We start from the raw sequence: 288,358 nt of genomic DNA on the forward strand, positions 1-288,358 counted from the left end.
CACGTCAGCCAGAGGTCCACTGGAGACATTCTTGTTCTGCAACTGGTCTGTCATTTCCTGCCAGTGGCCTCCATGTGAGATACCTGACAGCTTACATACCTGGGAAACAATATCGATGAAGATAAAAATTAAGTATACCCATTTACAAGGACTTGTGGTTATGTGAGCAGGAAATAAAGCTAAATATTACAATTGTTAGATCCTAGGGAGGCACTAGATAAAATGCATGAGTGATATTAAGAACTCTCATGGAATGAAACATAAAATATGAAAACAACATATGGAACTAAAAATAATTTCTACATGTAAAAATTCAGTAGATAAACTGGAAAATAAAACTGAAAAGCATATCTTAGTAGCCTTCACACTAAATTTTTTAAATTCCCATAACTTATAAAATATATATATATATATATATATATAAAAACAAGGACATATTCAAGAACACTAACATTCAAGTAATATTTTCCAGGAAGAAAAGTAGTAAAAGAATGTGAGATATGAAAATTAAAGAAATGGGGCTTCCCTGGTGGCGCAGTGCTTGAGAGTCCGCCTGCCGATGCAGGGAACACGGGTTCGTGCCCCGGTCCGGGAAGATCCCACATGCCGCAGAGCGGCTGGGCCCGTGAGCCATGGCCGCTGAGCCTGCGCGTCCGGAGCCTGTGCTCCGCAACGGGAGAGGCCACAACAGTGAGAGGCCCGCGTACCGCAAAAAAAAAAAAAAAAAAGAAAAAGAAATGATAGAAGAGATATTCCATGAATGGGAATGCTAGTTCTCCTAATGGAAATATATAATCAATTTTATATAGGGTTAATGAAAAAAAAGAAGGCACAAACCCAGATTCTACCTAGATCCTGGTAACATTTCTATAGCCCCGAAATGAAAAGCACACTTTACAAGCTTCCACATAGAAAAATTTGGTTTTCAGTTAAAAAAAAGACTAGTGTTGGGCTTCTCAAGTACCACACTAGAACACAGGGGAAAGTATTTACAGAAAAAAAGAGAGAGAGAAATTATCTTTTTTGCTAATGTCCAAATGTCACCTGAAATCAGCCAAGCATTCCTAACCTGGATCTACTCAATATCAAGTACTAATCATCAAAACATTAAGAGTTTACACTAAGTCATTTCATCATTCTTTTATCCCTAGAATTTTAGTATATATTTGAAAGTCAAGGCAACCCCAACCTAGGTGTGACTTGCTATCAAGTAGTGAAAGAGCAAAATCCCAGAGGGCTAAAATTAATTCAGTCTTAGGGCTGAATATCGTATAAATGTCTGTGGTGGGAAAATATAATCAGGAAGGGCATTCAAAGACTAGCAGGGCAGAACTTCATTGGAAATATTCAATATAAGAAATAGAACATTTCACAATGTACCTTTTATACATAGTCACAGTCATTCAACCCAAACACTGTACATCCACCTTCCAAATAAATTATACAAGAAGGTTTCCCTTCCTGAAGATGTAGCAAGTGTTCATGAAATTAAAATTAGAAAACAAAACAGAGCAACAGAAATAGAGTTGTTGAGCCCTTTTGGAAACAGAACAGATGTTCTCTACATCAAAGAAACTAACAATCTTTGCATGAGCAGAAGTCTCTGATGTTAGTAATAGGCTGGAAAAATGAGAGAGTGAAAAGGAAGAATAAAAGTTAGAGCCACAGAAACCTGATGATAAAAGCAGATTATCTAGATGGACATCAAGGCCACAGTTCTACCCCCTCCTAACAAAGAGGCTTCATCCCCAAACCATACTGGGAATGACTGATTGGTATTAACACAGATGTATGCTGACGTTACCCCAGTGCATTATTCCTAATTTTGTCTCTGCATAGTTTATCACTTTTCAAATTATTTTTATCTTATTTAAAAATAGTTTTGCATTTTTACTGATGTTTTTTGTTTTACCAACCAGGTAGTGCACATTCATTGTAAAAAAAATTGGAATAAATAGAAAAATCTTAAAAAAGAAAATAAAATTACCCATATCAAACTCCACTGAAAGATAATATTTTGAAGCTATCATATATATCTACCTATCATTTATCTATCTTATTTTTAGCTTAATAGGTTTTATAAATATTCTGTTACTAATAACCTTTATATAGCATTATTATAATTGAAATATATTATCCTACAATATTCATGCAAAACAAATACTGTGAAATGCCTACAATGTGCCAGGTAGTATTCTAAGTCATTTGAGAATTATTGGGGAACAAATCATGTCCAGTTGTGATACACGGTAGGGAAAATAATAAAGCAGGTCAAGGGAAAAAAAGGTCTAGAGGTTGGAGTTACTTTTCTCTGTAAGAGATAAGGAAAGACCTCACTAAAGTTTTACTGTAGCTACTGTGTTGAGAAAAGACATTGAGAGAGGAGGTGGGTCGAGAGCAGAAGACGGTGACAAGTTAGAAAGCCATCATAATAATTCTGGAGCTAGAAGATGAGGGTGCCGACCGAGGAGGAATGGAGATGATGAGAAGTGGTTGGGATCTCAATAAATCTTGGAGGTAAAGCCAACAGAATTTACCAAGAAATTCAATGCTGGAGAATAGTATGCATGAACTTTAGACGTTTATTTAGCAACCGTTTATTTTTAGACAATTTGGTTGAGATTTATTCAATGCTCAGCAAGATTCCGAGGACATGAATGATTGGCTTATTGTCATATATATGAAGCCTAGCATATTACCTGACCTGTAGCAGATATTCAATAAATATTTGTTACATTATTGAATGAATGTTAGGAAGCTGTATAGCATTTATTTAATAATCTGAGCAGAATTCATAGAGGCACCTGGGAACCTCATCTTCCATGAAAGTATCTATGCATTTTGTTTTTTGCCTTAGAAACTTGATCATTAATATTGTGTCTCTATTCCTCATAGAGTGATATTTTTCTTTAAAAATTAAAGTACATATGAAGAGAAATATACAAATGTAGTGTATTTTATCCATATAGACTGTAGAAGTCATTTAAAGATCACTTCTGCTTATCTTTTTAGTATCTCTTACATCAGGCAGTGTTATCTTCCTCCCAAATGAGTTGTATATTAGCACTAATAAGTTTGAATAACTCTGGAAATATTAATTTTTTCTAGATTTATCAAAAAACTCTGAAAAAGTAAAAATTCAAATACGTTTACTTTTTTATTCTTCAGTTAGTATTACCTAATTCACACCCCAAATCTTCTGATAAATGGAGAATTTTATGAATAGATGAAAACAGAATTAATGCTGGTATTATAAAAATAAAGTTCTAATGCAGAATGAGCTAGTTATGTATTATATACAGCACTTTTTTTCTATACTTTAAAAAATTTTTGTAATTGCATCCCTTCTGCTCAGGTCTCCAAATGCATTTAATCCAACTTACTATATTGTTATACAACTTGATTTGGTAAGAACAAAACTTTTTGAAATAAAACTGATTTGTATTTACAAGTGAGGTTCTTATTCCAACTGGCTAGAGGATCCTGTTCTTGTTTTTCAGTCTCTCTGATCTTCAGTTTCTTCATCTGAAAAACAGAGGTTATGAAATATGTTCCTCAAAGTCTTTCATTTATTCATCTAAAAATATTTGTCAAGGGTTTTAATTATCTAATAATGAATATATGTTAGCCTTCCCTTTTCATATGAAGAATACATAAACAGCCATTACACACATACACATACATCTATATGATACAGCAGTACATAAGAGTTATTATAAAATTGTTTTATTTAAATTATATATTTGTTGGAATTATATGTAATTTTATATGTACTATTAATATTAGTATAATGATATATAATTTTATAAATATTTAATATGACATATATAATATGTATATATACATATATAGATATACATATATATAATTTAGCAATTAAAATATCCATTGTAAACAAACTCATGTCTTATAATGAAGGACAAACCAGAAGTTGTTGTATAAGGTACAGGTTTGAGGAAGTCAAAGCAAAATTTTCTGTGTCAAAAAAGTGATAGTTTCAAATTTTTAAAATAACTTTGCCTGAGTATTTAAACTATCAAGATCCAGGTCAGGAATGCTTGGCTGATTTTAGGTGACATTTTGACATTAGCAAAAAGGATAATTTGTAATCAATCTACTTTCCTCATGCATATAGATTTAAGGAGATATATAAAATTACTTAGAGGGGCAAAGCTAGGTTATGCTAATTGAAAATTTTTATTTTCTTATATTATTTTTTGGTTAAATGACTAATACGTAAGTCGGGTGACTTAACTGTTTTCTTCATCAGAATGCTGAATGAACAAAGTTATGACATACTAGTCACAATGCAGGGAAAAAGTTAACATTCTTAAATACGATAATGTATTCATAAAAATGATCATTTTATTTCCTTTAAAATTAATTTCAGAAGGAAACAAGTGATTAATTCCATAATCCAACCCATGTAAGCAACGTGTAGGGAAAGAATAAAATTAAAGCTAACATGCATCTTGGCTTCCCTCTTTGTTTGATGTCACGGCTTCAAAATAGTATTCTCAACATGGGTAATTTCTTTTATTACTCTTAAAGTGTTTTTTATTGAATGGAATCAATAAAACAGTTTTAAAAAATTAAAACAACATAAATCTAGAAGTATTCACCATGGTAATATGGAAAAAACTCTCCTTTCCCTTATTACTGTACATTGAAATTAATTAAATTACTAAATTAAGTAAGGCCTTTGTGTTGCAGAATGGAGGAGTGTGTTAAGAAAGGAGAAAGTCTTCAATTAATGATAAATTTAGCAAATTTTATGCAAATTTCTCATCAAAATGTCATGTTAATCTATCTAGGCCTAGTTTAGAAGTAGATAGAGCATAAAAGTTAACCAAACTTCTAGAAAAGAGACTAAGTTTGCAGAAGAAGCATGCAGCCCACCCCAACACACACCTAGTCATTTATTCCTCTTTGCTCTTCACAGCAACGCTCATAGACTTGAGAACAGAACAGATTTAAATCAAAGCAAGATATGATCTGTTTATATCAGATTTTAGAAATATCAAGTTATTTTTATACTTATGAATCACTCTACTTTTTAATATATAGCTTAAAATGCATTTTAATAAGTTAAGTAATTTTAATAATATTTGAAGTCCACAACTAAATCCTTGTATACTTTCAGTGTTAAACACAGGACTTAGGTTTCTAATTTTGCTCACTTAGGAACTGTCTCTATTAAATCTCCGTGAACAGTATTTGAAAACTTCTTATTCATATGAGATGATTAGAGAAGTATGCCCACAGGAGGAAATAGAGATTTAAAAAGAGTTTGTTTACTTCTGCAAAGCACAGTAAGCTAAAACAGAGACACTGTTTACCATAGCCCAAACAGCATCATTAATAAAGACCTCACAGAAATACGTTCTCTGTAGTTTGACAGTATGGGAAAAAGGCATAGACTGTGGAGTCAGACAGGCCTAAACTTAGAGTTCAACTCTTACACATATTAATGTGTAAGAGTGATTCGATACCTCTGTCTTTGGGCAGTTCACATGTTTCTAAGTCTCAGCTTCCTTTTCTGTAAACTGGGGATAATGACTTCTACTTCACTGAATTATTGTTAAAGACTGATAGCAACATAGCATGAAAAGTGCCAAGCACAGTATCAGGAAAATAAGTTTCTGAGTGAAGTCTGATCTCTTTCCTGCTGGTTTTGCTGGTAGCACAGGTACTACACTCAAAACTCTTGTTTTTACTACTTCAGATAAATCACTGTATTTTCTTACTTCTCCTGTCCTGCAACATGAAACTTCAGCTTCTATCCTAGGATTATGGGGGCCAGAGTTGAAAGTAAAAAAAAAAGTAAAAAAAAACATTTCCTGTGAGAAAAGAAGATATCTGTGACTGTGTGTGTGCACACACACGTGTACATTTGTCTGTTGGGATTTAAGTGAAGTGGTGGAGGAACAGAAGTTAATGTAAAAAAGTACTGTGTGGCATAAAAGAGGAAGTTGCTATTGAAACTATATAGAAGAATTAAGGAGCATCATCAGGAAGAGAAGGGACCAGTAGCAGAGGAGAAAGGACAGCCTAATGACCAGAGCCTGAAAGAATCCTTTAATTCTGATCTGAATAATGAGAGAAAACCAGTCACAGCCAATCTGGGTTTTGATGCCCCATCTAATGTCTAAGAGTTTCTACAATTCCTCTAGAGTTTTCAAACCAAACACACAACTTTTTTCTTATTATTAAAAAGAAACCACTCATACACATCATTTAACTTAGGCATACGAGCACTTTTGTTTGTGCTTTGGTAGAGTGAGATTGAGGTTGAGATGCAGAATACAACACTGAAAAACAACCTTTAATTAAATTGTCAGACAAAGGAAAAGAACAACATTCAGTGCCTGCATGGGTGTGGTGACATGGAAATTGCTATTCCAAGCTGATAGTTTGTGTAGATCGGTGGAAAGTAACTGGAAATAAATTTGGCATTATATGTAAATACATTTTAAAAGTTTAATATTTCTACAATTTAATCTATTAACCCCACTCTACCAATGTTTCCCAGAATGATTGAAGAGATGCTTCAGATTTTTCTAAGAAAGGGATATTTAACTGCTGGGCAGTGCAACCCCTGTAAACTTGAAAACTGATCCACTAGAGCTTCATTTTGGACAGGACCTAAGAGTGAAGGAAAGCTTCTGAGAGTAGAATCAAAGCTGAGGATGACAGGAAGAGTAAAGGCAAAGGACAAAGAAAGATCTAAACCAAAGTGAGGGAGAAGCCTATAGTCAGAATATTTCAGAAAATAAGCTGCCATATATTTGAGCATTAGAGAAAACCAACAGAGGGGGAGTCATGTGAACTGATCAAAGTTTTCTTTAAATATGCTTCATCCTAAAAGTTTGTGAAGTCTAATATTTGAATAAAAATGTACATTATAAAATTACTGTAAGAAAAAATAAAAATAACAACCTTACAATGAAAGTATGCCATAAACATATGCCTTTAAAATAATTAAATGACATTTTAAAATCATATAAAACATGAAAGAAAAACATAACATAAATAAGAATTAGAAAAATGTGAAAAGATGTGTCAGTACTCAGGAAAAAATGAAAAAGAAAATTATTATTGTTTAGAAAAGAGTAATAAACTAGAAGGAATACGAGTGAATAAACACTGATACCTTAAGAGACAGAAAAGATGTAAAGAAGTAAATTTTTTTAAATAAAATAAAAACTTAAAGAAAAAGATAAAAAGTCTTAGAAAAAAAGGGAAAATATCAAAGATAGGAAGAGAAAGTCCAAATTAAAATAATAGGAGTTCTGGAGCTGAAAACCAAAGCAAAGTGATAAAACAGCTTTCCCAAAATAATAATTAAGAAATATATTTGAAACCACAAATTGAGATAACATATCATGAACCCAAGAATCTTATTCCAGAATCACCAATTCCACATTACACATTCAAATAAAATTATTAGATTTTAAGTAATTACAAGAAAAATTATTTTTCATCTGGAAAATTTACCATACATTTCATATGGGTAAGCATAGATTATCACAAGGATTTCAAGAGCTATATACATAGTCAACAAGAAAATGGAGAAAAATGTTTAATATATTCAAGGAACAATTTCACAAGATAATGATTTTATATCTAACAAAAGTGACTTTCAATTACAATATGTCATTGAAAAGAATATGTAAGAATTCAAAGAATATTGTTCCCATGAGCATTACCTGAGAAATCTATGAGAGAATAACCTACAGGCAACCCAAATGACTAAAGATGCATGAACATAAGGGTTGGTGGTATCAATATATAGTTGCCTATCGAATTAAGATGAAATGAGGGCTAAGAAGAAGAAAATACTAGTATGAAACGGCTGTATACTCTGGCAATCTGTTTATAAAGGCTGTCTAGCAATGAGGACTCCATTGTTGGTGGTAGGTAGAAAATAAAGTCTTTATCATTTGGCAATTGTTAAAATGACAAAGTGAATTGAGACACAGTGCTGGTGGAAGGGGACACACATTGGTTAAGTTCAAATCATTTATGGAACTTAATGGCAAAAGGGAAACAGTAAGTATGAAAACTATGAATTGGGGGGACTTTCCTGGTAACGCAGTGGTTAAGAGTCTGCCTGCCAGTGCAGGGGACATAGGTTTGAGCCCTGGTCCAGGAGGATCCCACATGCCACAGAGCAACTAAGCCCGTGCACCACAACTACTAAGCCTGTGCTCTAGAGCCCGCAAGCCACAACTACTGAGCCCACGTGCCACAGCTACTGGAGCCTATGTGCCTAGAGCCAATGCTCCGCAACAAGAGAAGCCACCGCAATGAGGAGCCCATGCACCGCGACAAAGAGTAGCCCTGCTCGCCACAACTAGAGAAAGCCTGCACGCAGCAACGAAGACCCAATGCTGCCAAAAGTAAATAAATTAATTAATTTAAAAAAAAAGAACTATGAATTGGGAAGGCTTTACTTAAAGCTATTTTGTTTTAATTAAAGAGAGATAATGACAAATTCAGGTGATTAATTATCAATCCAAGGCAAAATCTGAATACCAGAGTGACACTTGGCAGCATTTAAGGAGAATTTAATTGCCTGCCACTGGAGAGCAGACAGAATAGAAGACTGGGTTCAAAACTTAATCATAAAACTAGTGAAGTGTCAAAGAAAATTGAATTCTCAGCCCAGCAGATCTCCTAGACTAAGGTCAGGGTTCTAATAATAAAGACATATTCCTCTTAGATTTGGAATAAAGATAATTGATTAGACGAAGGTGAGAACCTTGAAGTTCCATTTTCCCCTGAGCCCTCTTAGTAGTGGAAGTAACCCAAACTCCTTTGTTAGAAGAGAGTGGTTCTGCTTTAAAGAAGACTTGGCTTGGAGATCATGCAGAAGATTCAAATGAGTTAGGTGTTTTCAAAGTCAATGTTCCCACCAATGCCCCCTGCATCCCAAGGATCTACCCTCATCTCCCTCCAAGTAAACAGACCAATAAGAAGGGTCAAATACCAGTACAGTCCCATGAGGAAGTACTGAGCTAGCTATAGGACAAAAGAGACTATGCTAAAGGAGATGCAGGATCTGTTTAATAGTTACCACAGTGTCCAAGAGATATGAATAAAACTGGATCCTGAAGGTGACGGACCAAGAGGTAAAGAACATAAAGTTGGATAACGCAGATTGTATCAGTATGGAGCATTCTCATAGGATACATGATTTAACACACCGGCAAGGACCCTAGGAGGCATATAATACATTGCTAGGATGTCACTTAGAAAGCCTGAAACATGATGGAGCATAAAAGTGAAGTAGAAATGCCAGAATTGTGTGACAGATAGAAGAGGAAGGTATGAAATGGCTTAAAGAAATGTGTATGGTATAGTGATATACTATGTAAGATCAGAAGAACCACCAGAAAACTATATACAAGTACTAATAAATAACCAGAAGCACAGCTCATTCACTAAGCAATAAAGATTACACTGATGAGAATGGCACTGTCATCCGTCGTCCCTGAGAAGCTTGGTAAGGTTCTCCTCTAGGGTTGAATGTAGGAGATGCTGTAACAGAACCAGTATCCCTGATCGCAATGAGTATCCTGAGACAAATGAAGTCAGGTAGTGGCACTTTACTGTCAAAGTAAGATGAGCACTCTATTAAAATAAGCAGCAAATTTGGGGTGGCAGGCCGGCGAGGGCTTGACCTGCAGAGATGTGTGGAGATGGTCAATATAACACAATACCTCTAAAAGTAACTTACATGGAAAGCTCACCAGGATATTGCTTAATTTCTATAACAAAAAATCAAGGATGTATCTTTCTGAATTAGTGTTCTGGGGATTTTTTTGGATAAATACCCAGGACTGGAATTGTTGGTTCATATGGTAGATCTATTTTTAGTCTTTTGAGAAACTTCCATACAGTTTTCCATAGTGGGTGCCCCAATTTACATTCCCACCAACAGTGTATGAGGATTCCCTTTTCTCCACATACTAGCCAGCATCTCTTATCATGGTCTTTGGTGATAGCCATCCTGACAGGGGTGAGGTAACATCTCACTGTGGTTTTAGTTTGCATTTCTCTGCTGATTAAGGATACTGAGCATCTTTTCATATGCCTATTGGGTATCTGCATGTCTTTTTGGAAGAATGTCTATTCAAGTCTTCTGCTCACTTTTTAATCTGGCTCTTTTTTTGATGTTGAGTTGTATAGGCTGTTTATATATTTTGGATAGTAATCCTTTATTGGTCATTATTTGCAAATATTTTCTCCCATTCAGTAAGCTGTCTTTTCATTTAGTCGAAGGTTCCCTTTGCTGTGCAAAAGCTTGTAAGTTTAATTAGGTCCCATTTGTTTATTTTTGCTTTTATTTCCTTTGCTTGAGGAGACAGATTCAAAAAATACTGCTATGATATATGTCAAAGAGTGTTCTGCCTATATTTTCTTCTAGGAGTTTCATGGTTTCAAGTTTTACATTTAGGTCTTTAATCCATTTTGAGCTCATTTTTTATATGGTGTTAGGGAATGTTCTATTTTCATTCTTTTACATGTAGCTGTCCAATTTTCTCAGCACCACTTATTGAAGAGACTATCTTTTCACTATTGTGTATTTTTACCTCCTTTGTCATAGATTAATTGACCATAAGTGTGTGGTTTCATTTCTGGGCTCTTTATTCTGGTCCATTGATCTTTGTTTCTGTTTTTCTGTGCCTGTACTATGCTGTTATGATTACTGTCTCTTTGTTTTATAGTCTAAGGTCTGAGAGTGTGATATCTCCAACTCTGTCCACGTGGTAAGAGTTATAGTGGAGAACGCCCATTGGAAGCCTCTAAAACTATCCACTTCCCCAGAAAATAATAGTAAATAAAAAACAACAACACATTTTTGAAGGAATGGGTTACTTACTATCACCCTTAAATATTTAAAGATGACAGGTGTGGCAGTTCTTACCATCCCCATATAGTTCAGTAGTCTAACCCCTAAAAAAATTGGATAGGTTTATGGATGACAGTAGCCTAATACAAACAACTAAGTAGTAGTTCCAATTGTAGAAGTTGTGCAAATGTGATGTCTTTGATAGGGCATATTAATTTAGCTTCTGGTACATGCAGGTATGATTACTTTTCATACCTATTCAGAAGGATCATGAGAAACTGTCGACATCACAAGATATGGACAACAGTATACATTATGTTTTTGTCCCAGAGCTATATTAACTTTCCAAAAGTCACTTGACCTTCTGGACATTCCTCAGATCATCACTTTGGTCCAGTATAGTGTTTATGTCATGTTGACAGGCAGATGAACAAGAAACGGCAAGGGGCACACTGGGCTTAGTTAGATATTCAGACTCCAGAGGATGAGAGGTAAACTGCATAAAGATTCAGCGATCAGCCATGTAAATGGAATTTTATGGATCCAGAAATCTAGGTCATACTGTGATATGCAATCTAAAGTACAGGACAAAATATCACATCTTGCACGACCCACAAGTAGGAAACAGGATACTCCGTAGGTCTCTGAGCTTTGGAGGCAGCATACCCTTTTTAAAAAATTTTTATTGAGGTATAGTTGATTTACAGTGTTCTGTTAGTTTCAGGTGTACAGCAAATTGAATGTTATACATATACATATATCCACTCTTTTTTAGAGTCTCTCCCCATATAGGCCATTACAGAGTATTCAGTAGACTTCCCTGTGCTATACAGTAGGTCCTTATTAATTATCTGTTTTATATATAGTAATGTGTATGTGTCAATCCCAAACTTCCAATTTATCCCTCCCCTCCCCCTTACCCCCCGGTAACCATAAGTTTGTTTTCTACATCTGTAACTCTGTTTCTGTTTTTGAACTTATCTACAAAGCATATCCTTTTTAAAAAATAGACTTTATTTAGAGTAAATTTAAATTCATAGCAAAATTGAGCCAGAGATACAGAGATTTCCCAAATACCTCCTTTCGTTAAGTCATTCATAGTTTTTTCTATTTTCAGCATCCCCCACCAGAGTGGTACCTTTGTTACAACTGATGAAGCTACACGGACATTATTATCACCTAAAGTCCATAGTTTATATGAGGGGTCACTCTTGGTATTGTATATCCTATGGGTTTGGACAAATGTATAATGACATGTATCCAGCATTATAGTATCATACAAAGTAGTTCCACTGACCTAAAAATCCTCTGTGCTCCACCTGTTTACCTCTCCCTCTCCCCGAACTCCTGACAACCACTGATCTTTTCACTGTCTCCGTAGTTTTGCCTTCTCCAGAATGCCATATAGGTGGGATTGTACAGTATGTAGCCTTTTCATATTGGCTTCTTGCACTTATATTTATATTCCTCTATATTTTCTTCATGACTTTCAGGGCTTGATAGCTAATTTCTTTTTAACACTGAATAATATTCCACTGTATGGAATTCATCCCATTCATCTACTGAGAACATCTTGATTGGTTCCAGGTTTTGGCAATTATGAATAAAGCTGTCATCACCCTCATTTTCAAGTTTTGTAATCTTCAGCTTATTTGGGTTAATACTAAGGAGCGTGATTTCTGAATCATATGGTAAGAAACTGCCTAACTGTCTTCCAAGGTGGCTGTATTATTTTGCATTCCCACTAGGACTGAATGAGTGTTTCTGTTGCTCCACATCCTTGCTAGTTCTTGACTGTGTTTTATATTTTTGCCATCCTAATAGGTATGTAGGGGTATCTCTTTATTGTTTTAATTTTTATTCTCTGATGACATATGGTGTGGAGCACCTTTTCATATGCTTCTTTGCCATCTATGTATCTTCTTTGTGTATTTTGGATAACAGTCCCTTATCAGAAATGTCTTTTGCAAATATTTTCTCCTAGGCTGTGGCTTGTTTTAGATGGTAGCATATTATTAACTTGGGAAAATTAGTTCAAATTCAATTCCTTAGTGCCATAAAAGATGGTCAGCTTTGAGAAGGACCTAGTACAGGAAAGAGCCCAAAAGGGTCCCACCTATGGTGAAAGGAGACGTGCCACTTAATTACTATGACCTGGAAGACCTCATGGTTCTGCACCATTTTTCAATAAAACCTTCAACAGTGATGAAATTCTTCCATGTTTGTATGGTGCAATATAGTAGGCACAAGCCATACGCAGCTACTGAACACTCAAAATGTGGCTAGTGCAACTAAGGAACTGAATTTCTAATTTTATTTAACTAAATAGTCACATGTGCCTTGTAGCTACCATATTGGGCAGTGCAGGGGGTTATTTATTGATGGAAAGATATGTGCAGTTAATGATAGACCCAATAGTGAATGACAATGTAGACCACGTGGTTCTAGGGCAAGGCCATGATATCTACAGAGAACTATACACCATTTAAAAAATAGCTTGGTAATCCACCATTTAGCAAGGTAATCCTATCTTGCTAATTCACCTGAGAGAGATGGAGTAACAGAGAGTGAAACACTCTGATTATCTAGCCAAAGCTGCCCATAATGCATTGGATTCTGTCAGACCCAACATATCATAAAGTTAAGTGGGTTTAACAGCAATCTGTCATAAGTTGGAAGTGACACATCTGGGATCATGTGTGAGCAGTGCAAGAGTGACCACACAAGTTACACAAGTAGGTTACCCAGACTGCTATGCCATCCCTCATTGTTGCACCAGTGCTTCATGCTAAGCTTATGATCATGTGAGAGATTCTTTGTGGCCAATTCATGAAGAAGGAAAAAGGATAGCTTTGACTGTCATGGATGGGTCAGTTGAGTAAGTTTATGTGAGCTACTAATGGAGGGCAACTGCGTTACAGCCCCAGTGAGATGGTCCTGAATGACATCCTTCTATGGGAAGAGGTCTAGGTGACACATTTTGTCATTCATTCTTGGTGAGAGAAATGGGCTGAGCTAATATTCTGTATAGATGCATAGGCAGGATAAATGGCCTGACTGGATGGTATGGGACATGAAAAGAAAGAGATGGGGGAATTGAAGTTTTAGGGAAAGGCATGTAGTTGGAAATATGAGTATGCACAAATGTGAACACTTTTGTATAGCATGTTAACATCCCCTAAGGGTATCCACTTCAAGCTTGGAGTGTGCTCAGAGCATATTAAAGATTGGATGAGGTCTCTGTTGCAATTATATCAACATCTCTCTCCAATTTTGCCTTATTTACTTCCTTACACTTTTATCTCACAAGAGCACTCTCCACGAAAGTTTCTGTAGACAAGTCTTCATTTTAGGTCTATTTCCAGGAAACTCAAACTTTTATTCTTATTAGAGAAACAGACAAAATAAAAACATTATAAAGACAATGCTGGGGAGTGGCCAAGATAAAACCCCAGAAGAAGAACTAAGCAAAGTAGAGATAAGCAATCTACCTATTAAAGAGTTCAAGGTAATGATTATAAAGATGCTCAAGGAACTCAGGAGAAGAATGGATGACTGCAGTGAGAAGACTAACAAAGAGTTAGAAAATATAAAGAACCAAGCAGAGCTGAAGGATACATTAACTGAAATTTAAAATACACTAGAAGGAATCAATAGTAGATTAGATGATAAGGAGGAATGGATCAGCAAAATGGAAGACAGAGTAGTGCAAGTAAACTTAGCTGAACAAACAAACAAAATTAAAAATGAAAATAGTTAAGTGACTCCTGGGACAACGTCATGCATACAAACATTCACATTCTAGGGGTCATAGAAGGAGGAGAGAGAAAGAAAGAGGCAGAGAACTTAGTTAAAGGAGTAACAACTGAAAACTTCCTTAACTTGGGAAAGGAAATAGACCCTAGATCCAGGAAGCACAGAGAGTCCCAAACACGATCAATCCAAAGGGTCTACACCAAGACACATTGTAATTAAAATGGAAAATATAGTACATTATACTCACTTTTATTTCATATTATGTTAATCATTCCACAATATATGTGGGAATATACATGTTTATTATTTCACAACATATCACTGATGTTGAATCATAATTTTCTATAACTGTATAGTTTTCTATTGTATCGATGTGTCAATTCTTTTAACCAGTTCCCTATTAATGGACACTTAGGAAGTTTAAAATACTTTGTTTCTACAAACAATACTGCAATATTTAATTTCTTTCCTCTGGAAGTAAATCTGTAAAATAAATTTCCCAAAGTGAAATTGCTGTATAAAAGGTATATGAATTTCTTTTTGATAACTACTGACAAATTTTCTTTCAGAGAATGTGTACAAATCTACCCTCCAACAGCAAAGTAGAAAAGTTCCTGATATCCTAAATCTTACCAATGGGGACTGTTATCAAATTTTTAGATTTTCATTTCACTGACAGGGAAAACATGATATTTCAGTGCAATTTTACTGTCCATCTCTATTTTAAACAAGGTTGGGCATCTTATGTGTACAGACAAGTTGTTTTGCCTTTTTGTTCATTGCTTGTTCACATAATTTGCCCATTTGTTTATTAGGTGATTTATTTTATCCTATCAACTCTTGGAAACTCTTTACAGATTCAAAATATTTGGCCTTGTCTGTTATAAAATTGCAAATAATTTTCACAGAAAGTAGTTTATCTTTTGATTGGCTAATCAGAAATTTGTTTTTAAGGTTATCAAAATCAATCTTTATTTTGTGGATTCAGGATTTTGAGCCACAGTTAGAAATCCTTTTCTACTACCAGAAGTTTTATTATTTTACTTTCCTAACGTTTGTACTATTATCATTAATCTCTTGATTAGTCAGACTTCATCCTTAAATATCATATTCCAATAAAGGCTCATGGATGCTGTATTCCTTTAGTTCCTGAATTCAGTGAGTGGCACAAACAGCTTTCTTGTTTTCTGAGGTTGTATGTGGTCCAGAGGAAGTCTGAGATTAAATAAGCTACCTTTCTTCTACCTATGATATTGGACAATTCTTATTTTTGCTACCTCTATAACCATATGCCTTTATTTTTATAGAAATGCATAAACGATAGCTTGATATTTCTTCATTAATCATATTATATTAGTTTGGGGGGAAGTGGTATTTCCTTTGATAAATAACTTTATATTTTTTTACTCAGGGAAATTTGTATGGCATTTCTTTGAATATTATTTTTCTTTTCTCTTTTTCAGGGACTGCAAAAACATGTGTTTCATCTTTGCCATTTTCTGTATTAAGCATAGTTTCCATAATCATTGAAATGTTTTTACTTTACAGTTTCTTTTTGTGAGAATGGCTTATATCTGCCCCCTAGGTCTCTGTGTTTTCCGTCACTTTTTAATTTAATTTTCCCTGCTTTTAATATTGCTTCCTAGCAACATTTCCAGTCATTCCTTTAGCTTTCTTTCTGTTATTTTTAACTCTTTCTTAACAAGTCTGTATCTTGATTTATTTATTTTAAGTTTTGTTTTGTTTTGTTTTAAAGAAGGTCTACTAGTTTCCTATTGCTGTTGTAACAAATTGCTGCACACTGGGTGGCTTAAGACAACAGAAATTTGTTTTCTGCAAGTGCTGGAGGCCAGAAATCTGAAATCAAGTTTTTGTTAGGGCCATGCTGCTTCTGGGCGGTCTGGGAAGGAATTCTTTGCCTCTTCTAAATTCTGGTGGCTGCCGGCGTGCCTTGGCTTTCTGTGGTTCACAGTTTCATCTTTCCAAGCCCTCTTCCACCTTCGCATCATCTTCTCCTCTGTGTGTGGTTAGGGCCCACCCAGATAGATTAGGATACGTTTCTCCTCTCAACATCCTTAATTTCTCATATCTTTTGCTGTATAAAGTCACATTCACAGATTCCAGAGATTAGAGCATATCTTTTTGGAGACACCACTCAGCCTACTACTTAGAGCTTATATTATTTGCCAGCTCTCATGAAGCTTAGAGATGGGTGGAAATGCAAGAAAGACCATAAATGAACAAATTAAAAAACATCAGCTAGGGACCAGTATATGCAGATAATTAAAATAAAATAATATTATAGAGAGCCATTAGGTAACCATTTTAGACTAGTTTTTCTAGACAGGCCTCTCTGAGTTAGTAATATTGTAATAATAATCTGAGCGATGAGAAGGAGTCAGAAGTTCAAATATCTGGGGAATGAGCATCCCAGGCAAAGGAAACAGCTGACGTAAAGGCTCTCAAGCTACAACATGTTTGCCATATTAAAATAATAGAAAAACAGGGAATTCCGTGGCGGTCCAGTGGTTAGGACTCCATGTTTCCACTGCAGGGGGCACAGGTTCAATCCCTGGTTGGGGATAGAATTCCACATTTCCACTGCAGGAGGCACAGGTTCAATCCCTGGTTGGGGAACTAAGATCCTGCATGCCGTGCAGCATGGCCAAAAATAAATAAATAAATAAAATAATAGAAAATCAAAATCACATAGATAGACCATAGCAGTTGAAAAAAAGAAGATATGCTTAGTAATGTAGACATGAACCAACTCCTACGGAAAGATCCCATGTGCTGTGTGGTGCAGCCAATAAAATCAAATAAAGTAAAATAAAATAAAAACCACATAGCTAGAACATAGCAGATGAAAAAAAGCAGGTATGCTTAGCAATGTAGACATGAACCAACTCATACAGGAAGATACGGCATGCTGTGCAGTGCGGCCAATAACATAAAGTCAAATACAGTACAGTACAATAAAATACAAACCACATAGCTAAAACCAACTCACAGAGGGCTTTGTAAACCAGGCTAAGGAGTTTCTTGATGAGCCATGCCTATGTTCAGATTTCATCTTACATTACATCTATCTTTCTTAATATAGTGTACATTATTATGCTTCTCATTAAATATTTACTACACTCTGATTTTCTTAAATAAATTAGTTTATTCCTAGCCCCTGTTTTGTTATGTGTTGAGATGGATCTTTGCAGAAATAATTTATTTCTAATTACTTAGTCACCAGAATCACTAATATTAGCATAAAATGTGAAGTGTCTGATTCCCATTATAGTTGTAAAATTGATTGACCCATGTTCCATGTGTCAAATCCTCGTTAGTTGATTAATTTGCTATCTGAATTGATAAACGAAAATCTCTATCCTAAAAATTAACATGTGCAAGGAAGAAGGTGTGCTTGTACTTACACAGCATTTCTAAGTCAGTCAACAAAAGGGGGTCTAAAAAATAGCTGATTTTGGTCAAATAAATAATTTCTCAGGGTCACTTTCATGTGGTGTTATATGGACATACATTTTAAACAAGGATTGGCTTTTTTTTTTTTGTGGTACACGGACCTCTCACTGTTGTGGCCTCTCCCGTTGCGGAGCACAGGCTCTGGACGCGCAGGCTCAGCGGCCACAGCTCACAGGCCCAGCCGCTCCGCGGCATGTGGGATCTTCCCGGACCAGGGCACGAACCCGTGTCCCCTGCATCGGCAGGCGGACTCTCAACCACTGTGCCAGCAGGGAAGCCCCCAAGGATTGGCTTTTCACATTATTTGCTCTTTGCATTGTAATTTAGAGAGCATTGCTCAAAGAACTCTCCTATAACATCTTAACAGTGTTTCTTGACGTGGAGTTCTCAAGGGCTAAAAATATTGCATCTCATGAAACCCTTTTCCAGAATGCAAATACCCTAGATGGGTAACATATTAAAATGTGGATGTGGCATCATTTAATCAGAGATTAGTGAACTAGTCAGCTACATGCCTGACATAACTTGCAAATCAGCAGCTGTTGGCAGAATCTGGCTGCAGTCTTGTTTTGTTTGGCTAGTACAAACGTATTTGCACAGAATTTGAATTTAATGACTAAACAAGGTAGACTTTCTTCCATTCTCCAGTGGCCCTCTGGTTTTCTATCTTCTTTCTGCTGAGTTCAAATCACATATTTATGTTATTTCTTGGCATTTGAGTTTGTGATCTCTACCATAGCACCAATACATTAATGGAAGGAGAGGAGACACTACCTGAAGCTTGTGTAGCTGTGCAGCTGAAGAGGACAGGTCAGCGATTAGGAGGGTATCTTTCTAGGTCATCTTTCATAAAACATACTGTCACGATAATCTCATCCTATACTGATGAGTCCCAAACCTATACATTCATCTAAGGCCTTTTTGTTTAAAGCTCAAGAAAGAAAGAAATAGAGAGAGAGAGAGAGAGAGGGAGGGAGGGAGGGAGGGAGGAAGGGAGAGAGAGAGAGAGAGATAGAGACAGAGAGAGAGAAGAAGGAAGGAAGGAAAGAAAAAGAAAGAAAAAAGAAAGAAAATAAAAGAAGTAAGGAAGAAAGGAAGGAAGGGAGGAAGGAAGATAAAGAAAGGGTACTGGGGTTCACTGAAAGGTAGGAGGATGGGAAAGGGACTTACGCTTTCTGATTTGCCTGATGTTTCTGCCAGCACCCACCCTGTCTCAGAAATGGCTCTTCACCATAGAAGCATCATTTTCTTTCAATAACAACTGGGTCCTGATTCCACTTTCTTCCTTCACTCACAGAAACATCTTCGTTGCATCTCTTTAGAGGTTAAATTACCAAAAATAAAGCAGTGGCCTCCTCCTCAGAGGTCTGAGTCCCATCACCACATGTCCAAGCCTGTTGAGGTCATCCCTTACTTTTGCATTCTAACCACCTAGCAGAGGGCATGGTTCCAAGCGTGTAATAACTCAGTGAGTGAATGAAGGAATGGATGTAGAAAATACATTAAACACCATGTATCCTAGCCACACACCGTGCATTCTAGAAACATTAGAAAGAGCTATACAATTCATATGTTCTTTTCTTTGCTTTTCTATTCTCACCAAATGATCCCACCATATTAGTAACTGTTCAGCATGGACACTTGAGAGTTAATTTAAATTTTTATTCTCCCTCGCGTATCACAACCACTCCTTTAGTAGATTTTGCAGATCAGGTATATTCCAAATGCGTCAACTTGTTTTACGTCCACTGCCACCATAGGGCACGGTGGACTCTTGTCAGTGATTACCTGATTTGACCCCAAAGTGGTCTCTTTGCCTCTGTCCTGCCCTCCACCAATTCATTCTTCACTCTGGTTGTGCATCTTGTCACAATGTGTCCACATACGCCTCATTCCTTTCCTGGAACTCCTTCCCATCTCAGGGTATTTTCACAAGCTGCTTTCCCTCTTCTGTTCTCATACGACTTTGCCTCCCTCACAATTACTCAGGCCTCACCTCCAGGTTAAGCGTCACTTTCTCTTTAAACTTAATGCCTCTGGTGAAATATTCCAGTTATATTCTCTTACTGTATTATAATTCTTCAGAGCATCTACTTCAAGTTAAATTCATTAATTAGTTTCGTAATAATGTACCTATTGTCGTTCTATGTCTTTTTCCTTCCTTTCCAAAATCAGGATGGAATTAGTGTTCACTTTTTTACGTTTTGTGAGAATTTAATATAATACATGTAAATCACTTAAAACAGCATCTCATTCACTGTGAACACTCAATAATGTTGGCTATTATATTTATCATCATCATCATTACTAGGCTTTAAATTCCTTGAGTGACTTAGGAACTCCTGAATTTTGAGGCAATGGAATTAAGTCTATAGCATTCTACCCCCCCCCCCAAATTCACATTCTTCTCATATGCGAAATACATTTATTTATTCTATCCCAACAGCCCCAATGTATTCCCAATGTCTTAACTCATCCCCAGCATCAATTCTAAGTTTACAGTCCATTGTCTCATGTAAATATTACCTAAATCAGACATGGCTCAAAGGAACAGCACCCACACCGCTCTCTGCAAGGGCCCTGCCTATGCAGCTCTGCTGGGTGGATGTCCTGCCCCTTGAAACCCAAGTGGAGGCATCTTTACCAACTCCCCCCACCTTCAACCACCCCTGTGTACTCTGGGGCTGTGATGGGAGTGGCAGCCCTGAATCACCTTTGGAGTACTTCTTCCCTTTTCTTGAAGGATAGCATATGTTCACAGTCTCCACTCCATCCCATTTTCTGTTTCCTTTAATCCCAGCTGACAGTGTTTCTGCTGGTATAATCCTATCTATATTCTTGGCTTCTGTTGAGATGGCTGATAAGGTCCATAATTTATACCCACTGTAGTCTCCTGGTCAAATAGTTGGTACCCACACTGTAGGCATTCTCTGCTGAACGTGCTTTCTCATTTTCTACAATATGGACAGGTTGAAAATTTTCCATATATTTAAATTCTGGTTCCTTTTGCTTAACAATTCCATCTTCAATCCATCTATCATCTAGCATTTTTCTATAAGCAATCAGGAGGAACAAAGCTGTACCTTCAATACTGCCTAGAAATCTACTTAACTAAATATCTAATTTCATCATTCACAAGATTATCCTTACACAAAACACTAGAACACAATTCAGCCAAATTATTTGCCACTTTATAACATGGATAGTCCTTCCTCCATTTTCCAGTAACATGTTCCTTATTCTTGTCTGAGATCTCACCAGAATGTCTATATTTCTAGCGTACACCTCAAAACTCTTCTAGCCTCTACCCATTACCCAGTTTCAAAGCTGTTTCCACATGTTTAGGTGCTTGTTACGGTATCACCCCGCTTCTTAGTGCCAAAATCTGTCTTAGTTGGCTCGGGTGGCCACAACAAAATACCATAGACTGAGCAACTTAAACAACAGGAATTTATTACTCACAGTTCTGGAGACTGGAAGTCCGAGGCCAAGGTGCCAGCATAGTTGGTGTCTGGTGAGAACTCTCTTCTAAATGGCCACCTTCCTGCTGTGTTCTCACATGGCCTTTCCTTGGTGTGTGAGGGTAGAAAGAGAGAGAGGAAGCAATCTTCCTGGTATTTATTCTTATAAGGGCACTAATTCCATCATTAGGGCTCCACCCTCACCTAAACCCAGTTACCTCCCAAAGACCCCCATCTCCAAATAGTATCACATTTGGAGTTAGGGCCCCAGTATGTAAATTTTAGTGGGACACAATTCAATTCATAGCAGTAAGTCTGAATTATTCAAGATTGTATTCTAGCATCAAGCACACTGTGCCTGGAACATTTAAGTAATAAATAAATATGTGTTGAAAGAACATATGTATGAATAAGTGAGTAAATGAATAAATTTCTATTGCCATTGGAGACAAGGAGAAGGTCTCAAGAATGGAATTTTGGGGAACAATTTTGATGAGTGAGAAATAAGAAGAAAAAAATCCAGAAAAAAGAAAGGTCAAGAAGGGAGAAAGCTAGACCACAAAATGTCTTGGAAGACAAGACATTGAGAGATTTAAATGAGGATTATTCAGCTGTGTTAAATAACCAAAAAAGGCTGACATTAACATTTATCACTAATTCTTATAAAAATTGCATCAGTTCAAATTAGCAAAAAGGCTAGGGATTTGATGCTCAAAATAACTTACACTAGAAATCAGGTTATTACTAAACAGTCATCCTAATTAAAATGGAAAACAAATCATAGCATACGTAATATATTTTGTCAAAATACTAACACTCACTGACAACAAGGGCATTGCCATTCTTCTAAACAGCATGTGCTTTTTGCTTGTGAGAGAGGAATTTATAAGATTAAATTCAAAAGAAATAGATAGAACCATTGAGAGACAGAAACTCTTGGTCTATGGTACTTTAAAGAGCAGACTGTGTAAACAGATTTATAACTTGCTTCGATTCACTTAACAATATATGGAAATGTTTTCCATGTTATCACTTAATCTTTCACATCATTATTTTCAATAATTGCATCACACTCCATCTTAAACATGGAACAAATGTTACTAATTGCTTTTGGATAAACAGTTGTTTCAAATGAACTGCAACTATCAACTGTTCTGGGTCTACTATAACTAGAAATAATGATTTGCAAATATCATGACTATATTCTTAGAATACGTTTTTAGCGTCAATAAGGAAGCACATTTTTAAAGCTTTTGATTTAAATTCTCCTACAAGCGGTGATAGCAAGTACTGATTTCCCCACATCTTCATCAGCATGGGTTTTATCATCTTTTTCTTTCTTTTTCTAGTTTTTTTGATGTTGCTGAAAAAAATTGTCACCATGTGGGTTTAATTTGCATTTACATGACTAGTGATGAGTTAATATTAAATAACACTAGACTACCAATATATACTCACATATACATTCAGGATTCATTGAGTGGAGAAGAGTAAATTTATTCATTGAAACATCAATTAATTACTAAATTTCTTCCGTGATCCAAGCTCTGTTTTAGATAGTGCAGATAAATAAACAAAACCAACCAAAGTCCTTGCTGTCAGGAAGCTTATATTGTAGTATATAATAAAAAAAAAGATAATAGAAAAAATGTTTAAAAGTCAAGAATACTAAGGAGGAGCAAACCAGAAACCAGAAAAGGATGCTTAGATAATTTGAGAGGTCAGCTTTAAATTGGGTATTCAGATGCAATGGTGAATGGAATTGTTTCCTTAATTTCTCTTTCTGATAGTTCATTGTTAGTATATAGAAATGCAGCAGGTTTTTGTGTATTAATTTGGTATCCTGGAACTTTACCGAATGAGTTCAAGTAGTTTTCTGGTGGTGTCCTTAGGAGTTTCTATGTATCATGTCATCTGTAAACACTGACAGTTTTACTTCTTCCTTTCCAATTTGGATTCCTTTTATTTCTTTTTCTTCTCTGATTGCTGTAGCTAGGACTTCAAACTCTATGTTGAATACAAGTGGCAAGAGTGGGCATTCTTGTCTTGTTCCTGATCTCAGAGATGACCTACCAAGGTGATATTATTTAAATAAAGACATGAAGGAGGTGAGAAGTGTGGCTTTATATATAAGAGGAGAAGGGAGCTGCAGGTAGAGGGAATGAGAAGTACAAAGAGCAGGAGCAGGGCTACCATCTCCTGGTTTAATTATTAATTTTCTAGGATCATCAGTGAAACCAAGTACGGCTGGGGTAGAGGGACTGAGGTGAGTAGTAGAAGGTGAAGTCAGGAAGGTTTCAGGCGTCCAAAATTGACTATTATCCTGCAGATTATTCTAGGAAGTTTGGCTTCTTAATGAGTGAAATGGGAATACACCAGAAGTTTTGAGGAGCTGAAAGATATAAACTGAATTGAATTTTAAAAGAATTATCCCTGCTCTGTGACAGAGGTTGGGGGCCAGAATAGAAGACGGGAGATCAGAGAGGAGGCCGTTGTAATGATCCCTGTGAGAGACGAGGGTGGCAGGAGAGGTGCCAGCTACAAGTGAAACTCTTGGGTATATTTTGAAAGAATTTTCTGGAGGGTTTGCTCTATGTTATGAGACAAAAGAGAGAATTCATGGGTAACTTTAAATTTTTGGATTGAGTATGGAGTGGCCCTTAATTGAGATGGGGAAGACTGTGCGAGAAGGAGGCCACGGAAAGAAAAGATTAGGAGGAATCGGCTTTTGGAAGCACGAAGTGTGAGTTGCCTACAAGACATTCCAGTTAAGATGTGAAGGAGGCAGTTGGATATACAAGTGAACAGTTAGATGTACAAATTCAGGCTGCAAATATAAATTTGGGAGTTAGAGGTATGGCCAGTAAGCCTAAAAATGAGTTTGAAAACTAGGACATGGAAGATACAAAACCTTCAAGATCTGCAAATATTTATTTTTTCAGTTTTAAAGTAGAAAATAGTAATATTTACTATGGGTAATTTTAATAGAAAAATACTAGAGAAATTGTCATTCACATTAACTTCTTAAACATGCATTATAAATAGAGCACCCTGTAATTGTTAAAAATGGTAATAACAATGTATTTAGATATATAGAAATGTTCAGAGTAGTGCTTGAAAACACGACTACATAGAATATTACACAGACATGCATACTAAAAAAATCAAAGATTAATAAAACTCAGTTGAATGGGGAGTAAAAGTAATTCATAATTATGATATAACATGCACAAGTCTCTGGGGTTGCTTTTCAAAATCACTTAGCAATATGATTCAAAGGTATCTCCCTTATAAAGTAAAGCTACTAACTGAGAGATTTGGAATACTATGTAGTAATTAAAAAGACGATTTATATCTAAATGTACTAATATGCAAGGATCCCCAAGGAATGTCAGGTTTAAAAAATCAAGTTTCAGAACAGATTTATATTATAGATCCATTTATATTAAAATTCCCATATGCATATGTACAAAAAAAGTCTTGCTCTCCTACCCCTATATTGCCCTTCCCCATTCCCCTCTCCCCACTGATAACCAGGAGTAAGAGATACAAAGTATTAGGTATAAAATAAGCTACAAGGATATATTATACAAAACACAGAATACACCCAATATTTTATAATAACTATAAATGAAATAGAATCTTTAAGAATTGTGAATCACTAGATTGCACACCTGTAACTTATATAATATTGTACAGCAACTATACTTCAATAAAAAAATGCTTAGGACCCCCAGAAAAAAAATAGATTTGTTTCTAAACTGTGGAGTAAAATTCTTCACAGAGGTGCAACTTATTAGTATAGCTTCCTTCCCTTGAGGCATAAAAATATGAATTGCAACCCCAGGTGACACACAGCCTCATCATTCATCAGATACATTCTAATATTAACTATAATGTAAATGTTCTCTTTAGATGTTGTGTGGCCTAGCCTACCATTTGCTAATAGAGCTATTGATCAGAATCCATAAAATAAAAATAAAAACTTTGTACATTTGTTAGTATGTGGCATAGAAAGTGTCTGGAGGGTGGAGACCATGACTGTGCCTTTCTGAATACTTCAGTAGGATACTGTTCCTACTCTTTGACTCCATTAAAGCACTTTAAAGTTGAAAATTGTCCAGGACTGACTAATTCCAGGCAGTTTGAATTACCTAATTAAACCAATTTTTTAAATGTATATAATACAAACATTAAGTATGTAACCTTGGTGTAAGCAAGGACATATATATGGGGGGGGGTGTGTGTGTGTATAAATACTTCTAAGTTCAAAGTATTTAAAACTTCTGGTTGAATTTTAGAAAATAAAATACAAAACGCAAAGGAAGTTTTTCTGTTCACAATAGGATCTGCATCTTACAAAGCCTCCTTAAAATGTATGCCTATTGCATTTCCACACAGTGTTCTCATCATATGGGAGATATGAGCTTACTCTGAATGGAGGTTGTGGATTTATTTCTTCTTTGTCAAGGTCATAGAAGGTAGAAAGAGAGAGGAAAAAGGGAAGCAAAGGGATTCACATATACAGTAGGAATAATTCCACGTTCCTTAAGAATAGATTCATCAAATCAATGTGTTGTTTACCTTAAACTTGCACAATGTTATATGTCAGTTATATCTCAACAGAGAAAAAATTAATGGATTTACAAGCTAAAATACAAGTTTTTTTCTTTTTACAGTTGAAGACTTGTCTATATCCAGTTCTTACATCTTTTCCTTTCTTTGACACCAAATTTTTCAGAAAGACTCAATTGTTCTCACTATAATGAGAGGTGTAAGCATCTATATAGGTCTCTGTCACTATTGCTATCTATACTTGCTAGGAGCTCTTGAAACATTTTCTCCATATCTCTTTGTGAATTCATCCATAAGAAGAACCAGACAGTACAACTCTAAAAAAGCTTTGCACATAGAAAAATTTATTTGTCTTTAATCTTTTACTTTTTTTAAACAGCCAGCAAAACTCAGCTAAAGACCTATCCTTCCATAGGAAGCCTGCTCTGATTCACTAACGAATCACATACAGAGCCCTGGAGCGCACTTGCTTCCCTGTAGCTAGCAAAATGTATTAAGTTATCTCTAACATTATCTAATGAAGCACTTCCACTGGTGACTAAAAGTAGCAGAGTCCCTCTCATAAGAGCCACATTACAAAATGGAAATGCCAGCCTTGAGAAATGGCCACTACTCTGATCCAAAAAGGAGCCCTTAATGAGTAATGTTCACAGGAGAAACAAAACCATGAAAACTTCTGCAAAAGTAACTTTCAATGTCATTCAACCAACAGAACAAAGATCATAAAGATCATGAAAAAACAACAGAGAAGTAATGACTTAGCATGTCAATGAAACACTCCATGTCAATGAAAGACTCTAATGGAATATATACCCATTTCCTTCACTTTCACATGATAAAATTTAAAACTTGGAAGAACTTATACTTCACTTAGAAAAGAAGCAGTTTCTCTAAATTTAATCATTTGCTTACCAAACAATGACAGTGTGTGTTTATTCTTTGCTGCAGGAAGCTACTCTTTCTTCTTGCTTTTTAAAACCTTTTGTTGGGATGGATGAGGTAAAGCAAGTGGAAAGAAGATGGAACCCTCCATCACCACTGAGAGTAGGATGAGGCAGAATGCTGTCTTCTTCTCTGGAGCACCAAGAGCGAAACAAGAAAGCCAATCATTATGCTGATGTCAGAAGTTTTGGGGGAGAGGTGCTAGAGAGGCAGGGGGCAGGAGTCCATCCTGAAGATGGTCCAGGAGTATAAGCAGAGAGAATATTTTGGTTGGTAGAGGATTCACCAACTTAATAAACACTCTATGTTAAGAGATAGTAGAGGTAGGGAAGTGTTAAACGAGTAACCCAATGCTGCCACCAAGTCCTCACCAAACCATGGTGGCTGACGCTGCAACTTAATTTCTATGCTCTCTTCCTATCATGCCCCAAGTGTTTCTTTGAAATTCTGCTTACCTCACTAATCTATGCAGCCAGTACCAGTCATTCAGACCGATTTGCATGGTGAATCTTATTTGACCACACAGGTGTAGTGCTTAAGATACCTAGTTCAGGCAGACCTAAGTTAGAATTGAATTTCCACAATGTACCAGCTCCATGGTCTTGGGCAACTTACTTAACTTAGATTTGCTATGTCATATATGGGCATCATAGTGCCTACTTCGTAGATTGTGGTTGGGATTTGATAAGATAATTTCAGAAAAGATCTCAGCACATAGTAAATATTGAAGATATTGTGGCTATTATTATGTTTTTATAATAGACGTTCTTCTGGCGAACAATATATTATTTCTATTAAATGCCCCATTCTTCAGGGGCTGGTCAGTCTTTAGTCACAGACAGTATCAATACATCAACTTTTTCAGAAATGGAGCTAAATATACAACATTTTCATCAAGTGGCAAAAGCTTGAGCTTGAAAGCTGTCCATAAGCAAAGAGTTTTCAGAGTTTAATTATTCTGAAAAAGCAGTTTCTCATTTAATTATTTCAAAAGGTACTCTTCATATAATGATTGTTAGTGATAAAAAAGGATCGCATATGTAAAGTGTTATTTAAGCATATAAAATTTGTAAGGATAACCATTAAGCAAAATCATTGTTTTCTTTTAGAATGTTTATAGCTTACCTTTTTGAATATTTTAAAATATATATTTTCAGACTTTGAAGACATTATTAAAAATGTAGAAAATTAAAACTGGATTATCAAAAGATAATTTTCAGCAAGTCAACAATGTAAATAAATCTTTGGACACAATTTTTTAAAAAAGAAATGGAGCTAAATAGAGAGGAGCATTTAATAGAATTTTTCTTCTAGAGTTTTCATATTTCTGTGCTCTTTAGGTCAATCTACTGGCCAATGCTATTTTGTGGTGTCAGTAAACATAATCTCATTAACCAAATTAACAGATACTTGTCAGGGAAAATGACCATTCCTTCACTCATTCAGTCATTCATCTAGCATATATGTATCAATAACCTCCTATGTGCTGTACACTGCTCCATATACTAAGGATAGAAAGTCCATGATACCATAACCCCTGGGGCCCAGGGAACTCACTATCTAGTAGGAGGGTTTGCTTTGTCAAAAACACATAGTTATCACTATAGTTTTATTTAGAAAAAAATATTTTCCATAAATGTCAAAGATTAAACAAATTGTCTTATGAAATATTACCTATTTCATGAAATATTACATTTCTATTAACTTGATACCTTTAAAATGTAATGACACTAGATAATATTAGAGACATACTATAAAGGAAAACAAATAATATAAAAACTGTACATATACAGATATACAGGATAATATCATTATGAAGAACTATATTTTTTATTTATCTACCAATTGAGAGAGACAAAGGGAGAGGGAGAGAAATACACTAAAATACTGAATTTTAATGAGATTACTGGACGTTTTATTCCAATCCTGAATACAGATAATGCAAAAAAGGAAAATTATAGTATTATCATAGAAACACATATTTTAAAAGAATACTGGCTATGTGAAGTTATCAGATTGTAATATACAATTATAATACATCATAATTAAGTATTGTTTATCCCAAGAATGCAAGGATGATTGAATATCAGAAAATATATCAGTGTAATTGGCCACAGATATAAGTAGCCAACTCATGATTACTTTAACAGATGCAGAAAATCATCTGATATGAATCACCTCATAATATAAAAGGGAAAAAAGCAATTATAAACAAAAGGGCATTTCCGGGCTTCCCTGGTGGCGCAGTGGTTGAGAGTCCGCCTGCTGACGCAGGGGACACGGGTTCGTGCCCCGGTCCGGGAAGATCCCACATGTTGCCGAGCGGCTGGGCCCGTGAGCCATGGCCGCTGAGCTTGCGTGTCCGGAGCCTGTGCTCCGCAACGGAGAGGCCAGAACAGTGAGAGGCCCGCGTACCGGGGGAAAAAAAAAAAAAAAAAAAAAAAAGGACATTTCCTTGATCTAGTAAATCTCTAATAAAAATCAGTGGCACACACTTTACTTAAAAAATGCATTCAGACGCAATCCCTTGTTAAAAGAAAGAACAAGACAAGGATGACCATTATCGCTTTTATTGTTTAACAGAGTACTGAGGTCCTGGAAAAATACTATAGGAAAAGACAATAAGATGTATAAAATTTGAAAATAAAAACATAAACAGTTTTTATTTAAAGATGATAAAATAATTTACCTTGAAAAGCCAACAGTATTAATAATGTATTAAGTTCAGTATATAATATTTCCTGGAACAAGATACACATATGAAAATAAATAACTGTTTCTATACACAGGCAATAACAAGCTAGAAAATATATCCAAGAGCAAGATACACTTCATAATAGCCGTAAAAAAAAACCCAATAAAGTACCTAGGAATTAACAAAGAATATACTAGAAATATGGAAAGTAATCTAAAATTTTATAATAGAAAAAGCTTCCAAATTAATGGAGAGAAAAATCTGTGCTCTTCTACAGGAGCATTTCAAGTGTTCATAACATAACCATTTCAAGTGTCACAAAATTATTATAAGAAGTCTTAATCATAAATCTGGCTGCATTCTTTTTAATAAATGTAGTAAATACATTCTCTAATTTATATGAACATATAATGGAAGGTATTTAATGATAATTACATAAAATTAATGATTTCTTCTTCAGTGAAGACACTATGAACAAAGTTAACAGATCAGGGACATACTAAGAATAAACACATGCCGTGTCTATTACTGACAAAGAAACATTATCTGAAATATACCTGAGTGCCTACAAATCAACCAGAAAGAGAAACAAAATTCCATAATAAATCAACACAGTATGAATTTACAGGAGGTAGTTCAAATGCCTGACTGGTATATAAGATCTTCAAATTCATTAATGATTGAAACATAAAACCAAGATAATAAATTATCTATTTATACTTATGTTTGGCAAAAATTAAGATGCTAGATGTTGTCATGTATTGGTAGAGATATAATGATATAAGATCTCCATCATTCCGGTTTTACTTTTGAGAATATTCTAATAATTATTCACATTAAAATTATATATATTCTAGGGCCCAGTAATCCAACTGTTGAAAAATATTTCAGTCATATCTGTTAAGAGGATATATTTAAGAATATACATTGTAGCAGTCTTTGTGTTAACTCCAAGCTGAAGGTAAGACAGGAATCCATCAGAAAAATGCAGAGGAGCCATGCCGTGAACACTTGGAACTCTGAAAAGCAGCAGATTCAATATATGCCATGCAGCGTGAATGTAAATTTTTTTAAATACAGTGCTTAGAGGAAAAAGGAAGGAACCTTTTAAATACGCGTGTTTTATCTTATATTTTGTTTGGAATGATAATATAAAGAAAAAAAAAGTCACAGATACCTGAGAATGTCACCTATGGATAAGGGGAGGAGAAGGGGACTGGGAAAATGATGATGGTTTACCTTAAACTAAAGAGTATTATTAGCACAATCCTTTGTATCTGAGCGTCAATAAGAAAAAAATGTATATTCTGTTAGAAGTAAAGAAATAAATGCAATCTACAATGGAAGAAAATAATAATTATAGTAAAATATGTAAAAGAAAAAGCTCTACAAAAGCATAGCTAAGAGAGACTACCTATAAGGAAGCCAAAATGAAGCTTTCTGAGGATAAAGGCTGTTAATTGGGTGTTGAAGGTTGAGTTCACTAGGATGAAATGTAGAGGGAGAACATTCAGGATGAGGGAAAAGAATATTAAAAGGCTCAAAATGTGAAAGAATGGTATATTTTTAATTAGCTGAGATGAAATAGCATATTTGTTACTTTTTTAATACGTAACATTTTCCTCAGAATATTGTAAAGTAAAATTTAGATGAAGTTATTTTTCATTTATCTTAACAAATTTTGGCCAATATTTTATATAAAAAAATACATAGATTCATACATAATTAGTTTAATTCCAACATTCAATTCTAAAGTCATTATTCTTTGTAAAATAGAAATCAAATTATCACTCCACTAATTTTTCACAATGAAACTTTTCTTTCACATCTCAATGATGCCATCTTACATAGCAGTTGCTTTCAAAGACTGAAAAATATCACCACCTGTGAATCACCATTTTCCACCTCATCCATTCACTTAAAAAATTCAAACCACAAAGTTTTCAGATAAATAAAAGTGCCTTGCATTTGCTTCCCTGGCATATGAATCTCTTAATATTTCCCAACATGCTTGTTCCTGGTTTTTTTGTTTTTAACTTTATACCCTAACCCCTTATACTACTTCGCTAGACCCTTTCTTTGTACCTCTTCTGACTTTCAAATCCGTACATCCATCCAGAGCTCTCCTCTGACCCTCAGATCCCAGGTCTCCTCTGTGTCTATTCACTTATCAAAGGTCTGAACCTCTCATTATAATTGCAAGGATTATATATTACTCCTCAACCTTCCCTAATTGTATTTTCTATTGCAGATAATTTTAACTGGTCCTCTAAGCCAAAAACCTTGGAGTCCTCTTTCATTCTTTTTGTCTCACACTTCTCATTCAATCAGTCAACACCTCCTGTTTACTTCGGCTGCTAATTACTTCTTGATTCATTCCCTTTCGCTCAGTCTTTATTGCCCCTCTCTCCAGGTCAAACCCTCATTATCTATCACTTGGAGAGAGGAACTAAGTGTTCACCCTGCTTTTCACTGTCTGCCTCAGACCTGTCCTCCAGTGAGTCTTCAGAATGAGCTCTCAGAGAAATGGTCTGACCTTATCATTCCCATGCTTAAATCTCTTCGTCTCGTTTTCAACTCCTGAGAAATGCCATCCAAGGTCATTCAAATAATTCAAATCTTTGAACTACAGAATAATACAGTTGATTAAAGCAATGATCTTCAAACTTTTATGTTGCATAGCCCTAGTAGTAAATATTTTAAAATTTATTTATAATTATATGCACATAATTGCTAATATGTTATTCATATTACAGAATATTCACCAAAATTTGAGATTAAAATGAACACAAATAGAAGCTCCAGTATTTTTCTGACGCTGGCCTTCATAGGTCATATTGTGTACTCCTGAGGAGTTTGTGAACCCACTTTGGTGATCTCTGGACTAAATAGTGTTGTTAATAAAGTCAGGGTCACAGTTTTGATAGCTCTTTCTGCCAGTTAATACCTTTTTATGTATAGCAACAGACTATGCCCTTCATCTAAGTCAGGCATGTTCAAAATGTACAATTGAATCAGAATACCTTGGGATTTGAAAGGATTTTAATGGTCTAACCATATAACCTTCAAGATGTAGTATGGAATAGCACAGGATCAGTGTAAATTTATCTCCACAGGTGAAAAACAGATAAAGTACAGTGCTTCAGAAATGCATCCATTGTCTTCATACATGAATCATTACGCAGTGGTTCAAAGTTAACTTTAAGCCTTTATCTCTTACTTTAAAAACCCTCCCCTCTAGCTAGCTATTTGACTTACCTTTTACAAACATATCATAAGCTTTTTTTCTGGCTTCAAACTTTCCCTTGAGCCAATAACCTACCTGGAAATTTCCCCTCTTACTTTTCTGACTACAAGAGCACTGATATAGCATTAGAATTCTCACTCTTCCCTGATTGCTTCATTAGTCCTCTTTCTTTCACTTTTCTTCTGAGTTTCAGTATTGTGTGTCCAGTTCTCTATTGGACAATGTCACCTCATCGTAGCTCAGGCTGCCATGAAAAATACCATCAACTGTGTAACTTAGCAGAAATTTATTTCCTCACAGTTTTAGAGGCTGGAAATCCAAATCAGGGTTCCAGCAGAGTTGAACATGGCAATGGCTCTCTTTCCTGGTCAACTTTTCACCGTGTCCTCACGTGACAGAGCGAAAGTGCTCAGGTTCTCTGGAGTCACTTCTTCTAATGGCACTAAGGCCAAATTGGGAGGCAGGGCTTCAACATGCAAATTTTGAGGAAACACAATTCAGTCCAAGACATTCCACCTCTGGTTCACCAAAATTCATGTCTTTTTCACATGCAAGATACAATCATTTCTTCCCAATAGCCCCAAGAGTCTTAACTTGTCCCAGCATTGTCCCAGGTCTCATCTAAATAGGATATGGGTGAAACTCAAGGTATGATTTATCCTGAGGCAAAATTCTTCTCCAGCTATGAACCTGAGAAACCAGGCAAGTTATGTTCTTCCAAACTGCAAGGGTGGAACAGACACCAAAAGGGTGGAACAGACACCTTTCCCATTCCAAAGGGGAGAAATCATAAGGAAAAAGGGATGATGGGTCCTGAGAAAGCCCACAATTTAGCAAGACAAATTCCACTGGATCTTAGGACTCAAGAATAATCCTCTTTGCCTCCATGTCCCACGGGGGCATAAGTGTCACCCTCAAGTCTCTGCCTGGAAGTCCTGACCCCACAGCTCTGCAGGAAGGTCCCACATGTCTTCAATTAATTGAATGAGGCCTACCCACATTAGGGAGGGCAATCTGCTTTTCTCAACTGACAAATTAAAATGTTAATCTCATCCCCAAACACCCTCACAGACGCACCTAGAATAAAGTTTGACCAAACGTCTAATGTCTAGGTACCCGATGACCCAGTCAAGTTGACACATAAATTTAACTATCACATACCTGATGTCCCAAGTGACTGCTGACTGGATACAGTTGCACGTTAGAAAGTCATAGTTTCTGTTGAAGATAGATGAGAAAATCCAGAACAGGAGGCTCTTACGTCCTTCCCAATCCACCCTGGATTACAGTAATATCCTTCACTCAGCCGTATGACACTCATCATTAGTTCAAATTCTAACGTTTCTCATCGCATCATTCTCAACCTCATCCTTCAGAAGCTCAGCTTTGGCTTTGCCCCCCTCTCTGTTCCCCTGGCAGGCCTAGACCTGGCATCTGGTTAGGTTCATGTTGGCCCTTCCTTGATAACACTTCTGCTTCTTAAGTACTGGCCCCTTGGTGGTCACACGATGACCTCACCTGCCCACCTGCAAGAAAGGTTGAAGAGTATTGCATTGTTAGAAGATTTAGCTGTTTAACTGATCTGTTACTTTTTCTTTCCAGGATTTTAGAGGTTATCATATTTTATGCATTTCCCCATCAACTATATTATAATGCTGTGGTCTACAAAATGCCAAATAGTCATGTCTGATTTTACATCCCAAGTATTTTTCAGTATGTACCTTATTTGCCACCCTTTCCACCACTAATATAGCTCAGTCTTTTAGTATCTGGGAAGCTGCCTCTGAAGGAACACCTCAGGTGGATCGTTATTTCCAAGCTTTCGCTGTCAGTTGTGAATGACCAGAAGTTCTGTTTTATCAAGGACTGAGAATCAATCAGTCTCTCTCAGATAAATTCAAGCTAAGCAAGCCCAAGGGACAGATGTACAAAATTGGAATTTAAATATATTCATTTATAATTAAAGAAACCTCTTTCAAGTAGACTAAATGTCTACATTTCATAGTTAGCATGGTCGCTCCCTGTGGAACAGCTACATGGGTAGTCAAATTAAAATCTGAAGATAGCTGGATTATTACAATATCAGAACACCAGGAAAGAGACCATCTAGCAGTGTCTTCAGCAAAGATAATTAGAGGTTTTCTCTCCTGCTCTGGTGATAGATCTTCCCTGGGGGGCAAATATTCATATTTTTGAGGAAGAATATTCTTTCCATGGATAATAACATGGCAGAATGACCAAATAGCCTCTCAGAAATTTCTTTCATTCTGTATATACTCTTTTGCTCACATATTTGATTTTTTAAGGTTAATACAATAAGTTTGACTGCAATATATTTTTAATTAATTGAATGAGACTTCATTTTATAGTAACCTTTTTATTGCCAAAGTTGAAATATCACTAGAAATAGAAGATCCGGTGTTTTAAGTGATAATGGTGAAAATCACAGTGAGACAAAAATCTCTGGACCATCTCTTGTTTTATAGGTGGGATTATATATAGTTTAGTTTGTTTTTAATTTATATACAAAACTTACTTTAACAGCTTGGGTTTATATTCTCTAGCAATATATAATTTTTGATTAACTATTAAAGGAAGGAAAATATACTTTAAAAACCAGATCAGAGAACAGTAAGTTTATTTTTTCTTAAAAATGTTTTTGCTCACATGAGTGTCTCACTTGAAAGAATAGGCAGAAGTCTTCATAAAGAAGGCTGTGGATATCCCTACAGATAGAACCAGTACTTTCCTTTGAAAACTGGTCTTCCTCTGCTCCAGGATATAAAGCATGAATGATTAAGCCCCCAAAGTTCTTCAGACATAGAGTATGGAAGTATCGCTTTACTTTTAGAATATTTTCATATATATATATATATATATATATATATATGGCAGTTCAATGACATAAGTTAAACATTCCCCACAAAATAAGCAAGCTTGATAAATAGTTTCCCTGTGAGTATACCTGGAAACATATCTGTCGTGAAATATGTTCCTCAATTATATTCGATACTCTAAACTAATTTAATTTTAGAAGACATCTCCCAAAAATGATATTTTAAATGAGGTTGACCTTGAGCCATTCTTTCTGAAGTTAGAAAACAGGCCAAATTATCTATTGAACTGGCTCCCATGTTTGACAACCAGTGTAAACAATAGTAACCTATTTCTATTTTCTAAGAGGTGGAGAGAAAAAGGTCAGAGGGTTGAGATTTGGGAAGGATGTGGAGGGAGAAGAGGCATCCACCCAAATCATATGCAAGAGGTTTCAGGCTTTTAAGAACCTGTTAAAAGGAAGAGGATCCAGAGCAAAATTCTATTCTCAGGACATGAAATAATCATCTAGTCTGTCAAGGCTTTTTGACAAAGCTTGACTTTGAATTCATTTAGGAGGAATCTAACCCAAAGAGGTAACAAAGACAAACTAATTGCCTGGGAGTAATCGTCCATGAAAAAACAATGCTTACATTTTCATAATGGCAAAGAAACTTATATAGGAGATTTACTTAATTTGATTAATTTTGTTTAACTGAACTAAATTAAGTAGATGTTTCTGGGCAAAATACCAAAGGATTGCCAGACTAAAATACACAAGATATTTAGTCTTCAATTATTACCTCTCATGTAAACAGAAATTCCCTTGTAATAGACACTTTTCTCATCTTGAACATAAGGAAACGGATGTACAATTATTATTGATAGGAAATTACTTTTTATCCTGGCACAGAGGAAGTAAATTTTTTAACAAATAGGAAAACTGAATATTGGTTAAATTAGGTACCGTTTTTTATTTTATTTTATTTATTTATTTTTAACATCTTTATTGGGGTATAATTGCTTTACAATGGTGTGTTAGTTTCTGCTTTATAACAAAGTGAATCAGTTATACATATACATATGTTCCCATATCTCTTCCCTCTTGCGTCTCCCTCCCTCCTACCCTCCCTATCCCACCCCTCCAGGCGGTCACAAAGCACCGAGCTGATCTCCCTGTGCTACGTGGCTGCTTCCCACTAGCTATCTATTTTACGTTTGGTAGTGTATATATGTCCATGCCACTCTTTCACTTTGTCACAGCTTACCCTTCCCCCTCCCCATGTCCTCACGTCCATTCTCTAGTAGGTCTGTGTCCTTATTCCTGTCTTACCCCTAGGTTCTTCATGACATTTTTTTTTCTTAATTTCCGTATATATGTGTTAGCATACGGTATTTGTCTTTCTCTTTCTGACTTACTTCACTCTGTATGACAGACTCTAGGTCTATCCACCTCATTACAAATAGCTCAATTTCGTTTCTTTTTATGGCTGAGTAATATTCCATTGTATATATGTGCCACATCTTCTTTATCCATTCATCTGATGATGGGCACTTAGATTGTTTCCATCTCCGGGCTATTGTAAATAGAGCTGCAATGAACATTTTGGTACATGACTCTTTTTGAATTATGGTTTTCTCAGGGTATATGCCCAGTAGTGGGATTGCTGGGTCATATGGTAGTTCTATTTGTAGTTTTTTAAGGAACCTCCATACTGTTCTCCACAGTCGCTGTACCAATTCACATTCCCACCAACAGTGCAAGAGGGTTCCCTTTTCTCCACACCCCCTCCAGCATTTATTGTTTCTAGATTTTTTGAAGATGGCCATTCTGACCGGTGTGAGGTGGTATCTCATTGTAGTTTTGATTTGCATTTCTCTAATGATTAATGATGTTGAGCATCCTTTCACGTGTTTGTTGGTAGTCTCTATATCTTCTTTGGAGAAATGTCTATTTTTTAGCCACCTGCTGGGCTTACATATATTACTATGGCCCTTCACAGTGGGGTCACATTCACTAAACAAGGAAAGAACAAAGCTACAGCTTGCTATAACCCGTTAATAGGAAATTACAGGAGAACTTCTCTCTTAAGGCATGTGAGGTGGAGTTTCACAAGCTCTTCATGCCACAGCATGTCATGAACAGAATCTTTAAATTGTTTCCTGTTCTTTAAACTATAGCTCACATATTTATTGTCATGAAGATCAAAACTAGCTCTTTTTAAAGAATTCACCCCTCCTCTCCACCCTCCCTCTCCCCTGCCTCCACCAGTAATGTCTAAGAATTTCCCTCGTTACTGCATCACAGGTGCTGGAGACGAATATTATGGCCCTTCTTCTCTGCTTTCATTCCTTGCCATTGCAGTGCTGGTACTGCTTCTCTGTCTACTGTCATGGGCACCACTGCCTCTATTGATGTCAACTCCTGATGTGCTACTCCTGCTTCCTCCTGAGCACCGCCCTGCCCCTGAGGCTGGAGTTCCTCATTGCCACCCCTAATTGAGCTGCTCAAGGAATTGGCTGCTTGTTGGAATACTAGTGTTTGTCATTGCAGTTGCAAACCTTTGGAAAGTGGATGCTTGGGGAGGTGTGTGGTCTACACCTGCCTTCTTCTGAAAAGGTACAACTCTTCCCTCTAATGACATCACCGCAGTCTCTGAGTCTCTGCCCACATCCCCCTAGTTCCCAAAGAGAAGGAAGCCCAACCTCATGCAACGCCGAAGTTCCCATTGTTCCTGTCCCAGCATAAACTGCTTATCAGGACAGATACAATGGTTGCTTATGATACAATGGTTGCAATTAAAAATTCATAATGTGATGTAGTTACTACATTCTTTTTATGAAGCCTTGGCTATTCGAAGTGCATGCTCAGAGTTGTTCACATGTGAAGACCCACTGTGGTGTTTTAAGATGGGAGTTAAGTATATTCTGCAATAATTCATAAACATTTTATTTCATGAATTAGCATGTAAATAGAGGGCCTCACAGAACACACTTATGTATATGCTGCCATGGGAGAATGGCACATTGAAAAGTATTTTTTGGTATATTTCAGCAACTTCAATCCCACCTTCATTGGCCCTTTGATCTTGATGTCCAAGAATACAGAGATAATCTTCTCCAACATGCGAAACTAAGAGTAAATAAATAATGAGTCTATTGAAGTTCAATTAAACAGATAATTAATCAAACAGTGTGTGTTTTGTTAAGAAGTATCCAACTTCTTAGGGAACCATATCAAGAATGCTTTGTTGTTGTAAGAATGTGATAGCAGTCCCCTGGAGGACTGCAGTCAGAGTGGTTAGCCTGATGCCAATATTTTTCTTATGCCATAACTTATGGCATTATGTTTGCTTTCATAATTGGAGGGTGGAAAAGCTTTAAGATCTTGAATTTAGGATGTTTTCAAATTTCATATCTTTTGGAATACATAAATTTAAAACCTAAGGAAAGCTCTCTCTTGTTCTAAGAGAATAAACTTACTATTGAGGCATGACTGATTACTGATTACTCTGTAGTTTGGTGTTGGCAAAAAATGCAATTACTAAGTGGCTCAACTTGATCAAATCTAGCTTAGTTGCATCAATATAAGAATGTAAGAATATATGAAGTTAATTGGTAATGATTTTGAGCCATCTACTGGATTTCTACACCCAGTCATCTGCAGGGCTCACCCTTGCACCTGCCAGATGTGACTCCCTCTGCATGGCTACAGAGAAGTTAAAGTTGGGCCATGACAGTAGCTTAAAGATCCAGTTGCTCATCCAGAGCAAACCATGATGAGAATCATTCCTTAAGTATCAATTGAAGTGTGGTTATTCAAGATGGACAGGGGAGGCATGGTTTTAATTTTTAGATTGAGCTTCCAAAGGGTGGATGTGTGGGGCTATAATAAGTGAAGAATTAGTTCAGTGAGGACTCATCATCATCATGGCCTCAGCCCTACCATTTGATCAAGACATCCTTCAACAAATCTGATCTTCAGAAAGAAGCATCATTTACTGTGATGGAAGGATGAAAGGGAGAGGACATGAAGGGTAGAAGACAGTTTCCTAGTTGGGCGTATGTGATATACTCATATCTTTGTGGAATGCCGTTTTCCTCTTTCAACCACCTCTCTTGCTTCTCCCCTGCACCCCACTATTTGTAGTGGTAAGAAACTAAGGCTGGACATTCCTTCAGTTTAGCAGACATTCATTATGCCCCTACTGTGTGTTATCTCAGATTGAAAATACATAGCAGTGCACTTAATGTTTCAGTTTTGCTTTACTGATACCTGCTCAGTTCTTGGTGAAGAATTCAGGAGCAACAATATTGTTGTGTGTACATTTCTATCTTGAAGCAATTTATTGCTATGACTCTATATATTTTTAGTATTTCTTTTTAAAAAGAGCGAATAGAAGTTAGAAGGAATTTGTAGGAAGGCTGCTTTCCATTTCACCTTCTATCCCTTAAAGAAACAAAGGCATGAAATCGTTATTCTGTGATTTTCTTTAAATATTTTCTCTTTTAGGTTTTTAATTTTTCAGTTTTGATACGTGACACTTAGTCCCAACATGATTGTGAATATGTCGCATGACAACAAGAAGTTTGCTTATTTATTCATTTACGTATGTTAAATAAGATCAAAAAATGAAGCTTGAATGACTTTATGGAAATTTCTAGGCCATGTATGAGTGTGTATATGGAAGTAGGATAGGGAAAGCCTCATATCCTTTTCAAGGGCCTAAAAGTTTAGATTCTTTGTCGTTTTTTATGTTAAAAAAACATATTTTGTTTATTTCTTTGAAGCAAACTTGTATTGCTGTGCTTAACTTATACATGCCTCATTACCTTAGCAGCACCTTATAAATTATAACAAACTATGAGAAGCGAGACCTACAGCCTGACCTGACCTCAGTAGAAGATAATAACTATGGAACCCTTTGTATGGTTCCCACAGTTTGATTACACAACAGTGGGATGGTAGTCACTTTGGATTAAAAAATTTTTTCAAGTTAAACTCCCCCATTACAGAACTAATTGCAAAAATATTTTAAGTTGGTAATCTAGACAATTACACAACTTCTTAGCTTTCATTTGTAGTCGTGGCCTTGGCAAATTTACAAGATAAACAGAAAAACGTTAAAATTTTGGCAATAACACGCTTATTAAAACTTACTTTTCCTTAACAGTAATATGCTGGGCCTCAATTTTCATTTATTCTTTGTCTTCAAAAAACTAGCACACAAAGACCTCATAAAGTGATAAGAACAAGGCAAAAAAAAAAAAAGGTATAACTAATGGATAAGATTCTTAGCACATCCAATTTCCTCTCACTGCCTCTCTGCACTAGCCATCTGAGTACAAGAGTTGCTATATTTAATAATCACAGTTTGGGAAAGATGATGGTGGTTGTGCTGTCATTCTTTTAAAATCTTGAACCCATGAGTCATTCAAAAATTAAAGGATAATTTGAATACTTGAGGGAATTTAGGTAGTTGGGAAATGGATGATATTAAGCAGATTGATGAGGGGAAGTACATCATTTAAGTCATTGACTGAGATCATTTTAACTTTCTAAACTGAAAGCTGTATAGAAGAGCTCTGTACTTATCCACTCAGAGAGGTAACGTTGACATGAATACACCTAAAACAACCCACAGGGAACTAAACAGTAACTACATAAAAGCCTTAGTTAGCACGTCCTTTTTACAGTAGTACATTTTTTTAAACTTTTTATTTTATATTGGAATATAGCTGATTAACAATGTTGTGTTAGTTTCAGGAGTACAACAGAATGATTCAGTTATACATATACATGTATCTCTTCTTTATCAAATTCTTTTCCCACTTAAGTTGTTACACAATATTGAGCAGAGTTTCCTGTGCTATACAGTAGGTCCTAATTTATTATCCATTTTAAATATAGAAGTGTGTACATGTCAATCCCAAACTCCCAATCTATCCCTTCCCCCCACCCTTCTCCCCTGGTAATCATAAGTTTGTTCGCTAAGTCTTTGAGTCTGTTTCTGTAGTACTGTACAGTTCCTGGTGTTACTGGGAAACTATTTCTTTTTAAAAATAAGGAACTAGAGTTCATTCTACCCTACTGGCCCCAGTCAGTAAATTAATTGAGCTATCAACTGCTGGACTCCGTTCCAAGCTAAACTATATTTAAAAATTAAAACATAATAAAAGAAGAGAAAGAAAATTGCCATTCTCACACTTCCAGAGCATATTAGAAAAATATATTCCTCCATGATTCTCCAAATACTGTACTTCTTTGTGTATTATTTTGTGACAAGTAGTTCAGTTTGCATTGGTCAGTTGGTGTTTAATGGGCACTGATGCCCCTTGTGGCACATTACTGTTTAGGGGTTGGAAGACCTAATTCAAAAGCCTCATCCACACTTCTCCTGAAATTACACTAAAATATTGTTACTGAAAACTGAGTCACCATAGAAATACACAAATATCAGAGAGAAGGAGAAAGGGAGAGAGAAATAGGAGAGGATTTAGAAACAAGACGATAAAGGCTATAATGTTGAGCCCACAGGCTATGTTTCCTAGGGAAGGGTAATGTTGCTGAAGAACTGAATTTATGGAAAAAGGCACAGTATTTCCCCTACACTCTCTTCCTTCTTTCTTGTAGGTTAAATACAAAGATAGATAAAAGACAGTCTATCTGAATTTTTGTTTGTTTTTTCTTTTGGTTTGTTTTGGTCAAACATGACAAATCCCTGCTTTTCTAAGCAGTATTCTATAGATTCTCCAACTTAAGTAGCAAGTACACAGTAGACACATGGAAATAAAGAAAGACAAATAATCCTCCGCAGTGACCAAGGAGTTCTCATGTCAAAGCATTAAAAAAATACATTCCCGACTAACATACTAGTCCCCCCTGCCATTGTTCATAGCCCAAATGAGACACTGGCCTAACACTATCCTAAACTAGTTAAGCCTTCAGACTCCCCAAGTTGGACATCTTGATAATAGTGCAATAAACCAGAAGCCTAAGGAGAAGCTGGAGATGGCAATTCTATCCCTTCGAACACATCGTCGTGAAGGGCCCACACGGCATTGCTTAAGTCAGTGGTTCTCAAAGTGTGATCTCTGGACTGAGAGTATCAGTATCGGTTGGAACTTGTTAGACATGCAAATTCTCATGTCCCACCGCAGCTCTACTGAACCAGAACCTCTGAGTTTTAACAAGCCTCCATGTGGTTTTGATGCAGGTTCAAGTGTGAGAACCACTGGCCTAAATCACGCAAGGTTGATAATAAATGACTTGTTATTATACAAAAGACGACTGTGCTTATGTGCTCCAAAACTGCCTTTGAATACAGTCTCAAAAGAGAATGTTTTAAATGACATGAGCAATAAGGAAATTGAGGACTAGGTGATAGAGATTTAGTCTGATGTACAAATGTCAAAGAGAGGTCCTCAGAGGAGAAATGGGAGAAATTAGATGGCAATGGAGAACACTAACAGGGAGAAATGAAAAAAAAGAAATAAGGTAAAAATGAGTATTGATTTTCCTTCCTTCCTGATTAAATCCTTCAAGTGGAGAGTTTACCTGTGCCTGTGGACACTCTACAGTTGGGAGACCTCACCTGAGACACATTTGAGGGTTTGCCTTTCTGCCTCTGAGGTGCTTTGTGTGTTATGTGGCCGGGCTAGCTAGTCCTACTACGGGTTAAGGCCTTGAAAAGATTTTCGGAAGACATAAGCCATGTGCCCCAAATGAAAGGCAAGTGTATTCCATAGGCTTACTGGCCAGACCAAGCTGAATTGAGCACACCGGTTGCAAGTGAGGTGAAAAAGCTTTTGAACACGGCGGCCCCTAAGGAATAGTCATGGCCTATATGCAAGCCACAAAGTGCTGAATAAGTGTGTTTGATAGTATTCTCTTAATTAAACACTTTAACATGAAGCCAGGGTGAATAAGTGCCCCAAATATACAGTATTTCTGGAAGAAGTTGTAAAAGAGAATACATGAACTTCACAAAATTATCCGAAAATCATCGCGTGTAGAAAATTTATATAAAATATATAGGTGGTTAAAAATTTCGTAAAAATAAAAATAGTGTGACTACCTTAACATATACAATAGTTATTTGAACGTATGTGCTTTGGTATGTTCGTTGCATAGTTACTCCAATTCTTTACCTCCCTCTACAGGTTCTCTACTTCGCAGACTCTTTTTTTCTGACAAATGAGCTTTTGTGCACTGATTTCTTTTTTGAAAAATTCTCCTTTTACTAGAAAAGGAGAGAAGACTTCTGAAAATTAATGAGGTCCTGATTAAGAAAAATTTAAAAAAATGAAAACATCAACAAAATAAAACAGGAATCAAAAACTATGTGATGGATTTCCAATGCCCAAAGGTTAAAACGTTGCAGGTTTAAGAAAAACGTGCAAAAAAGATTACACTAAGATTGGTACTTGGTTAATGAACTGTGAAGACTCCCTTAGCAGAGACAATTGACGAAGTAATGGTGTTAAAAGTGTTCCTAGGGCTTCCCTGGTGGCGCAGTGGTTGAGAGTCCGCCTGCCGATGCAGGGGACACAGGTTTGTGCCCCGGCCCGGGAAGATCCCACATGCCGTGGAGCGGCTGGGCCCGTGAGCCATGGCCGCTGAGCCTGTGCGTCCAGAGCCTGTGCTCCGCAACGGGAGAGGCCACAACAGTGAGAGGCCCGCGTACCGCAAAACAAAAAAACAAAAACAAAAACAAAAGTGTTCCTAGAGGCCTGACAGGTGGGCTTCAAGCAGTGGTTAATTGCCAGGCTCCAGAGGGAAGTAAAACAGGCAGCTCAAGTGGCTGCTAGAAAGAAGAGCAGTTGGCTTCTTGCCTTCAGAAAATGTGAAGTTGGCAAAAATCCCCACAAAAACAAAAACAAAAATATTTCACCTTTCCCTTGGAATTGTGTTGTACAGAAAGTCACTATCTTAGATATACAGGTCAGAATCTTTATACATCATAATAAAATCAGGACCAGGTAATGCATCAGAAGATCTTTGACTCCAAATCTTTATCAGCCTCTTAGTGGTGGTTGTGGTCTGCTATCTAATCCAAGGCCCACTCCCAGATACATAGGTACCTTCCTGTGCTAAGACATACAGGACCCAACGAGCCTCAAGTCCTGAAGTCACTCAGTCAGTGGAGATTTACTGAGTGTCTAATGTGAGTTAGGCACTGGGCTAGGTCATGAGGGATATGTACTACAAATCTGGAAGAGACAATGACTGTCTTCACTGGAGCTTGAGGATATAATGGTAACCAGGAAGGTTTCATGGAGGAAAGGAAGTATGTGGTGAGTCTCGAAGGATAGGTTTTCTTTGGGCAGAAGGGCAAACATTGGTAAAGTGGGGCAGTTTGGGGAGGAGCTTCCTACCTAAATTTCTCACACTGAATCCCATATAAATAGGATGACTATGCACCTTGGTTTGGCTAGGACAATCCAAGATTATCTCTATCCTAATGAGATTATAATTGTGTCCTTTAATCTCAAAAGGGCTATATTTGAACAGGAAACTTTATGGTCACTTTTTCTGTCAAATATCAGACCCCTTTTTGAGAGTGACACTCCTTTACACCAAAATGTAAATGAGGACATAACGATCAACTGCTTACTGATAAATGTAACAATCAAATGCACGTACAAAGCACGTTTTTATTTATTTTTAATTTTTTTTTATTGGAGTACAATTGCTTTACAATGTTGTATTAGTTTCTGCTGTAGAACAAAGTGAATCAGCTATATGTATACATACATCCCCATATCCCCTCCCTCTTGCGTCTCCCTCCATCCCCCCCCACCCCACCCAGCTAAGTCATCACAGAGCACTGAGCTGAGCTCCCTGTGCTATACAGCAGCTTCCCACTAGCTATCTATTTTACACATGGTAGTGTATATATGTCAATGCTACTCTCTCAGTTTGTCCCACCCTCCCCTCCCCCACTGTGTCCACAAGTCTGTTCTCTATGTCTGCGTCTCTTTTCCTCCCCTGCAAATAAACTCATCAGTACTATTTTTCTAGATTCCATATACATGCGTTAATATACGATATTTGTTTTTCTCTTTCTGACTTACTTCACTCTGTATGACAGTCTCTAGATCTATCCACGTCTCTACAAATGACCCAATTTCTTTCCTTTTTATGGCTGAGTAATATTCCATTGTATATATATATACCACATCTTCTTTATCCATTCATCTGCAGATGGGCATTTAGGGTGCTTCCATATCCTGCCTATTGTAAACAGTGCTGCAATGAACATTGGGGTACATGTATCTTTTTGAATTATGTTTTTCTCAGGGTATATGCCCAGTAGTGGGATTGCTGGACCATATGGTAACTCTATTTTTAGTTTTTGAAGGAACCTCCGTACTGTTCTCCATAGTGGCTGTATCAATTTACATTCCCACCAACAGTGCAAGAGGGTTCCCTTTTCTCCACACCCTCTCCAGCATTTATTGTTTGTAGGTTTTTAATGATAGCCATTCTGATTGATGTGAGGTGATACCTTATTGTGGTTTTGATTTGCATTTCTCTATTAATTGGTGATGTTGAGCATCTTTTCATGTGTTTGTTGGCACAAAGCAGGTTTTTAGACTCCCATTCACATGGCAGAGGAAGTGACCTAGAACTAAATATGTGTGTGTGCATGCACTTACATGTTACATGTTGATGAGTACACATATCATGTCTTGCGGTGTTCAGTGTGATGAAAACAGTGAAAGAACCTGAAGAGGACACAGAATGACAGCTAAGGGAATGAGTGCTATTTTATATATGGTGGTCAGGGAAGGCCTTGCTCAAAAGGTACCATTTAACAAGAAACCTGGAAGACAGGGGAATGTCTAGGGGAGTCACTGTGAGTAAATCTGGGTGTACTTTTGAGAGATATGGGGATCCACTGGAGGACTTCTGAGCAGTGGGATGGCAAACTCTGACATGGATTTCAGAGGACGCACTCTAGCTGACTAAAGTGAGAGGGGGTGGGAACGCTTAGAATGCACAAGCATTTTGATTGTTTATTCACTCGGAAGTTCAGCTTAGAATCATTCTTCATTCTTTTCTTTGATGGCATTGTTTTATTTCAATATACTCTTCATTAAAAAAGTGTTTGCTAATTCTAGTATAACTTATGTCCTGCCTCTCCAGGGGCATAAACTAGCAATAGAACTTCTACGTTTTCATATTCTAGCATCAGGGTGTCTGCACATAATAAGCTCTACCATGTCCTCATGGTAAGGAATTAAAAGACATTAGATTATTAACTTAAGAAAATAAAAATGGGTCATCGTTTCATGCACCCTCCCTCCATCCCTTTCAGAATAAACATTTCTGCTTCAAATTCTTACCCTTGAGTTTTCAATCTCTCTCACTTTCTATACCTTTTCTATATCCAGGGAAACCCATTGAGAACCTATCTCATTAGACTGCCCTGTATTCCAAAACTTGTTTCACCTCCCATTACAGTGTGTCTCCTTTATGGCCTGACAAGACTGAGAAGGTCTGTGATATTATCCTTGCAAGCTAACAAGTTAGCCTGCGTCAGTTTCATGGATGCTGATAGAAAATATGAGACTACCGGGCCAGACAAAAAGACTTTATTACAGCACAGGCATAAGTTTAATGGTTACATCAGGTTCTTTTGACCCTCAAGTCACATGGAGATGACACATGGCAGCCTGGGTGGATGCTGTGCACACGGTAGGGTTTTGTTGAGAAACCCCAAGCTGAAGAAACCTCAGTCTTTTCCAACTGGCTGCAAGCAAACTTACCTGACCTTTGCTCCGATGGAATACATCATCTTTATTATACTGGAGAGAAAGCAAGAAAGACACTATCTTCCAAGGCAGTTTACTATACAAACTTCCTTGAAAAGATTGTCCAGAACAAAAGCCAGTCAGTACCTTTAATTTCAAGACATGCAGAAATGTAAGAGACCTGTGGATGATTATTTCTCAACCTGGCCTGAAGAGTCCAGTTAGATGAATGAAGTTAATGATATGGCCAATGTTAGGATGTGAATGGATAATTATTGGTTAGTACCAGGGACACCTATATCTTAACAAGGGGTTCCTAGACCTCTAATGGAATAGAATAAATCTCTGGTGCTGGGAATCCTGAATGAAAGTGGTAAAGGGAAAGAGCGAAAGAGGTTTTTTAATGTACTTTGGAAAGATTTAAATGGTCACCTTGTTAGTCAAAAACTGCTAAGAAATTACGCCTTTTACTAAGAAGCTCATTATATGAAAATACCTCATTGATGTCCAGGAAGCAAAAGAGTTTTCCTAATGTTATTCATATTAGATGAATGATTATTATGGCAGTTAACTGGTATATAATCCAATAGCAGTTTTCCTCGAATTGTAAATACTTATGTCGCACATTTTTAATGAAAATCACTTCCTAGTATATATTTATTTGAAAATGCTTAAATATTGGCTCTGTGTTGCTTACCTGCTGTAGTGTGTTTCATTTTACTTAATATTTACAAATAGTTCTTGTCTGACACACACATTTTTCTAGTTTATTTGTAAGTAACTCATTTTCATGTAATGGTTGTTTTAAAGAAAATCAAAGCTCAGTGGCAATAATTTATTGCTCTTAAAAAATCACTGGAATGAAAGATGCTATTCACAAGCTGATTGAGGTAAGTTCTGAGATATTCTCATTATACTGTGATTTTATAGGTGGTGCAGATCAGTAACTAGATATCAAAGAGATTGAAAGGAGTCTCTTAGGATTCCATTTATGGAGACTGGTTGGTATCACCATATTCTCTAAGTAATGACCTACCAAAAAAGCAAAATTTGGAAATATTCTGTTATTTAAAGTGTCAAGTTTCAAAAATTATCATTAATTAACACTTTTTTACTTCACTCTTCTGTCATATGCCATAAACTCTCAAAAATGCACATCAAGACATTAAAATGAAGAAAAAATTAAAATATCATATTATTTATTGTACTGTACACACTTGCCATGTGCTATATTTATAAATAAAATTTTAATGCAGTATCTCATTTGATCTTTCAAATAAACCTGAAAAATTATCTAGATAATCAAAAAATTATCTATTTATGATTAAGGAAACTCACACTCAGAAAGTTGCTGTTTCTTTCTCAAGGAAAAATGCAAGTAGTTAGTCAGAGAGCTTGGATCCAAACCTTTGCTTTTCTATATGATCAAGCTTGATAAACTAACCATCCTTCTAATTTATAAGGTCACAAAAAAGGAAGCCAGGACTTATATTGTCCTACATTTCCTGGGATCTATTTGATAATCCTTACTTTCAAATCCCTGGTTTTCTCTTTCCTGTTAACAGGCAAAAAATGTAGGCATGCATTTGCATTAAGATATAAAAAGAGAAGAGAGAGGAGTTTTCTTTTCTTTCTTTTCTTCATTAAAATTCAGAGCGGAGCCTGGCACCTCAGATTAAAGATAGTCATCTCCTGTCAAGGTTAATTGGATACTCTGTATCTGGTTCTCAAAATACATCAATTAGAAACAATTAAGACAGCATTAACAGAGATTAGAAATAGTTACATATTTGGGGACAGTTCTTTGTAAAAACGTCCTTTTAATTCCACAACAATGAAAGATAGATGGATATGTAATTGAGTGCAGTGGCACATCCAAGTTCAAAAAACCCATATGGATCTTAGATGGCTGGCAGAGTTAGAGGGCTTCTATTTTTAATATGAAGTAGTAAGAATAATGAGTTTTATGCCAAAAGAGGCTGGTCTATTATCAATGAAAACAAAACCACACAGACTTTGTCGTCATGAGGCCATATGGAGATAATAATACTGGTAGTTAAACCTCCGCTGAAGGAGGTCAGTATAATCGTTCACTCCCTCTTTAACACAGGAATGGAAAGGAGCAATAAAATTGTTTACAACCAAGGAGAGAATTAAAGCTTCTCTTAGCCAAACTTCAGAGGTTCTTTCAACTGGGACACCTCACATCACTTCAGGTGGATTGCAATAGCCCACGCATGTGACTGGAAATCCCATTTCTTAGTTATCTCTTAGGACTAGACAATACACAGTGTTCACAGAGGTCTAAATTTGTTTTTCTCCATGATGAGAGAGAGAGAGAAGGAGAGACAAAGACGGAGAGACAGAGAAAAAGAGACACAGAGACAGATAAACAGAGAGATAGACAGCTGGGGAGGGCAGGGGCCTTCTCTCATTAACACATTAAAGTAGATGAGCTGACACAGTAAAAGTCAAAATGATCTGTGATGGGGAGAGTGTGGCATTCAGAATTGAGGTTTATGATGACCACACTTCATTTCATAGCATGTTCTCATCACTGGTCCATACACCATTCCTCAATTTATTTTATTTTCTCTCTCTTATTACCAAGCCCTCCTCTCTGTACCTGTAAGAAACCATCTAAAAGCTGGACATTTCCTTAAGTATGCATATATCTTTATATAATAAGTAGCACTGTTTCATTTTGAATGGTATTATACGACAAATCTCATTCTTTCCTTTTTCACTTATAACTAGAAATCTAATCATGCTGTTGTATGCACACTCAGTGTGTTGTTGATGTGTTGATTCTAACTACGGCGAAGCATACTATAGAATAGTGACTACATTTTACTTATCCCTTCGTCATGTGAAAGACACCTAGTTTGCCTCAACACCACCCCAAACATGAGCATTCTTGTTTATGTTCCTTACAACCTGTATGTGAATGAATTCGTTCATATAGCCAGAAGTGCTACCGTAGGGACCTGGATTACACACATTCTTAATTCTGCTAAATATTGCCAGATTGATTTCCAAAAAATCATTCCCCCCCCCCCCAAAAATGTGATTTGTATCAGCTCACATTCTTACAAGTTGGGCATGAGAATTCTCTCTCCTAAAGTTCTTTGCCAATTGTCATCGTTCCCCTTCTAATTTTTATGATTCTGATAGGTGTGCACGTTATCTTATTTCAGTTTGAATTTCTCAAATTTACTACTGAGTTTTACAACTACATACGCTTTCTATGTGTAGGTTTCCCCATTCACAAATTGCCTCTATAATCTTCTTAATTTTTGACCATTTTTCTATTAGATAGCCGTCCTTATTTTTCCTTGTTTTTTGGAGAATTCTATTATAAAATAAATATATAAATTCCATTGTGGTTTTGCAAATATCTTTTCCTAAATAATCACCTATTAATTTTGTCTATCCAGTCCTTCACTGACCTGAAAGCTTTCATCTTGATATTAACAAATCAGTTTATTACCTTATGATTTATGCTTTTTGAATCTTTAAAAAAAATCTCTCCCCACTCTTAAGTCATAAAGATACTCTCACAAATTTTCTTTCACTAGCTTTATACTTTTACTTATTACATTTAAAACTCTTATATATGATACAAGGTAAGGACCTCAACTTCATTTTCTTCATATCTGAGCCAATTTCCCAAACTTTGTTCAATTTTAGTGGTATTAGTTTTACCAACAATCAATTTCCTATATTTATGTAGTTCTCTTTCTGAGATCACTGTTCTGCTCTACTTTTCTATTTTTCTGTTCTTGCCTCAATCCATTCTGTGTTATTGTCATAGATTTTTGAGTACGTTATTTTATCTGGTTGGGCAATTTCTCATTCTTTGCTTTCTTTTTGTTAGTTGACTTATGTATTTGTTGTACATTATTCTTTCATATAAATTTTAGAATATGTTTGTCTAAATTATCTAGTTGGGATTTTGATTGAGATTCCTTTAGAGTTTTGAGTGAGAGTGGATATCCCTATATTAAGTGTGCTCATCAATAATAATGATACGTGTCTCTAGGTATTCTGATTTTAGGTCCTGTAGTGGTTTTTCGTACTAGTATAAATGTTATCTTGCTTTTATTATATTGACTATTGATTTTCTCCTTGTATAGAGGAATAATACAACCAAGCCTCATTAAAATCCTGCTTTAGGATGAATCAGTTGTCTCCTCTAACATATATTAACACCCATGTTGCCTTAGAGTACATAATTCTCAGAAAATATTTTACTATACTGAAGTATTATATTGATTATCTTTACTTTTGTCTGTGTGAAGGAAGGATTAGAGAGGTAAAATTATTTAGAAGAGCAAACTAGTTTACTTATGAAGAAGTTTTACCAGGGAGTCCAGGCTTTAGAAGAAGTTGAAACCCAAATTTAAAAGGAAGGAAGGAAGGAAGGAAGAAGAAAGAAAAGGAAGGAAGGAAGAAAGAAAAAATTAAAGAAAAAGATCCCCATAAAATAATGAAGGTTACCTTACAGTTAGCCAACTGATGGTAGGAAATTAGCAGTTTTCTTCAAATATATATGCTATTTGCAAAGACTTTTCTATATTTTCACATCAGCAATGTGAAAGTCAGGGATAAAATTGTTTATTAAGAAGTCAGTAACTTTCAAGAAAGTCTCAAAGATTAATTTATTCTGGGGACTAGAACTACACAGAGTTAACTGTCTTTTCAGTTTATTTCAGTTTGAAAAGCTTCTTTTTCACCCTATAACTGTGGTATGTGATGTGCACACTGACTTAAATAGAGGCAAGGGGCGGTATCAGATTTGCTTTCATACAGAAAGGCACAAACTCAGTGAATAGACAATCCATCTTAAACAAGTCATTCTTAATTACTGATTTTTCTGAAACCTGACTAGTTCTTTTTTATTTCCAAAGTAGCAACAGTTTTATATTTCTCTGATTATAAAATGATGTATTTTTCAGAGCTTTCCTTAAGTACCTTGAAATAGATTACGTGATTTAAGTCAGATGGACCTCTTCATTGAATCGCTCATGATATAAAGACCCATGATATTTAATTTCTTTGTTCACTTGGTATCCTCTAAGACTTCGTATGAGACCATATTGACATCTGAGAACAGACTGAGTATGCTCAGAGAAAACACAAGTCTATGTTTTGAAATAAATAGCCAGTATCTGTGTCATCCTATATCATCAATCGTTATGTCTGTATAGGTCCTCCCAACTCCAAGGATTTCTCCCATTGATGGTTTGCTTCTCTGGTTAAAATCTTTCCTTATTCATAGACCCAATCAATCTGTACCTCAGGCTGTCCCCTTTCTATGCCTTCTCCACTGGTGAAATAGAATCAATCATGAAACCATAAATTCCCCCCACATTAACCAATGGGATTAATGTGTTGTAGCAAAGCATAGGTCCACCAGTTCAGGAACAATTATTTTTTCTTTATTAGTGAAGTATAGTTGATTTACAGTATCATATTAGTTTCAGGTGTACAGCACAGTGATTCATATATATATATATATATATATATATACTTTTTCAGATTCTTTTCCCTTATAGGTTATTATCGGGCACAATTATTGACATAGAAACTTATTTGATCTTAAGTCCCAAAGGTAATTGTACGCCTCTACGTAGACTAATAATGTCTTGTTACATTTCTCAACGACTAAATTCAGAGCAAAGGCCAGGTTCTTAACTTTTAACCTGTATAGATTGGTTACAGATATAGATTTAAAGCTGGCAATGCTCAGAAGTCTTCTAATTTTTCTTTCATTTGTGAGAAAGTAAAGCTTTATGTTGTATATATGTTATTTTACTCAACTATACAGTTCTAACAACACTCACTAATTATTCTGTGGCTTTAAAAGATCTCCTCAACTGGGAACCAGTAACTCAATGCAGTTTGAAATATGGGGTAATAATAATGATTTCTGTTAATTGACTTGTGGTACAAGTTTTGAATAACTTTTCCATCTTAATCTCAAAAAAATGTTACCAGAGAGTAGGTTCTTGTCTTGTTGCAGAAAGAATTCAGAGACAAGACAGGGAGGTCAAGAAAGCAAAGTGAGGCTTTATTAAGTGATAGTATGCTCTCAAGGGGAGAGCAGGTAGACTCTGGTGAGTAGCTGCTCTGAGATTTTTTAGCAAGCTGGTTATATGGGGTGTAGAAATGCAGGGGCAGAATATTCATTAGGGAGGTAAGGGTTTGCGGGTCATATTCCCTGATTTTCATCTCAGCTCCATCTTCCTTGGTAGAGGAGGAATTTTTGTCCTTATTTGGTCTTGATCAAAAGTGTCATGGCCCCATGGCATCAGTCCGTGATGGGAACTTCTCATCTGCAAGGCTAATTTTATTGTAATGAGAGCATAATGAGCAAAAGGTTATATTAGGACGCTGGCGATTCCCGCCCTTTCCCACCTTCCTTTGTCTGCTTCCAGGACACTTACGGCCCCCAAATGTGGTTTCCTGTCAATTTGGAGGTTCCTGCTTTTCTCTGTCTGCCCAAGGACCCCCTGCTGTTTACAAGCTGTGTGGTTTCCTGCCATCTGGCCCGTGCCCCCCTTTCTCTGCTCATATTCAGTTATCTGCCTACTCTAACATTCCCCCTCAAGGAGTCTGCACTCTTAAAAATCTTTTAAGGGGCAAAGGGTTGATGCTCTGTCTTCTGTAACTGCTTCAAGCTGAGCATGGTTGTTGCCCCTACCTGGGGGTCCAGATCTCCTTGTTGTCTGTCAGAGATAGGGGTCGTGGGGTTGTGTAGAGTGGCAGAGAAGGAGAGTGCGGAGTAGAAGGAAGCAACCTTGCCCAGCGGGTGTTGATGTCCCTCATCTTCAGGTGGGATGGGTTGACGTCTCTGGTGTAGCATCATCTGAAGCTGGAATTGTTGTGTTCTAGAGAATAGAGATTTAACTAGGTAGATAAAAATACAAGGACCAAAAAGAGAGAGGAGAAATAGAGTGGCTCTGGAACCTAGAAATGGCAGAAGCCAAGTATATCCTGGAAACCAACCCTTCAGGGTCTCGGTCCATTCTTGCTTCCCTTGATTATACCTGTGGAGCCAGGAAGCCTGTTCATGGATTTTTTTAACATTTACTTCTGCTTCTCCCGTGACATTAGTATATGTGCAGTGTGTTTTATTTATGACAGCAAAAATCCCTCCTTAGCTTGCTAGGAGATAGTCTAGGGCTTGGTGGTTGTCAAAGGCCTCCCCTGCCAGGGAATCTAGGGATTTTTGTAAGAGTGTGAGAATGTCTCCAGTTTTCTTTAGTGCGCTATCCAGGGAAGAGATTGCCTCATGGTAGGCAAATCCTCCCCAAGGGGCAGCTGCAGCTAGAGTTCCCATAATTCCTTCTAGCACCAGACCAAAGTTCCTTTATTTGTCTCACATGGGTTACAATGAAGACGGTTATTTGGGTTGGGGCCACAGTACCCAAGGTGCAGTTTCCATAAGAAGTGTGTTGTCTGGACGTGAGAGAGCAATGGCTTTGGTCATTGTGAGGTAGTTCTCAGAGGTCCCACATAGCCATAATGATCCAGGTGGTGCTGGTAAAGCAGTATGATTGGTTTGGTTATACAGCTGCAGAAAAGTTCCATGAGGTGGAATACAGTTGCGGTGGGGTCCCATCTATATTCTGGATTTGGTCTCTGGTTTAGAGTGTCAGGAGGGACGGCCTTCTTAAAGCTGAATCAGGTAAAATTAAATAAGTTGAGTATTTTTCCCAAGTTCATACAGCTAGCATGTGTTTAAGTCAGAACCTGAAACAAAGTTCCTGATTTTAAACAGCGTGATCTTGAACAAGACTTTGGAGATTTTATTGGCCCAAAAAGCATTTAGAATATAAATACTGTGTTAATTACAGGTCACAATTCTTGACAAAAAGTTGCCATAATTAAATTCACGAAACTTTCGGGTAGGGGAAAATTAATGATTAACAGGAAAATTTCACATCTTCCAAAATTATAGGTCAGCCTATTATATAGTCTTTTAGAGTTCTGTGGCAGTTTTATGCTCAAGAAATTTTGGAATTTAGTTACCCAAATTGATATCTAAGATGGAAAGTTGTGTATCAGTTATGATCACGTCACAGATCTGGTTGCGTATTTGTATCTAGTCTTTTATGAAACTTTCATCTATTTCTAATGACAGAAGATAGAACAATACCCACATTTTTAAGCAAATGCTCTAACTGACTTCTTATCATTTCCCCAAACCCTTGGGCCAGAAGAATAAGAGAGTGGGTCTCTGGTGGAGGGCATCTCTCACACTTCCATGCAGTAGTCAGTACACACAGGGGGGGAGGGGATGTAGCAGCTCATCCCAGCAGTCTGTGACTCCAATATGATGCTAAATCAGCACCTTCCATTCACCATTTCTGACCCAGCAGGGCTTGCATGGCTGAAAAATGGAAATCATTACAGAGAGCTGTAAAAAAAAAAAGGAGTCTCAAGATGTCCATTCTTTTATGAGGTGGAAAACAACTGGGATTACCAGCAGTCACTCGGGTGCTACCATCTGCTCATTTAGTTCACATATCCAGCTTAACCAAACAAACCACTCAACTCCGCCAATTCAAAATTTAGACCAACATTTACATCAACATAATAATGGATGAGGGAGGAAACTCCAAATGTTTCTACCAGTTTACTCAATGGGTAATGATCGATTCTAGCAAGTCACAGAATAGGAGGATTAAATCGGAGGAAGCCAGAAGAGGATTCTCCCAGGGTTTCTTCCTTCTCAGGCCTCCACCACTGTACTAACCTGAAAACCACCTAAAGGCAGGTAATGAGTCCTTATATCTATAGTCACCAAACTGCCTCAATCACTGTGTTACTCTCATTGCCTTTACTCTGAAATATGCCGAAGAACATATATTCATGTAAGTTACACATCAACAAAGAAAATCAACATGTAAATTTAAGAACACAAATGTACAAATACCACAAAAACACACTCTTTTCGAGCTCATAAAAGAGGGAGTAGAGACTGTGTCATCAACGTCATTGGAGCCAGCTGATAAGAGGTGAGCCACATCGTACATATGGATTCCTCCACGGGCCACCAATGTGTCTTTAGGCTTTTATCAGAATTCCAGCTTTCACAAGACTGTGTTCACATTTTGCATAGTCATTTAGTTCTTGCTATAAGAGTTATATTCAAAACAAATTGAATGCTATTGATTTTAAAGTGACTTTTTAGAGCTACACCTGCACCAAAAGGCAGAAAATACAGAGTAATCGTTTATTCAACAAATATTTACTGAGTGCATATTATCTAGGCACTGGAGACACAGAAATGTACAAGTTAGGTATAGACTTTCTTTTAATGAAGGATACGGTCTGTTTGTGTGTGGGGTGGAGGGGCTTAAGTTTACAAAATAACTCACTAAATAAATAAGCAATATGATTTAGGCTAATATGAAGAAGTGCTATGAGACGGTGTGCTAGGGAGTGCATAGGACCACTTTAGATGTGGAAAGAAAGCCTCTGTAAGAACTGATTGACCAGAGGAAATGTCCGTGGGAAGATCTAGAGGCAGACCTGAAGCAGATCATTCCAGGCAGAGAGAAAAGTCCTAGAAGATCCTGATGCAGGAAGGGAGTTGGTGTGATGTGTCAACAAAAGGCGGCCAGGTGGCTGGAGCAATGAGCTGTGGCGATCGGTTGAAATCAAGTCGGTGGGAAGGTCAACAATGACTGTGATGTGAGTGGAGATGAGAAATGATGATTTGAGTCTCCTGAGCACACACCCAGGAGCTGGTAGCTCGCTTGCAGCGCTTTGTATCCGTGGGCACCGGCTTGCTCTGAGGCAGGGCTGCATCACTCCGCTTCTGCTGAACTGCCTAGCTGCAGAGCGTGCTGTTCTCTGAAAACATCACCTTCATTTCGACTGCACTGCGAGTAGGCGGCAGTGCCATTATGTCAGCCTTTATGAAAAGAAATTATCACCAAAAGGTACAGAGTGCAGGATCTGGGAAATTCCTGCTTTAACTGCCCAGCAGGACTGAAACAAGGAGCCCGGGCCATTTCTGCTTCCTGGTAAGGCTCAGATATGCTCTAAAGCCCAGCGCTCTAACCCCTTCCATTCTGGTGAGGCCCCGAGAATGCAGGAGTCCTGAAGAATCCAGATTCTTCTCAGTGGCAGACCAAGACACTAGCAACACAAATCTCTGTTCAGAAATGAGGCATCACAGCGCTCATGTTCAAGGTGCAAATAATCTGCCTTTTTAGCTGCAGAAGCCAAAATGTTTCTTTGGTTAGCATTTGGGGAAAGAGATGGGAACGAAATTGTGAGTGCAAACATTGAAGTGTTACAGAAAACGTCTTCCAAAACGGGATTTTTTTTCTCCTGCCCAAGTTCGTAAGACAGTGAGAGAGGTAGAGGCAGACTTTTTCTGCATAAATGTTTCCCCTAACCAATGCCTCACGTGTATAGCACACAATACTCTTCAAACAGCATACATGGTAGAGTGACGCCACAAGGAAAAAATATATTCTTTATTTCTACAGATGTCTTTTACTCTCTGTCGCCTGATGTTTACATAAGAACTAAACAGTTTGAAGAGAATTATTTCTCATTTTGAAAAGAATATCACAGAACACATTTTGTGTGTTTGCCATCAGAAGTCTGATTTCCCCTTTTTAGTTTTTCTAATAAGGTAATCACACTGCTGGAATCAAATGATTGTGACTCAGGCTAGATCACACACACACAATACCCAAATTCAACAGAAGCAGGGAAGAGCTTTCAGATGTATCTCTTCCACTGCACAGATGCTGGGAGTCTACAATTCAAGAAGCTGAAGAGAGGATGACCCAAAGCAAAAGATATAAATATGCTCCATTACTGAAGGGACTTGGCTGAAAAACACAGAAGTTCTACCCCCACTGCAGTCAGCTCACATCCTTTTTATACTTTCCTCCTCCGAGACCTCCTCAGCCTAATGCGCGGTTATTGAACTCATCACAGTGGAGCTCTCCATTAGTTTCCAGGGTAATTGTTCTTTATCTAAAATAAAACTTTACAAATTATAAAAAGCATGCAGAGTTCACAGATATTATTCAGTATAACTCTTATGAGTTATAAAGTACTTTATAATTGCTTTTTTGTTAATTATGAGATTAACTTTTTCAAATAAAAGAACAAAGGCAAAATAGCCTGGATGACACTTGACAAATACCAAAAGTGTAAAGCTATTTAGAGGATTTTAACATTCAGGAGAAGGTAATTACCTAGAGATCTGTAATATTAAGGATCAAATATGATGGACATTTACCTTCTGACCAGCAAGAATCTTCAAGCTATTTACTTTTTATTCTGATTATAACATATTATAAATTTGGTTTCTTTAAATTGGAAATGCTGCAAAAGAGAAAGTCAAATCATAAATTTGATTTCCCTTTCTGCTACAGTAAATTCCCATTAATGTGCTACAATAAAGATAGCAAAATAAGTAATGTATTAGTGTACTATCTGGGGAAACAGAGGTAGACGCTGCATCTTTCTTTCATCTACCTGAACCCCTCAATAAAAACAGACAGAGAAACTAAACAGAAAAAGCCAGAAACCAAAGGACCATATCTATAGTGATACTAGGTTCAAGGGAAAAAAAGAAGCTATTAGTTTATTTTAATTTCGATCATCAAAGTGAACCAATAGATAATAACTGTAAAAGAACTAAGAGTATTTTAAGGGGACTGGACTACCATAAAAATAACCATTGTAAAAAGAAATACAGCCCTTCTTTTAAAAAAACAAAAACAATTCTAGAAAGCAAATAAAATAGAAAACTTAGGGAAAGAGGAAAGACTGATAAGATAATATGTATCCAAGAAGTGATTAAAAATATGTATATTTCTGAATTATATACTAATATTAAAAATGAAAGGATAAACCATAACATGTTTTAATGGTTATCTGTAGAGGAATTCAGAGATTAGATTAGAAAAGACCTTGGTAGCAGCTACGCGTCATTATTTATTGTTATTTTTTTTAAAAAATTTACCTATAAACATGTATGGATACATATAAAACAAAATTAAAAAGACATCCCTAAAATTTTAAAATAAAACAAATCAACCCAAATATTTCTCTAGTTTATAGCATAACCACACAGAAATCACCTTTTCCAAGAGCCTTTATAACAAAGTAATTTGATGTCATCTCTAGAGAGACATATCCTAAAGACAAAAGAGGTAGTAAAAATTACCTGTTTTAATTATCATATGATTGCTGGTAACACTGGCGTTTTATTCTGAGAAAATCATGTATGTAGTATGTGATAAAGTAAATGAGTATGTGATATTCAAATTTCCCAGAGTGGCTGTCAGGTTTCTTGTGGGAGAAAGGAGAAACAGATGTAAAATAGAAGGAACTAAGTAAAAATTCTATAGTGTCGTTTTAATTGTAGTTATCAATATTTATCCTTTAGTATTTTATCTTTAAAAATACAAACATTCAATTCCCTTCCTCTGTCCATCCACTGAAGAGGCCCAGAAATCGTTATGAACTAATAGCAATGAGCACCCCTGGTGTGTAGATTAGATTTTTTAAACATCATTTCCCACTGGAAGAAGCAAGGGTTCTTTGGAATAAGGGCTAATTTCATCACTGAGACATAAAATACACATGGGGAGGGGGGAAGGGTAAGCTGGAACGAAGTGAGAGAGTGGCATGGATATATATACACTACCAAATGTAAAATAGATAGTGGGAAGCAGCCGCATAACACAGGGAGACCAGCTCGGTGCTTTGTGACCACCTAGAGGGGTGAGATAGGGAGGGTGGGAGGGAGGGAGACACAGAGGGAGGAGATGTGGAGATATATGTATACGTATAGCTTATTCACTTTTTTATATAGCAGAAACTAATACACCATTGTAAAGCAATTATACTCCAATAAAGATGTTTTTTTTTTTTTTCAAAAAAAAGAAAGTATATTGAGAGATTGTGTTGAAACATTTTAGATGTTTAGTGTATGTTTTCTCTCATTATCACTTACAGTTAGAGCCATCAGCCTAGGGTAGAGAAACTCAAATTTGTCATGCATACTTAAGCATAGAAATTATAAGAAAACTGGAAAGATGAAAGTTCACATTACAGATTAAATATATTTACTGCATATGATTAAAATTGTTAAAGAATGACCATATCTAATTTCAAGTGTTGCCCATCATTCTGCAGTGCTAAAATTCCATCATTCATTCATTTATTGATTTATCCATGAACTGGTGAACATATATGTACTTTCCTATGTATCGAGAGAGTGATTTCAGTGTTAGAGTTTCAGTAATTAATAAGGCATACACTTTATTTTGAATACTGAACAAGAGAGTACTAACAAATAAGCAAATAATTTAAAACAATGTAAATTTATGATAGAGATATGCAGTTTATTAGAAAATAATAGAAAAACATAAATATAACCACTCAGCAAGTGAAGGGAAAACTATGAGGTGTTCCAGGTTTAGAAATATAATAAAGAAAAGGTCTGGGGTGGACACTACGTAGGATAGAGAGAGGGACAGGGATAATGATATGATAACACACAACTCTTTTGTCATCAAAATCGAAATATAGTATAAGTAATTTTATTCAATCTGCTGGGTCATTGTATCAGGGTTGAAAATTTAGATCATTTTCACTAGTCTGTAAATTCTCCATGAGGATAAGTACTGCCTTGGCTTTGCTCATCATGATATGCCCAGCATCTAACACATTTTCCAGCCCATAATATGTGATCAATGAAAAGTTTTTGAATAGAGGTACGGCTGGAGAGAGAGATGAATGAATAAATGTCTAGTTATTTTCAGAAAGACTGCAGTCAGCATTTACAGGCATTAAAATTTGTCCTTCTCTTGGATTATTCCTTACCATAAGGCCCTGGAAGTGACATTTGTTCAGAGAGTTTAAATATTGGGCTGGCTTTTGAAACATTCACAGACATTTTAAGAAATAACCAAGGGGTATCAGCTGCAAACAGCAGCTGAGGCTGAGGAGATGGGCTTCAGGAATCATCAGCAAGGCCTGCCTCTGCAGAGCCCTGACCTTGTTAGCAGACAAACTCTCCAGGGAAACTTTGATACATGCGTTCATTCATTCATTCAACAGACGTCTACCCAGTGCCTACAATGTGCTGGCACCATATAAACACTGGAGATGCAGAAACAGACTTTCACACACACGTGCACGCATATACCTGCCCCTACAGAACATATATTCAAGTCAGAGGAGACAGATAATTAGTGAAACGTATAGTATTTCATCTAGTGATACGTGCTATGGAGAAAAATAAAGGAGAGAAGAGGCAACTAGAGTAATGGTGAACTGTGGCCTCACTGTCTATGGAGGAAGACATAATCTGGGTGTCCAGTGCATCTTGAATACTGATATAACCGGGACATAAGGGCATGAGGTTAGACCTATTGCCTCCAGAAAGTTAGTGATGGGGCTATGAGGGTTTGATTTGGGTGGAGGGAGGTAAAGGTGGAGAAAGGGGGTTGCTTGGACTGTGCATTGCTCACTCGTGCTGGGGTGAGAGGTAGTCTCATCTGGAGCACTGCCAGTTCCTGGGCCACCTCCTGACTCCTTCCAGGCCGATGTGGAGGGCTGGGCCAGCTGGTTATCTCCAGACACGTCCAATGAAGACGTTATATTTACCATAAAACTTAGAGATGTCAGAGAGTCTAAGGAATCATGTACCTCAAGTTAATTAACTATTAGGGCTTTGGGATAATAAAAATAAAATCAGGGCTGTAAGCTTTCAATCAATATAACTAATGCATTGGTCCTTAGATTGGTCTACTTAATAATTATAGGGCTCAGTATTCTCATCACATCTCCATCCTCAAATTTGTTATATGACTTATCTATATATCCAAAGAAATACTGTTAGAAAGAACTGTGTTGAGATGCACTAACATGGACCAGTCTCTTTCAGACCAATGAATTAATTTTATTGATTGAAAGCTTAATGCCACAATTTTATTTTTATTACTCCAAAGCCCTAATAGTTAACTTGACATTCATGATTCCTTCTGATTCTCTAACAGAAGGATAATTATAACATCTTTATTGGAAGAAGACACAGACCTGTGATTCGCGCCTATGGTCAATGCAGGACCGAATGACTTGGCAGGTTTCCCAATGGTGCCAGGATTCCAGGAGACATCAGCTTTTCTATGGATACTGTGGAAACTCATTAAGCAACAAATCAGAGTGCGTGTCCAATCCTCCATGACCCTTTGCCACGTAGACAATAAAAATGGGGTTTATAAACAAAACTTGGACAAAATAGAGTAATAATCATCTGCTTCAAAAATAACAAATGCTAAGAAACTTCTTTTGTGTAAGGCAGAGTAGGGCCCAAATAACTACTTTCCAGATTGGAAGACAAAATTGCACTGTATGGCAAAGTTGGTAGCATCGCAAAACCATTTCAGACCTGCCCCCTTAATGTAGTACATGATAGACAGGTGCGAAATGAGAAATACAGGCAACTCAGGTAACAGCTGACAAATGAAGACGGGCCCAGCTGGGCTTGAGATTTTTAGAGTTGGTTTGGGAAGAGCTTAAATCTTTGGAAACTGGATAGATGGAGAGAAATGGAGAGGGAATTCCAAATAGGGTGAACATTGTGAGAAGAAACAGGGAGGTGGAAAAGTAAACTGCTTTTCCCAAATTTATTCGTTAAGGGATGGGCGGATTTCAGCAAGACGGCAGTGGGATGGGTGCATAGCATTAGATTCGTGTACAGACAACTACAGAACTCCATGACCTTAAAAAACATGGTAGGGAAACATTCCATCCCCAAAATAGGTTTGCTTCTTTCTTTCTTTTATTTTTTTCTTTTTGCAACATAACCAAATCAAACTTTAGAGCAACTAAGAGAAAGAACGTTCTCTGCTGTGTTTTGAAAACCCAATTCCCTTTGCGTTCCTTATATCTTTAAATAAAACCAGAGGGAACTGCCATTCTCTCGGATATTGCTAACAAGCCAGTTTAGAAGCTTTCTAAAAAATCTAGAAACAATAAATGCTGGAGAGGGTGTGGAGAAAAGGGAACACTTTTGCACTGCTGGTGGGAATGTGAATTGGTACAGCCACTATGGAGAACAGTATGGAGGTTCCTTAAAAAACTACAAATAGATCTACCACACGACCCAGCAATCCCACTACTGGGCATATACCCCGAGAAAACCATAATTCAAAAAGAGTCATGTACCAAAATGTTCATTGCAGCTCTATTTACAATAGCCCGGAGATGGAAACAACCTAAGTGCCCATCATCGCATGAATGGATAAAGAAGATGTGGCACATATATAAATGGAATATTACTCAGCCATAAAAAGAAACGAAATTGAGCTATTTGTAATGAGGTGGATAGACCTAGAGTCTGTCATACAGAGTGAAGTAAGTCAGAAAAAGAAAGACAAATACCGTATGCTAACACATATATATGGAATTTAAGAAAAAAAAATGTCTTGAAGAACCTAGGGGTAAGACAGGAATAAAGACACAGACCTACTAGAGAATGGACTTGAGGATATGGGGAGGGGGAAGGGTAATAAGCTGTGACAAAGCGAGAGAGAGGCATGGACATATGTACACTACCAAACATAAGGTAGATAGCTAGTGGGAAGCAGCCGCATAGCACAGGGAGATCAGCTCGTCTGGAGGGGTGGGATAGGGAGGTGGGAGGGAGGGAGATGCAGGAGGGAAGAGATGTGGCAGCATGTGTGTATGTGTAATTGATTCACTTTGTTGTAGAGCAGGAGCTCACACACCATTGTAAAGCAATTGTACTCCAATAAAGATGTGAAAAAATAAATAAAAGCAAACAAAATGAAAAAAAAAAAAGAAGCTTTCTAGACAGAATGTTTTCTTTGGGGAGCTTCAGAGCTGCCGCGCTTATGAAGTGTTCAAAACCACTTCCTCCCCCCAGCATTGTGCTTCTGAACGAGGGGCTCAGTATGACTCTCATGCTGGACTTGTTTTCCCCCTCCCAAGAGAGAAAGGAAGGTCTTACAGAACATTTAAACACGTAGAACTCAGTCATTCCTCCAGGAAAATGAGAAACTGCAAACAGTACTCTGACGTACGAAGAAATGTTTTGAAGACTGTAAATGTCTCTGAGGGGGAAGTTGATGAACGGGAACTCGGGTATTATTCACAGTTCTCCTTTGTTCAGGTTTTATGTAACAACTAAAAGCACCCACGAAATTGTAGACACATCTTGTGCAAGGTTTATTTTCAGTGGACATAATGAAAGCCATACTTGGGACTATTGGGAAATCAGAAAACTTCCACTTGTTTTGGTAATTAAAAGACGTGTATCAGAAATTGCAAGAATTGTGCCTGAGTGGGTGAGAGTTTACTGAGCAGGCAGTGGTTAGGCTAGTTCATAAAAGACAACAAAGCAACAACAATACTAATACGAGCACTTACTATGTACTAAGAGTTTGTATACACTATCCCACTTCAAGGTCATACCACCTACTCTTTGAAGGAAGGATTATTATAGGGAAGGTGAGGCTTAAAGAGGCTTAACCAACTTGCCCAAGGATATCAGGGCTAAACAGTGGCAGAGGCAGAATTCAAACCTAAGTGTCTTACTCCAGACTTGGCATGCTTCCGCACTAAGCCCCACCACCTCCCTGCCCACTGATAGTTCTGAAATGAGCAGGAAAGTTCCTAATTCCCTTAATTTCTTGTCTTTTTTGCTTTCTGCATTCTCTTGTCAAGTGACGTTGATGTCTACATGCTTGAGATAACTGAATGGAGTCTAGAAATTGGTCACCATAAAAGGTCATGGAAGCAACCCCTGGAGGTAATGCAAGGAGTTCTTTCTGGAGATGTCAACATGTGGGGCTGGATAGCTTCTTCCTCAGGACCTGCCCAACACATGAGAGGGTACCCTCTGATGGCTTCCATGTGGCATCCAGTAGAGACCTTTAAAATATCAGGAAGATGTTTCTGAGGCTGCTCCAGGGTTAAATAACTTGGAAGCAGGGACCATAGGCAAGGCTCTCATAGAATTGATGGGCCTGAGCAGAGACTCAGAAACTTTCACTAATGCTTAGTAGAACAGCATTCATCCTGAACAAACAATTTTATCTCTCCCGCTGCCCAAATAGACCTTCAATAATAAAAAGGACACAGCGCTGTTCCCTGTTCTTGATACAGGAATCTTTAGAGATAATCTTCATGTAATCAGAAGAACTGAAAATACAACAGTGAAAAAATTTTAAGGGACTCTTAGACGTACTTTTAATTATTTTTTTTACCATATTAATAATGTTAATGTTCAGATATAAAACTAAATAGAGAGACCGAGGCGGAAGATGGCGGAAGAGTAAGACGCGGAGATCACCTTCCTCCCCACAGATACACCAGAAATACATCTACACGTGGAACAACTCCTACAGAACACCTACTGAAGGCTGGCAGAAGACCTCAGACCTCCCAAAAGGCAAGAAACTCCCCACGTACCTGGGTAGGGCAAAAGAAAAAACAGAGACAAAAGAATAGGGACGGCACCTGCACCAGTGGGAGGGAGCTGTGAAGGAGGAAAAGTTTCCACACTCTAGGAAGCCCCTTCGAGGGCGGAGACTGCGGGAGGCGGAGGGGGGAGCTTCGAAGCTGCGGAGTGCACAGCAACGGGTGCGGAGGGCAAAGCGGGGAGATTCCCGCACAGAGGATCGGTGCCGACCGGCACTCACCAGCCCGAGAGGCTTGTCTGCTCACCCGCCGGGGCGGGCGGGGCTGAGAGCTGAGGCCGGAGCGCAGGGAGAGGACTGGGGTTGGCGGCTTGAACATAGCCTGAAGGGGTTAGTGCACCACAGCTAGCCGGGAGGGAGTCCGGGGAAAAGCCTGCACCTGCAGAAGAGGCAGGAGACTTTTTCTTCCCTCTTTGTTTCCTGGGGCGTGAGGAGAGGGGTTTAAGAACGCTGCTTAAAGGAACTCCAGAGACGGGCGCGAGCCGCGGCTAAAAGCGCGAACCCCAGAGACGGGCGCGAGCCGCGGCTGAAAGCGCGGACCCCAGAGACGGGCGCGAGCCGCGGCTGAAAGCGCGGAATCCAGAGACGGGCGCGAGCCGCGGCTGAAAGCGCGGAATCCAGAGACGGGCGCGAGCCGCGGCTAAAAGCGCGGACCCCAGAGGCGGGCGGGAGACGTTAAGGCTGCTGCTGCCGCCACCGAGGGGCCTGTGTGCGAGCACAGGTCACTCTCCACACCCCTCTTCCGCGGAGGCTGTGCAGCCCGCCACTGCCGGGTTCCCGGGATCCAGGGACAACTTCCCCGGGAGAGCGCACAGCGCGCCTCAGGCTGGTGCAAAGTCACGCCGGCCTTTGCCACCGCAGGCCCGCCCCGCACTCTGTGCCCCTCCGTCCCCGCCGGCCTGAGTGCGCCAGAGCCCCCAATCAGCGGCTCTTTTAACCCCATCCTGTCTGAGCAAAAAACAGACGCCCTCCAGCGATCTACACGCAGTGGCAGGGCCAAATCCAAAGCTTAGCCCTGGGAGCTGTGAGAACAAAGAAGAGAAAGGGAAATCCCTCCCAGCAGCCTCAGAAGCAGCGGATTAAAGCTCCACAATCAACTTGATGTACCCTGCATCTGTGGAATACCTGAATAGACAACCAATCATCCCAAATTAAGGAAGTGGACTTTAGGAGCAAGATCTATGATTTTTTCCCCTTTCCTCTTTTTGCGAACGTGTATGTGTATGCTTCTGTGTGAGATCTTGTCTGTATAGTCTTGCTTCCACCATTTGTCCTAGGGTTCTATCCGTCCATGTTTTTTTTTAATTTTTTTCTTAATAATTAATTTTAATAACCTTATTATACTTTACCTTCGTTCTTTCTTTCTTTCTTTCCATCCTTCCTTCCCTCCTTTAGACAACGAATCATCCCAAATTGAGGAGGTGGTCTCTGACAGCAAGATTTAGGATTTTTCCCCATTTACCTCTTTTAGTGAGGGTGTATGTGTATGCTTCTGTGTAAGATTTTGTCTGTATAGCTTTGCTGCCAACATTTGTCCTAGGTTCTTTCCGTCCCTTTTTTTTTTTTTTTCTAAATAAGAAGTTTTTAATTCAATAACTTTATTATACTGTATTTTATTTTTACTGTATCTTCTTTCTTTCTGTCTTTTTTCCTTCTTTCCCTCCTTCCTTCCCTCCTCCCTCCCTCCCTCCCTTCTTTCCTTCTTGCCTTCTTTCCTTCTTTGCTTCTTTCTTTCTTTCTTCCTTCCTTCCTACCCTCCTTTCCTTCTTTCTTTCCTCATACTTCTACTAATTCCCTCTACTTTTTCTCCCTTTTATCCTGAGCCTGTGGATGAAAAGCTTTTGGTGCTCCAGCCAGGAGGCAGGGCTCTGCCTCTGAGGTAGGAGAGCCAACTTCAGGACACTGATCAACAAGAGACCTCCCAGCTCCACATAATATCAAACAGCGAAAATCTCCCAGAGACCTCCATCTTAACACCAGCACCCAGCTTCACTCAACGACCAGCAAGCCACAGTGCTGGAAAACCTATGCCAAACAACTAGCAAAACAGGAACACAACCCCACCCATTAGCAGAGAGGCTGCCTAAAATCATAATAAGGCCACAGACACCCCCAAACACACCACCAGACGTGAACCTGACCACTAGAGAGACAAGATCCAGCCTCATCCACCACAACACAGGCACTAGCCCCCTCCACCAGGAAGCCTACACAACCCACTGAACCAACCTTAGCCACTAGAGACAGACATCAAAAACAGGAGGAACCACGAACCTGCAGCCTGCAAAAAGGAGACCCCAAACACAGTAAGATAAGCAAAATGAGAAGACAGAAAAACACACAGCAGATAAAGGAGCAAGATAAAAATGCACCAGACCTAACAAATGAAGAGGAAATAGGCAGTCTACCTGAAAGAGAATTCAGAATAATGATAGTAAGGTTGATCCGAAATCTTGGAGATAGAATGGACAATAGATTGGACAAAATGCAAGAATCAGTTAACAAGGACCTAGAAGAACTAAAGATGAAACAAGCAACGATGAACAACACAATAAATGAAATTAAAAGTACTCTAGATGGGATCAATAGCAGAATAACTGAGGCAGAAGAACGGATAAGTGACCTGGAAGATAAAATAGTGGAAATAACTACTGCAGAGCAGAATAAAGAAAAAAGAATGAAAAGAACTGAGGACAGTCTCAGAGACCTCTGGGACAACATTAAACGCACCAACATTCGAATTATAGGGGTTCCAGAAGAAGAAGAGAAAAAGAAAGGGACTGAGAAAATATTTGAAGAGATTATAGTTGAAAACTTCCCTAATATGGGAAAGGAAATAGTTAATCAAGTCCAGGAAGCACAGAGAGTCCCATACAAGATAAATACAAGGAGAAATACGCCAAGACACATATTAATCAAACTGTCAAAAATTAAATACAAAGAAAGCATATTAAAAGCAGCAAGGGAAAAACAACAAATAACACATAAGGGAATCCCCATAAGGTTAACAGCTGATCTCTCAGCAGAAACCCTACAAGCCAGAAGGGAGTGGCAGGACATACTGAAAGTGATGAAGGAGAAAAACATGCAGCCAAGACTACTCTACCCAGCAAGGATCTCATTCAGATTTGATGGAGAAATTAAAACCTTTACAGACAAGCAAAAGCTGAGAGAGTTCAGCACCACCAAACCAGCTTTACAACAAATGCTAAAGGATCTTCTCTAGGCAAGAAACACAAGAGAAGGAAAAGACCTATAATAACGAACCCAAAACAATTTAGAAAATGGGAATAGGAACATACATATCGATAATTACCTTAAATGTAAATGGACTAAATGCTCCCACCAAAAGACACAGATTAGCTGAATGGATACAAAAACAAGACCCTTATATATGCTGTCTACAAGAGACCCACTTCAGACCTAGAGACACATACAGACTGAAAGTAAGGGGATGGAAAAAGATATTCCATGCAAATGGAAGCCAAAAGAAAGCTGGAGTAGCAATTCTCATATCAGACAAAATAGACTTTAAAATAAGGACTATTAAAAGAGACAAAGAAGGACACTACATAATGATCAAGGGATCAATCCAAGAAGAAGATATAACAATTGTAAATATTTATGCACCCAACATAGGAGCACCTCAGTACATAAGGCAAATACTAACAGCCATAAAAGGGGAAATCGACAGTAACACATTCATAGTAGGGGACTTAAACACCCCACTTTCACCCATGGACAGATCATCCAAAATGAAAATAAATAAGGAAACACAAGCTTTAAATGATACATTAAACAAGATGGACTTAATTGATATTTATAGGACACTCCATCCAAAAACAACAGAATACACATTTTTCTCAAGTGCTCATGGAACATTCTCCAGGATAGATCATATCTTAGGTCACAAATCAAGCCTTGGTAAATTTAAGAAAATTGAAATTGTATCAAGTATCTTTTCTGACCACAACGCCATGAGACTAGATATCAATTACAGGAAAAGATCTGTAAAAAATACAAACACATGGAGGCTAAACAATACACTACTTAATAATGAAGAGATCACTGAAGAAATCAAAGAGGAAATCAAAAAATACCTAGAAACAAATGACAATGGAGACACAACGACCCAAAACCTGTGGGATGCAGCAAAAGCAGTTCTAAGGGGGAAGTTTATAGCAATACAAGCCCACCTTAAGAAGCAGGAAACATCTCGAATAAACAACCTAACCTTGCACCTCAAGCAATTAGAGAAAGAAGAACAAAAAAACCCCAAAGCTAGCAGAAGGAAAGAAATCATAAAAATCAGATCAGAAATAAATGAAAAAGAAATGAAGGAAACAATAGCAAAGATCAATAAAACTAAAAGCTGGTTCTTTGAGAAGATAAACAAAATAGATAAACCACTAGCCAGACTCATCAAGAAAAAAAGGGAGAAGACTCAAATCAATAGAATTAGAAATGAAAAAGGAGAGGTAACAACTGACACTGCAGAGATAAAAGAGATCATGAGAGATTACTACAAGCAACTCTATGCCAATAAAATGGACAATCTGGAAGAAATGGACAAATTCTTAGAAATGCACAACCTGCCAAGACTGAATCAGGAAGAAATAGAAAATATGAACAGACCAATCACAAGCACTGAAATTGAAACTGTGATTAAAAATCTTCCAACAAAAAAAAGCCCAGGACCAGATGGCTTCACAGGCGAATTCTATCAAACATTTAGAGAAGAGCTAACACCTATCCTTCTCAAACTCTTCCAAAATATAGCAGAGGGAGGACCACTCCCTAACTCCTTCTACGAGGCCACCATCACCTTGATACCAAAACCAGACAAGGATGTCACAAAGAAAGAAAACTACAGGCCAATATCACTGATGAACATAGATGCAAAAATCCTCAACAAAATACTAGCAAACAGAATCCAACAGCACATTAAAAGGATCATACACCATGATCAAGTGGGGTTTATTCCAGGAATGCAAGGATTCTTCAATATACGCAAATCTATCAATGTGATACACCATATTAACAAATTGAAGGAGAAAAACCATATGATCATCTCAATAGATGCAGAGAAAGCTTTTGACAAAATTCAACACCCATTTATGATAAAAACCCTGCAGAAAGTAGGCATAGAGGGAACTTTCCTCAACATAATAAAGGCCATATATGACAAGCCCACAGCCAACATCGTCCTCAATGGTGAAAAACTGAAAGCATTTCCACTAAGATCAGGAACAAGACAAGGTTGCCCACTCTCACCACTATTATTCAACATTGTTTTGGAAGTTTTAGCCACAGCAATCAGAGAAGAAAAGGAAATAAAAGGAATCCAAATTGGAAAAGAAGAAGTAAAGCTGTCACTGTTTGCAGATGACATGATCCTATACATAGAGAACCCTAAAGATGCTACCAGAAAACTACTAGAGCTAATCAATGAATTTGGTAAAGTGGCAGGATACAAAATTAATGCACAGAAATCTCTGGCATTCCTATATACTAATGATGAAAAATCTGAAAGTGAAATCAAGAAAACACTCCCATTTACCATTGCAACAAAAAGAATAAAATATCTAGGAATAAACCTACCTAAGGAGACAAAAGACCTGTATGCAGAAAATTATAAGACACTGATGAAAGAAATTAAAGATGATATAAATAGATGGAGAGTTATACCATGTTCTTGGATTGGAAGAATCAACATTGTGAAAATGACTCTACTACCCAAAGCAATCTACAGATTCAATGCAATCCCTATCAAACTACCACTGGCATTTTTCACAGAACTAGAACAAAAACTTTCACAATTTGTATGGAAACACAAAAGACCCCGAATAGCCAAAGCAATCTTGAGAACGAAAGAAGGAACTGGAGGAATCAGGCTCCCTGACTTCAGACTATACTACAAAGCTACAGTCATCAAGACGGTATGGTACTGGCACAAAAACAGAAAGGTAGATCAATGGAACAAGATAGAAAGCCCAGAGATAAACCCATGCACATATGGACACCTTATCTTTGATAAAGGTGGCAGTAATGTACAATGGAGAAAGGACAGCCTCTTCAATAAGTGGTGCTGGGAAAACTGGACAGGTACATGTAAAAGTATGAGATTAGATCACTCCCTAACACCATACACAAAAATAAGCTCAAAATGGATTAAAGACCTAAATGTAAGGCCAGAAACTATCAAACTCTTAGAGGAAAACATAGGCAGAACACTCTATGACATAAATCAAAGCAAGATCCTTTCTGACCCACCTCCTAGAGTAATGGAAATAAAAACAAAAATAAACAAATGGGACCTAATGAAACTTCAAAGCTTTTGCACAGCAAAGGAAACCGTAAACAAGACCAAAAGACAACCCTCAGAATGGGAGAAAATATTTGCAAATGAAGCAACCGACAAAGGATTAATCTCCAAAATTTACAAGCAGCTCATGCAGCTCAATAACAAGAAAACAAACAACCCAATCCAAAAATGGGCAGAAGACCTAAATAGACATTTCTCCAAAGAAGATATACAGACTGCCAACAAACACATGAAAGAATGCTCAACATCATTAATCATTAGAGAAATGCAAATCAAAACTACAATGAGATATCATCTCACACCAGTCAGAATGGCCATCATCAAAAAATCTAGAAACAATAAATGCTGGAGAGGGTGTGGAGAAAAGGGAACACTCTTGCACTGCTGGTGGGAATGTGAATTGGTTCAGCCACTATGGAGAACAGTATGGAGGTTCCTTAAAAAACTACAAATAGAACTACCATATGACCCAGCAATCCCACTACTGGGCATATACCCTGAGAAAACCAAAATTCAAAAAGAGTCATGTACCAAAATGTTCATTGCAGCTCTATTTACAATAGCCCGGAGATGGAAACAACCTAAGTGCCTGTCATCGGATGAATGGATAAAGAAGATGTGGCACATATATACAATGGAATATTACTCAGCCATAAAAAGAAACGAAATTGAGCTATTTGTAATGAGGTGGATAGACCTAGAGTCTGTCATACAGAGTGAAGTAAGTCAGAAAGAAAAAGACAAATACCGTATGCTAACACATATATATGGAATTTAAGAAAAAAATGTCATGAAGAACCTAGGGGTAAAGCAGGAATAAAGACGCAGACCTCTTAGAGAACGGACTTGAGGTTATGGGGAGGGGGAAGGGTGAGCTGTGACAGGGCGAGAGAGAGTCATGGGCATATACACACTAACAAACGCAGTAAGGTAGATAGCTAGTGGGAAGCAGCCGCATGGCACAGGGATATTGGCTCAGTGCTTTGTGACAGCCTGGAGGGGTGGGATGGGGAGGGTGGGAGGGAGGGAGACGCAACAGGGAAGACATATGGGAACATAGGTTTATGTATGACTGATTCACTTTGTTATAAAGCAGAAACTAACACACCATTGTAAAGCAATTATACCCCAATAAAGATGTTAAAAAAAAAAAAAAAAAAAAAAAAAAAAAAAAAAACTAAATAGAGAAAAAATGGAGTGGTAGGAAAAGGTTGTTGATTCTTCAAGTCTATATTTATTGAGCACCTACTGGACGACGGCTGTTATAATCTGTATCATAGAAGATAGGAAAGCAGTATATCCATAGACTATTTTGACTTAAAAGAATTGAAGATGCATGTATAACATGATATTTTTCAAGGGAAATAGTTACATATTGTCCATACTCTCCACTTTGGCGATTTGGAAACTGCACAGAATCTGACATCCAAATAGCATAAGGACCATATTGCAATTTCTACTACTTCTTCATAAACTTTTAGTTTCCTTCCTTTAGTGGGTTAATACCAGGCTAACTACACTGAAAGCAATGACTCACCTTGCCTTAGGTTACGCACTAGTGTTTATAAATCTCTGAAGGAGTTATATGTTTTAGATAATGGATTTCTGTTCCTTCTGCCTTGCTTTGTATGATCACTTCTGCTATCTCAGCATGATGAATCTTTCCATCTTGTTAGATTTATCAGACAGTGAAGAAACTTGACAGTCTGATGACTCTTTTCGTTCTCCTTTCTCAAGGTTCTCCCTTGAAATGTAATGAATCTGTAATTAAAGCAGCTGCATTTCATAAATAATCCTTTAAGGCTAAAACACAACCATTGTGAGTTGAGTAGTTATTATTGTCCAGAGAGACACTCTCCGTAGCACTAAATATTTTAAATTAATATTAATAAATGTGTCAGAGCAATCACAAACTCAGTCCCAAGACTGGTCAAATATGCAGACTGAATAGGCAACTGCTTGCCCTGCAGTGACAGAGGGGCCGGCAAGTACCTGGTGGTCCATCAAGACACCCATATTTGCTCTCCCTTATGTGAAAATCAAACAGGGAAAATTCTTTTTCTTTTTTCTTTTGTCTTGGGTTTATATGTTCATCCCTACCGAAAGTGTAAACATTGATGATGTGTATACATTTAATATAAGTTGGAAATGCTTTCTTCAAAGCATATTTTAGATTCGGGAACTATAAAGTGAAAATGAAAGGATGGACGATAAGGGAAATGGACACCTAATGTAAGTGGAAAGAGAATTCTTCAAGGGGCTCAACTGCATTGGAGGCCAGTGCAAGCTTTGGCTAATTCAGAGACATGCTCGGAGCTAACTGCAGTAAAACGAAAAGTAAAATAAATTCTGAATAATAATATCCTATCACAGGACTAGACTATTCATCCGCATACTCTAGTGAACGACTTATGCCCCAATGCCCCATGACTTAATAGTTTCCCAAAATTTTACTCATTTATTCAAGAAACATTTAAGTGTCTAAAATGTATCTTCCAATAGTCTAAGTGCTAGGGTAGCAGCTGTGAACAAGATGGACAAAATTCACTCAGGAGATTTACATCCAGCTTTAAAATACCTCCTTTAAATCGAATCTCATTACACCATTTCTTATCATCTAGATCTATCATAGATCTATCCAAAAGCCACAGGGCAGTTTTGCTTACAGATTACAAGTGATCCCTTTCTATGGGCTATCTTCACAAGTAGTGAAATAAATAAAATATTTTATCATTTACAAATATACCTTTGCTCTGAATGAATAAGTGAACTCATTTCTCTGTCCCAGGGCATCGACTTCTCTTGTTAAGAAAGAACAGTCCAATCTCTCTGCACAATTCTACCTCCCATAATAAACATTTAATGCCTTTAAGCAAAGAATGTTATTCTCATTCTGGACTCTAGAAATTAAACAGAAACATTAATGTTATTCCTCTCATTTTCTCTCTGATGTCCTGTGTTGTATCCAAAGCACATTAGTTTGTTGAAAGGGTCAGAACTGAGACACAGGTGTCAGTGTGAATGACTGGGAGGTAAAGAAGAACCTGCAGAATAGCTCTTCATATCAGTTTGAGGTAGGAACCTTGGTTCCATCCACAGTTGTGAAAATGGAATGCTAGGCAGGCAGGCGTTCCTATTCAGGGTAGTTTATTAACAAGAAATAGAGGCTAAGGTCAAGGTCTGTATTTCTACCTGCTAGGCGTATGCCCTAGTGCAATTTGCTTAATATCTCTAAGCCTTAGTTTCCTCACCTGTAAAATGGACACAGTATGTATACTCACTTGTTATGGATTTCAGAGGAAGTATTGTTCTATCCTTATGTTACCAATTTTGCTTGGTCCCTGTAGCCCTAAGAGAAGGCAGTCTTGAATACTTCTACCTCTTCTCTAACACTTTTTCCTTTGCTAATCAATGTACAAAGAAGAATAACATGTCAGTTGAACATGGGGGAAACCTGATATATACTGTCATATCAACCCTGAGAAGTGTCATTGCATTAAAAGAATAAAAGGAAGTGGTCCGGGCCTCACCTCCCTTCTGCTATCCTAATCACTAAGGAAGGCTTTTATCTTGTTGGCCCAGATAGCAAAACAGACCTTCTAAAGACCTAGCTGGAGGCTTACCTTGTTCTGTACCTTCCTTCCTTTCTCTCTGAAACTATCCATCCTTTAGGAGACTGTATATTTGATGAAGCCATGTGGATTCCTCATGTATAAAGGTCATCTCTGTATGCTCACTTTCTGGACAAATGCCTGAAGATCTAGCTTTGGGGAAAGAGGGAAGCCTCCTTTTTAATGAAACCATAGCCACAGTCTCAAAGCAACTTTACGCAAAATAGAACCGATGCTGTACTTTGCTTTCATCTGGCACTATGTATCAACGTCTCACCTTGTTAAAGAACAGAGGACAAAAGATTCGTAAATTTCCAAGGAAGAGTGTATAAAGTGTATGTATATGAGTTCAAATTCAAGAATCTAGTCCCTACAAGAACTGGTGAGAGTAGGTGGACCATCAAATTGCAAAGGCAGAAAGCCAGGAGGAGAAAGTCTTGTTACTTAAATGGAGCTGCAAGCTGTGGTCTTGGCACCAGAAACAATGCAAGATCCTAGTTCTTGGGACTTGGGATGGAAAGGAAGAGCAGAATTAGCTGTAAGATTGAGATGTTGGATGAGAGCCCATTCTGAGGAAAGATAACACTAGGCCCAGATACTGAAGAAGCACTGAAAGTCTTAGTGAGGGATTGTTTGACACTTGCTATGGCCATTTAGAGGACAGGAAAAGAACATAAATTTGACAGGGAATTAATTAACACTGATCCAAATTGATTTCAATGTAAAATCCTTCTTACTCAATTAAAATAATCTAGAAAGATTTCATTCAGTGCAGTAGCTTCATTTAAGTAGCCATTAATATCCTATGAAAATATCCCCTTGGGTAGATCAGTGTTAGGATGTCACGTACCTCAAGGGGCCAACCATGAGATGCAATTGGACAAAAGCAATCAGATACAGGGAATCTAATAAAGAGCGTTGGGTGAAGAGAAGGGGAGAACTGTAGATCACAGAGCAGCTGCCAGTTGGACAGCAACAAGAGCCTCTTCAGGGTGTGGTTTCTCAAGAAGATCCAAAAACCCAGGTTCTGAGAGTCTTTTAAGTATGGCATTAAACAAGTTTTAATATTGGCAACTAAGTCTACTTTTATAAATTCATGTTAGTGGGACTATCAGTGGTTTCAGCGTGAAGCCATGGGTTTGTTATAGGACTGAGGAACCATTTTTTTTTAATTCATGGTTCACTAGTCAGTTAGGGTGGAAATCAAATATACTTGGCTTGCCCTTTTCTATCTGACAGAATTTTACCTAAATGACTTCATTAGCTTTTTTTTTTTTTTTTAATGCATTACGCGGGCCTCTCACTGTTGTGGTCTCTCCCGTTGTGGAGCACAGGCTCCGGACGTGCAGGCTCAGCGGCCATGGCTCACGGGCCCAGCCGCTCCGTGGCATGTGGGATCTTCCCGGACCGGGGCACGAACCCGTGTCCCCTGCATCGGCAGGCGGACCCTCAACCACTGTGCCACCAGGGAAGCCCTTCATTAGCTTTTTAATTAACAAGAATGGATATACCACTTAATCAAGTAATTTGAAATATGCTTTGTACCTTATATTATGATCTGTTATTAAAGTTATAACTAGTAAGAGGGAGAAGTTTGAGTGGGAGAGTGAGCAGAGGAAGCAGGTTTGAAGATAAATGAAAAAAGAAGAAAGAGAGAAGCAAGGAGAGAGTGAAAAGGCAGAGCAGACAAATGGTGCTGGAAAGAAACACATCCTGGAAGAGAGAAGCCATTCACACACTGGGAGAGCATATAGAGAGTAGTTAGAGAAATTCTGAATTGATAGCAATTGAGAATTTCACTTTGCTATGTACCTCATTTATTCACTCCCCAATTAATTCAAGTTAATAAAGATAATATTGACTCTCTTTGGATGCCAAACACGGTGTAGCTGAAACAGATGCAGCAGTGAAGAAAAGCAGGCCCACGAGTTCATGGAGTTTACATTTTCATGGGGAAACGGAAATGAGAAGATCAAGACATTAATATCTAATCTGTCCACTGGTAGGAAATGTTATAGAAGGAAAATACCAGGGAAGGACAGGGAGAACTCATAGTTAAGAGATTGCCTCTTTGGGTAGGTGGTCAAGGAAGGCCCCATTTTAGCAGAAATCTTAAGGATGTAAAGGAGCTGCCCATGAAGTTAACACTACATACTTTAAGCCACCTCCATGAGGGCAGACACTGCATCTACTTTGTTCACCTCTGACTTCTCATCACTCAGCACACAATGATTACTCTGGGAGGGATAGCCAAAATAGCCTTACGCGGTAGGTACTAGTCTCTGGACAGCCATAGCAGGAGATACAGCACATTCCCCCAAACCTGGAAGAGTTCAAGGTCATCATATTCGTCTGTTAGGCTGTCATAGCCACATACCTCAGACTGGGTGGCTTAAACAACAGAAATTTGTTTTCTCACAGTTCTGGAAGCTAAAAGTCCAAGATCAAGGTGCTGTCAGGATTGGTTTCTAGTGAGATCTCTCTTTCTGGCACGTAGACAGCCACCTTCTCACTGTGCCCTCACATGGCCTTCCCTCTGTGTATTCAGAGAGAGGTCTCTGGTGTCTCTTCTTCTTCTTCTTTTTTTTTTTTTTTTTAAATTTTATTTATTTATGGCTGTGTTGGGTCTTCGTTTCTGTGCGAGGGCTTTCTCTAGTTGTGGCACGCGGGGGCCACTCTTCATTGCGGTGCGCGGGCCTCTCACTATCGCGGCCTTTCTTGTTGCAGAGCACAGGCTCCAGACGCGCAGGCTCAGTAGATGTGGCTCACGGGCCCAGTTTCTCCGTGGCATGTGGGATCTTCCCAGACCAGGGCTTGAACCCGTGTCCCCTGCATAGGCAGGCAGACTCTCAACCACTGCACCACCAGGGAAGCCCCTCTTCTTCTTATAAAGACATTGCTTCTATCAGATTATGACCCTATTCTTATGACCTCATTCAACCTCAAATGAGGTTTTCCCTCCCTAAAAAACCTACCTCCAAATACAGTCTCATTGGGGGTTAGGGCTTCAATATATTGACATTGGGGGACTACAATTCCATTCATAATAGCCATTGTATCCAGGGAGTTTCATTAGGCTTCTTTAATCACAAGCAACAGGTAGTGACCGTGATTAATTTAGACAAAATGGAGTGTGCTGAGTGGATGTTAGGGACAAAGCTGCCTTTACTTCAGCCTGGTACCGCTGCTACCCAACTATAGTTGGGCAGTGAATAACCTGTACGATCATAATTCATGGCCTTATTCAAGAGCCTTGGAGAATTGAAGGAAATGAAAAACCAGACTTTGGAAGAACAAAAATCAGAGAATTTCCAGACTTCAAAAGCTGGAAGTCATAGAGTCTCTTCAGTGTGCCGTCTTGAATGACGCCAGTCATTTCAGTCCTTTTAGACTTCCCATCAAGATAAAAGTTTGGAGGCTCTCAAGTCGTGCACATCTCTCTTCGTAAAGAGAGGTCAAGAAGCTTGATAAACAGTTCTACTGAGTCTTTCTTCATTGGGTCTGGGATGGTGCCCAAAGATAAATCAAAGGGCTGTTACAAGAAACAGGAGGGGGCTTCCCTGGTGGCGCAGTGGTTGAGAGTCCGCCTGCCGATGCAGGGGACACGAGTTCGTGCCCCGGTCTGGGAGGATCCCACATGCCGCGGAGCGGCTGGGCCCGTGAGCCATGGACGCTAAGCCTGCGCGTCCGGAGCCTGTGCTCCGCAACAGGAGAGGCCACAACAGTGAGAGGCCTGCGTACTGCAAAAAAAAAAAAAGAAAAAAGAAACAGGAGGAATGGACTCTTGGCAGACAAAGTTGTGACAGCTAAAACTCCTATTCCAGAGGAAAATGAGCCCTGGCGCCAGTGTGTGGGGATTGGAGTTCAAGCTCTGCCATGTTCACTGGCTCTGTGACTTTTGTCAAGTTACTTAACTGATCTGTGCCTCATATTCCTCATCTGTAGATGAAAGAAAATTCTAGAATTATCTCATAAAAATGTTGATTTAATTCATAAAAACTTAGAGCAGTGCCGTACAGTCTGTAAGTACTCAAAAAACATTAGCTAATATTATTTTATCTGAGACTTAATGTCCTTATTCATGATCTACTGTATATTCTGCTTTAGAAAGTAATTTCTAAATCATTTGATTACCTGATTATTATTAAACAAATTTGGATTTAACCTGATTGAATTTCTCTCTCTCTCTCTCTCGCTCTCTCTCACACACACACACACACACACACGTACGTGTGCATGCACATGCTCTGATGTACGTCTCCTAAGTTTCTTCCTAAATATATTATTGGGAAATATGCTTATGAAATTGCTCTTCGTGAAATTATAGTTGTGAATATTCAAACTCACTCAAAGGCCAGAGATCAAAGCATATGATAAATGCAGTATTTAATAGGCTATGAGGAGGCGGCCAGAGAGTGAAGGTGGGTGTTAGTAATGGTTGTGTAAAATTATTTCTATTCAACATCAGGCAGAGGGAATAAATACAAAGTTAATGAAATATTTACATGGCACAAAATTGGGAGGCACTGCAAATGTTGGAAAAGCCTACGAACCAATAGCAATGTAGCCATAAAAAGGAAAATAAAACAAATGAAATTCAACTAAACAACAGTGGAATATTATGATGAAATGAAATTAAATTGAGACAGTAGACTCCTAAATGATAACACTTATTACAGTGCACTTTGAAAAATTTTTTACATCGTCATCTCCACTGCTCAGCCCAAAGCACTAAGAGACATTAACTCATTTAATTAAAAAATTATTGAGTATGGACTGTGTAGCAGATGCAGTGTTGTTCAGGGAGATGCACCAATGAACAGGTCCACATCCTAGCTAGTGATTGCTCAGAGTCTATTTCACCCATCTTTGTACCCCCTAAGGCACAAACCCGGAGAATAGGAGAAGAAAGGAACCAGAGGCCATTTTTCAAGTGATACCTAACTAAAAAAGGAATACTCAAAGTCAAAAGTATCTGAAAGGAAAACTAATAATAACACGTATTCATTCCAACCAGACCCTGCTTTCAGTCCTTGGGTTGCATTCTCACTTCATCCTCAAACAGATGCTGGCACCTTGCCTTGCACTATAGTTAAGGAAGCTAAAGGTGAGTAACTCTTCCAAGAGTACCTAGATTGCTATAGTTAGCAGTGGTGCTGAGATTCAAACCAGGTTTGTCTGATTTGGTCCTTTTAAATCCTCATAGATCATTTTAATTTCTAGGAGGTAGGACACATCTAAGAGGAGCTTTATTTAAATCTGTGAATCTCATGCATTTTTACTGAGCACACAGAGAATTTTCATGCTTGAATTCTTGACTCTTTTAGTTGAAAAAACTGTAAAAAAATTTTCAACTGGCCATCAGCATTAGTGATTATTTCATTGTTAACATTTCTTATTAAGATTTGAGTTAGAATATATCAAACATGCTCACTGCTTCTTTATTCTGAGCTAAACTCTCCTTTGTGAAATATTTATATACATTATCTCAGTTGACGCTTACAGCAACTTTGTAAGGTAGGTAGTAGATAGGGAGGGAGAAGCATTTCCTTATCCTTCTTCTATACTGTTTGTAAACTAAGATTTAAGATTTATCCAAGGGCATATGAGGAAACTTTTTTTTTTTTTTGGAATCACCATCCCCACCCCAGCTTACCTGATACATTTTCCTAATCTTGTTTGAGCCCAAAATCACTCCTTCCAGAGAGGTTTGTTTTACCTTCCCGTAACTTGTTCATATCTATTTGTAAAAGACAAAGAACTACTTCAAAGACACTGTAAGACTTTCCTGAAGGGTGTATATAAGAAGTTGAAGCTAAGTTCTGAAGTACTCCATAAATGCTGAAAAGAACAAACAAGAATAGACCTCAGGAAAATAATCTGAAATCAATGAGCAGAATCGCTCTAGAAATCAATATCACCAAAGGAGACAAATGGCTGAAAACTGAGGACAAATTAGAATTGCACACACAGTGTAACACAGTACCCAAACAGGCAGTGATTCTCAAAGCTGTGTATAAAGAGACATTTGATCATACGTTAGGAAAGTAATAGCCTTTTTCTGCAAAGCTCTGGGGACACCGCATCTGATAGTAGTGTCTGAGGTAATATAACCCTAGCAAGAGTGCAATAGACAGGCAAAAGAAATGATTGGGGAGAAGAAATATTACTTTCCAAGTTAGGCTAAGGAGATTAATGTGTGTAGGTTGGTGATGTAATGTCAAAGAGACCCATGATTCTGAGCAATAATATCACTTCTCCAAAGAAAAATAGATGTTATTTAGTCTAATTTATGTGGGCTCATAAAAACAAACTAGCGGACCACTGAGGACTTAAAGAAACTAAAGCCAGATCTGTGCCTCTAACAAGAGTGTTCAAAATATTCAAAAAATGAAAGTGTATCTTAATTTTTAAATTGGCCTAGTGGCAAAGATTTTGGTTGATTCATTCTTTCAGTGAATTCTTATTGGATAATTGCTATGTGCTAGGCAGTGTATTAGGGGCTGAGGTAGAAAAATGAAGAAACTTTATCCTAAAGAGCTCATTTTTAATTCAAAATGCAATTGCATTAGAGGGTAAAAAAATTGTTGGTTGTAGACAAGGGCAGAAATCTAGAAATTCAGGGAGGCACAGGGTAAGAAATGAGGTTATGCTCAGCGTTGGTGCTGTCATAGCACCTGTCTCCACTCGGCAAAGTCACAGCTAAAGTCCAAATCTGTCAAAAATATGAAGTCAAGAATTTTCCCCATAGGATTCTGTTTCATTCTTTTACCTACTAGTTTCTTTTTATAAAACGTATCTAGAGAACTTGAGACAACATGTTCGTTAATGATAAGATGTAGTTCTTTCTGATAAGCTCAGCCCTGGCATATCCATTTATGAGAAACCAAAGTGACTTTTCAACTTCGATTACTGTGAGATGACCACATCAAAGAAAAAAAAATGCAATTGCAAACAAATGCTTTATTAAAAGGTGTTATGTGTCTTAAAATGCACTTATCTGTATTGGGATGAAAACAGGCGCTTAGAGGAAGGGCAAATTTTTTAATGGGGTGGGAAAAAAAGAAATAACACTGTAAAACGAATTTCATGTTTTCTTTCATTTGGCTTTATAACATAAAGTTCCCATGTTATTATACACTTTTCACGAACATTTTAATGGCTGCAGATCACGTCCTGGAGTGCAAGTGATCACACTCTGCCGGCAGAAAGGGTATGGAATAGGCGTCATGCCGGCTGGTGCTGCAGTAAGCCAGGTCACTTTATGTGTGGGCGCCTCCAGAACGTCAGCCCCACCAGTGAGCACAGTCACACTTTCCATAGCCCAGATTTGAGCTCTGCTCACCAAATCCACGCCTTGACTTCCATCGGAAGAAAATCAAGACTTGTCTCTATGTCATGCACTAGGGGTACCTGGTAGCTTCTGTAGCCTGGCTTTGGGCCAGTGACTCATCTGTACTAAAGCTGAAGCAGGTACTCAGAGAGGAGGAGTGGCCATGGCAAGTGGGTACCATCCACACTGCGCCGGCACTAGTGGCATCATCCCACCATATCCTTCAGACCTGGAGGGGCAGAGTCTCCACTGTCTATAAGCCCTGTGGGTTGCCATAATCCTTGCCACACTCATCCTAAAAAGGAGGGAGTAGTTAACAGGTTAATACTATTAACCATATCAATTATCTCTTTAATTGTAATAGTAAGTAACACATATGGCAGGCCCTGTTCTATCTTGCATGCACTAATTCATTTCAACCTTGGACTAACTTTAGGAGGGAAATGTGATTGTTTCCCGTTTTATAGGGAAGGAAACTTAAGGTTTAAGAATAGTTGAGATTTCTAGGAGAAGCTGCTCAACATCACTCAGCAGGGCTGTGAGAGAGCCAATATGGGAATCCAGGCAGTCTAGATATGGAGCCTACCTGCTTTACCATGGTGTTACCTGCACATCAGGGCTTCACCTGTTTAATTAATCCAGTGAGTGGCCAGATCTCCAGTAACAGAGTATATACGATATTGGAGCCAAAAGTCCTCTTTCAGTACCAGTTCATTGAACCAACAACCCGTGCTCTTATTAAGAAAGCTCTGACAAGGCCAACATAGCTTCAAATGAGAAACGGACAGAAGAAATGTTTGAAACAATAATGACTGAGAATTTTCTCACACTGAAGTCAGTCACCGGACCACAGTTCCAGAGAGCTGAGAGAACACCAAGACGAATGCCCAAAAACTACATCTAGGAGTATGGTCTTCAAAGTACAGAGATCCAAAGATAAACTCCTGAAAGAAGCCGGGAAAAAACAATTGTGTGTTGAGAAATAAACGTAAGATTACATTCAGCTTCTCCTCAGAAACTATTCAATCAAGAAGAGCGTGGAATAAAATATTTAAACTATTCAAAGACTATAAGCATCTCTTACAACCAAGCTCCATGAAGCAAAGTGTAAACACCATATGTACTTATTGGTGTTTACACTTTTTTTTCTCTTTTACTTATTGAGAACTGTCGGTTCTCAATAAGTTCTCAGCAGACAAATAAAACTCTAAAAAGAACTAACTGGAAGTTTTAAAAAGAAAATATATTAGCTGAAATAGGAAATTCAATAAACAGGCTTAATAATAGAATGGTGGTGACAGGGAAAAAATCATTGATTTTGAAGATAGAGCAATAGAAATTATCTAATTCAAGGAATAATAGTTAAAATGCTTTAAAACATCTCAAAGGCTTGAGACAAGTTCAGTAACAAAAGTCTTATCATTCATATTATTGGGATCCTAGAAGGAGAGGAGAAAAGATTGGTGTGGGAAAGAAATATTTAAATAATATCTGAAAACTTCCCACATTTGTTAAAAGGTACTAATTTAGAGATTTCAGAAGTTCATTAAACCTAAATAGGATAAACTCAAAGAATGCCATGCCCAGACACATCACAGTTAAGCCATGGAAATCATAGGCAATGAAAAAATTTTAATTTACTACATGTAAAGGAAAACAGGATGTGACAGAGATAATTGTGACTTTCTTGCCACAGACAGTGGAGGCTAGAAGACCTTGGAACAGCATTTTTAAAACACTGAAGGAATAGAAACAGGTAACCCAGAATTCTTTATCCATCAAAATGGTTTCCAGCAATGAAGGTGAAATAAATACATTATAGATAAAGCAAAACTAAGAATTTGTTGTCAGCAGAACTGCTCTAAAAAATACGTTAAAGGAAGTTCTTCAAGATGAAGGGAAATTATACCAAAGGTAAACTTTTTGAGCTTTAGGAATGAAAAAAGGGCAAGTAATATAGTAAACACAAAGGAAAATATAAAGAAATATATTTAAAGAAATACATTTAAAATATAAAGAAAATATTTTCTTTCATTTTATTTAAAATATGTATGGTGGATGAAAGGAAAATTATATGACATTGATGTAATTTTCTATGTGTATAGATGAATACATATAAAAACTATAACATGAGAGTAAAGGAAGCTGAAAACAAGAGTGTGCTTTTTATAACCACAGTACTGTTACCAATTCAGAAAAATTAACTTCGATAAAATGCTTTTATCTAACTTACAGTCCACGTTCTAATTTTCATAATGATATATTTTATATCACTTTCCCTAGAGTACAAGATCAGTTTAAGATCACATGTTACATTTAGTCACACCTCTTTAATCTCCTGTAATCTGGAAGAATTTCTTATCTTTTCTTTGTATTTCATAACATTGAAGGTTTAAAGTATGCAGTACAATTATTTTATAGAATGTGCTTTGATTTCGCTCTATAGCTTCATGATCGAGACTTAAAGTACACATTCCCAGCTGCTGGAATACTACATAAATTATACTGGGACCTTTAGAGGATGCCCCATTTGAAGGCACCTGTTGTCTGTCTGCTCTTTATTGGGTATGTTAAATTTGATCATCTAATCAGAGCGTCCTCTAATTTTCCCACTGAATAGTTATTATTTCTGTTTTCTAATAAGCGATGTATAGGAAGACCCTCTGAGATTAGGCAGCTGTTCTGATCTTCATCAAACTTTGTCCCTGTTTTTTTAATGTTCAAGTGATTTATTGTAAACAGGATTACCCTAGCACTCCACCATACTGGCTGGCCCCCTAGCCTTAATACTCATTCATGATTCTTGAAACCTTTGGAATTATAATTTCAAAATAATAACTTTCCAACTCTGCCACTTCCTCCACGTTTACCCATCGGCATTCTATTGTAAAAAGAGACATTTGTCTAAACTAACCAGCTAACTAGTTTCTACTGCAGACTCGTAGATTTTTACTTTTTAAAAAATCTGCTTATTTTCTGGCATAACAAAAAATTCTAGGGTCATCTTGGACCTTCCCCACCCCAGGCCTGGAATTAGCCATTTCTTCAGGAATATCTGGTTCCCGAGGATGGGATATGGTACTTATAAAACAGCATTCAGGTGCTAGATACACTCTTTGCTATTAGGGCATCATTATTTCTAGGTCATTTCAGTGGACAGAGGTAAGATATATTTACAGGGATTTTGTTTTGCTTTGTTTCTCTAACCTGAGTTTATTTAGCCGAAGCATTGTGTTCAATAGTTACTTGAATTAGTTCCCCCCTCTACCCATTCAATGTGGCTATGTTACTCATTTATAATATAGTTGGATTTACTTGCCCCTGTTTGCATTCCATCTTAGAATTCCTTCTATCTTTCTAAATTTAATTTTGAATGTTTAGAATATGAACATGATTCCCAAATTATTCAAAAATTATACTCAGAAAAGTGTTACTCCCTCTGTTTTCGCTTTCTTTTCTCCTTAACCTAATAACATAGGTAACAAATCTTGCAGGGTTCTAGTTATCCATTTTGTGCTATTTTTTACAAAAATAAGTAGATTCACTCTGTATGACAAACTCTAGGTCCATCCACAAGTAAAGAGAAAAACAAATACCATATGTTAACAAATACAGTATATACGGAATCTAAAATAAAAATGGTTTTGATGAACATAGGGGCAGGACAGGAATAAAGACACATAGAGAATGGCCTTGAGGACACGGGGAGGGGGAAGGGTAAGCTGGGACGAAGTGAGAGAGTGGCATGGACATATATACACTACCAAATGTAAAATAGATAGCTAGTGGGAAGCAGCTGCATAGCACAGGGAGATCAGCTCCGTGCTTTGTGATGACCTAGACGGGTGTGATAAAAAGGGTAGGAGCGAGATGCAAGAGGGAAGGGATATGGGGATATATGTACGCATATAGTGATTCACTTTGTTAGACAGCAGAAACTAACACAACACTGTAAAGCAATTATACTCCAATAAAGATGTTAAAATACAAAAAATGTAGATTCATGTATGTTATATTTCTCCCTCTTTTGTACACAAATGGAAAAATGCTATATATAAATGTGCACTTTACTTTTTTAAATATATTACGTATTACAAAATGTATAAAGAACATAAAGAATAAACAATTTCCGTATATATTATGGTTATTACAATGTATTTTGTAAATCAGTTTTTACTCAATTTTTTTCACAGCTGAACAGAACCTTTTGTTCATTTAACAATTCCACTATATTTGGACATTTAAGTGGTTTATAATATTCTGCAGTTGCAAATAATGCTTTAATGAATAACCTTGAGCAAAGCCATTTTTGTTGGAGGTGTATCTTTAGAGTTAATTTCTAGAAAAGAGATAGCTGAGTCAAAAGGCAAATGCATACATTGACTTTTAGACATTCCCTTTCATAGTGGTTGTACATTCTTTGAGCAATATATGAGTGACTATTTCATAGAGTGACCACAGCTTCGCCAGCATTGCCAACAGGATATATTGTCAAGCTTTCAAATTTTGTTCAATATTTCACTTATAAGTAAAGATGAACATCTCTTCATGTATTTAAATATTTAAAGAATCCGTATGTATGTGTGTGTGTCTATACTGTTTGTGTGTATGTCTATATATGATTTCCCATTTTCTTTAGGTTTTTTCTCACGTTTATTAAAATTTCTTCATATACTGAGTATATTACTTTGTATCAGTGATGTATGCTGCAAATGTTCTTCCAGTCTGTCATTTGCCTTTTGATTTTCTTTCTGATGTGCATTTTTCCTATGCAAATTTTAATAAATCTATTTATTATGAATATTTATATGAATTTATATATTTATATATATCATATGAACATAAATCTCTATAAAGTCTAAAATAATCTTATTTTATTGAATATTAATTTTTACATATATTTAGAAAGTTTCCCTACATTCATAAAGGAATTCATGAAGGTTACTTTTTTAATACTTGGACAGTTTTATATTTCACAATTAGAACTATGATTCATTTAGAGTTTCCTCTGTGTATGTTTTGAGAAAATAGTCTGTTTTATTTTTCAAAATATCTATTAAACTATTCCAACAGCATTTACTTAAAAGCCCATCTTTGCTGCGGTGATTTGAGATATTTCTTTGTTATTTGTACTTGGGTTTATATCTGAACTTTCTATTCTATTCCATACATCTATTTGTTTATTCATGGGCCAGTGACACAAACTCTAATCATAGAGGCTTTGTTGTATGTTTCACATAGTGTAAAAAACTACTTCCTCCTCATAACTATTCCTTTTCAGTGGCGTCCTAGCCATCTTTACGTGTTTATTTTTCCCATTAACTCAACTAGCTCCAGAGAAAACTCTATGATTCTTTTACTTTTATCACATTGTTTATAAATTAACTTAGGGAGAATTTATATCTTGATGCTGTTGAAATGTTCTAAAGAGCTACTTTTGTTCAATTCTACTTTTTGAAATTTCGGGGCATTTTTTTTTTCCGTTTTTGTTTTTTTGCGGTACACGGGCCTCTCACTGTTGTGGCCTCTCCCGTTGCGGAGCACAGGCTCCGGACGCGCAGGCCCAGCGGCCATGGCTCACGGGCCTAGCTGCTCTGTGGCATGTGGGATCTTCCCAGGCCGGGGCACGAACCCGTGTTCCCTGCATCGGCAGGCGGACTCTCAACCACTGTGCCACCAGGGAAGCCCCCAGGGCATTTTATATCTTTCACATATGTTCAGGGTTTTTTAAAAAATAAATTTATTTTATTTTGGGCTGCGTTGGGTCTTTGTTGCTGCACATGGGCTTTCTTTAGTTGCAGTGAGCGGGGGCTACTCTTCGTTGCGGTGCGCTGGTTTCTCATTGCAGTGGCTTCTCTTGTTGCGGAGCACGAGCTCTAGGCGCAGGGGCTTCAGTGGTTGCAGCACACGGGCTCAGTAGTTGTGGCTTGTGGGCTCTAGAGCGCAGGCTCAGTAATTGTGGCGCACGGGCTTAGTTGCTCCGTAACATGTGCGATTCTCCAGGACCAGGGCTCGAACCCATGCCCCCTGCATTGGAAGGCGGATTCTTAGCCACTGCGCCACCAGGGAAGCCCTGATCAGGTGTTTTATGTTAAATGTATTTCTAAGTATTTTTATTATCATAAAAGAGGCTTTCCCTTTTATTATATATTCTCAGATTTTATTTGGTTTTGATGACTCTGAGGAGTATTGGTTGGATGTTTTTAGGATGCACCTCTATTAGAACGGGTTTAATGTTTTTCTCATATTTAGACTCAGATTGTTGGTTTTAGGGAGGAAGATTGAGAGATCAAGTATCTTTTTAATCTCTCCACACCATATCGTATCAACATGAATTACCATTGTAATTCATGATCTCCAGGCTGAGGTACTACAGGTCAGATTTTTCCACTGTCAGTTACTCTTTTGCCCCCTTTCTATAGAATTTTTTCCCTCTTCCCATAGCATACTCTTTGAAAGACAATTATTTAAGAAGCAGGGATTTACACTCCCCCTCCTTGAGCATAGAGTGTCAACATAGATTATTTAGAATTCTTCTGCACACAAGACATGTCTATTCCCTCCCAGTTATTTATTTACTCAATAATTTATACATATAAGTATGGGGTTATGGATATTTATTTTATACCTTGGGTTATTCTTTTGTTCAATTATCTTTTGCTCAAATTGTTCCACCATTGGGAGCTATTTCAGTTGGCTCCTATGTACCTCTGACATACCCATTATTGTGGGTTTCATTTTTTAGCATTCTGTACTTTCTGGCAGTGCAAGATGCTCCAGTCCCAGAACCATCCACTTTTCTAAGCCAATTTTCTGATTTTTTTTTTTTTTGGGCAGGACACTGCTAGAAACCAGGATCTCTCCCTTAGAAACTAGGTGTGTTCATTGCTTTTGGGGTGTCATTGTTTCTTTGTCTGAGTTGACAGACTAAGGAAATCTATAGGCGTGATTCAATTTTTTATTAAGATTTTTTTAGAGCAGTTTAAGATTCACAGCAAAATTAAAAGGAAAGTACAGAGAGTTCCCATATAGCCCTCACCCCTACACATGCACAGCCTTACCCAGGATCAACAACCCTCACCAAAGTGGTATTACGTTTGATGAATGTATATTACAATTGACCAGCCTATACTGACACATGATAATCACCTAAAAACCATAGTTTACATTAGGATTCACTCTTGGTGGTGTACATTCTATCAGTTTAGAAAAATGTATAATGACATGTATGCATGGCTATGGTATCACACAGAGTATCTTCCCTGCCCTAAAAACCCTCTGTGCTCTGCCTACTCATCCCTGCCCACACCCCACCCCCTGGCAACCACTGACATTTTTACTGTCTCCACAGTTTTGTTTTCTCCAGAATGTCATATAGTTGTTATCGTACAGTATGTAGACTTTTCAGATTGACTCTTTTCACTTAGTAATATTTATTTAAGATTCTTCTATGTGTTTTCTTGACTTGATAGCTCATTTCATAGTGTAGAATAATATTCCATTGTCTTAATGTACCACAGTTTATCTGCACACTCACCTACTGAGGACATCCCAGGTGTTTTTAAGTTTTGGCAATTATGAATAAAGCTTCTATAAATATCCTAGTGCAGGTTTAGAGTGGCCATAAGTTTTCAATTCCTCTGGGTAAATACCAAGGTGTACAATTTCTGTTGTGTTGCATGGTAAGAGTATGATTAGCTCTGTAAGAAATCTCCAAACTCTTCCAAAATGGCTCTACCATTTCCCATTATCACCAGTGATGAATGAGAATTCCTGTTATCTCACATCCTCGTCAGCACTTGGGGCTGTCTGTCTTCTGTTTAGGCCATTCTAATAGGTGTGTGGTGATATCCCATTGGTGTCCAATTTTGCATTGTTTCTGATAACATGTGATGTGGAACATCTTTTTATATGCTGTTTGTCATTTGTATGTCTTCTTTGTGAGGTGTCAAAGTCTTTGGCCCATCTTTTGTTTTGTTTTGTTTTTCTTGAGAGGTGAGAGGCATGAAGTTTATTTTTTAATTGAGTAATTCCACCATATAATTAAACAACAAATTCTAGAGGGTTGGCCCATCTTTTAATTGAGTTATTTATTTCCTTATTATTAAGTTTTAAGAGTTCTTTGTATATTCTGGATAACAGTCCTCTTTAAGATGTGTATTTTGCAAATATTTTCTCCCAGTCTGTGGCTTGTGTTCTAATTCTATTGACATTATCTTTTGCAGAGTGGAAATTTTTAATTTTAATAAAGTTCAACTTACCAATTATTTTTTTCATAGATTGTGCTTTTGGTGTTATATCTAAAAGGCATATCCAAGGTGATCTCATTTTTCTCCTATGTTATCTTTTAGAAGTTTTTTTTTTAATTTTGTGTTTTACATTTAGATCTGTGATCCATCTTGAGTTAATATTTGTGAAGGGTGTAAGGTCTGTGTCTAGATTCATATTTTGGCATGTGGATGTCCAGTTGCTTCAGCACCATTTGTTGAAAAGACTGTCTTAGTCCCACTGTTTTACTTTTGCTCCTTTATCAATCTGCAATTAAATTTTGAAAGAAAAATTTGATCTTAGGTCACTTTGTGTAAATAATACCCTGAGATAGTAAGGTATCCTATTTTAATTTTTTTTCCACTTGTGAAAAAAAACCCTGGGTAAATCAGTATTTTCCTAATTTTATTCACCCCTCTTCCCCCAAAATGTAGAATGTAACTAATACGATTCTGAAATTATCATCCATAACCATGCATTTTTAAATGGCTGGACTGATTAAATCATTCTTGCTGATACCACAATTTATCTAAAAGAAGTAATTCTCCTGAAATTGAACTTAGAAAATAAATGAATACAAATACCAATCCATTTATAACTTTTCATTAATTACACTTTGCAGAAGATTTTATTTGATGAAGGGTATGATAATAAAATGTTTGATAACACACATGATTAAAAAAATATCTTAAGCTATTTTGGACTCACAACAGATCTCTTTTAAAACTTTACACTGTTTATATCTCTTTTCTCCTGGGACACCACTGAACCTCTAAAGCTGTAATTACGGCATATTTAACTGGTTAGATGTACTGCATATGAATGTGATCTAAACAATTTCCTTAATTTTTATGTGGAACTAAACCAGAATTCTTGTGAAATTTGAAATATATCATTTGTATTTTTTTTCTGTCATCTACTGGTCTTGTTACTCAGTTTGATTGAAGATTGAAGAAAAGTCCCCAATCTATACATTTTAGACAATTGTCTTGGAAGGAAACCAGTTTCTTAAAAACGGGTTTCATAGTAGGAGATAAATATCAACAAATCTCTTTTTTTTTTCTTCTTAATATGAACTGGGACAAATTTTACTATTGTTTTTGTAAACAAGAAATAATAATATTTCTGAAATAAAAAGGCACATCTTCCTGTTAACCTCTCTGGATAGGTACATTACTATATAGTAATCTACATTAGCAGGCTCAAGGTATGGAAGAATATGAATCCTTGGAAACACTTCATTCCGTGAAGATGTTCAGCATTTGGGTTCCTAACTTACCAGCATCCCTGAAGTGTAAAGGACAGCACAAAAAGGACCCTAGGAGATTTTTAAAACAAAGAAAAATTTTAGCCTGCCCCTATTTCATAGTCTTTGGGGAAACCTGGAAAGGAGAAGAATCAGTGACAAAGTCAGAGCAAGGAAAAGTTGGACATGGTAAATTACAGACACTGACACCACTGAAACTGAGTCCCCCTAAAACTGAGTTCCTCTGCTGAGTTTATGATTAACCTCACTATCCAAAATTTTATTCCGTTTCTTTTCCTGAACGTGTCCCCACCAAGATTGAGAGGTATCAAAGGAAAGGGGGGATTGAAACCATATACCAGCCCCTGTGTCCCTGTCCTTTGAAGTAAAAGGCTTTTGCTGTAGTCTCCCAGGCATCTCTTGAGTCTCAAAAGGCTGACTCAACAGTTAATGATTAGGAAACCTGAAGATGTAGAAACAAAGAACAGCTCTTGGGCTGGGGAACTGGTAACAATTTAGACTGTAAATCCACCACATAGCAGAATCACCTAACTCACAGTTCAATGAAAGAGATAGATAAAGGCCTGGCACACATTCCTAAGTTGTTTTTACAGGAAGCAGTCCCCACCAGATGAAAACAGCTGACCGCAAGAGCACAGACCCTAGACTGGTTGAAAGCAGAATGTTGATAATGCTTGAAATTTCACGTTGATGCCAACCAATCCAAGAATTGCGCACGAGCCAGTCATGCACCCTGCAGCCCCCTCCCTCACACTGCCTATCAAACCCCTTCCCTGAAAGTCATCTGGGTGTTTGGGTCTTTTGAGCATGAGCTACCCATTCTCCTTGCTTGGCAACTTGCTATAAATGCTGCACTTTCCTTCACCACAATCCCGTATCAGTACGTTGGCTTCACTGCGTGCAGGTGACTGGACACAAGTTTGGTTTGGTAACGCCAACACCAAAATTTTCCCCTCCAATGGAGATGTGTTTTCTTGGTTCTTCATCTTGCTTCATACTTCTATCTTTCTCCCTAAAAACCAACAAACACCACCACTGTCTGTTGTCCCTGATATCTATCTTTCTCTTCTTCCTGTCTCTAAGAAATGAAGGAAAAATGGAAGTGACATCTCATTTTCCAGCAGAAGTAGACAATCCTTCCAGACTGCTGCTTAGAAACAGAAAGCCCCTCAGATGTTATTTCTGCTTTCTAAGTGGCATTTGGAAAATGAAAGAGAGGATATGAATCGAGGTATTTTCAGACTCTCCTTAATGTGTTCAGGTTCCCAAAGGATTCTGACTCACCTGGATCCCGTGAGCATGTTTTTCTTGATTCAGGAGATCTGTAGCCACAATTATTAAAAAGCTTCCCCATTATCCTTGTCAAGTAGTTTTTCTCCTCTGCTATCAGTTTAGGGACATGGAATTTCTTGTCCCCAAAGACTATGTTTTAGGGACATCAAACATTTCCCTTTGTTTCTTACAATTACCCCTTTAATGAAGTGTCTTCAGCACAGCAAAAGCAGTCTTCTGGTTATGGTAGTAAAGAAGGTTTACCTTTGATGTGTGGAGATCTGCGTTTACAAACAATGACTAATAAGAAAATTAAACACAGAATTCCCTAACTGAATGGATATCACATGTATTTACTTCCTACCAATAATATGCATAGTGATCTAGTCAGCTGTCACAGACCTCCATTTTTTTCCTTCTAACCCCAAAGTCATTTCAGGTTGTCTATACTCTGTAGAATTTTCTTCCCCCTTTTTCCTATTCTTTTTTCTCTTCCTCTTTATTATCCTGTTTCAGAGGAAGCAAGATCATATCTGGCCTGTTTCCCAAGTGTCACCTTCCTGATATGAAGCCAAATTTCCTTTTTGTCTTGTTCAGGAGGATATGAAATGTATAGAATGAATTAAAGTTTTGCCAAAAGCATATATATTATGTAAAATATCATATTTGTTAGCAGAAGATTCTAGATTATATATAACTTTTTTAAATATAAAAATATTTTAAAATATAACTTTTAGATTATAAATAATGCAACTAAAATTAAAATATAGAGAGCTGATGAGAAAAAGGAGTGGAATTAATTATATTGCCCAAGTACTAACCAAAAGTTAGTTGCATTGGGCAAAATATAATCAAAGGAAAAGCTATTTACAGAAACTCACAGACATATATTAATAAAAAAAAGAAATGTGTGATATGAAATATGTACTATATATTTTTTAGACCACAAAGGAAATCTTCACATTTTTTTGAAAATCAGTATCATAGGTCCCATGTTCACTGACTAGAATTCACTGAAGTTAGAACTCAAAACAAAATGTTGATTAAAATATAATATTTGGAAGCTAAAAATTGAATTTAAAATAATATATAACCTAAGGTGGATATCAGAAAGAAATTTAAAAATATGTAGGCCTGAAATAAAAGTACAATATATCAAATCTCTTGAGTGTAACAAAATTATATATGGAAAAAATTAAATACTAAATGCTTTCAATGAACAAAGTTTTAAATTCTAGAAATTAGACCTATAATCAGCAATAAATTTTATCCATATCATCACAGTAAGGAAATAATTATGATTTAAATTAGTTATTAAAATATAAATAAATAAAAACAAGTTAGTTTACTCTCCCCCTGCAATTTTTCAGTGGGTTGAAAAATCTATTACTATAAAACTCCTGGCAAGTCTGATTAAGAAGAATCAATAGGGCTTCCCTGGTGGTGCAGTGGTTGAGTCCGCCTGCTGACGCAGGGGATGTGGGTTCGTGCCCCGGTCTGGGAAGATCCCACATGCCGCGGAGCGGCTGGGCCCGTGAGCCATGGCCACTGAGCCTGTGCGTCCGGAGCCTGTGCTCCACAATGGGAGAGGCCACAACAGTGAGAGGCCCGTGTACCGCAAAAAAAAAAAAAAAAGAAGAAGAATCAATGCATTTGACTTTATAGAACCTACATTCTAAGGGAAGTAAATAAAGTATTTATGTAGTAAGCAAGTCCTTGGTTTACCTGTACTCCCCCTCACTCTAACTGTATCCAGTGCCATTGGAGGAGCACAGGGAGAATAGAAGAGCAAAGCAATTGTCTTTGTTTCTTATCAGTTTAGTCTGAAGTTTATTGGACATTATTTTACAGCAAGTAATTCTGTTGAAAGATGATTGCATCTTTAATTCTTTCTATCTATATTTCAGAAGGCAGGGTTGGCACTCAGTGCTATGACACATTAAATCACTACTAACCCTGCAGTTCTTTACTGGAATAACTAATCTCTAGAAAGTGCCCAAATCATTCCACTCCCACCCTTCAAATAAAGGATACTGGGCCAAGTGTTTGGGCAGCACAACTCAATGTGTGTTGTGCAACTGTGCCCTCCAGGAAGCTCTTGTTACCGGGTTGCAACAAAGGAGGGAATGCTTAGAGCCATTCTTATAGTTATCTTACAGAGTAATTGTAGGTTGTGGAAACTCAAAATGTAACAGAGAACAAACCTGACTCCATATTGGATCTATTCCTTTAGCTCTAACCTCTGTGCTCTGTTGCCTGTGCTTAGCCATGCTGGCTCTGCACCTTTGTAAAGGAATGTTGCCTATCGCCTGGAATATACATGATCGCCCATTCTCAAGGCTCTGCCTCTCAGGCTGTACCTTTAAATGTATAACACTTTTACATTGTTACAGAGATAAAGTTGCAGAACGGAAAATAACATCTGTCTTGTTGGAGGTTTGCAGGAACGTCGTGACCAGACCTACATGGACAGCTGTAAGAACAGAGGATTATCACACGCCTGCCGGGGTCTAGCTGGCAACAAGAAGTTTGCAACAAGGAGCACTTTTCCTTGCCCCAAAGCCTCATGTTTTGATTTATTGGCCTGTCATGCAGCGAGAAGTACGAACTTGGATTCGGTAACAATAATTCTTCAAATGGCCTTGTATTTTGTGTGTCCTCTTTTGCCTTTTCCCTTGCTCTGTTAATTCATTTTTACTATATTTTACTAAAGCATTGGTCTGCAACTGAATGCGAATAAAAAACCAAACAAAACTGGTCGTTCACCACAGGTAGTTTGAGAAATACTGCTTCAGTACATCAGATGGCTTTTCTAGCCATGTTTGCAGCTACTTTTAAAAACCCAGAGGGAGCAGCTGCCTAGCAGCTACTAAGTGAAACATCAGCTTCAACTGCAGACACTGTGATGTCAGGTGTGTTTGGGGGCACCTGGAACTCCCTTTGCACTCTCAGTGACATTTCTCAGCCTTCATCCTGCATAAGTGCCTTTATTCAAACAATGAATCAGCTGCTGCAGGCATCACGCTGGTCACCAGAGTTCTGTGGTGAGCAAGGGCAGGTGTGGCCTTGACCTCAGAGACTTGACTTTAGTGGAGATATTATCCCTTTACCACCACTGCCCTTAGAGTTTCCTTCTCCACCTAGTTTGCAAAATTTCCTCTCAGAAAAGAAGCTGATACTGATCTTAGTGTTAAAAATAAGCAAAGTGTTACTCTCCTCAAGGGTAGCTCATGTGAATTATTACTTCTAACTATGGGATGAAAAGTTCAAGTGTTAGGTTAGTGAGGTTCAGGATGAGGTAGGGAGAGTGTTTTGCTCAAGGGAAATTACAGCACACATGCAACGCTGATTTATCTGGACTAAGCCCAGGGTCACTCCCTTCTCCCCTAAATTGTGTCTCTCGGCCTTCACCTCAAACTCAAAGGACCACGGCCTTAACCCGGAATAGCTTTTCTCCATCACTTAATAGTTAAGTAAGTATTTGCCCTTTCTGAGATCTATCAGGCCATGCCCTTAGAACACTTTAACTCGAAATTGCAGCTACAGTATCAAAAACAGCAATCACAAAATTTCTCATTCACTCCTTTTAATTGCAGAGGAAAAGTCGTGTTTGTTCCCAATCATTGTCACTTTCTTCTTAACTAGCTAGGAAGACATTTTGCTAATAACATGCCAGGAAATATACCTCCCAGGAGAGATGTGTTCTTTAGTGGCCACTGAAGGACCTCTTAGCAAAGAAAATAAAGTGGATGACTAAGTGCAAAACATTCATTAAAGTGTTCCCCAAACATGTTTTATATGAAAAGAAAAATGATTTGGCTACAGAGAATGATTGGTATGTCAAAAATTTCATTTCAGGCAACAATTTTGTTATTAGAACAAGCCTCAGTTGTCTACACCTTGGTTTTGTTCAGAAGATGTAACGCCAAGATAAGTTTAGAAAAAACTTCCAATGCTGTTATCTGCCCTGCAGTACTTCTATTGTAAGTACAGAAGATAACTGTTCTGATATTTTTTTTCATTTCCTTGGGTACCAAATCTCTCTCTCACTGCACACGATGCCCTTCACGCTGCAGCTGTCTGCTGTGGCAGCTGCTACTCCCGCTGCTAAGGAGACCCGAACAGATAATCAAGGGGTTTGTCTCTTGGGAGGAGGAAATATACTCTTATCTTTAAACTCTTGTATGTCTTACAAGGAGCAACTGAAATGATTCTTATAGTCTAAGGTACCTCAAGAATGAAAGTCACTAAATATAGAGGCATTTTACACTGTGACCAATTCCCTGAATAGGTGATTACTTTATAAGAAGTGGGTTTATAGGAGTAGCTAAATCCGTACATGCACCCAGCACACTGCTGTCCCCTGCTAGAGAGGCCAGAGCTTGGCTTCATACGATGCTCCTACAGCCCCGTAAGGTAAGTGTCACTTCTGCCTTCAGATTATTCCTGTTTCACAGAAGGATTTCTTGTTCTCCTTGCATTAATGGTTGCCAAGTATCACTTTAAAATATGTCCCAGCATTTGAAATACAGAATATCCATGATAAAGGAGACTTACCAGGTGGCCTCATGATATTGTAAAAATGTGTCCAATTCAAAGGTGAGAAGACCAGAATGTTGGTTATCACTTTGCTTGGGTCTCTCAGGTTTCTTAACTATAAAGCAGGTTTAGAAACTGCCCCCCCAGAAGTGTTATAAAGATACAAGGAGCGGATATGGGGAAGTGCACCTTGAAAAGCATGGAGTGCTCTACCTCAGTGGTTCTCAAACTTTAGCATCAGGATTTGTTACAACACCTACTGCAGGCTCCTCTCCCTGGTGTCTGACTCAGCTCCTACCGGGTGGGGCTGGAGAACGTGAGGCTGATGCTGCAAGTCTGCACAGCACACTTTGAGAATAACTGAGAAAAATCAATTTATTTGAAACTACATTCAGGGCTTCAGTCTCACCCTTTTTCCTTGTCTATCTCTGCTTTAAACAGAGCAGTTGGGCATGTTTTATTTTTATTTTTTGAATTTAGTGTATAAATACCACAGTTCTGTTGTCTTTTTTTTTTTTTTTTTTGGCAGTGTTGGGTCTTCGTTTCTGTGCGAGGGCTTTCTCTAGTTGCGGCGAGTGGGGGGACACTCTTCATCGCGGTGCGCGGGCCTCTCACTATCGCGGCCTCTCTTGTTGTGGAGCACAGGCTCCAGATGCGCAGGCTCAGTAATTGTGGCTCATGGGCCTAGTTGCTCCATGGCATGTGGGATCTTCCCAGACCAGGGCTCGAACCCGTGTCCCCTGCATCGGCAGGCAGATTCTCAACCACTGAGCCACAAGGGAAGCCCCCATGTTTTATTTTTATATCTTTGCCAGTATTTTCAACTTTTGGAAAGCAATTTTTTTCAGCTTTATGAGATATAATTGACAAATAACACTGTAAGATATTTAGGGTCCAATGTGATGATTTGATACCTGCGTACATTGTAAAAGTGCTTCCCCTCATCATTAATTAATGCATCTATCACTGCACATATTTCCTTTTTCCTTTTTTCTTTTTGGTTAGAACACTTAAATTCTACTCTCTTAGCAAATTGCAATTTTACAATGCAGTGGTATCAACTATAGTCACCATGCTATACATTAGATCATCATACCTTATGCACTTTATAGTTTAATACAGTATTACCAGCCTCTCCCTATTTCCAGCCCCTGGCAACCACTTTTCTACTGTTACTATAAGTTTGACTTTTTTTAATTCCACATATAAATGATATCATGCAGTATTTGGCCTTTTCTGTCTGGCTTATTTCACTTAGCATAAAGCCCTCCAAGTTTGTGGAAGGCAAATATTGTCACAAATGACAGGATTTTTTTCTTTTTTTAAGGCTAAATAACATGCCAGTCTATATATAACCACATTTTCTTCATTCATTCATTGATGGGCACTTAAGATTGTTTCCATACTATGGCTATTTTGAATAATACTTCAATGAACATGAGAGTACAGATATCTCTTCAAGATAATGCTTTCATTCCATTTGGATATATACCCAAAAGTGGGATTGTCAGATCGTATGGTGGTTCATTTTTAAATTTCTTCAGGAAACTCCATACTGTTTTCCATAGTGGCTGTACTAATTTACATTCCCACCAACAGTGCACAAGGGTTCCTTTTCCTTCACATTCTCACCAGCATTTATCTCTTGACTTTTTAGTAATAGGCATTCTAACAGATTTGAGATGACATCTCATTATGGTTTCGATCTGCATTTCCCTGATAATGAGTGATGATGTGCATTTTTTCATGTACCTGTTGTTCATTTGTATGTCTTTTTGGGAAATTTCAGAACCCCTGCCCAGTTTTTAATCAATTGTTTGAGGTTTTCTTGCTATTGAGTTGTATGAGTTCTTATATATTTTGATTTGCAAACATTTTCTCCTATGCGGTAGTTTGCTTTCCATTTCATTGATAGTTTTCTTTGCTGTGCAGAAGCTTTTAAGTTTGAGGTAGTCTCACTTGTTTATTTCTACTTTTGCTGTATTTGCTTTTGGTGTCAAATCCCAAGAAATCATTGCAAAGACCGATGCTGATGAGCTTATTCCTTTTTTTTTCCTTCTAGGAGTTTAATGGTTTAAGATCTTATGTCCAAGCTTTAATCCATTTTGAGTTGATTTTTGTGTATAGTGTAAGTGTGGGTCCAATTTTACTCTTTTGCCTATGGTTATCCAGTTTTTCCGACACCATTTATTTATGAGACTATTCATTTCCCATTGTATATTCACAACTCCTTTGTCAAAAATTAGCTGACCATATAAGCATGGGTTTATTTCTGATCTCTTAATTCTGTTCCACTGGTCTATGTGTCTGCTTTTATGCCAATATTATACTATTTTTATTACAATAGCTTTGTAATATGTACAATATATTATAGTTTAAAATAAGAAAGTATGGTACCTCCAGCTTTATTTTTTTTTCTCAAGAATACTTTGCCTTTCCAGGCTCTTTTGTGGTTCCATACAAATTTTAGGATTGTTTTTTCTATTGCTGTGAAAAATACCATTGGAATTTTTACAGGATTTGCATTGAATTCATAATTTGCTTTGGGTAGTATGGGCACTTTAACAATATTAATTATGCCAATTTATGAACATAGAATATCTCTTCAGTTATTTCTGTCATCTTCAATTTCCTTTATTAATGTCTTATTTTTTCAGTATATCAGATTTTCTCCTCCTTGTTAAATTTATTCTTAAGTATTTTACTGTTTTTGATGCTACTGTAAATGGAATTGTGTTCTTAATTTCTCTTTCTGATAGTTCATGTTAGTGTATAGAAATAAAGTTAGTTTTGTATGCTTTTTTATCCTGCCACTTTACTGAATACATTTATTAGCTCTAACAGTTTTTTTAGTGAAATCTTTAGAATTTTCTATATTTATTAAGTCATCCACAAACAGAAACAACTTTACTTCTTCCTTTCTGGTTTTGATGCCTTTTATTTCTTTTTCTTGTCTAATTACTCTAGCTAGGACTTCCAGTAGTATATTGAATAAAAGTGGCAAGAGTGGTCATCCTTGTCTTGTTCCTGATTTAGAGTCACTGAGTGTAATTCTGGATGTGGGTTTATCACATTATGGTCTTTGTAAGGTTGAGATATGTTTCCATTCTAATTTTCAGCATATAAATGAAGTTGAAATTTTCTACTTTTATCTATTTGAATTTCCCTTTGTGTAAATAGTCTACTTTTTCCCATTTGTTTATTGAGATTGCAGTTTTCTCATTTATTCATAAAAGCTTTATGTATATGAATAAACTTAACCCATTTTCAGTCACATGCATTTGTATTTATTGCTTTGCAAACTGTTCTTTGGTATTAATTTTTGTTGTATTTTAATTTATAGAATGTGTGTGTATTAAATTGATCTATATTTCTTATTAAAATTTTTCCATTGCTCTTATAACTACTCTTTTCTTGTGCAATTTTTAAATCTTATCATTCAGTTTTTCAGTAATTCTGCAGTCAGTATAAAAAAGAAATAAAATAAATGCAGGCAAAATCATCTCCATGGAAAAGTAACAATAACAACAACTTATTAGGTCCCTTATAGGTGCCAAACATTATTCTAGAGCTGGGGTTGTAGAACAGAATCTGATATAATCTGTCCCCAGGCAACTTAAATTCTAAAGGACAAAAGAACAAAGAACATCATATTACCTAAGTGAGTTAAGTTCATTACTAACTTTAGTACAGTTTTGTTGAATCTTCAGTTGAATATTTTTATATTACACTTTCAAACATGTTATTTAATAAGATCCATTTTTGTATACAAATGATTCCCATTATTCATTCAGTAGTTATATTGTATAAATTCACCACAAACACTGAATTAGCAAATACTGAATAATTGCTCCCAGTGGAAATACAGGGTAAGGTTCCTGAAAGTCTCTGGTCACGACATTTTTGTCAACCATCAACACTTAGCCTTGTTTTATTTGTCTCTGTTTAAAGACACTTTATTTAACATATATTATTGATTCACTAATATTGAATTCACAGCTAATAGCACTAATAACTCATGCCTGAATAAAGCTTATCTAGCATATGTATTTTCTCCATAAGACACTTCACAGTCTTCTTGTACTTAAGAACATTAGGCAACGGCTCTGCATTATGCTTCAGAATAATTTTAAACAGTGAAAAGACAGTTACTCAAAGAAAAGTACAAAAACGCCCCCAAAATGACACTAAATAGATGACAAAAAGGACACATTTACAGTTTGAGAACTGAAACAAAAAGGCAGAGTATCAGCTTGTTGAACCTCAGCTGGGAATGTGCATGTTGGATGACCCAAATTTTTTGCCACTCTTTGCATATCCACGAATGACCACAAAAACATGGCATTTATTGATTTGAGATTTCAAAAAAATCTTATTGAGTAGATGAATTCACAAATGCTGAAACCATGAATAATGAAAATCAATTGTTCACTTTTTACCCAGTCATTTTATTGAATACTCATATTAATTAATCACCAACATTTTCCAACTGATAATCTGATTTTCTATGTATATTGTCACGTATAGTAGAAATAATGATAATTTTTTCTCATTCTTCCCATTGACATTTGAAATGAAGTTTCATTCCTTATTTAAGGAAATAAATTTCATCACTATTATTTCACTCTTGTCAACTATATATTTTTAACTCTATTATCTTTTTTAGACAACCTCAATAAGAGTCTGCGTTTCTCTGTTATTGACTTATTGCTTTAATTTATAGGCTCCTAACCAAATAATACAATCTACTCCAAGTGCACAAAAGCCCATTTCATACATACCAAAGCTGCTACCCTATGCCTATGTTTGGAGATTCATCATCTGAACATTCTTCTTTCATTCACTTTCTCACTTGATAAGCAAAATCTAATATACAGAATAACAGGCCTGGTTTAAGTAACAAAATAAAAACAAAATAAAATTTTATTTATTAATTCTTTATCAGTTATTGCCAGAGATAATACAAAACACATTGCCCACCCCTAGTTTCAGTTATCAATATCTATTATTGTAGCTGACCTATATTTAAGCTATTGGGAGACTTTAAACTTCATTTCAGATTAAATTGTTCACAAAATAGTAAAAGCATGGCATATATGTTTAATCTCCACCACCAACCTGATTTGCTTTCCACCACATTTCACTGTATCTTTTTGTTGTTTAATTCTGTATTATTACTGCACTAGTATAAGGCCCAATGTTTTCAGTGGCTCAACACAGTGAACGCTGCAGATATTTATTAGATAGCAAATCTTTTAAAATTGAAAAGTAGAGGCCCTGTAATAAAAGGCATGCTATCTACTGTACAATGACTTATGGATGATGTGGACATAATGAGAAAATAGGGATAATTTCAGATTTAGGGTAAGGAGAGCTACTCTTTTCCCAGGCTTAGCTGAGTCTATAGTGTAATCTTTGCCAACCTAAGACAGGTACACTTCATAACCCATAGCAAAATATTCTTAAATTCTATTCACTGTGTATTAACTGTGTTCTGTTTTAACTTCAAATTCAAAGGGTATGTTCAGGTATTAAAGAAAAAAAAAATGCAAAGAAAATTTAAAAGAAAAGAATTGATCAGTTTTAATAAGAAAAAATTTTAAATTCTGAGTAGTCAAAAAAATTGAGCAACTTATATAAATGGACAATTAAATCAGGCAATTTCAGACAAAAAATAGTAGAAAGTATATTAAAATATAATTAAAATACCCAAATTCCTAAATAATCAGAGAAATGTAAATTGATATAAGAACATAAAACACAAAAGTGGAGGGCTTCCCTGGTGGCGCAGTGGTTGAGAGTCCGCCTGCTGATGCAGGGGACATGGGTTCGTGCCCCAGTCTGGGAAGATCCCACATGCCGCGGAGCGGCTGGGCCTGTGAGCCATGGCCACTGAGCCTGTACATCCGGAGCCTGTGCTCCGCAACGGAAGAGATCACAACAGTGAGAGGCCCACATACCGCAAAAACAAAAACAAAAACAAAAAAATACACAAAAGTGGAAATGTAGAAAACACTTTATCCAATGCTGGTAAGGATGCAAGAAATCAGAGTCTCTTGATGACTAGAAGGAGTACAAGCAGTTATAAACCAACTTAAGAGCAATTTGGCAATTTTTAAAATAGACTGAAAATGTAGATTTTTGGCTTATAAATCTTATTTACAGTAAATTATCTTGAGGAAATAATCAATGTGAACATATTTAGTTAGCTTCAAAGATGTTCATGATGGTTCTCGTTAGAATAGTGAAAAATGTCCCAAGAGAGCTGAATGGTTTAATGAACAATATAAATTTACACAATATAATGATACATGGTCATTAGATATGTTGTTGTAGGAGATTATGTGGTGACATGGAAATCTTCAGGATATATTTTTAAGTGAAAAATACACATTATAGAGCTCCAAATGAAAAGAGCTTAAAAGTTACCACTCCTGTCCTTACAACAAGAAAATGCTGAACAACTGAAGATCAATGATTTTTGTTTGTACCCATCAGGGAACTGTGGTCATAAGACACAATGGTAACTTAAATTTGGAGATTTGGGTGCATATAGAGAGATACAGCAATGGAGATCTGGAAAAGAAGCTTCTGGGACCACAAACTGTTTAGAATTACATGATAATTTTTATTAATTTCTGGATGTTGAATGTTGATTAGCTTTGAGAGTGAGAAACTCCTAGGGCCACTGTCTTAGGGGACCCCACCACACTTTTGTGAATTTTCCTTCAAGAACTCCACCAGGTCCTCACAGTGAGAATATGATAAGATCTTCTCTTGGCTCTGACACAGGAAGAGTGGAAAATAACCATTGTGAAATAAGCCAAGAGTCTTTTCAATAATGAAGGCTCACTCTCCACAGTAAAGGACTTTGTCAAAGCTCAATTCTGAAACTCTATCCCATCAGGAAGAGGGAATCCCTCTCCATTCCAACCCCTCACCTAAGAGAGGAACAAAAAAATAGTCAACAGGGATCAGGGCTTCAAGGAAATAGATTGAGAACATTGCAACTAGGGAAGGGGATAGGAGGAAGGGGAGATAAAATCTACATTACTAGACTTATGAAGGTCCCAACAGATGGGCCCCCTAAAAGCCTGAAATTTAATCAGAAGATTATAGAACACTACCTCTTCCATGTACCCTACCACCATACCAACAGGATTCCAAGATAACAACAGTGTTTTACAGCCAAAGAAGTTATAAAACATAGACTTTCTGAGTAGGAGTACCTAGGGAAGCCAAAAGTCAAGAGGGGACCCAATAACAAAGACAATTGAGGAATATAAGCCAATGATACCTGTAGCTACATTAAACATTAAACACAGCCCAACTCCTAGCCAGATTAACATCAATCCTCACACAATGCCTATTACCCCAGTTCCTACTACCCGAAACAACAGGTCCAGCCAAGACATGTCAAAAGGCAAGAAAAAACACTTCGAGGAGAAAATGCAATCATCAGACCTAGACTCAGGTATGACACAGATGGTGGAATAATCAGAGAATTTAAAGTGATATTCTAATGGAAAAAGTAGATAATATGAAAAAACCTGATGAATGATATGAGTAAAGAGGTACAAACTCTAAGTCAAAAGGAGATAATAGAAATCAAAACTCAGTAACAGGAATGAGGAATGCTCTCAATGGGCTCATCAGGAGACTCGACATGGCTGAGGAAAGGATCAATGAACTTAAAGACAGGTCAATAGAAAGTTCTCAAACTGAAACGCAAAAAGAAAAGAAAGAAAAAGAAAAGTGCACGTTAATCATGAGCCATGGTGTGATTCTAGATTGCTGTGTGTCAATGAGTTAACAATAATTATTTCTAAATTGGCAGTGGTATTATTTGTGATTTTTCTATCTTCATGCATATCTGCAGCTTCTTCAAGGAACATAACTGCCTTTGACAATAATAAATATACAAATTGTTATAGACAGAATTTCATTATAGTTGCTCATTGGTAATTGGATTCAGTGTTATGACATTTAATATTATTTTTGTTAAAAGATACTAATTTGGCTACAGAAGCTGAGTGTATAGACACACACACACACAGACACACACTGATATGTAGAGAAGTTTTTGTCTGAGAAGGAGAGGGAGAAAGGTTTTGTGGAAGAGAAGCTACAAAGAGAGAAGATGAGGAGAATGGAGTATCTGATCTTCCTATGGCCTCTGGGACTGCGTTTGATCTCCTATGAGTAAGGAATAAGGGGGGAGAAGACATCAAAACTGTTCACTTTGTGAAACTGTATATATGCTTAGCTACTTTTAGGGTTTACGACACAAAATGCAGCAGCATGAGCTGGAGAGGAGGCCTCTCAGTCATGGAACATAACCCAGGTTTGGCTGAGAACTGGAAACTTGGCAAGCACTTGTAGTCTGCAGCCCCTAAAAGGGAGCGTCACAGCTATTTCAAGCTACTCCTTTTGCCATATATATGAATATGCAGCACATGGAACTGTATAAGCACATGTTTGCTGTGGAGTTTCAGGAAGAGAATCAGCTCTAGGGGCAGCCTACCTGGGTTAAAAAATGGCTAAGAAACCTGGGATCCCATAGTGCTTCAGATTTCTCACCTGTCAAATGAGGGAGTTAATAGTACCCATGGTATGTGGTTGTTGTGAGGATACAATTAAATTACCATACTAAGCATGGCATAACTCCTCACACATAATAACTGCTCAATAGATTATCATCTACAGTGGCTAGCTGACAAAATGGCCTTGAATACAGAAGTTCTAGCCCTTACGGAGCATCATAAAGTAGCTGCAGGAAGGTGAGGCTGAGGTCCTGCTTTTTGTAATCAGCAACTGCAAACCGGTAGATATTTTATCTACTGGGTTATCTTTTAAGAGGAAAAAATTCGTTAACCACAAAAAACTCAAGGTTGAGTAATTCAAAAAAGTTGTCTAAATTTTTAGTTCAAAGACCTTGTTAAATCTCAATGTTTTCACTTCTTTTTCCCCATAATGTTTATCCTTCAAAATGGAATGTACAGAATAAGAGTGAAGATTAGCTGTAAATCTGGATGATGTAAACAGAAGGAGCTCCAGAATGGAAGTCAGTAGTGTAGATTCTAGTGTTCATTCTGTAGTCATCCTTGGGGTAAAAGTCATTTTACAACTCTAAGGCTCAGTTATTTTAGCTGAAGAATAAGGATACTGGAATATATCTTCTTGTATAATGAAGACTGTTATACGGTGAAAACCTCTGGCCGGGCTTTCAGAAGGAGCCAGTCTGAATCTTAGGTTTATACTTTCTGGCTCCATGATCTTGAGGAGGTCACTTTACTTCTTGATCATTTCACTCCACGGATGCACTTCACCTCTCTGCCTGCACACTGTCAGAATATTGAGAATGTCTGAAATAGAATGCCTTCATATTTTTTGATGATAAATTAAAACATGGTATAAACAGAGGTAATCAAACAGTCATGAAGCGGAATTTTTATCTTTGACTGAATTTACCATATTGAATAAAGCTACTTTAACTCTTTGCTTCAGTTCCTATATTGCAGATGAGAAAGTTTTAAGAGATTATCGTCATCAAACCTACTATTTTACATATTAGAAAACTAACCTCAGAAGGTGAGGGCAAGGAGTTTGGGGGAATTGTATTCTTTTTCATCTCAGTTGTATCTAATATGGTTAAGTTCATCTCTTCAAGACCAATCTATGCTATGTAGCATAAATTAATTCTTCAAAAGAACTGTTACTAATTTGAAAAAGATACTCAAATTTACGTTTCACATATTCTTTACTCTTTATTCCTATAACTCAGAGAAAGTCTTACCCATTTTCAGAAACCTCAATAAGTCAGTGTGAAAGGACACATTTTCCTTTTTATAGGTCAAAAAATGTAGAAGTAAATACCTGTACCTATATTGCAAGATAAAGTCAGTAAGAGAAGTATTTTCACAGAATCTAACACAGGTATAAAGAAAAAAACAAAATTGTTCTTAAATAATTACATATGATTCTAAGAGTTGGAGGCTTCTTAAACTAGTCAGCCTACCACCAAAAAGGTTTTTTTTGTTGTTGTTGCGGTACACGGGCCTCTCACTGTTGTGGCCTCTCCCCTTGCGGAACACAGGCTCCGGATGCGCAGGCTCAGCGGCCATGGCTCACGGGTCCAGCCGCTCCGCGGCATGTGGAATCCTCCCGGACCAGGGCATGAACCCGTGTCCCCTGCATCGGCAGGCGGACCCTCAACCACTGCGCCACCAGGGAAGCCCAAAAAGTTTTAAATTAGCACAGGACTCTCACCAGTCTTTCCTATCTTCACAAGTCAGGACTTGAATATATCTGATGATCAAATGATCAGGACGACCCTTTGATAAATAAAAAATACTATACAAGATTTTACAACCTTATCATATTTTATCTGAGAAGTATGGCTAAGATAGCAAAGTTAGCATAATTTCCCCTAAATGTGGTGAGTTTCTGTTGAGTGTGAGAATTATCTACATTTTTAAAGTGATGAAGCTGCTGAGTTTATAATGACTTATTTCTCATTTCAAAAGTACATCCCCCCAATTCTGAGGTTTATGTAGCCTTGCTCTCCTAACCTTTTAATCATCTCTCTGTTCCACCATTCTCTTTATATAGGAGCAGCAGGCCTACATTTCTGAGTGTGTAGGAACTGGAGGCCCACATCAAGCTGTGTGACATGCCTGAATGACAAAATAATGGAATGATCCTGGAGACTCTAGAGTCATGGCAGAGATATTTTATTGCTTAGCAACCCAGACTGATATCAAGAGTTTTGCTAAATGCAGGTGGTGAGTAGGACTGTTGAAAATCAAAATTGCTTTGCTATAATTTTTTTAAATAGTTCTCAGCAAGAAATATTAATTAACTTACCCATTTATTTGTTTGATTGATTGCTATAACAGCTTTCTGGCCAAGCACTAAAGTGGCAATTACAGTTAGCTAAAGGGCCATAGAAACAAAAAACAGGAGATAAAAACACCTGCAACTTCTTCTGGAGGATAAACATCTGCTTTTCTGAATTGATACTGAAGTGCATTTCTCTCATCATTGTTGCTATTCAGTCTAGGAAAGTGAAATGGTCTTTGAAAGCACATTAAAAATAATGGTATATTACTTAAAAGCTGTATTTATCAAGAGTATACTTTCAGTCCAGACATCATAGTTATTCCATGCTTGGGCCTCTGTTTGCAGGAAAAGTGAATAAATGATTGTGCTAAGTAGAGTTTCACAGGTTCTTGAATTAATTTCAAATATGCCATGGGGAGCCAAGTATAAAATATTAATCAGTTGTTTAAATCAGAAGTATATGTCCAGTTTATGTCACAATAAAAATCACACCTGCTGCTACAAGGAATGACTACTGTGAAGACATACTTTATCAGTTTTCATATACCTGTAAACCATGTAAAAACTGAAAAGAAGAGCTTATTGTTGATATCTTGGATATCACATTTTAAGGATAAGCTACCTTAAAATGAAAGACTCCAGTATGAGGGTGGTATTCCTTTCCCAGTCATAAACCTGGGCATGTTTTCTATTTTCTAGTTAGCAGATGACATTAGGAAAACAATAGACAGTGCTTTGAATAGTTACCAATATGGTGCAGGCCAGCAATAAAGGGAGACGTTTTATCTCAAAAATTAGCTGGACACAAACAAACCAGAATACTCAGTTAACAAAGATGACCTCTTTAAAAAGTTGGACACAACAAGTTTAGGAAAATAAGCAAATGAACAGAAAAGAAGACCACATTTTCCGTGTATTTTTTCTGCCTTTTTCTTTCTTTTTCCTTTCTTTCTTTCTCTTTCTTTCTTTCTTTCTTTTTTCTTTCTTTTTCTTTCTCTCTTTCTTTTCTTTCTTTCTTCCTTCTTTTATTTTCTTTCAGTTTGTTTAATTATGATTTCAATTTCTTCTTCAGTCAGTTTCAGTTCTTTGAGTGTCTTTCTAGGAATTTGTTCCTTTAATTTATCTAATTGGTTAACATATGATTATTCTAATATTCCTTTATAATCTTTGTTTTTTAATGTCTGTAATACCAGTAGTAATATTCCCTCTTTTCATTTCTGGTTTTACTAACTTGAGTCCTTTCTCTTATTCTTGGTCATTCTAGCTAAAGGTTTGTTCATTTAATTGATCTTTCAAAGAACCAACTCATGGTTTCATTGATTTTCTCTATTGTTTATTTATTTCATTTATTTTCACACTAGTATTCATTTTTCCTTCTTTCTGTATGTTTTAGGCTCAGTTTTCTTTTTCTAATGTCTGATGGTAGAAGGTTGTGGAATTAACATCTTTTTTCTTTTATAATTTAAGCATTTGTAGCTACAAATTTCCCCACAAGCACTATTTTATCTGCACTCCACAAATTTCAATATGTTGTATTTACATTTCCATTTATCTCAGAGTATTCTCTAACTTCCCTTGTGATTTCTTCTTTGACCTATTATTTAGGAGTATGTTGTTTAATTTCCGCATATTTGTGGATTTCTGAATTTCCTTCTGTTACTGAGTTCGAATTTCATTCCATCATATCAGTGAACATACTTTGTATTACTTCAATCCTTTTACATTTATTGAGATATGGTCTATTCTGGAGAATATTCTAGGTGCACTTGACAAGAATGTGTATTCTGTTGTTGGATAGAATGTTCCATAGATATCTGCTAGGTCTAGTTCATGTACAGTGTTGTTCAGGACTTCTATTTCTTTTTTGGCCTTTTGTCTAGTTGTTTTATCCCTTATTGAAAATGGGGTATTAGAGTCTCCAATTATTATTGTTGAATGGTCCAGTTCCCTCTTCAATTCTGTCAGTTTTGCTTCATATACCTCAGGCTCTGATGTTATATGTTTTAGTTGTTTTCCTTCTTGATGGGTTGCCATTTCGCCATTGTAAAAATGTTCTTCTTTGTCGCTAGTAACAATTTTTGTCTTAGAGTGTAATTTGTCTGCTATTAGTATAGCCATTCCAGCTCCTTTTTGGTTAATGTTTGTGGAGTATGTATATTTTCATTCTTATTTTTACATATTTGTGTCTGAATCTAAAATGGTGTCTCTTGTACACAACATAATGTTGGACGATTTTTTAAAATATCTACTATGCCAGTCTCTTCTTCTCAGTTGTAATATTTAATCCATTTTCACTTAATGTAATTACAAATAAGATAGGATTTAACTCTTCCATTTTGTTATATATTTCTTTACTGTTTTTCTATTCCTCCAATACCACCTTTTTTTTAGGGTTAAGTGGGTATTTTCTAGTGTACAAATTTTTTTCCTTGTTTTTTCTTTTACTATATATTTGTAATCATTTTCTTAGTGGTTGTCCTGGGAATTAAGATTAACATTTTAACTTATAAAAATCTAGTTGAGATTAATGCCAACTTAATTACAATATTATACAAAGACTTCACTTCTATACAATCCATTTGCTTCCCCCTCCTTTGTGCTCATATACAAATTACATCTTTATATATTACTATCAATACAGATTTACAATTTTTGCTTTATGCAGTTTTATTTTAAATTGGTTATGAAAGAAAAATCCCAACAAAAATACATTCACACTTTTTACAAATATTTACCTATGTAGTTACCCCTACCAGTTCTCTTTATTTCATCATTTGGATTTGAATTACTATCTAGTGTCCTTTCATTTGATACTGAAGGATTCCCTTTATGGTCTCTTATGGGGAGGTCTGCTAGCAATGAATACTCTCAGTATGGTTTATCTACGAATGTCTTAATTTCTCCTCTATCTTTGAAGGATAATTTTGCTAGAAATAGAATTATTGTTTAACAGTCTTTTTCTTTCAGCACCTTGAATATATTCTCATATTGCCTGTGGCATCCATTGTTTCTGATGAAAAATTGGTTATTAATCTTATTAGGAATCTCTTGCACCTGATGAGTTGCTTCTCTCGATACTCTCTGTGTTCTCTCTTAGTCTTTGGCTTTTGACAGTTTGATCATGATGTGTCTAGGTATGGATCTCTTTGAGCTTCTTGGATGTGTCAATGAATCTTTTTCATCAAATTTGAAAAGTTTTTATCCACAATTTCTTCAAATATTCTTTCTGCCCTTTTCTCTCCGCTACATCTAGGAATGCCATTATATATATGTTAATGTGCTTGATGGTGTCTCACAAGTCTGAGGCTCTTTTTATTTTACTTCATTCTTTTGCTTTTCTGTTCCTAAGACTGGATAATCTCAATTGGTTTACTTTCAAATTTGCTGACTGTTTCTTCTGCTGGCTCAAATCTGCTGTTGAGCTTCTCTAGTGAATTTTTTATTTCATCTGTTGTACATTTCAATTCCAGATGTTCTATTTTATTCTTTCTTAAAATAAGTTCTACCTTCTTACTGATATTCTCTACTGAGACATCATTCTCAAACTTTTCATTAATTCTTTAGAAAAGCTTTCTTTAGTTACTTAAGCATGTTTTAAAAAGCTGATTTAAAGTTTTTGTCTAGTAAGTTGAACATCTATGCTTCCACAAGGACCACTCTATTGAATTTTTTCCAGTGTATGGGCCATAGTTTCATATTTCTTTGCATATCTCATAGCATTTGTTTTGAAACGTGGATATTTTAAACAATATATTGTGACAACTCAGGAGATCAGATTCTCCTCTGTCCCTGATCTTTGCTGTTGTGTCTATTTGTTGTGGTTGTTTATTATTGACTTTTTGGAACTAATCTGTAAAGTGTGTGTTCTTTGTCATGTCACTGAAGTTTCTGCTCAGTTATCTTAGTAGTCAGCTACTAATTGAGCAGAGATTTCCTTAAATGCATGGAAATATTAAGTTTCCCAATCTTTGCTGAAGGGCTATGTGTATTTGGTGCTAAGAGGCTGTGTGTGTATTCAACACTCAAAAGGTAACTGACAAATCTATCCTTGCCTTTACTTCCTGCTCACAGAGAACCTATGGTCTAAAGGTTTGTGTATCCCCCAAATTTACATGTTGAAATCCTAACCTCCCAAGTGATGTTATTAAGATGTGAGGCTTTGGGGAGGTGATTAGGTCATGAGGACAGAGCCCTTGTGAATGGTATTAGTACCCTTATAAAGAAGGCCTAAAGAGATCCCTTGCACCTTCCACCATGTGAGGACATGGCAAGAAGGTGTCATCTATGAGGAAGTAGGCCTTCATCAGAAAAATCTGATGCCATGATCTTGGACTTCCAAGCTTCTAGAACTGTGAGAAATAAATGTTTGTTGTTTATAAGCCATTCAGTTTATGGTATTTTTGTTATAATAGCCCAAACAAACTGATATAAGGGTTTAGACCCTTCTCAGGTTTTTTCTTAACATGTATACAGCCCTGGGCATATGAACAACCCTATGTATTCATGCAGCCTTCTAGATCCTCATAAATATGTCAGCCTTAGGGTCAGCTCATTTCCCAGATTTTCCTAAATGTTTTGGTTAGCCTGTTGTTTGCTCCAACCTTTAACCACCATCTCAGGCAAACAGAATATTTAACAATTGCCTCTGATTGTTTTTGGATGCCCCCAGAGAAAAGGCTGTTCTCACTAGGTGAACTCCAAGTCAGGTCAAGTAAAAACAGCCCTGCCAGCAAGAACCATCAGACAAACCAATGACAGTCCTCTGAGGATGGGTCTTCGGAGCTGCTCCAGCACCATTGTGCACTTCCAAATGCTGCCACGCTTCTGGTTTTCACCATGATTATGGGCTATTTGTTTTTAAAGCTACCACTGAGCTTGGCAGGAGGGCATGGGAATAGGGAAAGTTAAAATGCCACAACACTTACTTCTTTTACTGAAATTCAGCTGTTTATACAGATTCTGTAAAGCTTTTGGTTAATTTATAGAGTTCTGAAAAAAAATCTGACAATTTTTGCATTGTTCATTTTTATGGAGGGGAGACTATTCAGAGGTCCTCATTCTACTATGTTTGCTAACATTTTTTATTTAGTTTAGATTTGTTTTGTTTTATAACGTTTTTATGCACAACATCAAATTAGACAAACTTCAGCTTACTCTATTGCTGGGATCTACTCCACAACTAAAAACTAAGAACAATAGTAATTACCACAATAGCTAATATTTATCAAGGTCTTAGTATGTACCATTCATAGTTGTAAACATTTTTATATATAATGAGTCTTTTTAAAAAAATTTTATTGGATTACAATTGATTTATAATGTTGTGTTAGTTTCAGGTGTACAGCAAAGTGAATCAGTTATACATATATATAATGAGTCTTTTAAAAGAGCAATTCAACAGGTTAAGTTATTCTCAGTATCCTTTTTTACAAATGTAGAAACCAAAACATAGGTAACTTGCCCATCACCACACAATCAGTGGTAGTCAGGAATTGAACCCAAGAAAGCCTTTACTCTCAAGTACAAATTCTTATGCATGTCACACTAAAACTAAAAATTGAAGCTTGGTAAAAAAAAAAAATATCTAAATAAAGTTATCTGGCTTCCTTATATAGAATAACTTCCTAGAATATAAAGGGAAAAGGGAGAGGAGATAATTATTTTTGGTGTCGAAGTTGATTTGGACAGCTACTCTCAAATATATCTATAAAAGGAGATTTCCAGACTACCTTTAAGGAAATAATGCATTAGTAGGACAGGATGAGCATTGAGTTAGGGCCTCTTTTGTTACCAGGGCAGTGTGTCCCACCAGTTTGTCTGCTAATGCACCAATATTTGGAAGTAGCTACAGAAGAAGGCAAATAAAACCACTCACTTTGGATGCTGCTTACTGTTAACTCTTAGATTTTTAATTTGATTCTTTGAACAACCTATGAGATATAATCTATTCTTTCAGGTAATGAAATAGAAACTCTAAGAGGTTAGGTAAATTCTTGAATATAAAGCATTTTGTTTTTACTGTGTGACAGGCAATGTTCTATGTACCTTACATTCATTGACATTTTTCCCTTCACAACAATCCTGTGAGATAGGGATTATTAGTGTCATTTCCATTTTACAGATGAGCAAACTGAGGCAGAGAGAAGTTAAATAACTTGTCCAAGGTCAAGTGGTAGAGCTGCGATTTGAACCCTAGAGAATCTAGCTATAGAGACTGAATTTTTACCACTACAATAAACTGTATAGGATTGCAAGGCCACTTCTGTGGGACCACAAAATGCCACATTAAAAATGTCAAGATATTAAACTATAAAATTTCAATCCAATAAAATTAGTTTTATGTCAGTATAACTCTTAATCTTTTCTTGATTGAATGATACACTTTATACTGAAAATTTTAAAATACTATATAAAGACTTCAAAGCCCTCTCAAATCCTCCGTTATCCTGGGATTATTTCTGCAAAGGACATGAGTTTTGGTCATTTTCTATAAATCAGGAACAAAATTTTCTATGCGTCAGAGAGAAGAAACTCAGGCCTGAAGAGGGTTGGGGACCTTCCCAAGGTCACCTGGAAAACCTGGGAATAGATCTGAATTGCACGATAAGTTCTCCACCTAGTTCCTCCCACACATTACTGCCATAGTAACTCACTTCATAAACAGTTCCAATGGGCAGAGTACTGCCACCACTGAGCTGACTTATGCTGAATGCTAGAGCTTTCTCACAGTACTAAGAAATGCAAGCCAAATGCATGCCACTGATGAAATCATCTAAAATTAAGCACAGATTTCCCAAAACAAAAGAATGAATGATTCATTTTCAGTTAACCAGAATGTAGAAGACTGCTCTGCTCTTCCTGGTAACCCCATTACCTTAAACACAGACTTCTTGTAAGTTTCACTTCCGTTAACTGTTTTGGCTTTAACATTAGGGCAGTTTCCCACTCCCCAGACTGATTATATATTTGAAACATCCTATTCCCTTTCTGTGGCCATTTTGACCTTTCCTTGAAATTATGAACTATTTCAAGCTCACCTGAAGTTTTGATATCCTTTTGGTCTTTTGAAAACCCTGTGTTTAGAAGACTTTCATCATTATATCTACCAAACTCTGACCTCAATCTCACCTCCATTTAACCCTTAAGTTCTGGGTTAACTAAACAATATTATTTCTAGGCTGACTTCATCAGTGATTTTAATCATTTTATTAAGTTTCTTCTGAATTGTATTTTGATTCCCTAATGCCTTTGCATATTGACTTCTTTGAATAGAATGTTCTTCTAACAGTTATTTTACACAGTAAATCAGTCAGCCTCTGACTTTCAACAGAGAAGATGCTCCCTCTGTGGATACATTCTTGACCTTCCAGCCTCTGGACATCACTGAACTTTGCATGCCGCATCATAATTGCATTTATTGCACTGCTACTTAGCTGTATCTCCCAATCCACATGAGAACTCCTCTGAAGGAAAGGACTGAGATCCACTTGGCAGATATACACAGCATCTGGTGAACACGAAGAGCCCAATATCTACTTTAGAATTAATGAAATCAATTTAAAAACTCATCGATTTGGAATAATGGAGTTATTGCCAAGTTTGACTTTGTAAAAATTCTTTGTTATAGAATATTTTATAAAACAGCAACTACACTTAAGTAAATAGTCCTATTAGTGCCAAATACAGTAAATAAGATAAAACTAAAAGCTAATTAACCAGTAATATGTGGGCAAATTAATTTCTAACAAGTCACAGTTCATATACATTGTAAACCAGATTAATGCAAAATCTGTTTTATATACAAAAATAATGTTGCTGATCTTTAATGGGAGATACACAGGGATAAAATCCCTGATTTCCTGGGCATGTGGCTTAAAAAACTGTTTATTTCACTTGCATTCCAAAACCTTAATGATTGTTGAGGAAGTAACTATTTAATTTTCAATCGGTGTTATTATTTTGACAAAAAGAATCATATATATCCCAAAAGAAAAGTTCCATGTAAAAGGAATTCTGTTACAATTATTTTTCATTATTTCATGTTCCAATGCTGTGTTCTGTACGAGAGCACTTATAAAACGAGAGAAAAGCAAAAGTTAGATAGACATAAGCACATTTGACCCCATAAAGAATTTCTAAATTTTTTAGTGTCAACTACAGATCTGTTTGAAGTGTCTAGGTCTTTAAGACAATACCAGTAAGTGATTAAAGAAAAAGATAAAAAGAAGAAAAGCAAAGGCAAAATGTATAAGAATCTATTGCTGTCATTAATTTAAGGCTCGTCAAGTCACTGGCGAAGTTGTCCAAGCATGTGAAGAGTTTCAACCTCACAAGTAAAACTATGTCGTTCTGAAATAAACTGTCATCCCATATGCAGTTAATCTGTTCTCCTAAGGTGTCTGAATATTGTTATTCAGGGCACTGAGAGAATAAACATACTTAAAGCTGTTTGGAAGAGATAATTTACCTCACCTACGTGAATATTTTATTTCAAACAATAGTTTTTTCATCATTTCACTAAAAAAACAATTGTTACTATATCTGCTGCTTTACTTTTTTTTTTTAGTAGGTGATTATCAGCGCATGAAAAAGATATGGTATTATCACATTCTATTTATATGCTCAAAATAACCTATTGGAATACCTCTAAGTATATTTTTAAAAGAAAAATACAAAATCACCTGTACAGGGAGAAAGAGCTTAGGTTTTTCTTCCTTGGGAAGAGTAAAAGCTTAAGTAATATGCTTTAAAAATTATATATGATCAGCCACCAACCAATCTGGTTTTCTTAGTACCTTTGGGCATTTAGCTTTTTTTTTTTTTTTTTTTTTTTTGCGGTACGCGGGCCTCTCACTGCTGTGGCCTCTCCCGTTGTGGAGCACAGGCTCCGGATGCACAGGCTCAGTGGCCATGGCTCACAGGCCCAGCCGCTCTGCGGCATGTAGGATCCTCCCGGACCGGGGCACGAACCTGCGTCCCCCTCATGGGCAGGCGGACCCTCAACCACTGCACCACCTGGGAAGCCCTAGCATATTTTTGTCTTCTCATATTTGTTGTGCCTCATTGCATTTATACTTTAATCTATAATTATAATTAGTGTTTTTTACTTTTATATTATTTAAGTGCCTACAAGATGTTGCAATAGGTATATACTAAGAAGTCAGATGAATAAATAAAATATAACTCTTACTTTTGCTGCTTTTACTGAACTTACTCCCTGCAATCACAACTGCTGTTATTACTACTAATAATAATTGCTTTCTCCCTCACTACAAAAAAGCAATAATAATATGAATGCTGTATCATATTTTCAAAAATCCAGAAACAGTTGAAATAAGTGAACAATTCAAATATTATTTTGATGAATCTTTCCTCAATGTCTAGAAGCTCTTTGGAAATAAGAATGAGTTATGTGTCAATTATGAAACAATCATTTTCAGTTTTCTCCTTATTCTCCAGAATTTTTGGATATAAATCCAAATCCTTCTCTTTGTTTGCTGTTCTGAAGATATAATTATCTTCACACACAAGGAACATGGCAATAGTATGCTATATTTGTAACTCATTGCACATTATTAAACTCTGCTCCAATTCCACCCTTCACAGGGAATCTTTCCATTTTAAAACCTCATTGCTCATTTATATAACTCTAGCAATTTATTTGTATAATACTAGTAATAGTTTAGCCTATATATGCTTATATGCATATGCTTATATTACTTATGCTTATATTGCGTATGCTTATATTGCATATGCTTAGATTTTATTAGAACTTGGTGTTAAGGGCATGAAGAGTCTTTCATACCTCTGATATTTATATCTTTCTTAAAAATAGCTCCCATGAATTGTATTTATGTATTTATGATTTCTTAACATAGAGCCATAGATTCTTTACAAATAATTAAAACACTTCTAGGACTTTAACTTTTTTTGTTCTTCCTCTGACTCACCTAGAAGGCAGAAACCATACCTAACGTTTCCTTAATAACTAAGCATCTCCCTAACCCTACCTGGGAGCTGATTAATCTGAGCTGCCTACCTGGAGATGTTTATCTGACTTGATAGGAGAGTTTCCACAGCAGAGCAGCTTCACTGCTGTTGCATCAGAAATGCTGCCATTTGGGCAGGTGCGGGTGACGAGCAGTGGAACCACTGAAATAGTTGGTGACAAATATCAGCTGCTGCTGGTGAAGGAGCCGTAAGGTAAATACTCAGGTGCCTTCAGCCAGACAACAGCTGAAGGGGAGAGCGGTTATGACAACCGATTCTCCCCAATGCCAGTCATTATTTTTTCAGCTTCCCTCAAAACATGTATAAAATAATCCATATTTTCAAATCTGTATTTCAAACCATATAAAAAAATCAGTTATATCACTACTCCCTCACAATTCAAATACTTCTGTAATGTAAACATTAGTTTAAACATCCATGTGCATAATAATAATCTTAGTAAAGTTCTGCAGCATAGTAAGCTGTATTTAATAGTATGTTCTTTCTTAATTTCCATCCTTAAAAATGGTAATTGTTGGGCTTCCCTGGTGGTGCAGTGGTTGAGAGTCTGCCTGCCGATGCAGGGGACACGGGTTCGTGCCCCGGTCCGGGAAGATCCCACATGCTGCGGAGCGGCTGGGCCCGTGAGACATGGGCGCTGAGCCTGCGCGTCCGGAGCCTGTGCTCTTCAACGGGAGAGGCCACAACAGTGAGAGGCCCGCGTACCACCAAAAAAAAAAAAAAAAAAATGGTAATTGTTCAATTGATGTTGAAGACAACCACTGTATGCTTCAGACCAGAGAAGTTCTCAGAGGCCAGCCACATGTACAGTGGATGGCAGCTTTGAGAAGTCACATTGCAAAGGAGATTTGTCACAAGTCAATATTTAAGGTGACCATACAGAGACATAGAACAGTGGCATCCAAACATCTACCCCCTAGGAAAGATGAATCTGAGGCATTTTCTCTGGACTTTTTAAACTGCAGGTGGTCACAGTGTAATAGAAAGTGGCTTAGGACTGAAAATAGGAATTGACAGCCTATAAATCTGTCAAACACTCAAGACTTCCTCACGCATCTCACAAGCAGAATTCTAACAACCAGGAGTTAAGGACTTAGCCAGAATATCAGATGTTTCCCCGTTGGAGAAAGGAAATAAGAACAGTGAAAAGATCTCCATGTATCCGGTCATGTCTATGTAAATGAAATCCTGTCACAGGGCTTCACCCAGGTGCCTGATCCCTTTCTTAGTGTCTCACATTTAAACATAAGAAACAGTAGGAGTAACCCTTTTTTGAGAGATCCTGAAAAACATTTTTCAGCAAATTCATGAATAAATCAAGAAAGGGAAAGATGGGATTTTAACTCAAGAAAATGTCTAAAATAATGAAAGAACAAATAAAAGTAAAGGAGGGAACAAAAGAAAACTGCTATTAGTATCCTCAGAGCAGGGTGAGGAAGATATTCCATCCACAAAACAAGAACAAGTTGTTAGGTTTCTATTGTTGTGTAATAAATTACATGATTTATTGTGCTTAAAGCACCACAAATTTACTATTTCACAGCATCTCTGTTCAGAGTCTTATATGACTGCAGTCACCCTCATCTGGGGCTCAAGCTCCTCTTTCAAGCCAACTTGTTTTGGTGAAAGAGTTCAATTCTTTCTTGGTTAGAGGACTGAGATCCTACTTTTTGCTAGCTGTAACCCAGTACTCTCGTTTCCTAGAGATCACCTATCAGTTCCTTGCCAGGGTGGCCCCCAGAAGCATGAATGTTACTTGCCTGCAGCAAGGAGTACAACTCTCTGACTTCTTCTATCACTGTCCATTGAGCCCCCACTTGAAGAGCTCAACTAAGTTATCTCAAGACCACCCACTATAATCGCCCTTTCAATTAACTCAAAGTCTACTGATTAGTGACCTTAATTACATTTGCAAAGTCCTTTCTTTCACATGATGTGATATAGTCAAGGAAACAATATACCATCATATTTATAGTTTCCTCCCACACTCAAGAACAGGTGTGTATATGAGAGGCCAAGAAGCTTGGAAACCATCTTAGAAACCTGCCTACCACCCATTGGAAAAGAAAAAAAAATCAGAAAACAGGAAATAATTATTTATAACATAAAATATAATTGCTGAACAAATTGCAATAGAAGTTTTGAAAGATAATGATATGGAAATAGAATCTGCAGAGAGAGAAAGAAACAGAGATGAGAGAAAGAGAGAGAGAAAACAAAACCATGAGTAAAAAATCAAGAAACTTAGGGAAATTGTCTAGAAAATTCAGTATTCAACAAATTGGAGTTCTATAAGGAATAGAAGAAATTCAGAGGCAGAAAGTTAAAGAAAGTAAACGAGAATTTTCCTGAAATAAAGTATATACATTTCTAATAGAATCGGTCTACAGTACCCAGCCAAAGAACAAAAACAGATCTACAGCAGAGCACATCATTATATGATTTCAGGATAGGAAATAGAGAGAAAACCCTAAAGTCTCTAGAGATTTAAAAGAAACAAGTCATGAATAAAGAAACAAGACCGATATTTCTCACCAGCAGCACCAACTGTTAAAAGCCATTGGAGTAAGTACTTTAAAAGTCTGAGGGAAAATGCTTTTCAAACTAAAACTTCACCCAGCTAAACCATCATCGCATGTCAGGCTAGAAAAGCATCAAGGAATTTTCATGTCTGCCAGGGTTCTGAACACTTACCTCCCATGACATTATTTTGAGAGGTCCTGAAAAACATTCTTCAGCAAATTCATGAATAAATCAAGAAAGGGAAAGATGGGATTCAGGGAATATGGGATCAAATCAAGAAGTCTAGATTATAGAAAGCTAATGGAGAGATACAAAGCTAAATGTATAAATTAAAAATATTGAGACAGAAAATTGGGCATGTGAAAAGTGGGGCAGTTATTTACAATACAAAACCCACACATTGTGCATTACTTTGGCTCTGGAAGAAGTATTTGCATAAATGTAATGAGGAAGGCAATGATCATTGATTTTTTTTTTTTTTTTTTTGGCTGTGTTGAGTCTTCGTTGCTGCGCATGGGCTTTCTCCAGTTGTGGTGAGCGGGGGGTACTCCTCGTTGCGGTGCACGGGCTTCTCATTGTGGTGTCTTCTCTTGTTGTGGAGCACGGGCTCTAGGTGCGTGGGCTTCAGTAGTTGTGGCACATGGGCTCAGTAGTTGTGGTTCACGAGCTCTAGAGCGCCAGCTCAGCAGTTGTGGTGCACGGGCTTAGTTGCTCCGTGGCATGTGGGAGCTTCCTGGACCAGGGCTCAAACCCATGTCCCCTGCATTGGCAGGTGGATTCTCAACCACTGCTCCACTAGGGAAGCCCCAATGATCATTGGTCTAATTCCAATGTTTGGAGGGATAAATTTGGGAGAAATGGGGGAGTGGTGGGGAGATTTCAAAGAGCTAACTCTTCATCTTTACTATAGAAAGTCAAAAGGTAGAATCTAAAAATCATCAACTGAGAAATATTCTTAGAAAAAAATTATTTGGAAAAATATCAAAGAAACAGCTGAGTCAAAACTTTGCTTGAGGAATGAGACTAGAATGGGAACAGCTCTTTCTCATTATTAACTTTCTGTTACTATTGGATTTATTTTAATAGTGTGCTTATATATTTTTTCACCATATAGAATATTTCCTGCATCTGTTGGCTTCATCATAATTGAATTTCAGATAATCTTTTGGGAAAAAAACACTGTTGCAATGTTTTGTTAAACACAGAAAGCTAAGCTTTTAACATGTAGAATGTTAGTTTACCCCACCATCAACCTAACAAATTGAAACTTCTTGATTCCCACTTTTTTCTAGTGCTAATTATGGTTGGTATATATTTTTATTTATTATATTAAGGAAAACCTACATTTGTAGCACTTTGGAAGTATTAAAGCATTTCAGCTTATATGATGTTAGTTATCCTTCAACAACTGTAATGAAGGCAGAATACTCATTAAATATACACATTAATTATTAATATTAAATATTCATTCTATTGTAAAGATTAAGAAATTGAGGTTCATGAATTAAGTAAATACTCAGAATTATGTTTTTCTTAGAACCAATCTTCTAACATTAGCATAGTGCACTTCTTTTCACACCATGCTTTCTCCTGGATATAATATTTTATTTTATTTGGAATGTCTAGATCAAGTCCCATTTTGACAGTCAAGGTATTGTGTTTTATTATCTGACATTTTTAAAATTTCAAATATAACACCGTGTACTCAATATATCCATTGATGTCACTGTGAAAGGCAATTTCCTTGTTATATAATTGTATGTAGGAAATATGTATATATTTAATATATATATACTATTTATGCATTTATAATTTTACTTCTACTTTGTTGAGAAAAAGTGCATGAATATATATTTACTCTAGAGAGTTCTTCAATGTATTAGAATGTACCATGCATCTTAAAAAAAAATGCAAACACCGAAAGGATCCACGTGTGAAAATCAAGAAAATAGGAGGCAAACATTAGCCAACTGACCTTTCCTTCAGCCCTTCCATGCTTCACTTCAGAAGACTCCCACACCTTTCACCCTATCCTCAGTATATACTAACACACTGGCACTCAGAGTTTTTGGTTCTACCTTTAGGGAGCTCCCAGATTTGAGATTTCCTTTGGACTCATTTTATCTTCTCAGAAGAACTCAGCCAGAATTTAAGAAAGGAGAGAGATGAGAAGTAGACTTCAGTAGTGGAAGATGATGACTTCAACAGAAAGGAAAAGTAGTTCATTCCTTTTCAGGCAAAATCAGTGTGGATTTGGGGTGGTCATAAAGGCATCCTAGCATCACCCAAGGCAAGCAAACAGCAAGCACATAGTGATTCCAAGATAGATCCCAGAAGGACAATTCAATTTATCACATGACAACATTAGGGAGGCAGAAAATTGGGAAAATCTGTAAAGGAAGCTCCCCCACATCCTCAGGTTTTTTGAACTATTTTTTAGATCCAAAATACATATATATCCAAAAACTGGCACCATAAAGGAAGTGGGCTTGCCAACTTCATAAAGAACAGATGAATTAATGTAGTTTTACTTTAATTAAATGTATGCAGTGTAACTGTGGCAATAATTCCTGTCCAGTGTCTCAGCTCTCTCCAGAAGTGTTGAGAAAAGTGAAATATGCCAAAACAGCCATACTCTATGAAGGGAATTACTTGGAAAATAGTTGCAAATAACAACAAATTGCAATGACACAAATGGTATCTAAAAAACTTTGTTCGTCTGCCTTTTTGACAACTATTTACTGAATAGCTAGAAAATAACAGGCAGGCATAATTCCTGCTCTCAAGAAGTTATCTAGTAAAGTTGGAAGGATCATAAATTTTTTAAAAATACAATTGTATAAAGCATAAAAGAGGGTGGTACTTGGTGCTGGCTCAACTGAGCAGAACATCTGTTTTAGGGTAAGAACATGGAAGTCATCTTAGTGGAAGTAGCCCTGAGCAGAATTTTGAAGATGAAGTAAAATATAGCTTGATTCCAAATTGTGTGGGAGGGGACAGAATGGATAACTGTTAGGACTGTGTTTAGTGAGCAAAACAGAAAGTCAACTAGCACAGCTTAAATCGATAGGAATATTTTCCCATAATAAATACTCCTTGAGTAGGAAACTTAAGGTTGGTGCAACTGCTCAAGCAGTTGGTGAAGGATTCAGGCTCCTTTTAGCTTCTTTCTTTGCCAATCATACTGAGTAGCTTTGGTTCTCTTGGGCATAAGATGACTGTTCTAACTTCAGGTATCATGTCTGCATTTTAGTCAGAAAGAAAGGGAGAAAGATGAAGGGAAAAAAAAGTGCCTCTCCATCTGTCCATTTTTACTAGAACAATAGCACTTCTAGAAGTCCTATACAGTAGACTTTAGCTGTTCTATTATGGACCAAAACTTGATCACATGGCCACCCTCAAAGGCAAGGAAGGTGAATATTTTAAATTTGGCACATTGCCTCCCCAAATAAAAATGAGTCATGCTAGTAAAGAGAAAATAGATATTGTGTAGGAAACTACCTCCAGGATTTCTACTTCTGAGAAGACACAGTAGTTGTATTTTGTCCAATTCCACCTACTAAGTATTACTAAAGACCTTGGACATTATATGTAAGACAAACACAAAAAGATTCTGAAAGGTGAAGAGAAGACAGATTGTCTAGGGACCTTTGAGGAACAATAAGGTGGTGACTTCTCTAGGTTTGATTTTTGCCTCACATATCACAACTCTGGAGCTGAAGAAAACTGCAAACCAGACATACCAACAAGTAAAGACAAAAAGGGCACCAACAAAAACCTTTAATCAAGGAACAGGGAAAAGAGCAGCCTAGCAAGTCAGAAAAACTTTTAGACCATAATCACTCTACTCAGACAAACACCACAAAAGAAATGTAAGAAATGTGGCCCCACCTGCATACATAAAAACAAAGGCTGAGTAATGATCCTAGACTACCACCCTTGTGAATCTGTGAGGATGTACTAAAACTTTTCCACTGAGTTATGTAGAGAAGGCCATGTAGGAAGGTGGAACTTATATTCCTCACCTTCTCATCCTTCCCTGACCACCTATCAGTAAAGGCCACATGGGAGGCCTGGTTTTCAGCATCATGTGATAGCTCGTCTCTGCTGGGCTAGTGTCTGGGGAGACCTAGTGGAAAACGGACTTGCAACATCACCCAATGTTAAAAAGACCACCTACCATGGTGTCAATGGAGAACAATTGATAAGCCAGAACTCCCACTCCTACCTGGCAATAAAGAGGAGCATCCTCTTTCTTCTGGGTGTCAATTGAGGCCACTAGGAAACCTAAACTTTAACCTCCATCTGCTAATAATGAGGTAGTACTGCTCTCCCTTTCCCCTGCTGGAGTGGTACCAAAGAAAGCTAGCTAAAACAAAAGTTTTAAATAAGTTCCAGTGTCTCATAATATGAAAGTGTCCAGGTTTCAGTAAAGAAAAAAAAAATCATTCATCATGCCAAGAAACAGAAAGTACTTAAACTGAATTAAAAAATAATAAAAAGGTGCCAAGAGCAAGATGACAAAAATGATGCTTGGAACAAGTGAAAGAAAAAGAAAGAAGGAAAGAAAGAATGAAAGAAAGAAAGAAAGAGAAAGGAAGAAAAGAATGAAAGGAGGGAGGGAGGGAGGGAAGGAAGGAAGGAAGAGAGAAAGAAAGAGCAAGCTTTGGCAAGAAAGAGTCTCGAAATAAATAGAAGATATAAAGAGAACAAAATGAAAATGTTAAAACCAAAAATACAACTGAAATAAAAAGTTCAGTGTATGGGCTCAAAAGCACGAATTGCAAGGCAGAGATTGACAGAGTAGTTTGGAGTAGTAGTTTGGACTCCTTTATTTTTTCTGTATGTGTAGAAAAATAATTATATATATATATATATATATATATATATAAATTTTAAGTTGATGATCTCAAGTTCAAACCCATTTTAATGATCCCACATTTTATTCCCTCCTCAGGTTTACTGTTTTTTGACACTATATTTTACATCTTTTGTTTTGTGTATACCTTAACTACTTATTGTGTATGTAAATGATTTTATTACTTTTGTCATTTAACCTTCTTACTAGCTATATATACGGTTGATTTTCTACATTTACTGTATATTTGCCCTTACCAAGGAGCTTTTTCCTTTCATAATTTTCATGTTATTAGTTGTAGTCTTTTTGTTTTTGCTTAGAGAAGTCCCTTTAACATTTCTTGTAAAGCTGGTTTGGTGGTGCTGAACTCTTTTAGCTTTTGCTTGTCTGTAAAACTTTTGATCTCTCCATCAAACCTGAATGACAGCCCTGCTGGGTAGAGTATTCGTGGTTGTTGGTTTTTCACTTTCTTCTACTGTTGATTTTTTTCTAGTGTATTTTTATTTTAGTTATTGTATCCTACACCTCTGTTTAGTTTTTCTTTATATTTTCTCTTTGTTAAAAACTTCTAACTTCTCAGTCTGTTTATCCATTCTTCTCCTGAGTTCTTTGAACATCTTTACAGTTCATTACCTTGAACTCTTTATTGGGTAAATTGCCTGTATCCATTTCACTTAGTTCCTCTTCTGGGATTTTATCCTGTTCCTTCGTTTGGAACATTTTCCTCTCTGTCCCCTCACTTTGCCTAATATGCTGTTTTTATTTCTATGTGTTTGATTGGTAGGTTATGTTTCATGACCTTGGAGAAGTGGCCTTTTATAGGAGATGTCCTATGCATCCCAGCAGCACAATTCTCTCTGGTCACCAGAGCTATATACTCTAGGGGTGTCCCATATTTGTGCTACATTGGTCCTTCTGTTGTGACAGAAGGTCCTTCTGTTGTGCGTGACCTTGTGGGCCCTACCTTGTGTGGAGACCGCCAGCCACTGGTGTGTGGGACCAGGTCATGACTCTACTAGCTGCAGGGGCTGGGGATCCCAGAACTAGTGTCAGCCTACTGGTGGTCAGGTCCAGTTCCTAACATGGCTGGCTTTGGGGTCTGGGGTGTCCTAAAGCTGTTTTCTGCCCATTGGTGGGTGTGGTTGGATCCCAGCATGATTGGCTGAGGGCCCCAAGGTGTCTCAAAGCTAATGTTGGGCTGCTGGTGGGCAGGACTCAAGCTCAAGGGGTCTCAGCCTTGGGGCTGTCCTTCTGGTGGGTGGGATTGGAGTCCAGGATGTTCCAGGGCTGAAACGTGCCTATTGGTGGGTAAAGCCAAGGCCTAGGGTTCTTAGAGCTTTCTTCAGCCCCTGGTGGTGGGTCCAAGGCCCAGGGCCATCCTGAGGCTAGTTCTAGCTCACTGTTGGGTAGAACCAGGTCCCTGGGTCTCTGGTTGCAGGGTCTGGGGGTTCCATAGTTAATGTTCTGGCCAGCTGGTGGGAAGGTCCAGGAGGCAGGAGTCCTGGAGCTGATGCCTACTCACTGGTGAGTGAGGCTGGTCCTGGGCTTAGGGCCAGCCCACTTGTGGGTGGAGCTGGGTCCCAGGGTCTCTTGGCTGCAGGACTCTGGGGGTCTCAAGGCTAGTGCAGGCTAACTGGTGGGAAGAACTGGGTCCCAGGGTCTCTGGCTGTACATTCCTGGGGGTTCCAGAGTTGGGTTCCAGGCTAACTGGTGGGAAGAACTGGGTCCCAGGGTCTCTGGCTGTACATTCCTGGGGGTTCCAGAGCTGCCCTCTGGTGTATGGGGCCAGGGCCAGGGGTCCTGAGCCTGTTGCTGACCTGCTGGAAGGTGGGCTTGGTCCTGACATGGCAGACTGTGGGGCTATGGTGGTCCTGGGGCTGGTGTCCACATGCTGGTAGGTAGGGCTGGGGCCCAGGGGATCTCAGGGCTTGTGTCCACCCACTGGTGGGTAAAGCCAGGTCCTGGGTTTAGTTTCTGCCCCCGTGGGTGGAGCCAGGTCCTGTGTTCTCTGGCTGCCTGGCCCAGATATTTCAGAACTGGTGCTGGCAGGCTGGTGGGTGGGCAGTGTGCAGGAGGTCCTGGTGCTGGTGTGTTCGCACTGGTGCGTGAGGGCTAGCTGTCTTTAAATACTTGAAGGGCAGTAATGTAAATGAAGGGGAAAATACTAGAGGAGTTGCACTTATAATGACATGGTAGAGAAACACTGTTAGGTTTAATATCAGGAAGGATTCTTAAAGGCTATAGCCTCTCAATAATTGGACATACTTCCTGTGAGAAGGGACCACCCCATTATGGAAGAGTTGATGAGGACCTTGGTGAGCATTAGCCAAGAGTGTTAAAGAGGAAATGCCTTAAGGTCTGTGAGATTGCGTTAGATGACTTCCAATTCTTTTCTATAATTCTATGAGTTTATGGCAAAAATTACTGGTATATTTTCACCCATTTGACCCTACGATTTTACTCAATCCTATTTGCAGATGATAAATTATATTTGGCCTGAATTAAGACCAAAACCTGTAACATTTTAATTTAAAAGTATTAATTGAGTCACCCAAGATTCAAATATATTGCTTGGATTTCATAAAACAGTGTTCCAAGTAACTCAACTAAAAAATCTCATCTTTAAATGGGGCCTTATTTATTACCCAAGACATATTGGTAACTAAGGCTCTGGTACATAATTCCTGACAACTGTGGCCTATTTCTATTTAGGAAGATATAATTTTCTTTGATATTGTCTTTTACACAGAAAACTATTCAGAGATGCGTGGTTGTTTCTACAAAGACAGCTCTCACTTTTAAAAACATAAAAATGGTAATATTGTCTCAATGTGCAAACAGAATGTGTGTCTCTCCAAACAATTCTTAAAAGAAATTTATATGATAAATTATAAAAGACAACTCCATTTTTATATGGCTTACATTCTATAGCCAAAATGTATTTGCCTTCATTTTAAAAATTAGGTATTTTGAGAAAAGTAATTATACCTATAATTATGAATAGCCATATAGCCTGAAGTATTAACAACTATGCCAACGACAAAAAATGTGAGTCTGGAACATTCAGGACTCAATATCTGGCACCATACAGAGCCACAATAAATGCTATATAAACACTAGTAAGGTGAGTAACATGAAATCTCACACTCACGAATTGTGTGACAACATAGAGTTCCAGTTGTCACACCATTAAATCTGATTTCCACATGTGGATGCTGGAAAAACCAAGTTAAAAGTCCAGAGCCCTTGGGTGAACATTACTATTTATGGCTTTATAATAAAGAAATATTAAATCACGTCTCAAGATGCACAATATGAAGAGATAAGTGGCTTTAGAAGTGATGTCTTAACATTTTTAAGAGGGAAATAGTCAAGAAAAAAAGACTGAAATAGGAGGCATTTAACTTTAAAATAAATCATGATTCTTCACATATTATTATCAAGAGACTCCGAAATTTTGTCTAACCATTCTCTGGTAAAGAAGTTATATTCCTTGATAAAGCCCTAGAGATACATTCTCTAAGATTTGGGAGATATTTGGTGAAGTCCTTCGGGAAATATATGAGTAAACCAATACTTTCCTCTTAAATCTTTGAAGCACAAGAAAGAAATATACCTATTTAGTATAAGCAGAAGATTTAAGAAATATGTGAGAAAAATATGGGCTCATGAAATTGTTTTATAAAGAAAGGATCTCCTGAGAAGCATGTGACTGCAGAATTTCTTCCATCCACTTTCTTGAAAAAATTGCTTCATGCACGGCTGATAAATTGATTATATAAAGATGGAAGGAGACAAAAATAAATGCCTTATTACTTTTTAAACAACTCACTAAAATAACTGAATTCAGAGACAAGGGACTTTAAAACTCAAGGCAATCCTGATTGATAAGAAAGGCCTAGTTTGGAGGGGAAGAAATATGGTACTAACCACCTGGGTGATTTGCGGTGAAGACACAATATCTGTGTCACCAGGACTACTTTGTTACAAGTCATAGCATAAGGATTACTACTACTGAGTGTCCTTCCTTTGTTGGATGCTTCACTCAGCTACCTTTTCTAGTTTGGTTAACCTGGGTGTATTATTTAACACCAATCTTCAATTTCCTCACTGAAGCAAGGTCAATGATAGCTGTGTAGTTGTGAAGATTAAATGGGATAAGGTACTCAGCACCTAGCATAGGGCCTGGCATCTAATAACCATTTCATAAATGTTTTCTTCGCGTTATTAACTCTTGAGTCATACCCTAGAGGTAGGTATTTTTAAAGTATGGGGATCACAGTGAGGTAATGGAATAAGTTAGAAAACAAAGTCATGACACACTTACATACATTTTGTAAACAGGCTGACATGTTTCTTTCGGCAGACAGTACAGTATTTGGCCCACAGAATGTTTTTCTTTTCATATTTGGAATTATTTTTCAATGTATAGATTTCACAAACCAATTTCAATTTCCCGCTTTTACTGAAAATGTGAAATATCTAATTGATATTAGACCTACCAACCCAAATAGCAACCATCAGGGTAAAGTTGGAGCTGTTCTTTTGAGTAGAGGTTCTCAAGTTTGCCATGGTTTCCACTTTTACTATTATCTCCACAACAAAAAAAACACAATTAGTACAAATTATGATTATGCTTACAAAAGTGTCCACAAATATTACTATGGTTCTTAGATTTTTTCCATAGGAATTGCAAATCTGGTGGTGCCCTCCATTTGACAGAAGTACACAGACTCCTCCATGTGTCTGAACTACCCAAGTAAGTAAAGTAAGTAGCTCTATTTTTAATTTTTTTAGGAACCGCCATACTGTTTTCCAAAGTGAATAAACCAATTTACATTCCCACCAACAGTGCACAAATTTCCCTTCTCTCCACATCCTCACCAACACTTGTTATTTCTTGTTTTGGGGGTACTAGCCATTCTAGTAGATGTGACATGATAGCTCATTGTGGTCTTGGTTTGTATTTCCCTGGTAATTAGTGCTGTTGAGCACCTTTCATGTACCTGTTGGTCATTTGGAAGTCTTCTTTTGAAAAATGATTATTCAGTTCCTCTGTCCATTTTTCACTTGGACTGTTTGTTTTCGTTGTTGAATTATGTGAGTTCCTTATGTATTTTATATATTAACACTTTTTCAGATATATAGCTTGCAAATGTTTTCTCCCATTATATAGGTTTCTTCTATTTTTTTTATTGGCTGTGCAGAAGCTTTTTCTTTGATATAGTCCCACTTTTTGATTTTTGCTTTCATTGCTTGTGCTTTTGGTGTCATATTAAAAAAATCATGGACAAGACTAGTATCATGAGCATTTTCCTTACATTTTTTTCCTAGGGTTTTTTATGATTTTAAATCTTATATTTAAGTCTTTAATTCACTTTGAATTGATTTTTGTGAGTGGTATAAGAGTCTAGTTTCACTTTTCTGCATATGGTAATCCAATTTTCTCAACACCATTTATTGAAGAGATTATTCTTTCTCCACTGAATATTTTTGTCTCCTTTGTCAAATAATAGGTGACCATATATGCAAGGGTTTATATCTGGGCTCTCAATTCTGTTCTATTGGTATGTGTCTATTTTTATGCCAGTACCATACTGTTATGACTACTATAGCTTTGTAATATAACTAGAAATCAGGATGTGTGATGACTCCAGATTTGTTCTTTTTCTTTTTTTCATGATTGCTTTTGGCTACTTAGGGTCTTTTGGATTCCATACAAACTTTAGGATTTTTTTTCTATTTATGTGAAAGATGCCATTTGAATTTTTATAAGGATTGTATTGAATCTGTTCATGACTTTGGGTAGTATTGATATTTTAGCAATATAAATTCTTCTGATCCACAAACACATCATATCTTCCCATTTGTCTGTCTTATCCAGTTTCTTTCATCAAAGTCTTGTACTTTTCAATGTTCAGATTTCTCACTTCCTTGGTTAAATTTATTCCTAAATATTATATTGATTTTGATGCTCTTATGAATGGTATTGTTCTTTTTATTTTTTCAGATATATTGTTGCTAATGTATGCAAATGTAACTGATTTTGGTATGTTGATTTTATATTTTGCAATTTTACTAAATTCATTGATTAGTTTCAATAGTGTTTTTTTGGTGAAATCTTTAGGATTTTTAAATATAAGATCACATCATCTGTAAAGATAATTTTACATATTCCTTTCTGATTTCTCCTTTTATTTCTTTGTCTTGCCTGATTACTCTGGTTAGGAATTCCAGGACTATGTTGAATACAAGTTTTGAGAGTAGGCAACCTTGCCTTGTTCCTGATCTTAGGGGAAGAGCTTTAAAACTTTCACATTGAGTGATGTTCGCTGTGGGTTTTTCATATGGCCTTTATTATGTTGAGGTATGTTCCTTCTGTACCAATTTGTTGAGGATTTTTATTATAAAAGGATGCTGTATTTTGTCAAATGTTTTTTCTGTACCTATTGATGATCAATGATTTTTATTTTATTAATGTGATGTATCACATTTATTGATTTTGGTTTGGCAATATTTCATTGAGAGATTTTGAATTTGGTTTGGCAATATTTTGCTCTTGAATTTGGTTTGGCAATATTTCATTGAGAGATTTTGCATCTATATTTATCAGAAATTTAAGTCTGTAGTTTACTTTTCTTGTAGTGTCCTTATCTGGCTTTGGTATCCTGGTAATATGAGCCTTGTAAAATGAGTTTAGGGGTGTTCCCTCTTCTTCAGTTTTTTGGAAGGGTTTGGGAAGAATTGGCATTAATACTTCAAATATTTGGTAAAATTCCCTGGTTCTGGACTTTTCTTTTGGGGAGGTTATGATACTGATTAAATCTGCTTACTAGTCATTTGTCTATTCAGATTTTTCTATTTCTTCCTGATTCAGTCTTGGTAAGTTGTGTTTCTAGGTATTTATCTATTTCTTCTAGATTATCCAACTTTTTGGCATGTAAGTGTTCAGGGTAGAAGCTTATGATCCAATATACCTATGTAGTATCAGTTGTAATGTCTCATCTTTAATTTCTGATTTTATTTATTGAGACTTCTCTTTTCTTAGGCTAGCTAAATGGTTGTCAATTTTGTATATCTTTTCACAAAATCTTGCTCTTTGTTTCATTGATCTTTTCTACTGTTTTCTTGTCATATATATTTTTATTTCCTCTCTTATCTTTGTTATTGTCTTGCTTCTCTTAACTTTGAGCTTAGATTGTTCTTCTTTTTCTGGTTCCTCGCATAGTAAATTGTGGTTGTTTATTTAAGATCTATTTTCTTAATATATGCATTTATCACTTGTAAACTTTTATCTAAGAACTACTTTTGTAGAATCTCATAGGTTTTTATATGTTGTGTTTGCATCTTCATTTATTTCCAGATATTATTTCCTTTTTTATTTCTTCTTTGACCAATTTATGGTTCAGGAGCATGTTGTTTAATCCCCACATATTTGTAAGTTTTCCAGCTTTTCTCTTGTTGATTTCTAGTTTCATACCATTGTGGTCAGAAAAAATACTTAGTGTAAGTTTAATCTTATTAAATTTACTAAGACTTGTTTTGTGGCCCATAATATGATCTATCCTAGAGAATGTTCTTTGTGGACTTGAGGAGATATGTATTCTGCTGCTATTGCATGGAATGTTCTATATATGTCTGTTAGGTCCATTTGCCCTGAAGTGTGGTTCAAGTCCAATGTTACTGTGTTTTTGTTTATATCTCCTTTCAGATATGTTAGTATTTGCTTAATATATTTAGATGATCTGACGTTAGGTGCTTATGTATTTGGAATTGTTATATCTTCTTAATGAGTTGATCCCTTTTTCATTATATAATGACCTTCTTGTCACTTGTTACCTTTTTCAGCTTAAAGTCTACTTTGTTTGATATAACTGTAGCTATTCCACTTTTTTTTGGTTTCCAATTGCTTGAAATATGTTTTTCCATCACTTCACTTTGAACCTATGTGTGTCCTTAAAGCTGGAGTGAGTCTCTTGTAAGTAGAATATATTTGGGTCTTGCTTTTTTATTCCACCCAGCCATTCTATGTCTTTTGATTGAAGACTTCAATCCATTTACATCTCAAGTAATTATTGATATGTAAAAACTTAATAATGTCAACTATTAATTGCTTTCTGGTTGTTTTATAGTTCCATTGCTCCTTTTTTTCTCTCCTGCTGCCTACATTTGTGGAGGGGTGATTTTCTGTGGTAGTATACTCTGCTTCCTTTATCTTTTGTGAATGTATTATAGGTTTTTGCCTTATGGTTACCATGAGGCATACATAAATTTTTTTTAGATACTGTTATATCTATATATATAGATATATAGATACATATTTTATTTATTTATATCTATATCTATTTTATGCTTATAGAATCTTAACTTTCATCTTAAATGATAATTTTGTTGGGTAGAGTATCCTGGGATGCAGGTTTTTCTGTTTCATCACTTTAATTATATAATGCCACCCCCTTCAGGCCTGCAAAGTTTCTGCAGAAAAATCACCTGATAACTTTATGGGATTCCTTTGGATATGACTTTCTCTTTTTCTCTTGCTGCCTTCAGAAGTCTCTCCTTATCTTTAACTTTTGCCATTTTAATTATATGTCTTGATCTGCTGATACCCTGATTTTGGACTCTCCAACCCCCATAATTTTTTATGTGAGAAATAAATTTCTGTTGTTTAAGCCACCCAGTCTATGGTATTCTGTTATAGCAACCTGATCTGACTAGGAGACTTGTACTATAGAGAGGGAGATGTGTGATTATATCATAACTATATTAATTTATTCTACTTTCCATCTTTACTTGATTAACATATTCTCTCTTCATATGAATCTTACACACTTTTCCTGGTCCCCATGGCAGAAAACATGGTTTTGTACATTTCTTGAGTGTTGTTGCTTTACTACTTGACTCTTACTTTCAAGTTCAAAATAAGAAGAGATTCATTGTCCCAATTGGTGCCCACCTCCTGAATGAATCAAGAGTGACCAGAAGTTGGGTCAGTTGATAATATGGTTGCAACATCTGCAATAATATGTATAAAGTTTTTGCCAGAGGGAGAAAGGAGTGGGGGACAGATTATCTGAAAGGAAGGGACGGATCATTTCCAAAGGAGAAAGTTCAGACACAGAAAGCAATAGATCTTCGATGCATTAGTATTTACAAGCACTTTTCAAAGAGACCAACACATGAAAGTATACAGTAAATACTGGTTTTCTTCATTCTCTGCTTAGCGATTTTTAGTGGCTTCAAATTATCTTAGCAGCCTTCCATTTTTTTAGTCTTTGTGTAAATTTGTCAATTAAGGAAAGAGCTCTTAATTCCTTAAACAAATCTAACATTTATTGTCCCTTATGTCCTTTTCCTCCCTTTCTCATCTCCAACTAAGAAACTGTAGGTGGTTTCTTTGGCATAAGTTACACAGGGATTTTTCTCTAAGAGTCTGTAGAGTGTGTTGGAATTGAGTGTAATGTCTGAAGTCCATAGGATTTGTAATTAAGTTCTATTAATTTTATAATCGGGTAAGTCGGGTTTCTCTACAGTTCAGTAGTATCTATTTCACAGCGTTGTTTCAGATATCAAGTAAGACGACTGTGAAAGAACATTGTATATGGTCAAGTGGTATTCAAATATTTTCAAGAGGCAGCAGGTCCCTAAAGTGAAATACAACATGGCAGGAAAAGCTTCAAAAGTTTGGAAAGTGTACTACAGAAGAAAAGGACAAAGAATTCTAGTCTTAGAATGTATGCAGTGCAAAACTTTCTTCTGGGTAATAAATGGGATTTCAAGAATAAATATAGCTTCTCCTTTCTTTTCACTCAATGTAAGAAATATGAAAAAAGGTCAAAATTGCTTTAAGAAGACCAAAGGGTTGAAATAAAATTATGCCAACTCATCAGCTTCCTTCCCATTTGACTTAACAAGAATGAGAGTCTCGATCAGTGGGGAAACTACTAGTTCTATTATTTTGAAGTTTTATTATGAGTTATCCCATAGAGAAATCACAGTACTAATAGCTGGAGAATTCAGGGCAGTCACTATTCTCCTGGGGTCTTATTTAGTCACTAGCCACTGCAGCCGCTGACTTTCAACACACTTTGAAGGGAGTTCAGGGTGGATATCAGGAATGACATACTCTGTGTTCTGGGAAAAACTGACAGAACAGGTCTTTGGATAGCTCGATACTTTCAGGAATTTTTATGAGCCCAAATTTTTGCATCTTCTCATACCTAGAAAAGCACTAAAATTATTAACGGAAACATCTGCTCCTCGTCACTAGCAGAAACCTTCTGCCAAATATATGTGCTTGATCGCATGTATCCCCCTTCACCAGTCACATATACACTGACTTCCCCTGCTACCTCTTCAGAACAGTTCCTCAGAGCTCTCTGAGATGCTGTCTCCTGGGCTACAGTCCTCATTTTGCCCCACAAAAAACTTAACTCACAGCTCTCACGTTGTGCATTTTTTTTTCAGTCAACAAAGTAAAAGCAGGAAATCAACATCTATACTATGGCAGTAACATCTGTAGTGTGCATAGTAGACAACTGAAGTTTAAAGTGATTTAACATCAGAGTTGGGATAAAATTTTCTGGGCTTCCCTGGTGGCGCAGTGGTTGAGAGTCCTCCTGCCGATGCAGGGGACATGGGTTTGTGCCCCGGTCTGGGAAGATCCCGCATGCCGTGGAGCGGTTGGGCCCGTGAGCCATGGCCGCTGAGCCTGCGCGTCCAGAGCCTGTTGCTCTGCGGCGGGATAGGCCACAACAGTGAGAGGCCCGCGTACTGCAAAAAAAACAAAACAAAACAAAAACAAAATTTTCTATTTGAATATTCAATGTTGTTCCAAAACATTTCTTTTCTTTTCTTTCAGGAAGGCAAGGGATACTTTATTTTATTTTTGTCTGTGTTGGGTCTTCGTTGCTGCAGGCAGGTTTTTCTCTAGTTGTGGCCAGTGGGGGCTACTCTTCATTGCTGTGCGCAGGCTTCTCATTGCGGTGGCTTCTCTTGTTGTGGAGCACAGGCTCTAGGCACGCAGGCTTCAGTAGTTGTGGCACACAGGCTCAGCAGTTGTGGCTCACAGGCTTAGTTGCTCCACGGCATGTGGGATCTTCCCAGACTAGGGCTCGAACCCGTGTCCCCTGCATTGGCAGGTGGATTCTTAACCACTGTACCAGCAGGGAAGCCCACAAAGGATACTTTAAAGATATATAATGTAAAATGTATCACTAGACTTCAAAAGTTAATTTTCAAAAATAAGTATATAATTTGAATTTAACTTATATGTGTAAATTACTAAATTTCACTTTGAATTAGAATTATTTTCAAAATTCCTTTTCTGGAATTATCGTTTAATGAGTCTTTATAAGCAAGACATTTTCATTTTAATTACCATGTTTTCTTTCTACATGATAAATGAGATTTTTACAGAAGAAAAGTGACACTTTCATAAAACACTTTCGAAAATATACTCTTACAAAAACCAAGCATCATTGTCATAATGATTCATAGCTCAAATCTATCCATAGAATTAAGGTTCTCATGTTTTCATGTTTTGATACTTACTTATGGATTCTAAGTAGAGATATATTTTAATTTTGAAGAGAAATAATGTGATCTGTGAATTTTTTTAAGTCATAGCAAAGTGAAAATACACACCATTTGACATGAAAGAAGGTTGTTCTCTGAAGTTAATAAAGTATTGTAGCTGGACGTTTTTTCCAGTTATTTGTGAGAAACTACACAGAGTTCCTTCAGAAAAACCACATTATCTTTCAAATGCCTTTTTATAATTAAAATATAAATGAGATATGCAGAAGAGACTGTGTGTCCTAAAAGTAAATAAAAATGTTTGCTTCACCCTGCACTGGATTATCAGTAGACAGGCAATGTATGTATTTAGAGCACAAGGAAAACAAGAACAGTACTATTTGTATGTATATGAATTTAATATTTCAAAAATGGGAAAATGCACCTCTATTGTCCTTTCTCGCATCTATGTTAGTGTACAGTATCGAATGTATGTGTATATGTGTGTGGTGAAAAGGGAAATGAGACAGAAATATATTCTGTGCAAGCTTCCAGGAAACTGCTGACCTTATTATCAACCATCCCTCCTTTAAACATTCTTGTTTCTTGTCTCATTCATTTCCTTTCATTCCTTCCTTGAAATATGAAAACTACAGTTTCATAAAATGAACTGTCAGAAAATTTTCTATATTATACTTTACATTCTTAGAAGCCATTGAGCACTACATAAATAGAATACGTAAAGTTAGAATCATCTAGAAGCATCAGAAAATTTTCTCAGCAATCTGTGGAGATGACTTGTATTTTTCACAAATAAAAGAAGGGAAGAAGATAGTGATATATTTTTTTTACCTGATCTCATGTTTATAGAACTCTTAAGTGAAGGCAGTGCAATCCCAGTCACGTTTTTGAAGGCACCTCGGCAATCTATTTTTTTAATCATAAATTTGCATTTTGGTGTGATTTTTGACACAAGAATAAACTTCCGTTTCATGCCTATGTTTCCCTTAAAAATCAGACTTTCTACTTTTCCAAAGATTATAGCAATTTACATCCATTTACATACTGATCATGTATTGATCTCCCCCCTTACCAAGAGGCACAACTGTTTAAGATATTAAAGTGAATTACTTAGATGAATTTAGTTTTTTTTTTTTTTTAAAGATTTTTTATGGACTTCCCTGGCAGTCCAGTGGTTAAGACTCCACGCTTCCAATGTAGGGAATGCAGGTTCGATCCCTGGTCAGGGAACTAAGATCCCACATGCTGCGCAGCCAATAAACAAACAAATAAATACATTGTTTTTTAAAAAAAGGTTTTTTATACTACTTACGCACATGCTAAAAAGTTCAGTAGGGTCCTTGAAAGCAGGGGAACACTAATAAATGTTGAACATCTAAGAGGGCAAATGTTGGGCATAGCTTTCCTCATGTAGTCTTTACAACTATCCTATAAAATGGTTATTATTATCCATATTTTATATCTGAAGAAGCTGTGGATCAGTAATAATAAATTGCTCAACACAGTAAGTTGCACAAACAGTAAGTAGGAAAGCAAGATTGTAATTCAGATTTCTGTATCTCCAAAATTTGTATTTATTCACAGTGTTACTGGTTCTCCAGTCTTTACATTTCTATTACTCAAGTTTCAAAAGAGAGAGAGAGAGAGAATTAGAAATATAAGATTGCCAAATTTTTCCTTTACTGAGTGTGGACATTAAAAATCAAATGAGCAATTTTCTTCTCTGCTTATGCCGAAAAATTATAGAAAAGCAGCAGGGAGGAAAAAGTACAAAAACCCAAACTTCATTTTCTGCAAAATAAAGAGATAAGTGTAATCTATAATCTGCAGATGCCAAATTAAATATAAATGCTGATGTTAAGCAGAAAGTGAAAAGAAGAATAGAAACACATGAGGATGAAGTACCAAGAAAACTCAGAAACACCAGCAAAAATTCACTTCCTGTAGGTGAGAGGCTCACCCTGAAATAATTACATTGCCTACTTAACAGCAGATATAGGAATTGGGGTTACCAGAACTGTTTGCAGAAACCTTTCTCCACACTAATTAATTCAGAGAAACAAAAATTGGGGAGATGCATAAAAATTGCATAGTTTGGCCAGAGCCATATTTTCAGGGCCATGTTAGTTGTCTCTATTATAACAAAAAATGTATTCTCTAGAGTGTAAAATCTTAAAACGTGCTCTAACCCTCCCCCCCTTCCCTTTAATACTACAAAATGTTTACTTTTTACTATCCAATCTCTGATTATTCCAGTGTCTTATTATAGTAATTCTTTATACTAAAATTCTCCTGTTTTAATTACTGTGTGGTTTCTGTTGCCTGATTGGGCCCTGGGAAAGAATGAATGTTGGTATAAATGGGACCAGATTGGTCATGAATAGATAGTTGCTGGGACTGGTTAAATAGATGCATGGGGGGTTATTATATTCTCCTACTTTTGTGTATATACAGAATTCTCCATAGTAAGAAGACAGCTAAACCAGCTTTAAAAAATATGTCTGCAATGGAACACATGACTATTCATTCTACATCATAGAAAAAAAGACTGTAAAGAGTTTTGCTCAGATTTTGCCAAGAAGAAAATTTGTAACAAATTTACCCCACCCCCCAAAATTTACTTTTTAGAACTTTTTATATATCAGAATTGCAGATAAGACATGGTGGATCTAAATACACATATGTAACAGTTGAATTATTCAGGTACTCGGCATGAAACAAGCTTCACACTCAAATTAGGGTCTTTCAAGGAAGGCTTAGAAAGAGAATATTTTCAAAGGTGTGGGCACTGTGACAATATTAACAGCAGAGCTGTTACCACCCTAGGACGCAAAAATATGACCATAAGGAGCAGGTGTTAGAACCTGAAGGAGAAAGTTCTATAAAGAAGGCTACCTTGAAAGATCAAAGAGCACAGCAGTCTGAGGTAACCTCTCAGAAGGTCCCTGACTTCATTCTCCTCCCTCCTTCGGGTCTCCTGAACCTGACTGGAGACCACGTGGCAAAGGACCTACCTGTTGGTCCGTACCTGTCAATAGCCTCTGGGACATAGATCAGGGTGGAATTAGATGGAAAGTAAGTATGGGGAGGTCAAGGAAAAGCTATGATGCAGAGGTACAAAGACACACTCAAAAAATACTTACGGTGAGTAACACTGGGGTATAGAGGAAAAGAAAGGGTGAGGGAAGAGGAAGAATAAGACACATGAGATAGATCATGGTACAGAGTAGCAAATTTATAGATCTGTGTACAAACTACACAGTACAAGGTGAGGACAATTCTGTAAACTTAAAATCACTAAAACAAGAGCAAAATCCTTGTCAAAGATCAGAAATACACACTGCCAAGCAAGAAAAAGTATGGCCAAATGGTCTTTCACAGGTGTTGCAGCCACCTAGACACCTACCGGCAATATATTAGGACCTATTTTCCCACAGCCTTACAGAATTATAAAACTTTTGAAATTTGCTGAGCTGAAAAGTAAAAAATGGTATCCTAATGTAGCTGACCCCATTTTCTCTTCAGTAATTTAAGATACAAGGTATATCATATACCAAATTTCTACATGTTGCTGTATCTATTATTGAACTCCCTATTTCATTTCATTGTTTTGTCTATTCATTTGCCAACATCATCTTATTATAATTACACAGGACATTTACTATGTTTTCATGTCTGGTAGAACTAGTCTTCTCAGACTCTTTATATTTTGGAGAATTTTCCAAAAATTCATTTGTTTATTTTTCCATATTAACTTCAGTTTGTCCAGTTAAAAAACATGCTTCGTGGGGATTTTATAGCCATTGTGTTAAGTTACAAAATAACTTAGAAAAAACAACATATTCTGAAAGCTCTGTCTTCAGAATATTGTTGCAAATGTATATAAACTTTGAACTGCTAAGAATTTATCCTACAGATGTGGTGCACATGTATGAAATGCTTTAAGTACATGACTATTCATTGTGACATTGTTTGTTATAACATGCCGAACACATCATAATCAAAGGCAAAAGGCAAATGACACAACGGGAAAAGTGTTGACTCCTGGCACGGAGAAAGGGTTGACCTCCCTTACATATAGTGAGATTTCTGTAAATTGTCAAGAAAAATCCCCATAACACAATAGGAAAATGGATAAAAACATGAAATGGCAGCCCATCTCCACACCAACCAAAAGCAAACAAATAAACACAAACAGCCCCTAAGCAAATGAAAGCTTGCTTAAACTGACTCACATGTAAGATAAAATTAAATTAAAACTTACTGTGTAAAAGTGTCAGGAAGTTTGCCCTCAAACTCTGTTGAGGAGGCTGTGTGGAAACAGTTGCTCTCATACATTGTTGGTAGGAGTACAAACAGGCAGAGTTTCTGTGGAAGGCAATAGTCAAATACCAAAATTACAAATCACATACTCTCTGATTTGATCATCTCACTCCTGGGGATGTGTCATGCAGATACACATAAATTTACCACAAATATGTATAATTATTTTTAATATAGCCATAAATTAGAAATGATCCAAGTATCCATCTGTAGACCATTACTTAATTAAAGTATGGTACTTCATAATGCCATATAATGAAACTGTAAAAAGAAATGCGGAATCTCTCGATAAACTGTGACATTTTTAATGATATCTTACTAAGATAAAAGAAAAAAAGTATGTGCAATACTCACTCGAAAGAAAATGAAATACTTAGGTATAAAGCTAACAAAACATACAGAATTTATATGTTATAACTTACAAAATGCTAGTGATAGAAAGAGGATCTAAGTAAATTAAGAGACATACCATGTTTATGGTTTGGAGATTCAACATAGTTAACATACAATTCTCCCCACATTGATCTGTAGATTTAACGCAATTGCTATCAAAATTGGAAGGTATTTCATAGACATACACAAGCTTATTCTAAAATGTATGTGGAGAAGCCAGGAACCTAAACAAGCTAAGACTATTTTGATAAAGCAGAATAAAGTGGGAGAAATTACTATACCTAAAGTTAAGTCTTACTATAAAGCTACAGTATTCAATTTTTACTATAAAGTATTCAGTAGTCAAGGCTTACTATAAAGGTACAGAACTGTAAAGCTACAGTACTCCAGCTACAGTAGTGGCAAAGGTGTTAATACATGTATCAACAAACAGACTAGAGACCCCAGACAGAAATACAGTCAACGGATTTTTAATAAAGGTACACAGTGCACAGCAAAGGAAACCATAAACAAGACCAAAAGACAACCCTCAGAATGGGAGAAAATATTTGCAAAGGAAGCAACTGACAAAGGATTTATCTCCAAAATTTACAAGCAGCTCATGCAGCTCAATAACAAAAAAACAACCCAATCCAAAAATGGGCAGAAGACCTAAATAGACATTTCTCCAAAGAAGATATACAGACTGCCAACAGACACATGAAAGAATGCTCAACATCATTAATCATTAGAGAAATGCAAATTAAAACTACAATGAGGTATCATCTCACACCAGTCAGCATGGCCATCATCAAAAAATCTAGAAACAATAAATGCTGGAGAGGGTGTGGAGAAAAGGGAACACTCTTGCACTGCTGGTGGGAATGTGAATTGGTACAGCCACTATGGAGAACAGTATGGAGGTTCCTTAAAAAACTACAAATAGAACTACCATATGACCCAGCAATCCCACTACTGGGCATATACCCTGAGAAAACCATAATTCAAAAAGAGTCATGTACCAAAATGTTCATTGCAGCTCTATTTACAATAGCCCGGAGATGGAAACAACCTAAGTTCCCATCATCAGATGAATGGATAAAGAAGATGTGGCACATATATACAATGGAATATTACTCAGCCATAAAAAGAAACGAAACTGAGCTATTTGTAATGAGGTGGATAGACCTAGAGTCTGTCATACAGAGTGAAGTAAGTCAGAAAGAGAAAACCAAATACCGTATGCTAACACATATATATGGAATTTAAGAAAAAAAATGTTATGAAGAACCTAGGGGTAAGACAGGGTAAAGACCTACCAGAGAACGGACTTGAGGATATGGGGAGGGGGAAGGGTGAGCTGTGACAAAGCAAGAGAGAGGCATGGACATATATACACTACCAAATGTAAGGTAGATAGCTAGTGGGAAGCAGCTGCATAGCACAGGGAGATCAGCTCCGTGCTTTGTGACCACCTGGAGGGGTGGGATAGGGAGGGTGGGAGGGAGGGAGACGCAAGAGGGAAGAGATATGGGAACATATGTATATGTATAACTGATTCACTTTGTTATAAAGCAGAAATTAACACACCATTGTAAAGCAATTATACTCCAATAAAGATATTAAAAAAAAAAAGGTACACAGTGATTCAATGGAGGAAAGATAGTATTTTCAACTAATGGTGTTTGAACAATTAGGCACCCATAGACAAAAAAAATAATAATAATCTCAACCTAAAACTCACACTTTAAGCAAAAATTAACTCAGTTTGGGACGTGGGATTAAATATGAAACAATATAAAACTTTTAGAAAAAAAATGATCAGAAGAAAATATTTAAGATCTAGCAATAAAAGAGATTTTAGCCTTGACACAAAAACCCAATCCATGAAAGAAAAAATTGATAAATTAGATCTAATCAGAATTTAAAACTTTTTGAAAGCCTATGTGAAGAGGGTCAAAAGACCCACCGCAGATTGGGAGAAAATATTTGCAAGCTGTATATATCAGACAGATGTTTTATATCTAGAACATGTAAAAAATTCTTAATATTCGATAGTAAACTCCCCAAGTCCAAATATTAAATGGGCAAAGACATGAACAGACATGTCTTTGGAAATAACATACACATGGCAAATAATTACATGCTAACATCACTAGCCATAAAGAAAATTCAAATTAAAACCACAATGAGATATTACTACACATCTATCAGAGTAGCTAAAAGACACAGTGGTAACACCAAATGCTCGCACTCGTATGCTGTGGTGGGGATGTGAAATGGTACATCCACTCTGGAAAACAGTTTGGCAGTTCCTCATAAACCTAAACATGCCTATGTCACTTCACCTAGCACTTTTACTCTTGGGTATTATCCCAGAGAAATGAAAACTTACGTTCACATAAATGTTCATAATGTTCATAAATGTTCATAGCAGCTTTACATTTGTAATAGCCAAAAGTTAGAAACAACCCAATGTCCTTCAATAGAAGAATGGTTAAACAAACCAAGGGACATCTTTATGGTGAAAACTAGAGCAGTCAGAAGGAACTAACTGTTGATACATGCAGCCACTTGGATGAATCTGAAGGTGATAATGCTGAGTGGAAAAGCCTGTCTCAAAAGGTATATATGTAAGTTTCTACGTATATAACATTTTCAAAATGAAATTTTAAAGATGGAGAACAGATTAATGATTGCCAGATTTCACTAATTTTACACAAATACATGTAAAACTGGTGAAATCTAAATATGCCCTGGAGATTGTACCAATGTCAATTTCCTGGCTTCAATATTGTGTTAAAGCTGTGCAACATGTTACCACTGGGTAAACTGGATGAATGGTACAAGGGACCATCCTATACATTTTTTGCTACTTTCAGTGCATCGGTAATCATTTATATATTTTTATATGAATACAAATACATTTCATATATTATTTTATATATATTTATCAAAATTGTTTCAAAATGGCAATGTGAAGAATTATGTGTATAATATGCTATTGTTTTGTGGAAAAGGGGAGAGGGGAAATAACATATATTTGTTTTTGCTTACGTATCCATAAAGGAACTCCAGAAGTATACTAATGACAGTGATTACCTGAATGTTTGTAGGTTGGGGGAACTGTATCAAATAGGAGACAGATGTAGAAAGACATATATATATATATATATTTTTTTACATTTTGAACCATGTTAATCTCTTTTTTTTTTTTTTTTTTTTTGTGGTACGCGGGCCTCTCACTGTTGTGGCCTCTGCCGTTGCGGAGCACAGGCTCCAGATGCACAGGCTCAGCGGCCATGGCTCACGGGGCCAGCCGCTCCGCGTCATGTGGGATCTTCCCGGACCGGGGCACGAACCCGTGTCCCCTGCATCGGTAGGCGGACTCTCAACGACTGTGCCACCAGGGAAGCCATATTTCTTATTTTAAAAAGTAAATAATTATTATTCTAGGCATAAAAATAATTATAATGACCATCATTCATAAAAGAACACAACACCAAAATATTTGAATGACATAACCTTGGATTTAGGTCAGGTATTCAAATTTAATTACTATTACTTTATTAAAATTTTACTTCATTATTATTACTCTTATTTCTGTGGATTTAAGGAAACTTGACCACTGGTCAGGGCTGGTCTTGAAAATAACACTCAGAAAACACTGCATTCATTCACACCAATGTCACCCAGGTGCCAAAATGAATCTCTTTTTGATTTGCAGTACTGTGCTTTCAGCATATGCAAAGCATTGTTCTTTTGGACTTTAGAAACAGGAAAAACAAAGAGATCCTTTAAATAACCTCCACAAATTGAAATAGAATATGCCTCTCTGTGCTTTAGTGTTCCTTGGGAAATAGACTTAAGTGGTACTAGTTGTACATTTCCCAACAAAGAAAACAAAGAACAAGAGAAAAGCAAATTTCAAAACTCAAAAGAATTTTTGGAAACAGTCAAGAGCAAATGAGGGGCCTCAATAAAAAACGCACAGGCAGCCTCTAAGCACAATTTATTAATGCAGCATATAAAAGTAAAATGCCAGCCACCTCAGATACTAATGGAAATCAATAAATGTCAATGTGCATAGTGCTGCTATGATGGAAATCTCTGCTTTTTTATTTATCTGCTACAACAGAGAAAAGTGAAAGTTGGTAACTTAGGCCAATAAAATATTAAAGATACTCTGAGGTTATTCACATTCAAAACTGCAATTACCTGCTAAGTTAAAGGGCCATTTTTCTAGGTATCTAAGCTTTATGTATCAAAGCTAATTTTATTTATTTAGCCACACCACAGGGCTTGTGGGGTCTTAGCTCCCTGACGAGGGATTGAACCCACGCCCTCCGCAGTGAAAGCGCAGCGTCTTAACCACTGGACCGCCAGGGAGTTCCCAAAGCTAATTTTAATATTAGCTGTCTATGCATTTACTTTTCTCATTGCTTCTTTCAATATACGTACAAAGCAGTGATCAGTTTAGCCAATATTTACAGGAGAAAGGAACAGACTTTAAGAAACTATGAAAGCAAATTTAAGAGCTCTAAATTCATGTTGTTGTTTTTTTTAAGTACACATGGGAACACACAAATGTGTTAGCAATTGGACGATCTATCATTATTGGGGAAAGGCAAATGTCTTGAATTTCAATGGCAGCAACCCAGTGAGGCCAGAGGGTCTACAGGAAGGGTGCTCTGAAGAGGGAACATGTCTGGGAACAGAGTCTCCCTCTGTACACACTTTCTTCCATTGAGACCACTGTCATCACTAGCATGTCTTCCAAGTTTGGGGACATTCAAAGCAAGTATTCAAAGAATGATAATAGCTGACCCCTCTGGCCTGGTCAATTTTCACCCATACCAGTTTGGCCCACGCTCTCACTCCTCTACCCTTTCTGCTCAAATGTCCCCTTATTAAAGAGGCCTCCCTTGGTACTTCTCACTAACAGAGCACACCACTGTGTATCACTCACAGTTTTCTTCCCAGCACTATCACCACTGCCTATTTTATATTTACTTGGTTATTGTCTCAGTCCCCCTCAGGAATGTCAGCTCCATAAGGACAGGGATTGGACAGTTTGATTCAATTCTATGTACCCAGTATCTGGAAAAGCAATAACTCAGTAAGTCCTTCTACTTAAACCTCACAATGATTCTGTAAGTAAACGGATGCTAAAAATAACTGGGTTCCCCAAAGTTACCCATTTGATCAGGGGGAAATTTTATGACTCAAAGTCATATCTCTGAGTTCTAAATTCTATGTTTTTTCCAGCATATCACGCAGCTTCTCATTTTGATACTATGAATTACTTTAAATCTGGAAATTCTCATCAAGTCTTTGTGGAAATGGAGCATTGTGAAGAGTAAGTGTCCACCTAAAAAGAGCACGTACTTTTTAAACTAGTTTGTTATATAATTCCTCCTTCATGTGCACAAGCAAAAACCTTTTTCCAGAAACACAGAAAAATATTCAAGTATACTTATAATTAAGAATAACATGGAAACAAAAAAAAGTGTCACTTTTCAGGATAAATTCAGATGCTAATGCAAGGACATTAATAAATCAATGAAACTAACTGCAACTATTTAACAATTTACTAAACATTTATAGAGTATCCTTTATAGGTCAGAACCTCTGCTAAGGCCATGGAGTTATAAAGATAAATAAATAATAATCCACGTCCTTAAAAGTGTTAAATCCACTTCAAGATATAGACACATAAGTAAAAATACAATATAATGGAATCAGAGGCTTTTGTAAGTTGGTAGGAGAGCAAAGGGAATCAGTAACCAGTTCTGCCTAGGAGCATCAAACAGAAGAACTGCAGTTTGAGCTGCATCTTGGAAGATAAGTAGACATTCCCAGGTCCAATAGCAAGAGGGAGTAGCAAATGGGAAATGATATGTGTATTTCAAGGACTAGGACATTTAATATGTCTGGGCGTCAGGTACATTGAGAAGGTACAGCTGGAGATGGGACTGTCAAAGAGCACAGCAATACCACCTAAATATCCTTAAGAAGATTCAGTGAGATGATGCATGTAAAACCATCAGCATAGTGCCTCACTGTGTACTGAATAATTGCTGGCACTTGGAATGGAATGGAGGAATCGAGATTTTTATATATCCACAATTCCAAAAGAAAAAATGTCTCTTGGTATAAAAATAAATCCACTGTTTATCAAATAAAATTCTTCATTGGGGTCCCCATGTGTTTAGAAATGGCAAGCATATTATTTACACAGAGCAGTATTCAAAACCAGGGAATCCAGATAGCCATCTTATCTGATGTTTTCAGCAAGAACCGATATACGTGACAGGGAGTTTAAGAAGTAATGAAGCAATCCTGTATTTAGAACCAGCCGTGATATGGACTTCACTTGCTTGAATAACAGGCTGATTTTACAGAGAAGAGGGTGTGAGTTTGATTTCTTTTTTCATTACTCATGACTTCAATCCTTAGGGAAATGACGAGATAATTTAACTCCCAAACACTCATTTGGGAGTGTCAATGATAAATGACTGGAAATACTGCTGCTCCCATCACACGGCTTTGCTTATTGGTTCTCGCCTCCGTACTTCTTTCTTCTCTTCACTCAGCCCCAAGGAGCGAACTTGATATTGGAGCGATAAAGCTTGTCACAATAAACGTAATCTTCTGTCACAATCTTTCTCTTTTTCCCCTTTTCTATTGTTTCCCCCTAAAAAAATCTTCAGTTTGATCCTTGCATGGCAACTTCATACTTCTGTATGACTGAGGGACGACAGGAATTAATTTCACTGTGCCAGTCAGCACAAGAAAGTTGTAATTTTCCTTGTCACTGCATCTTACAACCTCCTAATGAGCAGCTCTAATGCTGGGCTATTGAATTACACAATAAACAAAAGTTTTCCATCATTTAACATTTGTTCAAAGACTCTGCTGCGGGTCCACGAGAGGAGAAAGAAGAGAAATGTGCACTTATCCAGTGAATTCAATCAATGCAAACTGCAAATTTAGTTATTCAGGCTATCAAAATCTGTTGTTGTTATTGTTATTGTATTAATGCCTAAATTATTTGAAAAAAATTATCCTAACCTTACATGAAAGCTTGGCCTTTGTGGACATAAATGTGCCTAACAAAAAAAAAAATGATTTTGTATTCTAATTGAAGAATTGTTTATTTTGCAAATGAGTAAAGGGAGATACTTGGGCTAGTTATGTTTGTCTGAAAGGATGTAAGGGCTTTATTACATAGAACAGGGATCAGAAACCTTTATCTTTTGGGCCAGACTGAGGTCTTATGCCCATAAAAGTCTACTGTCTCTACCTCTGGACCTATGAACTGCCAACCCACATGGCTGCAGCCAGGACTCCCACCAGGCTCTTCCTCACCACAATTCCCACTGAATAGCAGGGACTCAGTGGGAAGGACACAAGAGCCAGAACAATGCCTTCCTTCTGGGGGGCATGGCCTTCCCACCCTAGCTCCTGCCAAGCTTCCCTCCTGCTTTAGGCTTCCCTCCATACGACTCATTTAGTTCATCATAACCTCATCCCTTCAGAAAAATCTTCCTTCACCAGCCTGTGCAAAAGTACAGTAGGCATTTCTAGAAGGAAAATGTGATCCCATGAAGGACCAGTGTATGGAAATTTGTATTTAAAACATTAATGACAATGGAAGTACAATTGTGCAGAAAGCATAGAAAATGAGGTTGCCCATTTAACTTTGCTTTCTGGTGCTGAGAGGTATTTGGCTCTTAAAGTACCATGACCTTAAATTGTGAACTTTCCTGTTGAAAATCTTCTTAGAATGTATTAGTGCACTTTTCATCCTGAGTAAGTAATATCACTTAGCCTTTTTTGATGATTCAGCATCTTGCAGTAGTTTGTTAAGAACAGATAGGCAGTTTCTCTTTTAAGGTAACACATTTTTCTGTCACTTGTACGCTTTTAACTAAAAGACTTTTACAAAACTATGTGGTTGAAAAATATTTTACTAAGCATTATCCTGCAAGGTGAAACATTCATTCATTCATTCTTCATGCATTCATTTACTGAGCACTTAAGTAGTTCCTACAAAGTGCAAAGCACTGTGCCAGGCTCTGGAATGCAATGGTGAAGAACACTAAAACCTTTAAGAAAGGAAGAATGTGCGGGCCAAGTTCACCTTATATTCTCTTAAGATACTGTTGAACACTCCCGAAAACCCATCTGTACACCTGCAGCATTACCATCCACACAGCATGTGGTAGAAAGACTGCAAACACAGCATAAATGCAAGACAAATACCTCCATCTGGAAGAATCCAAAAAGATTCTCAAAGGTGACCGGGACTTAAAGAATGAGGAAGAGGAGGGGTTTAGCATTTCAACCACGTTTTTCAATAACCCTACATTTTCTTGCTCTCTGTTAACAATTATTCTTAACTTTCTGGGGATCCCCGTAAAGAATCTAATAAAAAATGTTAATATATTTGTATATCCATATACCTGTACACGCACACACACACGCACACACACAACCTCTTCTTTATCAATGGACACAGGTTGCTTCCATATCTTGACTGTTGTAAATAAGGCTGCAATGAACATAATGGTGAATATATCTTCTCAAATTAGTGTTTTTGTTTTCTTCAGAAAGATACCCAAAAGTGGAATTGCTGGATTGTATGGTAGTTTTACTTTTACTTTTTTCAGTAACCTCCATACTGTTTTCCATTGTGTCTGTACCAATTTACATTTCGATTAACGGTGCACAAGGGTACTCTTTTCTCCACACCTTTACCAATACTTGTTATTTCTTATCTTTTTGTTGTTAATCATCTGATGTCTTTTTGTGAGGTTGTAGTTCATTGTGACTTTGATTTGCATTTCCCTGATGATAAGTAATGTTGAGCATCTTTTCATGTGCCTGTTGGCCATCTGTATGTCTTCTTAGTAAGAATGTCTCTTCGGGTCCTCAGCCTTTTTTTTTTTTTTTTTCATCTTTATTGGAGTACAATTGCTTTACAGTGGTGTGTTAGTTTCTGCTTTATAACAAAGTGAATCAGTTATACATATGTTCCCCTATCTCTTCCCTCTTGCATCTCAGCCTGTTTTTTAACGGGGTTGTTTGATTTTTTTTTTTTTTCCGGTACGCGGGCCTCACTGTTGTGGCCTCTCCCGTTTGTGGAGCACAGGCTCCGGACGCGCAGGCTCAGAGGCCATGGCTCACGGGCCCAGCCACTCCGCGGCATGTGCGATCTTCCCGTACTGGGGCACAAACCTGTGTCCCCTGCATCGGCAGGTGGACTCTCAACCACTGTGCCACCAGGGAAGCCCCTGATTTTTTGATATTGAGTTGTAAGTGTTCTTTGTATATTTTGGATGTTAATCCCTTATCAGATATATCACTTGTTAATATCTTCTTCCATTCAGTCAGTGGCCTTGTTGTTTTGTTGATAATTTCCTTTGCTGTGCAAATGTTTTTTAGTTAGGTGAAAACTATTTATGTATTTTTGTTTTTGTTTCCCTTACCAGAAGAGACATATCCAAAAAACTATTGCTAAGATAAATATCAAAGAGCATACTGCCAATGTTTTCTTCTAGGAGTTTTATGGATTTAGGTCTTACATTTTAGTTGTTAGTCCATTTATAGTTTATTTTTGCGTATAGTGTGAGAAAGTAGTCCAGTTTGATTCATTTGCATGTAGCTGCCTAGTTTTCCCAACATCATTTGTATAAGAGCCTGTCTTTTCCCCATTGTGTATTCTTGCATTCTTTGCCATAGATTAATTGCCCATATATGTGTGGGTTTATTTCTGGTCTCTTTAATATGTTCCATTAATTTATGTGTTTGTTTTGTGCCAGCACCATACTGTTTTAATTACTGTAGCTTTGGAGTATAGTTTGAAATCAGGGAGCAGGGTACCTCTAGTTTTGTTCTTCTTTCGCAAGATTGTTTGGCCATTCAGGATCTTTTGTGTTCCCATACAAATTTTAGAATTATTTGTTCTAGTTCTTTGAAAAAAGTCATTGGTATTATGATAGGGATTGTATTGAATCTGTAGATTGCCAATGCCCCTTTTTAATAATATTAATTCTTCTAATTCATGAGCATGGTATATGTTTCCATATGTTTGTGTCAATTTCAACTTGTTTTGACATCTTATGGTTTTCAAAGCACAGGTCTCTCACCTCCTTGGTTAAATTTACTCTTAGGTATTTTATTCTTTTGATGCAATTATAAGTGGGATTGTTTTCTTAATTTCTCTTTCTGCTAATTCATTGTTACTGTAAAGAAATATAACCAAAAATATATATATATAAAATCAATTTCTGTATATTAATTTTGTATCCTGAAACTTTACTGAAATATTGATTGTTTCTAATAGTTTTTTGTTGGTGCCTTTAAGATTTCTATATATAGTATCACGTCATCTGCAAACAGTGACATTTTATGTATTCCTTTCCAATTTGGATTTCTTACATTTTTTTTTCTTGTTTGATTACTGTGGCTAGAATATCCAGTACTATGTTGAAAACAAGTGGTGAGAATGGGCAGCCTTTTCTTATTCCTGATCTTAGAGAAAATGCTTTCAGCTTTTCACCATTGAGCATGATGTTGGCTGTGGGTTAGTCATATGTGGCCTTTACTATATTGAGGTATGTTCCCTTACTACCCACTTTTTTGAGATTTTTATTATAAATGGATGTTGAATTCTGCCAAAAGCTTTTTCTGCATCTATTGAGATGATCATGAAATTTTTATCCTTCCTTTTGTTAATGTGGTGTACTGAATTGATTGATTTGTGGATATTGAATTATCCTTGGATCTCTGAGATAAATCCCACTTGATCATGGTGTATGAGCTTTTTCATGTGTTGTTAAATTTGGTTTGCTAATATTTTGTTGAGGATTTTTGCATTTATATTCATCAGTGATATTGGCCTGTATTTTTGTGTGTGTGTGTGGTGTCTTTATCTGGTTTCATTATCAGGGTGATGCTGGCCTTATAGAATGAGTTTGGAGGTGATTCTTCCTCTTCAATTTTCTGGAAAAGTTTGATAAGGATAAGTGTTAACTCTTCTTTAAATGTTTGACAGAATTTACCTGTGAAGCCCTCTGTTCCTGGACTTTTGTTTGTTAGGAGTTTTTTGATTACTGATTCAATGTCACTACTGGTAATCATTCTATTCATATTCTTTATTTCTTCTTAATTCAGTCTTGGGAGATTGTATGTTTCCAGGAATTCATCCATTTTTCTAGTTGCTCCAATTTGTAGGCATAGAATTGTTCGTAGTAGTATCTTTGATCCTTTGCATTTCTGTGGTGTCAGTTGTAACTTCTCTCTCATTTCTGACTTTATTTATTTGGGTCCTCTTTTTTTAATTAGTTGGTCTAAAGCTTTATTAACTTTGTTCATCTTTTCAAAGAACCACCTCTTAGTTTCATTGATCCTTTCTCCTGTTTATTTAGTCTCTTTATTTCTACTCTGATCAATATAATTTTCTTCCTTCTACTAACTTTGGGGATATTTTGTTCTTTCTTTTCTTGTTTTTTTAGGTGTAAGGTTAAGTCACTTATTTAAGATTTTTCTTATTTCCTGAGGTAGGCTTGTTTCACTCTAATTTTCCTCTTTGAACTGCTTTTGCTAAATCCCATACATTTTGGAATGTTGTGTTTCCATTTTTATTTAACTCAAGGTATTTCTTTATTTTCTCTTTGACTTTTCAATGACCCCACTGGTTGCTTAGTAGCAGATTGTTTTGATTCCACATGTTTGTTTTTTCCACTTTTTTTTGTAGTTGATATCTGGTCTTATGCACTTGCAGTCAGAAAGGATGCTTGCTATGATTTCAGTCTTCTTAAATTTACTGAGATATGTTTTGTGGCCTATCATGTGATCTATCCCAGAGAATGCCCTATGTGCATTTGAAAAGAATGTGTATTCTGCTGCTTTGGAATGGAATGTTTCATATATATATATATATATATATATATAATATATATATATATATACTCTGCTGCTTTGGAATGGAATGTTTTATATATATATATATATATATGCTCTATATATATTCCATCTGATCTAATGTGTCATTTAAGGCCAATATATCCTTATTGCATTTTTATCTGGATGGTCTGTCCATTGATGTATGTGAGAGTTAAAGTCTCTTACAATTATTCTGTTACTTTCAATTTCTCCCTTTATGTTTGTTAATATTTGCTTTATGTATTTATGTGCTTCTATGTTGGGTACATATATATTTACAATTGTTATATTTTCTTGTTGGATTGATCCCTTTATCATTATGTGATGTCCTTCTTTGTCTCTTGTTACAGACTTTGTTTTAAAGTCTATTCTGGCATTTTTGTTGTGCTGCCCACACTCATGGGCCACTCTCCAGTGGTGTCTGATCCCCATGTACTCCTTTCCTTCACACTGGCACTGACATGATGCTGTCCTGCAGCCTAGCCAGCACCTGCTTCTGCTAAGCACCATCGCCTTTGACATCATCGTGATGGCCAGCCACAGCTGGCTTAAGTCGAGTGACAATATCCACACGTTCTCACTGTGATGGTGATATTTTCACAAGGGTGGCTACAGCAGGACTTACAAGGATGGCTGCCAGATCGTCATGATGTACGTGTGGGGAAGGGGAGCTGCCACCAACCCCTTCTGCAGCTTTATCATCCTGGTGATCTGTTTCATCCTCTCCTTTGCCCTCTGTGGATCCCAAATGCTTGTCCTTCTGAGACTGAATGGTGGCTTCCTGGCCCTGGCTGCTGTGTTCCAGATCATCTCCCTTGTAATTTACCATGTGAAGTACACCTAGACTTTCAACCTCATACCAACCCTCCTGTCACTACATCTATAACTGGGCCTAAGTCTTCAGATGGGCAGCCACAATCATCCTGATGGCTGTGCTTTCTTCTGTTTCCTTCCCAACTATGAAGATGGCCTTCAGGGAAATGCCAAGCCCAGGTACTTGTACACATCCACCTAAGTTGGGAAATGAGCAGAAGAAAATCACTGCTACTGAGATGGACTACAAAGAAACTGTTTTCCTCAGAATAATTTGAACTTATTTTTATGGCAATGTTCATAGAGTTAAACTAGGCAAAGTGCTAAAATAATTTGGGAGAAAATGTTTCTTAAATGGTGTTATAGTTTTATATTCATATTTTACATGTGTCTTGTAGAGTTAAACAAGACTTACTCTTTCAACTAATTATCTATAAGATGCCAATATTTTCTTATAACTATCTATACCATTTATACTGCATTTGTAAAAGAATGTGAATATTAAACATACCACTTTATAAGGTAAAAATAAGAAGGCTTCAGCAATTTGAGTAACCTAATCAAGTTTTTGTTTTTCCCGGATGGAATGGACTAGGTCTATTAAGCACTAAGGAAAAGAGGGAGATATTAGTAAAAATTGTTACTGACCCAATATTCTAAAAGAAGTACAATAAATAAATATTTTTCAAGCCTCCAGCTATTTAAAGAAGCAAAAATATTTCTTAAATATATATTATTTGTGAGAATTTCTAATTAATAACCTTAACAAGTGACTTCTTTCTAAGCTTCATGTTAACTTGATATGCATTGAGGAAAGTATTTTTTCATGGCCATAGCCTGTTGCAGTAGCAAGGCCTCCTTAAGTAGTAAAATTTTAAGATAAAATTTTCTCATTTAAAGTGGTTTATAGGGTTGGAGTGTGGGAAAATGCTATACTAATAAATCTGTACTGTTTTGTGTGTGTGTGTGTGTGTGTGTGTGTGTGTGTATGTGTGTATTTAGTACCAGAATAGATGAGACTGAAAGATGGACTGGTCATGACTGATGGATAGGATTAGGCTGTTCAGTAAAGCATCAGCAGTTGGTTCCTATAACAAAAGTAACATTAAAAAAGGCTAAAGAGAAGAAATGGCTTGAGTTTTTTATCTTAGTTTTGACTGGGCTCTAATCATATAGACACAGCTTCTAATAGATTGCAACTATAAGCAAAAACTTAATCTAGTTAAAAACCTGGTTTTCCTTGACAAAGAGATTTTTAAAATCTGATGCAAAACATACAACAGGAGAATTCAGGGATGTGAGATTTATCTGAATGGCAAATATATGATACACCATATGGATTTTTTTACCCTTTGTACTTACATAGTGAAAACAATTCATTTTATATATCAAATTATTATTTTATAAGTTGTAAGAGTGAGCAATTGTAGTTTTCAATATGAACTTTTCCCAATAAAACAAGTGTTCTAATCTTGAAAATAAATAAATAAAGTCTATTTTATCTGATATAAGTATCACTACCCCAGATTTCTTTTCATTTCTATTTGCATGGAATACCTTTTCCATATTCTCACTTTCAGTCTGTGTGTGTCTTTAGATCTGCAGTGAGCCTCTTGTAGGCAGCATATATATGTCTTGATTTTTTATCCACTCAGCCACTCCATGTCTTTTGCTTGGAGCATTAGTTCATTTACATTTAAGGTAATTATTGATAGGTATGTACTTATTGCCATTTTGTTCATTGTTTTCTGCTTGATTTTGGAGTTATTCTTTGTTCTTTTCTTCTTCTGCTGCTCTCTCCCCTGCTCACTCCCCTTGTGATTTGATGACTATAGTTAGTCTTACGTTTGGATTCCTTTCTTTTTGTTGTGTTGTTGTTACACAGTTTTGTTATATAGCTTTGGTTGGTGGTTACCATGAGGTTCCTATATAATAACCTGTGTATATATATAATTATTTTAAGTTAATGGTCCCTTAAGTTCAAAAACATTCTAACTACCCTTCATACTTACTCTCCCCATGTTCAATGTTTTCAACATCATATTTTACATTTTTTGTTTGGTGTATCCCTTTACTTATTGTGGATATATAGATGATTTTACTATTTTTGTCTTATAACCTCCGTATTAGTTTTATGAGTTGTTGATCTACTACATTTACTGTATCTTTGCCTTTACCTATGAGATCTTTTTTTTGTAATTTTTGTATTTCTAGTTATGGTCTTTTCTTTTCAGCTTAGAGAAATTCTTTGAACATTTCTTATAATGCCAGCTTAGTGGTGCTGAACTCTTGTATATTTTGCTTGTGTGTAAAATTATTTATCTGTATTTCCAATCTGAATGACAGCCTTGCTGGATAGAATATTCTTGTTTGTAGGGGTTTCTGTCTTTTACCACTTTCAATATTTTGTGCCACACCATTCTGGCATGCAGAATTTCTCCTTAAGAGTTTGCTGACTGTCTTATGGGAATTCCCTTGTACTTAATTAGCTGCTTTTCTCTCAATCCTTTGAGAATTCTCCCTTTATCTTTAATTTTTGCCATTTTATTTATAATGTATCTTGGTGTGGACTCTTTGGGTTCATCTTGCTTGGGACTCTCTGTTCTTCTCAGGCCTGGATGTCTGTTTCTTTTCTCAGATTATGGATGTTTTCAACTATTATTTCTTCCAATAAGTTCTCCACCTCTTTCTCTCTCTCTTCTACTGGGACATCTAGAATGTGAATGTTAGTACACTTGATATTGTCCCCAAAGTCTCTAAAATTATCTTCATTTTTTTTTTTTTTTTTTTTTTTTTTTGCGGTACGCGGGCCTCTCACTGTTGTGGCCTCTCCCATTGCGGAGCACAGGCTCCGGATGCACAGGCTCAGCAGCCATGGCTCACGGGCCCAGCCGCTCCGCAGCATGTGGGATCTTCCCGGACTGGGGCACGAACCCGTATCCCCTGCATCGGCAGGCGGACTCTCAACCACTGCGCCACCAGGGAAGCCCTAAAATTATCTTCATTTTTTAAAAAGTCTTTTTTCTTTTCTGCTTGGGTGGTTTCCACTACTCTGTCTTCTAGCTTACTGACCCATTCCTCTGCATCATCTAATTTCCTGTTGATGCCTTCTAGTGTATTTTTTATTTCAGTTAAGGTATTCCTCAGCTCTGTATGGTTCTTCTCCATAGTTTCTAAATCTCTGTTAAACTTTTCACTGTGTTCATCGATTCTCCCCTGAGTTCACTGTGCATCTTTATGATCACTACCTTGAACTCTTTATTGGATGGATTGCTTATCTCCACTTTGCTTAGTTCTTCTGAAGTTCTGTCTTGTTCTTTTGCTTGGAACATATTCTTCTCCCACCTCATTTTCTGTAATTCTCTGTGTTTATTTCTGTGTATTTGGTAGATAGGTTACATTTCCTAATCTTGGAGAAGTGACCTTATGTAGGAGATGTCCTATGGGCCCAGCAGCTCACTTCCCTCTGGCCACTAGAGTTATATGCTCTAGGGGTTCCCCCTATGTGGACTGTATGCACCTTTCTATAGTGGCAGAGCCAACCACTATGCATGTGCTGGTAGGTGGGGCTGGCCCTTGGCTAGTTGGCTGCCAGGCCCCGCCTCATTCAATGGCTGCTGACCCGCTAGTAGGTGGGCCTGTGTCCTGGCATGGCTGGTAAAGGGCCTGGGGGTGGAGGGCGAGGGCTGGGGCTGCTGTCAGCCCACTGGCAGGCAGGATTGTGTCCTGAGGCAGCTTCCTGGGGGACTGGTGGGTCCTGGAGCTGATGCCAGCCTGCCGGAGGATGGGTCCAGGTTCTGGCATGATTGGCTGCTTGGCCCAGGTTTCCCAGGACTCTTGTTGGCTTGCTGGTAGGAAGGTAACCCCCTGGTGCTAACCAGCTAGAGAAAGGACACTGAAATGGAGTGTCCTTGTGGTAGAATGAGTACCCTAAAAATTGCTGCTGTCGGCATCTATGTCTCCAGGGGGTATCCCAGTGGCTTCCTTCCTGTCCAAGATCAACAGATGTATCTGACCCAGGCTTCTTTCAAATTGCTGCCTCTGCACTGGAACTCAGAACATGTGAGATTTTGTGTTTGGCCTTTAAAGTGGAGTCTCTGTTTCCTACAGACTTCTGGATCTCCCATATGCAAGCCCTGCTGGCTTTCAAAGCCAGACATTCTGGGGTTTTGTCCTCCTGGTACAGGACCCCTGGGCTGGGGACCCTGATGTGGGGCTCATACCCCTCACTCTTTGGGGAGAATTTCTGTAATTGTGATTATCCTCTTGTTTGTGGAAGTGTGAATCTTGGTTATACCTTGTCTTTGCCCCTCCTACCTGTCTTGTTTCGGTTCCTTCTTTTGATCTAAAATAGGTCATAGGTATCATTTCTTAAAGGTAGGGGAGGGAACTCCTTCGTGAATGAAAATAATCTGGCCAGTCCATCCGCCCTGCTGTGTTAGACTGCAGCAGTTGCTATAGCAAATATCTGTGTTTTATGAACATCACCAAGTAACACTAGGAGTCAAAGATGAAAACAGACTTGATTAAATGCAGACTAAGTGACCTTTAAAATTATTTCATTGCTTCTGGACAGTGGTTTGGGTTATTGTGGACAAATAGCTACTCAGTAGATACTTGTGGTACTTGGGGCTGCATCTACAGGAGGCCAGGAAAGCCCCCTCCATGTGTCTGCCAGAGTCTTTCCCCTTAGAAATACACACCAGCCAGCCACCTTTAATATGGAGAAACCCACAGTGAACATTAAGAAGCACAGCAAGACAGCTTATATGTGCTCAGTTCTGTTTTTCTAGCCGAATACAGTGATATATTTACCATCCCAAATTATCTTTTCTTCTGGCAAACTTGAATGCTCATGGTATCTAAAATAATCAAAAATCCTACAGAAATATACAGTACAAAATGCAACCATACTGTTAACTAAAACTATAAAGAAGGTAAGTTTTGTTTTCAATAATCTCTTAAATTTCACTCTTCCCCTGGGGCCCTCACATGACTGCTTGTGACATGCTGCTACTCTTTCTCGTCTATCTAGAAGTATTTGAGTTATAGCTCAAAACCAGTCCTTTCTTATCCCCTAATATTCAAAAATCAGATTATAGTAGGGCTTCCCTGGTGGCGCAGTGGTTGAGAGTCCACCTGCCGATGCAGGGGACACGGGTTCGTGCCCCGGTCTGGGAAGATCCCACATGCCACGGAGCGGCTGGGCCCGTGAGCCATGGCCGCTGAGCCTGTGCGTCCAGAGCCTGTGCTCTGCAGCGGGAGAGGCCACAACAGTGAGAGACACGCGTACCAAAAAAAATATATATATATATATATGGCAAGTGGTTGAACGTTCTCCATGAATGCTCTTGGGATATGATAGCTTTAGGTATGCAATGGTTAAGAGCACAAGAGAATTCTGATTCTAATGTGTATTTGATCTAACTTTGAACAGATTACTCTCTCTCAACCGAATTCCTATTATTTAGATTGAGATTACACCTCCTCCTGGGATTGTTTTGAGGATTAAATGATATAATATATAGACACTAAGCACTGTGCATAATGCAACATAAAAGCTTAATAAGTTGCAGTGTATTTTTACCGATATTATTTTCTGCTACTCTGTTGCCCTGTTATCCTGTCAGTTTTACTTTACTGCAAAAAAAAAAAAAATCAGATTATTTTAATGTTCTGGGCTCCGACAATCTACAGCACTCAGAAACTCATTTACATTAAGGTGTAAAGGACCGATGGCTAATGGGATGTAATAAAACTTCAAGAACTATTTATATTTTAAAACAAAGGAAATGAATCCTTAATTAATAACCATCAGGCAGGAAACAGGGTAAGTTTTCTAGAATCTCTTAAATCCCAGCATATGATTGATTTGCGATAGCATCGATAAAACTGGTTCCAAATCATAAAGTCTGTACAGTTCTCACTTTCAACAATAAAAGGGATCACAATGATGAATGGTCCAAAACATTCACTGTTTCCAGCAGAACTACAGATGTTGGCAACTTCCTGCCTTGGATGTCTGAGTGACCCGAGATCTTACATGTAACTTATACGTGCCGTTGTACGTCTAGTGTCTATTAGATTGATTGCATCAGGCTTAAAGAGTCTTCCATTTGAAGAACTTGTAATAAAATATTTTTTCCTCTTCAGGAAAAAGAAAAACAATAAAAGGGATGTTACTAACACGGAAGCATAGCATATAATATCAGACCCTTGCTCCTAAAGACAGGAAAGGAAGCTGACAGAATAGAATACTAAGTTCTACTGAGCAATCACATTGCTCCAAGAACTGTCTCAGGTGTCTGCACTTATTATATAATGCAATCTTAAAGTCTTTTCAAGAGAGACATAGTAGCCCTATTTTAGGTATAGGAAAACTGACATTTACAGGGATTAAATAGCATGTTCCAAATTGCATACTAATAAGGAGAAAAAACAGAAGTTTAAACAGTTTTTCTGACTCAAAATTCCATGGTCTCTGGATAGACACCTGGCTTATTCTGTCTGAACAGAGGGAATCCAATCAACAGCTACCATGTTTTAAGCACTCTCTGGACTGAGCACTGCCACATGGCAGCTTGCTTAATCCTCATCACAAATCTGTGGATAAGACACTATTTGGTCCACATTAACACCTGAAGAAACGGATGCTCAGTGTGGTAAAGGTCACAGAACTGGCAAGTGGTAAATCTGGAATTGGAGCCAAGGTCGGCCTAGGTGTAGATTCTAATTCCAAATTTACCGAAGTTTCTATGCTGTGTATTTTTTGTTTCAACTAAAAATGGGTGATGATACTCAAAGACACAGGGCAAAAAGTACTGGGGGCAGAATTGTCTCCAATTTATATATCTCTTTTATCCAAAACAGAGGAGATTCCACAGCCCATACTCACTATTGTAATGTTTGCTCCTTGATGGAAGCAAATTTTTTCTTTTATGTCTAGTCTAAGTATTTTGGTTTTATGTCACTTTAGTGAATACTGATAAGTTTTTGTCTCCAAGATTTACTGCTTTTGTTGTTAGTGGTAGTGTTTTAGAATTCTGGGGAAAGATACAGAGGGGAGAGGAAAATAACGAAAGGGAAAGCTCTTGGCAAAGAGGGGCTGTGATAATAATACACACAATTTAAAAACAGAGAAAAAATAGCATTAATTTAAAAGTTTTTATCTATATAATGAGAAAACAACCCTAATACCTGAAAATATCCTGTTACTTGCCTGAATTTACTTTTCACTCAGAAATTTGACTCCATGTAAAAATAGGCATATGTCTCAAGTACCCAAGTTTTTGACATATGTATATCGCTCAGTAACTTTCCATAAAAGGGAAATACCTCCTGCCATGCATTACTCATCACAGCCAAAGCATTTATATTTAATACTGCCAAATCCAGCAGTTTAAATGTACCTTTTTATCCATACCAACTCCCTTGGAAGAGGTCAGGGGCCATGATGTGTTCCCTGGATGGTCAAGGTTGTAGTCAGACACAGAGGGACAAGAGTTTGGGAGGAGACCAAGAAGGAAACCTGTGTTCCCTAGACACAACACTGAACTTATAGATAAACCCTTAAAGTTCTATTCTACTTTACTGTTTCAGATTAGCATTTAGAAAATGCTCTTCTCAAAGACTAACTGAAACAGACCTGATAATACATCTCCTTTCCAAGTATAATGATACAAATTATTCAACTGGGGCTGCTGCCATAATTCTCTAAATCACAGAACTGGATGAAATTGTTGTAATACCTTGTTCATGATAATGACTGTGATGATGACAACATAAAAAAATAATACCCAATTCACGATAGTGTCATAAGGTCTAATGGGGGAGGGCGGTTATTTAAAGTATGTGGCACAGAGTAAGTCCTCAATAATGCTACTTCCTCCCCAATCTCTTTTAAAGTGAAGCAGTTAAATTCCCAGCAACATGTCTGGAATCCAACTCTAAGCATCAGGATTACACATGGAAGAGATGAAAGACTGTGAACTATGTTCTGTAATGTAGAATGAAAACCTAGTTGGATACTGACACTATTCGTTTCATTTTAAACACTCAAGAAATAAATAAATAAATAAATAAATAAACAAAAGACAGGATCCTTTGTGGAGCATCCTTTGATTCTTGTTCCCAACCTAGGCTTAGGAAACTCAACAGTGTCTCCAGCTGAATGGGTGGGTACCAAGAAATTGACAAACATTTCTCACAAATAGTTTAAATTACTGCCACTGATAACAAAAAAAAAATCACAAAGTATTTTGGGAATAAAACATGGGGAAAGGTTTTCTCTGGAATCAAAAGGCTGCTAGATCACTGCTCTAGGATATTAAGTCTCTAAACTGTAATAAGAATAAAATATAATAGATGGAAAGCGCAGAGCTTTCACCTTTGATTATATAGTTACTTGTGTTTACAAAAGATGAACTCTACATAATATGTAAGTGTGTACGTGTCTGTTAACAGACGGAATCCAACCGGGCTTACTAAGTGAAATAGATTACAAGGAAAGCATGCCATTTGCCATATGCTCACAATTGTTATTTCTTTTATTTGTTGTTTTATCATTTGTTTTGTATTTTTAATTAATTCTTTTTTTTTTTTTTTAAACAGAAGACAAAGCCCTTATTTGGAAGTGACGTAAAAACAAAGGACTGAATCTGAGAGTCACGCTTTGCTGACCAAGATCCAGAAGTAAGCTGTTTGTTTTAGGGTAGACAGGATTTGAAGCATCTGGGTAAAAGCATGTAAGGGGAAGCATTCAACATCTTCTGAAGCTGAGCCATGAATACCATGTAAACAAGTCAGGAAAACAATGTATTGTACATAAAAAGCACATTTTCTCATCTGCAAGTTTTATGTTGCTTTTGTTTTGGAGGTATAGATATATACATCTCCTTAGGAAATGACAGATGCTCTATAACTAAGCTGTTATACTCAGAGTGTGGTCCATGGGTGAGCATCATTGGTGTTTCCTGAGAGCCTGTCAGAAATGCATAATCTCAGGCCCCACCCTAGACCTACTGAATCAGAATCTGCATTTTAACCCAGGTGACTCAGGCTTATTAAATTTCAAGAAGCACAACTGTGAAAAAACAATTGCACTTGACTTTCTATAGCATTCAGGGACCCCTTTCACACCCAAGGATCCTGCATGTGCCAAGCATTGTTCTAAGAGTTTCATATAATTATTCTCAGTGTATCTCACCCTGGTCACATATTAGAATTACCCAGAGAGAATTTTTTAAACAAGATTATCAGGCCCTACTCCAGATAACATAATTTAATTAGTCTGAGACAGGGTCTGAGCAAAGGTCTTTTTAAGCTCTCCTGATAGATCAAATATGCAGTCAAGGTTGGAACCAATTGCATTATCCCATTTAATTTTTACCTGCAAACATAAAGGTGCGTATGATTACATTTGCAGAGGAGCTTGCTCATGGTTGCAAAACATGCATTTAAACTCGTCTTTCTGATTTCGAACGCTCACGCTTGCCGTTTAAATCTACCAAAGTGTTGGGGACCTTCATGCCATCCGATTGCAAGCTCCCCATGTGTGATTATCCCAACATGCTATACTCTGTTGGAAAGTCTCTGAGAGAGAGGAGAAAAGAGAGTGGACTCTGGGACCTTAAGGTTGGGCAAGGCTAGGATAGAAAGATGAAGAACCATACAATTGCTTCTCCACAAAAACAGCCCGGCCCAGTGCTGAACCCATTGAGAGTATTCAACAGACCAAGAATGGGCTGGTGAGTCACAGGGGGGAGGTGTGGATCTACACACACTATCCCAAATTCGATTAGCACATGAGTTTACAAGAGACAACCAGGTGTGTTTACAAAAGTACCCTGGCAAACACATGAAAGGATGCTCAACATCACTAATCATTAGAGAAATGCAAATCAAAACTACAATGAGATATCATCTCACACCGGTCAGAATGGCCATCAGCAAAAAATCTACAAACATAAACGCTGGAGAGGGTGTGAGGAAAAGGGAACCCTCTTGCACTGTTGGTGGGAATGTAAATTGATACAGCCACTGTGGAGAGCAGTACGGAGGTTCCTTAAAAAACTAAAAATAGAATTACCATATGACCCAGCAATCCCACTACTGGGTATATACCCTGAGAAAACCATAATTCGAAAAGAGTCACGTACCACAATGTTCATTGCAGCTCTATTTACCATAGCCAGGACATGGAAGCAACCTAAGTGTCCATCAACAGATGAATGGATAAAGAAGATGTGGCACATATATACAATGGAATATTACTCAGCCGTAAAAAGAAACAAAATTGAGTTATTTGTAGTGAGGTGGATGGACCTAGAGTCTGTCATAAAGAGTGAAGTAAGTCAGAAAGAGAAAAACAAATACAGTATACTAACACATATATATGGAATCTAAAAAAAAAAAAAGGTCATGAAGAACCTTATTTTATAAAGGAATAAAGACGCAGACCTACTAGAGAATGGACTTGAGGACACGTGGAGGGGGAAGGATAAGCTGGGACAAAGTGAGAGAGTGGCATGGACATATATACACTATCAAATGTAAAACAGATAGCTAGTAGGAAGAAGCCACATAGCACAGGGAGATCAGCTCGGTGCTTTGTGACCACCTAGAGGGGTGGGATAGGGAGGGTGGGAGGGAGGGAGGCGAAAGAGGGAGGAGATATGGGGATATATGTATAGCTGATTCACTTTGTTATAAAGCAGAAACTAACACACCATTGTAAAGCAATTATACTCCAATAAAGATGTTTAAAAAAAAAAAGTACCCTGGGCACAGCCTCTGGACCAAGTAACCTACCCTTTGTGGGCTGCTCTATCACTGCAGTCCCATCAACACACTTGCGAGCAAAAGATAGCCTGAAATTTCAACTGATTATACCAACATGGGATGACCAGTCAGAGGCTAATGTGTGGAATGTTCCTACGGAGTCAGGGAGGATGTGAGTCATGACTTCACGCATCATTTAAACAAGGCATGTGTAGATTCTTTTAAGCATTTGCCATAAATGGCTCCTTATATCACCATCTGTTCACTTTAGGTACAAGAAATATTATAAGATCATTCTTGTTACATAGATTTCCAGTTTGCAGTTTTGAAAAGCGTTTCTCCTATCTTTTGAAAAATGTGCAAATAAGTAAGAAGAAATGGGCATTTTCTTTTACAAACTATACTTGCAATGGTGTTAAGACAATCTCTCTGTCAGCTGGCCCAACTCCAGGGACTGAGTCTCTCTCAGGGAGCACTGAAAATCCTAGTATAATCCTAAAATGTGGATGTTGACTTTGAAAGTCTAATTTAACTGACAGGTGTGTGAAATGGCACATAGAAAACTCCCCATTGGGGACAGTAAAAATGCTAGGGAGTAACAGTTAAGGAGAATGGCAATGATATAACCTCACTTATTTTCTCATTATATATGATCCTTTTCTAACACAGAAATTTATTTTTGTGATACATAAGATTGTACTCACATTTATAAACACCTGTTTTTAAAGTGAATGTCAAAATTACACAGACTGGAAAGTCTGCCTTCTGGGAAAAACTGACATATAACACACATTACTTCTGGCGGCGGGGGGGGAGAAGCAACCCTCTCTTTAAATGGTAGGTGGCAGTGTTCTACCTTTGAACTATGGATATATTAACTTCAAGCCAATGAAATTCTGAAAAGAAAACACAGTGATGAGAAACATCATAATGATGAAAGAGTTTAATAATTTGTTCTATTTTGCATATAAATTCTGTGTATTCTAATGTCTGACTTCACCCAATGTCACATTAATCAAAGGTCACAATGTTTTAAAGCACTAAGATTTTAGCATTACTTCAGGATAAGAGAATAAGAAGAAAATAAGTTTGCAAATATGAAGAAAAACTTTAGTTTTATTTTAGGGATCCTCTGCCTGAATGTGCAGTTCTGAAAAAGCTGCTATTTTAAATAAATGATAAACCCCTTATCTCTTGGCTCATGGAGCCTCATGTTCACTGAGTCTACAGAAGTTGATACCATTTGCAGGGTCCAGGAAGAGGGAATCAGATTATGAGCAGTGAGCACCTGCGTCCTCTGCGCAATTCAGAGGCGCTCTGCCCCCTGGTGGACTGTTCAAGCATAGGCTTTGAGAAAGGGTTTGGAAGCCTCAGTTCCCGCCCCCTTCTCCTACTGGCCTTTTCTCATCTGAAAACTCCAGTAGAAGCCCCAAGTTGAAAGCTTTTGCCCATTCGTTTCGGTCAAAAATTTCCTTTGATATAATATAAAAACCCTCGGCTACCTAATCAGCCCTGCACGGCTAAAATAAGAACCATATGAGATCAACGCGTTATCGTTGGTTATCATGGCTTTCCATAGGTAAGAAAAAAGCAGAGAAGTGGAAAATGAGACACTGGGGAGAGACGTGGAAGCGGTGAGGGCCTTTGGAGTCTGGGAAACAACTGGAAATCTCTGGACAATAAAGAGAAAAGAGAGTTTTAAAATGAGAGGGGCTTCCCTGGTGGCGCAGTAGTTGAGAATCCGCCTGCTAATGCAAGGGACACGGGTTCGAGCTCTGGTCTGGGAAGATCCCACATGCCGCGGAGCAACTAGGCCCACGCGCCACAACTACTGAGCCTGCACGTCTGGAGCCTGTGCTCCGCAACAACAGAGGCCGCGATAGTGAAAGGGCCGCGCACCGCGATGAAGCGTGGTCCCCGCTCGCCGCAACTAGAGGAAGCCCTCACACAGAAACGAAGACCCAACACAGCCAAAAATAAATAAATAAATAAATAAGCCAAGCATTTGAAGCCCTTTAAAAAAAAAAAAAAATGACAGGGTGCTCCAGGAAATGAAATATTCTGCAGTTTCCTCTGGGCCACCAGAACCACAGCAAACCGTCTCTTCTGCTCCCTTTCGGCCTCTTGGCTGTGTCGCCAGCCCAGGGGGTAAGTCTGAAAGGCTCCAAGCCTCAGTTGCTTCTAGCTTAGCCATGTTTCTCCCATTTGGGCTAGTTTGGTCTTCCCCAGTGCAAGCTTTCTCAAAGAGCCCTCAAGGTTTTCTCAGCTACAGGTGCCCTGCACCCACAAAGAAGGCCGTGACAAAATCATGGCTAAAGAGGAAGTATCATCTGCTGAGAGCTTAGAAATCTTGATAAGCGCTTTACGTGTACAGGCTCTAAGCCTTTGCAACAAATCGCAAACCACACAGCGATAACAAGCTCTATGTGCAGCTCAAACCTAGAACTTTCCGATTCCAAAAGCTATGTTTTCTGTCTACTTCTCCAGTGCTCAGATAGGTTGGTCTCCTCCTCTTAGGTCTCCCCCAGGCCTGCTTCTAACTCAGGTCCTCCCTTTCCTTTTTCTGTATTTCAAGCACCATGTAGTTAGTGCCTTGGAATCTAATTCCCCAGCCTAGAGACTAAACATTCCTTCTAAGAATGCTGATCTGGAAAACCCCTGGGATAGTGGAACTGACTTGCCCTCTTTGCAGACTGTGTCTAATTCCTTTTAAATTCTTCCTCCGGATATAAACTAAATCCCTCAAATTGTGGCAGTACGTGTACCAGAGTATCATTTGTCATCAGCTTTTCTCTCTTGAAGGTTCAAACTCCTAATTGCAACCCAGAATCCAGTGAATCAGTCTTTCCATAATAATAGAATTACCACCCAATGCTTTTTAGGACACAAAAAAGGACTTTTATTTCATTATTTTCCTAAACTTCATTTTGAATTACACACGTTTTGAAAGGTGGAAAAGGCAATCTGCAGTCACATTAACTCCATCAAATACACATAATATGAGTTTTTGCTGCTTCAGTGAATTACAGTCCACTCAGTGTTTCCTGACGCAAGAAGATAATACTAAGATAATAGAGAGGAAGAATGAAGAAGACTGGTCTGTAGAAAATGTGTTGAAGTCAATAACTGTTCATTCATAGGTGCAGTGTCCATTCTCAGAAAGGAAACTCTAAAATTCCTAGAAACACAAGACAATATTGGTATTTGGGGATGAACCCACATTCATATATTTGTGTGAAATTTTGTGCAGTTCAACAGTATGGAAAATGTTATTTGTTACCACAGCCAATGAAAATATACTTTCATTTCTATGACGGTTAAATATTTCCATCTCCCATATAATGTTCTGCAAAAAAGCCATACTATGCTATAGGCAGCAGTAACTGAAAAGGCGCTTAACAGTCTTAACTACATACCCCTAGGATGAAAAATACACTTTGCATAATCATGTGCGATGGTGGATGAGAAGTCTGGATCTCTTATAACTACAAGGGTTTACAAGCTTCTACTTCATACAGTATGACCCCAATCCAGTCAATTCAGCCAAATAGTCAAGCAAAAATTTAGGTAGGTCATCTATAAGTGGCAAACAACCCGTTTGACTAAATTGACCATGTTTTGTTAATAGGAGGACACAATCATTGCCGGTGCCCTATAAAGAAATTACTTGTAAATGGCTATTGGTTTCAATTAATTTTGCCCTCTTAGGCTCCTAGAAGTTGGCTTAATTGCTTCTTAGGCCCAAGAAAAAGCCTTAACAAAAAGACAAACATATTAATAACATAAAAATAAATATCACGCTCTGTGCACAGTCTTCTCGGTAGTAAGCTAGATTTCTCCATGGGAGAAATGTCACAAAAAATGAACAGACAGACGTGGGGATACAGCAGAAATTTAGGATTAGGTAATGCCTACAATTTTCTCTTACTCCAGTGACAGGTGTCAATGTTGATGAAAATTTTCTTTTGTACTTAGTTTACGTGTGAATCTTTGAATAGGATATTTTCAAGAGTCATTATGCCAGAGTAAAGGGCTGCACAGCAGGGAAGCAGTGTACTTCAGCTCAATACATCTATTGTCTGACAGTCTGGACTGGGGAGCTTCAAGCAGGGACTGAATCCATTTTACAAAGACAACTTGTTTCTGCAGACAAAAGGTATCACCTGCAGAAAGCTCTCTAAAGAACGGAGTGTGAATCTTCTTTGGCATAATAAATGTTCCACAGACATTCATTTTTCATGCAGGTAATCCTTAGGGGCTACTCCATTTTATTCAGATCATGCATATTTCATCTATTAGTGTGTGATCTTGCCCTGTGTCGGGGAGTCCTCAGAGTGAATTTGAGATAACAACTAAGTATTTTTAGAATTTGAAAAAAAAAAAGAGATAAATTTAAAGTATTACTGATAGTATGTATTTTCATTGAAGTGTCAGGCCAATGACAAATTTCCAAGGTTCAAAAGCTTGTTAGTTCCCTGGTTGCCCAGTAAGTCTGAGGTTTGGTTCCGTGAGTTACAGGAAAACAGGCTCAATGTTAGCTTCTCTCAGCTTTTTGAAAGTCCTTGCATGTCATTTTCTAATAATCTTTGTTCCTACTCAAACTTCAATAGCAAGGGAAAAGAAACAGGTTTTTATCTTTAACATGGTTTTTAGAGGTTTTACAATTTTGAAGATTTTTGGAGAAAGGAGCTAGTTCTATTGGTTACTTTATATGTTAGCACACAAAGGAATTACAGATGGGAAGGAGAGTGCAAATGACTGTCAGAAAAAAGTCTCATGCATTTAAGATTTTTTTACAAGTCAAAATATACATCCTCCTGTTGCCACCCATTCCTTAATTGTATAGAACCATTCCCATCTCATCTGTCTCCTTCATAGCTCACTCAATTGGGATTAAAAATACTTCTCTTGCAAAGGAACTTATATATCTTATACCCATCAGTTTCATCAGTGGCGTTAATAAGAAATATAGCAGCAGCTTGGGTTGAGTCACCCATCATATCCCCCATTTCTGGGGATTTAATTGTGTAAAATGACAGGTACATGAAATTAGGAGGAAAAAGCAATCTGCAGACTTTGGCACTAGCACACGTAACATTTTGTTTGAGTTGTTAAGGAACGAGGTTTGACAATCACTACACAGGAATTACAAAATTAGAGATCTGCAGACAACAAACAATCATAGGCATTGGTTTTCAGCTTAATGCCCCCATCCACCCCCCACCCCATATAGTTTCAATTATAATAAAAATAGAGATCTTAACATCAGAATTTTGCTGTTAACTCTTCAAGCCACACGTAGGGTTTGAAGCACCAAATCCACAAGTTTCTCCAATCAAGTTTAAATGAACAAAAACGGAATGAAGACGGAAGGATGCCAAAGCAACTGTTGTTAAACGAAGCTGTAACACAAAGTTCTCCCCCAAACACAGGGTATTAGCGTCTAGTTCAAGTACTACCAGGCTGTATGTAGATCATGTCTCAGACAGGCTCCAGACAAGAACTACAAGTACTTCTGGTTCTAGGGGGCATCATCCGTGATACCAAAGCAGGGCAAGGATCTCTTTTCCATCATCGATTTTCTGAAAGTTGCAACCCCCCTTGCGATGGGCTGTGGCAGGGTCGGTGCTGAAACTGGGGTTTGAGGGGAGAAAGTGAGCCCCCTCCTCAGCTGTTTGAACAGTTCTCCTTTAGAGCTCTCGCAGGGCTGTCCTGGCTTCTCAGGATCCATTGCCCTTGCTCAGAAGAGAGAGCCTCACTCCGACCCAGTAACAGTCAAAGAGTCGACCTACCTGTGGAACCAGACACAGCATGGTCCCCCAAAGGCCGCTTAGGCGACCCCACTGCAATGGACAAGTCAGCTTGTGCACTTAAAGCGTATCAGTTTATGGAGCGCTTGTTTGAAGTCCTCGTTGGACATGGTATAGATGATGGGGTTGATGAGGGAGTTGACATAGCCCAGCCACGTGAAGAAGTCAAAGATGGCCAGGTGGAACCAGCAGGCATCCTTGCAGATAGGCATCACCAGGGAGATGATGAAGAAGGGCAGCCAACACACGATGAACGCTCCCAAAATGATTCCCAGGGTCTTGGTGGCTTTGCGCTCCCTAGCGGCCATGAGTTTCTTCTTCTCCAGCAGGGCGTCGGAGACTCGCACTTTGACTTGGTTCACGTGCACAGGAGACCCCGATTCGCTGGGTAAGTCTGCAGCCCGCGAATTAATGGAGGTGACGGAAGACGTGGACCCGGGCGAGTCAGTAACCAGCTGGGCTCGGGTCAGACGCTTGCCGGTTCTGTTGGGCGTCTGTTTCAAAATCCGGGAGCGGGCTTCCACGTAGATGCGGCCATAGAGGGCGATGAGCAGCAGGGTGGGGAAGTAGAAAGCGCCCACCGTGGAGTAGACAGTGTAGAGGATGTGATCTGTGTTCACCACGCAGTTCGACACCTCCTCCTCGGCTTTGGCCTGACGCCAGAAGAAGGGCGGCAGCGAGATGGAGATGGAGAAGACCCACACGAGCGCGATCATGACCGCCGCCCTCTTGGGAGTCCTTTTAGCCGAGTACTCCACGGCGTCCGTGATCGCCCAGTAGCGGTCCAGGGCGATGACACAGAGGTGCAAGATGGAAGCAGTGCAACAGGTGATGTCCGATGACAGCCAGAAGTCGCACACCACCTGGCCCAGCGTCCAGCGTCCCGTGACCGTGTACACGGTGCTGACGGGCATGACCAGGATGGATACCAGCAGGTCGGTGACCGCCAGGGAGGCGATCAGGTAGTTGGCGGGGGTATGCAGCTTCCGCGTCCGGTACACAGTGGCGATCACAAACGCATTGGAGAGCGTGGTGGCCAAGGTGAAGAGCGCCAGCAGCACGACCAGTACTACTTTCCAGGGCAGGGCTATGGAGTCCTGGTAAATGTAGCTCTCGGCGCTGCAGTTGTGGGAGGGAGCAGCAGAGACGTTGGCTTGCGAAAGCCCCGTCTGGGAGCTCACGGACGGCGGCGGGGCACACTGAGCGCCCGCTTCCTCCATGTCTCTCCAAGCGCAGCTCTCGGGCATGGAGCGGACGAGGACGAGGAAAGGACCGCTGAAGGGACCAGAGTCTTGTCCCCTGGTGGCTAGTCGGATCCGTGGGTTCCTCAATTACTCCTCCACCCAGGTTCCCAGGTGAACCTAGAGGTCAAGGGCGAGGCAGACGAGGCCGGCGGGCGCGTCCCCTGCACTTCGGGGCGCCCGTCGCTGCCGCCGCGTTTCTGGCTGTTCCTCTCTACGCCCCGTCTTAGCCCCGGGTTGCTAAGGGCTGGTCCACAGAGCCCCGCTGCGCTCCGGCTCCCACCGGGGCGTCTAGAGGAGGAGGCTGTGGTTTTGTTTGAGGAGGGAGCATCGGCCAGGTGGGAGGTCTTACCCCAGTTGCTCGGGGCTGAGAGTCTCCTAAACCGGGCGCTCCGGGATCTGCAGACTCGGCCCGCACGAGTTTCCTAGCTGTCGAGACCAAATCTTGCAGGCCAGCGAGGGGTCCTGATCTTGCATTCCCGCCCTCCTCCCCAGGCTGGGGCAGTTTTCCTGCGGCGGCCGCGGTCGCCAGAGCTGGGCGGGGTGAAATCTGGGAGCGGCGCTGCGCCGCGCCTCGCGCCGGAGCTCTGCCCGCCCTTCTTTTCACGCGCTGGCCACTCCGGCGAGCTGCCCCGCGGAGAAGGGGCCGCAAGAGGTGGGACTCGGGGGCTGGGGCTGCGGCTGCTCGCGCCGCGCCGCCGCCGCCACCTCGGTCCCACGGGCGCCGCTCGGAGCCATGCCGCTGGGCGCACGGGTCTGGGGGACCTGGCGCAGCGGGCGGGGAAGGGGCAGGTGTCTGGGGGAGCTGCAGGGACGCGGCATACGCCGGTCCGGGAGGAGCGTGTGAGTGGCGGAGCGGTCGGGCTCCTTTTATAGAGTCCAGGTCCGGTCCGCCGGAGCCGTGCAACTCTTGCCGTGCGGCGAGTGCCAACGCCGGCTCCCCAACACCTTCCCTTTTTCTCTCTCCCTCCCTCCTATCCTCCCGCCCGGTTCTCTTCCCCGCCAAGGAAGCTCCCGCCGGGTCCTATCGCCGTCTTCTCCAGGTCCCATCCCCTGGCCCCTCTCCCAATCCGAACACCCGGGAGCCGCGGTTCTGGTCGGAATGGGGTTGAGGGCGTCCCGTCCATGCTTCTATCTTCTTCCGAGCTTGCTGCACGCCCCTCCAGTTACACTCGCACCCTCAGCCGCGGGCACGTGCACAGCCTCACTAGGCTCCTTACTAGGTCCCTTACTAGGCTCCTAAGTACCGTCCCCCCCACCCCACCCCCCCCGACCCCAGTAGGCCCGGCCAGCGCTAGGTGGAGCCAGCCGCAGTCTCTGACCTCTCCACTCTGGAATTTTATCCAGCCCTGCGGGCCACACCCAAGTTAGAAGGAGGCGCCAGTAACATCGCCTTAGAAGGAAATGGCCAATACTGCATTTTATACTTCGGGATTCAAGTCATAAACTCTCGGTACAATACAAACTAATTTTTCATATCTGATTTTAGGAATCTGTGCTTTCCATTTAATCCCTCCCCTTTAACTGTGAGTCGACAGGAAAGAAGAGAGAGGAAAAAAAAACTGCAAAAATGTACAAGTATCACAAACACAAGCACACTGTGAAGTTAAACCGTCCGCTCCACCCTCCCACTTCAGCCTCTCAGCAGTTCAGTGTCTCAGGAAAACAGTTTGCAGTGAGCGCGCTCGCTCCTACAGCCCGTCTAGAAAGGAGGTCATCAGAATTCAAGAAACAAACGGGCTCTGGGACCACGACCACCAGCACCATCCGTGCGCCTCCTTCGGCTTCAACAAATACATCGGGGTATCACCCATACGCGGCTCCAAGCAATACCAGTACCTCGGTCCCATGACCCCGGAGCAGGTGCTCTGTACCCGTTCCTCCTCCATCCCTAACAGAAACACATGTAGAGTAGAAGTACAAGTCAGAGAACATTTAAAGAAAAGTACCAGGAAAGGACACCGTATTTTCAGCCGTGAGAGCTAAGTGATCCCAACTGCGAGTTCCAAGCGTCTAGCTCCGTGTTTGGCAGCTAGAGTGCATTCAATAAAAACGACCTTATAATTGCACTTATCAGGATAAGTGTAAGCACATTTTAAAGAGAATTATTCAGTTTGGGGCCGGAGATTATCTTGCCCGTTCAGTTTAGAAGAGTCATTGAGATCCTTTGAAAGAAGAGCTTTTTACCCAAGGTGACACAACCCTAACCCCAGTTCCCTTGATTCCCGCGCCTCTAAGCCAACCAGACGGGCAAAAAATCTAGTGCCTGCTCTATGCTGGGAATTCTTCTAGGCATCTGGGTTGTAAAGGCCAATGGGGTAGACCCAGACCCAGTTTTCAAGCAGTTTACATTCTAGAAGAGGCAGGCATGCAATAATAACATGAACAGGTAAATAATTAGCATACTTTCATATAGTGTTAAGTGTTATGAAGAAAATAAAACACATTCATGTCTTGAGAGTGAGGGTCCTTCTTTAGGTGGAAATTCTCCAAAATCGTCCTCTGGCTGCAGTCTGGGCTGCAGCAGCCAAGCTGGGTATAAAGGCACCACCCTCTCTGGCCTCTCCTGCCTTCCCTAGTGCCCAGCATCGCTCCGGTAAATTTAAGCGTCATTTGCACCGCATCTTAAGGGGTCCTGCCCATCCTTCCACCCCACCCACCTACATCAGGCCGCTGGCGAGTTAACTTATTTTGCAAACTGCAGAGCTCTCTTAGAAACCGCAGCAAAGGAAAGCGAAGCAGGCGAGCCTAAACCACTAGGTGGAGGCGTTAGTCAGGACGGAGCAAAAGTGTGTGTGGGCGCTGGGGGCAGGCGGCGTGAGGGGAACGGGCAGGAAACTGTTTTCCCGCTACCTTAGGGGAGCGGGGCAAGGTTAGAGAGAACTGCTGAAGGGATGCGGGGAAGAGGAAGGCAAAGAGGAATGCTAGAGGCTGCAAGCAGCCTTTCCTTTTGCAATTTAATTGCTCCTCCTCGGGCTTGGCTTTAGCGAAGTGGGGAACCTGTGGATTTCTCCAGCCACGCCTTCGCTGCTTCGCGAGTCCCGGACCCTGAGTGCAATCTACCACCACTGGGAGGAGTTTGATTTTTCCTCCTTTGGTTAAGAATTTGCGTGAACACACCCAGCCATCACACGGATGGGATTTTGGCAGAATTTAGTGGAGAACCGTCCTTCATTAACTTGGCTCCCTTGTTTCACTCACTTTTTTTTTGCACTTAAAAACATATAAAATATAGATATTTGCACATGAGTGCATGTTTGTGAAACACTCCAGAGACCAGGAAATCTTTAAAGTCGCTTCTGCCAGGGTCGCCCCTGCGGAGGAGGGTCCCTTGGCCGCTCTGCAGTCCGCAGCCGCGCTGGGCAACGTCCCTTCAAGTCTGCAGGAAATTCAGCCGACACAGACTCAGCTGGAGGGGCAAAGAGGGAACCGAGGTGGGGTACTGAGCTTCTGCTTGACTACCGGGCACTGAAACTGCGAATTAATGTGCTCCCCTCATCAGCTCCAAGCAAGCGGAGTGGCCTTGCAGCAGAAACTGGGGAGGTGGGGGATAACGCTGCAACTGCAGCGACGCCTGTGATTAGACACGAAGCCTGAGAAGGTGAGCTGCAGAGGGACCACAGAAGAATCGCCCCTCCAAGAGACCGAGCCTATGCTAGAAGGAAACGCTACCGCTGCTGCCGCGAAACACGAGGCGCGGTCCTCCGGGGTTGCAGCGCAGCGCTAACGAGACCCGACGCAGTGAAGACAAGCCCCTTCCACCTCCACGCAGCCCCAACAGACACCCGGTAGAACGTGCTGCAGCTCAGCTCTGGCTTGGCTGGAAGCCAGCCAGCCCTCTGGTCTGTGCGCTTGCAACATCCCTAGACTCTTTCCTGCATCTCCCAGAAAGAGACTTTAACTCCAGGGCACAGGAGCAAAGAACTTCCTTGTGAATTTTATCTTTGCTTTGCAGAAAGAAGAAAAAAAAAAAAAAACCTGGAACACTCACGCTCTCGTCGCTTTGCTCTTTTGATAAAGCAAAGTGCAACTTCACACTCTGCATCCCCACCAGTTGAAAAATCCACAAGCAGTCCCTAACCACAAAGTGTGAGGACCTGGCAAGCTACTTCTTGCAGATTCTGCTTCCTCTATCTATGGCCATGTTCTTTTTTGTTTGCTTGCCTTTTTTTTTTTTTTTTTAACCTCCACCCAAGAAATGGGCAGCAGGAGGTGACCATGAGCTCTGTACACCCTCATGCACGGTGGTAGCCTGTTTTTAGGTTTCTCTTATATTTCTTCCAGTAACGATTCCTTAAGAAGAATACTGGTAGTAATGAAAGTTACCTCTTACTTATGTCTTGCTTGAAACTATGGAGACGTTCCGATAAATGAACATTTACATACATACAGATGTATACATACAATTTTTGCAGACAACCTCTGGGGTTTACCAGACCTTCTGAGGCTCAGATCCCTCTCCATATTATTGACCCAACACTGGGCTTTTGACTTGGTATCCGTGTCACTGTACTTATGTGTTCTGTGCTCCTCAAGGGGTCTTTAAGCCAAATAATAAAAATGGGTGCTTTATTCTCTAAGTGCCAGGCTGGCATAAATTAATGCCTGAGAATTAGTAATTCTGCTACGTGATTGTGTAATGAATACAAATATTGTATAAGCTATATCTGCATTTAAAGAAGAATGCAGACAAAAATTAGAGCACGTATATATAACTTAGACATGTTCTAATGCCTGTGTCTGTAGTAACAGCCACTTTGCTACTTCCAACAGATACCCACAACAGGTAGGTTACCGCTGGTTCAAAGCTAGCCCAGTTCCAACTAGTTAAAGAGTCAGCTCCCAACTCAGATCTCAGTCACGTATTACCTGACTGAAGACCTAGGTTTTAGAAGATAATTTCTAACCTAAAGCTTATAGTAACATAAGCAAGTTTCCGTGGGGGAGAAGAGCACTGATTTTTTTTTTTTTTTTTTTGACAAAGAGCAGGTTTTGGCAATAATAAGAAATCACTGAATAGGAAAACAATGCCAGCGAATCCACCAAAGTTGAGAACAGCTTGCTGCCACCAGCAGGCAGTTCTGTGCAGGATGAAGTCTCTCCTAAAGAATGAAATCCAAGAATTTAATAGTGAAACTGTCTACTGGCTTAAGGAAAGAAGCAATAGAAATTGGGTTTTGCCTTATTTTCAGACTAGGAAAAATTGCATCACTGTGTGATTCTTTCCAGTTTTGCAAAAAACCAAGCCAAGCTATTTTACTGCTTCTTCATCTGTAAATAACGAGTAATAAGCACTGTCTTTTATTGAGGGCTGTGTGCTAACTAAACCTGCACGTTCCACGTACATTCTCTCACTTAATTCCTGTAACAGCACTAGCAGTGTCATGATCATCTTCATTTTCTGGATGAGGAAGCTGAAGCTTAGAGAATTTAAGTAAGTCTGCCGACAGCTAGAGAATGATAGAACTAGCCTCTCTAATTTCAAGGTCCTCCTCTTTACCAACAGTCTACACCCTGTCAGCCAGGCAACTCAGCACTGGCAGCCCTTTTAACCATCCTGCCGGTGGCTTTATTTCATCTCACTTGTGAAGTGGCATCAATGCTGATAGCTATTTAAATCTCCAGAGTAGTCTTTGGTTAGGTGCTTATACATTTTTTTCTGGGGCGGGGGGGGGGGGGCGGTGGTAACGGTAAAATTCAGGTAGAGAATTGTGCACCATGATTATGTTTAGCCAGTTAATCATCACTTCCTAAGTAGCACGGTTAGGTGATCACATACCACATACCACATATTCTGAAGTCCACAGCCCAAACAGTTTGACTTCCTTTCCTGGTCCCATTCAGTTACCTTCAGGGTTCACTTTTTTTTCTTTTCTATCTCATCTACCTTTTTTTTTTTTTCTCCTCTTCATTATCCTTCCCTGTCTTCTCATCCTTAATCACTTCCCCCTAAGCCTGACACACATATGCATTAAATAAAAAACAAAACAATAAATTAAAGCTTTTACAATTTGTTTGGAAGAAATACGTTAAATACAGTGACACTCCCTGGTCTCCATTTTTAACTATGTTAATGTAAATATCAGTTAAAAAAAAAAAACTAAAAAAATTGAACTGCTAAGTCTGTTGAATGTAATTAACTTTTTTCCCACCAGTGGGTCAGTCAGTGACGTAACCAAAAAAAAAAAAAAAAAAAAGAGGGCTTTTCCTTGAAAGAAAATTATTCAGATCAAAGTTCTTTAAAGGACATCTTATCAACCAGATATCAGCAGTTTGGCAAGTTCATCTACTAAGAACTTGCCAAAACCAGGAATATAAACAAAATGAATCTAGATTCCTATGTACTAAAATTTTTGCCCTTTATGCATGAAAGAGTTCCTCCCAGCCCCACTCAGATCTTATTTGTATTTTTAAAATATTTTTATTTTTAAAATTTTTATTGGAATATAGTGGATTTACAATGTTGTGTTAGTAACGTACAATGTGTACAGCAAAATGAATCCGTTATATATATCCATTCTTTTCCAGATTCTCTTCCCATATAGGTTATTACAGAGTATTGAGTAGAGTTCCCTGTGCTCTACAGTAGGTCCTCATTAGTTATCTATTTTATATATAGAAGTGTGTGTGTATGTCAATCCCAATCTCCCAAATTATCCCTCCCTACCTTCCCCCCTGGTAACCATAAGTTTGTTTTCTACATCAGATCTTACTTCTTCTTGCTTTACATACACTTCTAACATGTTTGGCTATGTGATTTCCAAGGCCCCTGAAGATTAGAAGCATCACCTTAGAAACGGATGAGAAATTATGTCAGGTAAACATACTGAATGCATTACAATGTCACAGCTATTATCATTATTGCAAAATAGTTGGGAGAATCCAGGGTAAACTTTAAAAAATAAAAACCTAAAATAATGACAATAATATTATTATTTGTATTAACACATTTGTTTTTTTAAAGTCTTTATTGAATTTGTTACAATATTGCTTCTGTTTTATGTTTGGTTTTTTGTCCCCAAGGCATGTGGGATCTTAGCTCCCCAATCAGCAGATCAAAACCCACTCCCCTGGCATTCGAAGGCAAAGTCTTATCCGCTGGACCACCAGGGAAGTCCTTAACACATTTAATAGCATGAAGTATGGTATTAACTCAGACATTTATTACAAGTGATGGAAAACCAATTTAATCATACCTAAAAACAAAAGAGAATTTGCTTCAAGGAGAGCTGGACCCCTCAAAATCAAAAGAGGAGGGCTCCCCTGGTGGCACAGTGGTTGGGGGTCCGCCTGCCGATGCAGGGGACGCGGGTTTGTGCCCCGGTACGGGAGGATCCCACATGCCGTGGAGCGGCTGGGCCCATGGGCCATGGCCGCTGGGCCTGCGCGTCCGGAGCCTGGGCTCCACAATGGGAGAGGCCACAACAGTGAGAGGCCCACATACCGCAAAAAAACCAAACCAAAACAAAACCAAAAAATCAAGAAAGGAATTGAGCCACCAGCCACCTTGGACCAGGAAGGAATGCAGCCAAGCCTTAGGAACCATCCTCACTCCAGACACCATCACGACTCTCCTTTTTCTGTTGGTTCTTGTCTGTGTGTTGACTTTTTTCATCTATTTCACTGTAGACAGGCTTTCTCCACATTGTTGAAAACACAATCATTAATACCTTTTGAGGATTACATTTTAAAGCTTCAATCATCTTGTAGAAACTAATTTGAATCCGTTCCAAGTTCAGAACTTCTGAGAACTGGGTTCTGCTTCTGAATAAAATGTAGACCGTGACAGGTCAACATTCTGAAAGTAACAACTAGAAAGGCTGAAAAACTGTGGAAGCAAGAAGAATTAGACAAACTAAAATCCCAGAGAAGGAAATGTATTTCCTTGAGGAGCTGATGATTGCTGCCTGTTTTATTTCCTTGAGGCATTTGCTAGTTCTGGACACAGGCTGTGGATTAAACTTGGTCCAGGCAGAGGGATTCTACTGGGAAAAGAGAAGCAAAGCTTTTGATAGTCATTAGGACCAGTGTGACAATTTTGAATCTAGAAGTGCCCCAAATGCATGGCCAGTTTTCTTTGTGGACATTTGCTATGTGTTGCAGCAAAACAGGAGACCAAGGAAGTGGGTAGGAAAATTCTAACAGGCAAATTGAAATCCCCCAGTTTTGGAGTGCTTGGAAGAAAAACTCTCTCTAGGGAGAAGGAGGCCTACATTAAACATAGACTGAAGATGCAGAGAGACAGAGACCTTCCAGGCTCTCAATCAAAAGGCCAGGATGGCAAAGCCCAGAGAAGAGGATACATCACAGACGGCCTGAGTCTAGTTGCAAATCAGCCTGGACACAGCTTGATGTCTAACCGGTCAATGTAGTCAGTTCTACATGCATTCTGCCTAACGTAGGAAAGGGTGAATGCTCTCTGGACAAAATCATACCATTTGGGGCCTCTAGAGTCCATTTATATACAATATCTGATTGCAATTTAAAAATGATACATGCACAGAGGTAATAAAAATGTGACAAGTAATAATAACTAGAAAATCAAGACAGCAGAAGTAAATCCATACACAATCCAGATATTAGAGTTAGCAGGAAAGGCCTTTTTTAAACTGTCATAAGAGGGTGTGGAGAAAAGGAAACCCCCTTACGTTGTTGGTGGGAATGTAAATTGGCGCAACCACTATGAAAACAGTATGGAGGTTCCTCAAAAAACTAAAAATAGAGTTGCCGTATGATCCAGCAATTCCACTCCTGGGCATATATCCAGAGGAAACTACAATTCGAAAAGATACATGCACCCCAATGTTCATAGCAGCACTATTTACAATAGCCATGGAAGACATGGAAACAACTTGAATGTCCACCGACAGATGAATGGATAAAAAAGATATACATATATGCAATGTACCACTACTCAGTCACAAAAAAGAACGAAATAATGCCATTTGCAGCAACATGGATGGACTTAGAGATTATCATACTAAGTGAAGAAAGTCAGAAAGAGAAAGAAAAAAACCATGTGATATCACTTATATGTGGAATCTAAAACATGACACAAACGAACTTATCTACGGAACAGAAATAGACTTACAGACATAGAGAACAGACTTGTGGTTGCCAAGGGGGAAGAGGGGTGGGGGAGGGATGGACTGGGAGTTTGGGATTAGCAGATGCAAACTATTATATATAGAATGGATAAACAACAAGGTCCTACTGTATAGCACAGGGAACTATAGTTAATATCCTGTGATAAACCATAGTGGAAAAGAATATGAAAAAGTATATACATATATGTATAACTGAATTACTTTTCTGTTCAGCAGAAATTAACACATTGTAAAGCAATGATACTTCAATAAATAAATTAAAAATAAAATAAAATAAGTGTCATAGAGTGTAGGAGACAAAGGAGACATGTCACATAATTTCTCAGTTTTGGTAAATGTTCCATGATTATGTTAGATGTTAACATAAGGGAAACTGGGTGAGGGGATGTAGGTATTCAATGTAATATTTTTACAACTCTTTTAAAATTCTGAAATTATTTCCAAAATTTTTTAAAGTTTTTACCTACGAGAGGGCTGAAAGATTTAGGATAATGGATCAGGGGTAAGCACGAGACTTCTTAATACGTTTTGTGTAATTATGATTTTTGAATCATGTGTAAGTATGAACCATTAAGAAATAAATTTAATATTTTAAAATAAATATAAATAAGAGGAAAGATTTTTTTTAAGGAATTTATTCTTTAGCTACTCTTTAGATTTTGTCTGAAGATGTATATACACGGCTGTTCACGTGACATATGATGCAATAATATACACTATTAGAAGGAAGAGGTAGATAGATATCATTAATAAAGTAAAATAAATTAAAAGGATTTATGTAGAGTTTATTGCAGAAAGTATTCAGTCCTTAGGATCTCATATTCTAATTTAATATCAAAGTGAAGTTTCCATTACTACTGCTTATAAAGTACAAAATTACATCACCAGCTTTGCCAACAATAATTTAGAGAAAATGTAAATGCTTTGCCTTAATCAGACTCCTAGTAAATGTTCAATGAATGAGTCAGTGTTGCCTTTCTCTACCTCTCCTCTACAGACTTCAGATGGCCTTTGTCAGCAGAAAGGAAATAGGATGGAGCATGGTTTTATGGCAGCCTCTCCGTAGACTGAAATATACTTCGAGTACATGAAGTAATGAACAGAAGGAAACTGATTAGAGGGGCATAATGATAATAAAAACCTTTTCATGTGTTTTTTCCCTAAAATTGTATTTCCATGTTTAACTGAGAATCCAATTGTAAGTACAGGGTTTGGGTCTGCAGATTTGCAATTATTTAATTGTACAGAATAATTAAATATTTTCTCTTACTTGCATGTGCCATTGCATGCCAATTGCACACTACTGTGTACCTAAAGGTCAGATTTTTAAATTTGACCATATTTGCTAGTGAGGTTTAGCTGTTGACAGAGATACTAACGTGATTGTGCTCCTGGTATCTCTTCTGTGATAAGAGGCAGCTGCTCTATGGCATGCCATCCATCAGGCAATGGTTTCTTTATATTATATTTTTTGTTATTATTCTTCATATCTCAATTTACATGAATTTAAAATCAATTTGGCTGCCAAATAATGAACTGGGACACATATTCCTTTGTTATGCAGTTACTCCATGTGCTTAGGGAAAACACAATAGTCATAAGAAAAGCTAAGTCATATTTTCTTTAATGCCAGGTAACTTACAGCCGTGATTTGCTTCATGGATTTGCCAATGCCCAAATTAACTTTGCTCTCCTCATCAAGTCTGAGGATAAAGCTGGGTTTTATCAGCTTTTCATACAACTTTTCCAGATTCCTTCTGTGGATTTATAAAGGCTGATTTCTGACACCAGGGTTATGGAAACAGCTAAACAATTTGTTTTTATCAGTACTTCCTACATAGTAAACATTATTTGATTGGATCAGTCCCTCTGAAATGTTCTTTTTCTCAATTTTGAATGGGAAATTCTAGATTAAAGTGTTGATTTCTCTTGCTGGAAAATTTTACTTTCCTATCAAATTTCTGCTCTATACTCAATTTCCTATTCTCATTAGACTATACTTTCATCACGTCTCGGTCTCTTTGTGTCCCAGTGGAAGGACATTTTTTTCCTGGATGTTTTTGCGGGGTGTTTTTGTTATTGTTGTTGTAGCATTTGCCTTTGTGTGCAAATGTGTGTATTAAATTTTTGATTTCACTGAATAAGGACTTACAGATTAAGAATTCCCTAGTACCTCAAATCCCTTATGCAAACTTCTTTTTGAAGGGATGTTTCATTGAGCTTATGTTAAGTTTAAGCTATTGAGTTTAAAACAGAATACCTAAATGAATTTTCATTTCATTTGAAATATTTGGGGGAGAACAATGTGTTATTATTTTTGTACCTAGTTTCAGTGCTGAATAAGTTTCAGGGTCTCTGCTGCCACACAGATCTGAAGGCTGAAGAATCACTCCTTCATACAGCTAAAACCCTTTCCCAGCACGCTTTTTGGAAAGCTCTGATTTTGTATCCCCATCCAGTAGTTACTTTTCAAACATCACAGATGTTAGACATTTCAATGTTCCTTGTCAAAAGTCTCAGGTTCATTCACAGGAGCAAATGGCTTCAACTAGTCAGAAAAGGCAATCATGCTAGAGCAGGGTTTTGGGGGCCCACTGCTGCACTGTGGAAAGATCTGAGCTGAGAGGTCTGAGTAGCTGTGGTAGGAAAGAAGACCTCGCTAAGTGGGCTTAGATGAGAACTACCAACCAATGTGGAAGTATACTACATTTCATCCAATCTAAGAAGTCATCAATGGTAAAAAGAACCATTATTTTATGTATCACTAAAAAAAAGGAATGCCACCAATTAAATTCACAGGGCTTCCTTATTATTTAGAATTTTATGTTACCCCATTGAAAGAGATCTCTAGACATGCGGAAATTTAGATGTTTAACTTACATGTCACTTTTTTGCATACATAAAAAAATGAAATTAATTGGTTGAGGCATACTCATGAATTTATATTAAGAATGTCAGTCTTCTGAATCACTTTCAACATGCCATCAGTTTTCATATTTTCTCACACATCATCATCTGTGTCACCCAGAGCATAAGTAATACAACATTTCTATGAGAGTATTGCACTGTTATCTCTGCTATTTTTCTCCAACGCAATATTCTGCTAGCTCTTTTTCAAGATGTGTAAAAACAAGTAGTGAGTGACAACCACATCACGACTCTCCCCAGTAATTATACAATACAACCTATTTCAGAGATGCTCAAATATGGAAAAAAATGTTCTTCTTAGACTTGATAAAATACAGTAAATTCAATATGTTTAACAGCTTGCATGACTATACTGGTCTGATGATTATCAGCCTTTCCTATATATTCATCACAATTGGTATTTACATAGTCTGTTTTGTGTGAGAAAATCAAAATACTTCTCAAGTATTAATAGCACATCTTCTAATTATAAATATTTAAAACCTATAAGTGATATTATGTCCAACTCAGAAGTTTGACAAAAATTAAAAATTTCATTGTTTATCTGCCAAGAGCTAGAATGAATATTACTAATCAAGAGAAGTTAGGTATAATTTTTGAATTAACGTTGTGAGTCTAACTTTGGTAATCTAAACTTTCATGAGTAAACTGGGAAAAATCCAAATTGAATACAATTTTTAAAACTATGATGAGAAAAAAATACTGTCCATCTAAAAACTAACAAAATAGCACAGAGAAGGATTTTTTAAAAGGAAAAGGAAATTTGAGAATTGCTAGATACATTCAAAAAGATGTGTAAGAGCATGAAACTAAGGGAGATTGATGGAAGTGACTGTTTAATGTGAAGCCAGAGTTCCAAGAGACTTTTAAATGAGACAAGAATGCAAGAAAGCCTTAAAATATCAATACACAAGTCCATTCTAGAATTAAGAAAAAGCAGTAATGCCACAGAATACTGAATCAGTAATAGAAAGCACAGAATTAAGAATATCTTAGAATATAGAGAAAGAGAAGCAAGAGATGAAAAGGAAAGAAAGATGAGAGATATCTATGGGGATTCTGGAGAAAGAAACCAGAAGACATGCAACAATCAATGATACAAATGAAGAAAACTTTACTGCACTGAAGAAAATGTTTACTCACTGAAAAGTCTACTTATTGAAAGCACTTAGAAATTGTAGGCCAAATAATGAGAAAAGACATACATATAAATATAGCCCATCATGTTTATTTGTTTGATTTCCAGGATATACTATTTTTTTACATCCTGAAAGAACTGATGCAGAGAAAAATAAAACAGATTACCTTCAACAAGGGGATCAGTAGGGGATGTTTCTTTCATCAGTACTTCATCACCTTCCGGTGATGATGAAATGTCTGTAGAGTTCTGAGAGAATAAATTTTGCAAAAACAGATTTCTATATCCAGCCAAATTGCTTTTCAATATTGCTATACTGACAGATGAATGGATAAAGAAGATGTGGTACATGTATACAATGAAATATTACTCAGCCATAAAAAGGAATGAAATTGGGTCATTTGTAGAGATGTGGATGGACCTAGAGTCTCACACAGAGTGAAGTTAAGTCAGAAAGAGAAAAACAAATATCATATATTAACACATATATGTGGGATCTAGAAAAATGGTACAGAGGAACCTATTTGCAGGGCAGGAACACAGATGCAGACATAGAGAATGGATGTGTGGACACAGAGGGGGAGGGGAGGGTGGGATGAATTGGGAGATTAAGCTTGACATAAATACACTACCATGTGTAAAATAGATAGCTAGTGGGAACTGTGGTATAGCACAGGGAGTTCAGCTCAGTGCTCTGTGATGACCTAGATGGGTGGGATGGGAGGGGCAGAGGGAGGTGCAAGAGGGAAGGGGATATATGTATACGAACAGCTGATTCATTTTGTTGTACAGCAGCAACTAACACAACATTGTAAAGCAATTATACTCCAATAATAATTAAAAAAAGGAACATGAAGACAGACTTAGATATGCAAGAAATTATATACTTAAAAAAAAAATCAAAGCTATACTTAACTGAAAACTTTGGAATGTTATGTACCAAAATGTTAACCATTGATATTCTTTGGGTAGAAGGATTAGAAATGATTTTCACTTCCTTACTCTCTTTTGAATTGTTATTTGCATTTGAAATTAAGTACGAATTGCTATTATTTCTAAAAATAAAACTAATTTTATTTTTAGAAAATATTCATTAAGCACCTGATAGCAATGTAGAAATTATATTGCTACACCATCCTAACCCTCAGAATTTATTTAATATTATGCATATTATGCACAAGTGAAACAAATTAGTTCAATTTTAACAGGTATTGAAATTACACGCTATCTCTTAAAAATAAAATTTACCCAAGGTAAAATCTGCATGTGAAACATAACTAAAACCCTTTTAAAGTAAAGAGAGCTTATGTATAGATTATGTGCAAGTACCTGATTTGTAAACATATATGCATCTATTGCTTTGTGATACTTTTAAAAATTATATTTAGTAATTGTAACTTATCACCGATATATTACAACCTAGAAAATTTGCAGCCTAAAATATTTCCAGAAAGAATGGACTGATTTTTAAACATTACAAAATTTCACTGTAATTTCATGTTCATATTGACTACAAATTTGAGAAAAATGTTTTACATCTCACATTAAAGGTGAATGAGTCTCAAGAATAAGAGGTCAGCTTATCATGAATTTCTAATTTTCTAAATACTGTCTTCAAAATCATAACAACATTTTATCTGTATTTGAATGCCGTATCTCAATAAAAATATTTTATATCTGTCCAGTCTTGGATCGTTTTTATAGAAAGCCTCTTCCTCCAGGGAGCAGTTAACAGGTTCTTGACAATTTACTGTTTTTATAAAGTAGTTTAAACATCAGCAAAACTTCATTAATAGTCAAATGCTAATATTTACTAACAAAATAGAGCAGAAGTTCTAATGCTCTGTGGCTGTGTAAGGATAGGGGTCGTGAATGTCCACATGGATTCAGAACCAAGTAGGATGCTGGGATCGCAGTAGGAAATTCAGTAAATATTTGTATCATGAAACAGTAACAGCTATTCCAAAACGGAGCCAGGGGCATAAAGTTTATAATTGCTAGTATGGAGATCTTTATGAAGGTGTTCTAAAATTTAACATTTCTCATCTATCATTACAAAAATAACTAGATTATCTTTTCTTTATCAGACTGAGTAGGAGCTTTGAATCAGAAATTAAACTGATTAGTAAGAAGAAAGATAGAGTTTTGCTCATGTTGAGTATTTCCTATAAAATGGGCACTTATGTTAGTTTCTTATTACTGCTCTGCTAAATTCCTGCCACTTAGTGGCTTTAAACATTACAAACTTATACTTTTGTGATGTTGGAGGTCAGAAGTCCAAAATGGATCTCATGGAGTAAAATCCAGGTGTGGGCAGGATTGTATTCCTTCTGGAGGCTTTAGAGCAGTGGTCCCCAACCTTTTTGGCACCAGGGATGGGTTTCGTGGAAGACAATTTTCCCATGGACCAGAGGGTTGCGGATGGTTTCAGGATGATTCAGGCACATTACATTTCCTTGATAAAGTAAGTAAATTTTAATGATAATTTTACAAGTTATCTAGTAAGTAAAATGTTTTTCTGAGCTTTCTGAGCTGCTCTAGCAAATTAAATCCAAGGAGGGAGTCGTGGGAACCTCCGCAGCTTTTCATTCAGAAGCACAGGTAACAACCCGAACCTGTGACTGGCATCTGAGTGGAGGGAGGTAGGCTTGTATCACTGAGCCCTTCCCCTGGGGGATCCCACGCTCTCTCCAGGTGGATAGTGCCCGAACTGAGATGAACTTGTGGGACACTGAGCTGGTGTCACAGAAATGCTTGGTGTAGGAAAAAACCCACACATTCAGTGACCAGAAGTGAAATAACGCTGTTAGCATAGTGTGAGAGGAAAGGAGAAACACAGAAAAGTTTTTCCCTTTAAACGGACCTAAAAGAATGCCACTCTAAACTGAGTCTATGAGTTTATGCCTGAGCCTGTCACTAGAAAGTGTGGCCTACAGTGGAGAACTGTTTACACTGTATGGGGGATGGCCTTCAAATGTGACCCTACAGCAAACATTCAACAAGTATGAAAGGACTTGATAATCTCAAAAAACATTCACGTCTCAGATTCTCAGGTGAAATGTTTTTTCATAGTTGTCTCTGCATCCCGAGGACAGATTCCAATTATACTTTAATTCTGAGGTTATAAGTTGTCATCCTAGCATGTATTCTGATATACTCCCAAAGTTTATACCTCTAAATTGGTTTCTGATAACCTATAAGAATAACTCTTCTCGCTCTGTGGACCTCTTTAGGCCTTATCCTTCTCACCCACCCATCCAAACCCAACACACACAACTACGAAAATTACTATTGTGAAGAAATTATTCTTCTATTAAAATGAATTTTATAGTCTCTTTATTTTCAAATATTTTATTAAGCAAAAGGTTATCTCGATTGGTAATGAGGCTGATTCTCTTAGATGGCATATATAACCACAAATTTAATAAGTCAATTACATATTTGGTATAGTAATACAAAAAAAAGTATCTTAAAGAAAATAAGGGACTTCAACAACAGCAAATAAATTATTATAAGATTAGGCCTAGCCCATACAAAAAAATATATATGTATGTGTGTGTGTGTGTGTGTGTATATATATATATATATATATATATATATATATGTAACAAAGCAAAAAAAAAAATCACTAATGTTTGGAAAAAGATCCAGCACATTAACTGCTTTGTGAGCTTGAAATACATTATAATAAATACACCTAAATTTATTGGCAATGACATTTTCAACATAGACTAGAGTGGGGGAAAAATCAACCAGACTTAGTCATGCCTTCTTTGACAGGAAGAGTTGTGAAAACACATTTTATATGATCAGTTCATATACGTTCTTTCTTTTTTCCTTGGCACAGAGGAGAAAAACACTAATTAGTACTACCGTACTTTCCTGGGAGACTTATGCTGCGGTCAGTGATTAATTACATTTGAGAACAAATGGCCAAACACTTCAATGCTTTCATTTGTATCAAAGAGTGAATATTGAAAAGACTGTGAATCAATGTCCATTTTCAAACTACTAGATATCCAGGAAAGAATGCTATGTGAAAGAGGTGAGTAGAGCTATTGATTCCTCTCAAAACCGCAATGAATTAGGTTAAAATAGAGAAGACAATAGAATGTATATAATGCTACAGCTAATTTTACTCAGATGAGAAATTGATAATGCCCAGTGAAACTCCATATCTCAGACAATTGCTCTGAGATTCCCTCGTATCAACTACAGCTCTGCTTTTTGGGCAAGTCAATTACACTCTTGGATATAAATGCACTGACTCGTACATTATTTACCACAAGGATTCTGAAATATCTAAAAACTTTAAAGGAATATTTAGGATCTTAGTGGCCCCCAAGAATTTGCTTCTCTCTCTCTCAAAGCTGCTCTGTTTGGGAGTACACAAAGAACCTCTAGCATGCTTGATGTAAAGAGTGATCATTTATTTCTCCAAGTCACTTACGTCTCTTACGTCCTGTTTATTGAAACTGAGACCTGACACAGCTGCCTACCCCATACCCACCCACATCTAAATGCTCAAACTACCAACACGACACATCCAGCTTACAGACTGTGATTGGATTTGAAAAGTAGCATCGGCAATCGGAAGGGGGTGGTAGGATCAACCTGCTCTGTAGGGAAGAGCATTTTACCATCGACGTTACTGAGAACTGCTGGTGCGTAGTAGTCTTGAAAAACACTTTGACTTTTTGTCTGACTTATTACTGTTTCTGTAGTCTCTGCAGATCCTGCAGCCCATTATTGCCTGTGTCCTGGGTAGACTCCTCTCATTGTTTCACTCCTACCCTCTGCTTCACCTGATGCATTCCTTTTTTTTTTTCTTCTTTTTTTAAAATGTATTATTTGTAGAATATGAGGCTGCCAGGTTACTGCACCCCTTCATTTACTCACATCAGCCACTTCTAAAAGCAATTCCGTTGTTATCTCCCACCAATCTGTAGCATCCTGTTTTTACTAACTTTCCCCCTGACCTCCCTTTCGGTATGTGTCTTTATTTTCCCCTTGCTGTCTCTCTGTTCTAATATCTGTATGGTGGAGTAGTGTTTCCAACCATGGAACTACTTTTAATCATGGCCAACTTTGGGAAATGCTACCATTTTTATGGTAATAAAGGACTGTATCATTCACTTGTAAAAAAAAAAAAAGTATTATTTGTAGTAGCAGTAGTTGTAGTAGTAATAGTTAATAGCTGCCATTGTTGTCCGTGCAGCTAAAACCAGACTTGGGCTAAGGAGATGTGATATAAAGCCCCGCTTATCAAAAAGGACTCTGATTTGGCAATATTCACCATGCCTTATGGTTTTGTTTTTTTTTTTTTGGCGGTACGCGGGCCTCTCACTGTTGTGGCCTCTCCCGCTGCGGAGTACAGGCTCCGGACGCGCAGGCTCAGCGGCCATGGCCCACGGGCCCAGCCGCTCCGCAGCATGTGGGATCTTCCCAGACCGGGGCACGAACCCGTGTCCCCTGCATCGGCAGGCGGACTCTCAACCACTGCGCCACCAGGGAAGCCCATGCCTTATGGTTTTATAGTGCTTTCTTACATATACTGCGTTGGCCAAAAAGTTCATTCAGTTTTTCCGTAACATCTTCTGGAAAACTGGAATGAACTTTTTGGCCAGCCCAACACATACATTTAATTCTCACAATACTACTATGGCATTGGTATTTTTATTATTATCATTATCATCATTCCTATTTTAGACATTAGGACTGCTTGCCCTAAATCAACACAACTAACAGTCTGCAGAGCAAAGACTTAAACCCGTGTGCAGTGTTCTCTCTTACATTATTTGTTATTTCTTCTTTCAAAGGAAGACATATAATCATAATACATCCACCCTTGCTTGATACTTCCAACATCTATATGCATGCCGTCCGCATACTCAAAAAAACTGATGATTGTAAGTCTATGTCAATTTCTGGGCATTAACTGTAATAATAAAAATAGAGGCAGATAAAATATTCATGAGCATAGAAACTTCAACCATGATTAAACTTCAACTGATTTGAATCGCCATGGTCCTTACAGCCCTCTGAGGAGCAACTTGGTAGCCAGCCTCCAAGATTTTTGTGTCCTGGTATTTAATGCTCCCCTCCCTAACTAAGCAGGCTGGTCTGTTTAACAGATAGAAATGGCACAGGGTGACTTCAGAGGCTGAGTCATTGCTCGTGCTCTTAGACTACTTACTCTATAGCCTGTCACATGCCATGTGAGGAGGATGTTCATGCAACCCTACAGATAAATTCTCATGGCAAGGAACTGAGGCCTCTGGCCAATAACTAGTACTCACTTGACAGGAATACGAGTGAGCCAGCTTGGAAACGAAGGCCTCCAGGCCCAGTCAAGCCTTCAGACCACTGTAAATTCATGAGGGATCAAAACCAAAAGCACCGAGCAAAGCCACTCCTGGATTCTGACCCACAGAAACTGTGTGGGATAATCAATACTTGGTATTCTTTTACACTAAGTTTTGAGGAAATCTGTAATGCAACAATGAATAACTAAATCAGGGAAGAATCTGGAAATACTAGTTCTTCACTGGTTTTTATTACTTTGAGAACACTCAACTGTGCTGCATTCTTAGATCTGACAAACAGAATTAGATTCATAATACATTCCATTTTCTAAGGTACATACTGTGAAATTCTTTCAGATGAAGCTTCCTCATAAGAAAGTACATTGGATACTATAATAATTGACACACCTTTCCTGTAGTACAAAATGAATCTGCTTTATACAAGCCCCAATGTAGAAAGTTCTACCCTATAACAAATAGTGTTAGCACAGTGTTCTGATGATCTGTATTTCCTTTGCTCCCCATGTCACCCCAGCTCATATAGAGCATTTCAATCAGAATCTGTGGGTCCCAGGCTTGCAGCTGACACAGTTTCAAGGTGACCATCAGCTAATCAAAATGATGAGATTTAGGGCTTCCCTGGTGGCGCAGTGGTTGAGAGTCCGCCTGACGATGCAGGGGACACGGGTTCGTGCCCCCGGTCTGGGAAGATCCCACATGCCGTGGAGCGGCTGGGCCCGTGAGCCATGGCCGCTGAGCCTGCGCGTCCGGAGGCTGCACGTCCGGAGCCTGTGCTCCGCAACCGGAGAGGCCACAAGAGTGAGAGGCCCGCATATCGAAAAAAAAAAAATGATGAGATTTAACAATCTGAAAGAATTCACCTGCAGATGTATAGCTATAGTATATACCATGAAATGACTGGGCTGGGGACTGGGAATTATTATATTTTGTGGAAGGGATGGATCTAAACGAAAAAATGCAAAGTAAGTTAAGCAACAGATAAAGCATTTTTAATAAGCAATCTTAAGTACACTGAATAAAAAATAAATTGGCTATAATAAATAAGAAGCAAAGGAATCCATAAAGATAGTTTCAACACAACACCATAAACAACTATGCTATAACAGTTCAGGGAAGATAATAATAGAGAATAATACTAATACCTAGTATCTATGGAGTATTTTATGTGTTGTGTTAAGTGATTTATATATATTAACAGAGTGAACTCTCAGAACTAAATCTTAAACTTTCCCCCCACTTCTTTTTTTTATATATAAATTTATTAATTTTATTTATTTATTTTTGGCTGCGTTGGGTCTTCATTGCTGTGTGCGGGCTTTCTCTAGTTGCGGTGTGCAGGCTTCTCACTGCAGTAGCTTCTCTTGTTGCAGAGCACAGGCTCTAGGCACGCAGGCTTCAGTAGTTGTAGCACACGGGCTCAGTAGTTGTGGCTCACAGGCTCTAGAGTGCAGGCTCAGTAGTTGTGGAGCACGGGCTTAGCTGCTCCGCGGCATGTGGGATCTTCCCGGACCGGGTCATGAACCCGTGTCCCCTGCATCGTCAGGTGGACTCTCAACCACTGCGCCACCAGGGAAGCCCAGCAGGCAGATTCTTAACCACAGCGTCACCAGGGAGGCCTATTTCCCCCTTCTAAATTATTCTCAGCAGCATACTAATATTCTTTAATTTCTCTCATTTAAAAGCAAACAAAAGAACCACTTTTGACCATAGATTCCTCTAGCTACTGCTTTATGTCTCAGCTTTCCCTGATATCAAATTTCTAGAAAATTATTTATAGCTACTTGTTGATTCCAGCGCTTTGGTTCCCTCTCTTTTTCTCTGAGGGGTGGGGGGAGGGGTAACACATCTGACAAAGTCTTTCACCTCTACAACTCCACCCAAACCGCTCTTGTCAAGTCACCACTGCCTCCTAGTTGCCAAAACCCTTTAGTCGATTCTCAATGATCATCTCACTCGTCCTACCAACACTTCATACTGATGATCCCTCCCTCCTTGAAACACTCAGCTCACTTGGTTCCAGAGCTTTCTCTCTTTCCTGTCTGCACTCACTCTCTTGGTGATTTCAGCTAGTCTCCTATCTGTAAACACCATCCTTACACTGAGGACTCCCAATTTTTCATACCTGCAGCACAGACCTCAACCGTGACCTCCAGATTCCTATATCCAATCCTCACTTAATGTTTTCTCCTAAATGCCTAATGAGCATCTCAATCTCAGCTTGTCCAAAACCAAGCCCATGACGCCCCCCCAAACGTTAGCCTCCCCCAACTCAGTTGATAGCAACTCATCCTTTTAAACGCTTAAGCCCAGGAAACTTGGAGCCATCACTGACTCCTTTCTTTCTCTCATACCTCTCATCCAATATACCAGTGTATCCTGTTGATGCTACCTTGGAAATACATGCAGAATTTATCACTTTCCACCTCTGTTGCCACCACGCTGGGCCATGCCACTACCTTCTCTCAACTAGATGATTACAACGACCTCTTAGCCTTGTACCTTTTTCTATCTTCGCTAACCCTACAGTTTATCCCAACGGAGTAGCCTGTTTTTCTCTTAGATAGGAAAGATCACCTAGCTCCTCTGCTCAGAACACTCCAGGGTCCTCACTCACAGTCAAACTAAGTTTGGGAAATGGTCTACAAGACTGACAAGATCTCTCATGCCCTCTCTCTGCCTCATCCCCTACTTCTCTCTCTCCTGCCTACAGCACTGCAGCCCTATCACCCTACTTGTTCTTGGGACACGCCTGCCTTAAGGCTTTGTCCTTTCTAAGGTCTCTGCGTAGACACCCCTTCCTTCAAATATCTGCCAGGCTCACTCTCCCATCCCTATCTGGTCTTTGCTCAAATGTCTCTTTCTTGGAGAGGAATTTCCTGACGACAATATTTTAAAGTGGAGATCACACCTGCACCGCTCAGCACTCTCCTACCTTTCCCAGCTTTAATTCTCCATGATGCTTCCCATTATCTGATATACTGCTTACTCATCACTTTCCAGTGAATATATGTTCTATGAAGTTCTATGAAAGCAGAACTCTAACATTTTGTTTGTTCCTGTCTCCCCTTTGCCTAGCTTGGTTCCGAATACACAGCGGACACTCATTAAATGACAGATCCATGCATGTTTAGCAGCTGCGTTATTAGGAGCTGCACCGTAGAATGGAGGGAACAGGTCACACAACTAGTTGGTGGTGGAGCTGGCTATGTCCTGACTCCGCAACTCCTGTGGACATCACTCCCTGGCAGTGAAGGGCAGGCATGAGCTCTGGAAACAGGCAGAGCTGAGTCCAAATGCGGTTTTTTTCCATTTACTTTCTATATGACTTAAGGCATGTTACATACTTAACCTCTAAAATTTAATTTTCCTGGCTTAAAAATGAGATTTGTAATAAAACCTACCTCTTTGGGTTGCTATAAACATTAAATGACCTAGATCTTATCTCTCAATTAGGAATCGGCACATATGACATAAAATCCAATCACAGGAGTTTGAAAAAAAGAGTTTATTTTTCTTTTAAAAAGGGGTTTGAGGGCTTCCCTGGTGGTGCAGTGGTTGAGAGTCCGCCTGCTGATGCAGGGGACACGGGTTCGTGCCCCGGTCCAGGAAGATCCCACGTGCTGCGGAGGGGCTGGGCCCGTGCGCCATGGCCGCTGAGCCTGCGCGTCTGGAGCTTGTGCTCCGCAACGGGAGAGGCCACAACAGTGAGAGGCCCGTGTAGAGCAAAAAAAAAAAAAAAAAGGGGGTTTGGGGATAAGCTTTCTAGGACTGGTAAAGTTGCTTGAGGAACCAAAACTTAATATGGACCCAAAGACTTGCATTAAAGTAAAACATAAAACAAACAAAAACACAGGTCTGCTTATATACAAATGACAAAAAATAAAAAAATTTAAAAAAGATTTCAGCAGTGTCTCTTCAAGTGTTTATCTAGTATGTCTATTTAATAATGATCATGAGTAATTATCAATGTGATTATTGAATAAAAAGCAATATTTGTGCTCCTTGGGAAACAAAAAAGATTTCAGTTAATGTGGAGAGGGAGTAATGTTTGGTTTTCTTCTTAATTTGACTCTTCCTTCCTAACTATTAATTAGAGAAACGCCAATCAAAACTACTATGAGGTATCACCTCATACCAGTCAAAATGACCAAAATCAAAAAGTCTACAAATAACAAATGCTGGAGAGAGTGTGGAGAAAAGGGAACCATCTTACACCGTTGGTGGGAATGTAAATTGGTGCAGTGTGGAGGATCCTTAGAAAACTAAAAATAAAGTTACCAAATGATCCAGCAATCCCACTTCTAGGCATATATCTAGAAAAGACGAAAAGCCTAATTCAAAAAGATACATGCACCCGAATATTCACAGTAGCATTATTTACTATAGCCAAGACATGGAAGTAACCTAACCGTCCATCAACAGATGAATGGATAAAGAAGTTGTGGGGTGTGTGTGTGTACACACACACACACAGTGGAATATTACTCAGCCATTAAAAATAATGAAATAATGCCATTTGCAGCAACATGGGTGGACCTAGAGATTATCATACTAAGTGAAGTCAGTCAGACAGAGAAAGACAAATACCATATGATATCACTTATATGTGGAATCTAAAAAAAATGATACAAATGAACTTATTTACACAACAGAAACAGACTCACAGACATAGAAAACGAACGTATGGTTTCCAAAGGGGAAAGGGTGGGCGGAAGGACAAATTAGGAGTTTGGAATTAACAGATGCACACTACTATATATAAAATAGATAAACAAAAAGGTCCTGTTGTATTGCACAGTACCTTGTAATAACCTATAATGGAGGAGAATTCTAATAACTGAGACACTTTGCTGTACACCAGAAACTAACACAACATTGTACATCAACTATACTTCAAAAAAAAAACCAAAAAACAACCCACTTCTTAAGTGCTTTCAATATGCAACACATAATGTTGGTTTCTAAAAAAAACAAAAAAGAAAATTTTGAGTTTTAATTTTGTCATTCACTGTACTATCTCTGCTACTAAGGCTGATGTCACCAGTGAGTGGGTTAAGTGTCCAACTTCTTCATTTGAATTCCGGATAGAAATCATTGAGCAGGATAGCTGAAAATAGAGCTCTGTGGTACGCTACTAAGAACCACTCTTTGACATCAGTCTTTTCGGTGCAGTCATTCTATTATGAATCAAAGAAGTTGTAATATTATAATTTGTATTTTTTTTTTTTTTTTGGTTGTCAGGAGAGATCTTGTCAACAACATTGCTAAGATTCTGACGCAGAATTTTCCTGCCAAACTCTTGACACTGAACTTAATGTCCCTCTCCCTCCTCAATATTTTTCTTGCTGGTTTCCCCAAGCCCTTTCCTCTGTGCTTTGAACGAGGAAATGAGCTTACAGCTACTACAGATAGAATTAATTATTGCTTTAACCAGGAAAACAGCTCAAACCCCACACGTCACTGGAAAATTCTCCTTACTTCCACACCTGTTTGATTGCAGTGCTAACTGTAGACTCTGGAAACTGTTTCTAGAGCCAGGTCTCCCTGCAAGCTCCTGAAAAGAGCCAGCGGTCCACATCCTTCCCCACCCCGGAGTGGTTTTACACACTTCCGTGTGGCTCTCAGACGATGGTCCCTGTGTCAGTGACATGGACCTTTCAAGCTCTAGGCTCACATCACAAACTGCCTACTAAATCTTTCCACAAGGATGTCCTATACGAGCATTAGAATGATCACGTCCCAATCCACTACACCACACGCTCTCTCTTTCACCACCAGCGCAACCTGCTTTTCCCTGTCGATACCACTATCAATCCTCCAGCTTAGTCCGATTCAGTCCGGAAGTGTACAAATAGTTCTTGGGTACTGATTGTGCAGGAACTATTCTAAGCATTAAATATACAAACCCACAACAAGGCACGTGGTTTGGGGGGATTAACAAATGACTATTCCAACAAAAATGATGTAAATCATGGCTTAAATAAAGAAAAATAAGTAATCCTGTGTGCAGAAGAGGAATAGCTAAAGTATTGTCCTTTCAAAGGTACCTGGTCTGCCCAGTTCTATAAAGCGGGCCAAGAAAACTCAGTGCATGGAGATGTTTTTCAGCATCTTCCATAGAGGAAACATCTCCAGGAGGCTTTAATCACCACACCACACCTGTGCTTGGACAACTTCATAAAACAAAAGAGAAATACAACGTGCCTTGGGGATGAGAAGAACAAGAGCTTGTCATCAATCAAGGTGGATGGGAGACAGAGAGTTAATAAAGCCTTTGACCATCTCAGTGAGCAGATTCAACCTACTGCTGGGTGCCTAGAGGCTGAAAATGTTGAAAAGTGTATAGCTTTCTCACAGACGGCTTTTTGGACTCATCAACCTCACCATGAAATGTCTCAAAATATCTTCTGTAGTTTGCGCTCAGTGGAGAATTTGGTTCCCATTATGTCATAACGAGTGTTAGTTAATGCACATATCCCTAGCTTTGTGCTCTGGTGAAGGTCACCATATATGTATGGATAGTAACTTAGTGCCCAGCTCTGGACCACAGCCTCTGGGGAGACAATCGTGAGATTATAATCTTCTTTTAAAAACGACCCATTCATTCACATAATTTTTAAACTACGATGCAATTTGCTATACTATGATGTGTTTGCATATATGTAAGGAATAAAGTAGTAAGACCACTAAGAGAGAAAGTGCAAAGTGTTAAGTAAAATACAATTCTTAGTGGGCTATAGGCTTTTAGAGCTGATCTGGAAGTTTAACGTGATGAGATCTATTAAGTGCTTTTTAAAAGCGAAGAAACCCTGCAAACACAAGGTCATGGCAGTGGCGACAATAGCATATTTCTCTTAATCCCATGTCCTTGATACTGCCTTCAACATTTCTCTTATAATTCGCATGTTTTATTTCTAACTTTTCTTTGCTATCACAGATCTGGTATAAGTTAAATGGAGAAATGAGGGTGTAAGAAATAGGGAAGTTAAGAAAGGGAAATCAACGATAACAGTGAGATGCAGAAATGTGGGTATGAGGCCGTTTAGCAGAAAGAGGTAGTGGTATGAAAAGCTCTATGCAGGGCTGTGACTTCCCACACACATTCTTTAGCCGCCTGTCCACAAAGCTCCTCTCTTCTGACCAAGAGGAGAAAGTCAATGACTCTGAAGGCCCCAAATAGGTAAGAAAGTCTTTGAAATTTTCTTAGATAACACTCTGGTAGAGGCTGCCTTTCTCTCCATCAGGCCCAGATTCAACTGGGCCCAGATGTCCACTGACAGCGTGCTGAGCTACCGGCCTCTACACAGAGAATGAAATTTTGGGCAGTAAAAGAGAATGCAGGCAGGAAGAGTCCTAGGTGGTTTCCAGGCCAAGAAACTGGCCTAAAACAAGCTAAACTATATTATTTGCAATACTGAGCACGTGTTAAAAGGCATAGGGCTTTTAATTCAAGTACTTAGAACTATCAGGGGAGTACCTTTTTAAAAAAATTTTTATTGGAGTACAGTTGGTTTACAATGTTGTGTTAGTTTCAGGTGTACAGCAAAGTGAATCAATTATACCTATACATATATCCACTCTTTCTTAGATTCTTTTCCCATATAGGCCATTACAGAGTCCTGAGTAGAGTTCCCTGTGCTATACAGTAGGTCCTCATTAGTTATCTATTTTCTATATAGGAGAGTACTTTAACGACATCAGTAACTGCAAGATTGGTTTTGTTGATCCCCAAGACCTCACTTACTTCCTAAACAATAGGACTTCTGAAATGAGGGATTGGCTGAAGAGAGTGAAGATAAAATTTTGACAGAGGGTTTGTGTTGGCCCAGTTGCGGGCTCTTGTGACAGCCACTCTTGCAAAGAAGCGCAATGTACCCTCAGAAAAGAAGTGGCAGCAAGTGGTTCCACCTTCCTCTGGAACCGCATCAGTGAATGATAAATGAGATCCAATTGAGCCTCTGCTGGTCTCATTTGCTTCCCTGTTTGAGGCTGTATTTCCCTCATCTATTGTTTCTGACCGAAGATGATCTTGATCTCTTCATTTGCCTTTAAAAAAAAACCTGAGGGCTTCCCTGGTGGCGCAGTGGTTGAGAGTCCGCCTGCCGATGCAGGGGACACGGGTTCGTGCCCCGGTCCGGGAAGATCCCACGTGCCGCGGAGCGGCTGGGCCCGTGAGCCATGGCCGCTGAGCCTGCGTGTCTGGAGCCTGTGCTCCGCAACGGGAGAGGCCACAGCAGTGAGAGGCTCGTGTACTGCAAAAAAACCCCCCAAAAAACCCAAACCAAAACAAAACAAAAAACCCCTGAAACTTCAGGTTGTATTGGGGGAGGGGGGCTGGGGAATTCCATGACACTGCAGCTGTCATTCAGAGGATCCTTATCAGAAGAAATTGGATAACAGAAGTGTCGTACTTCCTGCTCCACTTGGGTTTTCTTCAGAGGTCTCTCTCCAAATTACCAGAGTATTTTTAGAAATTTGAGCTTAAATCAAATTTAGAAAGTCTTAATTGTCACAATCCTGCTAATTAGAGGCCATGTACTAATTAGTCATGTGTTCACATCATCACCCGTGTCCATTTTTCCCATAATCGTTTCCCTTCTTCTCTCCAATGACATCCGTCATCGACTTCTTACTTACGCTTTATTTCCAGTTTATGCTTAATATTTCAAAATATTTCATAACAAAGGCATCAGAAACATTAACCGTTGAATATTACAATAATAAGCCATTTTATTCTACCTGATATGGACAGTTTCTTTAGTGTGGTTATTTCTGTTGAGGAGTTTGGACAAACTTCAAGGCCCTCTGCACTTGTCAGTCTGACTTGAAATTTGCATGAACGTCAGCTGGAAAGTCTCCATGTGAAAACACAGTGCTGACCGCCACTTGTCCCACAAGTGTTACAATGGAACTCAAACCCATTCTTACTTTCTCCCTGGAAAAATTGCCGTAAGACTTCACAGACATCTGTGGTCCCAACTTCTCTCAGGAAAGAAGTGGCAGCAGCACTGGGATGGAAGTGGGAAGGTGACACCAGAGCCAGGGAGAGCCAGAGTACAGGGGGCCTTCAAAGCTTAACCTGGGAAGCCCACAGAGCCAGAGCCCGAGCCCAGGCGCAATGTCTGTCACCCAGATCTGAGCAGGGTAAGAGTCTGAGAGCAGTTTGAAAGCAAAATCCAAGAGCCAAGGTATCATGAAGGACAGAGTTGGAATCTTCCGGAAAACTGGTATAAATGACTGGGCTACCTTTGAAGAACAAAGGTATCTCGCATACTCACATACCAGGGTTGCATTCATCCTCCCTTTACATGCTTGATCCATTGCAGTCCAGCATCTGACTCTCCCCACTAGTGGAAGAGCTTTCAGTATGCCCTTAGACTATGGCTTTCTTTTCATAAGTTCCTATGACCCCTTTCACTAATCTAGTCAACAGACATTCGGTGAGGAGCCCCTATGTGCCAGGCCAATGCTTGAGCTGAAGGCAAGAGTGGAAGGGAAACAGACACGACCCACGCAGCCATGGAGCTTTGAATCTTTGTGGGAGACAGACATTATTTAAAAATTCAAGTGAACAAAAATGTAAAATGCAACCACTGGAACCACTGCTGCCAATGAGAGGTATATCATAACATAAGAGCCATTCTCTGTTATAATATAATATCGTAAGGGGATTTGATCTTGTTAAAGAAGACAGAGGAGGCACCCCTGGGGAATGGTTGCTTTAGCAAAGATGTGCCAAAATGATAAGGATTAATTTAGGGCAGAGAAGACAAATGCATGTGTCCTTCGGTGGTGAAAGCTGGACCCGGGTGATTAAAAGAAGTCCAATGTGTTTGGAGCAGAGAAGTAATGGGGATGTTGGGGGAAGATGAAGCTGGAGGGAAGCCAGATGGAGAAAGGGCTCTTCATTGGCCCTGCTTAGGAATTTCCTCTTTTTTCCCTAACAATGGGGAACCACCAAAAGGTAGAGCAAACAGGAATTCAGGTGCAAAACCGAGTTGTAAAGAAACATGTTATTACTATAGTTTTCAACATTTCACCTTAATTTCTATTTCAAGCCCATTCCACCGGATAGTAAATACATACTCCTCTCCCCTTCCTACTTGATTCCCTGTGGATCTCTGTTGGTTGTACTAGAGTCTTTCTGCCAGTTTCCAGTTAGTGAGGATTGTTCCATATGTAGATGCATTTTTATGTGTTTGGGGAGGGGTGAGTTCCGCACCCTCCTACTCCACCATCTTGATCTCGATCCCCCAGATGGAAAATACTTAATCACTATCAATTCACGGTAAATTGTATCAATTTAAGGTTCCTCAGTCAATATAACACTTCCTTACAACCCATCCTGAGAGCTGCATCTATTTCTTAGGGGTCCTCTCTCATCAACTGCATCCAGGGAAATGAGTCCTGCTCTATTTTTCTTCATCATTAACCCAACACGTGCCATCATCACCTGTGTACCCAGCCTAGAGACATCAAGTTATAATGTCCCAAATGATCCAAAAGGTCAAGGACCAAGGGGCAGAATGCAGAATATGAAAATATTATCCTGTTACAAATGATTTTTAAATGTGGGTGGTACTATGATCAGATTTTTCCTAACAAAATAAACCACTCTGCGTGCTCTGTAGTGGAAGGGTTGGAGAGATACAAAGTGGAGGCCAGAAGGCCACACAGAATATTACAAATAATTTTAGGTTTGTGGATGATAGTAGTTTGGGATAGGGTGGTGAGGATAAGATAGAGATAAGGATATGGCTTCACAGGATATTTATAAGATAAAAATTACTGAGTTTGATGAAAAATTTGGATATTGGGTTGAAGGAGAGGTAGCCCTTGGGTTTCTTATGCAACTTATGCAACTGGATAGTGGCATTTACTGAGTGAGAGGAGGCTACAGGAAGACTGTAAGATCCTAAGTTGATTTTGACATGTTGAGTTTGAAATGCCTTTGAGATATTCAAGAAGATATGTATTAAGTAGCTGGGCCAGTGTAATGGATGGATGCTAAGGGAAGAAATCTGAGCTAGAAATATAAATGAATGAGACCTCTGCTTGTGGATTCTATATGAAACTATGGGTATAAGTGAGAGTGTTGGGAGGAAGAGTCTACAATGGGGAAATAGTGCAGAACTGAGCCCCAACTCATTTACATTACACAAGTTTCCTTTGGGCTGATTCACATAAAAATAAGACCAAATGTCTTCCTCTGTATGAAACATCAGCCAGTGGTCCATCACAGAACATATCAATAGAAATATCAACATCTCTAACTTCAGGGTAAGCTGTCTACCCACCCAGATTCCTCACCTCTGCGCTAATGAGAGTGTTCGTTTTCTTTTGTCTCATGGTTTGAGATTTTTAATCCCGGGGTTTTTGACAGTGAGCATCATAGCCTACTTTATGTCTTTGTGCAGTGACAAGGTCTGTAGCCTATTCTGCGTCACCAGGATTCCCAAGTTAAAGGTTCAAAATTGATATCCCTACTATAAAAATAAAGTGTGATTCTAATCGGCTCTATTAAATAAAACTGGGGAAACAAAACCCAAAAGAGTCAAAAAATGTACTAAGGATTAAAAAAAAAAAAAAGGAAGTTTGTTCAATTATAAGTAGTAGGTAATAGGTTTTAAGTCTCTGCTCCCCAAGTCCAAAGTTCAATTCATCTATCAAATTCTATCCTAAAAAAATATATGCACACACGTTCCCAAAATAAACACAACTTTTTTCTCTGCAAATAAATTTGTGTCAAGTCTCAGAATTTCTGATACAGTAGGAAGTATGGACTCTTAGGAAGGAGGTAATAGTTATCTAATAATTAATCAAACAACGAGACCTAAAAAAAAGTGTTGCATAAATAGAGAGATTTTTATAATTTTCCGATGTTTTCTTTTGACTATTCATTGAACAAAATGGAAAAAGCAATAACTTCAGGTTTAATAAAAACGACATGCTAAACATAGTTTTGGTTTTTTTTAAATACAATTTTTTTTTTTGCGGTACGCGGGCCCTCTCACTGTTGTGGCCTCTCCCATTGCAGAGCACAGGCTCCGGACGCACAGGCCCAGCGGCCGTGGCCCACAGGCCCAGCTGCTCCGCGGCATGTGGGATCCTCCCGGACCAGGGCACGAACCCGTGTCCCCCGCATTGGCAGGCGGACTCTCAACCACTGCGCCACCAGGGAAGCCCCTTAAATAAATTTGTTTTTTGGCTGCATTGGGTCTGCATTGCTGTGTGCAGGCTGCAGCGAGCGTGGTCTACTCTTTGTTGCAGTGCACGGGCTTCTCATTGCAGTGGCTTTTCTTGTTGAGGAGCACGGGCTTTAGGTACGCGGACTTCAGTAGTTGTGGCACACGGGTTCAGTAGTTGTGGCTCACAGGTCTAGAATTCAGGCTCAGTAGTTGTGGCACATGGGCTTAGTTGCTCTGCGCCACGTGGGATCTTCCCGGACCAGGGCTCGAATCTGTGTCCCCTGCATTGGCAGGTGGATTCTTAACCACTGCGCCACCAGGGAAGTCCTAAACATAATTTTAAAATGGGAGCTAAAGCCATGAAAAGAAGAATCAAAGAAGAAACAATGACTTTAGCACTGGATGTCATTTAAAAATATATTTATGTTGATTTATTTCAAAGGTTTAAATATTTACATTAATTATACCTAAAATTAATTAAACCTGTGGAATACTGTGCCTCTATTTTCTAGAGCTATAAGGGTAGGTTCTTTGTGTAGTGAATCTGAGGATGTTCTCCTCTTAATTCTTTGATCTTCATGGAACATTGAGGTGATAATGATTCCCCGTGTTATTGTGCTCATAAATGAGGGGAAGCCATCTGTCCTTGCACTTCTATCACTTAACCAGCTGTATTTATAGAGCATTTTTGAGGGGTTGCCAAGAATCATAGGGGAGAAAGCATGGTCAGTGACAACCAGAAGCTAAAAGAAGATACGTAAATGTGACCCAAAGCCAAATGTCATGGTGTGCACCGTAAAACCTGGGAGGGAAGAGAAGTCAATGGCGGCTCATGTATTCAGCGGGGCCTCACAGAAGTGAGTGCTTTGAAAACTTAAGTGCAAAAAGAATGGAGAGTGTTTTAACTGAGAGAAACCGCTCAAGGCAAGAATGACAACAATGGTATTTGTGACTCAATTACAAATCAAAACCAGCAAAAATCCAGCCCTATTGAAATAGAAATTAACTTGAATCAATTATTAGGGGCTCAATTAGGAGTAGGCTGGAGCAAATTTAACTTCTTTTAATACCAACAGACTGTTAAAGGCAAAGATAAATGTCATGACTATAAATATATATATTTTTATTTTGATGCCAACCAAATTTACTCTTTTCTCTTACAGGCAACAGATATATCTTTGGACACATCTCCGTATTTAATTATTCAAAATGTTGACTTCCAAACAGAGCAGAGACACCTATCAGGTACCTGAGGAAAGAGGTGGACCACACCCAGACCTGCAACACCAAACCCTTGCCCTTGGCGGTCCCCAAATGAGCTACTCAGAATGTAAAGCCAGTGTAACTTTCACAAGTGTGTACTCATGTAGCTAGGATTTTGTATCTACCACGTAAATATATTACAGCTCCTCTTCATCTGTGGAAGAGAGGAGGGTCTTTGTATCTAAAGTAAAAGGACTAAGAGTATTGTAGGTAATGGGAATTTTAGATATTCAGAAGTAAGCTGGGGCTTCCCTGGTGGCGCAGTGGTTGAGAGTCCGCCTGCCGATGCAGGGGACACGGGTTCGCGCCCCGGTCCAGCAGGATCCCACATGCCGCGGAGCGGCCGGGCTCGTGAGCCGTGGCTGCTAAGCCTGCGTGTCCGGAGCCTGTGCTCCGCAACGGGAGAGGCCACAACAGGGAGAGGCCCGCGTATCGCAAAAAAAAAAGAAAGAAAAAAAAAGTAAGCTTTAATCAATTCTTTGGATGAACTAAGATTTGGTATAAAGGATGATGCACAAAATAATTCTGACTAAAGAAGATAACAAGTCTTCTAATCAGAAAGAAGAATCAGTAACTGTGATGCAAGTCACTCTCATGATTTGTTTTTTATTTCCTTTTTTATGTACAGATTGAATATTTGAGACTTGGGTAGGAGAGGCTCTGCTAGATCTAATATTTAACCTTCCTTCGAATTTAGTTTAAAAATGGAAAGCTCCCAGTTGTTATGGTTCCCAGGAATTGGCAATTTAAGTGAAAAACACTGAAAACAAGGACTCCTTAAATCTAGACTGTAGTTACACCTATTTAATTGCACTTTTTCTCATGCTCCTCTATGCTAAACTGTTACCTTTAGCAAAAAGCTTACTAGCATAATTATAGTCCTATAAAAGATTTTGTTCCCTTTTCTTAAGCTAACGTCTTCATCTGGTACATTTCAAGACACATCAATAAAGTACGCAAACTGACAACTATTAGGGTTTTTGATATACTTCACAAAATCAAGAAAAAATATGCATCATTTTCAGAGTATACTATTTTAAGTTTCCTAATACCTGAAGGCAATATCTCCAAAATCTTTGAAGATGTGAAAATTATTTTGTAAAATCAGTTTTTTATAGACAATCATGAATTATAGATATAACATTATATACAGTAAATAATATTATATATTGTATTATATACTATATATCTAACACAGAATTACTAAAATTATAAGTGTTGTTTTCTGATAAAAATCAGAAATATCAAACTAACTCCAAATTTATATCTGGTTCTTTGTATATAAAACTACAACCCAGTATATCCTTCCCTACTCCTGAAAAATCACTAGATAATGACTTTTTATATTAATACTATTTGTATTCTTCTATATCATGTGTTCTCTCCTTCTTGGGGGCTTTTTCCTACTGCTGCTAACAAATGAGTTTATCTGCACTTCCAAGCTACTTTTTATTGGTGTTAAATCTTTAAAAAATTGTTTTATCTCAAAATCTAGCCAACTAAGTCTGCCTTCTTTGTACCACATATTATATCATTCTTCTCTACAAAACACAACATAGAATCCTTCCATAGGGGACTTCCCTGGGGGCGCAATGGTTAAGAATCCGCCTGCCAATACAGAGGACACGGGTTTGAGCCCTGGTCCGGGAAGATCCCGCAGAGCAACTAAGCCCGTGTGCCACAACTACTGAGCCTGCACTCCAGAGCCCGCGAGCCACAACTACTAAGCCCAAGCACCACAACTAAAGCCCGCCCGCCTAGAGCCTGTGCTCTACAACAAGAGAAACCATCGCAATGAGAAGCCTGAGCACTGCAACGAAGAGTAGCCCCCTCTCCCTGCAACTAGAGAAAGCCTGCGTGCAGCAATGAAGACCCAACACAGCCAAAAATAAATAAATAAATAAATTAAAAAAAAAGAATCCTTCCATAGTCTCCAATCATCTTTTTACTCTTCTACACAAATGTTTCAGATTGAACTATGTCTTTTTCCTCAAACATAAAAGCTTCAAAAGTAATTCTACAAGATAATTTGTCTTCAATGGGATTTTGAGTTACATCTAACTTAGTATCTCCTTAGTCCACCAGCAAATTTTAATATTCAGGGATCCAAAGAAACTATTATTTTAAAAATATTGTGAAATACCTCACTGTCAAAATGAGAAAAATATACGGCCATAAACAAAATTAAGTAAAGAATTATGCAAGGGTCCCAATAAAATGATCTTGTAAATGTCTAAATCGTTGTGTGTTTGTTGTTTGTTTTTCTCTTTAATATTTATTAAACTAACCATAGTGTTTTGGGTAAATCCTATTAATGTAATATACAAAGTTCTGGGCAAATGAAATTTTAATTTATTTACATCAGATGTGCTTTCAATCCACTTTTTTATTAAAAGGTCAGGAAGTATGCAGTTAAGAGGCTTGGAAACAGCATTTTATTTTGAATATTGTGTATTACTTTTCTATCATTTAAGACAAAGCTTTTTTATTGTTTGATTCTTTTTTTTCATTGTGGCATAATTCACATATAACATTAGTTTCAGCTGTACAAAATAATAAATAATTACAAAGTAATTAAGAATTAATCCTAGAATTCTTTGAACTTAAATTGATACATTCAACAGTTGATGTGTTTCATACAACCAGAGTAAGCAAAATTTAATAGTTTTGGATTTATTATTTACAGAGGTTAGCTCTAAAGCAGCTGTGCTACTATATATATTAAATATTTGGTACAGAACAAGCTTATCAAGATACTAATATGTCTGGGGAAATAAAAAGCTGTCGTTAAAATGAAAATGCACTTGCTTCATGGCAATGATTTACTGAATCAAACAAATGGCTCAAAACATATCTCACTTTAGATAAGATTCCCAGTCTATCTATGAACTTGGTTAACAAGTTAAACATTTAAACAGGGCTGTGGTGTCACAGAGACCAATTATTTTTTATTATGAAATATGTTTTTGTTCCTAAAGGGATTAGTTTTAAAAATTAATTGATTTTTATCAGCTAAGTACAGTAGTTAACACAGCAGAGAATTGTTTTTGCAACACTGTTTGAAAGAAATAATGATTTTTTTTTCTTACCCTTAGCTGATAATCTTGGATCCATCAGAAAGGTTCCTGACATCCAATAGAAAGTTCTTTGTGGACATGAAAATGGTTCATGTCCAGTCTTCTTTGTTCCTTTCTTCTCAGACATAGCATTCTAAACTGATAGAATTATTTCCTCTAGCTAATGCCATTTTATCTAGACATTCATTGTTCTCATTTCTGCAATTCCTATCCTCCTTGTTGCCCTCAGCGTAAATATATACTTCTGAACGCTGTCCTCAAACTCACCCACTGGCTGGCCCAGGATAAAGCACATGTATGCATCTTTTCTTGCCTCTGAATTTCAGGCCAAAATTCACACTTTGCAGAAGCATTTTATTGATGAATTTTAGTTATTTTTAAACTACAGGTATAATCTGTGGTATTCCACTTAACTCAATATATATAATTTTGTGACTCATATATCTGTTTCTTTTCTTCCTTGTTAATAAATTCCTTAAGAAATGGTGTCAAGTATTCCTTAAATATATATTCCAAAACATGTAATTTTTTTTTTTTTTTGCGGTACTTGGGCCTCTCACTGTTGTGGCCTCTCCCGTTGCGGAGCACAGGCTCCGGACGCGCGGGCTCAGCAGCCATGGCTCATGGGCCCAGCCACTCACGCGGCATGTGGGATCCTCCCGGAGCGGGGTACGAACCTGTGTCCCCTGCATTGGCAGGCAGACTCTCAATCACTGCGCCACCAGAGAAGCCCAAAACATGTAACTCTTAAATGAGTATCATGTTACTTGTTGGCCATCACTGAGGAAGAAACTTACAATAACCAAAATGAAACATGGATTTCATTCTGCTAAGCCTGGAAATTTACTAGAAACCAGGAGCAAATGGTTGAAATTGGTTTCCTAGAACACCTGTACTTGAGAGCAGTGAAGAATATGGTAACATTTAATGGCCTATGCTAATACACGATAAAGTCCCTAAATTGTAATTTACAATCAAAACAGTTGGTGGCACCTTTGTTTTTTGTTTTTGACCGTATATATGTTGCCTGCAAATTCTTAGACAATTAAATTAAAATACAAAGTCTTCAGAATTACACTGGTTTAGACATATTTTCTGATGTTCAGATAATCCTATTTTAATATAACTTCTGTTGATTATATACTATGAAAGAAAAAAAATAACAGCAACCGTGCCCCGAAACAATAGTACTTATTAGCCAAATATTTTGGCAAAAGTTTTAGCCTGATAAAAATTTTACTTCTCTTAAAAGCAAATCAGGAGTCCCTTGGAAATAGCATTTCTTACCCAGATAAAAAATCAGAGTCAATAAAGTAGATACAACAGTGGGAAGGGTTGAGGAGACTTATTAACAACTTCTTAAATGCCCCACACTCTCTTCGATCCTCTTTCCCTTTAGACTGTTACATGGCTTAAATTTCCTACCAGAGAAGGTCATTCTTTGAGTTAAAAATATTAAGAACTCAGCATAATCTCTTTAAAAGTTAAACATCCTTGAGACATTTGTAATGCACTGAGGCATACACACCGTTAGCACCAAAAAAGATTAGGTAGAATAAGTCAGTGATGACATAAATAGACATGTGTGTAAGGTTTTATAGTTTTTGTTGGGGCTGGGGAGGGATAATTAAATCGCACTTCTTTCCTGAATTTGAGACCAAATAAGAAATAGATTCACACTGATGAAGAACTAATTCTACAAAATTGGGTTGAGGATGCAGCTTTGACCAGCAGCCAAATGTACTTCCGAGTACTTTACCCCAGGATTCTACCTACCCACTCCCGAACTGCTCTGGAGTTCAAACAAGTAAGAGTGGAGGGGATGTCCTGTTCTCTTGGACAGTGTGGTACCCAAGAGAAACAAAGCCAGACACTGAAATGTTAAGGACAGATAGCAATCAGTAATATACTGTTGCAGTCGGGAAGAGGGTCCAGCTTGAACTAAACTCAACTTGGATTTGTTTAGAGATGACTGGCATTTTAAAGAAGAGTGAAGGAGTAAGAGAGGGGGAATGGCACAAGCTTGAGCAGAGTCAGGGAACTGAAAAATTACTGAGGGTCGGTCAGTGTAAATGCCAACTGAGCCAGCTGTGTCTTTCAGCTGATGACTAATGGAAGTTAGACTATCCTCCCCAGGACCCTGGGAGACAGAGGCTCTGTGCTTCTGGATGATTGCATTTCAAAGAAATGGCTTTTGGGTTCTTGAAAAAGACACTCCTGAGTTGTAAGAGCTGCATATACAGAAAAAGGATTCACAGTTGTAAGCCCTTTTCATAAATGCTCTAAGGAAAGGAGAACAGGGGTATAGCTCAGGTGTTAGCTAGAACAGTCAATTCTTCTGACAGCCCTGCACTTGTCCAGACAACAACTCAAAAGGGGGCTTGGCTGGGTTGCCCTAGGGATGCAACCGTAAGCTATTAGAGGCCCTATTAAAGTTTGGTCAAGTCTCTTGGAGCAGGGGCCTTGAATGGAACATTCTGCTCAGAGTTTTCAGTAACCCAAGAATAAAATGCTCAGAAGGGACTGGGTTTGAGCATGCTCTGTTCCCCTGCTCAATCTCTGAGGAGGGCTGAAGGAAGGTAAGCGTTATCTCGCCAAAAAACCAGGAGGGCAAATGTTCTATACTATAAAGCCAGGCAGGGGTACTAGGAGGGTGGTAAGAATGGATCCTCTTAGAGCAATGGTTCTCAACAGGGATAATTTTGCCCCAAGGGAGCATCTGGCAATGTCTAGAGACATTTTTGTTTTTCATACTTGAAGGAGGTGGGTACTGGCTAATGACATCCAGTGGGTAGAGGCTGGGGATGCTGCTGTAGAGGAGGGGGAGTAATGGGCCCCAGCCCCTCTGAGCTCCTCTGAGCTCTGTAATAAAAGATGGACTAACAAGAGAAAAACCACCAGAAGCTGATTAACATATATACATGGGAAATACCTAGAGAAACGAGTAACGCAAAAAGTAGTTTTTGAATTCAGGAACAAACACAATCTTAACAGGGAAAGGGGAGGTGGGTTTTGGCCTCTTAGGGGAGAGTAAGTGATTCTTAGGATGGATAAATGAGCCCTTTCAAGAAAAGATGGGAGTTATGCTAGTTTATGGCAAAGTGCGTCTGGGTGTGGTATCAACTTCTAGTCTCCGCTACTGTGATGAGCCAATATTCCCTGGTCCATGAAACTCCCTGGAAGGGAATTTATGATAATTGAGTTTCTTTTGGAGAATCTGTCTTTAGGCAGTAGAGGGAGTTCCAAGAAAGAGTCTCCCTGCATTTGCTGTTTTGCAAGGGCCTACAGCTCAAAATGATCATGATACCCAAGTGGCAGGTCCCAAACTCTGACAGTCATTTTAGGGTGGCATGTTCTGCTCCCTTTCACTGCTAAACATCCTATAATGCACAAGAATTATCCAGCCAATAGTGATAAGATTGAGAAACCCTGCCTAAGAGTTTACAAAGCACTTTAAGATCCACTACTGGTATTATTCTCCCAATTGCCACATGAGAAAGGGGTGAGAGACACCATCACTGAACACGAGAGAGCTGAGTCTCAAAAAGCTGAGAGAGTCTTCCAGCATTACCCTCTTGAACCCAGACTTCTGATTATAAAGAGCACGGCACTCCCTTTTGAAGAGGGGTAGAAAATCAAGTGAAGTCCCACGGCTCCCTGAAATAACAGGTTTAAAAGAAGGGCCAAGGTGGAAAGGCTTTCCTCATCAAGGAAGCAATGGGAGGACTCATACTAAAGCAGGAAAAATGTCTATGAGAAGAAAACCAGTAAGAATGTTAGTAAGAATCTTCACTAACCTCTCAGTTAACGGGAGTTTGACCTGCCAGAAGAATACAGTAGAAAACCGACACTTTCCTACACTAACCATATTTGAGACATGCTATTTGATGGAGAACACTGACATTTATGAATTGATATGGAAAATTGAAATAGATATTGAAAATTGATCATTATAAATTGGTGGGATTTCCTCTTCTTCCTATAAATTGTTGGTGTCTTTTTTTTTACTGGAGTATAATTGCTTTACAGTGTTGTGTTAGTTTCTGCTGTACAATGAAGTGAATCAGCTATATGTACACATATACGAGTCCCTCCTTCTTGGACCTCCTTCTGCCCCCTCATCCCACCCATGTAGGTCATCACAGAGCACCGAGCTGTACTCCCTGTGCTATACCGGAGGTTCCCACTACCTATCTATTTTACACATGGTGGTGTATTTATGTCAAACCTAATCTTCCAATTCATCCCACCCTCCCCTTCCCCTCCTGTGTCCACACATCCGTTCTCTATGCCTGTTTTTCTATTCCTGCCCTGCAAATAGGTTCATCTGTACCATTTTTCTAGATTCCACATATATGCGTTAATATACGATAATTGTTTTTCTCTTTCTGACATATTTCACTCTGTATGACAGACTCTAGGTCCATCCACGTCTCTGCAAATGACCCAATTTCGTTTCTTTTTATGGCTGAGTAATATTCCATTGTATATATGTGCCACATCTTCTTTATCCATTCATCCGATGATGGGCACTTAAGTTGTTTCCATCTCCGGGCTATTGTAAATAGAGCTGCAATGAACATTTTGGTACATGACTCTTTTTGAATTTTGGTTTTCTCAGGGTATATGCCCAGTAGTGGGATTGCTGGGTCATATGGTAGTTCTATTTTGGTGGGTTTTAATCTTAGATGAGTTCCTGATAATTCTGAATAACAATTTCCTCCCAATGAAGGTCAAATTCTCTCTGCTGGTTTCAGTGCTACTGTATAGTTTCAGGGATGCCTCACAGATAAGGTACCGGTGACCATGCAAAATCTGTGAGATGTAGTTAAAGGCAGACGATGGCAGGGACTGTGAGAGAAGAGGATTTCTTGAACTGGGAAAATGGCACAGTTTTGTGAACACTGAACAGAAGCTGAAAAGAAAACATGACTCACTTGTTGCTGTATATGAATTATATCACACACCTTCATCATCACAAGTAGAGGCCTGAGCTAGAATTTAGAAGACAAGCAAGTGATACAGTAAAAAGTGTCCCCTGCATAGCCAGTCAGTGTTCCAGGTAATTTTGCTAAAATTAGCAAAATTAAGTTCCAGTGGACTCCACAGGGGACAGAGTCCTACAGGGAGAGAGACATATAAGCAATTGACTACAATAAAACATGACAAGAGCTATAATATAAATATAATAAAGTAATATGAAAGATTACTGGCGGTCCAGTGGTTAAGACTCTGCGCTTCCAATGTGGAGGGGGTGTGGGTTCAACCCCTGGCTGGGGAACTGAGATCTCACGTGCCGTGCCATGCCAAAAAAAATTTTTTTTTAATAAAAAAGAGGAAGCGAGAGGGAGATATGTTCTAGGAATTGGCTCATGTGGGTATGAAAAACGAGTCCCATGATTTACTCTCTGCAAGTGGGAGAACCAGGAAAGCCGATGGTGTGCTTCAGGGGGAGGGGTTGGGAGAGGCTGACAGTGTAAATCTGATTTGAGTCACAAAACCAAAGGAGCAGGAACAAACGCCTGAGAACAGAAGAGGAATGTCTCAGCTCAAGCAGAAAGAGAGAGGAAATTTGCTTTCCTTTTTTGACTTTTGTTCTAATTTGGGCACTCGGTGGACTGTATGATGCTTATCTACTTTGGGGATGGCCATCTGCTTTACTCAGTTCACCAACGCAAATGTTAATCTCTTCTGGAACTACCATTGAAGACACACCAAAAATAATGTTTTACCAGCTATCTGGACATCTCTTTGCCCAGTCAAGTTGACACACGAAATTAACCACCATGAGTCCACCCCTTGTCAATTTTACACCTATACACATCTCCTTAAACCATACTTAACCTCCAATAAAGACAATAACAAGGTCTTAATCCCACCTAACATGTAACTACGCTGTGTACATTGAAACACTAATCCCTTCTCCATAAGAGGAGGTAAAGTCTTTGAATGATATTTACTCTTCTCCTGATATCTTGGCACTTAAATTCTAAGATGTAAAATTAACAATATTTTAATATGATAAAAGGTCAATACATCTTATACATCTTATTTACATAAGAGACTGAGAGGAAAGAAAACAAAAATATTTGCTAAATATATGTATATATGTTCCTGAAAGTAGGGTCTAGGTGCTCATGGCTCTAAAGCCAATAAAGAGGTAAGGCTGGCAGAAATAAAAGTTTGCTTTATTTCAGAGACCGGCAACCAGTGGAGAGGGCGGACTCCTGTCTAACAGCCAACTCCCCCCATTGACAATCGGTGGGCAAGAGCTTTTTAGGCAGAGGGAGGGGGTAACATACAGAAACGGCACAGTCAGCTCTGACAGTCATCTTGAAACTGGCCATGCAGTGGTCTGATCAGTGTCATCTTGATTGTTTTCAGTAGTTAGTCTTTAGTTCCAGGGTCGGTTTGTTTCCATTTCTTTGAGGCCACTTCTCGGAATTGTGGCAGCTTCTGTCATGGCTATAGTCTGGTCATCATCTAGTTAACTTCTTCCACCTGGCAGGGGTTTTAGTATCTATCAAAGAGCTCAAAGGTTATGGCTCAGAATATTGCCTATGGCCCCTGAGGAGGAACTAAAGTCCTTGACTTTGTTTAAGGACTAAACTATTGTTATTTTGTCCTGTTTGACTGTTTTCCTTTGCTTTTGCATTTTCTCACTTCTCTGATTAAACTTATTCTTTGGCTAAAGATTTTGTACAGACAAAAGACAGGCAGAGGACATGGACGGGAGGAAGGACCATAAGGTTTCATATATACACACAAATGTAATCATAACAAAATAAGGAAGAAATAGTCATGACAATTTCAGTCCTTATTTCTGTAACTCATCATGTGGTAGTAACTGGTATTTACAACTACGTTCTTCGAGTACACAGTCTGCATTATCTTTACCTTCAACAAGCACCTCAGCTGGTCATGGGTCTTCACCTGGTGGGGTGACCCGAACCCTCAATCCTGAAGGGTCTGGATGATTACTACTTTTTTTTTTTTTTTTTAGAATGTAAAATTTTACAAAGTAAGTTAAGACCCACAGAGAAGCAGAAAATTATTTACATCCCATTTTACATTTAGCCTAAGATGGTTTTCCTTAAATACTGAAGCCCCCCAAGGACAAGCAGGATTCCCTCAGGCAAAAAGATCACTGCTTCTAGCAAGCAACTTAACTCCTTGATTTTGGTGGCTATAAAATTCTAGCACAAAACGTTTCTCCAAGATGGACACTACAACACTGATCAACAAAGCTTTTCAGAAGAAATGGTACAGTGGTGTCTGAAACATTGCAACAGCCCAATCCAGACAAGATTAGTCTACCCATGCTCGTCTTGCCTGGATTGTGTTGTTCCAGTTTTCCATTGACCTTCATCACAGTCATGGTAATACTAAGAAACACCCTAAGGGATCTCCTATATTCCAGACATACTCCTCCTTACCTCCATTATGGAGTGGTAGCCCAATTTCCCCCTGGTAGTCAGGATCAATCACCCCAACCAACACTGTAACTCCCTTCCATGTCGTTGATTCAGAGACATGAGGAGCCTGAAGTGGCCAGCAGGCAGTCTTAACTTTCGGTTCAGAGGTATCTTTGTTGTGTCTCCTGGTAGAAGCATTTCTCCCTCTGGAACTAAGACCTCTAGGCCAAAAGAGCATAAAGTCACGGGAACAGGAAGCAAAAATTTTGCTACTGGGTTACTAAGGGTCATAGTAAGTGGTACCACTCCCGTTTTCATCCTTTTTATTCCTGGAACTGTGAATCCTGACTAAGAGAGAAACAGCACCATATACTGGGCTCCGATTCAGAAGGAATCTGGGAAAACTTCCCTGAGGAGAATATGTTTTAGATACATCTTAAATCAGCTATCTAACAATTTTTTTAAAAGTAGAGGGGATAACTAGAGGATAGAAAATCAAAGGCATGCGTGGTTTGACAAAAAAATCATAGTGTGTTGGGAATGGGATATGTTCCTCTGAGAGCGGCATAACCTGATAGGATGATGAGAGAGGAGATATGGAGATAGAATGGGGCATTTGCAAGCTTAGAAGTTTGAACTCTAGCTGAGGAAGTTCTTTCTTTCTTTTTTTTTTTTTAAGGGGAGGGGATTTCCTTCCCATTGCAATGTTCTTTTTTTAAAAAATTTATTTATTTATCTCTGTGTTGGGTCTTCATTGCTGCATGCTGGCTTTCTCTAGTTGTGGCGAGTGGGGGCTACTCTTTGTTGTGGCGCACGGGCTTCTTGGCGGTGGCTTCTCTTGTTGCGAAGCATGGGCTCTAGGCGTGCGGGCTTCAGAAGTTGTGGCCCACGGGCTCAGCAGTTGTGGCGCACGGGCTTAGTTGCTCTGCGGCATGTGGGATCTTCCCAGGTCAGGGCTCAAACCCGTGTCCCCTGCATTGGCAGGAGGATTCTTAACCACTGCACCACCAGGGAAGTCCCCTAGCTGAGGAAGTTTAATACAGGTGAGAAGAAAATAAAATAAAGCCTGCACTAGCACCGTAAGTGGGAAAGGAGAGAAAGAAAGACAGTTAAGCGTGCTTCTAAAAGAAAACCCTTTCTGTACACACAACACTTCTGACACCAGATGTGTGGCCTTTTCCCTCACATTGAGTAATTCTGACACCACCTGGAGCTGGTACAGAACCCACAGGTTAAGGGCTCAGTCCCACAGGACCACACCCCGCTTCAGATGACAAACGCAAGAGGTGGGTCCCGAGGTTACCCCCAGTTTTGTCCAACTTGTTCAAATCAGGAGTTCCCACAACTCCCTCCTCAGGTTTGATAACTTGCTGTAATGGCTCACAGAACACAGAGAAATACTTCATTTGCTCTTACCAGTTTATTATGAAGAATATTATAAAGGATAAAAATAACATCCAGATGAGGAGGTACATAGAGCAAGGTCTAGAAGGGTCTCAAGCACAGGAGTTTCTGTCTCTGTGGAATTTGGGGTATCCCATCCTCCCAACCCCAAAACTCTCCAAACCTCTTTATTTAGAGTTTTTATGTTAATTTCATTACTTAGGCACAATTTAAATCATTGGCCATTGATGACTAACTCAATCCCCAGTCCCTCTCCCCTCCCCATAGGTCAGGGATGGGGTTGAAATTTCCAACCCTCTAATCACATGGCTGATTCTTCTAGCAAGCATCCCCCATCCTTCAAGAGTCATTTCATTAACATAAACTCAGATATGGTTGAAAGGGGTTTATTATAAATAACAAAATAGGCTGCTCTTGCTATCACTCAGGAAATTCCAAATGTTTTATAAGGAGCTCTGTGAAGGAAACTGGGGATGAAGATCAAATATATATTTCTTATCATATTATAATTATCACAGATTCCCAAGGTAGAAGTGATAGAATTTGGGAGGTGATTGGCTGTAGGAGTCAAAGGGGAAAAGCCAAAGGTATCCCTGGGAATGTCTTGTTGAGCGCCTGGCAGATGAACAATAATATAGTTAAGATATTCTAAACTTGAAGGAAGAGAAAAATATTGAGGAAATGACATAATAACAAATTATTTGGTGTACATGTTCATCAGCGAGAACCCAGCCACAAACAAGCATACAGTAGTATTTCAATATACAGACTTGAAATATAAGAGAACATTAATGGATAAAAATATTTATGTATTATATGTCCATCTCTTGGTGATTTATTGTGTATTTCTCAGCCCAGAATTTTGATTGCTTTTCTGAAGTTTAGCAAGTATTGCCTAAAGGAAATAATATCTAAAGGGAGATGAGATAAGCACACTGTTTTACAGTGAGTAATGTGTATGTCATAATATAATTCAGGGCTAAAATTTATATAACACTGAGTGTATATTCCAGAGAAGTTCAGAAGGAAGAGAAATCAGTGAGAAGTGAAAAAAGGCTTCACGGTGAGTGGAAGTGGTTTGCATCTAGAAGACTGTGTAGAACTTAAATAAACAGAAAGGAGAGGATTCCAATCCTAGGGGAAAAGAGCATACATAGGCAATGGTGTGGCTAAACATGATGTATTCTCTGGACAGTGGGGACACTATTTTTTTTTTAATTGAAATACAGTTGATTTACAATGTTGTGTTAGGTTCACAGCAAAGTGATTCAGTTACATATATGTGTGTGTGTGTGTGTGTGTGTGTGTGTGTGTGTGTATATATATTCTTTCTTAGATTCTTTTCCATTATAGGTTGCTACAAGATATTGAGTAGAGTTCCCTATGCTATACAGTAGGTCCTTGTTGGTTATCTATTTTATATATAGTAGTGTGTATATTTTAATCCCAAACTCCTAATTTATCCCTCCCCCTCCCCTTTTCATAATCATGATTGTTTTCTATGTCTGTGGGTCTATTTCTGTTTTGTAAATAAGTTCATTTGTATCATTTTTTTAGATTCCACATATAAGTGATATCATAGTTTTTTAAATGGTTGAGGAGCAGTAGAAAATTAAGTTGACTGTCACACAGAGTGAAGTAAGTCGGAAAGAGAAAAACCAACAAATACTGTATGCTAACACATATATATGATATCTAAAAAAAAAAAAACAAAAATGGTTCTGATAAACCTAGGGGCAGGACGGGAATAAAGATGCAGACCTACTAGAGAATGGACTTGAGGATACGGGGAGGGGAAAGGGTAAGCTGGGACAAAGTGAGAGTGTGGCATGGACATATATACACTACCAAATGTATAGTTAGCTAGTGGGAAGGAGCCGCATAGCACAGGGAGATCAGCTCGGTGCTTTGTGACCACCTAGAGGGGTGGGATAGGGAGGGTGGGAGGGAGATGCAAGAGGGAGGAGATATGGGGATATACATACACGTATAGCTGATTCACTTTGTTATACAGCAGAAACTAACACAACACTGTAAAGCAATTATACTCCAATAAAGATGTTAAAAATAAAAAAAGAAAGAAAATTAAGTTGACTAAGTGGGGTGAGGACATAATTATAAAGTAGCTGAAAAAATATATATGTACATATGTATATATACTTATATACACACATACAAATATTTATATTTAATGTAACAGAAGATTAGAATCATAGAAGGAGTTTTACTTTCTAGGGTGAATGGCATAAATCAGTATTTAAGTAATACAATGGTCCCCCCTTATCCACGGGTGATACATTCCAAGATCTCTAGCAGATGCCTGAAACTGTGGATAGTACCAAATCTTATATATACTATGGTTTTTCCTATACATACATAACCTATGATAAAGTTTAATTTATGAATTAGGCACAGTAAGAGATTAACAATAATAATTAATAGTAAAGTAGAACAATCATAATAGTGTACTGTAAGAAAGGTTATGTGAATATGAACTCTTTCTCAAAATATCTTATTGTACTGTACGGCCTTCGTGTGATAATGTGAGATGATAAGATGCCTACGTGATGAGATGAAGTGACATGAATGATGTAAGCACTGTGACGTAACATTAGGCTACTTTTGACCTTTTGGCGATGCTTCAGAGGATCGCCTGCTTTGGGTGATCTTGGGTCATTGATCCCTGACATATGGTTAGATGTCAGGAGCAGACAATGTAGGTGGTCCGGGATCCCTGGCAGGATGCGGGGGGCAAGGGGCGGTGTGAGATTTCATCATGCTACTAAGAATGGCGCGGAACTTTAAATTTATATATTGTTTATTTCTGGAAATTTCCATTTAATATTTTCAGACTGCAGTTGACCATGGGTAATTGGAACTTAAGCAAGAGAAACTGTGGATAAGGGAAAACCACTGTATTTGGGGGACAGTGAATGCAGAGCAGAATTCAGATTTGGGTTCAACCACTATCCAGTGATGACCTACTTTTCATTCACCCTTTCAGCACATATTTATTTATTTATTATCTGTTGTTTTAAAAAACGTTTTTTTATTTGGCTATGCCGGTCTTAGTTGCGGCATGCGGGATCTAGTTCCCTGATCAGGGATCGAACCCTGGTCCCCTGCATTGGGAGTGTGGAGTCTTAACCGATGGACCACCAGAGAAGTCCCTCAGCACATATTCATTGAATGATAAATACTTGTGTGCCAGGCACTGTTCTTGTCCTTGCAGTACAGAGGTATGAAATATGGACAGGGTCCTGGCACTCAAAGAGTTTATAATCTAGTTGGGAGAGACAAGTAATGTGTATGCCAGATGGTAACAAATACATAAGAGAATGAGGAAGCTATTTCAAACTGAGACAAGAGTGCTAAGAGTAGAATGAGAGACAATAGATAATTATCAGTGAAAGAAAAACAAAATTTCAAACTCAGATACATGGAGAAATGTTTGTACCACTGACATAGACAGAAAGCGAGAGATGATCGCGGTTCAAAGTGAAAAATAAGTTCGTGTTGGGCTATATCGAAGATGATGTGATAGCAGCACAATTAATTCAGTTTTTAAAAAAAGAGAGATAAAAATAAAAAATAAGAAGAAAATATTTACCAGGACATATGCATGAGCTTCTGTGAGAAAAATGTCTAAACTTTACCTTCAAGAGAGTAAACAGTCTGCTATGAAATAGGCAAGCTGTGGTAGTAAATATATTCTAATTTGCACTATATTACAACTACGAGAAGTCATTAAAACCTCCAGACATCACTGTAGAATGAGCAAATTTTACCTGTCCTATACGACTTGTTTTTTAATTAACCAATTGTTCACCCACAAAGGACACAGTAAAAAACATGAATCAACAATCTGTAGCAACGTATTAGAAAACCGTTTCAGTCGTGAATGAGTTTACTAGGTAGGTTTTATGATTAAACCAAAGACACAGAATTTGTGAAACCTCCTTGTTCCCATATGTTAAAAGTAATTTTTCCGAGGAAGTTGACTCTTCATGGCAGGCTAGGAGAACTTGATAGTCAAGGAGAATATTTTCTCCTAAACCATATAAGATGTCCCTACCTTCCATTTATGGCTAGCTCTTCTATTTCCAATGCCTTTTTCTAATATCTAAAACAAAGAAAAGTTCCAGATTCCATGTGGAATGCTACAAGTATCACCCAATTCTCATGCTGAGGTTGGCTGTGGAAACTTGCATTGGGCTGTCCTAGGTGATTAGATAAGATGGGTTGCATCTTAGATTTGCCTTTTACATGTGACCAAATAAAGTAATAGTGAAACCATAGCTCTTCCTCTTTACCACCACCAACTGGGGTATGTGTGTATGTCTTTTGTTTTGTTTCCTCCTGTTGCTCCTAACCCTGCATCAGTTTCTTGCACGAAGAACATCTTGCTGATAACTGTATCTGGTGAATTCATCTTTAAAGTTATTTCTCCTGTGGGATTGGATTAAATCTATAAGGTGACCAGCCATTTATCCATCCAATTTGAAAAATAATATTCTGGTTTTTAAATGGAGAGAGATAGACAGGTACCACTACAGAAGCATAATGATCTGCCTCTTGCGTCTCACCAGCTGGCAGCCAGGGCACTTGCTCGACCTGCTTTTTTGGACAAAGCACATCACCACAGCCATGCAGCCCTGCTTGAAATCAACATCACTTTAAGACTTATCGATAGTTGCTGCTTATGTAGAAACTCAACCTTAATGAATCCAAATGTTCCTCACAATCGGTAAATGGAGGCAGAAAAACAAGTCTGCCATTAACCATGCTAACATCTGCCAGAATTTTATCCTGAAAGACTGCCTCACTGGAGACAACTACTGTCATCAGCTTCCAGCTAATTAATCGAAGGAGACAAACTTGCAGTTAGTCACACAACTTGCAGCAGTGTAGGGATTTGGGTACATCTGCTAGATGCCACCAAGACAGCTCATATTCTTTACTATCCAAAGTATGAGCAAGATAAAACACACATTTTAAATTAGCAAAAGATGTAAGTCTTGAAACAAAATGGAGCAATACATAGCTAAAAATAACAATTCTTCTCTATTTCTTACAAATATGTTGAACTAGGCAAAAACTTTCTCCCCTCCAAGGACTCATCTTTGATATTATCAGAGTAATAGAACAACAGTCACAATCCATATTCATAATATTTTCAAAAACATCAATTGACAAGTAGTTATTATGTGTCATTATACACAAGGTTCTAAGCTGCGTCAAGCTTGCAGAACATTTAGTCTGCTAAACTAAGTCGAAAATGACAAATAGGTTTCAAATCTCATGCCAACTCAAATCGATTGGTTTTGGCTCCTGGAACACTGTATTTTCAGAGAATTCCATGGCTGTTTCTGGGCTCAGTCAGAGACAGTGCCATGATTGATTAGTAATGACTGTTGTGGGGATGGAAGGGGCAATGACTGCTCCTTCCATGCCGTGAATGTGCCCAGGTGGCAGACAAGTTTAGCTGTTAGAGCAGTGATTGCTGAAGAGTTACCAAAGTTCTAGAATATTCCTGGGAGCTATGAAACCACCTTTGTATTTCTGCCACAAGATTTATGCCATTTGATGTTTCTCAGTAATAACTTAATAGAGCAGAATTATATTGATGGAAAGTTAGTCTATTATGAGTCAAGTATTCAGTGAGGTTTTATATATATACATGCTAGGTTTCACAGTCAGTGATTCACACATTAATCCTTTCAGCGGGTTAGGAACATTTTCATGATTTTGGAGTAATAAGATTAGATCATGTGACATGAAAAATCTGAAAAGACATCTGAATAAAGCAATATATAAATTAATCAGGAGTATGACTTTGGAAACCATCCCTTCAAATAGGAAGCCAGTGTCTATAGCCAAAGACTGCAAGTCAAGAATCTGGAAGCAGAAAGTGTGCTACGTCAAGGGAGTATAGCGTGAAGAGCAGCTGCCACCAATTTCCGTGAACCTTCAAAACACATGAATTAAACTATCCCATGATACTAAAAACATGTGCAAGTTGCTTTGGCTACATATCAGACCAATAAGTGTGTGCACAAGACCATCAGGAACAGTTAAGGGCATGAAGCTAACATGGTGCAGATGTGTGTTAAATTTGGAAGATTAAGTAGAAACTCTGGTCATTAATTTTAGTCTTAATTAATTTAAAATACTGTCCTTATTTTTTTAACATAACCATGCAAACTATCACATCACTTCAAAGGACCAACTTGGCTATAATTTTTCATGAACTGAATTTCTTCCACACTATACTTTAAGTATCTATTACTGAAATCATATCTTAGACTGTTTCTAAGGAATTTATAATATATCACACTATTAAAATATAAAGTTTGTTTATAATAATTACTATTATTTGGTTGTGCTACAGAAATCAGAGCCTAAAGTTGATGAACTGAACCCTGTAATTCAAAATTTGTGACAAGATGTGTTGACTCTTCCAGAATTATTTTTTATATTTGTTCTTATTACTGAGAGGATATTAGAGTTTAAACTTTTGCATTCAAAGGTTAAAAAACAGGAAGTAATTAAGACAAAATAGTTTGTGATTAAATTATAGGTATATTCGTTAAAAATATAGATTTAATTCATAGATAGTATGCCACTTATCTTTCTAAAAATTGATAGCAGAATTAACATGATAAAAATAGACCTTTTATAAGTGTTAAAGAAATGTATTAAGCAAAATGAAACTGAAATCAACTTATTAGTATACTGAAAATGTTGACATTATTTTGACCAAAAGTGTAAATTATTTGAGAATATTAATTTTCTTCCAACATCTATGCAACTTCCACTGACCCTAACATGGTTAGACTCTCAAAAACCTAAATTAAAAACCAACACTAAAAATCATTAAGAAAATAATTTGGGTTATAGGTAGTATAATAAGTCAAGTAAAAAAATGCTACCTTTCCTTTCCTGAGTCAATTGATGGTTGTTAAAAGTATGCAATAAAAGATGAAAAAGAATGACAGCAAAGCTAAACTTTTTTATTACAGAACACAAAATATTTTCCACTGAGTAATGTACATAATAATAATGATGAATTACAACAGAGGGCCTGTTCTTGATGAAAATATTCTAATTGTAACGGCTTATTAAAAACATTTATTTAGTTATTGACTATTCAATCTAGCTTATCTTATAGACCTTAGATATTTCTAAATAATGTAAGCCAATACATGTATAACCACTTAAACTGAAATGTACAAATTCTGTTTTCAATAGCTTTTTCTTACTAAAGCACACTCCTTAAATTTTTTTCACTGAAGACATTTTTTTCACTGAAGGCATCCCTCAACCTGCAGGGCAGGGACAGTGGTATGGTATGTCAAGAGTTTTTTCAAAGAAAACAGGCTGAATATCACTGTATTTGAGGGAGCAGCAGAAGTGAAATGCACAACAGACTAGTAATGAAACAGGACTGCATTGGTTTTTATTTCAGTCACTGAAAGAATTTCCTACAGAGACATGTACATTTTTGTCTATCACAAACCAGGGCCATTTTTAACAGAAAATCCACTAAGTTGAAAATCTACATAAACTGCCAGGGAGAAAAAGTCTCTATATTACAGCCAAAAGGTAGAAGTGGTTCAAAATATAAGAACTTTTCTAGATATGGTCTCTTGGGCTTGATATTACTACCAAGACATCAATGTAACCCATAAATGTGCATGAATATGACAGCCCACATATAAATTCTCCTATTTCCTCAAAACCTCATTCCCTAGGAATTTCATTTACTTCTCCATCACTCCTAATAAATCCCTGGAGAACAGGGAATGAAATTGAGGTCTCTTTAAATCCTGAGTGCCCAGCAAAGCGTCTGGGCACAGATAGCAGGTGTACAGTAAAATTTTTTTAAAAAGAATATGTTAATTATCTGTTTTTCTCGTGCATATTGACTGGTGATTGTTGGAAAGAAGGTATAACTCAGCAACCTATTTTGCTACTTTTAGTGGAGCTTGAAAAAGATTTAGTAGTAAAGAAGATTGAAGCTAATGGTTCTGTAATGTGATTCTATGTCACTTTTACTAAGTATTCTTTCTCCTTCGTGAGACTGAATAACAGTATAGTTTAAACCAACTGATCCAGGCAGAATATTGCTCTTGAGACCACAGTCATCGCCAAAGCAGGAGAATATGGAAGAAGGAGGTCAAAAGTATAAACTGGAGGATCTGGTACTCCTAAGAAGGGGAAGGTACTGTTAACTCTTCTCATTAGTGTCTCTTTGATGCCTAACAGAAAGCTCAGCCAATAGTGGCACTCGGTGTACCTGTGAGGGGTACAGCAAAGTAAGCTTGCTTTGCCGGGGAAACATGAAAACAGCCCAAGAACAATCTGGAAAGTTTTAAACACAGGGCTCTGGTCTAAACTTGTGTTTGCAGCAAAATGGATGGACCTAGAGATTTTCATACTAAGTGAAGTAAGTCAGACAGAGAAAGACAAATATCATACGATATGACTTATATGTGGAATCTGAAAAAAATGATACAGATGAACTTATTTACAAAACAGAAACAGACTCACAGACTTTGAAAACAAACTTATGGTTACTAAAGGGGAAAGGTGGTTGGGAGTGGGGAGGGATAAATTAGGAGTTTGGGATTAATATGTACACCCTACTATAGATAAAATAGATATAATCAACAAAGACCTACTGTAGAGCACAGGGAACTCCACTCAGTATTCTGTAATAAATATGGGAAAAGAATCTGAAAAAGGATGGATATATGCATATGTATAACTGAATCACTTTGCTGTACACCTGAAACTAACACAATATTTTAAACCCACTATACTCCAATATAAAATAAAAATTAAATTAAAAAAATAAATAAATTACTTGTGGAAGTGACTTGCTGGGTAGGCTGTGAGCTCCTGGAGAGAAGGCACAGATCTCATACATTTCTGTACCTCTGGTGTACAGCACAGTGCTTAGTACGTGGGAGCTCCTTGAATATTTAGCGAATTAATGAGTAACTGTCTCAGATAGAATGAAGGCATAGCATGGTATCTCCCCTTTCACAAAGCCCAGGTTGTTTTTGCTACTATTAAAGTGCATGAGCAGGAAAGATGACATAGATTTTCTAGCTCATTCTCTCAAAGATCCTTTTTTAAATTTTTCTGTTCTCTTTTATTCCTTGGGACTACTACTGTGCATGACTTATTTAAAACTGGAAATTTTGAACTTAAAAGAATCCAACAAAAAATCCAATCATAAAGGTGTTTTGACCTTAAGGTTGTGTCACCTAATATTTATTCCAAGGATACGTGCTGTTGTGATGTTTGTAGGATGCCACCAACCTTGAAAGTCAAGAGGGCCAACCAGAAGAGAATAAATTGAATGAAGTAGAAGGAAAAGAAACCTGGAGTTTTTCACTAGTTCTTACACTTTACTTTCTGAGACTTTATGTTTCAAAGTATGCCATCTGCCAGATAAAGTATATTTAACCCCCATTTCAAAGCTCTGACTCAGAGAGGTCAAAATGATTTGATCAAAGTGACTTGGTTGAACAAGGTTGAAGGGAGACTGAACCAACCTCCAGCATCTCCTTACTGTGCCTCAATGTCCAAATTCAAAAATAAAAATAACAAGTACTCCACCCAGTCCTCGTGGAAACAAAAGGCAAGCCAGAGCCAGGATTCTGGTCACAAGTTCACTATCCCGGTCAAAACTTTGTCTCTCTCTTTCAAAAAATAGATGGTATTGGCCAGTCATAAAGGTTTAGTCCAAGAAATTGGTTGTTCTCACTGTTTGCAGGTAGTGACCCCTGACAGAACTGAGGTCACTCTTGTATGATTGCTCACAGCTTGGATAAGACAGCCCAACAGGTTTGAAAATCCAGAAGAATGAGTGGCAATTTTGTGGCAAATTGACAAATCCATCAGAGCGAGTTCTTTTTTTCCTCAGTACATTACCCTGGGCAACATCTGAGCGGTGGAAACATGGGCCCCTTGGGGAGCCAGGAAGCCAAAATGAGTGTTTAGGGTTGGTGTTTAAGGCTTGTTTCTGAAGAGAGTCAAGAGGGAAGGTGAACGCCTGCAGGTATTGCCTTGGCAGTTTTCCTTACAGGTTAAATTTATTGATAAAGTTGGGGTCAGCGGCACTAAAAGCAATCCTGTGTGGTCTATTTGTAACATCCCAGAGGTGGCATTTGGAAAGAAATGAGTATTTCCAAACAAAATTAAGGTATTTGTTGGTATATAGATAGATACAGATATATAGATATAGATAGAGATGATGCAGATATAGATATATAGGTATATAGATGTGCAGGTATCAGATACATAGACATATATAAATAGGTATAAATAGGTAGATCAAGTCCCTAATCTTGTAATCATTTTAGTTTTTCTCCTGGACAATTATTTTTTAGTGCTTCCATTAGAACTGTTTTTTGTTCTCTGTATTTATCAAAACGTATTTTTCTTATTTTCTAACTTTAAAAACTTATTTATCGAAGAATTCCCTCACATCGTTTTTTTAAACAAGTACTGTTAAAACCAACAAAACCCACCACCACTTCTTTCCTACCACTCTCTTCTCATCGATCCAACTTCAATCCTATTCCCATGAAGTTTCTACTTTCAAATAGTTCAACTATTTGTTCAGACACCCCTGCAGCCATCAAAGGTTCAAATAACGTCAGGCAACGGCGCTAATATCCAGCAAAGGCAACACCTGGTCCCCACTTCGGACATAAGCTAGTCCAACTAGACACTCAGGCTGCTATGAACATTCTGAGCCTCATTACATTTTGACAGAGACTTCAAGTGGGAAAAACACCTTGAGTTTCTCTTGTGTTGTATGGGCTGGGATAGAGGTAAGAATCAACCTGGTAAGATTTATTCTCTCCTGTCTGGCCTGGAGAGCACCCGCAGGGCACCACAAGAACCAGCTACAGCCAAGTGGTAAAATCAGTCTGCCCTGATCTGGTGCTGCGATGGCAGAGCAAGACTGATGCTGACGTGCGTACCAGGACTGGGAACCACTGGCCCACAAAGCTTACAGCTTGGGACTCAGCCTTCTGACCATTCCACGGCTGGAGCTTGTTCACTCCAACCAAGAAAGGTGAACAGGTAAAACAGGAAGAGAAGCCAAGATTCTGCTGGCATCCTGCTGTTGGATCCCAAGTCATGATCACACCAGGGGAGGGGTGATGTTTCCCCAGTCATGTAGCATAAAAGTTCTGTAGCCCAAGCCAGACACCATCTCCCAGAGTCTGACATCCAGCACTGCTAGATTTCTCTGTGCTACTCCATGGTGTACCAGACAAGGGAGACCCTCACACGCGGCTGTGTTGCTCTTATTTATAGAAGTTTACCCCAAAAGTTGACTCAGATGGTCTGGTGTGTGTGCTGTCAGTTTTCTCAAGTATAATTGCTCACCATATGCCTCAAAGCAGAGTACCCTAGTGCTCTAATTAGCTTTTTAGATCTTTCACTCTCCCTACATTGCAGTCCTTTTTAAACCCTAAAACTTCAGAATGAGGATAATGTGAGTGAAAGCCATTGTGCTTTATACAAAATCTCCCTACTCCCCTAACTGCCTTTAAACCTAATTAACTCTCTGCCCTAGCGGGATGTTGATGTCTATGATGATGGTGACAAGTCAGGTTAGATGCCCTCATCCCTTTCCTTTAATAACAGTGCAGAGTTAAATTGATTTTTCATAACTGTGTCATGAGTCTCCTGAATTTAAACTGTAAAGGAAGATCTGGTGAGTTTTCTTGGTGACATTCATTAAGGGAAAGTATATCATAGCCAAATATCTCTGGTCTTCCAAGCTGCTTATGTAGACAGTAAGGAAATGAAGCACCAATAACAGAGATTTTTGACTGTCAATCCCTCCGTTGGTTCCAGTAACAAAGGAGAGTGGAAAATATTATAGTTCCAAATACATCGAAATAAAGTAAAGCAAAAGAATCCACAAGCAAGATATTATGGTGTAGTAGGACCAACAGTACTAAGTATGAAAAGACTCAGATTCAAATTTTCAGTCCAGTAGAGCAATGCTGAGCCATGTTCGTCAAAACCCACTGAGCACTGGCGTGCAAAGGCAAGATGGCACAAATAATGTGTTACTAATAACAATTAGTTATTAGCAGTTGTTGCTGTTTGACTTGGTAATGTGATCAACATGGTCTTTGACCAACAATAATGGCCACTGGCATAGTATTAGAAAAATAAGAAGACCCTTAAGCCTTGGTGATGTCATTGAGCCCCTAAATAAACCCTGGAACCACCTATTTCCAGACTTCTTACTATACGAGGTAACAATGTCCTTACTGCCTTAGCCACTCTATCTGAATATTCTGTTACTTGCAGCTAAACTCTTGCTATTTGATAAAAGATGCTACAACAACAACAACAAGATGCTACAATTACCCGGGCACCTTTTCCTAAGTGTGATTGGGAAACAGCAGAAAAGTCAAAACAAACTAGCACAACACTGATCCAACTGGTTCTTATCTAGTTGCTGGAGTTTACCTCATGCATTGATTGTTAGTTAATTGGACCAGTTACCTTCTTTTTGTTGAGGATCCTTCTCTGATTATAAGACATTAGGGTCCAAAACAGAAAAGGAAGCTGTAGGCTTTTGTTGCAAAACAAGACACACTTTTAGTATTGAACGCAGCCCTTACCTCTGATTCCTTGTCGATACTGAGAATCGGCAACCTCTTCAAACAGCTCCCCTGAAATAGCCTTGATCATGGAGGCTGGCGGGACCTAAGAGAGATTTAACGCACCGTTAGTGGTACACGTGGTGCCATTCTGAGAACACTGCACTTGGTAGAACATTATGGCAGCCAATGGGCTGTATTAATGTCTTATGAGGCTGTAAACTTCTTGAAAATGCACCTGAATTCTCAGAGGTGAGGAAATGAAGATGTAAGTAACCCTGGGCTGAGTGTGTAGCTTTGCAGTTTATTTTCTGCTTGACAATAACGGGAGAAGGAGCGGCAAACTCTTATTACTTGTGATTCATGAAGCAATCCTCTTACACCTCAGGTGGACAACTTTGAAGAGATACAGCTGTTTACATCTTTATACCCAAGAGAATGATCCTCCCGATCTGGAGTGTGAAGACTGGACAGTGTGAGGCACCAGACCAAACTCATTATGTGCAATCTGTTCCAATGAATATGAAAGCCTAGCATCTCTCCAAAAGCACCTCTTAAGGTAAACAGTGAATATTTTCCAGATTCTGTTGATTAGGTTAACCAGAGCACAAGGCACCAGTCCCCAACTACGATGCTTAATGGGTATAACAAAGCCTCTCATTTACCAGGAAAACAGCCTCTTAGGCCTGACCTTTCAAATCCCAAATCCTTTTATTACTTTTCAGTTCCTTTTGTAGGATATGACCTCCAAAGAGAATTTATTACTTAGCAAAGTTTGCTGATAAAACCCTATACAAAAAAGGTACCCCTTTTAGAAGTAGAGAAGCTGAGCAGAACACAGGCTACATTGGGAAGTCAAGAGACCTGGGACCTGAGTGTGATCATGCCTCCATGCACTGGGTGAACTGCAGTAGATTATCCCCTCTGCCTTGTTTTTCGCATCTGTTTCCTAATAGGAGAAGGTGAACTAGATTTCATCTGTAAAATTCTTTGTGTTCACCTCCTCAACTCTGAATTCTACGAATCCATCATTTTATGCTGCTTTTATTGGTATTCAAGACTCCCTGTCTCATCCCCTTTAACGAATTCCATCAAACAACTAACAAAATCTCATCTCTTTTAGAAAATGTTTCTTAGTTTTCAGAGAAACGTTGCGACTCATAATTTTGTTACTTCTAAAAGTCTTCATTTGTGTATGTGTGGTTTTGCTTAGATCATGAAGAAAAAGCTATAATCTATGGACTGACATTTAAGGTGAGAGAATCACACAGAAGCACGTGTACATGTTACTCCACACCTGTGTAGGAAACGTTGCGTCGGAGGCCAACAGGGTAGGAAAGAAGTGTGAGGAAGGGTCCTGTGGAGGTTCTACAGCAGTCCACGGTCACCTGGCATGACAACCTGGCGATGCGCCATTGTGTCTCCCTCCCTGACACAACCAGCTGGGAGCATGGAGCACAGTGCGGGCACAGAAGCTGGGTAATTCCTCCCAACGTAGCACATCTTTACTGGGAAGTCATTGCTTTGGGGCTTCTCATAGGCCTGGCTGAGCTTTCTCAAAGCTTCCCTGCAGTATGAAGTCCTTTCTATCCAGTGCCTTCCCTTTCACAGATGTCAGGCCTGCACCAATTGTGACTGAAAGCTTTCCCTGCCTTCTCCTACCCTCTCTCTCCTTTAGCCTTCATGGGCATTCTTCCCCTTAGTAAAGCTTTTGCATGTCTCATTCCATCTTGGTGTTTGCTTCTTAAAGGACCCACCAAAACATATAGGACTACGTGGAATGAGGAATATTCCAGACTCTCTGGCAGCCAGCTGTGACCACGTGTAACTGTATGGTTATAGGTGGATATGATATGTAATACCCTTGAAGGGATCTGACAGAAGGAGTCTTGGCCTTCTCTTCCCATGGTCTCCACCCCACTAACTAGAATAGCGGCATAATGGTGAGGTCCACAGCAGCTAACTCAGATTAGAAAGTGGAGGCAGTATACTTAGGTTACAGGTCCCTGATGATAGAGAAACTGTCATATCAGCATGGATGATCCATGTTTCCATGAGAAAGAAAAATGGTCAGTGCTATTTTTGCTTTCCTATCAAACAGTATAACATCATCTTAACTTATACAGGTCCCTACCCTCCAGGGAGGCGGGGGAGGGGCAAATAAAACACTTATTAAACAGGAACCAGTGCTGACAGCATGGAAAACTCTCTCTCTCTCTCACACACACACACACATGCACACACACACACACAACTCAGAGAACGGGACATCATTGCCAACTGGAATATCTGGGGAAGGAATTAACCTAGACTTTGAAAGATGATTAGAATGTAGAAAGGAAGACTGTAGACTGGGAAAACAACCTGGACATACTGTTACTTTTGGACTAAGAAAGAGACTACCCTGAACACAATAGAGATGATTTGGTGGCCAACAGTGCAAAATAAAATTAGGAGGGGGGAAATCCTGAAAACTCTGCTTAGGCAACATCCTAAAGAAACCTGTGCTGGTTATTTGCCTACTGGCCCTGACGTCTGTCCCCTGCCCTTCTCTATTTTGCTGTGTATTACAAGGGCCTGATCCCTCAAGCCACACTTACAGGCTCCTTTGACTAAGTCTTCTTATGTGGGTTTGGCCAATGGAAAGTACTGGCAAGATACTGGAGAACACAAGGATGGATGATACCAGGGTAACATTTCCTCTTACTCTTCTACAGTCAAGGTCTCTAGTAGCGGCTATGTTTCCTCAGTGGTTCCAATTTCTGCGACACAGCCCTGGCTCCTGGGCTCAGACACTCTTCCTTGTGTTCCTCTAGTCGAGGGGTTAAAGTCACTTCTTGTAGTGGCTACATTTTATATCACCTCGCCTTTTCCTGTTTGTCCTTTAGGCAATTCTGACAGATTAGTATTCAATTTCCTGTGTTAAATTCCTTCTGTTGAATTACCTGGTTTAGCAGATGGTGTTGCTCCCTGTGCCTATGCCTGCGACATTCATTTACACACAGCGGAGACTGCTTAATGTAAATATCTGCACTTATTGATCTAAAGGTTTTATTTAACCACGGGAGTACGTTCAGTCATGCATAAGGAAAGCCCGAAGCAGACAATGATGGGCAGGAGGTTGATGGATTAAAAACCAGGTTCCTCACCCTGGAGCGGAGGGAGGAGGGTAACTCCAAGTTGTGTATCACACTTTCTCTCATAGTTCCCTAGAAGGATTGAGTCCCAGCTGCCTATGATGGTACCTGGTTTGATCATACACACTTTATATTGGCTTCCTTCTCTTCCCTGTCTTAACTCTCTGCTCATTACCAGTGTTCCAGATAAATTACTTGCACTTGAATCCTTGCCTCAGGATCAGCGTCTAGGAAAACTGAAACCATGCCAACTGGATTGAGTTTGATATCCTAGGCAAGACACTAAAGAATGCAGAACCTTTTCTTGAACCTCCATGCCCATCAATCTCCCACAGCTTCCTGTGAAAACATCTTTATCATAATAGCACTTAATTCGTGAAGCTGAAATTATCTGTTTACATTTCTCTCTTTTCCAAGAAATTGTCATTCCTCCCACTTAGTGCTTTTCCTGGCACAAAATAGCAATCCATTAAATATTTGTTGAATGAAATAATGAATGACAAAACAAGAAGAAAGAAAGTCTGGGAGGGGAGAGAATCTCACCACTGTACTCAGCACAGTGCCTAAAAGGTCAGCAGACACTCAATAAATATCAATTAATGGGATTGATAACTGAATGAATTTGGTGATAACTAGCTTAGACGTTAGAGTTGAAGACTTGGGACTGGATGAATTCTTTGAGGAACTGCATAAACAGAAAAGAGAATGCTGGTATTAAATGAGATAATTTTGTGCCAAGAGGACTATGGTTGAAAAATTTGAATGGAAAAATATGAAATATAAATTCTGATAACATAATTTCCTTGAAAAATGACATGAATCAATAATCAAGGAGATGTCTAAAGAAACCAATATGCAATAATTAGTATTTCAGAGTTACATCACAATCGAGCATTTGGACAAAGGTGACTAGGTTTATATATAATACTTGGAAAATTCACTACAGAGAGCTTCATGAATGACACACTGAACTTAGAATTATTTAAAATTGTGTTTTAAAATTAGTTTGACTATAGTTGTTGCTTACAAATCACAGGGTTTTTTTCAAAAAGTAAGAGGTCATACTTGTGTAGTTATAAACTTTTCTTTTAGTTTTAAAAAAAGACTTAGAAGAATTATACAAGTCCCTCCACTCCTTTCATTAATTAGCCCAAAGTATATTAATTTGGGGCTAGTATTAATTAGCCCAAGTATAAACTTTATGATATTCTTATGTATTTACAGAATCAGGTCCTTTAAAAACTTACATTTGGATAAATAAACTATGGGCAGATATAACTTAATAACTTATAAGGCTACATTATAGCCATCGTACGATAAGAATACACATTAAATACTTTCTATTTTTAACAAATATTTCTTAAGATAAAGATTTCATGACATGAATCCTGGGGAAAGCCAGACGTCAGTGACACAGACTCTTCTTTAATTTTTTAAAAATAATTTTGGCCTTCCCTTTTCCTTTATTTTTAAAAATATATTTATTTATTTGTTTGTTTGTTTATTTTGGGGCTGCACCGGGTTTTCGCTGCTGCACACAGGCCCACTCTAGTTGCGGCGAAGAGGGGCCACTCCTCATTGTGGTGCGTGAACCTCTCACCGCGGTGGCCTCTTCTGTTGCGGAGCATGGGCTCCAGGCATACAGGCCTCAGCAGCCGTGGCACGCGGGCTCACGGGTTCTAGAGCACAAGCTTAGCAGCTTTGCTGGATGGGCCCAGCCACTCTGTGGCATGTGGGATCTTCCCGGACCAGGGCTCGAACCGTGTCCTCTGTGTTGGCAGACAGACTCTGTGCCACCAAGGAAGTCCCATTGGCACAGACTCTTCATGAGGGGAAAAAAAAATCAATCTGAAAAGACTGCTTGCTGTTTAAGCTACTTGTCTGCCTAATTCAGACTCCACGGTAAATACTTGTTTTTGTCCAAGAATTCTAATTCCCAATGAAAACCCTGGATAATTGTATATTTGGGTAAATAACAATAGCATCCTATCCCATGGCAATCCTCAATAATGTGAGCTATGTGTTATAGTGTTTTACATGTGTTAATTCTCAAGAGAGCTTGGCACAGAGGGAAACTAGATATCACTGGTATTCATTTTATTGCATCAAATACATTGTTTTACGAAATTATACAATTTTACTGGAAACTATTATAGTAAAATGTAAGTAATAGATCTAAGACATATCACTATTAAAAATATAGGTAATAAATTTAATATCAATTAGAAATGTGAAATTCTATGATAAATTTTTCGGAAAAGAAAGTCAGTCTTCCCACATCAGTCTATGTCAATCTAACCTTCTTCCTGCTCTTCATAACCTAAATTCAAATACATCATAGAAGACAAAGATAAAAATGCATCATCCAGGCTTCCCTGGTGGCGCAGTGGTTGAGAATCTGCCTGCCAGTGCAGGGGACACAGGTTCGAGCTCTGGTCCGGGAAGATCCCACATGCCACTGAGCAGCTAAGCCCATGCACCACAACTACTGAGTCTGCACTCTAGAGCCCGTGAGTCACAACTACTGAGCCCACATGCCACAACTACTGAAGCCCGTGTGCCTAGAGCCTGCGCACCACAACAAGAGAAGCTACTGCAATGAGAAGCCTGCGCACCACAACAAAGAGTAGCCCCCGCTTGCCGCAACTAGAGAAAGCCCGTGTGCAGCAACGAAGACCCAACACAGGCAAAAATAAATAAATAAATAAATTTGTTTTTTAAAAAATGCATCATCCTATTGTGTTCCCTACTTTCCCATTGCCTAGCTCTTTATTTTATTTTCTGATAAAGCCTCATCTGGTGGAAACAGTTTTTCCTGTTTATAACATTGTAAGTTCATAGCATTGTTTGTATCATTGCCTGCCCATCCACCACTGTCATCCCACTCTGAGACATTAGTAAATTTTGAATATGAGAAAATGACCAGCAACTGATGGAATTAGTCTAAAATTTAATCAAATTAGGTTTTACATAACTCCAATGAGATACCATTCCTTTTAAACAATCACACAGATTTAATACGCTGAAAGAGAGTTTAGAAATCTCAAAATTTTAATACCTCTAATTCACAGAAGAGAAAACTGAGGTTCAGAAAGTTTAAAATGACCAAAGGTCATATTATTGCAAGTTAATGGCAAAGCACTGGGAGCCTAAGTTGTCTGCCTCCCATCTTTGGAAATTTTTTTCATTATAGAATCACCTTGAGGTTTTCAGCTTCTTTTACATTGTGTTGTATGTTTTGGCTTCCATGACTAATAGTATTTCCTGAAAAAAATCATTCTAAGTAATATTTCATTGATAAAAATTTCCTTGGATACAAACATAATTATTCCACTAATTGGTGAACAACTTTTAATTGAGCAATTGCTGTATACCAATCACTATTATAAAATTTCTGAGAATATGGAAGTCAAAAAACCAAATAAAAATCCTTGCCCTCACTGGAACATATAATCTAAGTTACACATTTTAGTTTATAATTGTCATATTCCATCTTGGTCAATGAAATTGTGTCTTTGGTTAGAATTGTTTTAGACTGGGAGTTTATGAGATTTCTTTTTTTTTATATTGGAGTATAGTTGATTTACAATGTTATGTTAGTTTCAGTTGTACAGCAAAGTGATTCAGTTATACACATACATATATCAATTATTTTTCAAATTCTTTTCCCATTTAGGTTATTACAGAATATTGAGCAGAGTACCCTGTGCTATACAGTAGGTCCTTGTTAGTTATCTATTTTAAATATAGTAGTGTATGCCAATCCCACATATGTTATGCTATTTCTAAAAAAAACTCTCTGAATGACAAGATCAGCAGTAGTTATAAGTTTCAAAACTGGAATAACTGATAAAGGAATATAGCAAGCAACATAAAGGATAAAGAAAGGTGCAGCTTTCACAGTGCTAGGCTTGTGGGGAGACAGTACTCTGGCTGACTTATGTAAGAGCAGAGAAATAGAACTGAATGCAACAAACACTTATCCAGTTACCATGTGACATGATAGCCCTGCTACCTAGCTTGCTATTTAATTATAAGCACCCAGAACTGTGTGTGCCACACCACAAGTGCTCAATACATATCCTGAGAATGAAGGAATGGATTATGTAAACCAGATATTGTACTAGATTCCAGAGATACAAAGATGAATAAGATTTGGTCCCATCTTGTAAGAAACCCATAATCTCATAAAGGATCATAATGTTCATTAGATGTCTTCTATTGACAAAACACTATCCTTGGCACTGCACTGAGGATAAATAAAACAAATGAAACACAAGTCTTCTCTCAGGAAGCTTATTTTATAATAAACATCTTGAAAAACAAGACTATGGACAGATTTCATTTTTACTGGTAACAATCAGAAAAAATTTTCATAAAAGCAGTGATATTTGAGTTGGGTCCATGACTTTAGCTGCACTATTAGCACCTCTCTGTTTTCATTCCCTGTAAGAAACATCAAGATTTTAAGGCGGCATGGTCAAAGAAGAATCAGACTAACCAAAGCCCTTAAAAAGAGAGACAATGAAATACCTAGATAATGTTTAAGGTCATCTTTGGTCTCTTGTACAATGATCTCCCCATCTTAGCAGAATCATTCAAAATGAGGTGCAATTCCCAAAATATACATTGTTTCTTTCTGAGTCTTCTTGTCTCTGACCCAATGCTGTTCCCTCTGCCAAAGATGACCTCCCAAAATATATCCTGTCCTGGGTCTCTCCAATACTACCCTTAGGTTGATTTGCTGGGAGGAGTCACAGAACTCAGAATACAGTCATACTCATGGTTGTGATTTATTACAGCCGAAGGATAGAAGGTTAGGATATATATACAGCTTGCTGATATACTATCAGCAAAGGGAAAAGGTACATGGGGTGAGGTCTGGAGGAAACCAGGTGCAAGCTTCCAAGAGTCTTCTCCCAGTGGAGTCACATAGGATGCACTTAATCCTCCAGCAAAAAGTTGTGACAATACATGTGAAATATTGTCTATTCGGGAGCTCATTAAAAACTCAGTGCCACTGTTTGCAGATGACATGATACTATACATACAGAATCCTAAAGATGCTACCAGAAAACTACTAGAGCTAATCAATGAATTTGGTAAAGTAGCAGGATACAAAATTAATGCACAGAAATCTCTGGCATTCCTATACACTAATGATGAAAAATCTGAAAGTGAAATCAAGAAAACACTCCCATTTACCATTGCAACAAAAAGAATAAAATACCTAGGAATAAACCTACCTAAGGAGACAGAAGACCTGTATGCAGAAAATTATAAGACACTGATGAAAGAAATTAAAAATGATACAAATAGATGGAGAGATATACCATGTTCTTGGATTGGAAGAATCAACATTGTGAAAATGACTCTACTACCCAAAGCAATCTACAGATTCAATGCAATCCCTATGAAACTACCACTGGCATTTTTCACAGAACTAGAACAAAAAATCTCACAATTTGTATGGAAACACAAAAGACCCCGAATAGCCAAAGCAATTTTGAGAACGAAAAATGGAGCTGGAGGAATCAGGCTTCCTGACTTCAGACTATACTACAAAGCTACAGTAATCAAGACAGTATGGTACTGGCACAAAAACAGAAATATAGATCAATGGAACAGGATAGAAAGCCCAGAGATAAACCCACGCACATATGGTCACCTTATCTTTGACAAAGGAGGCAGAAATGTACAGTGGAGAACGGACAGCCTATTCAATAAGTGGTGCTGGGAAAACTGGACAGCTACATGTAAAAGTATGAGATTAGATCACTCCCTAACACCATACACAAAAATAAGCTCAAAATGGATTAAAGACCTAAATGTAAGGCCAGAAACTATCAAACTCTTAGAGGAAAACATAGGCAGAACGCTCTATGACATAAATCACAGCAAGATCCTTTTTGACCCACCTCCTAGAGAAATGGAAATAAAAACAAAAGTAAACAAATGGGACCTAATGAAACTTAAAAGCTTTTGCGCAGCAAAGGAAACCATAAAGAAGACCAAAAGACAACCCTCAGAATGGGAGAAAATATTTGCAAATGAAGCAACTGACAAAGGATTAATCTCCAAAATTTATAAGCAGCTCATGCAGCTTAATAACAAAAGAACAAACAACCCAATCCAAAAATGGGCAGAAGACCTAAATAGACATTTCTCCAAAGAAGATATACAGAGTGCCAACAAACACATGAAAGAATGCTCAACATCATTAATCATTAGAGAAATGCAAATCAAAACTACAATGAGATATCATCTCACACCAGTCAGAATGGCCATCATCAAAAAATCTAGAAACAATAAATGCTGGAGAGGGTGTGGAGAAAAGGGAACCCTCTTACACTGTTGGTGGGAATGTAAATTGATACAGCCACTGTGGAGAACAGTATGGAGCTTCCTTAAAAAGCTACAAATAGAACTACCATATGACCCAGCAATCCCACTACTGGGCATATACCCTGAGAAAACCATAATTCAAAAAGAGCCATGTACCAAAATGTTCATTGCAGCTCTATTTACAATAGCCCAGAGATGGAAACAACCTAAGTGTCCATCATCGGATGAATGGATAAAGAAGATGTGGCACATATATACAATGGAGTATTACTCAGCCATAAAAAGAGACGAAATTGAGCTATTTGTAATGAGGTGGATAGACCTAGAGTCTGTCATACAGAGTGAAGTAAGTCAGAAAGAGAGAGACAAATACCGTATGCTAACACATATATATGGAATTTAAGAAAAAAAAAATGTCATGAAAAACCTAGGGGTGAAACAGGAATAAAGACACAGACTTACTAGAGAATGGACTTGAGGCTATGGGGAGGGGGAAGGGTAAATGGTGACAAAGCAATAAAGAGGCATGGACATGTATACACTACCAAACGTAAGGTAGATAGCTAGTGGGAAGCAGCCGCATAGCACAGGGAGATCAGCTCAGTGCTTTGTGACCGCCTGGAGGGGTTGGATAGGGAGGGTGGGAGGGAGGGAGATGCATGAGGGAAGAGATATGGGAACATATGTATAACTGATTCACTTTGTTATAAAGCAGAAACTAACACACCATTGTAAAGCAATTATGCTCCAATAAAGATGTTTAAAAAAAAAAAAAAGAAAAAAAACTCAGTGCCAGGGCTTCCCTGGTGGCGCAGTGGTTGAGAGTCCGCCTGCCGACGCAGGGGACACGGGTTCGTGCCCCGGTCCGGGAAGATCCCACATGCCGCATGCCGCGGAGCGGCTGGGCCCGTGAGCCATGGCCGCTGAGCCTGCGTGTCCAAAGCCTGTGCTCCACAACGGGAGAGGCCACAACAGTGAGGCCCGCATACCGCAAAAAAAAACAAAAACCAAAAAAAACACCTCAGTGCCAGAATTTTTAATGGGGGCTCGGTACATAGGCACCCCTTACCTAACACCTTAGCACGTATCAAATTTCTAGACTCCTAGAAGGAAACCAGAAAGTCAGCAAAAGTGTATCGTTTGTATAAACAGTTTAGGCATTTTTATCAGGGAATGGAAGGACCAGTGCTGAAATCTGAGTTCTCTAGACATTCAGATAAAATTGATCACTCTCTCCTTTCCAGCACTACCATAATGGGTACACAACTTCAGTGCTGCACTCATCACATTATATTGTTATTATTGGTTTCTCTGTCTCTGATCCATAACTGCAAGCTCCCCGAGGGAATGCGTCTTAAGCATCTTTGTATTCGCTGTACTGATTGCAATGGCTGAGACATGACAGGCTATCAATAAGTGCATGATGAATGAATGGACAAACTAATAAAATATATAAACCAGTTTAACATTCTAGTACATCTCTATATACAGACTGGCTCATTCATAACATAAGAATCCATACAAGTTATATTGTTATAAAGATGTTCTTTTGATTGTCAAAATGACTGAGGGTGTTATTGGAATTGAGTAGAATTTAGTAGGAAGCTAAACAGCCTGCCATTCCTGAACAGTCTTACACAATGATGGATTTTATACTGTTCAAAATACTAACAGCATCTGCATTGAGAAACGGTGGCATATACCAATCTAGGCACACTCTGGAAATCAGCGGTAGGGCCAAGCCCATCCAAACCACACAGCAACTTTATAGAAATACATGTTAGGGAGATGCTCCAAATAGTCACTACATTGACAGAAAAAAATCTGAGAAATACAGGAGAGCACAAACAGAAAATAAAATCATCACTAAGCATTTCTCCTCTTTGAAATATGTTCTTTCACGACATCACACTCTCTTGGTTGTTCTATTTGCCTAGGATGCTCCTTTTGAAATTCTGTAGCTCTTCTTCTCTGGGTCTTCAATGAAACCCCCCTTCCTCTGCTTCTCTTTTCTTCTATGTAGTCTTCCAAGGCGATCTCATCTAGTTCCACGGCTATAAATAGAATCTACACATTAACAACTCCAAAATATTTATCTACAGCGCAGAGATCTCCCAATCTTCCCAGAACTCCGGACTCGAAAACAAAGGCCTGTAATACATCTCTAGTTGGATGCTTAATTGGCATCACAAATTAAATGGTACCAAACAGAAACACTGATTTCCTTCCCCGCCCTCAACTTACTCTGCCTTAATTTTCCCCATCTCAAAAAGTGATACAACCCATCCTCACCCCTCTATTCCAGCTCAAGCCTAATACCTAGGATTTATTCTTGGTTACTCTCTTTTCCTAGATCCATATCTAATTTCTAATCAAATCCTGTCATGTCAATCTCCAAAATATTTCCTGAAAATCTGCATCTCACTCTTTCTCCAGTACAATCACCATGATCCAAGTCTCCGTAACATATACTCTAGACCACTGCAACAATCTCCATGCCTCCCATAGTCCACTTCACAAAATCAGAGGACTCTTGTAAAAACAACAGTCTAATCATATCAGTTACACACCTTTCTTAAAAGTAAAAATTCCATTTGAAATTAAAATCTAAACTCATTATCCTGGCTTTCAAAACAGTCTAGAGGATGCCCACCTCCTAACCTTATCAGGCCTCATCAATGCAGCCTTCTTTTATTTCCTTAAATATGTCACACTCAGAATCCATGTACTCTCTTTGCAACAGCGGTTGTTGCTATAGCCAGCAACGTTCTTTAAAAAAATTTTGGGATGGCTTATCATAACTCATCTCAGATGACACCGGCTCAGAGAGAACTTTCCTGACCACACAGTCTAGAGCACTTAAGAAGTCATTCTTTATTATATTATACCATTTTAATTCTTATCATACTAGTCTATCTTATCCCCTCTTTCTTTATCCCCTCCCCATTTTTTCTTTTGTGTGTGTGTGTCTCCGTTTACTTTAATGTAAGTTGTATGAGTGTAGAGATTTAGTCCAACTTTCTCTCTCTGTATGCCTAGAACCAGAACTGTGCCGGGAACAGAGTTAGCACCCCACAAATACTTGTTGAATAATGAATAAATCAGCTCTGCCCCTTGTGAAAAATATAACAAACATTTTACTGTACATTCTTTTAGTATTGTTTATGCATACTGTGGTAATTTAAAATATTGAATCTACTGTTTTAACTTCATTAATTCAGCTGATATCTCAAAATCCACTAATTAGATTAGCCTGGAACCTTGGGAGATATGATTCTACATTCTCTCTTTCAAAGAGCTTAATATTTAACAGAGTAAGGAGACACACCACACATCACAATCTACAAGTTAATGAAAAATATATCATTATAGCAAATGAGTTGTCATAAGTCAGTGTCTAATGAAGTCCCAAAGGAGAACAAACCACAAGTTTTATAGGAGTTTAGAGAAGAGAGAGTTCTTAACCAACTGGATGAAAAACATGGCATTGTTATGATGTTGGGGCACATAGAGAGAAGGGGTATAGGATGACAAGAGAACAGAATAGTAAAGTGAGAGAGGTAGCAGAAGGCTGTATCATAGAAGACACTGGATGCCAGACTGAGCTGCTTGGACTTAATAGAGTTGGCAGTAAGGAAAGCTTTCCAGTAGGAGGTGACATACTGAGAGCAGTCATAAAGAAAACTGATCTGACAATAACCTACAGAAGGAAATGGAAGAGTGGATATTGGAGGCAGGAGGACCAGTTGGGAAAGTCTCTGTAAAGAGTGAAACACTGAGATAATTAGGGCTTAGCGTAGGAAAGTGCTAATGCCAACCAAGGTGGGAGGAAAAATGCTAACTATGTGAGGTGATGGATGTGTTAATTAACCTGAATGTGGTAATCACTTCACAAAGTGTACTCGAAATTTCTTGAAATTTACATCCCTTTACATTATTAATGTTATCTGATTTATAAAGTTTGTGACAATTTTACAAAGGTTATGGATAGCATTCTGATTTTTTTCATATCACTATGACAATCAAAAACCTTTAAATGCAGCAATAATTGAAAGGCAAATTTAACATGAGTAACACAATTATTGAAAAACGAATTGCAACCTTTGTTCTCCTGACCAGTCTCCACAAAAAATATTCATGCTTTCAAATAGTACAGGTAATAGAAAGCTAAATATCACAGTTCACCCCTTGTTCCTTGCATTATCTAAAATAAGTGGGGAAAGTAGTCACAAAATCAAATCATTTGCAATGTATCAAATTTACCTTGAATAGATTCCAAAATTTACTAATGACTAATACATGAAATCTGTAAATTTTGTGTTTATGTCCTGCCTAGAAATATAGCTTAGTATGTAATTTAGCCCCGGAGAAATTGAATAAAAGGTATAGAATCAGTCTTAAATCAACCAACTGTATAGCAACTGTCCATAATAGATGCTTTGCAGCAGAACGTGGTAGAGTCTAGAAAAATTATTAGTGTCACTCTTACTCTATAAGGCCTTTAGTCCTGTGAGGTTTCTATGGATAAATTATCGTTTGACTTTAGCTTTCCTTAGAAGGAATCAACATAGCCCAGAGTATGAGTCAATGAGAGCCATTTTCCTTCTTACCTTGATTTTTCTCACATATTTTATCCATTTAGAGATAAACTGTCTTTATTAGTTGCGCTATGATTTTGCCTTACACGAACCTATGGAGATGTTTGAGAAATAAGGCATCATCTTATATGGGAATACAGAAAAGGTCACTTTGTTGCAGGGAAGTCCTAGGGATTGTCAGTCTAGGTTTGATCAGTCCTTAGGAAAGGGGGAAGTCTCTTGAATTTTGTATATGGTTCAGAACTATACCATAAAAAATGTTAAAAAAAAAAAAAAAAACAACTTTGGCTGAAACTCTGAAATATGAAGAATGCCATTATTTCTCCAGACATTAGTTTGGTATCAGCTGCATCTGAGAACTCAAACTATATTCATAAATAATATAGTTTAAGTTTTTAGATACCAAGATGAGGGGCAGAGATGCCAAGCGTGAAATTTCTCTACAAGCTACTAAATCGATAGTTGTTCCCTCCTGCAGGGAGCAAATTCAAGATGATGAAAGTTGCCAGAAGTTCAGGAGAAACTTTTCTCATTTTACACACTTACTTTGTTTTTGCTTTTAAACATGATATATTATATCTATCTGATCAGAACTATTAAAGTCCCATTCTGTCTAGCGGCAGATTAAACAAGAGACATTCTCATTTTTAGGAAATTAGAATTTTAGAGTTCCAGAGATCCACAGAAATGATACAATCCAAGTCTCTCATGGGAAAATGAGGCCCCAGAAGTTCAGTGGCTTGCCCAGGTCATACAGCTGGTAGAATCAGACTAAATACTTCGATCATACACAAACAAACAATTTATTATGTCAGCAAATTTCTTCTTTTAAAATAATCACCATCAACTAGGAGTATTTACACAAGGTAATAACTTAGCTTCTCCCTCATTAAATATGCATATATAAAATAAAAGTTTTCAACTTTTAAATGATCTTATACTCAAATCTGACATGTATCTGAGTTACCACTAAAATTTCTGGACTCAGAACTTTGTTGATTATAAAAATAATTAACCTCTATAAAAAGCCTGCCATAAATGTTATATGTATACCACATATCGTACAAATATTTGATTTTGTTTCCAAAGTACAATGCAAATGCTGTTACAATTTAATTATAAAATATTTCTTGTTGCTCTCCACACATATTCCATAATGAAACAGGATGTTGATAGTATATTAAGAAAAATGCATTGTTATTTTCCTTTTATGGCTTGTCTAGACTTTCAAGGTAGTGTAGTCGAAAATCTCCCTGGTCTGGGAGGCTGAGCTTCTGGACTTGATAGAACTGTCCATTCTCTTCTCATTGTAACATTCTCTACCAAATTAGAGTACTTGGTATGTATGTGAGAGAGCTACATAGACACATATAGACTAGTAGAGCAGTGGGATTCAGGTTCAGAAAATTTTTTTTTTAAGTTTTTAAATAGAACATGAAAGTTTAAGACAGGCTGGCATGTGGCTGCAGGTAGCCTAAAGCAAAGCTGTTTATAAAATCCGTTTAGTCAGCCTGCAGGATAGATACATGGCCCTAATCACTCAAGTACACAACCAATGGAATGTGTTTACTTCCTACATGATTCTGTTCTACTCTTCCAGCAGATGCCTGTTATTCTTCTGGATTACATGTACAAAAGTGTAATATAGGATCTGCCCAATAAAATCAGGCTAGCTTCTCATCACATTATAGGAGACACAGAGATGAAGGTTGCTTTATAATTATACTAAACTGAACAAAAAACTATGGAACTACTCTCTGGACCACAAAACTGGAAGCCATCATCCATGTAATCTGGAAAGTGTGAGTTTGCAGGAATTTAGCTAACAGCCATTTCCACTCCCGAAGTCCTGGCAATCATTGTTAAAAGTGAGATCCACATTTAATTCAACACTGACTGTACGGAATGGAAGTTAGTTCCTCTGGGAACTTCACTCCCATGCTCCTCGTTTCTGAGCTGATTAAGTCTGCTTTTGAAACAGAGTTCCGTTGCCAAGTTTATGATTAACCTCTCCATACAAAATTGTATTCCCTTTTTTGTTCCAAACCCGTTCCCCTCAAAACTGAGGAATAACAAAGAAAAGGGGGGATTGAACCTTTGAAACCGTATACCAGTCCCTGTGTCCCTGTCCTTTGAAGTAAAAGGCTTTTGCGTTAGTCTCCCAGGCCTCCCCTGAGGGTCAAAAGCTGGTTCAAGAGTTAATGATTAGGAAACACGAAGATGTAGAAACAAAGAATAGCTGTTGGATCAGGACACTGGTGACAATTTAGACTATAAGCCAGTCACATAGCCAGGTCACCAAATTCCCTGAAAGACGTAGGTAAAGGTCTGACACATATTCCTAAGTTGTTTTATAGGAAGCAGACCTCCACCAGATGAAAACTGCTGACCACAAGCAGGTAGATCCCAGACCGGTTGAAACCAGAAGACTGGTGACCCGCGAAAATTCACCTTGATGCCAACCAATCCCAGAACTGTCACGAGCTACTCGCGCACCCCTCACTCTGCCTTTAAAGCCCATTGCCTGTGCCGAGATGTTAAGATGGTTTTTAAGGACACTAGTCCACCCTCTTCTCGGTTAGCTGGCTTTCTAGAATAGAGTCACTTTCCTTACCCCAACACCTTGTCTCTTGACTTATTGACGTGTTTTGCCAAACTGGGTTTCAGAACTATTTTCTCTGACAACTCCCACCCATTGTGCTAGGAGGTTGAGGTTTTCTCTCTCATCATTTTTTTTTTCCTACTCTCAAACCCTTTTTCCATCATCTGCTCTTTTTAAGCCGCAAGAGTGAGATGAGCATGGCTAACTGGCGGTTTTCACCTTCCCACCCTCCCTGTGTCTACAGAGGACACTTGGATCTTCCTTTGAGAACTGCCCCTTCCCCACACTCAGTCCATATCATTTAGGTTGGCCTGACCCTATGCCTCATTCTTTCCATTCCCCCTTTTCCAGTCTCCACTCCAGGAATGGACATGTGACCAAGTTGAACAATCATCATATTCCATCTTGCTGGAAACAATCTATGTGTCAGAGATACATATTTGACTTGACTCTGCTGAAATCATTGAGGAAAGAGGTCTCTCACTTTGTTGGCAGGGCAAGGGCATAGTTATGAGAATATCAGCATGGAGTTGCTCGTGGATATGTCACTATAAGAAAAAGCTTTTCTGAGAGTAGAGCCACATGCAAGAAATCAAAATTAAGAGTTTGGGATTAACATATACACACTACTATATATAAAAAAGATAACCAGTAAGGATCTACTGTGTAACATACTCAGTATTTTGTAATAACCTATAAGGGAAAAGAATCTGAAAAAGAATAAATATATATATGTATGTATAATGGAATCAATTTGCTGTACATCTGAAACTAACACAATATTGTGAATTAATTATACTTGAATTTTTAAAAATGACAATAAATATGAAAGATAGAAAAAAAATTAAGAGAGAGGAGAAGAGTTCTGGATGAGCACCTGGAACTCTGGATTTCTTTAGTTGTGTCAGCAAGTAGATTTTGGTTTTGCTTTAACTTGTTTGAGTTGGGTCTCTGTTATTTGCCAAAGAATGAATCCTGAGAAATACACTTTCCTTCTCTGGACTCCTCCTTCAGCGCAATTTAGTTTTCCTACTAATAGCAAAGTCAGAACCATGTCACAGCTGATCCTCCAATAGGAATGAACTCGTCAAGTGCTTCTAGCTAGAAATATCTCTTAATCTAAACAGTCTTTTGAAGTCTATAGTGTTTTGTGCCGATGTATTCTTGAAAAGAATATGTCTAATTTCTGCCCTAGACAATTGTGCTTAATAAAGAACACAAAGAGAAGTTTGAATATATTCAGTATGTAAATATATAGTCATTTCATGTTTGCTTGGAAGAAAATAACCAAAATCACTCATGCAAAAGAAATTTAAATTCTAATTAATTTGTTTTCTATCTCTGAAAATGAAAAATTTAACTTTCTTATGATTTATTTACACGAGAAATTTTATAGAAGATATATTTAAGAGTAATGTTATACATAGCACATCTAGAAAAAAATAAGCCTTTTTTTTTGGTGAGAGATGTGAGAGATGTTGTTTATCTTTTCTAGACACCAGCTTTTTTACTATCTGTAATGATGTCTGTAAGATTCAGGATTCTCTACCAGTTTAAAAGAGGTGGGGTTTTTATGTTTTATTTTTGTTTTTGTTTTTCTCTGTAACGCCAATAGGATTTTCAAGATCTCATTAAATACTAGAAGCAATTAGTGAATTTCCTGGTAAAGATGTATTTTATGTGATAACATGTGTATAACATATAGAATATTTTTGATACAATACTTTTATAAATATGGTCCAGCTCATTTATGATATGAGAGTATCATATTTTCTCATTTCTGTTATTTCAGTAGTCTTCAGTTTGGTTTGGAACATTATTCTTACTTCACTTAAAGTTACTTAACCTCTTTCTTTATTATAGAGCAATAACTCAGGTCTTTTTTTGTTTTTTTTCTTCCTTTCCTAACTGTAGTTTTTACTTTAGGGTCTACTCAAAACCTTTGATTCTTCATTGACTGGTGTTTCTGGCTCCAAATAACTTCTGGCCTTTTTATTTATCTTACAGCTATACTTACTGTAAATCATTGCAAGCATTTAACTACTTCATTCTGTCTTTTAGGGGAGTCAAGACGGTGAATTTTCATGGTAAAAAATATCTTATAAGTATATTTCATTTTATATTTACTTATGGTACTGTTACAACATCATATTGACTTTTATCACTTGTTTTGGTAGGTTATATTGTCTACTGTTAAATTTTAGAAAGGAAATACGGAAATATTAACATATATTTGTTACAAAATGCAGCATAGCATTTGCTAAATATAAGGACACCTGACCGAGGGAATAGGTTGCTGTATTAGTCAGGGTTCCTCAGAGAAACAGAGTCAATAATATGTGTATATACAGAGAGAAAAAGATTTACTTAAGGAACTGCCTCATGCAATTATGGAGACTGGCAAGTCCAAAATCTGTAGGGTAGACCAGCAGGCTGGAAACCAGCGAAGAACCCATAATTCAGTTCAAGTATGAAAGTTGTCTACTGCAGAATTTCCCCTTGCTCAGAAGAGGTCTATCTTTTGTTCAAGTCAGGCTTTCAACTGATTGGATGAGGCCCACCCACATCATGGAGGGCAATCTGTTTTACTCGAAGTCCACCAGTTTAAATGTAGATCTCATCAAAAAAAAACCCTCACAGTAACATACAGAATAATTTTTACTATGCTTTTCCTGCTATAGCACTCATTATTCTTTACTTTAATACTGTTTGTTAACTATTTCCTTCACAGACTGTAAACTCCATGGAAGTGGGGATTATGTCTGCCTTTTTCTTTACTCTCAGCACTTCACATAGTACCTGGCACATAATGGGCACTCTACGTGCCACGGTGAATTACCATATTTCATTGAGCAAAGTACCTTTGATATTGGTATTTCTTGAAGAATTTTATATAACAAGGTAATGACTTCTAATTAGCTGACCACGATCTTAAAATACCAGGATTTTAACATGCATCTCAATTTAAAGATACTAAAATATTTTCTAATATGCATCTTAGAATTGATAAAATCGGAAGATGGCGGAAGAGTAAGACCAGAGAACACCTTCCTCCCCACAGATACACCAGAAATACATCTACACGTGGAACAACTCCTACAGAACACCTACTGAACGCTGGCAGAAGACCTCAGACCTCCCAAAAGGCAAGAAACCCCCCACGTACCTGGGTAGGGCAAAAGAAAAAAGAATAAACAGAAACAAAAGGATATGGACAGGACCTGCACCAGTGGGGGGTAGGTGTGAAGGAGGAAAGGTTACCACACACCAGGAAGCCCCTTCGCGGTCGGAGACTGTGGGTGGCGGAGAAGGGAAACTTCGGCGCCGCGGAGGAGAGCACAGCAACAGGGGTGCAGAGGGCAAAGCGGGGAGACTCCCGCACAGAGCATCAGGGCCGACCGGCACTCACCAGCCCGAGAGGTTTGTCTGCTCACCTGCCGGGGCGGGCGGGGCTGGGAGCTGAGGCTCCGGCTTCGGTCGGAGCGCAGGGAGAGGACTGGGGTTGGCGGCGTGAACACAGCCTGCAGGGGGTTAGTGCGCCACAGCTAGCCGGGAGGGAGTCCGGGGAAAAGTCTGGACCTGCCGAAGAGGCAAGAGACTTTTTCTTCCCTCTTTGTTTTCCTGGTGCGCGAGGAGAGGAGATTAAGAGCGCTGCTTAAAGAGCTCCAGAGATGGGCGCGAGCCGCGGCTAACAGCACGGACCCCAGAGACGGGCATGAGACGCTAAGGCTGCTGCTGCCGCCACCAAGAAGCCCGTGTGCGAGCACAGGTCACAATCCACACCCCGCCACTGCCAGGGTCCCGGAATCCAGGGACAACTTACCCGGGAGAACTCACGGTGCGCCTCAAGCTGGTGCAACGTCATGCCGCCGCTTCCGCCGCAGGCCCGCCCCTCACGCCGTGCCCCTCCCTCCCTCCCGGGCCTGAGTGAGCCAGAGCCACCGAATCAGCTGCTCGTTTAACCCCGTCCTGTCTGAAAGAACAGACACCCTCAGGCGACCTACACGCAGAGGCAGGACCAAATCCAAAGCTGAGCCCCTGGGAGCTGTGCGAACAAAGAAGAGAAAGGGAAATCTCTCCCAGAAGCTTCAGGAGCAGCGGATTAAAGCTCTACAATCCACTTGATGTACCTGCATCTGTGGAATACCTGAATACACGACGAATCATCCCAAATTGAGGAGGTGGACTTTAAGAGCAAGATTTATGATTTTTTCCTCTTTTTGTGAGTGTGTATATGTATGCTTCTGTGTGAGATTATGTCTGTATAGCTTTGCTTCCACCATTTGTCCTAGGGTTCTAACCGTCCGTTTTTTTTATCCTTAATAATTATTTTTTTATTTTAATAACTTTATTATATTTTATCTTACTTTATTTTACTTTTTCTTTCTTTTTTTCCTTCCTTCCTACCTCCCTCCCTCCTTTCTTTCTTTCTTTCTATCTCTTTCTTTCTACTTCTACTAATTCTTTCTTTCTACCTTTTCTCCCTTTTATTCTGAGCCGTGCAGATGAAAGGCTCGTGGTGCTGCAGTCAGGAGTCAGTGCTGTGCCTCTGTGGAGGGAGAGCCAACTTCAGGACACTGGTCCACAAGAGACCTCCCAGCTCCACATAATATCAAATGGCGAAAATCTCCCAGAGATCTCCACCTCAACACAAGCAGCCAGCTTCACTCAACGACCAGCAAGCTACAGTGCTGAACATCCTATGCCAAACAACTAGCAAGACAGGAACACAACCCCACCCATTAGAAGAGAGGCTGCCTAAAATCATAGTAAGTCCACAGACACCCCAAAACACACCACGAGACATGGACCTGCCCACCAGAAAGACAAGATCCAGCCTCATCCACCAGAACACAGGCACTAGTCCCCTCCACCAGGAAGCCTACACAACCCACTGAACCAACCTTAGCCACTGGGGACAGACACCAAAAACAACGGGAACTATGAACCTGCAGCCTGCAAAAAGGAGACCCCAAACACAGTAAGATAAGCAAAATGAGAAGACAGAAAAACACACAGCAGATGAAGGAGCAAGATAAAAACAAACCAGACCTAACAAATGAAGAGGAAATAGGCAGTCTACCTGAAAAAGAATTCAGAATAATGATAGTAAACATGATCCAAAATCTGGGAAATAGAATGACAAAATGCGAGAAACATTTAACAAGGACCTAGACGAACTAAAGATGAAACAATCAACGATGAACAACACAATAAATGAAATGAAAAATACTCTAGATGGGATCAATAGCAGAATAACTGAGGCAAAAGAACGGATAAGTGACCTGGAAGATAAAATAGTGGAAATAACTACTGCAGAGCAGAATAAAGAAAAAAGAATGAGAAGAACTGAGGACAGTCTCAGAGACCTCTGGGACAACATTAAATGCACCAACATTCGAATTATAGGGTTTCCAGAAGAAGAAGAGAAAAAGCAAGGGACTGAGAAAATATTTGAAGAGATTATAGTTGAAAACTTCCCTAATATGGGAAAGGAAATAGTTAATCAAGTCCAGGAAGCACAGAGAGTCCCATACAGGATAAATCCAAGGAGAAACATGCCAAGACACATATTAATCAAACTGTCAAAAATTAAATACAAAGAAAACATATTAAAAGCAGCAAGAGAAAAACAACAAGTAACACACAAGGGAATCCCCATAAGATTAACAGCTGATCTTTCAGCAGAAACTCTGCAAGCCAGAAGGGACTAGCAGGACATATTTAAAGTGATGAAGGAGAAAAACCTGCAACCAGGATTACTCTACCCAGCAAGGATCTCATTCAGATGTGATGGAGAAATTAAAACCTTTACAGACAAGCAAAAGCTGAGAGAGTTCAGCACCACCAAACCAGCTTTACAACAACTGCTAAAGGAACTTCTCTAGGCAAGAAACACAAGAGAAGGAAAAGACCTACAATAACGAACCCAAAACAATTAAGAAAATGGGAATAGGAACATACATAACAATAATTACCTTAAATGTTAATGGACTAAATGCTCCTACCAAAAGACACAGATTGGCTGAATGGATACGAAAACAAGACCCATATATTTGCTGTCTACAAGAGACCCACTTCAGACCTAGAGACACATACAGACAGAAAGTAAGGGGATGGAAAAAGATATTTCATGCAAATGGAATAAAGAAAGCTGGAGTAGCAATTCTCATATCAGACAAAATAGACTTTAAAATAAAGACTATTAGAAGAGACAAAGAAAGACACTATATAATGATCAAGGGATCAATCCAAGAAGAAGATATAACAATTGTAAATATTTATGCACCCAACATAGGAGCGCCTCAATACATAAGGCAAATACTAACAGCCATAAAAGGAGAAATCGACAGTAACACATTCATAGTAGGGGACTTTAACACCCCACTTTCACCCATGGACAGATCATCCAAAATGAAAATAAATAAGTAAACACAAGCTTTAAATAATACATTCAACAAGATGGACTTAATTGATATTTATAGGACATTCCATCCAAAAACATCAGAATACACATTTTTCTCAAGTGCTCATGGAACATTCTCCAGGATAGATCATATCTTGGGTCACAAGACAAGCCTTGGTAAATTTAAGAAAACTGAAATTGTTTCAAGTATCTTTTCCAACCACAATGCTGAGACTAGATATCAATTACAGGAAAAGAACTGTAAAAAAATACAAACACATGGAGGGTAAACAATACACTACTTAATAACGAAGTGATCACTGAAGAAATCAAAGAGGAAATTAAAAAATACCTAGAAACAAATGACAATGGAGACACAACGACCCAAAATCTATGGGATGCAGCAAAAGCAGTTCTAAGAGGGAAGTTTATAGCAATACAATCCTACCTTAAGAAACAGGAAACATCTCCAATAAACATCCTAACCTTGCACCTAAAGCAATTGGAGAAAGAAGAACAAAAAAACCCCAAAGTTAGCAGAAGGAAAGAAATCATAAAAATCAGATCAGATATAAATGAAAAAGAAATGAAGAAAACGATAGCAAAGATCAATAAAACTAAAAGCTGGTTTTTTGAGAAGATAAACAAAATTGATAAACCATTAGCCAGACTCATCAAGAAAAAAAGGGAGAAAACTCAAATCAATAGAATTAGAAATAAAAAAGGAGAAGTAACAACTGACACTGCAGAAATACAAAAGATCCTGAGAGATTACTACAAGCAACTCTATGCCAATAAAATGGACAACCTGGAAGAAATGGACAAATTCTTAGAAATACACAACCTGCCAAGACTGAATCAGGAAGAAATAGAAAATATGAAGACCAATCACAAGCACTGAAATTGAAACTGTGATTAAAAATCTTCCAACAAACAAAAGCCCAGGACCAGATGGCTTCACAGGCGAATTCTATCAAACATTTAGAGAAGAGCTAACACCTATCCTTCTCAAACTCTTCCAAAATATAGCAGAGGAAGGAACACTCCCAAGCTCAACTACGAGGCCACCATCACCTTGATACCAAAACCAGACAAGGATGTCACAAAGAAAGAAAACTACAGGTCAATATCACTGATGAACATAGATGCAAGAATCCTCAACAAAATACTAGCAAACAGAATCCAACAGCACATTAAAAGGATCATACACCATGATCAAGTGGGGTTTATTCCAGGAATACAAGGATTCTTCAATATATGCAAAACAATCAATGTGATAAACCATATTAACAAATTGAAGGAGAAAAACCATATGGTCATCTCAATAGATGCAGAAAAAGCTTTCGACAAAATTCAACACCCATTTATGATAAAAACCCTGCAGAAAGTAGCCATAGAGGGAACTTTCGTCAACATAATAAAGGCTATATATGACAAACCCACAGCCAATATCGTCCTCAATGGTGGAAAACTGAAAGCATTTCCACTAAGATCAGGAAAAAGACAAGATTGCCCACTGTCACCAGTCTTATTCAACATAGTTTTGGATGTTTTAGCCACAGCAATCAGAGGAGAAGAGGAAATAAAAGGAATCCAAATCGGAAAAGAAGAAGCAAAGCTGTCACTGTTTGCAGATGACACGATACTATACATAGAGAATCCTAAAGATGCTACCAGAAAACTACTAGAGCTAATCAATGAATTTGGTAAAGTAGCAGGATACAAAATTAATGCACAGAAATCTCTGGCATTCCTATACACTAATGATGAAAAATCTTTAAGTGGAATGAAGAAAACACTCCCATTTACCATTACAACAAAAAGAATAAAATATCTAAGAATAAACCTACCTAAGGAGACAAAAGACCTGTATGCAGAAAATTATAAGACACTGATGAAAGAAATTAAAGGTGATACAAATAGATGGAGAGATATACCATGTTCTTGGATTGGAAGAATCAACATTGTGAAAATGACTATACTACCCAAAGCAATCTACAGATTCAATGCAATCCCTATGAAACTACCAGTGGTATTTTTCACAGAACTAGAACAAAAAATTTCACAGTTTGTATGGAAACACAATAGACCCCGAATAGCAAAAGCAATCTTGAGAACGAAACACAGAGCTGGAGGAATCAGGCTCCCTGACTTCAGACTATACTACAAAGCTACAGCAATCAAGACAGTATGGTACTGGCACAAAAACAGAAAGACAGATCAATGGAACAGGATATAAAGCCCAGAGATAAACCCACACACATATGGTCACCTTATCTTTGATGAAGGAGGCAGGCATGTACAGTGGAGAAAGGACAGCCTCTTCGATAAGTGGTGCTGGGAAAACTGGACAGGTACATTTAAAAGTATGAGATTAGATCACTCCCTAACACCCATACACAAAAATAAGCTCAAAATGGATTAAAGACCTAAATGTAAGGCCAGAAACTATCAAACTCTTAGAGGAAAACATAGGTAGAACACTCTATGACATAAATCACAGCAAGATCCTTTCTGACCCACCTCCCAGAGAAATGGAAATAAAAACAAAAATAAACAAATGGGACATAATGAAGCTTAAAAGCTTTTGCACAGCAAAGGAAACCATAAACAAGACCAAAAGACAACCCTCAGAATGGGAGAAAATATTTGCAAATGAAGCAACTGACAAAGGATTTATCTCCAAAATTTATAAGCAACTCATGCAGCTAAACAACAAAAAAACAAACAACCCAACCCAAAAGTGGGCAGAAGACCTAAATAGACATTTCTCCAAAGAAGATATACAGACTGCCAACAAACACATGAAAGAATGCTTAACTTCATTAATCATTAGAGAAATGCAAATCAAAAGTACCATGAGATATCATCTCACACCAGTCAGAATGGCCATCATCAAAAAATCTAGAAACAATAAATGCTGGAGAGGGTGTGGAGAAAAGGATACCCTCTTGCACTGTTGGTGGGAATGTAAATTGATACAGCCACTGTGGAGAACAGTATGGAGGTTCCTTAAAAAACTACAAATAGATCTACCATATGACCCAGCAATCCCACTACTGGGCATATACCCTGAGAAAACCATAATTCAAAAAGAGTCATGTACCAAAATGTTCATTGCAGCTCTATTTACAATTGCCCGGGGATGGAAACAACCTAAGTGTCCATCTTCGGATGAATGGATAAAGAAGATGTGGCACATACATACAATGGAATATTACTCAGCCATAAAAAGAAACGAAATTGAACTATTTGTAATGAGTTCGATAGACCTGGAGTCTGTCATACAGAGTGAAGTTAAGTCAGAAAGAGAAAGACAAATACCATATGCTAACACATATATATGGAATTTAAGAAAAAAAATGTTATGAAGAACCTAGGGGTAAGACAGGAATAAAGACACAGACCTACTAGAGAATGGACTTGAGGATATGGGGGGGGGAAGGGTAAGCTGTGACAAAGCGAGAGAGAGTCATGGACATATATACACTACCAAACGTAAGGTAGATAGCTAGTGGTAAGCAGACGCATAACACAGGGATATCAGCTCGGTGCTTTGTGACCACCAAGCGGTGGGGTGGGATGGGGGGGTGGGAGGTAGGGAGACGTAAGAGGGAAGAGATATGGGAACATATGTATATGTATAACTGATTCACTTTGTTATAAAGCAGAAACTAACACACCATTGTAAAGCAATTATACTCCAATAAAGATGTAAAAAAAGAAAGAATTTATAAAATCTGGTAGTTAATCAGTCAATCTCACAGAATCCAGCTATGAAATTCCTATGTGAGTATAAAGCACAAAAGTGTCGACTAATAATTATTTGAATATTTCAATATTTTTCCTTCTGACTTTTGAAATTAAAGACATACTACAAATATTAAATTCTACCCTCTTCATCTTCCCTTAGGAAGCAGAATACCTTATTGTGAATGGCTCTTCACACTGCTGACTCTCAGAAAGTCAGCCCAAAGACACCACTGCCACAAAAAAAGGAGGCAATAAAAGAAAGCATTAAGGGCTAATGAAGACAACATAAAACACCCACTAGTCCTAGGTTACTGAAATTCTCCTCACACCTTCTGACTATGAATACACAATCTTTTACCAGTATCCTATTGGGCAAACAATTCCCCTTAGCTTTTATAATTGTGGTAGCCTCATATTTGGGGGAAAAAAAGTGGCATATATTCAAAATAACATCTTGGCATGAAATACTGAGCAAAATATCAGGAGTCATAGCATCTCTTATTAATCTTTTTAAGTTCAGCTTGAACCATATGTATAAAAAACGACTTTGAGATGTAAAAGCTATTATCTTTTTCTCATGGCAATACTCCGTAACAAATTCTAATCTCTTCCAGCTTTTCCACCCTCTCCCTGCAAAAGGATTTCTAGGGTGGACGTAGATGGTAGGAGGTCATTACTCAGAAAGGCAAAAATACATTAAAGTTTTAAATTATAGCCCCTGTTACACACACACACACACACATATATATATACATATATACATGTATATAGGTATATGTGTGTGTGTGTGTGTGTGTGTGTGTGTGTGTGTGTGTGGTGAAGGGCAACCAATCCAGTGACACTGGGAATTCTGCCTGTACATCACTAAGCTAGTGGAATAACCTGGCCTCAAGTAACTTGTGTCTATTTCCTCTTGCATCTTTGTGTACTGGCTTCATCCCCACCTCGTCATGCCAGCAGCTCCTTTAATTATAGTATCAGGCAAAGTCAGGTGTAGGTCTTTCCAACTTTTTCACGAGTATAAGAACGTCACATAACTCTTTTCAGAAAGTGACACTGACTTAGGTCCTCGGCCTTACATGGTGAGATTTTTTTTTTCTACTAAAATTTAGGTATAACATATATAATAAAGTACACATATGTAGACACCCTGTAACTAACATACAGATCAAGATGTACCTCATTTCCAGCCCTAGGAATTTCCCTAGTGCCCCTTCCCAGTCAATATCCCCCACAAAGGTAAACATTGTTCTGATTTTTATGACCACAGACTAGTTTTATATGAAGTTATACTTCACATAAATGGAAGTATAATCCTACAGTATGTACTCTTTGGCTCCTTTAACTCAGTATTATGTCTGAAATCTATTCATGCTGTTGTGTCGTAGCTGTGTTGTATTCCACTGTATGAATGTACCACAATTTATTTATCCATTGGAGTGTTGATAGACATTTTGGTTGTTTCCAGTTTTGGACTGGGAACTTTTTTGTATGGTAAAATATACACAGCATAAAATGTACCATTTTAACCTTGTATGTGTTAAATTTGTATGTGTACTGTTCAGTGACATTAAGGATATTCACACTGCAGTGTAATTATCACCACCACCCATCACCAGAACTTTTTTATCTTTCCAAACTAAAACCCTGTACCCCTTAGACAATAACTCCCTATTCCCTCCTTCCCCTTGCCCCAGACATCCACCATTCTACTTTCTGCCTCAGTGAATTTGACTATTCTAGGTAACTCATACAAGTGGAATCATATATTTGTCCTTTTGTAACTGTCTTATTTCAAGACTTAGTATAAGCCCTCAAGGTACATCCATGTTGAAGCATATATTAGAATTTCCTTCCTTTTTAAGGTTAAATAATATTCCATTGTATGTATATACTACGTTTTGTTTATCCATTCATCTGTTGATGGGCACTTAGGTTGCTTCTATCTTTTGACTATTGTGAATAATGCTGCTATGAACATGGGTTTACGACCACCCAAGTCTCTGCTTTCAATTTTGGAGCCTATAAACCCAGAAAATGAATTGCTGCATATATGGTAATTCTATGTTTTGTTTTTTTTCAGGAACTACCATACTGTTTTCCACAGTGGTGCACCACTTTACACTCTCACCATTCCACATTTCAATTTTACATTCCACATTTCACATTCCCAATGCACAAGGGTTACAGTTCCTCCACATTCTTGCCAACATTTGTTATTTTCTGTTTTCATTTTTATAATAGCCATCCTAATAGGTGTGAGATGATATCTAATTATAGTTTTAATTTGAATTTTCCTAAAGACTAATGTTGATGAGCATCTTTTTATGTGCTTATTGGCCACTTGTGTAATGTCTTTGGAGAAATGTTTATTCAAGTCCTTTGCTCATTTTTGTTTTTTTATTCAGCATGCTTTTTTGTTATTGTTGGAGCTGAAGACTTTTTAATCTCCTTTTTTTTCTGCAAGGCTAGAATTTTTCTTCAACTCTGCTTATTTCTGTACTGGTAAGAAAGTAGCCCACTTATCTCTGTATGATTCCTCTCATTTCTGATCTATGAAGGTATTAATTTTATTTTAAACACAGTAATGAATTTTTAGTTTTTTTTTTTTTACATGTTACCTATTATTGTTATATGTTTGGAACAAAAGAAGAGCCACAGATTATAAACTGAAAATATCTGAATTAGAATTAATTTTTTTCCACATAGTTTTTTTTTTTTTTTTTTTTTTTTTTTTTTGCGGTACGCAGGCCTCTCACTGTTGTGGCCTCTCCCGTTGTGGAGCACAGGCTCCGGACGCGCAGGCTCAGCGGCCATGGCTCACGGGCCCAGCCGCTCCGCGGCATGTGGGATCTTCATGGACCGGGGCACGAACCCGTGTCCCCTGCATCGGCAGGCGGACTCTCAACAACTGTGCCACCAGGGAAGCCCTCCACATATAGTTTTTGAGGGGTTTGAAAACCATATTTATTATGGTCACTTTAAAAAAATACTTGTAAAAATAAACATCCAATACATGAATGTGAATACTTTTAAGTGAGACTCATCCTATTGTCCCAGAGACATGAGGAAAGAACAGCACTTCCGGCAAAGATGTCCAGATGGGGAGGTGAGGAGTGGTGAGAGATAAAGCACACCTGCCTCACAAATATTCAATATTCAACACAAATATTCAAAGTATCGTTGTATTTTACAGAACACCAAAACTCTTTAGGGCAGGGTTTCTGAAACTTGGCATTACTGATATTTTAGACCAGATAATTCTTTGTTGTAAGAAACTGTCCTGTGCACTGTAGGATATTCAGCAGCATTCCTGGTTTTTACCCACTAGTTTCCAGAAGCACCCCCCTAAAAACACTGTCAAGTGTGCTCTGGGAGGCAAAATTTTCCCTGGTTAGAGCCACTCTTTTAGGTCTATGAGTGTTACTTTAAGATGTAAAGTATACTTAGAGTGATCCCTCATGATACCTCAGTAGTGAGGTTCCCATGGCCTCATCATATCACCCTGCAGTCCCAGTGATGTGCAGGGTGACAATATTCAAACCACACAGACCTTTGTTTCAGTGCTGGATGACCTGTAACTTTACACAACCATGTTGCCTTCCAGGTTTTTTTCCCTTTAATTAGTAAAAAGAGGGATAGTTATGCTGTGTAACCATGCTATATACACATGCTAACAGTAGGCTCAGATTAATGGAAAGATCTAATTAGAGAAAACACTGGGCTCATCAAATAGAATTTTCTCTTCTGAAAGATACAGAAGGAAGCAGTGTGGTGAAGATACCTGGCAGGGATACATCATCCAAAGCAGAGGGAGAGGCTTCACCCTGGAGGTAGGATGATCACCACATGGTACTGGTGCAGCTGGTAGGAGGATGCATATATGGGGTGGATAACACAGTGAGGGGATGAAATAACATCAGAACCTCTAGAGGCTGAGTGTTCTGTGTTTTCTTTTTTTTTGTTTTTGCGGTACGCAGGCCTCTCACTGTTGCGGCCTCTCCCGTTGCGGAGCACAGGCTCCGGACGCGCAGGCTCAGCGGCCATGGCTCACGGGCCCAGCCGCTCCGCGGCATGCGGGATCTTCCCGGACCGGGGCACGAAGCCGTGTCCCCTGCACCGGCAGGCAGACTCTCAACCACTACGCCACCAGGGAAGCCCGTTCTGTGTTTTCTTACAGATGTGATCTTACATATATAAGACTGTGGTCATCCTACAAATAGCCTTGCCTGGAGACATGCTGAAAACCTTGTTACCTGAGCCAGATACCCCTCACCAATCCCAGAATTATTTTATGTGTGATATATAGTCAGTCTTGAATGAAATTCCCGTCGTTTATTACCAGCCTTCCTAGGCTAACAGAGTCTGGTCCAGGCAGATTCAAGAATTCCCAGGTATGGAACTAGAATGATGAACGTTTACCCAGAAGTCTCTGAGAGTTGTGCTACCAGGCCTATTCTGCCACTGAATCCCAGAAAGGTTTGCTTTGAGGATTAAGTAGAATTAAATGAAACAGTGCAAGGAAAGTTCTTGATTTACAGGTGCTCAGTGAAAAGTAGCATCATTATCATCATGACTGCCATAATTTTATTGTCCTTAAGGTAGCAGAGTGCAAAAACTTGATATTGAGGTCACTGGTGGAAATGGGAACCCACACTGACTACTTCTGGCCTAGTTGGTAGCAATGGCCTTATAAAAGATCAGAAATTAGGTCTCGTGGTTGCCTTTAGAAGAGAATGTTTAAAGGATGATTTCTACTTAACAGTCTTTGAACATGTATCCAGGAAAGAAATAATTGGAGCATAAAAATATCTGAATTGATTTAAGGAACAGAGCAAGATAAGACTAAAAGATATAGAAATATTCTTTAGGCCTCTGCAAAAGACTTTCAGAAATCTGTCTCTGGTCAAGTTAGTGATTTTTAGCATGTTCCTATGACCACTAAATTTTGTAAAGTGGATTTTTGAAAATCTTTTGGTTGGAACTAGTTTGAGAAACTGGGAGAAGAGGATTCAGGATTTCTTTATTCAGCATTTTAGTATGGAAACTCAAAGGATGAAATGCTATATAGTCATACTTCATTTTTAAACTATTACAGCTACAGTTCGAAGTACTGTGTGTTTACTTTGTATAAACCAGGCTAATTAACAGGATGTGACTTGTTCTGTAGTTAAGAGTACTGTATATTTACTTGTATAAACTGAGCTAATTAACAGTAAGTTATTCATAAGTTTTTCTCTAGAAGTTGCTGATACATGTTAAGGAAAACAGTTGAAGTTAATCTTCATATATCACCTGTAAATTTTAAGATTATCACCTTTCTTCTCATTAAATGGTCACAAACTGAAAATAACAAATCATTGTAAAATTAGGGGAAAACTAGAAATTATGACATTTCTTAATCATGCTAATGATATATTCCAAGAATGTGGAAAAGAAGATTGAGATTGCCATGTGAGAATTATTACGAATCTGCCCATAACAGAATAAAGTAGAGATAGGCAAAGCCACTTGGTGTTACATAAGGGGTCCCAGGCCAAAGTAAAAAAAAAAATGTGTCATTTGGAAGGAGGTGAACAAGCTAGGAAAGCCGAAAATGAGGTGAGGTGGCAAGCCCCCACCGGCTGTGCATAAGTCATTGCCGCCCAAAGACAGTATCCTGGCCCAACCTTTCTGGTATCTCTGGTCTTATGACAAAAGCGTACCTGTTGTCAAGGCTATTATACTACCTCTTCAACTTCTTTAAAACACCTACATGGTATGTTAGCAGGTCACACCAATATATTTAAAAACATGCATGTTGATATTACCCTGAAATCATGATTACCAATCGCAATTTGACCCCAATACTGCCAGATACTCTTCCATGCTTCTCTAATTAGTTTACTCTTCCAATCTCTAAGGAAACTATCTCCCATCTAATTCACTCCCCACAAGCATCATGCCTCACCCCTTATCAATCACTTTCAGTGGATGACCTTCCCTCACACTCCCCAACAAGAACAGAAGACATCAGAAATTTTCTCACCTTCCTATCACTTCATCCACAAACTTATCTGAACCTGTAACTATCTCAGGAGAAGGAGTCTTCTATCTCAATCTTACAGGTGCAGGTATTTCAGCCAGGGGTCAAATCTGTCATATATTTTTGGATTCCACCCTAATCTGCATTCTTAGGATTTTTGGTCCATCAAGTATCCTGCTTCCTTTAAATCATTCTCTGGTGGCTCTACTGGGCCTTTCCTATCAACATTCAAATATGCTTTCTTTCAAATTAAAAACAATAAAAACAAATAAACCACAAATATATCCTTACACCATACCTCCTAGCAAGCCATCACCCTATCTTTCAACTTCCCTTCATAGCCAAACTTCTTAGATGCCATCTGTCTCCACTTCCTTGTTCTCCATTTATGCCTTAACATATTTTATCCCAACATCTCCATTAAAAGCCCACCTTTTAAAGTAAACACTGACTTCCACATTGTTCCATTTAAAGAAAATTTAAAAAAATGTTTTCGTTGTAAGGAATGTTGCACCATTTAAAACAGCTGATGAATCTCTTCTTAAGACACCTTTCCCTTCACTCCTGTGACTCTTCACTCTCTTACCTCTCTGGTCCCTGTGTTTAGGCTCCTTGGGGTTTCTTCTTCTCCACTAAGACTCAGACTTAGAAACTAAGACTTAGAAACAAACCAGGAGAAATGGGGTTAAAGTATGAACTAAGTTAGACCAATTCCTACCACCAGCAACTGAATGGAAGCGACTCCTGAGATGGAAAACATTAAAGAAGGAAACCTCTTAGGAATGAAAGGTAGAGCCCTTCAAGATGAATTTTGAACATGCTCGTTTTGAGTGCCTGCGAGACACCACACAGAGATGCTCGGTAGGCAGGTGGGAAAAGGAATTGTGGTTCAGAAACCAGACTGGAGATGGATAAGTTGAGAATTTTTTGCTAGTAGATAATATCTGAAAGCCTGAAATTAATAACATTATCTAGGGAATGAGTGCATAGTAGTGCATAGTTAGATAGTCTGATATCCAGTCCTAAGCAATTTTAAATTACAAGGTTTTGTAAATGCTATTTAGAGCCTAGAAATGGGATAAGATCATCTAGGGAAAAATCTAAGGATTCTAAAGGTAAAGAAGCTAAGAATCAAGTTCTGGACTCAGCAAATTTTGAGAGTTGACCAGAAAAGGAGGCTCTAGCAAGGAGACTGAGTGAAAGCAGTCAACGAGGTATACATACATCTGGGAGAGTGTAGGTTCAAGGATGACAAGAGAAGAAAGTGTTTAATTTGTGTGAGGAAGGGAGGGAGGGAGGGAGGGAGGGAGGGAGGAAGGAAGGAAGGGAGGGAGGGAGGAAGGAAGGAGAGGGAAAGACAGAAGGACAGAAAAGAGAGGAGTACAGTTTTGATTTGTGTCTCCAGGAAAGATATGTTGAAGTCATAGTTCTTGGTACCCATCAATGTGACCTTACTGGGCCATGATAGGGTCTTTGCAGATGTAATCAAGTTTAGATGATGTGGATTATCATGGGTACATAGAAGGGAAAATTTTGGACACAGACAGACACAGAGGGAAGATAGCCACATGAATAAAAAGAGGCAGAAATTGGAGTGATAAAGCTGTAAACCAGTGAACTTCAAGGGTTGCCCCAAGAATTGCTGGCAACCACCCAAAACTGGGAAAAGGCAAGGTAGGATCTCCCCCAGAGCCTTAAGAAGGAGCATGGCGCTGCAGACTAGATTTCAATATTCCAGCCTCCAGGACCGTGAAAAAATAAATTTCTGTTGTTTTAAGTCACTAAGCATGTGGTAATTTGTTGGGCAACATCAAGAAACTAATATAGCAATGAAAGAATGTCAAGTTGACATTTACAGTGCATCCACGTTGATATAAAATTTATCTTTGCAGGGAGGAATAAAAGTTTTTACTCAATTACTTGTATGCAATCTTGTATCATTTTTTCTAGTAATTGATTTTCTTCCAAAAACTTCAAAATCTCTTATGTTTTATGTGAACTTTAAAATGAAATTCCTTCTTTCAGTCCTTGCAACGAAACATTGTGAACTAAACTATGTAAGTAACTCAGGTAGGAAAGCATGAACTCTATTCTCTCAATACTAAACACATTTTTTTCCTTTTGTACATCATTCATACCATGTTTAACAGACTTTATGAAGACCCATGTTTTTGAAAGTGCTCAAGGAGTATTAAAGTATGAAATGATCTTATCAAAAATAACAATAATTATGGCTTTCTTTGATATTGTCACTCATTTTCCGCATTCAGAAGGAACTAAAATTATGTGTAGTCACAGAAATGACTGGTTCTGAATACGAATGCTAGCAGAAAAAAACTGATTTACTTTTTAAAAGTTAATATCAAGAGCAACAGTCAGTTTTTAAAAGTAGTGTGTTTCTGACTATAAAAGAAATGCATACCCATTCAATGCAATTTGGAAATCCAGATAAGGACAGAGAAGAAAGTGATGAACATTTACAATTTTTCCCACTCAGAAAAAACTACTATTTTCATTAGAGTGTTTCTAGTATTTTATTCTATGCACATAATTTTTACAATGGTTTAGGTCATGTTGTATATTTCCTTTGGAGCCCTGGTTTTCATTTCCAATAATGCAATCTAAGAATTTTTCCATATCACAAAAAGATTTTGAAATCATTTTTAATGGTGCAATAATATTCTATGTCTTAGGGCACTTGGATTTATTTAACCACTCTCGAGTGTAACACACTTAGGATTTTTTGCATTGTTCAACATGCTATGATGAGGGTACAAAAATACTTCAGTGTCCACGTATTTGATTATTTATTTAGATGTGGAATTACTGCATCTGTAATAATATGTTGAATGACAATTATATTAAATTAAAATTAAAATACATTTCAATTAAATATGATAAGGAAAAATATGAAACAATATAACTATTATTTTGAGAGGCAAAGCAAATATGTATGTCCTACTGTTTTCCAGAATTAATGTTAGCCATTAGCTCTGATTAAAGAAGAATTTCTGTACAAAGGGCTAAGATGTTCCCCTACCCCATCTCAGAATGGCAAGACAGAATATTCTGGAATTGACAGGCACTAACTGATGAAATATTGTCACCTTCCATTAATTTAGGAAATACCATTACACATGGAATTTTTCAGGAGCATGCCATTAAAATTACAATTGAAACTGGCTTTCCCTTCTCTTGCTACCAGAGTAGGCCGCTCTGGCAAGATGCCTAAATTATTTGTGCAGGAGGAAATATGGATAGAGGTATATAATTAAACTATGGACTTTCATATCCATTGAGGAGTGTTTTTAATTATAATCCCTGAGTGATCCCTTTGCAAACAACATAAGTTGTTTAATTTGAAGATGTATGAATGACCTTGGACAAATCACTTGACACTTTGGTTTCCTATGTGTAAAACAAGTAAGATAATGATTTGTGGGAAGCAAACGGGAAAAATGTGAAAGCATAAACTTGTTTTTAAAGTTATCATTAATACCATCATACACAAGTAACTGATTATCATCATTTGAATGTTTAGGGTTGCCAGTTTTTGCAAATTTTATCTATTGTAATATTACATTCTAAATTGTGTCTTTTGATTTTTCCCCCAAATTCTTACATTAGAGGAAAGAAAGTGCCAATAACATATCAGTTTTACTTTGAAGTTCATAAAGTTTTTATGTGAAAAAAAATCACTGAAGCAGTACTTCAGGGATATTACATTCTGGGTTGCTGTTAATAATGTGTGTGGCATATTGGAATATTCAACTAATATAGTATATTGAATCCATAATCGCTGCCAGAGGGGTTGTCTGAGTGTTTTTTTCCCCATCAATGTAATAAATTTAACCAAAAAGGGCTAAATTCATAAAACACCACAGATTGAACTTTCTAGTCCCCTATAAAAATATTTTTAAACAATTTAGTAGTTTGCTTTCAATCTGAAATAATAGAATATTTATCTGTCTTTGGAAATTTTATTTAAGATGACAAGATACAACATAAACTAGAATCCACAAATTAAGAAATATCTTCTGCAGAAAACTTTGATAACATGTGATTTGATCGATATAAACATAAAAAGAGTCTATTATACTGGCAAACAAACAATTATAATGTCTTTTTTTTCCAAAGAAAATTTTATCAGACAAGAAAGAAGTTATTGGTTTTTAGTGGCAATTGTTATAGTGATAGAAACTTTTAAATAGGTGTTGTGTTGTTATAAAAAGATCATTAGCAACAAGTTTAACAAATAGTGATCCCAGCTATTCTGATTTTGAATATTGTGACTTCAGTTGTGACACAATTTTAAAACTCTTTCCCACAATCTTTGTCTTTCCTTTTTCTTTAATTTCCCTTGTTTAGTCATCTCTGCTATTCTTTCCATTATTTAATCTGGATGTTCATTTTGTGACAGTTGATCTTCTAAACTGAAATTTTTAAACAGAATCTTTGAAACTGAAGCTCACAATTTTCTATCATTTGATTTATTTTAATCACAATTGTACAGGGCCTACATTAATTCTACACTTCTAGATTTGACTTCTCCTTTCAGCTGTCAGATGAACAAGGTTGTATTTCTGACTGTCCATAAAGAAAAAAAAAAAATTCTACTTAGTTTCTCTTCTCATCTTTCCCACCCATTATTGTTACTGACTTTAAGCGAGCAAATCAGGGGTAACCTCCGATCATTTTTCTTTCATCTCACTTGGCTAAATTTACTTTTCCCTTAGGGAAACTTCTGAAATCTACCCCTTTCTCCATGAAGCAACTGCTGGGAAAACTTCACACATATTTTAATGTTACCATTTTGGTTCTTAAAAATTTCTCCTTCATGCCATATATGCTATCAAACTTCAGGGTGGTTAAAATATCTATGTAAAAATAATGTTTCCCATTAAAGTAATCATTAATTCATTGCCAGTCAGTCTTTCAGATTGCATGACTATTGCATTCTTTTTCATTCTTACCTTGTGATGGTGACCTCATAGAATGAGTTTGGGAGTGTTCTTTCCTCTGCAATTTTTTGGAAGAGTTTGAGAAGGATGGGTGTTAGCTCTTCTCTAAATGTTTGATAGAATTCACCTGTGAAGCCATCTGGTCCTGGACTTTTGTTTGCTGGAAGATTTTTAATCACAGTTTCAATTTCATTACTTGTGATTGGTCTGTTTGTATTTTCTATTTCTTCCTGGTTCAGTCTTGGAAGGTTATCCCTTTCTAAGAATTTGTCCATTTCTTCCAGGTTGTCCATTTTACTGGCATAGAGTTGCTTGTAGTAGTCTCTTAGGATGCTTTGTATTTCTGCAGTGTCTGTTGTAACTTCTCCTTTTTCATTTCTAATTTTACTGATTTGAGTCCTCTCCCTCTTTTTCTTGATGAGTCTGGCTAATGGTTTATCAATTTTTTTTATCTTCTCAAAGAACCAGCTTTTAGTTTTATTGATCTTTGCTATTGTTTTGTTTCTATTTTATTTATTTCTGCTCTGATCTTTATGATTTCTTTCCTTCTACTAACTTTGGGTTTTGTTTGTTCTTCTTTCTCTAGCTCATTTAGGTGTAAGTTTAGATTGTTTATTTGAGATTTTTCTTGTTTCTTGAGGTAGGCTTGTATTGCTCTAAACTTCCCTCTTAGAACTGCTTTTGCTGCATCCCATAGGTTTTGGATCGTTTTGTTTTCATTGTCATTTGTTTCAGATATTTTTTAATTTGCTCTTGGATTTCTTCAGTGATCTCTTGGTTATTTAGTAATGTAATGTTTAGCCTCCATGTGTTTGTGTTTACATTTTTTCCCCCTGTAACTGATCTCTAATCTCGTAACGTTGTGGTTAGAAAAGATGCTTGATATGATTTCAGTTTTCTTAAATTTACTGAGGCTTGATTTGTGACCAAAGATGTGATCTATCCTGGAGAATGTTCCATGTGCACTTGAGAAGAAAGTGTAATCTGCTGTTTTTGGATGGAATGTCCTATAAATATCAATTAAATCTATCCGGTCTATTGTGTCATTTAAAGCTTGTGTTTCCTTATTAATTTTCTGTTTGGATGATCTGTCCATTGGTGTAAGTGAAGTGTTAAAGTTCCCCATTATTATTGTGTTACTGTCAATTTCCTCTTTTATAGTTGTTAGCAGTTGCCTTATGTATTGAGGTGCTCCTATGTTGGATGCATATATATTTACAATTGTTATATCTTCTTCTTGGATTGATCCGTTGATCATAATGTACTGTCCTTGTCTCTTGTAACATTCTTTATTTTAAAGTCTATTTTATCTGATATGAGTATTCCTACTGCAGCTTTCTTTTGATTTCGATTTGCATGGAATATCTTCTTCCATCCCCTCACTTTCAGTATGTATGTGTCCCTAGGTCTGCAGTGGGTCTCTTGTAGACAGCATGTATATGGGTCTTGTTTTTGTATCCATTTAGCGAGCCTGTGTCTTCTGGTTGGACCATTTAATCCATTCACATCACGGTAATTATCGATATGTATGTTCCTATTACCATTTTCTTAATTGTTTGGGATTTGTTTTTGTAAAAAACAAACCCCTTCCCTGTGGTCCCACTTAGAGAGGTTCCTTTAGCATTTGTTGTAGAGCTGGTTTGGTGGTGCTGAATTCTCTTAAGCTTTTGCTTGTCTGTAAAGCTTTTGATTTCTCCATCGAATATGAATAAGATCCTTGCTGGGTAGAGTAACCTTGGTTGTAGTTTCTTCCCTTTCATCACTTTAAATATGCCATGCCACTCCCTTCTGGCTTGTAGAGTTTCTGCTGAGAAATCAGCTGTTAACCTTATGGAAGTTCCCTTGTATGTTATTTGTCGTTTTTCCCTTACTGCTTTTAATAATTTTTTTGTCTTTAATTTTTGTCAATTTGATTACTATGCGTCTCAGCATGTGTCGCCTTGTATTTATCCTGTCTGGGACTCTCTGCGTTTCCTGGGCTTGGGTGGCTATTTCCTTTCCCATGTTGGGGAAGTTTTCGATTATAATCTCTTCAAATATTTTCTCGGGTCCTTTCTCTGTCTCTTCTCCTTCTGTGACCCCTATAATGCGAATGTTGTTGCATTTAATGTTGTCCCAGAGGTGTCTTAGGCTGTCTTCATTTCTTTTCATTCTTTTTCTTTATTCTGTTCTGCAGCAGTGAATTCCACCATTCTGTCTTCCATGTCACTTATCTGTTCTTCTGCCTTTTATTCTGCTATTGATTCCTTCTAATGTATTTTTCATTTCAGTTATTGTATTGCTCATCTCTGTTTGTTCTTTAATTTTTCTAGGTCTTTGTTAAACATTTCTTGCATCTTCTCAATCGTTGCCTCCATTCTTTTTCCAAGGTCCTGGATCATCTTCACTATCATTATTCTGAATTCTTTTTCTGGATGGTTGCCTATCTCCACTTCATTTAGTTGTTTTTCTGGGGTTTTATCTTGTTCCTACATCTGGTACATAGCCCTCTGCCTTTTTACTTCGTTTATCTTTCTGTGAATGTGGATTTTGTTCCATAGGCTGCAGGACTGTAGTTCTTCTTGCGTCTGCTGTCTGCCCTCTGGTGGATGAGGCTATCTAAGAGCTATCATTAATTTTGAAATAGCAGTATTTTTACTGATGGAAAATAAGCTTAAGTGACAGTCTGGTAACATAGATTAAAAAGTGTTTATAATTATGTGCTTAGATGGCTAAAAACCTCTTCAATATATTAATTACATGTCAAAATTCCAAAAAAATACACATTGGGTTGCAGTTTGCCATTTTGCAGGTCATTCAGAGATTGTAAGTAAGGAATACTGATTCGTTTTGAAAGACATTTTCCACACACAAAATACGGGTGTTGTTTGGAAAAGCAATGAATTTCAATGCATGGACATGGGATATGAAAATACAGGGCAGAGATATACATCGTATTAGTGCTGGAATAAAAGCAGCATTGACTAGAATATGATATTTTGGTCCTGGAACCTGACTGGTTCAACCTGATTTATGTAAAGCAATGTCTGGAAGGGTTTGTGGTATTGAGGGATCAACTCTTTGAAGGAATGAATCTTTTTTTTTTTAATTCACTATATCTAACATAGTGCCACATATTAAGCTTATAATTTGTTGAATCAGTGAATAAATAGGATTATAAAGTGAGGATCAAAAGAGCCAAATGACTTGTGAGGCAATAGAACTAGCAGGAAAAAAAAAAAGAAAGCGGGGAAAAAAACGAAAAACAAAACACCTGCCTGATTTTCAGACTCCAGTTAAGACATCTATTAGAACAAAATACCCAAGCGTGTCTTTTGTAAAAGAGATAATAGACATAGGCACTGAAAGTTCTGAAAAATCAGATATATTTCTATTACAAGGAGATAGGAAAAACTTGCCAGCAGAAAAATCTTTTGATTTAATTCAAAACTATAATATTTTTCTTTTCACTTTCAAGTTTCTCCTCATATGCTACTGCTCAAAAGCAGTCAGATTCCCTAAAAGTGTGCAGCATTTTTGTAACTGTATTCAAAGCCTTTGCTGCATTGAGGAAAAGTGACTCTCCCTTATTTTTTCTGGAGCTGAGGCAGTGAATAGTATATTCTATTCTGAAAAGAAAAGAAATATTAAAAATTCACATAAAATCATTATTTAAAGCATTTATTATTGAAAATTTAGGAGCATTAAATTATCTCAGCAATTTTTAAAAAATTTCTACTAGAAAATGAATTCTGAGATTAAATCTTTCTGAATTATTTTTCCCTTGTATCTTGGATTTCTTTTCTGCATGTAATGAATCATTTTGTGTGAGCCTTTTCACTTTTACTGTAACAAGGCAGCCAAATAGCCAAAGAGAATTGATTCAAACAGAAATGCATTCTTCTGCTCATATTCCTATTTTGAAGACAGAATACTGTGTGAAGAAAGTGCATTTTCTATTAATACTTCTTTTGATAAGCCAGTATGAATATATGTTGGGAATGGAAACCTGTATTATATCAAAAAAGCAGCATATCTGCTGTTTGATTATTAAATTTGTTAGAATTTGTAATGTGCTTATGACAATGTCTGGCCACAAAGCATGTGCTCTGTATGGATCTGAAAACTAAAAATACGGACACAGTAGCAAAGGCATGAATGGCGGGTAATATGAGGCCTGAATTTTAAGAAATAACCACAAACTTCTAAATCTGTAATATACTAATCACACAAGAAAATATTATTTTTCATTACTTTTTCCTTGATGTGGGAGGCAGTAAATAATAGTTTACTATATACTATCATTTATTTTTACTTCCATTTATAGAGGTATTTTTATTATTTTATTTTTTAATTTTTAGCAAAGCATTAGGTCTCTGAATTCTGTTCCAAGAGGAAAGGATGTCTTTGCACCTTTCCTCACTCCGTCATTAACAGAAACTCTGAGGACCAGTGACTCTCAGGGCTGATTCTGCCTAAGAACCACATGGGGGGCTTCTTAAGTTGTAGCTCCCCAGGCCCAGCCTGAGATTTCAATTCAGGAGGCCTGATACAGGCCCTGGGTTGTGCTTGTTGACAAACTCCATCAGGTACCCCTGATTCAGGGGGTTCACAACAGCACAGAACATTATTGCCATCCCCCTTTAAAGATAAGGCAATATGGCCAACAAACACATGAAAGAATGCTCAACATCATTAATCATTAGAGAAATGCAAATTGAAACTACAATGAGATATCATCTCACCCTGGTCAGAATGGCCATAAATGCTGGAGAGGGTGTGGAGAAAAGGGAACACTCATACACTGTTGGTGGGAATGTAAATTGATACAGCCACTATGGAGAACAGTATGGAGGTTCCTTAAAAAACTACAAATAGAACTACCATACGACCCAGCAATCTCACTACTGGGCATATACACTGAGAAAACCATAATTCAAAGAGTCATGTACTAAAATGTTCATTGCAGCTGTATTTACAATAGCCAGGACATGGAAGCAACCTACGTGTCCATTGACAGATGAATGGATAAAGAACATGTGGCACATATATACAATGGAATATTACTCAGCCATAAAAAGAAATGAAATTGAGTCATTTGTAGTGAGGTGGATGGACCTAGAGTCTGTCATACAGAGTGAAGTAAGTCAGAAAGAGAAAGACAAATACCGTATGCTAACACATATATATGGAATCTAAAAAATTTTTAAAAAATTGGTCATGAAGAACCTAGGGGCAAAATGGGAATAAAGACGCAGACCTACTAGAGAATGGACTTGAGGACACGGGGAGGGGGAAGGGTAAGCTGGGACGAAGTGAGAGAGTGGCATGGACATATATACACTACCAAATGTAAAATAGATAGCTAGTGGGAAGCAGTCGCATAGCACAGGGAGATCAGCTCGGTGCTTTGTGACCAGCTAGAAGCATGGGATAGGGAGGGTGGGAGGGAGGGAGACGCAGGAGGGAAGAGATATGGGGATATATGTATATGTATAAATGATTCACTTTGTTATAAAGCAGAAACTAACACACCATTGTAAAGCAATTATACTGCAATAAAAATGTGAAAAAAAAAGAAAACACAAACAAAAAAATTCAACTGACAGAGATCATACTGTACTTGACTTTTCTGTTCCTTGCTACATTTATTTGTTGAGACAAACGTCTGTTCTTAGCCTTTTTATATGGCTCTGTTAAAATATAACTGACACACAGTAAACTGCACATATTTAAAGAACACTATTTAAGTTCTGAAATATGCATATACCCATGGAACTGCCAACACAATCAAGAAAAGGAACATATCCATCACTTGCAAGTGTTTTTATGCCTCATTCATAAAGCCCCCTTTTTTCCCCCACATTCCACCCCTCCACATCCCCAGGTGACCACTGATATGTTTTCTATTGTTATAGATGTGTTTGCACTTTTCTAGAAATTTATATAAATGGATTCACACAGTGAGGACTCTTTCGTCTGGCTTCTTTCACTCAATGTAATTATTCTGAGAGTAATTCATATTTTTGTGGGTATCAATAGTTTATTACTTTGTTTTGCTGAGTAGTGTTTCACTGTATGAGTATACCACAGTATGTTTGTTCACTCGCCGGTTGATGGGTGCTCGAGGTTGTTATAATTCTGTCTATTAAAAATAAACATGCTATGATGATCCATGTAGAAAAAAATAATAATAAAGATGAGGCAATATGGAAACCTGGACTGGTTAAAACGCATGATTAAAAGTAGCAGTTAACTGTTGAAAAGTTAAAATAATACTTGCTGAATGCAGCTGGCTTTCTTTGCAAACTTAGAAATTTAATTGGAATTTCAGTGCTCTCCACAGGACAAGGTTATGGGTCCAGTTTTAAAATTTCCCCAAACAGGCCCTTACCCTTAAATCTTTGTTCTTGACTTTGCTCTTCAATCTACTCTGGTTACTCTGAACCTCATTTTGTGTATCTCAGTTCAATTTAGCAAATATTTATTAACCACCTACAATGTGCAGGCCACCACCCTAAAGCATATACTTATTTTGTCTTCACTTTTTACATTTTAATGGAAACATTTTTCTTTGACTATTTATATTTTGTCTTAATTCACAAATGAGAGAATTATAGCTTATCAATTTTGATATTAAAAATGACTAGTTGTATAATCATATTTCACCTTTAACAATCTCTGTATTTTAGATTGATTAAGTAAATTAATTAGCTACTTAGGTGATATATAACCTTAATGTGTTATGAATATTTAATACAGCAATTTTTCTGTTCGTAGTTGTAATATGCCTCTGGCGATAATTTCTGAAGTACAGAACATTTGTACCTAATTTCTCTTCTGTTGTTCTGTTCTAAATTTAGAAATAATATTTCAAATCCAAATTTCTAAAATAAGTTGGGCTTGTGGACATAATAAACAAAAATCACAATCAAATGTGTTGCCCAGAAAAATTAAGTTGAATATCATAGATGGCCTGAAAATAGGGATGATATTACCTACCATCTCCGCTGGTTCACATACATTCACCCTGACACATACTCACATGCCACTGATGGCTCTAATGAAGAAGCACCATAATCACTCTGTAGGCAATCTTGAGCATAGTAAAGACATTAACATGCCTTATTTATCTGTTTATAATAGTTAACATATTGGACATTTTCTGTGTGCCAGACTCTTTGCTATGTGCTTCAAGTGAATTATCTTTTAATTTTCACAATAAACCTATTATCATCTTCATTTTATAGATATGAAAACTGAGAGCTGGAAAAGTTAAGTTTTTAAGGTGACACAGCCAGTAAGTAGAAAAGCTGGCATTGAAGTTGAAGCTGTCTGACTCTAGAATTTGTACTTTTAACCACAGTGCTGAAAAGTTCCAGTACTTTTGAAACTCTTAACTCATTTAGGGGAATGAACACTTAATTGGATAGAAGATCTATGTGCCTCAAGCTTAAATTAAAGCCGGATTGAATTTCAAGAAAGATTTTCCATATTTCCCTTACTGTTCTCTTAAAGCATTTCTCTCCTATTATTCGTATCTTAAATATATTCGGACGAGAATTAACATAATGAACACAGAATAAAAGAGTTGTTAATATCATAACTTTCTCTTACCATCCTCTTCAACCTCCACTGTCATTTCCTCTTATTTTTTATTAAAAAACCTGAGGGACTTTATTACTTTATATTGGGAATCACTCCATTTTACTTCATCAGAATATTTTGAATGGAAATTAGGCATTTTTGAAAGACAGAACTCTTACTTGAAGCAGCACACTGACATATTAATATTCGCACAGATTTGGTTTTAAAAGTAGCTTCCAGAATATTCTTACTCCTTCTTAATTCTAAGACACATGCATAAAGATTTCAATGAACATTTTTGTATGGTTTACCCCTCTCACCTCTAGAGATGCTGGAGTAAAGATGTAAAACAGGGATCACAGCCAAGGCTCGTTCGTACCCCACGTCACTCAGAACTGGAAGAGACCATTATGGACGGCAGAGGCTTCTTTTCCTAATGCACAAAGACAGGGCGACTCTATGAAGTGCTAGCACAGAACAATTTATAAATGAAGTTTTAGCTCTTCCAAATACATTTTCACGCTGTTGCTGCATCTGTCCCATCAAACCAAGAGACAAACAAAAGGAAAGGATTTGCTTGAGGATGGATTTAAGCTAGAGTAAGAAAAGGATGGAGACAATAAGCCTCTTATGAGTCTATCGTAAAGGCAAACACTCACCTCCAGCTGGGATTTTAAAATCTGTTTATCTGGATGAGGCATTAGATAGTATAGAAAGCAATCCTCAATAGCATAACATTTCTAAAAGATAATCAAACAGTGAAATCATTGAGAACAAAGAGCTTTAGTTATCTCAAGATGCAGTATCAGATCTTCAGTTTTAACTCTTAAAATGAATTATTATTTGTGAACCAAAGCTACTGATTTTCAGCCTGAGGAGTACAACTTGAAAGGACAGGTAAGAATTAGAATAAATAAAAATACTATCATTTCTGAAGAGCATACAAAAAGGCCAAAGGTCTTTTCACAATAAACAACTGGAGACAGCTTTTCCAGCAGGGAGTTAAGTAGTATATAGGTAAGAAAACGAATCTTCAGTTGTTATTCATCTACCAGCACAGCTCAGTTTATTTTGATAATGTACATCAGGGATATTAACTGGAAAGTGTTTTTGTTTGTTTTAAAGAGGTAGCAATTAAAAATTACCAGTAGATCTACTTTGATACACATCCTGGTACACCAGACCCCATTAGTCCTGGGATCTGAGACCGGGCACTTTTTTCCCAAAACACTGTGTATCCTCCCTTGTCATAACTTTACTCATCTTATCAGAATTCACCTTTGCCATTACGTCTTCTAAAAAGCCACTCCTAACTCCCTCCCCTAAGTAAGTCTGGTGTTTGTTCTCGTATTTCCCATAGCATCCAGTGTTGGCCATCATTAAAACACGTGCTGCCCTGTGATGTTTGTTAACTGTCTGTGTCACTGAGACGCTGTGAGTTCCTTAATGGCAATTTCTACATTCTTTGCCCAGTGTTTTGCACGGCACCTATAGGAGTCTAGCCAGCATGGGCCACCAAGAAATGAATACAGGGTTTTCAGTCTCTCCAAGGCCCCCTGGCAAGTTATATATTCGAGGAGCAGCTAAGGCAGCCTGATTCTTGTAAGCGATATACCAAACACTTGAAGATTAGTAACAAATTGAACGTACTTAAATTCTATACACAATCCGTATTATACATTTATCCATTTTTCTTAATAAGGTCATATGTGACATTTTTTTGAACAGGGAGTACAGAAATACTTTTTCTTTTTTCTAGAAAAATGGTGGGAAATGTGGAGGTTATGCAGAAGGATAAATGACAATTTCAGAAATTGAAAATTAATAATATGGTCTGGGCACAATTACAATTTCAGGGCTGAGAGGAATTTCTGAGGTCATCTTGCCCAAATCCTTCCTTTTACAGAGAGGTAAAGAGATTTTCCCAGGGTCACAGTGCAATAAATGGCAGAATACAGATGAAATCCCAGGTGCTCTGGCTCTAAATCCACTGTCTGTTTCAGGATATCACAGATCCCGTCAACAGTGAAAGTAGAAGCTGCATGTTTCTGGCTCCAATTTAGCAATAGGAATAACAGATGTTTATTGCTTTAAGTAGAAAATGTCTGTCGCCATTTGTGACACAAATTCCTTCTGCTGTAATAAGGCAATACCATTAGAATCAAATGAATAACCCTTTATACAAGATCATTTGCTGGCTAACTAATAGAATAGAAAGGAATATGATTTTAGGGTACAGTTAGTCTCACAGTTTGTCAGGAGATACAACTGTGGTTCACTTGGCACTGAAGGTGCATCATCAGAAAGTCTGGCCTGAACTAAGTCTTTGAACATAGACAAAAGTCAACAAATCTCAGTGTGTGTGTGAGTTATGTGTGTGTGTGGTACAGGGAGGGGTGGGGGGAGCTAGAGGGGTATTTGCTTCATCTGGAAGGAATAAACCTGAGGCTGAAAGTGACTCCTCAGAGGGTAAAGGAGTGTCTGAAACGGGTTGGAGCCTTGGTTTTGCTACTTAAAATGCTTGGGTGACTTTGTGAATGTTCCTCACTTTCTGTGATTTGTTAATGGAGGGAAAAGAAAATAGGAATACTTATCTCCTAGAGTTGTGGTGAGGTTTACATGAGAAGAGGCATGCAAAGACCTCAGCAAAGAGTGAGGCATCAATAAACAATAGATATTGTGGTTACTTGTTATTGTGTGCACATTTCAGATGTGCAGCTTAAACAGCCTTGGCTCAGGTCTGTACCCAAATAAACACTCAAAAAACAGAAGTCGAAACAGAAAATAATGTGTAAAATTTGTCTTCAACACGTCATAATTGTGTAGATTCTTTCTCTTCTCTTGGGCTGCATGTCATATAGAAAATTTGATACTGTTGGCTATGTAAACTTCTCTTTGAATAAAAACTGGATTTGGGTAATCTTTACACAGTTCTTTAAAATTTACATTTGGAGGACACTATTGATAAATGGAATATTGCCTGCCACAGTCATCAGCGATTGCAGCCCTCCAACGTAAGCCAGTGAGCCCTGAGGAAACTCAGGAAGGAAAGCATACCTGCCATCTAGCAGCCATCAGACTTGCAGCCACTCCCCATGGTGAGCCCTGAGGAAACTCAGGATGTGAAAACACAGGATACTGGCCCCAGATAGCTGAGGTGTCTATCAAAGGAATAATTTCAGTGAGCCCAGACTCTTGCATCTTCCCAAACAGAGAAAAGCGCTAAATTCCTTAACTTGACATATCAGGGTTTTTTTTTTAATTAACAATAATCCCCCCAAATGAAACATAACTCTCAACTTTTAGGTTGTGAATAATTTTTTAGTTGATACTATGAAGAAGGTTATTTTGGCCGGTTGGAATATCTTTTCAATTTCTATCGCACCTTTCTATAATAAACCTTATTTAAAAAGATGTGCTCAAAGGCAGTGATTTTGGGAGGCTCAGTGCATAGGAAAGTGTTTGGGAAAAGTTTATTGGAAAATTTGTGTTCTGTTAGGAGATCCAGATTTACTTATGAATTCTTGTTACTGAGGATAAAAGCAGTTGAGGGTTTTCTTATGGATAGCAGTTGCTATACTCCTTTGCTAATGGGCAGAGAAACACAGCAATATGAACTATAGTAATCTATTTACTATATCTGAGTTGCTAAAACAAATCAGTATGCAAGGGAGGTCAGAATTCAGGTAGTAATAATAGCTAATGTTTATGTAAAACTTAGTGTGTGCTAAAGACTTGTGAATGAAAAATACAGCCTGCTATATCTGTAAGCAAAGGATGTTGCAGCCATCAAGCCTGACGATGAGCCCTGAGGGAACTCAGGGTGGAGGCAGGATGCACCCCCATCTAGCAGTCAGCTGCTGCAGGCACCCCGATGGTGCACCCTGAGGAGACTCAGGGTGGGAAAGCACAGGATCCTGGCCCCAGATAGCTGAGATGCATGTAAAAGGAATGATTTCAGAGTCCAGACTCTTGCATTTTCCCATACATAGAAAAGCACTAAATTCCTTAACTTGAGATGCCTGTTTCTCCTTAATTAGCAGTAATCTTTTGATGTTCCGACTACCTGGGTCTTTGTTGCAAAAACTCCTATGTATCCTGGACCCCTTCACCCGCACTTGCCTCTTCAGAGCAGTCCCTCAGAGCTATCTGAGATGCTGTGTCCCGGGCTTAAGTCCTCAGTTTTGTCCACAGAATAATACATAACTCTCAGCTTTTAGGTTGTGCATTTTTTTCAGTTGACAGACTGAACTGTTATGTATAAATTATATCATTTAATATGAGTGCAACTGTCATCATCTCCATTTTATAGATTAGGGAATTGAAATCTTAGAAGTCAAGCAATTTATCCTGTGTCACTTGCTACTTAGAGGTAAAACTAGGAGCTGAAACCAGGCAGTCTTAGTTCAGAGCTATGCCCATAATCACTACACTCTATGCCTCCTATCAATGTTAAAAGAAAAAAAAAGACAAATTCATCTCAATTAAGGATAAAACAGATGTATTGTTAGATAAAACAATATGAGATGGGCTTTTCTCTATTCCTCAGTATTTTTAATACCTATCTTTCTGACTCAGGCAGTTTTCATTTCTTACTGTGGCATCTCCATGGTCAGATCCACACTCTTCCACTAGTAGATTTGCCACTGCTGTGCACTTTTTCTTCCCTGAATATGCCTTTTTTCAGATAATCTTAATGTTCCTTTAGTTAACATAGTATTTTATCCAAGCTGTTTGACACAGATGAATAACTTCTGTTGTTAAATAAGACCAAAATATTGTCACTTTAAAATGTTACCATTACTAAATTAATTTTGTTTGCATTTTTAATGGTTGACCTTACCAGAATTCATTCTGAGTGTTTCTTGATTTCTGCCTAATTCCTATATTTCTTTTATATAAAATTAATGCTTTGAAAGTACATTTTTTTCATAGCACCTATTTTGCCTTAACGTTCTTTGTTAGCATTTGTTAGTCTTTCAGAAAATCACAATGAATCTGCAGCAGCTGAGCAGTCTGCACTTCTGCAAGCTCTCTTTCATCTCCTCAGAACGCTTTCTATATATAGTGCCTCTAAAACCCCTTTTCCAAATTGTTAACATACCTAAGTGATTTCCAAGATGAGCCCAAGCTTCTTTTTTACTTGAATAGTTAATAGAGTACCTTTGTTTCCTAACAGACCTAAAATGCCTTCTGTCCTGTTTAGAATTCTGGTGGGTTAGTCTAATTTATTTTGTGCATCTTTTCATTAATTAAAGTGATAAAACTGTGAAACTTTTCATCTAAAAAAAGCACAAAAATTCACTAATGTGCTGCTCTGAGAAGATAAAATATGCTAACAATTGAGTTTACAATCATATAAATTAGGAAATAGTTTTCATATAAAAAAATTATTCACTTTACAAATAGATTTTTGTTTTTTGGTATGTTTCTTTTAAAACCGAAGATTCTCTATAAATCCTAAATAAAAATCTCTTAAAAATACTTTAAAAATTCTTCTCAAATATAAATAGTTAGGTAAGGTAGCATACTTTAATTTGGAGAATAATTATTTTTACAGTATGTCATTTCAGGTAGATTGAAAAGAGATATAATTCATAGATACAAAAGCTTCCTTTCCTCAGCCTTGTTCTCAATTTTTCCTCTTTTGTAGAATTCTAAACTTTTAGATTCAAAATTAAGTGCTTTTAAAAAACATACTTTTTATTTTTTCATGCATTTGATGTAGTTTAATGGTGCTAAACACTTGGAAACTTTTATGGATTTTACTCTTCTTAAAGATAACAACCATATTGACAAAGGTGGGGGAATAGTTGCAAGATGCCATCTGGACAATACTAATAATTATATACACCACAGAATAAATTACTATTTTGTGTTAAGAGTAACTGAACTATTAAAGATAATGCTATGTAGGATTCTGTGGAATAATATTAATTCTAATGATCATGAGATCATAATCTGCTGAAAATTATGTTATGCTGTTAGATCAACTTGAAGAAAATGTGGGCGATGGAATAGTGAGTGTTGATAAATATGGATATGAAGTTAAAGCAGGTGTGAAGGTGATCAGGTAGAAGCCTAACCGAGAGACTTAGGTCCAAGAAGTCTGATGAACGGTTAAAAGCATTGTAGAGCTTGCTGCCTCAGATACCACTGAGAATATTAAGATACTAGCGGATGGAACACTCTGTATAGGGACTGAAATTAAATGGCAGCAGCTAAAGAGAGTGCATCTGACTTCCTGGATGTGCCAGAGTGAAGGAATTAAGTTCATGCACTTTGGAGTAAGATGGAGTGAGGTGGGAGTCTAGCTCCACCATCTATTAACTGAATGTCCTTGGATGACTTAACCAAGCTAAATATTAGTTTCAGTTTCCTCCTTGTAAAATAAGACTGGAAAACAGTACTTGACCTCTAAAAATTTTGTGAGGATTAAGTAAATGAGACAATCCACGATTAACTGGCACAGTGTGTTAGGTGTTTGCTAGTCATTATCTTAGCTGTAAAATCTGGCTCCCTTACTACATGGCGAGATCATTGAGAACAGGACTTTCTTATTTATACTTAGGACCTAACATAATAAATGTTTCTTGAACTACTGAATTGAATCCAGAGCTAATAATTTTCTGCTGTGTAAATGGGTGTTGGCCTACGAATTATTGATGAAGTTTCTCTGTTTCTTGATAGAACAATTTACTACCAATTTCCCAATTTTATTTTTTAAAATAATGCAAATATTTTTTAAACAAATAACATTTTTAACTTTTAAAAATATAATTTACATTCTCCTTTGACATTTTATCAGATATTCTACTCTCTGCTCTTTGAGGTTAAAACAGCCATTTTAAAATTAGTGTTGTTCCTTGATTACATTTTTTGCACTTTATCCATTTAACTTCTTTTAGATTTATATTAAACTGTCTAATAATAACTTAGTATTCTTCTCCAGCTAAGGTTTTACATTTTGCACAGAGGTAAACCATTTTTCCTTTGCGCTTTTATTTGGACCCTGGAAATTTGTGGGTACCATTAACAATTTCCTCTTCCATAAACAGACTGGCAATCAATGAAATTGCTGTCTTGAAACCGTACATGAGAGAAGCATGATTTTCTAAGACATTCTATTCTGCCTGTCTACTCAAGCCCCCTTCAAATATTTTGCATTTAAGTGCAATGAACTTAAATGAAGTGCAAAGAAGACAGAGAAGCCCCTAGGTGCATCTTTGCACATTTTCACCTTCCTTTGGTCTTTATAAACTCCTTTAGCAAAGTTGTTTGGGCCCTGGTACACACAGCCAGATGACAATATTTTTAGAAAAGTAGTTTCTAAAAGGCACAAATTAAATATTTTAAGATACTGGGAATCCACTTATTTCTTTATTCACCAAACATTTAATGATGACTTATTATACATTTCTACTAGGGATGACTAAGACAAAAACTAGTATGAAAACTTGTACAATTTTCAAGGAAGTTATTTTCCACTATACATTTTCGTAAAATCCATAACCACTCCATCTTCAGAAGCTAAAAAAAACTATAAATGTTTCTCAGGTTAATAGATATTTTACCCACGGTTTGATGAGAAAGGATAAGACTTTAAAACTGACTCTGCAGTTTTCCAATAGGGTTTCAGTGCTTGCACGATATTTTGATAGTTTGTTTACCCATTTGTTTTAATTACCAGACTGTACAGTTGTAAAGGGCAATAATCATGCCTCAGTGCCTGGCACATAATAGTTCAATGCAATTTGCATAATGAATGAATGAGTGGAATTGAAATGCATTTCGCACATGCAGCAACACTGACAAGTTTGCAACACTGACAAGTTTGCAACACTTCCCCTATGTGACTCTAGATTATGTCTGCGATCAACGAACTATGATTGGATTTACATTTCTGCAAATAACAGCAAATACAGTATTCCAAGTTTGAAATCCCCCTTCCCCCACTAGAATCATTACAGTAAACCATTAATCTAGTATTCATTAATTTGTAGTTCAAGATAATTCTGTCTTGGCTTACCTGAAATTTACCTCTTCAGGATTAATGAAGAATGCTATAGTAAACAAATTACAATGGACTTAAAATCATTGATTCTCTTTAATGGGCAGATGGCTAGAGCAATGATGCTTAACATTTTAAAGAAATTTACAATAATGGATCGGATGCAAATGGATGTCTTAATAAAGAAGGTTCATCCATTTAGTAAAATAAGCCAAACAGATCTTCACGTAGACATCCTCTGTATTTTATTCTATAACTATATGCGGAGACTTCCACCCAATAGCAACCAAGTATGTAAAACTAAAGAAGCCTACGGAGAATCTGTCCTCAGAATAAGAATTTTTGAACGACGAAAGACAAGAAAAAAAACAAGACAATATAGATAAATAATACGATGTGAAAGGTGAAAAGCGAGCAAAATCACTCTATAATAATCACATTTTTGGGGGAAGAAATCCAAGTTAAATTTCACTTCTGAAAAAAGAAAAGTCGTTTTAGAATTCATGCTGTCTTTAGTCGTCGAAGTTCCCCCGCCCCCTGTGGAATCACTGTACCTCTTTCCAGAAGTCTCGCAGAGGACCTTTTCCTTCTTTTTCTGGCCTTCCTTTGAAGCTCCGAGTTCCCCTTCCGGCTATAAAGCCGAGGGAGCGCCCTCCTTGGGAAAGCGCCTGGCTTTTCCTCTTCCCTTGCCTTCGCAGCGCTGGCCCTGCGGGTGGAAGCCGGGCGGGCCTGCTTCCACCCCGCAGGAGGCGCGCTCTCTGTCTTGAGCCGGCCCCTGGGACCCGCAACTCAGGTGCCGACGGGCGAGCGCGCCGCGGGGCCTTGTGGGACGCGTGGTCAGGCCCTCCCCGCCTCCTGCCGGAGGGCGGAAGCCGGCGCCGGGCGGCGTTCTCACTCCGGCCGGGGGCCGCCGCCCGGGAACGGCGCAGAGCTCTCGACCCCGCGCCCCTCTCCACGCCTGCACCGGCTCCCCGCCGGGGGTGCCCTCCCTCCTCTGCGGGAGCCCAGAAGGTAGGTGGGGAGGCGCCCCTCACCCCTGGTGTGGGTTCCCACCCGAGTTCGCGCTGTTCACAGAGCCGCGGGGAGCTCCGCACATACCGTGGGTGTCTCTCTCTACCTAATCAAGTCGCTCGGCTGTGCGCTGGAGCTTCTGGAGTTAGACTCAGGCCTGGGCCCCCAAGTTGGCGGGTTTCTGAGGTGTGTTCCAGCTTCCGGGCGGGTTCGAGCCTGGCCTGACCACCAAGATGGCTCCTTCCCGGGAAAGGAGAGGCTTGTGCTTGGAGACCATTGGTGGGTCGTTTAAGGAGCCCCCATTGTACTGGAGGAACCGTGTAAAGTGCCGGAGGTGTCAAAGATGGGACACTCATGGCCTCTTCGCTCAAGGACCTCGCAGGCCTGGGCTGGAGATGGATGTAGAGCTAGGAGACATTAGGGGACAGGGTGGGATTGCAGTAGGAGGATCAGATAAAACGCTGTGGGACAGAGAGGCTTCCTGGAGACGATGGCACCTTAACGGAGGCCTAAGTACAAGGTATGTGGGAAATAGGGGCAGAAGTGGGGACTCTATTACAGATGAAACGGAGGGTAAGAGGAAGGGCAAGAAGCATGGAGAAAACAATATTTTAGTGTAACTACAATGTCGAAAGTGTCAGGAAATAAGGTGGGAAAGTGGTTTGTACCGAATTATGAAAGGCTCTTTATTATGGAAGTGCAGAAACGCATTTTGGACTTGCGTTCCATCAGGATCCGTAGATTATAAAGACACGGTTGTTTAATATTCACAAAACGCTCATAATGTAGAAAACCCCCAGGATAACAGACTGTGTTCATGAGCAGGATGTATTCTTCAAGAGCAATGTTTGTGTCTAATTACACACATTGATCACTTTCTTGGGATTGTTTGCATTGCCTTTTTTCTACTTAAAATTGAGAGGTTTACAGTGTATCATGTGGTTGCAATGAGACGCAGTCACTTGGCAGAGAATTGTGTGTTACCTACCATTCTACTTGTTTTTCTTTGTGAAGACTTACTGCTTTAGAAGGGTTTTAGATCCAGTGCAATAAAGAGCCTTTGTAATTTGGAACATGCATAATGCGGATGACTTTCAGAGCAGGGAAATAGACGACAGATGACAAAATTCAGAGATAAAATTTGGGAATGAAGGTCAGGAACACAAATTGATGACTCTGAGTAAGGGTTTTATTCTTTTTTTCTTGGGTGATGGTGGGAATACCAGTATTTGGAACCAGCTTTCCAAAACCGGTATTTTGGAGGCCTTGTTAAGATTTAGAAAACGTTACCTTAAATGTTTTGACGTATGTAAAGATGTTACAAGTCCACTGGATACTGTGGTGAAGATCAGACAGAATACTTCAGCTCTTTCATGGGGCCTGTCTATGTCATATGTACATTAAACTCTGCTGTCCAAAGGCACTTGAAGCTGAAGTCAGAGTCACAACTTAATAGAACCAGTTAAATTACGTTGGAGCATTATTGAGGTGAACATATGACTTCACTGTGCAGAATGGTTTGAAGGGAGCTGAGAGGCCTGGCAGCAGCCTGATGCCGTCAAGAAGACAAGAGGTGTTAATGGTTTGAGGGAAAAAGTAGACACGTTTTTAGATATATCGGGTTATAGAATTGACAAGACTTGGTGTAGAAGGAGAATCGGGAATAGTGGCACTAAAGGCAGAGAGCAAAGCGTTTTAAGAACAGAGGCGTGGTCTTAGGGTCAGGTCTGCAGAGAAGTGGAATGAGAGTTTATAAATAGGCATCAGGTTTGGCCACTGTGATGATGTTATTTTCAGCCTTAGTGACAACAGCTGGGTGGGGTGGGGGTGATGGGATAGCTTTTTTTCCTTATTTTTTACAGCTGGGAGCAATCTGAGCATGATTATATATTGAGAGAGAGAAGTCAGGACAGAAGAAGAGATTGAAAGAGCAGAGAAGAGATGGTGGAGGGTGAAGCTACCAGGAGCTGGTATGCAGTTCGCGCATATTCCTAGAGCCTAGCTCAGGGTCTGTAAGGACAGGAGACATTGGCCGTTAGTTTTGAGGAGCATGTCACAGGACGACCAGGTGTTCTTATATGCTAGCAGAGTGCCTAGGATCCAGCTTGCTTACCCATCCATTCATTCGTCAGGTCAGCCAGCTAATGTTTTTTTCAGTGCTCATCGTGTGTTCACGGTAGCGATTTCTGCTCTGCACAGGCAGGTCGTGAGCTCAGTGGAACTCACTTGCCCCTGAGGGCCACTGACATCAAACGACCAATGAAGTAAGGAATTACCCAGATGCAATTGCGATGCAAGAATACGGAATGTTACGAGCATATGTATTAAAGGGAACTGATGTGGTCTAAGGGTATCAAGGAAGCCGTTTTCAAGGTAGAATGCTTAAGCTGGTACCTAGCAGAAACCCCCCTGGTTACCAGATCAGCCATGCCTTCCCCATGCTGCCTCCTGTAATCATCTTATTCCCGGTTCTTGGTTCACTGGTGGGCTCAGTCTCCCTTCTCTTGACACTTGAAATGTACGTTATCAGTGGGTTAGTGGGTGGGAAAACTTTCAGGAACCAAGGCTTGGCAAGGATCTTTCTCAAGCCAGCTATTGCTTCGTTATAGTGACTAAATGGCCATTTAATTTTATTCATGCTACATTGATTCCCATTGGGGGATGAAAAGGGTTTTGGGACTGAGCCTC

At 38.1% G+C, this 288,358-nt stretch overlaps 1 protein-coding gene, 1 long non-coding RNA gene and 1 pseudogene across 2 annotated transcripts; 1 reads left to right on the forward strand and 2 right to left on the reverse strand.

Moving 5' to 3' along the window:
- Nucleotides 1-54,426: 54,426 nt before the first annotated feature.
- Nucleotides 54,427-217,295, reverse strand: LOC138842317 (uncharacterized). Its single transcript, XR_011376705.1, has 3 exons — nt 217,223-217,295; nt 142,734-142,837; nt 54,427-54,475 (listed from the first exon to the last, which is right to left on the reverse strand). It is a non-coding gene; the product is annotated as an uncharacterized lncRNA (long non-coding RNA).
- LOC115854724 (p53 apoptosis effector related to PMP-22 pseudogene) lies at nt 145,979-156,131 on the forward strand (annotated as a pseudogene).
- Nucleotides 172,026-173,765, reverse strand: HTR1B (5-hydroxytryptamine receptor 1B). Its single transcript, XM_030859341.2, has one exon. The coding sequence runs from the start codon at nt 173,763-173,765 to the stop codon at nt 172,566-172,568; it is 1,200 nt and encodes a 399-aa protein (XP_030715201.1). The 3' UTR covers nt 172,026-172,565.
- Nucleotides 217,296-288,358: the final 71,063 nt, after the last annotated feature.

This window comes from Globicephala melas, chromosome 14, assembly GCF_963455315.2.
Source record: "Globicephala melas chromosome 14, mGloMel1.2, whole genome shotgun sequence".
Taxonomy (NCBI): Eukaryota; Metazoa; Chordata; class Mammalia; order Artiodactyla; family Delphinidae; genus Globicephala; species Globicephala melas.

Bases quoted from the DNA above. Each gene is read 5' to 3' on its own strand.
- HTR1B (XM_030859341.2), bottom strand. From the start codon at position 173,765: ATGCCCGAGAGCTGCGCTTGGAGAGACATGGAGGAAGCGGGCGCTCAG.